Source organism: Pleurodeles waltl, chromosome 4_1, assembly GCF_031143425.1.
Source record: "Pleurodeles waltl isolate 20211129_DDA chromosome 4_1, aPleWal1.hap1.20221129, whole genome shotgun sequence".
Taxonomy (NCBI): domain Eukaryota; kingdom Metazoa; phylum Chordata; class Amphibia; order Caudata; family Salamandridae; genus Pleurodeles; species Pleurodeles waltl.
This window is the reverse complement of record NC_090442.1, coordinates 451,750,583-452,038,940: the sequence shown is the minus strand read 5'-3', so window position 1 is coordinate 452,038,940 and position 288,358 is coordinate 451,750,583. Positions and strand designations below refer to the sequence as shown.

General features: G+C 45.0%; 1 protein-coding gene across 1 annotated transcript; it reads right to left on the bottom strand.

Annotated features, from left to right (window-relative positions):
• Positions 1–138,348: 138,348 nt before the first annotated feature.
• On the bottom strand, positions 138,349–139,215 carry LOC138287162 (uncharacterized). Its single transcript, XM_069227523.1, has one exon. The coding sequence runs from the start codon at positions 139,213–139,215 to the stop codon at positions 138,349–138,351; it is 867 nt and encodes a 288-aa protein (XP_069083624.1).
• Between the last annotated feature and the right edge of the window lie 149,143 nt (positions 139,216–288,358).

Below are 288,358 nucleotides of genomic sequence, written 5' to 3'. Positions count from 1 at the left end.
GACGGCAGCCAACGATCATAATACGCCGCGCGGCAAACCGCCGCTACTGGCGGTCTTCCGCACGGCGGTCCCTCAGCGGTCTTCTTAAAAGACTGCCGAGGTTGTAATGACCACCATAGTATCTGTTTCTTCAGTGCAAAGCCCACAGCTCCCTTCTCTATTGCACCCCACCGCTGTTCCCTCAGAAGTAATCTCCTATTGCTCAAGGCTACAGGTTGATCCAGTCCCTCTTCATTTAGCTGTGAAAGCACAGCCCCTTTGCCATGCTCTGAGGCATCCATCTGCAGAAAGAATTCTTGGGAGAAGTCAGGGGCCTTGAGCACAGGCACTGTGCATAATGCCTCCTTCATAATAACAGCTTTTTGTCACACCTCTGTCCAGATCACATGATGTGGCTCCTTTACGGAAGTCGGTTCTGTCAAGGGGCAACAATGGTACCATATCTCTTGACGACTCACCTGTAATAGCCAATGAGGCCTAAGAAGGCTCTCACTTTAGCCTGGGTCTTGGGGATTCCCAATCCAGAATAGTTTCAATCTTGCCTGGAGGGGATGCACCTTGCCACCCCCCACCACTATATATACCAAGTTGTGCCTTTGAAGTGGGGAGAAGCTTCCAGAGGCAGGCATTTGAAGTGCACGGACGACCTGCCTCCCCTGCCTTGACTTCAGACTAACTACAGGAAGTGTACAGCCCTTTGTGTTGAGGCAGGACAAAAGCTATTCATGTGTAAGTGGGCCTGGGTCCAGCTCCTCCCACCCTGCTAGTGATGGCCCATACAAACACACCTAAGCTCTCTATTGTGTGTGGCTGTCTATGAGGAATACATAAAGCTCAACTGTCACCCACACCCAGTTATTTGCCCCAGGGACAGGCTGCAGGAAAGAAATGGTTATGCAAGAAAAAGGCAAAATTTTCAAAGATGCATTTCCAAAATTATTTAAAATCTGACTTCACCATAAGTTAGGATTTATCATTCCAGTTTCAAAGACACCAAACATGAACTGGTCACCTATTCCCACTTGGAAATTACACTCATACAGAGTAATAAGATAACCCAAGGTTATCCTATGGGAGAAGTAGGCCTTGCAGTAGTGCAAAAACACATTTAGGAGTTGTTCACTAATAGACATGTAAACCTCAAAGGCATATGTCCAAAATATTTAATATACTACAGCCTACCCTTAGGGACTACTTTAGGTGTGACTTGTGTGTATTAAAAAGGAAGCTTTGGGCCTGGCAAAAGATGTATTTGATAAACAAAGAGGTGCATCTGTATGCTTCAGTCCTGAGTGCACTAGTGGTAGTGCATCTTGGACTGGAGCATACAGATGCACATATTTGTTTATGGAATTAGCATGCTTGTTACAGGGCAGAACTCAAACTGGGGCAGCACACCAGAAAATATCCTTGGAGCATTGTTTAGTTTAACTGAAAACTTGGAAATAATAAAGGCCTGCGCTGACTGCAATAGTAAGCCTGAGATATGTTTAAAGTGCTACTTAAGTGGATGGCACAATCACTGCTGCAGGCCCACTAGTACCTTTTAATTTACAGGTCCTGGACATGGGTAGTGCTACTCTAATTTGGGCTGTATAGAGCTGTCACAGCCAGAGGGCTACCCCTCAGATAAATTTGCTAGTGCTTGAGTAGAAAGGTCTACTCAAGCAGCAGCAAAATCAACTTGAATGTCTACATGCTCTTGCACAACAAATGATACTGTCCGTGCTGATGTTTCAGTGCTACTTGTGCTATCAGCACTAAATTACATAGCAAGCTGCATTTTTTCCACCTGTTGACTGAACTCTGCAGAATCTTGGGGAGGGTTTATGTAACTCTGCAGAATTCCATAGGGTGAATCTCTGCAAGTTCGCCCTACCCCTAGTTGTGTGGTGCTGCCACCCCAGAGCAGGCTTGTTAGACTTTCTGCCCTTTGGGGGTAGATTGCAGATGTTTACAAAACATCTGCCCCTGGGAGACAGCTAGGCCACTAGACATTGGGGAAAATAGACCCAAAAATATAAAGGGGGTGGTGCGGCTCTCTCATGCATCACATTTTGCCCCCAGTCAAGAGGGGACTAAACTGTTTTTCTTACCCTCCTACAGCAGATTGTGGGTAAATACCCTCCAACCCTTTTTTATATGGCAAAGAAAAACTCCCCAGGGAGCAGGTTGGAGGTAAAGACACCTTACCTGTTCCCAGGAGGCATAAATACTGTTGGGATCATTTTGCAGGTGAGGACTTGGCCTGATGGCTGGGTGGGATGACCTTAACAGTTGTAACTATAAAAAAAAAACTCCCTGGTGTTTAGTGGACTTTCTGCTCCCTTGTGGCAGCGGATTGAAGGTAAAGAAATCCTGCTTGCCTCCCCCCCCTGCAGGGGTCACTTTAATGGTGGGACTAGGCTCAATATGTGGACCTGCCAGGGCGGCTGCCCCAACTCTTGTATCAATTAAAAATAAATTCCTAAGGTTTAATGGACTTTCTGACCCCCACTGGAGGGGCAGAGTGGAGGAAAATACCTCCTCTTTGCCCTTGTGAGGGGAAGAAAGACTGTTGCAGGTGAATTCAGGGTTTGGGGGCCAGGCCTAATGTCTGGGTGGGATGCCCCAGTGATAAAACAGAACAATCTTTGGTGTCTAGTGGGCTTTTGGTGCTTGGGAAAGGGGGAGCACTAGCCCATTGCCCAGGGGAACATGTCCACCCCTTGTAGCAATACAAACAACATCCAGGGATCTAGTGGGCTTTCTGCCCCCAGCTGGAGAACAGATTAGAGGAAAACACTCCTATGAGTCTCTGGAGGGGAAAGGAAAACTGTTGCTGGTGATTTCGGAGAGTGGAGGCTAGGCCTGATGCCAGGGTGGCCTGCCTCCACCCATTTCCTACCCTCCAGGGGCAGATTGGAGGTAATAGCCTCCAATCTGCCCTGGTGGGGCAAAAGACTTTTGAGGCTGGGGACCAGTAGCCCATTGCCATAGTGATCACTCTACCTTCCATATAAACTTCCCTGTGGGTTTTCTGCCTCCCACCAGGGGGCAGATTGGACAAAAACTCCTCCTATCTACCCCTGAGTGGGGGCAAAAAGACTGTTGCTTTTGATTTAGGGGTGAAGGCTTGCTCTGATGCATGGGCAGGCATTCTCCACTCATTTTCCTAAAAAGAAAACCTTGGTGTCTAGTGGGGCAGATTTACGGTAATAACCTTCAAAGTGCCCTTGGGGGCAGAAAAACATTTTGAGGCTGGGGGAGGAGGGAGTAGTAGTCCATTGACAAGGGGATCATTCCCCCTCCAAATATACTCCCTAGTGTATAGTGATCTTTCTGCCACTGAGAGGACAGATCAGTGGAAAACACCTTCTATCTGCCCCAAGGGGGTAGAAAGACTGTTGGTTTTGAATTTGGGGGTGAGGGCTAGGCCTGACATGTGGAAGGCTGCCCCATCCATTTCATTTCAAAACAAATCAATCCCTGCTGTCTAGTAGACTTTCTGCTTACATTATGCAGGAATAGCATGGCCCTAGGTGTTGCAAAGGTGTGCAATGCAAGCATTGCACCTCTATATAAATATAGCACAGCAGAAAAATCACCTAAGCGCAGCCTTACCATCATAAAATTATGCTATGGTGGTGCTAAGGTGATGGAAGGGGCTTTAGGGTTTGAGGTCAGCTTCTTGTGATGAGTATATCCAGCAAGCATCTGAAATAGCTGAATTGCTATGTTTCAATGTTCAAACAATGTTTAGACAACAAGATACGTTGTTTTACTGTAATGTCTTTATTGCCATTGTTTTGTGTGCTTTAACATCTATATCAGCAAGAGGCTTCACTATGTGACTCATTTGTTTGAACTGGCTCTGATGACTCCTTCGTTGCTTCCCTTTGGTTTCAGTTCTAGAACATGCTCAAATGACCTGCTTACCCTGATGACTCATTTGTTTGTGCTGACTCTGATGCCTTTATTGTTGTTTCCTTTTAGCACCAGGTATTTGCCTGAAACATGCTCAAATGACCTGCTGATCCTGATGACTCGTCAACTCTGATAACTTTATCCTTGTTTTCCCTTTGGCAACAGGTGCAAGTTCTGAAACACGCTCGAGGGAGCTACCTTTTGAGACAGCATCTCTTTTTTCCTTTAAACTGTGCTTGCTATTCAGGTTAAGTTTAGGTAGGAGCTGCCACATCGAAGAGCCAAACACCCAATTTTAGAGAGTTGTTCCGGTCTTTCTACAGATAAAGGATGCATGTGTTTCCTGACACAGCACTCTCTAACTGCATGCTTTCATTGCCCCCTCACCTTCTTCAGACATTCTGATGAGGTAGCATTTTCTGGCGCTCTAGCAGAAATTCTTCTGGTGAATTGTGAAAAAACAGCACTCTACAAGGTGGTGAGTTTGGGGACATGTTTAGGTCTGCACTAGTGGTTGGTGAAGGGAGATCAACCAACCATAGCACAAGAACAACATTGGGAATTGACTCCTAGTTCTGCCTCAGTAGAGATTCGTCTTTGGATAGACAGGCTTATTTTGGGAACTCTCATTGAACATAACCAATCAATCAGTTGGTATTTGTAGAGTTTGGCTTACCACCCATGAGGGTATCGTGGTCCTTTGATGCAGGATTAGTCGAAGAGCCAGGTCTTTGGTTTGTTCCTGAAGTCTGCCAAAGAGGAAGATGTGTGGAGGTGGAGGGTGTTCCAGGCCTAGGCCGTGAGGTGGGAGAAGGAGCATCCTCCACTATGGCTGCATCAGATGCATGGAGTGTATACTAGGGTGAGGGAGATGGAACAAAGGTTTCTGGATGGTTGATTGACGTTCAGGTGGCAGTTCAAGTATGCTGGTCCTAGGTTGTGGAGGGCCTTGTGGGTGTGTGTCTGTAGTTTGAATTGGAATCTGTTCTAGATGGAGAACCAGTGGAGATCTCTCAGGTGCTGGGTGATGTGGGTCATTTTCCCGGTGAGTTCCGTATCGTCTGTAGAGTTCTCATGACTTGCATGACTGTTTTCCTGGTGCTTGTGCGGAGCCATTTGTAGATTCTTCGAAGCATACAGAAAGTGTTCAAGCAAGCAGAGGAGACCATGTTGATCTGTCATTTCATGGTGTGGTTGTTGTCCAGGATGATAGTGAGGTTGAGGATATTCTCTTTGGGAGTGGTGCTAGGCCTGAGTTTTGGGGCCACGAGGTAGAGTTATGGTTTCCAAAAATCAGCACTTCAGTATTGTCCGTGCTGAGCTTCAGACAGTTATCCTTCATCCAGGAGGCGACCTTCTTCATGGGATTGTGGAAGTTGGATTTCATTGTGGTGGGGTCTGCAGAGAGTAGGAGGATAAGCTGGCGGTCATCAGAGTGGGATATGATGCTGATGCCATGGGTTATGACCATGTCGGCATAATGTAGATGTTGAAGAGGTTGGGGCTGAGGAATGATTCTTGCAGGGTTGCTGCAGATGGCACTCTTAGGTTGGGAGGTAAAGGAGGGCAGGTCTTTGCATGCGGTAGGAAGGTTGCCATACATCTGACAGTGTCTTCTTTTATTCTGATCTGGTGCAGTATCTTGTTGAAAGTATGGTTTGGAGATGGTGTTGCATGCTGTAAAGAGTTTGAGGAGGATCAGGGCGGACGATTAACCTCTGATGACTAGAGTGAGGATGCTGTCTGTGGCAGCAATCCAGACAGTCTTGGTGTTATGGTTGGCTCTGAACCCAGATTGGGAGGAGTCTAGCAGGTCATTTCTTTCCAGGTGCTCTGTGATCTGACAGCTGATGGCCATCTCCTGTAGTTTGGTGGGAAACAGGGGCAGCGAGATGGGGTGGTACTTCTGGAGTTCGCTGGGATCTTGAGAGGATTTCTTGAGAAGGGGCCTGACCTCTGCTTGTTTCCAAGTCTCAGGAAATGCGTCTGTGGTGATGGATGTGTTGAGGATGGTGGTGAGGTGGTGGCTGATGTCTCTTTCGAGGTTGAAAAGGTGCTGGGTTGCTGGGTTCTTCTTTTTTCCATCTTTGAGTTGGTGGTGGTAGTTGTTGAGAGCTGACTTGAAGGTGGCTCGGTCTGTATAGTCTCTGCTGGTATGTCATCTTTTTTCTAGTCGTTTACAGCTATGTTTCATTTTGCTGAGTTTGAGAGTGTACCAGCTGGCATGTTTGTTGGGTCTCTGGGTTTTGATTGGTTTGATGGGGGCGACACGGTCAGCGGCGTTGGGGACCCAGGTGTTAAAGCTCTCGACTGCTTGATTCAGTTTGGTTGCGGCATGGGGCTGGGTGGTTTTGAGGGCATCTGTTCACTGTTTTTGTGTCCGTTTGCTCCAGCTGCCGAAGTGGGTGCAGGGAGGGTTGGGGGTGGTGCATGGTGGTGCTGCAATGGTGAAGTAGATGATGGCATGATCTGTCCAGGTGAGTTCCATGGTATGGCTGTATTTGACTCAGTTGCTGGACTTGATGATTGGGGCTAGTGTGTGTCCCACTCTGTGTGCAGGATCTGTGATCAGCTGTGGAGACCAATGTTGTCCATTTGTTCCAGAAGATCAGTGAAGTTCATATCTGTGGGGTATGTCTGGGTGGAATATCTGCTCTCAGAGGAAGATGTAGGATTTGGGTTCAATGGCGAGTGGGGCCATTAAATCTGTGATAGTGTCACAGAGGCCCATTTATGCTCCAAGGGTTCAGCAGGCGAGGTTGCCTTTGATGGTTGTTTTGTCATCTGTGTGGAGTTGGAAGTTCAGGTGTTCCATGATCAACATGGTTTTGGCTTCTGTGGTGATGCAGAGTATTAATTCCTTGTGTATGATGGCAATGCTACCTCTGTATTTTTTGGTGCAGTTCCGGTGTTCATCTTGTAGTCAGTGGGCATTGCAGTGGTGTTGTCGGGGGCTGATGCAGGGGTGAGACACATCTCTGTGATGAAGGTCACGTTGGAGGCGAGGGCAGAGATGGTGTTACTGTCTTAGGTGGCAATTCTGCAGAGCAGCAGGTGGCCCTAGGTCCTGGATCCAGGGGCACAGGAACCTCGGGGCTGAGCCTAGGGCACAGGAACCTAGATGGGGAGCAGGCTGACTACAATGAGGCTGGCTGGGAGGAACAGTCTGTCAGCAGTGGTATGAGGGAGGCGAATGGCAGCACAGGAAAGCTGGTAAGGAACTGTAAATTTGTGACTTTGCTCTCCTAAAGAAAAAAAAGAATAATTTTTTGTGTGAAATGTATAAACAAATCTTCATGAAACTAGAACTAAGAATGGTTGACTAACCTTTACCTTCCAGGTTTCCTTCTCTGTAGTGCCCACACCAACTACCCTTCTTCTCGTTGGGTGATATCGATATTTGGGTGAAATATAAAACTCAGATTCTTCCAGTGCAGCCAGATGGAGGGCATCTTGAGAGCATCGCTTACCAGGAACCGGGCATGTCCTAGACAGAGATGCTCTGATTAACAAGAACGCATGGTTTCATTAATGTATTAAAATGTTAAAACTAAATTCACTATGTAGAGCATATATGGGTAAACTCAAAGCTTGAATCAAGTGGCTGGTGAGAAACAGCTTGCAACGGCTATTAGAAAAGATATACCAACACAAACAAAAACTTTTTTAAAGTAGTTCTAAGAGGACTTCTTCAGAATTGTTAAACAATTAAAAGGAAGCCAGAAATATTCCTTAAGCGGAAAACAACACTGCTACATGGTAAACTCTTAATGAAGCCTTTTGAGATGTTTTGATCTCTGAAACAATTAGAAATCACAATATCAATGAACCATGGTTAAAAAGTTCCAGATGTATGACCATATCCCTTTGCGATTCGCAATTTGTGAGTCACAAAAGGAAATGTACTAATATGTCTCAGACACATTCTGTGATTCCCAGTGGGGTCACAATTGACCTGTCTCATCAATATTCATGAGGCAGGTCTTAATGTGCGACCTATTGGGAATGGGCAAGAACACAGGCAGGGTAGTCTGCTGGGAACAGCAAACCACCTTGCCTGTGTGTGCTTTTAAATAAAGCAGCTTTTTTTAATTCAGCCCATTTTCTTTAAAGGAAAAGGGATGTGATTAAAAAAATGAAAAAAAAATTCTCTTAAAAAACATTTTTGCTACCATTCACAGAGGGGAAGGGGTATCGTGGGGACCCTTTCCTATTTGCGACTGGCTTGTCAACTACTTGAAGTAGGTGGTAAACTGCAATTGTTTACCAATCACATTCCGGTCGCAAAACAATCGTACACCTCCCTGCGACTCGGTACTAGGAAGGGATGCCCTTGGCATGTCCCTTTCTAATGACAACTTGCAAACTGTATTTTATGAGTTGGTAATAGGTTATCGACTCACAAAATAGGGTTTGTTAATGCCAGAGGCTGTTTTAACAGTCGCAAATGGGCTGAATCTCAGTTGGCGACAGCTAAAAATGGTCGTACATCTGGCCTTAAGTCTTAACAAATGTCATCATATGCCCACCTTCAAGGAAAAATAACACAAACCTGTCACGGTGTACACCAAATGTCTCTAAATTAACCTGCACTCATTCCCTGGGATCTATGGCATGGAGCAAACAGGCTTAATTTAGGACAATGTGAAGAGTGTCTGTACAGTACCAAAACACATAAGTTCAAAAGACCAAAAAATAAAAATACTAAACTGAATTATAAAAATGAAGAACATTGTAAGAAAAAGAATGACATTAAAACAACAAAAACTCAACAAGGGGAAATAGAGACATAATTTTTTTAAGACTTTAGTGAAATTTGCACTAAGAATCTGTAGGTGTTAATGATAGGAAGTGGTATATTGAGGCCAGTCCGCATTTTCAGGATGACCACAATGGAGCGTGGGCGGTTACAATAAGTGGGTTTGTCCCAGTCAAAGATTTTACCTTCTGTCTTAGCCTATTTCATGGAGCTCTAACGACTCCAGCAAGGCATGTCTGAAGCTATATCTAACAAGTTGCATCAACCTTGGGCACCTTTACAACAAGGTCACTCTGGTGCTCATGGAAGGGAACACAAATGTTTCAAGTCACAACTTTTTGACATTTCTGGAGCAGCTCTTCTTAGTCCTTTCTAAGAACCCAGGCATCTCAAGATTATTATGACTTTACTGGTCTTTTTCAAAGACCGCCGAAGCCGCTGCAGCCAATAGACCACCCATACTGGCGGTCTGCTGACTCCAATATTTGGAGTAGTTGCAGGACTTCCACCTATTTATGGGTGAAAGTCCAACTCCATCAGCCTGGCTGATGGATTTAAAGAGGCAGGTACATCGCTAGCACCGTCACGCCAGCAAGACTCCACCCGCCATATTGCGAGCTGTAATACAGTTTGGTGGAGTCTTGCTGGCGTGGTGGTGCTGGCAGTGCAAAACCCCCTGCACCCATCCCCTCCCGGACGACCAGCTCACTGGAAAAGGTAAGGTGATTGTCCAAAAGGGGGGGTGGAGAGGGGTGGGGAGTGTTGAGTGCATGTGTGTGGTGTGTATGTGCATGTGTGCAAATTTGGGTGTATGAGTGCGTGTATGTGTGTGTGAATGTGGGTGTCTGAGTGCGTGTTTGTGAGCAAGTGAATGGGTGTGGGTGTGTGCAAGTGTGTGGATGAAGGAGGGTGCGTGCAAGTGTGCATATGCGGAGGGGGAGTGTGTGAATATATGGGTGTGTGGAGGGGGTGTGCATGAATGCAGAGGAGTGGGAAGTGAATGATTATGGATGGGGACACGTGTTTGAGTGATTGTATGTGGATGGGTTGGGGGTGAGTGTTTGTTGAAGGGGGATGTGAGGGGTTGTTTGTGGGCACGTGTGTGCATGTGCAAATGTTTGAATAAGTGGACAGGGAGAGCGGGTAAGTATATGTATGTGGTGCAGGGGTAAGGTGGGTTTAAATGTTTACAGGACGGGGATTGCGTATGTGTGATTGGAGGTGTGTGTATGTCAGTGTGAGAGCGGGTAGGGGTGTTTGGATGGATGTGTATGGTGGGGTTGTTTGGAAGTGTGTGGGCGGGTGAGGGGCATGTTTGGAAGTGTGTGAATGGACAGGGGGTGCATGGAGGTGTGGGGACATATGTGCATGTGTGTGCCGGCAACAGGGATGATTTTTCCCGTCGCCAGGTGAATTTTCCCCAGGGTTTTCGTGGTGGGGTGACTGTCACAGAAAGCCTGGCAGTCTGCAGCCTAGTAATCTGGCCGGCAGGATGAGGCCTGCTGCCGGGCTAGAGGTGCTCACATCCAGTCACGTCGGTGTGACTGCACCGGCGGGCCAGGCAGCATTGTGGAGGTTCGGCTTCTGCCAAACCCCACAACTTGTAATGTGGCGGTCTTTACCGCCGGCTCTGCGGCGGTAAGACCGCCACAGCAAGGCTGGTGGTGTGATGACCGCCATCCTCATAATGAGGGTGTAATACTTAGAGGCCAGGATACACTCCACCAGAGGCCACCAGCCTGGTGTAGTTCAGATCCAATTTGCACTAGTTAGCTGGTGACTTAAGAAAAATGGCCTCTTGCAGCTTGGTGTCCTTCACAGAAGGTCAGCCAGCTGACCCGTGGTGTCTACTTCTTTGTCCTAGGTACACCAGAGAGCAGGTCAAGTCCCCCATGTTTCCACACACATTACATCAAAAAGGTTCCAGTCATTTTCTGAATTTCCATAGGTGCAGAAGGTCTTCCAAGAAGGTGTTACTGTGGCTCCTTGGAGTGGCACATTTATGGTTTGCAGCAGCCAGTGAGATGGTGGTAAATCCTGGCTTCTCTCTAACATATGTTCCCAGGAGTAACCATACCTACTTTTTCAGCAATTGCTGTTTGTCCGTCCACAAGCAATTCCATAGTGCAACTTACTCCTAAAATCCAAAATGGGGAAACCCTTTCTCCATTGTGCAGAGACCTTGTATCATCCTCGAGGTGCAGCCAAGGAAATGAGCAGTCTCCTCCCCTGTGTCCACTCTAAACTGTTTATGGGGAGCCCTTTCTTCTAGTCTGGCCACTGGGTTTGAGCCATCTTGGAAAGAGTAGTACTGCAGAACAAAGACTTTACGCCCTCCTTACACTAAACTATGTGTGGACAGGCTTCACCTCTGACACTTTAAAGGTAAATATGTGCCTGGATCCTCTACAGCTGTTTTTTCTGAGCTGATTGTGATCACATGCCCCAAGCCTAACACATATTGTCACCAGTCCCAAGCTATTGTTCTCCTCTAGGAGAAGATTTCACACCTCATTAAAGTCAAGCATTGGCTTGGCAGCTGCTGGCAGGCTAATGCAACTTAGCCTCAAGAAGCTTCAGGCCGGAAGCAAGGTTATTTTAAAAAATGTATTTATTTAAATTCTAACTTTGTCAATGAATTTGGTTTCAATAAATTTAAAAAACAGAATTTGAATGCCCATTCTAGCTGTTTCCTGTTAAAATGTTACAGGTTATAATGTATGTGTACTTTGATGTTTTGAGTTATCCAGCTACAGCCCTGGCAGTGTGAATAGTTTTCAGGGGCTAGTCACTGGCTTTGGGTTGATGCAGTCAGGCTAAACAGGATAGTCTTGAATTCAGGTTTACAGGCCTTCTCTTTGGGAGACACATTATGTGCCGCAGTCCGCAGGTGGCATTTAACTTTTAGTCACTGGATATGTTTTGTGCACCATACACTAGGGACATATAGGCAAGTTAAATATATGTCAATCAGGGATAGGTCAATTTAACATTGGTTCAAGGGGGATAACATACACTTTACTCCTGTTTAGCAGGGTTAAAGTACACTGATGCCTTTGATCTCATAGCAGAAGCCTTTCAGCTGGAACTGAAGACCTTACTTCAATCTGGTTATGGTACAAATGAACTATAAAAGATGGTGGTAAAACCATGACCATAAAACCCAGGTTGGATCGTAATGGGGATACTGGAAATGTTCGACTAGCTCATTTATTGCCAGTTGTTGGTAAGATTCTGGAAGTGTAAGTGAGCTGTTAAATTGAGGAATTTCTTAAAGGTAACGTTTAGTTGTCTGATTGTAATTCTTTTTCAAACTTTTTAAAAGCAATGAGTTTTCCACATTCTGAATGGGAGATTTGTTGTGAGCCATAAAAATTACAGGGAGGCAACACTCTTGATAGAGTTAAGTGGGCCAGATTTTAGCATCATTAACTATCAGACGACCATGAGTTAAATGTGGTAATTTTATTTTGATGCTAATATCTGCAAAAATGCAGGGTTCGGTAAGGCTGTAGATTGTGATTAACATTAATTCAAACCTTCTTGTTCCTTTTGGTCAAATCAGTTGATGAGCTTGTTCTGTGGTATTAAATATTTGCACCATCTTTTCGGCCTTTCTGAAATCAGACCACTACTGCATAGTGATCATTGAAAATTGAGAAATCAGAACATAGCCATCTCAGAAGTACAGCACTGATTGTGCATAGTGGCTCACCAAAAGAATGACTGAACATTCAATTAAAGAAGGTCCAATTGTGAACTGTACTGGCTATCAACATTCCCACAAATAAAGGGGTCAACTTTGTAAAACTTTGGAGTTACAGTTCAGCCCTATAACTCTTGAATTACCTCATTCATTGTTTCATGTAACACTCTGAACCACATAGCAACCTCTCAAAAAGGTTGTTGGTAACAATGATAAGAACAAACATTGAATAGGAAAATCTTTTAGGGACAGATGTATGTATAAGTGGTCACAAAATACTGGTAAAAAATTACGACCAGTATTTATGTGACCAGTAAAGTGGTGATATGTTGATTCTTAAAGTTCCAAATCGTAGTGAGTAATAATCTGAACTACCTGGTGAATATTAATGGAGTAGTTTGCATACTGAGTCTCATTAAATTTGGAGACCATCAAAGGAAGAGTGGCCTTTAGAGGTCAGCAGACAACTATGTATGTGATTGATTTTAAATCATGCAGACAACTATATATGTGTTCGATTTTAATTAAAGCATAATTTTTAAGTGACTGGGGCTGCATTTAACAAAGAAAGTTGTCTTTATTTGACAGTTTAAGGCTTGCAATGGTTCCCCTGGGCCACAGCATACTCTTCAACAAATTTTTTTTTTTTTTCATTCACACTTGGAACCCCTTCATTTTTGCAAATGGATTAACACCTCCTGTGTGGTGTTAAACCATTTTTTTCTTAGAGTTAATCTTTACAACAAGGTCAATACATCTTTTCACCCAGTATGAAGGGTGTGAAGATAGAAGGCATCAAACCTTCACTGCAAATAAATTTAGAGTGACAGTATGATCAACTGGGTCATACAAGGAAAACTCCAATCTGAGATAAGGTTAAGGATTTTGTTACAAGCTCAGACTCAAAGTCATATAGACATTTCTCAAAAACAAAGTTATAAAGATACAGAATCATCATTGGTTGACGAAGGTGATGGAAAGATTCAAACAAACTAATATCAAAGTGACTAAACATTCAACTAACGCAATACAAAACATTTGAGGGATAATATCGTGTACAGAAAATGAAGGCTGTTCAGTTATTTTAAGCATTAAGGCAATTTAAAAGTAATCTCAGCTTAGATAGCTAAGGCGAGGGAAATCCCTACAGATTAGCGAATAGCAAGTTAACATGTGCTGGGCTAACCACATGTGGGCAAAAAGGAAAAAGGAAAAGTACAAAAAGAATTTGGAAAAATTACATCTGGGGCAAAAGGTGACTAACCAAGATTGACAAAAAGTAAGTAAAAAAGGGAAAGCATCAGCTTGTCAGAACCTTGGTCAAGGGTCTTCTTCTTAGGTCAGGGAAAAAGTTATTTGTCTCTGCAAAGTATTGAAATAAAGGGCAGGGGTAAAGAGGACTGTACCTCTTTGAGTCTAAAGGGATCCAGCCAGAAGAGAAAAGTAGGGAAAACTGACCAAAGTTCAACTGAGGAAACAGTATATTAAAGTTCATAGTGCAAGATGATTCGCTCATCCATCACTTCACATGACGCAAAAGGTGTAATTGTTCAATCATAGTGAGTCATGTGACATGGAACTGAAATATCAGTGAACATTCCCATTACTAACATGTAGAAGGCATCCATCTTATCTCATCCATGCAGGTTGAAACAAATGTGTACATAGTCTGATTCCACAGTTCCTGAATGTACTGGGCTCAAGGTTAGTTTCTCAGGCTCACTATTTGTAAAACAATAGGGCATATATTACCAAGCGTACATTTCATGGGAAAGAAGTCTGAAAGAAAAGTCATTTTAGTAGGAATGACTATCATTTTTCTACATAGTCAGAAAATAGGGCCTTGCAGACATCACTTAAGCTACGCAAAGTGAATTGAATGGCACATTCATTTATGCCAATAAGGAACATATAACATTCAAAATTATAAATTCAATAGGTTTTGGCAGTGTTTGTTACAGTAGATTTAAAATGAAATAACAGTGCAGGGGTGCAATCTTCAACTTTTGCATGTCGTATTCTAAACATTACTCTCTTGAAATATTTTATCGTTTAGTTCAAACTATTCAATAACATCAGAGGGAATTACGTACATGGTTATACATGAGGTTTTAAGGCTAAACCACCACACTTTAGTTCTTTATCCCACAGTGAATGCACAATATTATAGGCTTGCATTGCACCACTTTATCACAAATCTATTAGCACTTCAATTATCAAAATTCAAAAAATGTCATATATAGAGGATCAATGTGATGCCAGAGGTAGCAATAACATTTCTGCTACATCAGTGGTATCATAAACGTTCAATGTTTGGTCACTAGAATTCCGTCACAAAGCACTAACCACTGAGACATAAGATACTAACTCCGTATTTGGGATGCCTACAAGACGACCCTTCCAGATATCAAATTGGTATCTATTGAGAATCCCATTTTAGGACTCAGAAAAAACATTTCTGACTCCTCAAATGGTATTAGTACATAGTAAACATTATTGTAATGATTGCAAAAGGCAGTTGTAGAATTTGCACCCATTAAAACAATGGGTACGTCTAGCCCTTATGTCTCTAACTAGTAGAATTGGTACTTGAAAGAAATCCATGACTTTAGCTACCTTAGCCATTTATCAATAGATTACTTATGTTAATTAGACATGCACAATGCTTTGAAGGCATTTCTCCAAAAGTTTATAATCTTTGCAAAGCAAATAGCAGGAGAAAATATAACAATAATTAGGTCTGACGGAGAAGAAAAGACAAAAAAGCAAATCTCCTAATAATGATCGAAATTGAAACATTAATTAAGCTTCTCAAAATGCACAAATGTCACCAGTTTTGGACCGAAGAATGTCATCATCCGCACCCACATGGTAATGTATCTTTACTCTGCAAACATTTCACAAACTTCAAGTTTTGATCGTCATGTTTGTTTAAATTGACTGTGTTTTTTTAACAGATTTAAGCATTATTTGGATTCGCATCTCCCCTCAAGGCCCTGCAGTGATTTTTGTGGTTGAGTAAGGGGGGAATTAAGATAACTACTGATACAGCATCCCACCGTGTGCAATGGAGGGTTTGTTTCACCTGCCCCGTGGCAGATGACATAACCCATTTCAAGGTTTCCGCCCCGCTGGTGTGGCATTTCTGACGAAAGAGCTTTCATTACCATACTATTTTAAAACGCCACACAACCAGGGATTTTTCCCACCATTCAGTCTGTGGTCTTCATCCTCACATGTGCGGCCCGCTGATTATTTATCCTGCATGTGAGCGTCCTCCTTTGAAGGAAATATGTACGTCAGAAAGCCCATTATAAATATAGTGGTCTTTTTAAATCTACACAGACTGGTATACTTATGGCAGATCAGCCACTAATCAAAGGTTTCTGACAGTGTAGCCGGCTGAGGCATGAAAGTTTTCAAAATGGAAATAGGAAGCAGGATGAGGTGGGCATCCCACTCTGTCAACTATAAATTAGCTCTATTTTTATGTATTGTGCATGGCTGTGAGCTCCACAGTGTGTCCTACATGGAAAGTGCCCTAGTATTGTGCATGAGGTTCAGAGGCGTGTTCTAAAGAAATCTTTGCAAATTTACACATTTATGCAGGCACTTAAGCATGAGGAGCATCTACGACATCTAAGAAACATAGGGGGTCATTCTGACCCCGGCGGTCTAAGACCGCCGGGGCCAGGGTCGGCGGGAGCACCGCCGACAGGCCGGCGGTGCCCCGCAGGGCATTCTGACCGCGGCGGTTCGGCCGCGGTCAGAAGAGGCAAACCGGCGGTCTCCCGCCGGTTTACCGCTGCCCTTAGAATCCCCCATGGCGGCGCAGCTTGCTGCGCCGCCATGGGGGATTCTGACACCCCCTACCGCCATCCTGTTCCTGGCGGCTCGCCCGCCAGGAACAGGATGGCGGTAGGGGGTGCCGCGGGGCCCCCGTAAGAGGGCCCCGCAAAGTATTTCAATGTCTGCTAAGCAGACACTGAAATACGCGACGGGTGCAACTGCACCCGTCGCACCCCTGCAACTCCGCCGGCTCAATTCTGAGCCGGCGTCCTCGTTGCAGGGGCATTTCCTCTGGGCCGGCGGGCGCTCTTTTGGAGAGCGCCCGCCGGCCCAGAGGAAATGTCTAAATGGCCGCCGCGGTCTTTTGACCGCGGTGCGGTCATTCAGCGGCGGTACCTTGGCGGACGGCCTCCGCCGTCCGCCAGGGTCATAATCAGGCCCATAGTGTTGTGGTAGGATAAACTTAGCATCTCTACATGTGGCCATGGCCACTGGAATTATGCGGCCAAATTATGTGGCAGGATTGAGTACATTTTGTCCCAAGAAAAGGCTAATTTTGTGGTATAATCCAGCAAATTTAGTTATTGTATTACTTCATTATATAGTCACTTTTAAACTTGGAAACACTCTATGGGAAATGGTTGAACCTCATAAGTACCAGTTTAACACTGGAATGTAGGAATAAGCAACAGAAAGGTGACCAGTCCAGCTTTGCAAAGGGACTTCTTGTGCGATGGAACACATGTTGCTGCATTTATATTTTATGTTAAAGTTTTCAGAATATGCATCAGGTGAGAGATTATGTGGTAAATGTAGCAAATATATAATAATATGAGAATTATCACAAATGCAAAATCACATAATTCCAGTGATCTTGCATATGGGTTACACCAACTTTTGTTGACAATTTGTGAATTGCGAGGCGGGTTGGGGGGGTCCAGATTGGCTGCAATGCACATAGGGATGGGCTTAAATATCGGAAAGCAGATATATATATAGTAGCAGAGAGATACCTTTGCATATATTTATCACTTTTAAAATGACAGGTAGATAGCTATCTCATGGATAGTTTGTGATTGGTAGTATGAACTGGACGTAATATGGAGAGTTGGATTTCATGTGCATAATGTTCTGATGAGGTGCTCCAATAGAGATGCAACAGTCTCGGAGTAGTATCTATGTCTTGAGTGCAGATGAGGATTGATTAGGTTAGATAAAACATGAAGACCACTGTTTTCTGAGGTTGCATGACAATGAAAAATACATTTATTCAGAAACAATTAAATCGTTACTGCCTTCTTCAATTCTATGTGATCTTTGATGATGCTTATCTTTCACTAGTGGTGAGATACAATGTTTGGATATCCGTACTGAGAAAGACTTGCACCAATGTAAGTTTTTTCAGAGTACTATTGTTAGAAACACAAGGGTAAGACATTATCTATTATCAGAGAGAGCAGTGAAAAAAGCAGCTACTGTGTTTTCGTGATATAGTTATATTGTTAACTGTGTTTTTCTGCCAGATTAATTGTGTGCCTAGCAATTTGCCCAGGCATTTCCACACACTTCCACAGATGCCAATTAATTTTAACTACCTGCATAAATTAACAGATATTATAACAGAGAATTGTTCTTGAGGGAAAGTCATAGCAGATCCACAGACTGGTCATGGTATATTTCCATATTAATATTGTTTACAATTGCCTACCAGGTTTCCTTACATGCTGACATCTGATGACTGTAGGAAGACAACTGAAGCTTATGTGAAATAGGCAAGCTGGCCTATGAACAGATGTCTCATTTTGCTCTTTTTAGGTCTGGTGGTAGCTTGAGCTTTTGATTTTACTAAAACAATATGTATAATACACTTATCTGTAGGGGCATTCAGCAAGCGTACATGTTTTGTTGGTCTGTTGTCTCATTCACATTTTTCATCTTCACACTACAGCATACAGCAAGGGGCAATGGGTCAGCTTACTTCAACCAAAGGCTATCTTCACTTTGAGTCATGACAATTTGCTCTTTCACATTTATAACTGCACTCTTGTGGTCATGTTGTTACATATTTTAATTGAGGACTACATTTATACTTGTAAACCAATATAGTCTGTATGTACTGCCTTTTCTTTTTTTCTTTTTTTGTCCTCTTAAAATGTCACCATTTAACTCTATTTAGGTGCCATCAGCCTTGTGAGTCCAGGGAGACACTACCCTCTTGGTCATAGGATGAGATCAACTCTCAACCTAGCCAAGTCAGGGGGTATATAATCATTGGACAATACATACATACACCTCAAATCTTTAAAGATTCCCAAGTCTGATTACCCAACCTATTTACTTCTCTTCTTTCTACGTCCTTAAAGAATAGAACAGATCTTCTCCATTCTCTCCAATTAGGGAGGGGGGGTTGGACCCAACTTTTGCAGACTTCCCTTCTTGCAAGTAATATCAAATAAACACCAACTTTCTCTGATATAACTTAGGGAAAGGAAAAGAAAAAGATAAGGAGGAGGGTATATCAGAATCCAAAGTCAAAATCCCAAACATAATTAGGCGGGGGTCATTTCAACTGAGTAACCCAAAGAATTAGAAATTGTCTTACCCACCGACGACCAAAATTCCTTTAATTTAGGACATGCAGCAAACATATGAAGATCATCTACCCCTAAACTACCACAGTGTTTACACTCTGATACCGAGCCACCTCTCTTTATCTTCGCCAACCTCCAGGGGGTCCAGAACACTTTGTAAAAAGGTGGTTCCTTCTTAATGCTGCAGATTTGACCACTGAATATAAAGTAACAAACAATTCTTGCCACAGCTGTTCCAGCTCCTCCTGCAGCAAAAGTCTACTCCATTTCTTGTATAACGGTTGCGTCACACTCTCTACTCTTGACAAGAAATGTTGGTACCATTGAGAGACTTCCTTCTTCTTGCCATCAGCTATCTGTAACTCCTGTTCCATGTGAGTGGGGTCTGGACTAAGACCCCCCTGACTTTTTAGCTACCCATTTACTTGAAAAATCTTGAATCTAGAAATAGTCCCTTGAGTCTTATTATTCCAGTACTCCCAACTCAAAGTTGGCCCATCTTCAATTAACTGTCCCCATCTCGTTACTCCACTAAGTTTCAGGGGCTCAGCCAAGCTATCCAAAAAGCACTCTGTGGTCCCTAGTGAATCCCAAATAGGGGCTAAATTACTATAATAACCAATACCAAAAAAATATCAGATTTCGAACCAACTAACAGCAGCTGCTCGTAACCATTTCAGTCTAACTTTTTTGAAAAACTTTGGGGCCCCATACTTAGGAAAAAACACTTACAGGATAGCCTTTCAACATAGCCCTCTACATAGATTCAATTATTGAGCCATCTGGAGTCAACAACAGCATCCTATTATTCTTTAGTTGATAAGCCCAACAATACAACTACAAATCTGGAAGCGCCCAACCCCCAACCCCTACCTTCCTCCTCAATTTTTTCCAAGAAAGGTGAATACCTTTACTGGTCCAGATGAATGAAGATATCTTTGCCTGCAATTTTAAAATAGGCTCTTTATCAAAGTGTAAGGGGATATTATCAAATAAAAAAGTAAACTTCGGAAGTATAGACATCTTAATCAAATTAACACATCCATAAATTGAAAGCGGCAAATTTCCCCACTTTCTTAGGAGAGCCTCGACCTCCCTAAACACCTTTTCTAAATTCTTAGAAGCTAGCTCACCTAGGTCTTGCGTTTTCCTTATACCCAAATATATTATCTCAGAGGCCTTCCTCGGGTCTTCATAAGCTTGATTCCAGGTCATTATCTCTGTTTTCTCTTCATAAACCTCATAATCAGCTAATTTTGAGAATACCCTCACTTCCTTCACAAGGTTAGGGATTGCTGACATAACATCAGAAGTATATATCATTAGGCCATCGGCATACAGCACGACTTTCATATAAAAATCACCGACCACAAAAGTACTTATACGTTCATTTGACCTCAAACTCTCTGCAAAAGGTTCAATATATAAATAAAAAAGGATCGGGGAAAGAGGGCACCCTTGTCTGGTCCCTCTTCCTCTCTCGAGGAATGTTCGAGGCTTTAGCCAAATCAATGGCACCTTTCAAGGAATGATTAGGATCTCTCATATTTCTGCCTGGCAGGAATCCCTGCTGGTCCTGATGTATCAAGAGATCTGCCACTTTATTCAGACGGCTGGCTAAAATACTGGAAAATACCTTGTAATCACAGTTAAGTAATGATATTGGGTGATAAGAATGACATTTCAGGGGGTTCTTGCCAGGTTTCAACAAGTAAGAGATGATTGCATCATTCCAGGAATTTGGGATGGGGGAGTTACCCAACAATATAGTATTAAACAACTGCACCAATACAAGAATGACGACTTCTTCCATTACCACATATAACTCACTAGGTATCCTATCGGGACCCGCCACTTTCCCTTTCTTTGTTCTCTTAAGAGCAGCTAAAATCTCACTACCCAATATTTCTTGACTCAAAAATTGTGCATTCTCACTCAATAGTCTTGGAAGATGCTTCTGCCCAAACCATACCTCTATTGCCCCTAAGTCAAGGTCTAAGTCCTCTTTATATAATTCTTGAAGAAAAGATTTGAATGCAGCAATTATTCTGGGGTTATCCTCAACTACTGCACCTACACCATGATTCATAACCTTCCTAATATTATTCTGGCGCCCCTCCAATCTACTTTTCCAAGCCAGTAATTTACTGCAACTTTCCCCATGAATGATATTACACGCTCTCCTGGCTTCCCACTTCTGAGCCATCTTATCCTCAAGCATAGTGTAAAATTTTAACTGTAATTCTTCTAAATGCTCTGCTTTCACAGACATTTAACTATTCTATTGCTAATTGAAGCTGTTCTGTTTATTTCTATCTATCTATCTATCTATCTATCTATCTATCTATCTATCTATCTATCTATCTATCTATCTATCTATCTATCTATCTATCTATCCATCTCCCTATCTAACTAGAGTGTCTGCCTATCTATGTAGACCATCAATATAACTATATATGCAACACTATGGCCCTCATTACGACCCTGGTGGTCGCTGATAAAGTGCCTGTAATACCGCCAACAGTCTGGCGGTAATAAATATGAAATCATGACCAAGGCGGAAACCGCTCAGACAGACAGCCACTTTAACACACCGACTGCCAGGGCGAAACCAACAGGCACCACAGCGGAAACCGCTTACAGCCAGGCGGAAGACAATGTTCCATCCACTGTATTATGAGTCACCAATCCGCCACCTTTTCCGCAGTGGTACCAACGACATCAAAAGCCTGGCGGAAAGACAGCTAAGAAGTTAAAGGACTCACCTGTGGAGACTCAGGAAAGAATCATACCACCATGGAACCCGAGTTGCATGTGTTCCCCATGCTCGTCTACCTTCTGCTCCATTACGAACACCAACGCCGGCGAAGACAACCACAGTGAGTACTGACATCTAGTACACTGGGGAGGGGGGGGGAAGAGAGTCACACACACACACAACACCCCCACCACCAACACCATACACACAAACAGATGCAGTGACATTACATATTCATCCCGTATCCCTCAGGAATAATGCAAGGACAAAAGGAATTGATTAAAGTGAGTGTAATAAGATAAAATAGTATAAATACGTGCATCCAACCAAATCAAAAAGTATGTACATATTTACAAATGTAGGTACACTGCCCAGTCTTCAATGTCCGTGGGCCACAGGGCCACATCACATAGTGCAAGGCCCCACCTTACTCCTGCAACAACACGCAGAGAACACTGCAAGGGCGTTAGGTCGAAAGTAGCCAGGCACCTCAGGGGGACGGGGAATGGGGGGCACCTCAGCCCAAAGATGGTACAACGCCACTGGTCCTAGAGGGGACAACATGCCCTGTGCTTGCTCCTGGGGAGTGCTAGGCTACAGTCTCACAAGTGGGTGACTTCTTCCATTGGTTCTGGAGGGGGCATTGTGCATAGTGAGCTTCATCCTGTGGAGGATGGGGTGAGTGGATGGCTTTGTCCACTGGTTCTGGAGGGTGCATTTTGCCCAATGAGCTTCATCCTGTGGAGGATGGGGTGAGTGGATGGCTTCTTCCACTGGTTCAGGAGGGGGCATTGTGCCCAGTGAGCTTCATCCTGTGGAGGATGGGGTGAGTGGATGGCTTCTTCCACTGGTTCTGGAGGGGGCATTGTGCCCAGTGAGCTTCATCCTGTGGAGGATGGGGTGAGTGGATGGCTTCTTTCACTGGGTCTGGAGGGGGCATCGTGCCCTGTGATGCAGATCTTGGGGAGTGCAAGGTCACAGTCTCTCACCTGGGTGTCAGACCCACAGGATTTGCATGGGCCAGGCCGCACAACAGCCCATGGACGCAGGACTACACACTGCCCGCTGGCAGTGATGGCTGCTCAGAGGTGGCAGTGGTGCTGCTAATGGTGGAGCTGGCAGTGGTGGGGGAGGCTCCAGCCCTTCTCCTGCAGGCTCGGACGGCTGCCCACTGGGGCTGATGCTGCTGGCAGTGGTGCTGGTGGAGGTGCTGGCAGTGGTTGGGGGAGGCTCCAACCCTTCCCCTGCAGCCTTGGATGGCTTCCCACTGGGGCTGCTGCTGGCGGTGGTGCTGGTGGTGGTGCTGGCAGTGATGGGGGGAGGCTCTAGCCCATCCCCTGCTGCCTCGGGTGGCTGAACCACCATGGTTGGTGGTGGGGGCTCCGACTGAGTCCCAGCACCACCCCTCTTGTCCTTTCTGCCGGCTGGTGACGGCAAAGAGACTGCTGGTGCAGGCCCCTTGACCTTCCTGTCAGCAGCTGGGAATGGCTCTTTGCTCCTCTTGGCAGCAGCTTGGCACTGCTCCTTGCCCTTCCTTTCAGCAGCTGGGGATTGCTCCTTGCCCTTCCTTTTAGCAACTGGGGGTGCCTCCTTGCCCTTCCTTGCAGCAGCTGGGAGTGCCTCCTTGCCCTTCCTTGCCCTTCTTTGCAGCAGTTGGTGCAGGCACCCTTTCAGTGTGGCTGTTGGGTGTCAGAGTGCTTGCGCTTGTGTACTTTGAGAGGAGGGGGCACAGACACAGTGGAAGAGGACACAGGAGATGTGTGCATGGATGTGGGGGTGGTGACTGCCGGTGAGGGGCGTGTACAGATAGGTGTGCTGGTGATGGTGGTAGTGGATGAGGACGTAGTGCATGCAGGTGTGAGTGTAGATGCAACTGGGAGGGAGGTGGACGATGAGGAGGAGGGGGCCACATTGGAGGCAGTGGATGTTGGAATGTCTGCTTCTAGATGGTGTTTGTGTGAGTGCATGTGGGATGAAATGTGGCACTTGTGTTTGCCATCTCCACTCTTGTGTGTTGTCCTGGGTGCATGTTGGTCTGACTGTGTGCTCTGGATAGGTTGGGGTTGAGGGGAATGGGGTCGGGAAGAGGAAGTTGGAGGGGGAGGCTTGAAACAGGGACAATGGCTGCCATCAGAGAGGAGGCCAGAGCGTGGATTGATGTATGTTGGGCCGCTAAGCCAGTGTGAATGCCCTCCAGGAATGCATTTGTCTGTTGCATTTTGGCTGCCAGCCCTGGATGGCATTCACAATGGTTGACTGCCCAACAGAGATGGTTAGCAGGAGGTCAATAGCCTCCTCACTCAGGGCAGCAGGGCTAAGTGGGGCAAGGTCTGAGGAGCCTGGGGCAAAGGAGATGCCCACCCTCCTGGGTGAACAGGCACGGGAAGCCCACTGAGGGGCTGCTGGGAGGGTGGTGCTGGTACAGGGGTGCCAGGCCTGGGCTAGGGGCACTCACAGGGCCCACACCCGGATACCACCCCACCAGGCGTAAGTTGTGATGATGGGCACTGTACTCACCCCCTTGTGGCTGCTGTGATGTCCCCAAGCTCCCATCTAGCTCCGCATAGGCCACCACCAGAATGCGGGCCATCAGGGGGTTCATGGTTCGACGGGCACCCCTTCCTCCTTGGGAAGTCATCCCCAGCTGGACCTCCTCTGTCTTCTGTGCCCAGCGTCTCAGGTCCTCCCACCCTTTCCGACAGTGGGTGCTCCGCCTGCCATAGGCCCTAGGGTCCGCACGTCCTTGGTGATTGCACGTCATATACCCTTCTTTTTATGGGTGCTGAACTGCAGGGAAATAGACACAGGGAAATGTATTAGTCTGACCACCCTGCCTGTTACACCCATTGCTCACCATGCCCCTTCCCATCCCCATTAGCACAGACATGGCCCACCATACATGCTGCACGCTGCCCAGGACCCATCCACCAACCCCCCCCCACACAAGGCTTTCACACACACCACTCCATGCATTCACGCCCCATGCATTATGCTCACAGTGTACTCAACTGTTGGTCTGGAGGCAATACAGCAGTCGGTACTGCGAAAGTACCCCATCAACTAGTCTCTCCAACTCCACCGAGGTGAAGGCAGGGGCCCTTTCCACAGTCAAACGAGCCATGGTCAGTTCCAGACACAGGTCACAGCAGCACTTGCAGTGTAGGTCCTCTCCTGTTGAAGGTCAGGTAGCAAGTGAGTGCATAGCTAGAAAATGGCAGTCACTTCCGGGGATGTGTGTACCGTCACCGCTGGCGTAAATCACCATTGGCCACTGTACCCCATAGAGCCCAATAATAACCAATGAGGAGTTGCATGGTGGTTCTTGACCGCCTCCTGCAACGGCTCACAATGTCAGAGGAATTACCTCATTTCCACCTGTCCCTCCATACAGGACAGGTGGACGCAATTTCAGGGGGGTGCAGGCCATGGATCCTAACTGATTCACAGTACACAAATGCACCATTTGTTTATCTCCAATAAATTACTGTTACAATCACAACATGTATTGAACTATAGTGGTTGGAATCTAGAGATAATGACCAGCTGCTCACTCTTTTGCCCCCTAGATTGCAACTGCTGCAGACGAATAGGAAATGGAGACATAACCAAGTGTACAGACCCCTGATGGACTTGTCAACAATGGAGGACAGGCACGTTATCCTCATCTATAGACTTGACAGGGCCACAATCACGGAGCTGTGTGCCCATGGCACATCCCTGTGTTTCAAAACTCATGCAGTGCTGTCAAGACATATTACTGCTACACTGAGCTGTGCCACTTGAGAAAAAAAATCAGGCCTTAATTGTGCAACCTGTGGAATGCAAACCATACAGGGGGGACTAAAAACAACTATCAAACACCTCTATGCACCACTTGGGAATGGTCACAAAAGGAAACTCATAAAACACATGGGGCATGTCTGTGAATATCATTTGTGCAGCTGTACAAGTAGCTGCAATCTCACCAACTAATAAGATTGAGTGTGTTGTGTGAATGGTTGGTGTATGCTTAATAATGGGACATTCAACATGCGTAAGAACAGGCACAAGTGGCATCAAAGTTGCACTACCAGCACAATGTCACTAGCCCATAATGCAACTGTATCATCATGCAAATAGTGCCCATGTGGATCCAAGCTGCACATTTTCCTGGTGCCACTTCAACAAAGTCTTAAAATGCATGCATTGATCCATGTTCTACATTCTTCCACCAACATATGCCTGTGGCAGATATGATGTATGCGAGGAAATATCCCAAATGTAGGGAGGGAAAAACTAATGAGGCAGACATTCCATAATGGTTTCACTGTCCCTTCCAATTAGCATATGTGTGGGGCCTGCTACAGTCAGATGAGAATGTAACAAAAGCATTGTATGCAATGGACCTACCGGTGCTATTCTGCACTAGTGCCATCATTCATGGTGCCAATGCATTATAGCACCAAAAGAGTGACAACACACATTACACTACTGTAGGAATCTCCACCATGGTAAATAGGAAGGCAAATTATGTGCCACCATAGTGTCAGTGGCAGGGACAAGAAGCCTGCAATGAAGTAGTTGATGTGGGCTCCAAGCACAAAATACCTTGTAAGGTTGACCCATGTGTGATACACAATGCTACATATAATATACAACTACAACCTGGAGTCTGTAACATGTCACTGAGCCTCCTTTAGCAAGTAAATGATGTGCAGTGTCAACAGCCACCACAATCAAAGACTGACATCTCGTTATCTGATTGCAGAGGAGGGACGTGGCTTGGCCAGCCAAGATGGCAAACACAGATTAGCAAGGCTCCGCGACAAAGCCCCGATAATCCGTCTAATATCCGACATCAGGCAGGAGACGGGTCGCCGCATACCAGTGGAAGAACAAGTGGAGTCCGCGGAGGCCTGGCAGTGCTGATCGGGAGGCCGGAGGATGCATCAAAAGAGATGCTGGTGCCACCGGGACCTGCGTGGTCTGAGAGTGAGGAAGAGGGTGCGGCCTGGCCCTGGAGGCCTGGGCATGGGTGGTTCGACCTGCAAGGGCCCTTGCATGGACACAGAGGACTGTTGTGGGACGAGGTGTGGCCAGTGATGGTGAGTTGGCCTGTATGGGGTGGAACGCAGCTGGCAGGAGGCAGAGAGGAAGAGGTCTGCGATCAGTGGCCTAGCTGGGCTGGAAGGCACTTGGAAATCCATGTGAAGCATCCCCAGACCCGTGCAGTGAAGGTGGACCCCGGAGATACACCTGGCACTGGGGCTTGAGTCGGGCTGGACTTGGCGAGCTGTGACGGTGCCCTGGGGTCCCAAGATGGGACACTCGCATCTGTCTGCTTCCCTCCCTGACTGGCTGGGGCCCCAAGGGGCTAGGCCTGTGGCCCCCCTGTTACGGAAGAAGGGCCCTGGGCCTGCATGATGCTGTTGCCTTAGACCACCTGTCCTGCGGAGGCAGTCGACTGGATCGGAGGGCCATGCTGTACGGGAGTGCGAAGAGGGCCCTGTGGGTGGAACCTGGAGCAGAGACCATGGTTGGAGCCGTGCAGCAGAGTAGTGCGGAGGACCAACGCACTAGCTGGCAGCTATTGCCGCTGACGAGGTGGGCTGCTTGTGCTGCTGCGCCTCCCCATTCTGTACACTGCACATGCAAGTGGGTGCCCCTGCTTTCCTGGGCTCTGGGGTACTGTGCCCTCGCAGCTGCTGTGCTGTAGCCCAGAGTCTTTCAACAAATGAGCCTGAGCTGCCAGGACCTCGCAGCTGCAGAGATGGGCCACCTTCACTCCAGAGCAGGGGCAAGCAGCAGGTGCTGAGGCCTTGGACTCCGATGGCCACCAGCTAGATGCAGTGCTGCCAGTGGTGGAGAGCACCGGCACTTCTTTAGACCATTCTTGAACATCGCTGGTGAATAAGATTGACAAGGTGACCAATGACCTTACTCTTCTCCATATGGACCATCGCAAACTGCCAGATAAGACTTGCTCGCTAGAGGGTAAATTGAAAGAACTTGCTCCCAAGACGGGCCAAACGGAGACCTCAATGCAGGCGGTGCTGGACAGCATTGAGGTTCTGGAATGCCGTGCGGAAGATGCAGAAGGGCGCACCAGGAGAAACAACATTCATGTTGTGGGCCTTTCAGGGGGTGTGGAGGGCTCAGGCGCAGTTGCTTATGTAGAAAAATGTCTTTGAGAACTGGTCCCACTGTCACTGACACCATTCTTTTTCATTAAACGTGCCCATCAGGTTCTGATGAGGGCTCGGCTGCTGGGTGCAGGCCTGCGTCCCTTCCTGTTCCTCTTGCTGCACTTTGTGGACAGAGATATTATTTTGCAAGCAGTGAGATCGCTCCCGGCACTACAGGTAGACAATTCTCAAGTTATGATGTTCCCGGACTACACTATTGCCATACAAAAACAAAGGAGCTCCTTTCTGTCTGTGAAGCACTACCTACGTGCTCTCAATCTGACATACTCCTCCTCTTCCTCGCTAGGCTGGGAGTAGTAGCCCGGGGAAAGGTATGCTTCTTTGACACCCCAGAGGTAGTGTAGGAGTGGTTGGAATCGATGGAGCTGGTCAGCCAACAGGAGAGGACAGGGGAGGGAATGGGGTTAAGGGACCTGAAACCTCACCAAGGGAGAATCAGCAGACGTTGTGACATACCTCCCGCAAGAGTGGGCCATGCTCCTCACCTAGGGCAGATTATAAAGGAGCAGTGCTGTGCATTACAGACCACAGTGGCTATCAAAGACCCAAAAGCCACTTCAGATACAGAACTAATTGACTCTAACAGCGAAGACAGCTTCTTAGATAGAATGCTCTCAGACATTGGGTCTTTGGCCATCCCTGCTGTGACACCGCAGACAGCGGACGATATAATCTGAGTTCATACCGCTGTTGCATGCAAAACTCTCAGCTTGTGCACATTGCTGTTACAAGGGATGACTGGGAGGTGGGGCTGCGCTGCATACTGGCATTGCCCTTGTGTGGTCTAGTTGGCTTGCATCCCATGTGAAGTGCTGTGCTGTGTTGCTTCCATCCTTCCTGGCCACGCAACAGGTTTTGAGTCGGCTTGTGGATTGATGTGCCCTGCATAAAGTGTTGTGATGTGTACCTAGCTGCTGCCTGCACGTTCGATGTATCAGGGGCTCCCCCCTTGAGTTTACTTGGCAAAACTCACCCCTTCCATTTCTTTGTTTGTGGGTACCTCCTTCTCACACCAGTTACACAGGATTGGCAAGTTAGATGGTTGGGGCAGATACCGGTTGTCCCTCTGCTCTGATGGTATTCTACTATATTATCTTTTTAGCAGTAGTTAGCTTCAGGCTGCGTTTGTTTGTTCTAGATTGGAGTCTGGGTCCCTCCGGCTTTTCCCTCCCCCTGAGCTGTGTAGAGATACGTGTCCCCAGGAGCGGAGCTCCAGGGGACTATTGAACCAATGACAACCAATGAATTCTATCAACATCCTCATATGGAATGTGCGTGGCATATACATGCCAGCATGCAGATATTCTATTTACTCATACCTTAGGAGACATTCAATCCACGTAGTGCTTTTGCACGAGACACACCTTGTGCAGCTAGAGATTACCAAGCTGCAGAGGCGCCGAGAGGGCAGCTGTTTACAACAAATTTCTCTTCCTATGCAAGAGGGCGCTCTAATTTGGATCAAGCCAGGTACTCCATTTGTGGCTGAAGAATGGGAGGCACTGAGGGTCGCTATGTGCTTGTGCGTGGACGCCTGAGTGGTAGGGTGCTATTGCTGGGGTCCAGCTATGCGCCAAATGTGGACCAGGCCTCTTTCTTTTGTAAGTTATCTGGCCCCCTTTCTTGATGGAGCAGTCTCCCTTGGCTGGTGGGGGGGATTTTAACAGTGTTCTGGACCCAAACCTAGACCATTCCTTCCTACCACTATCTACTGCACCTATGGAGGCAACTGCGCATGCGCTGCAGGAATGGCTCCAGCATTGGCAGCTGCTGGACACGTGGTGCCAGAGAAGAGCTGAAACTAGAGTCTACTTTTTTTTCAGTTCCACATCAGCTGCATGTACATCTTGACAGAATACTTTGTACAACTAACCTGAACTCTGCAGTGCTGCAGACTGACTACTGAAGGCCGCACTCACTCTGAGAACAATGCCCAGCTCCTACAGCTGGGGTGGGACACATCTACTGCCGACTACGTCCCGAGTTGTTGGAAGATGCCCCCTTTAAGGTGTCATCAGACGTAGCGATCTCAGAATATTTTGAACATAATGGTAGTACCCCATTGTCAGGCCTTATTGAGTGGGAGGCATTCACGGTCTTTATAAGAGGGCACTGGTTGGGTACACAAACGAACATGAGTAAATCCATTGAACACGACTTAACTCGAGTAGAGAGATCCCTGCTACAGCATGAGCAAAGTGCTATTCAACAAACTCTAGGGGTTCGTGGGCTGGTATCCGGCTGAGCAGAGCATGCATCGCTGGTAGAGAGCTTGCGCTGTCTCAACTATGCAGCGCATTCGGCTCGCACACATGCCGTGGCTGATTGGTCGGGTAAGCTGTTGACTTGGCTGATCCACCAAGAACAGGACAGTGCCACTATAATGGAGCTGTGCTCAGCGGCGGGTGACATGCTCTACACCCCGGTGAGTTCATGCGGAGCTCACACGCCATTATAATGCCCTGTATCACTCATCAACAACGGGTAGATCAGTGGACTATGATGAGTTCTTCTCCCTGACCCCTCTGCCCCATTTGATAGATGAGCAGTGGGAGGAGTTGGATGCGCCCTTGACGTTACCTGAGATACAAGATAGTATACGCGGTTTGGTTGCTGGTAAAATTCCTGGGCCCTGAGGATCTTCCATCGGAGTTCTATAAATCATTTTCCTCTATGATTGCTCCTCGCCTTATGCAACTATCTGAAGAGGCATTGGAGGCAGTGTCCCGGACTGCATCACAACAGGAGGTGTGCTGGTATCACTTCCCAAGCCTGTCAGAGATCCGGCAGAGTTAGGCTCCTATAAGCCACTCGCAATGCTCAACACGGATTATAAAATTCTGGCCAAGATTCTGGTTCTGCAACTGGTGCCACCCTGACCAGAATGGCTTTGTTCTGGCAAGCAGCACCTCGTTGAACATCAGGCACTTATTTAGAGCCATGAGGTACTCGATGCAAGGCTGGCCTCGGCGAGCTGTCTGGTACGAGATTTGAGAAAGAAAATGGAACCTTGGTTCTCTTCTCAGTTGCAAGCTCTCAAAGGAGACTGCAAAAGCTTGGAAAGGAGATGGAGAAAATCAAATATTGCTTCTGCTAAACAAGATTATAGGAGCGGCATTAGACATTTTCCATTCGGAAATTAAAACAGCTCGAAGAAGGTATTATTCAGCAATAATTGAACAGAATGCCAACTCTCCTAAAGCAATCTTTCAGCTATTAAAATATATTGTTTCCCTCCAGCATCAGGTAGAAGGGGTAGAAGCTTCTCATAAGCATAGTAATGATTTAGCTTCCTTTGTTCAGGATAAAATCACTGAGATTTATTCAGCTTTTCAGGTCAACCCCACGAGTCATGTAAATATGGAGGTACAATCCTTTAATGGGTCAGCCAGGTTCTCAGATTTCCTCCCGATCACGTCCGAAAGTGTCACAAGAGCTATGGGTACTCTTAATTCAAGCTCCCCCCTCGATCCTGCCCCTCTGCCGATCCTAGCCCAAGGATCACCAATAATAGCACCTATTCTTACTGAGTTATTGAATCTGTCACTGGAGAAGGGCATTATTCCCTCTCCTTAAAAAATCTAATTTAGACCCCCTAATCTTACAAAAGTATAGACCCATCTCCCTGCTACCAGCCTTCTCTAAAATACTAGAAAAACATGTAAATAGTCAGCTGTCTACTTATCTTGAGGACAATAATATTTTACACCCCTCTCAAATGGGTTTTATACCCTTCCACAGTACTGAATCAGCTTTGATCGCTGTGATGGAAGGGGCCAGACGAAGCCTTGATGATGGTCAGGCGTCAGCAGTAGTGTTACTGGACTTGAGCACTGCCTTTGATACAGTAGATCATAGTATCCTTCTCTGGTGGATGAAGGAGATAGGAGTTACGGGGACTGTGCTAAGTTGGTTTAGAGAGTTTCTAAGCACATGGTCATTCCAGGTACTGGATAGATCTTTCTACTCACGCAGTTTCAACAGTAGATGGGGTCTACCTCAGGGCTCCTCTCTTAGCCCTTCACTGTTCAATATTTATATGCTGCCCCTTGCTAAGGTTGTGGAGCCTTTTGGCCTCTCTCTGATAACCCACGCCGATGATACACAATTGTTTTTTTTTCTGACTTCAAACCATAATTCTTTAGACACCTCGCTTGGCCCTTGCTTATGTGCAGTATCTAATTGGATGTCAGATTGTAAATTGAAACTTAATGCAGACAAAACAGAGGTTACGTTCTTGGGCTCTCAAGTTCCTTTAACGCCATCCTCCTCCCCGCAATTCCCCTTACCGCAAGCCTTTCCATGGCGGTGTCTACCGCCATGGACAGGCTGGCGGTAAGGGAAGACAAAATCCCCAGCTGCCTTTGCGGATTCTGATCACCGGACATCCATGGCGGTAAACAGCCAGTCCCGGCAGTGTGACCGCAGCATTACCGCCGAGGTCAAAATATGGCGATTTGTACCGCCAGCCTGTTGGCGGTACGAACTCCACTCCAACCCTGGTGGTCGTTGACCGCCAGGATTGTAATGAGGCCCTAAAAGTCTTGGGATTTGGCTTGACCAATGGCTAGCCATAGATCAACAGGCAAAGAAAATCTCAGCTTTGTGCTTTGCCATATTTAGACTTCTCAGGAAGGTGTTTAAACTCCTTCCATTCGTAGCCAAGAGATTAATTATACAGGCATTGATCAGTTCACGCCTGGACTACGGCAATGCCCTTTTTCTTGGGTCTCCAAAGTATGTAAAGAGGAAACTCCAAGTGGTACAGAATTCCACCGCTAGACTGCTTTTTAACATCCCTAAATATGAATCAGTTAAATCTGCATTTCTTACCTGCCCAGTCAAGCAGTGAATTAAATTCAAGGCCCTATGTTATATACATAGAGCCCTACATGATAAAGGGCCCCCTCATCTGCGGTAAGCCTCCAAGACATCTTAGGTCTTCATCAGCAGCTTTAGCAGCAATCCTCTCTGTAAAAAAGGCAAGATGGGGCGGAAGGTCATTGTCGTATCTAGGCACGAAGCTATGGAATTCATTGCCCTTATCATTACGGCTCACTGACCAGGAATTAATTTTTAGGCAACTACTGAAAACATGGCTATACTGATCTCTTTTATATTCACCCATATGTTCTGCTGAAGCGCTGTGAGGCCTTCGGGTAGCTATGCGCTATATAACCTGACTTAACAGGCCTTTGATTCATTGGAATTGCCTTACCTGTTTGAGGTTCAGTGACGATTTTGCCTAGGCCCCATCTTCCTGCAACTGGTGAAACTGTTATATACCCGATCTCAGCTTAGAGTGAGGAGTGGCGTGGCCATTTCTGACTGAATTGAGGTGGGCAGAGGAACATGACAGGGTTTCCCCCTCCCCCTGCTACTGTTTTCACTTGCGATGGAACCTTTGGCAGTGAAGCTCCACTGGAGGTAGGAGGCCTGGAATATCCCACTATGGAGACTGTCGACATATCGTGTCTCTATACGAGGATGATCTTATCTTGTACCTTAGGGATATTGACAATGTCCCCGTCGGAGTTGCGGACATACTACAAAGATTTCATTACAAAGAGAGGGAGCACACTACCTACACTCGAGCAACAAAGTCCAACCCCAATGCATAATGGTAAATGCAGTCGAATATGTAGTCCGTTCAGAAAGTAATAAAGTCTTTCACCTCCGTAGGTGCAGCAAGTGCTGTATATCCCTGTACACGTGTTTCTGGATTTAGCCCGTCATCAGCAGGGAGGATACTACAAAGATTTGCTGCACTCTCTGGGTTGCGGGTTAACTGGTTGAAATCATGCTTGTTCCCCTTTAGTCCCCATCTACCAAACCTGGGTCTTCGCCTCTCCGGGGTACTTATTCCCTGGCAGCCTAGGACCTTCCGATATCTGGGTGTTAACATATTCCACACAGAAGAGGGTCTCCATAATGGAAATCTCGGGTGAGCGGTAACCTCTATCCGAGCTCAAATTAATTTCTGGAAAACATTATCACTTTCAGTGATGGGAAGAATTGCTATCCTGAAGATCGTGGTTATCCCTCACTTGCTATATTACTCCTGCAACCCACCCTACTATGTTCCGGCTAAATTCTTTATGGAGCTGGAATCCAGAATCAGGGAGTTTATATGGAACAAGGGACGTTAAAGAAACTGTACTCACGCCTGGACTGGGGATGCCTGGCAGTGGCAAATATGGAGCAATACTACCTGGCTTCTGAGCTCCAGTGGGTGGCTACCAGAGATACTACACCTGTTTCACCCCCTTACATGGCCAAGGGTACCGGAGGGGCTCCTGGTGGGTGTGGCTTACCGCTGCTATTGCAGATGCTTATGTCTCACTTCCTATGAGCCGGCTTTGGCACTGCTGGGCACGCCACGTGGTCTGCAGCCTACGAGCAGTGCTGAGCTGGAGTCCTGGCATGCAGCTGAGCTGCTTACACAGGGAGATCTATACAGCGAGGGCATGCTAATCAAATTTGCTGCACAGGCTGCAGAAACAGGCCTGCCAACAAGACAGTTTCTGTTGCATAATTCCTTGATAGTGACACTATCGCAACACTGGGAGACATAGCTGCTGAACCGCCAATGCACCTGTGGTACAATCTATGCAGGTTATGGGTCTGAGTAGACAATTAGGGGGTCATTACAACCTCGGCGGTCTTTTTGCAAGACCGCCGAGGGACCGCCGTGCGGAAGACCGTCTGTGCAGGCGGTTTGCAGCTCAGCGTATTATGACTGTTGGCTGCTCTCCGTCGTTATTCCGACGGAGAGCTGCCAACAGCCATACTTGTAGGCGGCGGTGAAGTGGAGGTTGCTCCACCTACACCGCCACGCCAACAGAACACCGCCCAGCGAATCACGTCCTGTAATTCGCTGTGGCGGTGTTCTGTTGGCGGTGTGGTGTCGGCGGAGCTGCCCCCATGGCTCCCGTCCCCTCCCGGAGGATCGACGGACCAGGTAAGTCAATCGTCCGCTAGGGGAGGGGGGGATGTTGTGTGCGTGCATGGGGGTGTGTGTGTGTGTATGTAGAGGGGGTGTGTGGGTGCGTGTATGCTTGCGGGGGTGTTGTGTGTATGGGAATGAGTGCGTGTATGGCTGTGGGTATGGCTGTGTGCGTGTATGTTTGAATGTGGGTGTGCGTGTCTGACTGTGTGTGTGGATGTAGGCATGTATGTCGAGGGTGTGCGTGTGTGTGTTGGTGGTGCCTGCATGCGTGTCAGGTGCGTGTGAGTAATGTTATGTTGGGGGTCGGGGTGGGGACGGGGGCCCTGTCACCTTTGGGGGGTGGCAGGGGTGGTGGGGGGTGTAGGGGAGGGAGTCGGGGTGGGGGTGGGGGAGACCCCTATCAGTGCCAGGGAAGGAATTCCCTGGCACTGATAGTGCTTACCGCCATGGATTTCATGGCGGTTGAAACTGCTGGAAATCCACGGCGGTAAGCCGGGTCCAAATACCGCCGGCGGTATACTGACGGCCGCCGGGCTGGAGACCCAGGTCTCCAGCCTGGCGGTCGTCTCTGCCCTGGCGGGCGGGACGGAGAACTGGCGGATGACCATGGCGGTAACCGCCATTGTCATAATTCACCAAGGTAAGACCGCCAGCCTGTTGGCGGTCTTACCGCCGGTTCTCCGCCATCTGCCAGGGTTGTAATGACCCCCTTAGTGCCTGATTTATACTTTTTGATGCTAAACTGTGCTAACGCAGTTTAGCGTCAGAAAGTATACTGCCAGCTAACGCCATCACAAGATGCCGGTCGGGCCTTATATTTATGATATGACGGTAGCCAGCAGTAAGGCCCGGTTAGTGTCATAAAAAAGGACACTAGCCGGGTGGGAGAGGCGTAGAGGGAACAGGGGGTTTAGCGTCAAAGGATGATGCTAGTACGGGAAGAGGCATAAAAATGCCTCTAACCAGACTAGAGTCATTTTCTGATGTTAAAATCATGTCATGTCCACCATCCCAATGGCCAAGCCCAGGGGACTTATGTCCCCTGGGCTTGGCCATTGGGCCCAGTGTCATGCAGAACAATTATTTTTAAACTTCTCTCTACTTACCTATACTTACCTGGGATAGGGTCCCACATCGTTCACGGTCCCTCTGGTGTGGGTGGGAGTGTCCCTGGGGTTAGGGAAGGTCACCTATAGTCTCTTTCCATGGTCTCTGACCATCGAAAACGGCCCACAGGTACCTTAACACCTGCTCTGACTGAGGCGTTGAATAATGGCACTAAGCAAGCTTAGTGCCATTATTTAAGGTCCCCATCCCCCTGTACTTGGTTTTAGTACGGGGATAAATATGGCGCAGAGTCCATATCCTCATTTTTTGCCCCGGAACGCCTACCGTGCATCTAATTGACAAAAGGTAGTTTTCTGCAATTACTTTAACTCCACTATTTTGGCGCTAGACATGTCTAGCGCTGAAATGTAAATATGTAGTTAAGTTTGCGCTGAATTAGCGTAAAAAACAATTACGTTAATTCAGCGCAAACAGAGTATAAATATGCCCCTTAATATGATGGTTTACTGATGCACTCCGAACACACACAGTTCACGGATATGCAACACTGCGGGTCAGCTGGGAAGGTGACTTAGACAGGCCCTGTCCTGATAAAGAGTGGGCCACAGCATTGACAAGTCACACTAACATTCCGCGCATTTCTAGATTTCGTGTTATCCAGTTTTATATCTTCCATAGGGGCCTATGTCACACCAGCTAAACTGAATAGGCACTTCAACTGTGTGGACACCGCTTGGCTCCACTGTACACTAGTGGAGGTGGACCTACTCCATATGTTATGGTCCTGTCCCTCCTTGAACACTTATTGGTGCAATGTAACAACACGATTATCGAAGTGTACGGCACGGCCACTGTTGTCCATGTGGGAACCCTGTATTCTGGGCCTTTTTCCCAGAGCTAAAAAACATGAAGCCTCAACAAGATTCCTAGACCTTGGCCTCTTGACGGGCAAAGGCCTCATTACCAGGAGATGGAAATCCACAATATCTCCATCATGAGCAGTGTGGGAGAAGTCCTTTATGGTATGAGCAGAAGCAGAGGGATTGGTGCTGCAGAGGGAGGATAATTTGGGCCTGTGTAAATATCCCCTGGCAGCTGGCTGGGATCTGATGCTGGTTAGGCTGCACGAGTTGGAGCATGTGGAAGGTACGGGAGCTGCGAAGGTCAACGACATACCGTTGGTGACTGGACAATCTGCTCACATGGCGTCAATAGCTGCTGCGCCTCTGGTGATGCAATTGCATCTCCCTTAGGAAGGAGAGGGGCCTCAATGGATCAAGTGGGCGAGAACCCTTACAGCATCGCACTGTGGAACATAGATGAGTGGAGTGGATTGAGCTGAGGAGTTGTGGGGTGGGGGTCCGAGGGCTCTTAAGACGGACTCCAATTTTGTTAATTGTTTCTGTAGTTATATTGTTCTGCATGCTGTTAATGTTGGATCTGCACTTTTATATGATGCTGTGTGAGAAGGCTGCCCACCAAGAGGATATCCCAGGACTGATTGAACCTTGGTGAGATGAGCACCCCAGATCCAGAAGAGTTCAATAAATCCTAGGCCTGGTGCACTCCCTCATTGCACTGGACATGGCTTGTAGATGCCAATTGAGGATAAGTAACTTGTTAGTTAACGCGCTTAACATATATAAATTATACCCAGAGTATTGTTTCCAACATCTCATGCTGCAATAAATATCTGTAAAATGTGCCTGTTTTACATGTCTGAAACAGACAAACACAAAAATAATAATAAAAAGATTCATGCAAAGAAAAATCACTATCTCATAGCAGATGATGATGATGATGCCTTACCTCCTGCCGACTTGCCTGTCATGCATTTTACAGATGACATGGATAACCAGCTGCTGACCGTCAATTAGGAGATTCTTCAGGATGTCCTAGGTTTCCTCCACACACCACTTTCAGTCGTGTTGTGGGGTCTCCACATGAACCACCCAGCTATCAACACACAGCACCAGTCAGTCCAGCCATAGCCCAAGACTCCGAGGATCCAGACATGACCTTCCAGAGGACAGTGGTAGGAGTCCAGCGGGAGCTGGCCAAGCAGGTGCGAGTGGGGATGGAGACAATAGCAGGCAACCTAGAGGGAGTGCAGAGGTGCCTCAGTCCAATTAAGGACACTCAGCTGCCATCAGAGGAACCCACTCCCTGCTACATTGACTCCATGAGTCCCTGCTGATATAGCTGCTGTCATGAGGATTCAACAATTGCCCTCCCAAAGTGGCAGCAGCATGATAGACAACCGGATGGGGGCTATACAGAATATCCTGGAGTCTATACAGCGGGCAGTGGCCTCCCTCAGGGAAAACATGGAGTCTGTGCCACATGGACAGTATCTCCTTAGTACTGTGCTTAAGGTCATGCCAGTGTTGTGACAGCAGGCAATGTGTCCTCTTCACTCAACCACGGTTGACTTGTGTGCTGTGTACTGTCATTGTTTCAAATCTTACCTATTGGCAATTTGGACAACTCCTTATAAAAGCACCCTTCTAAACATGTCTCATGACATGTCCCTAACACCTAGATTATGATTGTACAACAAATGGCTCAGGGTTTCTCATGGGGTCTGTGAAGCGGACATTGTAAAGCATTGGAAAATACAGTTGCACCTGTGAATAAATTACCTTGTTCACATGTAACATTTCAGTGTTTACTGTGATCCATGAACTCAGCTAAATGTATGCATTGTGTGAAGCTTTGTCAATTAGAACGGACATAATTACATGTGTGCATTACTGTCAGACACAAAGCCACACACTAGGATCCTAACATGAAAAAGGTGAACAATGGTGTTATGGGCTACAACCAACTTACAGAGTCCTAAATACATGTATTGAACAGATATCCATAGAAGTTGACATATGGCATGCAGGGGTCTAAACCAAGTGCATGGTAAATTTACCCAGATGAGAGCACCAGTACATCTAATATGTGTGGTTCAGAAGAGGCAAATCTAATCAGTGACAGGCAGCTGTCAGTATGACAAGATACAGACCCAAATATGGCTAATGTTGTATGTGCCACAGTTTCGAACAATAATACTGCCAGACCCCAGCAATGACAGTTGAAGTTCCATACTTACCAGTCCAAGATACCATACACATACACAATTTGAATGGCTGGAATTGTGGATGACAAATGTTTTGACTAGCTGATGTCATTTAGCAGCCAATCTGATAGCTCCTTGGTCATAGGGGATTCACATGGTCATCCATGGAAATAAAGACAGAAAGCATACACTAGGCCATTCCTCCTACTTGGCCAGTGCACACATGAGAACACCCAGACACTCAGTCAACATGGAGAGATAACTGTCTAATACTAACAGGATTTATAAAAAACATAATAAAAACGTCATATCAAAACCTATTCTATACACTACCCTACACTAAACTAACCTAAACTAACTTAACTTAAATTACACCTACACCTATCTATCCTATTCTAAACTAATCTTACATATATAACACCACACTCTAAACATTGTACCCCCATCCCCCTGTAATTGACAGACACAAGTAGGACAACATAAACTAAGGCTAGACATGTACTAACCTAAACTATTACCTGAACAAATACATATTATTTGCATTTTTTTTAGATTTTTTTTCACATTTTTATAAACATAGAAACCCCAACATAACACCCCACCCAAACCCTCCAAAATAAAAAATGTACTAAACCCCCCCAACTATACTTACACTAACCTAGAATTAAACTACACTATTTTACTATCCTAACACTACTCTCCTAAAATTGTATCCCTCCAACGTAGCCAGCCTTGCCATCATGGCTGCCGTGTCCTGTCTCATGTCAGCTTCAAATGTAGTGCTTGTGGCTGGAGCAGGTGGCTGTTAGGGTGCCTGGCTGGGGATTGGTGCTGTAGAAGTGGAGGGGTTAGGACCAGCAGAGGACCCTCATGCCCAGATGTCTTCCCTGATGTGGCCAGACCAGTTGTGAACTGTAGCAGAGGTCCCCTGTTTGAAAATGCACACCAAGCCCCAGTCGATTTCTGCCGCCTATATCTCTTCTCTATCCTTTGGTACCCAGCCTGTACTGCCATAATGTGGTACCTGTCAGCTGTCTTCTCAAAGACGTGTTTTTTCACTGGGGTCATATTCGCAGCTGAAACATGAGGAGAACATGGCATTACAGCATTGGGTGGTGGTAGAACAGACATGCTATGTACAAAGCATCCTCAAATTACACATGATGTCCACCACACACTGACAAACTCCAAATTGATACAAACTTCCTACCAGCCATCTGCGGTATCATGTACATGTCACTGGATTAACGGCTATCCATTGTTGACCATCAGTGTCCAGAGGTAAGCGGACTACTGCGTGCTTGCTCAACATTTGTATATTCAGACTTGTGAGGATCAAGTGACCCTACAATTCCAGAATCCCTGTGGAATTGTCAATAAGTGGCGCAATGTATGCAATCCACCACGTTAACACCCCTGCTGCTACATCAAGCCTTGGCCAGGCATGACGCATGCAAGGTGGGGTGTCATCTCATAGGGGGACAAGAAACTTCCCTGTGGCAATTCTAAGGTTTGGCAAAGCAACACCTACTCAAAGCACGCATTATATAGGGGCACACCGTTACTCACAATGGGCCCATACGTACAGTTCAGGCTTAGTGTGCATATAGTTTGCCAAAGAATGAACAGTGCATCTATGTTGTCTACAGAATTGGTACCTATTGCCCGCTACCCTGTGATATGTTGTGCAAATTGGGTAAATCTTGCTGCATTCATTCGTGGCTGTATGGGTGCCAAGGCATGCACATTAGAGCTAAAATACCATGGCAGTTTCTGCACGTTCACGTTGCTTTCCCTTCCTGCACATTAATGGAATAAAATTACAGATCTCTTACCAATACTGTGGGGGCAGCCATTGACACTGTAGTATACCATATATGTCCAGGAAGGGATACCAACCTCTGCTTATATACTCCCCTCAACACAGATACACTTGCACTGTGGTCCAAGTATACCTGTGTTGGTGATGGCTACTGTGTAATGTGGTAGTGCTGCCACAGATGCAGGCCTGCCGATATTGTCTGTAAAACAGGGCAGACCTGTGGTACAGAATCTGCACGTGAGTCAGATTTTATAACATTATGGGGTGTATGAGATACACGATGTACACAAAGAGGAATGTGCAAATAGTCTGGACTCAGTGCCTAGCTAAGACACAAAGGGGCAAATTTAAGTAAAGTGTTGCTGCACGTAGTGCCTCACAATTGTATTTGCATCCCTTGGTGCTCTCCTTTCCACTACCATGTGTGCGCCATATGTAATATACGGCACACCATGTTGCAGGGTAGGGGGCGATTGTGTGATTACATATAGACACAAATTATGTACTCTTCAGGAGTGGTACCATCAATTTAGCATTACTCTTGCAGAGTACATAGGGGACCATCAGATGTAAAGGTATCTGCCCTTTTAACTCCTGCTCTGAGCAGGTGTTCAAAATGGTGGAAAAAGTGGCCCTAGGATATATAACATTATTCCCTGCCCCATTTATTTTGTCCCTCTTACAGGGAAAGGCCCCCCTTCCATACATGATGCCTGGTGCAGCCATCATGTTGTGCAAGACTTAACAAAGTAGTGCTATGTATGCATCGCACCACTTTGTTAGTATGGCGCAGGGAAAATGGCACTTTAGCCCTGGCTTAGCATCAGTTGTGAATTTCCCAATGGCCGTGCTAAGGTGGCACTAGGGGCTCTTAAATGTGGCCGCCAACAACAGCTCGTCCTCACCCTTGACAAAACATGCTGCACTCAACCTTATGTCTGTCTGTCATGCACATGCAAATAAGCATGTAGCAACGCAAATGGGGTAGTTACCAACTGGTCCACCAATCTGTAGCCCCAGGTGATCCAGTAGATCCTGCTCCTGTGCTATCAGGTCAGCCCAACGATGATTCCATGAACACCAGTTCTCCACCAGTACAAGCTCTACACACCCTAACATAGTCACAGACAAAAAGACTGTGAAGTGAAAGTGAATGCACTGTACCATGTATGCAGCCAGGAAGTCCTGTTTCATCACTTTCTGGGCCTATGCTTCAAGTTTTCTGATATGTGTAATTTCTTTTAATGCTCGATGGTCAGACGTCAATTTTCCCCCATTGAGGATGACAAGTCCTCAACGCTTGTGATTCAAGCGCAGGGGCCAGGTGTAATTGTTTTCCTTAGCAAAGTGAGTAGTATTTGCATTTGCGTTGAAACTTTTGATGCATGACGGTCATTAGTGGTATTCCTTCCCATTAAGTCTTACAGGGCCTGTGGACTTGAGATTGATGTGCAGGGGCCAGGCGTCATATTTTTGGCATAGCAGAGTATTGAATATTGCTGTTTGAGTCAAAATTTTTGTTGCCTAATGGGAATGCGTGGATTTTGTTGGAAAGGCTGACAGTGCACCCAGACTCACATACCATGTCACAGCGCAATCATGTATGTAGTAAGTAAGATATGGCTACCTGTGTGTGCATGTACATACAGATCTTAATGGTAACATCCTTATGTTATCATTGTGCTTGTATGTGTGTGTGATGCATGTGATGACTGGTACTGTTTGCATATGTGCATGGGTTGCTAGACTTTGTACACATAGATGTTACCACATGTGTACTAGGAGTGTACATGTGTGATCTACGACATATATGTGGGTCTACCACATTGTAATGTTTTATTTCCAAATGTACATTTGACTATAACACAGCAGAAATAATGGGGCATGTTGAATACATGGTAATGTGTGTGATAATCATGACAAATCACACTCTGAGGGTGCAGAGGACAACGGCTGGGTTGATTTCATGTTACACCTGGCATTATGAGTGTATGTATGTCCACACTGAGGTTTGTTGTTAGGTGTAGGCTTCATGATGCTCTGCTACACATGTGACATATAGTTCCCCATGCAGCTGTGATGCAGGAGATGGTGTACTCACATGTGTCAATGAAGGTTGGTATGTTCAGTGTGGTTTGGAAGACATGTTTAGAGTCATATGTTCAAAATTTACCACAATGGTGTGTTCCTGGGATATGAAACCTCACATCTCGACCTTTGTGTATGGACACATGTTAGACTTTGTTAAAAGGCCGTGTAGTCATATCAGTGCCACCTATGTTTCCAAATGTTGGAACACATCTGATGGTCATTTAAATATGTCAATGATCATGTGATGCAAATGCATTTTCTTTAGTGGAAAGTTGACTTTTTTGCAGACTCCAACACACAATACCAGGCCTGTGCCATTTAAGTGGTACATGTGTGCTGAGATATCAGACATATGTCTGCATGCAACAAACTAGGTACTTACAATTGACCATAACATGTTTGTTATGACTGTCATATACAATGGCATACAACTATGTACCAGTGTTGTAGTCAGGCAATGATGGCAGCCTAGTGATCCTTTATACTGTGTGACTATTTATGCCCACACAGACAGATGGTCGCATGTTTGGGTGCAGGTTTACAATGCCCCACTCCGCTCAGCCCCCTGTGAACATGCATCAGGCCCCTAACTGTGTCAAGTGTCAATATAGCCTCAGCATAGGGGTTTGAGAATGTTGGGCAGGGATCTAGCCTCCTCATGATAGCTCTTCAGCAGAGCAATTTGCTGTGTCCTGCAGACTGGCACATGTACATTTGTGATCAATTGGCATGGGATTTTCACTTTCCTTTGGGGTACTTGATGTCAGGCTTGCTCTATCTTGTACAGAGGACTGGCTACGTGTATGTGTAGGACATGTCTCATCATTTAGCATGGTCTGACAGACATGATAATACCTTCTTAGTAATTTCCATTTGTAGCTTGATTAGGGGCTGTATCTGTAGTGTAACATGTAACTTTTGTATGACCCAGGGGTTAGACGATGTCATCTGTCACTGCCTTCTGTCAAAATAGTTTGAGATTGGCAACTACAATGTTGTTGTTGACACAAACATGACTGAGTTATGTACTGACCTAGCCATCTGTTCTGAACATATGTTGGGTGATCACATGGTGAGATTGTTGTGTTGCACACCCGGTATTTGTCTATGTGTGTACTTTCTCAATATTTATGGCTTATCTTGTTTGGACCCATGTTAGACTTTGTTAAACGGCCGTGTAGTCATTTCAAGCCCACTTGTGTTTCCATATGTTGGAACACATCCGATGGTCATTTCAGTATGTCAATGATCATGTGATGCAAATGCATTTTCATTAGTGGAAAGTTTACTTTTGTGCAGATTCCAACACACAATACCAGGCCCATGCAATTTAACTAGTACATGTGTGCTGAGATATCAGACATATGTGTGCATGCAGCAAACTAGGTATTTACAATTGACCATAACATCTTTGTTATGACTGTCACATACATTGGCATACAACTGTGTAGCAGTGTTGCAGTCAGGCAATGATGGCAGACTAGTGATCCTTTGTACTGTGTGACTATTTATGCCCACACAGACACATGGCCGCATGTTTTGGTGCAGCTTTACAGTGCTGCACTCTGCTCAGTCCACTGTGCACATACATTAGGACCCTTACTGTGTCAAGTGTCAATGTAGCCCCAGCATTGGGATTAGGGGGTGTTGGGCAGGGATCTAGCTTCCTCATGATAGCTCTTCAGCACAGCAAAGGGCTATGTCCTGCAGGCTGACACACGTACATTTGTGATCAAACAGCCTTGGATTTTCTATTGGGGTACTTGATGTCAGGCTTGCTCTATCATGTACAGAGAACTGGCTACTTGTACTTGTACGACATGTGTCATCATTTGGCATGGTCTGACAGACATGGTAATATATTCTTAGTAGTTTCCATTTGAAGCTTGCTGAATTTGAATTTTGTGCAGACTCCAACACACAATACCAGGCCTGTGCTATTTAGGTGGTACATGTGTGCTGAGATATCAGACATGTGTGTGCATGCAGCAAACTAGGTACTTACAATTAACTATAACATGTTTTTTATGGCTGTCTCATACAACGGCATACAACTGTGTAGCAATGTTGCAGTTAGGCAGTGATGGCAGCCTAGTGATTTGTTGCACTGTGTGACTATTTATGCCCACACAGACACATGGTTGCATGTTTTGGTACAGCCTTACAGTGCACTACTCTGCTTAGTCCAGCAGAGCAATGAGTTGTCTCCTGCAGACTGACACATGTACATTTGTGATCAAATAGCCTGGGATTTTCATTTTCCTTTGGGTTACTTGATGTCAGGTAATTTCCATTTGCAGCTTGGTTAGGGCCTGTATATCTGGTGTAACTTGTAATTTTTGTACAACCCAAGGGATAGATGATGTCATCTGTCACTGCCTTCTGTCAGAATAGTATGCGATGGGCAACCACAACATTGTTTTAGAGCAAACATGAGTGGGTTATGCACTGACCTAGCCATCCTCTCTGAACATGTGGTGGGTAATCACATGGTGACATTGTTGTGTTGCACACTCAGTATTGGTCTATGTGTGTAACTTCTCCATCATTCACGGCATATCTTGTTTAGAATAGATTAGGTCCTACATTGCCGGCATTCTTTAGGCTGCTTACACTTTGCACACATCTTCTATTGCAACATTGTCTAGTCATACATGGACAGGATGCAACGTGTGACTTGTGTAATTTGGAAATGCACACATCTTCTACTACTGGCTACATGAGAATTTCCCTCCCATTTCCAGGCTTTGAGAGATTACATGACTTCTACACACACATGACAGTACACCTGCCACAGCAATTGTGTAGTCTTCCACATCCTTTAGTGTACATGGGTTTTCACTAACTTCAGCATTCCATAACCAACGTCAGTGTCACCATGAGTGTATCTTGTAGTGAGTGAAATCATCTCAGCGCTGTATTATTTTTTGGCCACATGAAACATATCTGTCTCCTTCTTCTGACATACATTTTAGGATGGGTCTGTGACATGTTTGGGCATTGCTACACATTCTTGTCATTCCCACACCTGAGTGGCATATTGGCGACCTAGACATTTAGGGAATTTTGTCACTGTTGGTAACTTTCTCTTGGTCAGGCATATGAGTGTCAATGAAGGGTGTGTATTCATATGTGGTGTGATGGTATCATACAGACTATACTGGGTAATCTTGCTGATGCATGTCAACCATTGTAGGCAATTACAAACCCTTTCCTACCTAGGCAATATACCCATACATCAGTCTTCACATGTATATTCAGATTAGGTGCAGGCAAGTGTTAAGACAGTAGATTTGTGTGACAAGTGTGTTAGAATCTACATAGGGAGTGGGACAGACTCTGCCTACATTCCAGCCAGACATTATTTGGTGGTGCATTCTCCCATTTTATTGTTAAATCCAGGCTAAGGGTCATAAGTATGGCCATACGTATGGAGAGTGGATCAGTAGCCATTGCTGCTTCACTTGTCTAGCAACCCTTTGCCAACATGTTTGTGCTATATATGAGGTGCAGCACACCCTGTGGCAGGGTTGGGCCCAATGCCAGTACCGCAACGTTACACCACTGATATTGACAGGCTTAGGCTCAAACTTTGGTTCCTAACCCTCAACAGTCAGGGAAGGTACATTAATACCAATGGTCTCCTCCCTTGTTACACATGCTCTGTGCTGTTGTAGCAGGTATTCACCTGAGATGTGACACACTTCAGCACCTATTTTTCTAAAGCCCCTACAGTATGTGCATACATCTTGCCAGGCATGGGGATGATGTGGGGTAAGGGGTAGGTATTTGCACAAAGGCCACTTAACACCACATATTTTTCATGGTGCATGGATCTACATCTACGAGAGCCACAGGACCGTGAGTTAATTGACACTGATATGTGGCATGGGGGCGCTATACTCTCTTACATCACACCCTCTGTTTCAACCATCTTTGTTACTGTTGTGTTTCTTTCCTGCTTTCTGAGGTATGAGAAACATTCCAATGCTATATGTAGTGGAGAATGAGTAGAACATGGACATTCAGGTGCAAAATTATTTATTGGTGATCATTACAAAGTCATATTATTTGTACAGTGTCTAGGTGTAGAAGTTCTGTACAATGTGTTGTCTCCTGCGAACTCCAGCAGCAGTGTTTTGTTATTTCCCCTCCACCTGTGCTGCATCATTGTCATCCTGCTCCTCTTTGGGGACACCTACCAGTACATCCCAGAGAACATTGGTTCATATACATATGTTATGCAAGATTGCACATACAAGTATCATCTTGCATACCAGTGGTGGTGCATACAATAGGCTTCCTCCTGTCAGGGCCAGGCACCTATCACTTGACTTCAGGAGCCCAAGTGTCCTCTACACCTCATTTTGTGTCCTTCTGTACCCTTCATTGAATGCCTGCTCTTCCACTGTTGTCAGATGGCCAAAAAGAGTCATCACACATGGCTGTATGCTGTAATTTTGGTCAGCTGCAAAGGAATGAGAGAACATGTGTTGGTAATGCATATGTATAGTTTTGTATGTTCCATGGCAGATATTAGTTTTAGGTGAAGTGATGACTCCAAATAGCTTCTGGTATTGTGTGTGTTCCTGTTTTGTAGTATGGTTCCATTGGTTTCTGTTGATGGACATTGCTATCATGGGTTGTGGCTCAGGGACCTGGTGATTGTCAAATTAATCCAAACTGACAGTTCAACCATGACAAACATGTGTTGTGTTGTCAATTTTTATTAGTGGGACCTAACACCTCCTTGCACCACAATAGTGTCCTTTGTATTGACACCATGGTAGCCCTACAAAGCCAAACTCAGGCCTCCATGTTCCCATGTGGCACGACGCATGCAGTGCAACACTTTGTGACCCTTTGTGGCTGTTGATGGCTGTGCCAGCCATCATGTGTACAAGGGTATGATTCACACAATTGGAAGTGTAGCAAAATGGGTGCAGCGGAATCTTCAAGGTTGCTACACATGAGTTCTAACGGACACGTTTAACACATGCACAGTGCAGTTATTGGGAGGGGGAACACCATATTTTTGCATGGGTCCCTGTGTACAGTGCATAACAGGTCAGGTATGTTCTCAATACTCCTACAGAGTCCTACTATGGCATCCATTATCTTTACAGTATTGCACCTACTATGTGCCATTGTGGCCCATTACTTATAAATGGTTACAGGATGCTAAGGCGCACTTGTGAAGTACAATAACAAGGTGCAGCACCATTTCTCATTTATCTGCCCCATGGTCTTTCATGGCTGGTGATGTTGTATTCCTATGTGTGCGGCACAATGCAGCAGACAGGTAAAGGTGCTCACTACAGGTATGTCAGGTATGAGTAGGTGATATGTAGTCTATCATGGCAACACTTGTGTGGCATTTGATATTGGTGCCGCCAGAGGCTTGTACAGCATGACAAATTGTTTGGTGTTCTATGTGTGGGATCTGTATTTAGTTGTCAACCAGTAGACACTTGGGGGGTCATTACAACCATGGCGGTCTTCGACCTCCAGGGCTGTTTTAGAGGAACCACCACCAACAGGCTGGCGGTGCTTCCAGAGGAATTACGACTGCGGCGGAAGCGCTGCGGTCGCACCGCCGGAACCGGCGGTTTCCCGCCACATTGGTCCTGGAGGTTTAAATCCCCCACAGCCCAGGGAATTACAAATCCCCCTCCCGCCAGCCTTTCATGGCGGTAAGAACCGCTATGAAAAGGCTGGTGGAAAAGGGAGTTGTGGGCATGGGCAGTGCAGAGGCTATGCAGACAATGAAAAGCGTGACGGGTGCAACTGCACCCGTCGCACAGCCGCAACACCGCCAGCTCCATTTGGAGACGGCTCCTGTGTTGTGGCCGAGATCACCGCTTGGCTGGCGGGCGGAAACCACATTTCTCATAATAGACCCCGCGGGAGTACGGCCGCCCGGCGGTTCAACCTTGGCGGGCGGCCTCTGCCGCCCGCTAAGGTTGTAATGAGGGCCTTGGTTTGGGCCCAGCTTCTGTATGCAAAGGAAGCTGTCCTTCACGTGGTGTGCCAGTCAGGTTGTGGCTGCATTATGTACATATGTTTGTATGTGTGTGTGATGTGCAATAAATGCGGTGTAGTGTGGCATGTGGCATATGTGTTGTTGTCTATACATCTGTGTTCCCCTGCTCATGTGTGTTTGGTGTGGTGCATGTCTTCTTTGTCCTACCAGGTTGGTGTGTTGTCTGTGTAATGGTTTGTATAGTGGCTATGAGTAGGCCATTGACATTTTGCACATCCAGGAACCACTCATTGATGGTGAAATGCCGGAATATGTAGACATCATGGATGCTGCAGGGATATTTGACTAGGATGTTTGTGAAGAGCCCACAGTGGTCCACAATGGCCTGCACATGTATGGAATGGGCAGGTTTGAAGTTGCTGTAGAGTTTTTCCTTTGTAGCAGGTGGCACAAGTTGGACATGGGTGCAGTCCATTGCACCCACCACATGCAGGAACCCAGTAATTTGGTAGAAACCATGCTTGGTCTCCTACTGCAGTTGCTGGGTGTTAGGGAAGCAGATGTGGTGGGGTGTGAGGTGGATAATTGCATCCAGAACCTTTGTTAGGAAGGCCGAGAAGAATGACTGGGAGATAGGAGGCACTTGTGCACCCGTTGTCTGGAATAATTCCGATGCCAGCATATGGAGGACTGCAATACATTTTCATCATGGGTGGTATATTAGTTGGAGTTTCCACCTTTGCAGTGATGTCTGGCACTATATGGTGCAGCAGGCATACAATGGACAACCTCTTCAGACGGTAGGTTCTGATGACATCTTGCTTCCTGAGTCCAAGGATGGTTGTGCACTGTCAGAATATCCTCTCCCATCTTCTGCGCTGCCATTGTGGCTGCTATGGTGGTGTTTGGGGATGCTATGGTGGTGCTAGACAGACCTGTTGTCGTCACTGTCATCTGCAGCGTGTGCCAAGCTGGAGCATTTACAGTCTCATGTTGCCCAAGAGGTAGCTAGTGCTCCTTCTGTGTGTTTTCCCTGAGTGGTGGTGTGTGGGCCTCGTTTTAAAGCCTGGTCTGACCAGGTGTCAAAATTTTATGCAAGTGGGGTTTGGCGTCATTTTTCAGGCTGATTCCTTCCTGTGCGCCATTTTAGCATTGGGCAGTAAATATGGTGCTAGAGGGCTAGTGTCATTTTTTTGGAAGGGAACGCCTACCTTGCATATCATTATCGCAAAACGACGCAAGGTGGGATGGCGCTCCCACAAATTACGCTAACTCAGATATTTTGATGCTAGATGGGTATAGCATCAAAATATAAATATGGCGTTAGGTTTGCACTGCTTTTGCGTTAAAAAAAATGGTGCAAAGGCGTCACAAACTTTTCATGAATATGGGCCTAAGTTTCTGTTGATTTCCCTTCAGGCCTTTCACTATCCCACTGAGTCAGTGGTTATAACACAGGGATATCTTACTTAGGGAAGCAGCTGAAACAGTACTAATGCAGGATACACTGCAGGATTCTATACTATGCCACCAAAATCGAGTCTGCTTTGGCTTGATTTAAGGCAGAAGGTGGCCAGCAGCAAGGAACGTAGCTACTGCAAGCCAGTGTGCTTAACAAGAGCAAATTGAATCCTTTTTATGTTTGATGCAGACAGCTTTAGCTACCTGCAAGGGCTCATGTCAGTAATACACGGAGAGGGATAGAGCTCTTGGGTTGCCATCTTTCTGTCATTGTTTGTAAAATGTGTAATTCACTTTTTGAATCAGGCCTTTGGAATCTGTCCGAAGGACTATTTCTATCTGACTTAAAGGCTCTTTGAAGTCAAGTGTGCTAGCCCTCCTGCCTCAAGAGTGCTTCCTGTGCAATGCATGATGTGCATTGTTATAAGGAGAAGTGTCAGATGACAGGAACCAATTGCTGATCACATATACCATCCTAAAAATAAGACTTTCAAAATTGAAATCAATACATTCTGCATGTTAAGCGAATATCCATACATATACTTACTCTTACACCTACTCTTACTCCTACACAGTCTCCTGATTTTAATCCTGCACAGACCTACCTTTACTTCTACTTCTGCTTATTTCTACTTACTCCTTCTCCTACAGTTACTGTAATACATACATTTTCTCCTACTGTTACTCTTATTCCTACACTTACACCTATATGCTTCTATTTACAATTACACTCAATGCTTCTCTTGCCCCTGCTAATTTCAACATATGCCCACATTTACTTTTATTCTTATGCCTACTCCTATATTTGCTCCTATGCTTACTCCTACATATACTCAAATGCCTACTCCTTCACATGCTACTACTTACTCCATGCATATTCCTGCATATACCTTTTCTTACTGCTAGGTAATGTTACACTTGCTCCTAAAATCATTCTTATTTATACTTTTACTCCTACTCCTACCCTCACTCCCAATTAATCATTCTCTACTTACTTAAAGAATTAGGCCCTCATTACAACCCTGGTGGTCGGTGATAAAGTGGCAGTAATAAAAAAAAATGGAATTTTGACCACGGCGGAAACCGCCAACACAGACAGTCACTTTAACACTCTGACTGCCACGGCGGTAGCAACAAGCACTGCGGCGGTAACCACCAACAGACAGGCGGAAGACAATGTACTGCCCACAGCATTACAACAGGCCTATCCGCCAGCTTTTCCAGGGTGGTACCAACGTCATCAAAGGCACCGCGGAAACAGAACACTGAAGGGAAAAGACTCACCTCTCGACACTCAAGGAAGAACCAGGACGCCATGGGGCTCGAACTGCAGATCTTCCCCATGCTGGTGTACCTTCTCATACACCAGGAACATGTACTCCGACGAAGACGACCACGGTGAGTACTGCACCTAGCACACAGGGGAGGGGGGGAAGAGAGTGACACGCACACACACAACACTCAAAACCCCCACCAACACCCCTAATACCATACACACAAACACATGCAACAACATTACACATACACCCCGTAACCCTCAGGAATAACACAAGGACAAAAGGAATGGAGTAAAATGAGTGTAATATAAGTAATTATTAGAAATACGTTCAGAAAGAAATAAACAGTATGTACAATATAAAAAAATATATACAAAAGGAGGGACAATGCGCACTCCAAAATGTCCGTGGCCCATGGGGCCATAACACATAGGCCAAGGTCACACTTGACTTCTGCTTCAATACGGAGAGAACACTGCAGGGGCATCAGCTCGAAAACACACAGGCACCTCAGGGGGAAGGGGAATGGGGGGGTACCTCAGCCAGAAGATGGTATAATGCCACTGGCCTGGAGGGGGCTCCATGCCCATTGCTTGGTCCTGTGGAGTGCAAAGCCACAGTCTCTCTAGTGGGTGGTTTGCCCACTGATTGGTCCTGGGGAGTGCAAAGCCACAGTCTCTCTAGAGGGTAGTTTGCCCGCTGCTTGGTCCTGGGGAGTGCAAAGCCACAGTCTCTCTAGAGGGTAGTTTGCCCGCTGCTTGGTCCTGGGGAGTGCAAAGCCACAGTCTCTCAAGTGGGTGGTTTGCCCATGCTTGGTCCTAGGGAGTGCAAAGCCACAGTCTCTCAAGTGGGTGGTTTGACCACTGCTTGGACCGGGGGAGTGCAAAGCCACAGTCTCTCAAGTGGATGCCTTCTTCCAGTGGTTCTGGAGGGGGCTTTGGCCCAGTTTGCTTTATCCTGCCAAGGAGGGGCTGAGTGGATGCCTTCTTCCAGTGGTTCTGGAGGGGGCTTTGTGCCCAGTGTGCTTCATCCTAGATGGGACAAAGTCACAGTATCTCACCTGGGTGTCACACTGACAGGTGTTGCAGGGGCCAGGATGCACTGCAGCCCATGTAGTCACCACTACACACTGCTCTCCGGCAGTGACGGCTGCTCAGTGTATGCCAGTTGCGCTGCAGGTGGCGGTGCAGGCAGTGGTGGTGGGAGCCTCCACGCCTTCACCTGCAGCCTCGGACGGCTGCCCACTGGGGCTGCTGCTGCTGGCAGTGGTGCTGCTGGCGGCGGGGCAGGTGGCAGTACTGGCCATGGTGCATGTGGCGGTGCAGGTAGTGGTGGTGGGAGCCTCCAAGCCTTCACCTGCAGCCTCGGATGGCTGCCCGCTGGGGATGCTGCTGCTGGCAGTGGTGCTGCTGGCTGCAGGGCAGATGGCGGTGCTGGCTGCAGTGCAGGTGGTGGTGCTGGCCACAGTGCAGGTGGCGGTGCTGGTTGCGGTGCAGGTGGCGGTGCTGGTTGCGGTGCAGGTGGCAGTGCTGGCAGTGGTGGTGGTAGCCTCCAGGCCTTCACCTGCAGCCTCGGATGGCTGAAGTGCCATGGCTGGTGTTCTGTGCCCCTTTCTTCCCTTGGCAGATGGTGATGCCTCCCTGCTTCTACCAGTCCTTGACTTGCCCTTGCAGGCTGGTTCTGCCTCCTTCCCCTTGCTGGCTGCTGGACCCTTCTTGCCCTTGCCAGGTGGCGGACCCTTCTTAGCCTTGGCAGGTGCTGCTGGTCCACTGGCTGGGCTGACGGGTGCCTCCTTTGAGCCTTTCACAGCTGCAGAAACCACAGTGGGCGTGGACTGGGTGGCTGAGGTGCTGGGCTGGGTTCTGGGCACCCTGGCCCGAGGTGAAGGACGGGGGAGGGGTAGGGAATAGGTCAATGGTGGTGAGGAAAAGCTCCTTAGAGACACTGGGGCGGGAAGAGGGTGAAGGTTTGGGAGTGGAGGAAGAGGGAGTCGTTGTAGGAGGTATCAGTCTGCTGTGTTTGGGTGCAGGTGCCTGGGCTGGATGCTGTTGTGAGGTGGATGGCTGCTGCGTGTGTGTGTGCTTGCGTTTGTGTACTTTGGGAGGAGGGGCCACAGACACAGTGGGAGAGGACACAGGGGACATGTGCATGGATGTGGGGGTGGTGACTGCCAGTGAGGGGCGTGTAGTGATAGGGGTGCTGGTGATAGAGGTAGTGGATGAGAATGTAGTGCATGCAGGTGTGAGTGGAGACGCTACTGGGAGGGAGGTGGGGGACGAGGAGGAGGGGGACACAGTGGAGGCAGTGGATGTTGGTTTGTCTGCATGGGGATGGTGCTTGTGTGAGTGCCTGTGAGATGAAGTGTGGTGCTTGTGTTTTCCTGAGCCACTTCTGTGTGTTGATTTGGGGGAATGCTGGTTTGAAGCTGTGCTTCAGATAGGCTGGGGTTGAGGGGATTAGGACTGGGTAGACAAAGTTGGAGATGGGAGGCTGGAGACAGGGACAATGGCTGCCATTAATGCAGAAGCCAGAGCCTGGAATGCTCTCTGTTGGGCAGTCACGCCTGAGTGAATGCCCTCAAGGTATGCATTTGTTTGTTGCAAATGCCCTGCTACAACCTGGATGACATTCAGTATGGCTGACTGCCCAACAGTGAGGGATCTCAGGAGGTCAATTGCCTCCTCACTGAGGGCAGCAGGGCTGACTGGGGCAGGGTCTGAGGTGTCTGAGGTGAAGGAGATGCCCACCCTCCTGGGTGAGTGGGCACAGGAAACACGCAGAGGGGCTGCTAGGAGGGCAGTGCTGTACCTGTTGTTGGTTGGGCACAGAGGGAGCTTCCATCAGAGGAGGAGGCGCTGATGGTTGTGTCCCCTCCTGTCTCTGTTGTGGTGATCCCCTCGCCCTCCGTCCCACTGGTGCCCTCACAGTCGGTGGATTCGGCCTCCAGGCCAATGTGGCATGCAGCTCCCTCCATCGCCGGTGCCTCTGCTCCTCCGCCAGATGATGCTAATACACACAAGGACAGGGTGACAACACTAAAAGGGGGGGTGAGACAGAGGATACACTTGGTCAATGCCAGCAACAACACTACAGTTGGCGTGCACAACACATAGGGAACACCCCTATGCACTAAGCAATGCACTACCAGTTACAGTGCTAGTCACCAGCCCATGGGGTACAATACTTAACGCCATTGGCTGCACCCTGAAACCCACAGGACCCTGCCCAGTAGTAGATGCCCAATAACACTATTGGCGTTGGAGTGCTTCAGAGCTTGCCCAACATGGTACCTACCCTGCCATGTTCGCCCTGGCCTAGGGACACCCACAGCCCACATGCCCGACCCAGGTAAAACCTTAACGCGTGCAAAGTCATGAATCTGAATCAGTACTCACCCCCTTGTGGTTGCTGTGATGCCTTCAAGCGCCCATCCATCTAAGGATAGGCCACCGCCAGGATGCGGAACATCAAGGGTGTCAGGGTACAACGGGCACCCCTTCCTCGTTGGGCGGCCAGCCCCATCTGGGCCTCCTCTGTCTTCCTGCAGCGCAGGTGCTCCCACCATTTGCGGCAGTGGGTGCTCCTCCTGCCAATGACCCCCAGCGTCCGCACTTCCTTGGCGATGGCACGGCAAATACCCTTTTTCTGATGGGTGCTGACCTGCAGAAAAAGATGCATAGAAAAAGGTATGATTCCTACCGTCCGGCCTGTTACACTCATGGCCCACCATACACCTCCCATCCCCTTACGCACAGACATTGACCACCAGACATGCAGCACTCTACCCAGGACCCCTCAGCCCCCCCACACCAAAGGCTTACACACACAGCAATCCACATATTCATGGCCCACACATTATGCTCACAGTGTACTCACCTGTTTGCCTGGAGGACCATAGAGTAAAGTGTACTGAGGTAGGACCTCATCCACCAGTCTCTCCAACTACTCCGAAGTGAAGGCAGGGGCCCTTTCCCCAGACACTCGAGCCATTGTCGCTTCCAGACACAGGTCACAGCAGCACTTGCAGTGTAGGTCCTCTCCTGTTGAAGGTCAGGTAGCAAGTGAGTGCACAGATAGAAAATGGCAGTCACGTCCGAGGCGGTATGTACCGTCACCGCCAGCGTACATTGCCATTGGTTCCTGGAACCCATAGGACCCAATGATAACCAATGCGAAATTGCATGGCGGTCGTCGACTACCGACCGCAACGGCCCACAACGCCAGCAGAATTACCTAATTTCCACTTGTCTCCCCTCACAGGTCAGGCAGCCGCCATTTCAGGGGGGCTTGGCCGTGGCACCTAACTGCGTCACAGCAGACATTGGCACATCAACTGACTCTCAAGTTCACATACTGTTTCTGTAAAGGAAGAAATGAATTTTAATTTTAGCATATGTGTGACTATGTCCCTCTGCTCACCGTTTTTCACCCTAGAGTTCAACCGCTGAGGAAGAATAGGAGATGGAGACATCCCCCGAGTACAGACCCCTGGTGGACCTGGCAACAATGGAGGACAGGCACATTATCCTGACCTACAGAATTGCTAGGGCCACAATCCAAGAACTGTGTGCCCTATTGGAGCCAGACCTGATTTCAGCTATCCGCCACAACACAGGTATCCCCCCTCTGGTGCAGGTCCTGTCAGTGCTCCATTTCCTGACAATTGGTTCCTTCCAAGCTACAGTGTCCATGGCATCAGGGATGTCTCAGCCAATGTTCTCAAATGTGCTGACCAGAGTGTTGTCTGCCCTGCTGAAACACATGCACAGCTACATCGTATTCCCCCAGGTGGAGGATTTGACCACAGTGAAGGCTGACTTTTATGCCCTGGGGAATATCCCCAACATCATTGGTGCCATTGATAGTACACATATTGCATTTGTCTCCCCCCGAGAAATGACCAAGTGTTCAGGAATAGAAACATATTTCACTCTCTGAATGTGCAGATGGTCTGTTTGGAGGACCAGTACATCTCCCATGTCAGTGTCAATTATCCTGGCTCTGTGCATGATGCCTTTATCTTGAGGAATAGCAGCATTCCATATGTGATGTCTCAACTCCAGAGGCACCAGGTGTGGCTAATAGGTGACCACATGGTCCCCACCCAGTTGATATAGGCATATGGGTGTGGGTTTGGCCCTAAGGGTGAGTGTGTGGCTAACAGGGATCCCTCGATATTTACAGATGACTCTGGTTACCCCAACGTCTCATGGCTACTGACCCCAGTGAGGAATGCCAGGACAAGGGCAGAGGATTGTTACAATGAGGCACATGGGCAAACAAGGAGGATCATTGAGAGAACCTTTGGCCTCCTGAAGACCAGTATCCGGTGCCTCCATCTGACAGGTGGATCCCTGTACTACTCACCAAAGAAGGTGTGCCAGATCATCGTTGTATGTTGCATGTTGCACAACCTGGCCTTGAGACGCCAGGTGCCTTTTCTGCAGGAGGATGAGTTTGGAGATAGTTGTGTGGCAGCGGTGGAGCCTGTGGACAGTGACAAGAGGAGGCAGAGATGTGGACAACAGAAGTACACTCATTCTACAGTACTTCCAGTGACACACAGGTAAAACACTGCAACTTCAACTTCCATTGCAGTATTGTGTTTAACATTGAACATGGCAGCCTGATTTCCCTATTTCTATGGCCACTTACTGTACCCTTTGGCATCTCTATTTTCAGATCTCTGTGCCCCACTCTGGCTCCTGGTGTGTTTACTGCTGCCCACTACAGGTCATACCTATGTTAATGGTACAGTAGGTTAGAATTGCAATGTTTACAGTTTGTGTAAATAATACATTTGTCATATAATCCACCGACTCCATACTTGAATTTGTTCAAATGGTGTTTATTTAGGTGCTAATAATTGGAGGGGGTATTGCAATGGGCTGGGCTGCTGATGGAGGAAAGTCCAGGGTAGAGTCCAGTCTATTTCTATCACAGGTGCATTGTCCAAGGGGGCGTAGAAAGTGGAGCAATGGCAGTTCAAGGTGGACAGGGTGACAGTGTGGGACACAAGGGTAACAATCAGGAGAGTCTTATTTCCTGGCGGGGGTCTTGGCAATGTTCTCTGGCTTCTGCCTGGGTCACAGGGAGCGTTTGCGGGGTGGTTCTCCTTCTGCAGGGGGTGGGGTGCTGGTAGCCTGTTGGTCCTGTGGCGGGGCCTCCTGTCCACTAGCACTGGCGGAGGTGGAGAGCTGTTCATCAGTGTGGCTAGTGTCAGGGGCCCGTTGGTGTGCCACTTTCTCCCTCATGGTGTTGGCCATGTCTGCCAGCACCCCTGCAATGGTGACCAGGGTGGTGTGGATGTCTTTCAGATCCTCCCTGATCCCCTGGTACTGTCCCTCCTGCAGCCGCTGGGACCCCTGCAACTTGTACAGTATCTGGCCCATGGTCTCCTGGGAATGGTGGTATGCTCCCAGGATCCCTGCAAGTACCTCGTGGAGAGTGGGTTCCCTGGGCCTGTCCTCCCCCTGTTGCACAGCAGTCCAGGGTAGAGTCCAGTCTATTTGTATCACAGGTGCATTGTCCAAGGGGGCATAGAAAGTGGAGCAATGGCAGTTCAAGGTGGACAGGGTGACAGAGTGGGACACAAGGGTGACAATCAGGAGAGTCTTATTTCCTGGCGGGGCTCTTGGCAATGTTCTCTGGCTTCTGCCTGGGTCACAGGGAGCGTTTGCGGGGTGGTTCTCCTTCTGCAGGGGGTGGGGTGCTGGTAGCCTGTTGGTCCTGTGGCGGGGCCTCCTGTCCACTAGCGCTGGCGGAGGTGGAGAGCTGTTCATCAGTGTGGCTAGTGTCAGGGGCCCGTTGGTGTGCCACTGTCTCCCTCATGGTGTTGGCCATGTCTGCCAGCACCCCTGCAATGGTGACCAGGATGGTGTGGATGTCTTTCAGATCCTCCCTGATCCCCTGGTACTGTCCCTCCTGCAGCCGCTGGGAACCCTGCAACTTGTACAGTATCTGGCCTATGGTCTCCTGGGAATGGTGGTATGCTCCCAGGATCCCTGCAAGTGCCTCGTGGAGAGTGGGTTCCATGGGCCTGTCCTCCCCCTGTTGCACAGCAGTCCTCCCAGCTTCCCTGTTGTCCTGTGCCTATGTCCCCTGAACTGTGTGCCCACTGCCACTGACCCCAGGTCCCTGGTTGTCCTGTGTTTTTGGGGTTGCCTGGGGTCCCTGTGGTGGTGGACACACTGCTGATTGATGTGTCCTGGGGACAGATGAATGGGCCCGCTGGCTGGGTGCTGTGGTGGTGTTTCCTGAGGGGTGAGGCTCTGTGGTGGTTTGGGACTGTGCCTGGGTCACCGACTGTCCAGACGTCGCTGATGGGCCAGGTTGGTCATCGTGATCCAGGCGTGCAGAGCTGCTGTCATCACTGTGGGCCTCTGCTGTGGGGGGACTGGTTGTGGCTGGCATGTCCTCTCCGGTGACGTTGAGTGGGGGTCCTGTGGGGATGTAAATGCAGTGTTATTGTATCTGCGTGTGCCATCTTGTGCATGGATATGTTTCCCTCTATGGTTGTTATTAGCAAGGCAGCTTTGGTTTGTGTGAGTTGTGCTTGGTTTGGCTAAGTGATTGTCACTAGTGTGCATGCTGTGGTTATGGGTGTCCATGCAGGTCTGTGATGGGGGTCCATGCATTGGTGTTGCATGCAGGGCATGGTATTGGGATGGGTGGATTGTGATGGTGGGGTATATGTGAGGTGGTGGAGTGATGGGGGTGGGGGTAAGGGTAGGAGTTTGTGATGGCATGCAGGTGGGGGGGAGTAGTAAAGGTTTGACTTACCAGAGTCCAGATCTCCTGCTACTCCTGCGAGGCCCGCAGGATGCATGATCACCAAGACTTGCTCCTCCCATGTTTTTAGTTGTGGGGGAGGAGGTGGGGGTCCACCGCCAGTCCTCTGTACAGCTACCTGGTGCCTTGCAACCACGGAACACACCTTCCCCCGTAGGTCATTCCACCTCTTCCTGATGTTATCCCTTGGTTTTGGGTGCTGTCCCATGGTGTTGACCCTCTCCACGACTCTCCGCATAGCTCCATCTTCCTAGCAATGGACATCTGCTGCACCTGTGATCCAAATAGCTGTGGCTCTACCCGGATGAGTTCCTCCACCATGACCCGTAGCTCCTCCTCTGAGAACCTGGGGTGTCTTTGTGGTGCCATGGGTGGAGTGTGAGTGGTACGTGTGAGAGTGTGTGGGGTGATGTGTTGGGGTGTGTGCTGTGAGGTGCGTGAATGGTGTATGGGTGATGGTGTTATGTGGCTTCGATTCAGTGGGTGCTCCTTGCTTGTCTCTCTCTCAGTTGGCAATAGTTTTTTTTCGTTGTAAGGGGTTGTGGGTATTGTGGGTGTGTGTTTTATATTGGATTGGGTGTGTGGCTGTGGTGTGTGTATGTGTGTCAGGTGTTTGTATTTTGAACCCTCCAGTGTGGTGTAGTTTTGTTGGTGTGTGTGTATTTTGAGAGCAGCGGTGTGTACCGCCAATGGGTTACCGTGGTTAAATGTCTGCTGCGGTGATTCGTGGGCCATGATGCTGTGGGCGTATTTCTGTAGGCGTAACAGTGTGGATTTTGGTACCGCCATTTTATCACTGACCTTTGGGCTGGCAGACTTGTGTGGGTGTCTGTATAGTGGCGGATTTCTCTGTGTAGGTCATAATACCCGTAGCAGTATGCCACAGCAGCCACGGTATGTTGGCGGCCGTCAGCACGGCAGTAAGCGGCATTTACCGCCAATGTTGTAATGAGGGCCTTATTATGCTCCTAGTTTTGCCTCTGCTTATTCATACTTTTACTTCTATACACTCCTATACTTCTACTTACCATAGTTACTTAGACACTTACCCCCAGTCCTGCCAGCACTTATGGCTAATCAGACTCCTAGTTATTCCACCTTTTATTCTATCATACTTACACCTACACCTGCTCATACTTATTACTACTCTTGTTTTTTCCCATTCACTCTTCCACAGGTGTCCATCATCCTTACTTCACTGAAGCACCCCTCCATCTACCCATCCAATCCATCCATCTATCCATCACTCCATGCCCATTCTTGTATTGCATGCACATATATAATATACGTGTGTGCAGATGTGTGTAGTTCCTGAGTGTATTGGGTGTTTCTATTTGTTGTCTGTTCATGAATGCAAACATACTGCTATATGACAAAGAACATTCACACTTAATAAAAGCCAGACCTATTGGCTTTGTCAGTGTGTGTTTCCTTTTTGTAGTATTTGTGATGTGAAAGCCCAAGTTACTTAGCTGTCATTTTTGCTTCAATAAAATGGAACAACATAGAACAATATGAAGAAAAGTAGACAATAAAATGCTAAGCACATATCTCATGAAGTGAAATCTGTGCCACATGTAGGAAAAATCTGTTATGAAAGATTCACACTACTCATTGTATAGTTAGCAGAGAGACAGAGAAAAACCTATTGAGTTATAGTGGCAGTTCTTTGAATTATAAGTACTCTTAGTGTTGCCGCACTGCGTTATGATATGAAAAGGAAGCCACAGCAGTCATTTCACACATTACGAATGGGGTTAATATCCCTTCAGTGTAACACAATGAAATGTAACCTTTTTATACCACCAAACAGGCTCAAATAATTTACTTCTCAAAAAATATATCAAAGACCGTTGGCAGCGCTGAACAATCCTTTTCATTTTCAAGACACACTCTAATCCCCTGTAGAGGGCTCAGTGTTATCGTGAAAAGAAGTTGTAGCACAGGCTACTTTGGTTCTTTTAGTGTATGCTTCCCATTCATTCTCTCCGAGCAGATAAGACTCGGTTTCATGGAAGAGTGCTTTTCTCAAACAATATGATCTTCTGTAGGTCAGAGGGTTCTGAAAAAATGTATTTGTGATCAGGAAACATCTTAAATAACGAGTCAAATAAAACACTAAGGACAATTTCCTGAATGCACTGCACTGGAAAAGAAAAGAGCTGCTCTCCACAGTATGTCTTACTTACTTTTGAAATATGTACTTTGTTCTCAAGTGGAAATCCAAAAGCTAAAGTTATGGTATTTAGCATGTGAGTTCACACATTGCACTTTGTGTGTGAGTCGGGGGGGGGGGGGGGCGGGGGGGATTCAGGGTTGCGATCTCCATAGATTGTGTACAGTTCAGACCTTAACGTAAAAAAAAAGGGGCAGGTGCCTACTTTCCTTCAGAAGACATCTCAAAACATACCTGTTTGAGCAGTAGCAGCCCTCCTCCTCCCCTCAGCACCTTAAGACCCTCACGGGTGAGTAGTGCGCTTTACAAATACTCTGATTTATTGATTGATTGGATGTGGCCAACCGCCTACACGGACACCTGAATTCTGACGTCCTTGGCTCACTGGGTCTGTTCTTTGTGCAATGTGCTGCGCATGCTGATGCCTTTTTTGCCATCCCTTCGTTGTTGCTTCTCATGACTGCGCTCCTGTAGTCTGTACTCTAGTTTTACTTTCCCTTTCCATTTTCACCACTTCCTACCACTTTTCGTATTTCATTATTGCATTACTGCATTTAATTGCATTAGGCAATTAATTTTCTACCTTTCTTCGATGTCCCTTTTGCTGACCCTTCCCATACATTCTCTCAGAGAGCCACTTCTCGTCTCCCTTAAACTTTCATGGCATCTTTTTCCACCATTTACTATCTTTTAAACCAATCTAATTCTTTCTTTCGAAAAGTTTCTTCTCTTCTGTCTTGTCCCCTTTCCTTCTACAGTCACCTTTCTCCCTTCTTTTACCTGCTTCCACTTACCTGTATAAGGTTTATGTTTGGATCCTCTGGTTGCTCCATCTCCTGTATACCTGTAGTTTCCCTCTCTGGCTCTTATATCTTCCTCCTATGTTCCTCCTATGTTCTATCGCGGCCCTGTCCTGATACTGAGCGCCTACATATCTTACTGCGACCCTAGTAACAGATCTTCTCTTTAAAATGCTTCTCCGCCTTCTTCAGTGACGCTCCTTCCTTTTTCTGTCTTACTGAATCCCTCTACTCTCTTTTTCTCACAAACACCCTTATCCCACCATGCAGTTTTACTGGTTTCTGATTAAACAGGGTTATGAAATTTAAGAAAACATGATAAATATGCTACACATGTTTATAATCACCAAACCAGCATTTACTTGCGCCATTTTTTTAGCCCCTCCCAACAGGTGAATGCCCCCCTTGCATACATCATGCCTGGTGCAGGCATAATGTGGTGCAAGAGTTTGCAAAGTGGCGTACTGCATGCATTGCGTCACTTTGTAAATATGGAGTGGGGAAAATGCCACTTTAGCGCCACCTTAGTGGAAAAAAATGTATGATATGGCAGCCCTAAGGTGGCGCTAGGGGCTCTTAAATATGCCCTTGATTGTTTATAGGCAGGAAGGTGGCCCTTTCTGCACATAAGCAAACACTAATGGCGATTTGGCACTTCTATGTGTGCTACACACTGCAGTACACATAGATGTACCAAAACGTCATTTTTTAATGATTGTTTGTGTGCAGGAAGGGACACATTGCTGCACATAAACATTCGTTCATAGCCATTTGCTTCTTCTATGTGTACAGCAGAATGCAGCACACATGGAAAAAGCAATAAAAGTATTCCTACTCGTCCGCTATTCCAACACCACCCCTGGAGTGGCATTAGTTTTTGGCGCTGCCACAGATTTACATTTTCTTGTATGCACAGAAGACTGTGGCGGGGCATATTTACAAGGAGGTGTTAAGCTTAAATATAGCGCAGTGAAAAGTGTCAATAAAGCGTCACTAAAAGTGATGCTCCAGTGGCACTTAGGCCTTGTAAATCTGGCCCTAAGTATGTTGATTGAATTTTCCCTTTTGTCTCTGAGATCCTGACATTCACTAACCCTCTAACTGAGAAGAGAACCAGCTAGTCTACCGGGCATCTCCACCGACCCAAATAAACAGGTGCAAAGAGGCTTAAGCCTTTAAAGTAAATAAATGGACGTGCCATGGCACACCGCATGACCTGTCCTGCGCAGCACCCAGTTGAGCTGCAGCCTAATATTACGTGAATGCCTGGACCTAGCAGGCATCAAGGAAGATCAATCAGAAGAGAGTCATTATTATGCTTAAGAGTATTAAATTTGAAAAGCCGCCTGCAGGATTGGCATGAAGAGTGCCCCGCCCCAAAAAAAGTACTGGTGGTGCTTAATGGCAACCACTGGTACAAATTAATCACTGGTGCAGTTTTAGAATAAAATGCGATTGACTGCAAGAGCAGGGCACTTTTCGGAAGGCCACTGCTATCTGCACATACATAATATGATTATTTTATTCTGAGAGAAAATCTAATCGCTTTGTATTTTCCTATCTAGGACAGTGTTATGTAAGAATTTTACCTATACAGAAAGGTCCTATCCTTTCTGGGAAGTTCAATTTTCAGCATCAAGGATCCAGTTAATAAAGGTAGGTTTACATGCGTATATCTGTTTACATGTAGCTCTTCAGGTGCACCTAGATAGAAATCTCTTCTTGGATGGAATTCACCATTTTCATGTGTAGATGTATTCCTCAAATGAGGGGGGTTGGAGACTCCTAAAGCTAAATTTACATGTTTAAAGTTATTTATAGTAACTTTCTGCCTGTTTGTAGAGCTATTTACTGCTCGGGGGACAGATTTCCCCGTAGGGAATGCCACGGAATTTGAAAACAATTAATTATAAACAAATAGACAGTAACTGCAGTTGGTTTTGCAATTAAACATTATGAAAACACATTTCCTTAACACCGATACATCAATGACCATTCCAGTAGCAAGGAACAAACTTTATTCACTAAAGCTTAACATATGAATACATTTACTTTATGTTAATATTTCTGTTTCTAGTTAGTATTCTGTTATTAAATAAAATGATTAAAATGTCAATTTTCCTTTCCTGTCTTATACTGTATCATTTGTGTTATTGGTGACACAATCTTGGCTGCAAGTTATGTATCATGTTGCTGTGATTTAAATAGTTAATGTACAAATTATTATTTATAAAACTTACTGACATGTTTTCTGCATATTAAAAAAAACGAAATTTAGACTTTTTAATATAAAAATATTTACTATAAAAAAAATAAGTAAAGTTACATTTAAACTGACATTGTATTTACGTTATTTATTTGTTTTGGTATGTGCTTCCATTCATTTCTAAATGTTGGAATTGGCCCTCTCTGGAGGGTCACCGCCAAATTGTTTGCCTTCATCTGCCCTGTTTTCGGAACCAGATTTATTTGGCTTTTAGGACTCTGTGCAGTTTTCTACAGCTAACCAGTGCTAAAGTGCTTCTGTTCACTTTGTAAAAAAAGGTAAGTGCCAGGGCACTTTCGGGAGGCCACTGCAGTCTGCACCACCCAATGCTCCTGACACACCCAACACAAGTACTAACCATCACATTGCTACACGTGTGACAATTCAAACTATTCCAGGCCACCCAGGGCTATAATAATTGTGTGATCAACAGGCACTGTTTAGTTGCAATGTATACTGACTTATTACACAATGTAATCATGCTTATCTAAAAATTTGACTGACAGCACTGCCACCAGGTCGAAAGCTTACCTTCGGACTTAGAAACGTTTATGGAGAAAAAGTGGTTGTGGATGAGTTGGTTGCAGGACAAGTGGGGCTCAATCAAAGCAAGTTGCTGAAGAGTAGTGTCACAGTGTGGTTATCAGTGAAGTTGAGAAAGCTCTGAGCGGGTGAAGTTCAAAGACCTTGTTCAAGAAGGCTTAATGTCGAAGGCTTGCTGCTTAGTGCTGGTCTTGATGAAGCCATCTATGTTCAGACTTAGACACTTTTCTGGAAGTCAGATCTCCTTTGGAGGGGCAAGGCAGCAAGTTGAGGCTGACTGGCGATTTGATATTGATGGCTGCAACTTCAATGGCGATCCTGGCCTCCCCTGGTTCTCCAGGAAGAAAGTTGGTAAAAGATTTCTAAGTCCCAGCTTTTGCAGTGTGGACAGGAGGAATACATTCTAATACAATCCAATAGTCATGGACCTGCGGGCCCAACTTGAGGGCTAGGACTCATTCCAGCAGAGGCCAGCAGCAGGGTCCACGGCAGGTATAGTTGGCACTGGTCAACTGGGCAGTTTCAGGGAGAGAGGTTCTGTGTCCCTGTAGCTCAAGCAGAAGATCAGCCAACTGACCCTTTGAGTTACTTCTAGGGTCCTGCCTTCATCTGAAGCAAATTCAGCCATCCTTCATGTTCTTCAGGGAGCAGGGCGATCCTTTTGCTGATTTTCCCAGTTCCAGGAGCATTCTAAGGAGAGGTCTGTGGGTCCACTTTTATACTTTGTGTCAGTCTGTGAGCGAAATGCAAACCTTAATCACCCTCCTAAATGAGTTCTATTAAGTTCTTCCCCTCTCAGTGGGATTGGAGCCAGCCTGCCTAGAGGGACAAAATGAAGAAAGGCCTAGGTGAGAGCTTCATCTGCCACTTACCTGGTAGGCATCCTTTGAATCGCAGGAAGGGGATGCACACAGCACCCAAGTCCATCCTGTCAAGGATGTAAACTCCCTCCCCACAGCTTCTTTGTCTGCTGTCTGGGAACAATACACATCTCACCAGAGGGGAGCCATCAGTAGTCAGGTGACACTGTACACTGTCAGAAAGGCCCTTTGGATATTAGGCAGGAAAATGACAACATTCTAAAAGCGTTATTCCCAAACTAGTGATAACAAATCTGACTTGCCATTAGGTTGGAGTTTAAATTACTAGTAAAATGGTAATTGAACCATTTCTCAAGCTACTCCAAATCTCGACTTACCATGCCAGGAGGACAAATTTCCAACAAAGTGCAAATTGAAAATCATGCATATATGGCATGAATGTGAAGAGATTCCAGATACCCAATAGTATGAAGGATTTTGTTATTTCAAAAAGTGTCACTTCTGGTGATGGAATCTATGGTTTAAATTGTGCATGTAATAAGTTGCACATCAGAAGCACAATCCATCACACCAAAAGCATGTTGTGGAACACATGAGGGCCATTGGGTCCCAGAACAAACAATATCCAGTAGCATGACATGTTGAAGAGTTTCATTCCAATAACAACACTAAATGACAGTTCTTTGCGTTGCCAGAATATCCTCCAACGTCCGAGAGTGTAAAAGAACTCAGGAACTGCAGCGATTAGAATCCTGCTACATTTGTGATTCCAATACCTTACTCCCAATATGGGTTGGATTCAGATGAAGAAATGGTGAAACACTTAGTATAACATTTAGGGATATTTGAAATGACATCTGCTTCCTCTCTGTGTTCTTTTGCCAGTATGGAGTGGTTGTTGCTTCGGTTTTCAGATGTTTTTATTCTCCACACAAGGTCATCAGATGTGATTCCTGATTTAAGAAATGGGACTATAGCTAAGACATTTGCTGATAGGAGTTTTTGCCCATTTGGGCTCTATAAAACACTGAGAATTCTGTCTACTGGTGCAGGACAGTAGTAGAACTTTCACTTGTGTCTTTTGGGCCTTTTGATTTCATTGATTACTTTCTTTTTTATTCTTGCAATAGCTTATCATCAGTGATTTAGCTTGTTTATTATATTCATGATTATCCTGATTGTTCTAAACCTTGTTCATAAATACATTATATGGGTACTGATTTAGCCCCACATGAGTTTGATGCAATTAAAAATCATAGAAATGTTGTTAAAAATTACACAATTTACAGATGTGTAAATCTTTATACCTCATATTGTGCAAGTTACAAGTATTTGTTTCTTTACAATATCCAAATTGAGTAACTCCAACATGTTGCCAAAACTGACAGTGGTGTACCAGCCCAGTAAAGGTAGTAGTCAATTTTTCTCCTTTGTTGCATTGAAAAAACTTATATCATCTGCAAATAGTGCTGCTTTTTGACCTGTGAGCAAGACCCAAAATGCATCAGGGTTTTGCTTCCATATGTATGAATTAAAATGCATCATTCACTATCAGCCAGAGTATGCATGTTTTTCTTTTGGAGGTACTGAAGAAAGGATTTTGTGGACATAACATTAGGCTGCCAGAAGATCCATTGTGGTCTGAGCAATTGTAGCTTAATTGCACTACAGTGTGGGAAAGGTGCCTTGCCATGTGGGAAAAGCTTATTTTATTAATTCAAAAGTCACCCATAAAGTGTGGCTTGTGGTCGCTAACATATATAAAAATAGGGCAGAGTACATATTAGAGTTAGTGTGCTCTCAGAGTAAAGTAAAACCCGAAACCTATATCACTGTGTAGGCCATGCTAGAACTTTGCCTCAGCAGGCCTAGATGGTATTAACATCTTTATTTCCAATTTCCACCTGGGGAAGAGCTAGAAATATACTTTAAAGTTATTTTCTGCTTAAATTTCAAATTCCGATTTAAAGGTGGTATTCGATTTTGATACCTTTAGTGGTAAAGTAACTTAATAAAACAGTGCTTTAGGTTCCCAGAGCCAGAAATGGCTTAAAATCATTTCTGCTACTCATCACACCACTAAAACGGGAATACACTTTCTGGACTGGGAGACTTAACAGCTCTGGCTCAGAGCATAATCATTTGTCTGTAAGCCCAGAAAAAGCAAAAAGCAAAGAGTTAGCTAACCTGTTAGCAAGCACTAGCTATCTGGGAGTGGATAGGAAGAATTGGCAGAACATACGGCAGCTTTAGCACTACTTGCTTTGACTTGGAAATGCAAGGGAGACCTATTTATTCCCTGAACTCACGCAGATAGCCCGGCTCCAGTCACAATATGGAGAGAACTATGATTGGCTCATCTAAATAAGGAAGCTGAATACAAGCCTGCCTGGTGACAGCTGTGGTCTTCCACCTTGCGACAGGGACTCTTGGGTGATGTTACAGTAAACCAGAGTGCTGCAAAAGGAGGTGGGGGTCTGTGGGAAAAAAGTTAGGAATGATTGGGAGAATTTATCCAATAACTGCTAGAGCATAGGAAGTACATGACAACTCACCCACCTACATCACAGAACATTCCTGGACCTGGGAACGCTCCACGTGAAGATTGATTCATTCAGAATTCTATAGTTAACTCCTCCCCCAAATCTTTCTGTTTAAACTTTGGGTGAACCTTCATAAACTTGTTCTGGTATTGATTTGTCTAAGGGACTCGTTCAGTATGTTTCATGGACTTTAGCAATAACAACCTATGTTGCCAGTGGCGATGGCTCTGACATGATTTAGTATTTCTCAAGTCAATAATTGAGCTTTTAATCTTTAGAATTTGAGGATTAACCTTATGTCTGAAGGTAAATTAACAATTCAATTTTAACTTAAAAATGTTTGAGAAAGCAAATACCTTGATGGTACATATATGCTAGTCAACCATCTTAAATTCTTTTTAAAGAATGTTTAATCAAATATTTGTAGGCTTTAAATAATGATCACAACTATTACCAAATGATGGCCCTCATTACGAGTCTGGCGGTCGCAAGCTGGTGGTGGGACTGCCACATTACGATCGTGGCTGAGCCCCCACGGTTGGAACAGGATTAGGATTCCCCATCTGCCAGCTTTTGCATGGTGGTTAACACTGCCTTGGAACAGGGGATTTGGGGGTGGTTAACACTGCCTTGGAACGGGGGATTTGAGGGTAAGGAGCCCCCAGGAACAGCCCCGTCATGCATTCCACTGCCTGTATTACGGACAGTGGAATGCGCGACGGGTGCTGCTGCACCCGCCGCACCACCACCACCATTAGGAGCTGGCGTCAATGTTAAGGCCCTGTACACCTCAGGGTCAGCGGGCAGAAACACTGTTTCTGCCTGCCAGCCTAGCGGTTTAATCCTATTAGGGCCGGCACGGTTAAGGACGCACAGGCGGTCTGATGGCAGGAGAGTTTGGCAGGCGGCATTTTTTAGCTTAGTGTGAGGCCCATTCCCAGGTAAATCTAGTGAAAGTGAAATGGTGGACGGCAGAGGTTCTTAACCCTTTGACTTCTGTGGGCACCCCACTTAATCTTCACTAGAATCTGGGGACTCCCACAGAATCACTATTGGAATCAGGAGACCTTCATTTAATTATCGCTGGAAGTTGAGGTCCTCAGCTTAAGCAATTTTCAGAATTTGAACCTCAAAACAATACACAAACATACAACGTGCATTCATCAAACACATACAGAAATTCACAAATGACAAAATATTTTACATAATTTATAATTACATTGAAAAAAATGAACGTGTTCATTTTAATGGGATGATTGGGGTTTTTCTAAGTTAAACTGAGGCCACCCATCTCACATACTAAATTCTATTTGATGCATTTACACTGCTCCAAAGAATCAATCTGAGGACAGAGACTGAATTATTAACCTCCAATTTCAAATTCCTTCACATTTACGAAACATTTAAAAAAATTCAGTTGCACATTATGCTTCTTTATTTATTTACACTTTATTAATCTGTTAATATTATTTAATTTTCTAAGCAGTCACAGATCCCCTGATTCTCAAGGGTCATCAGACCACAGGTTAAGAATTGCTATTCCAAGCGATAGGGTGGCGAGAATCAATGAAATTGTGGAGTGGAAGCAATGCTGTCCAGGTCATACAGATATCATGACTGGAAAGATCCTTGTCCTTTAAACAGCAAGTTAGCTAGAATAGATAGGAGTTTAGTAATGTTTATATTGTCAACTTAATCTACCTCCCTCTTAGATAGATGAGGGACACCCTCGACCCTTATTAATCCGACCTGAAGTAAAGGTTGTTTGATTTCTCTCAGTGTTTATAAAATGATCAGCTAAATTTAAATTTTAAATGGAGGCACTGCACCTGGTGACAAGGGAAGTATTGGACCTCAACAGCCTGTGAATAAATTGGCATTATCAGTTACAGATAATGGCATCACATGATATTAAGAACTTCCATTAGATCCTGTACCCTTGAAATCACCTTCTCATGTGAGAGTAGACATGACACTTCTTTCAAATATTTCTTGTTTGTAGATTTCCTGTTTTGCTGGATGCACACGTTGGCAGTGAAAGGATTCTCTGTGATAAGAGGAGTGCCATGTAGTGCTAACTTCATTGAGGAATGAAATTGGAGAGGACTGCATAAATGTAGTTTATCTCATCTGTATGAAGTATATGTTTAAACAGTATGTGTGTATGTATGTATTTATGTATTTAGCTATGTATGTATGCCAAGTATGTATTTAGGGCCAGACAGGACCACAGTACATAAAACAGATTGCTCTGCTCCACCAAGAAGGGTCATGACTCATGCATCCTGCTTTCAACAACTTAACTAGGCTTCAAAATCAAAGCTGTAATATTTTGTAGTATATTAATTTCACTTGGGGTTGAGACAGTCCCTGCTCATTTGCGTCTAATAGGGTGGAACACTCAGAGTCAGTGTGTTTACAAGAAAGACCAGTTTGCCAGTCTATGCTGCAATTTCCAGGTGGTTAAAAAATAGTTTTGCTATTTTTGTGTTTTGTAAGCCAGAAACAATTCCTCTATGAGAGCAGCAGTTTCTGATATAGGACAGGATTGGTGAGATAGGGTGCTGCAGTCTAGTTCTTACCATTCTATTTCATAAGTCATGTATTAATTGACAGAAATACTAGGTTAGACCTGCCATCCATGCTGTGGTTTTCCACCATTGTTTTTGTCTTCAGACCTTTAGACCTTCTGTCTACTGACTTTGTTTTTGATGGCTTTGGGATTCTGCACAAATTACCATTGAGAACCAGTGCTAAAGCGCTTCTGCATTCTCCTTAAAACATAATAGCTTTGGGTTATATCCAATTGACATATTTAATTTACCTGTAAGCCTCTAGTAAGATGGAAATGCCTTGTGCTGAGGGCCTGTATTTTGAAAGCTACTTCTGGGTCTGCAGCAGTAATTGTACCATCCACTTAAGTTGCATTGTAAACATGTCTCCGGCCTGCCATTGCAGCCTGTGTGTGCAGTTTTAAATTTCCATTTCCACCTGGAAAAAAGCCTTTTGCCAAGTCCAAACCTTCCTTTATAATACATATAAGTCACCCTAAGGGAAGGCACTGGGAAGCTCAGAGGGCAGGGTGCAGTGTATGTAAAAAGTAGGACATCTACATTTAAGTTTTACAATTTTCAAAGTGCCATTGTTAGAAAGTTTCCTGCCTTACCCATTTGGTGCCTGCAACCTGACTCTGGGTCACATGACTGGGTGTAGTTGCCAGTCGGACTTTGTGTATTCCTACTAGACATCCACACACACTAAAGAGCTTAAATGTGCCTCAATGGGCCATAATGGGCAGGACGGGAGGGAGGAGTTGGGTACAGCCCCACTTACACTTAACCCCTTCGCTGCCAGGCCTTTTCCCCCTCCTGTGCCGAGCCTTCTTTTGGCTATTTGGGGCAGTTTTCGCTTAGGCCCTCATAACTTTTTGTTCACATAAGCTACCCACGCCAAATTTGCGTCCTTTTTTCGAACATCCTAGGGATTCTAGAGGTACCCAGACTTTGTGGGTTCCCCAGAAGGAGGCCAAGAAATTAGCCAAAATACAGTGAAAATTTCGTTTTTTTTAAAAAAATGGGAAAAAGGGGCTGCAGAAGAAGGCTTGTGGTTTTTCCCCTGAAAATGGCATCAACAAAGGGTTTGCGGTGCTAAAATTACACTCTTCCCAGCTTTCAGGAACAGGCAGACTTGAATCAGAAAACCCAATTTTTCAACACAATTTTGGAATTTTACTGGGAAATACCCCATTTTTACGATTTTTTGTGCTTTCAGCCTCCTTCTAGTCAGTGACAGAAATGGGCATGAAACCAATGCTGGATCCCAGAAACCGGAACATTTCTGAAAAGTAGACAAAATTCTGAATTCAGCAAGGAATTTGTGTAGATCCTACAAGGGTTTCCTACAGAAAAAAACAACTGAAAAAAATCAGAAATTTCTCTCTACATTTTTACTCTGTAATTTTTTTCGGCAATGTCAGATTTTTGAAAGCAGTATACCGTTACGTCTGCTGGACTCTTCTGGTTGCGGGGATATGTAGGGCTTGTAGGTTCATCAAGAACTCTAGGTACCCAGAGCCAATAAATGACCTGCACCCTGCAGTGGGTTTTCATTCTATACCGGGTATACAGCAATTAATTTGCTGAAATATAAAGAGTAAAAAATAGCTACCAACAAAACCTTTGTATTTCCAAAATGGGCACAAGATAAGGTGTTGAGGAGCAGTGGTTATTTGCACATCTCTGAATTCCAGGGTGCCCATACTAGCATGTGAATTACAGAGCATTTCTCAAATAGACGTCTTTTTTACACACTCTCTTATATTTGGAAGGAACAAATGTAGAGAAAGACAAGGGACAATAACACTTGTTTTGCTATTCTATGTTCCCCCAAGTCCCCCTATAAAAATGATACCTCACTTGTGTGGGTAGGTCTAGCGCCCGCGACAGGAAATGCCCCAAAACACAACGTGGACACATCCCATTTTTTGACAGAAAACAGAGGTGTTTTTTTGCCAAGTGCCTACCCTGTAGATTTTGGCCTCTAGCTCAGCCAGCACCTAGGGAAACCTACCAAACCTGTGCATTTTTGAAAACTAGAGACCCGGGGGAATCCAAGATGGGGTGATTTGTGAGGCTCTGACCAGGTTCTGTTACCCAGAATCCTTTGCAAACCTCAAAATTTGGATAAAAAAAACACATTTTCCTCACATTTCGGTGACAGAAAGTTCTGGAATCTGAGAGAAGCCACAAATTTCCTTCCACCCAGCGTTCCCACAAGTCTTCCGATAAAAATGATACCTCACTTGTGCGGGTAGGCCTAGCGCCCGCAACAGAAAATGCCCCAAAATGCAACGTGCACACATCACATTTTTTTACAGAAAACAGAGGTGTTTTTTGCCAAGTGCCTACCTGTAGATTTTGGCCCCTAGCTCAGCCGGCACCTAGGGAAACCGACCAAACCTGTGCATTTTTGAAAACTAGAGACCTAGGGGAATCCAAGATGGGGTGACGTGTGGGGCTCTGACCAGGTTCTGTTACCCAGAATCCTTTGCAAACCTCAAAATGTGGCTAAAAAAACAAATTTTCCTCACATTTCGGTGACAGAAAGTTCTGGAATCTGAGAGGAGCCACAAATTTCCTTCCACCCAGCGTTCCCCCAAGCCTCCTGATAAAAATGGTACCTCACTTGTGTGGGTAGGCCTAGCGCCCACGAAAGGAAATGTCCCAAAACACAACGTGGACACATCCCATTTTTTTACAGAAAACAGAGGTGTTTTTTGCCAAGTGCCTACCTCTAGATTTTGGCCCCTAGCTCAGCCGGCACCTAGGGAAACCTACCAAACCTGTGCATTTTTGAAAACTAGAGACCCAGGGGAATCCAAGATGGGGTGATTTGTGGGGCTCTGACTAGGTTCTGTTGCCCTGAATCCTTTGCAAACCTCAAAATTTGGCTAAAAAAACACATTTTCCTCACATTTCGGTGACAGAAAATTCTGGAATCTGAGAGGAGCCACAAATTTCCTTCCACCCAGTGTTCTCCCAAGTCTCCCGATAAAAACGATACCTCACTTGTGCGGGTAGGCCTAGCGCCCGCAACAGGAAATCCCCAAAATGCAACGTGGACACATCCCATTTTTTTACAGAAAACAGAGGTGTTTTTTGCCAAGTGCCTACCTCTAGATTTTGGCCCCTAGCTCAGCCGGCACCTAGGGAAACCTACCAAACCTGTGCATTTTTGAAAACTAGAGACCCAGGGGAATCCAAGATGGGGTGATTTGTTGGGCTCTGACTAGGTTCTGTTGCCCTGAATCCTTTGCAAACCTCAAAATTTGGCTAAAAAAACACATTTTCCTCACATTTCGGTGACAGAAAATTCTGGAATCTGAGAGGAGCCACAAATTTCCTTCCACCCAGTGTTCTCCCAAGTCTCCCGATAACAACGATACCTCACTTGTGCGGGTAGGCCTAGCGCCCGCAACAGGAAATCCCCAAAATGCAACGTGGACTCATCACATTTTTTTTAAAGAAAACAGAGGTGTTTTTTGCAAAGTGCCTACCTGTAGATTTTGGCCTCTAGCTCAGCCGGCACCTAGGGAAACCTACCAAACCTGTGCATTTTTGAAAACTAGAGACCCAGGGGAATCCAAGATGGGGTGATTTGTGGGGCTCTGACCAGGTTCTGTTTCCCAGAATCCTTTGCAAACCTCAAAATTTGGATAAAAAAAACACATTTTCCTCACATTTCGGTGACAGAAAGTTCTGGAATCTGAGAGACGCCACATATTTCCTTCCACCCAGCGTTCCCCAAAGTCTCCCGATAAAAATGATACCTCACTTGTGTGGGTAGGCCTAGCGCCCGCGACAGGAAATGCCCCAAAATGCAACGTGCACACATCACATTTTTTTACAGAAAACAGAGGTGTTTTTGGCCAAGTTCCTACCTGTAGATTTTGGCCCCTAGCTCAGCCGGCACCTAGGGAAACCTACCAAACCTGTGCATTTTTGAAAACTAGAGACCTAGGGGAATCCAAGATGGGGTGACATGTGGGGCTCTGACCAGGTTCTGTTACCCAGAATCCTTTGCAAACCTCAAATTATGGCCAAAAAAAACACTTTTCCCTCTCATTTCGGTGACAGAAAGTTCTGGAATCTGAGAGGAGCCACAAATGTCTTTCCACCCAGCATTCCCCCAAGTCTCCCGATATGAATGGTACCTCACTTGTGTGGGTGGGCCTAGCGCCCACGAAAGGAAAGGGCCCAAAACACAACGTGGACACATCACATTTTTTCACAGAAAACAGAGGTGTTTTTTGCAAAGTGCCTACCTGTGGATTTTGGCCTCTAGCTCAGCCGGCCCAGGGAGGGCAGAAATGGCCTAAAATAAATTTACCCCCCGCCTCCCCCCGGGAGCGACCCTTGCCTACGGGGTCGCTCCCCTTGCGTGACGACGCAAAAAATAAAAGATCCCCAGCGCCTAGTGATTTCTGCCCCCCTTGGGGCAGATTCACCTAAAATCATCCGATTTGCCCCCAAGAGGGGCAGAAATGGTCTAAATACAATTTGCCCCATATCTAAAAAAAAAAAAAAAAAAAATTGCCCTGGCGCCTAGAGGTTTCTGCCCCCCGGGGGCAGATCGCCTAATAACAATAGGCAGAAATGGCCGAAAATAAATTTGCCCTCCCACCCCCTCGGGGAGCGACCCTTGCCCACAAGGTCGCTCCCCTTGCGTGATAGCGCAAAAAAAAGATCCCTGGTGTCTAGTGGTTTCTGCCCCCCTTGGGGGCAGATTGAACTAAAATCGGCTGATCTGCCCCCAAAGCGGGCAGAAATGGCCTAAAATGAATTTGCCCCCCAGGGGAGCGACCCTTGCCTAAGGGGTTGCTCCCCTTAAGTGAAACAAAAAACAAACAAAAAAAACTCCCTGGTTTCTAGTGGTTTGGGCAGATTGGCCTCATAAAAATAGGCCAATCTGCCTCCAAGGGGGGCAGAAATGGCCTAAATATAATTTGCCCCCTAGGGGAGCGACCCTTGCCTAAGGGGTCGCTCCCCACCTCAAAAACCAAAAACTAAACAAAAAAAACAAAAAATATCCCTGGTGCCTAGAGGTTCCCGCCCCCCCTGGGGGCAGAAAAGGCCTTAAAAAAAATGCCCCCCCTGGTAGCGACCCTTGCCCAAGGGGACGCTCCCTTATGCCAGTTTCATTTTGCAAAAAACATCCCTGTGTCTAGTGGGCGTTTTGACAGCCAGATTGCTTTACAATCCGGCTGCCAAAACGCAGAGAGAGACTTCAAAGGGAAGGAAAAAAATGTCCTACCCTTTGAAGCCTCTCTGCCTCCTCCACGTGATCGGAAGAGAAATGCTTTGCATTTCTCTTCCGATCGTTGCGCTGGAAGCTGAGCTTCCAGCGCGAAGGAGGAGGCATTGTGACAATCAGCGCGCCCTCGCGCGCTGACGTCACGGGGGTGGGGGGGTCATGGTTGGAAGGGGAAGGGCTTCCCCTTCCATCCCTGATTTGGGGGGGTGGGGGGGAACCCCTCAGAGGGAGCGCTAGCGCTCCCTCTGGGCTGGGTACCCAGGATGTAATGGTTACGTCCTGGGCACAGCAGCACTGTGCCGCAGGATGTAACCATTACGTCCTCGGCACAGAACCAGTTAAATAGACTGTGTCCTTTCTCCACACAAAGGACTTTGTACCCCTGTAGTTAGTCTGGAACCAGGCGAGAAAGGCAGGGCACCTGTGCACTTCAAAGTCAAGTCTCTAGGAGCTTCTACCACTTCAAAGGCAAAACTAAGTATAAATACTGGATTTCAGACACCAACTCTGGACTTGTAGATAGCCAGGAAAAAGGACTGTTGTGCTTCTGAAAGGACTACCACTCTACTGGACTGTTCTCTTATTGTGCCAACCTGTTTCCTGCTGCCATCTGACTTGGGTGAGAAGGCTGGACCTTCATCTGTTGAACCCAGGACCCCAGAATGACTCCAAGGGCTAGCAGGCAGGCCTTCTGATTTGAGCCTCATGAACAGAAGGCTCCCACAACCTTGCCCCAGCAACTGCCATGTGTGAGTCTACCCTGTCAAAGGGTGCTGCCATCTGAGCCCTGGACCCTTGTAAGTGGGCTTGTGGTGCCCTTCCAGCCTCTGCAGAACTAGCAATACCGTCGCCTCTGCTGTGCTGTGCAACTCTGAGCAGAACCAATGCATTGCCATCATTGGAGCTGCCATTGTGTGATGCATCATTGACTCTGACCCTTGCATCCCTCAATGATGGCTGCCTTGACAATGATGACGGACTCCTCATCGTGGCCTCACAGCTCCTCAGAACCGACGCATTCCCTGACTGCACAATGATTCCTTGAAACCAATCTTTGCATCGCAAGCCCTCATTGACAGGATCTTCGATGATGTTGCAGGACCTCACAGGCCAGCCTCACATATGTTAGAAATGAGGCATTGTTCAAGCTGCATGATACATCTTCAATGGGGACCCTTATAACGATTCACAAACCAGGATTTAAGGTACTTTGTTAAGCGGGCATGACTGGGTCTCTGTTGCCGGCCTACACTCCATTGTGGTCTGCCTGAACTTGTGACTTTGTCCTGTTCCAGTGTGACCAGCTATCCACAGTTGGTGTTTTGTGTTTTTGGAGCTCTTTTTTTCAGAAATTTTAAAACTTGCTACTCCGGTTCTACTGATTGAATTTTTCTTGTTTCTGGTATCCTTTTTGTATGGTGTTTTCATTTTATTGCGGTAATAAATGTTGCACAAATACATTATACAATGTTTCTAAGTTAAACCCAACTGCTCTGTGCCACGCTGGCAGAGGGTGGAGCACAGGTTAATTTAAGGTTGCTCATACCTTACCTTGACAAGGATTGTAGTTGCTTCTTGACCAGGGATCACACCTCAGTCAACCAACAGCCCAATTTCTTAAACACAAGGTTCCATTTACATGTAGGTCGAATTCCAGGCTCAAATCCCCAATGATGTGAAGGTCATCAGCTCAAATAATTGATCTATAGTGTGAGCTTTCTATTGGACCATTTCTTTGGGTTATCCATGTTGATCCCAACTTGAAACCCCGCATTGTACCATAATGAGACTGATATGTGCATCAGCTGACCTAGCCCTAGGATCCTGTGTGTACTACACCACATAGTAAGTGGTCAAGGAGCTGTAGAATCCAGTGCCTGTAGTAGAAGGAGAGTAACAGAATACATTGAATTGGATCCAAAGTGTTGCTCAAGGATGTTCCATAAATGCCCAAAAAGTGGTGCGAGTCCCCTTTTATATTGATACAGACAATTTGTGATAAATGCTGGGTCCTATGATAACAATGATTGTTTTTCGGACAAAGGCATTATGTACACATTTGAGTACTTAGATTTAATGGTTTCACTCAGGTCCATTAACATTCTAAATAAAGACCTTGATAGGTTTGTTGACTTTCCTTATAAGTCCTGTGGATACAGAGAGAGGGTGCATCATTAGAACATAGGTGAGTCAGGTGGCCACAGTTGTCTTAATAACTTAAAGATTGCCCCAAAGTGAAAGTTGCTATGCTGTCCATCAATTAAAGTCTTAATAGATTTGTTGTATTAACACATTCATATTATCTGAACCCAGATATTTTACTTCAGTGTTGATGTGTGTGCCTCAGTATTGAAACCAAGTAGCTCTCCTTTCCACCCACTGAGTCTGAGAAGGTAGAACTGAACTCTAGATTTTTATGGGGTAGGGAGTACTCGATACAGGTCTAAGTCAAATGAGATTGATGCATGATCTGAGAGCTCACTTTCTACTTGCAGGAGATAATTCTCTAGGTGATCATGCCAAATGTGAGAAAGTTATTTATATGGTAGCTGGGACTGTATACGATTGGGTAGAACGTGTGGTTTCCATCGACTGGATGAATTACATTCCAGAGCATGAACTTGTTGAATACCCTCTTCCAACCTATCAACACTTTTGTGGTCCCAAATTAGACCAAGGGCCTGATTTAGATTTCGGTCGATGGGTTAGTCCATCACAATGTTGGCAGATATGCATTCCCCCAAAATAAAAATCCCATAGGATATAGTGGGATATATATTTCAGCGGACATGACATCTATCACCATTGAGATGGAGCAGCCATCCTTCAAATTCTAAATCAGGCCCTAAGAATCTTTAAGGGACATTAGAAAGGGCACTCATGTGTAAATGAGGCTGGGGAGTATACAAACTTGCAATCAGAGTATCACATAAAAGGTTTATTTTGGTGAAGATATTTTTACCTCTATGATCCTCCCTAGTCTCAGGCACCTTGTAGTCTAAGGATTTCCTAAAAATATAGCAACTCCACACTTCTTGGAGGGTTTGGAAGGGCCTGTGTGATCGAAGATGGCTACTACCAAGGACTCTGCCCACCCACTCCTATTTCTGTTTTCTAGTTTCCCTTGGAGGGAGGTGGATCACTTGCAATATGGCTTAGGTATTTTAAAATTCTCTGATTCCTACTGAAATGTGAACACCTTTGACATTTAATTAAATTACTTTTAGGAGTTACATCAAGTCTGAAGTCTGCATATTTTCCTATGCATCGATGGGGGAAAGGGGGTTAATTGCTGAAATGTGGACCAAGGGAGTCTAGAGAACTATACTGATGTCAACTGAGTCAGACATAGTGACTTGCCAGTGTATGGGATAATGTACAGTGAAATATGGGTCCAGGGGTTCTCGTGGTATAAGGGGGAAAAGAGCAGGAACAGGTATCCCACAGCTCAAAGTGAACTACCTCCTAATTAGATGTGTTTGAGTTGGGATTAGAGTATGTGGGGAATGTCTTTTGGGAAACAATAACCTGAAGCAGATGGTGGTAATATTATTCCTGTAACCTGCTTGAGCCCTATAGTTCATAACTTTTTGTGTAAGGGGATGCTGTTTTATAGACCAGGATCCATCACTTCCTCAGTTGACACAATACACACATGGGGCTTGGGGTTAGGTAATGCACCTATCTGAAGTGGCCAACCTGTATGGAGGTAACAGGAGATAATGGGGGTCATTCTGACCCTGGCGGTCCCGCCGCGGTCAGAAATGGAAAACCGACGGTCTCCCGCCGGTTTTCCGCTGCCCTGAGGAAGCTGCGCCACCATGGGGATTCCGACCCCCTCACCGCCATCCTGTTCCTGGCGGTCATGACCGCCAGGAACAGGAACAGGATGGCGGTGAGGAGTGTCCAGGGGCCCCTGGGGGCCCCTGCAGTGCCCATGCCAATGGCATGGGCACTGCAGGGGCCCCCGTAAGAGGGCCCCTTAACGATTTTCAGTGTCTGCATAGCAGACACTGAAAATCGCGACGGGTGCTACTGCACCCGTCGCACCCTTCCCACTCCGCCGGCTCCATTCGGAGCCGGCTTCATCGTGGGAAGGGGTTTCCCGCTGGGCTGGCGGGCGGCCTTCTGGCGGTCGCCCGCCAGCCCAGCGGGAAACACAGAATAACCGCGGCGGTCTTCTGACCGCGTAGCGGTATTCTGTTGGGGGAACTTTGGCGGGCGGCCTCCGCCGCCCGCCAAAGTTAGAATCACCCCCAATATGTTGTGGAGGGTCATCCTGGAGGTTGTAGACCCTAAGATATATGTGGTGCAGTTCAGATTGGTCAATAATACATGTTAAGTACCTACAAAGCTCCAATAGTAAGAGTATATTGATTGCTAGAAACCAATAACACAGGTCAGAAACAGAAGAGACATTTATGTTTGGCATAGCATGTAGCTTAGTCTCATGTAATTGGCTTGGAATCACAGAAAGGTGCTGGATAGAATGCTTGAGTTAATCTCTGCCACTGGCAAACACTCAGATCATATCCTAATCCATTGGTATTTGGACACAATGCCACCTCAGTTTGGACCGGGTCATATGCAAACCAGTCTTGACCCTGCTGCTCATGGGAACAGTTCAGCCCAAACAGCCAAGCAAAGTCCCCCCTAAACCAGAACACAAGCAACCTAGGACTTGTTTTATCCTAGATAGGGCTCTTCAGTCAGGTATTGCTTCGTTTCAGGTTCACAGTGAGCCCATGATCCATGTCTGAGCATGCCCAGCGTCTGTAGGGCAACACAATAAGTATACAAAATGGTGACGGATGGAATACTTTAACTAGTCTCAGCCACTGGTAATCACTTGGGGCTGATACAACAAGGTTGAAAAGTAGTCAAAAACACTTCCATGCAGCATTTCTATAGGCCCTCTGGAATTTAATAAAAACTGACTCTCTATGTTCTGTCTTTAAGGTCTGTAAGTTTGTGCTGTAAGTGCCAAACATCTTGCCACCTATCTGGTAGGTACCAAAATGATGATTCTAAACTATCTATGTATTTTCAGACACTTCTAGAGAGGTGTTGAATGAAGCAATGTTTGCCCCAGTCAAATTCGGAAGACCATTCCACCAATTTGCTCTCAATGACCCCAATGTGATTTTGTTTAGTATGTCCCCTAGGATAATGTCTGAAGCTTTGATGTCTATTGTAGGGTGTCCTTCTTTCACATGCACTACAGCAGCCACAAATACCACTTTACATGAGGCCGGAGTGGTAGCCACTGGAGTGTAAGTAAGGCTAGGGCAGGTGCAGCATTCAGTTAATGTTTTAGCCAACTCAGGTTCCACCTACCAAGATATGGCTGTTTGCATTCAAGGCTCCTTCAATATTAATATAACCAACAGGTCCCAGAGAGTATATGAGTCACATTGAGGGGTTGTTCTCCCTTCTTGACACTATGTGGGAGTGTTCATGGCAGTGTATGGCGGGGTGAGAGAATCTCTCTCTAAAGTTAAAGTAGGTAATATTCCATTGTTATGGATCAACTCAACATGGAGGTAGTAACAAAGTCTTTTACACAAGGACAAATCCCAGGGGGGTGGTATAACAGCGATCCCCCAGGAATTAGGGGTCATGTATCAATATGCAGTCATATCAGTGAAGGCATCCCACGTGCACTAAAAAAATAATACACTATAATAAACACTAGGCTTCTATTGTCGTAGCATTTAGGCACATCAGTATACTTATACTTTAATTACCATCCACTGGACTTAGTTTTGGGTACCCCCCAAAATAAATCTAAACCAGTGTCTCAGAACATCTTTCATTTTTTTATAATTTCTTAAAATAAATTGTCATATAATTACCTCATAATTCATTATGTTCTAGCTACATCATAAAAACCATTGTACACAAACCTAGCGAAGCATACCATTCATACATTCTCTATAAAACTTGGTAGTGACAGTCATATGCACAAAGTCAGTTGGCTGCCAAAAGAGGAATGCTGTAACTGAGTGCATGGGTCAAGGGCTTAATCAGTGCTCACAGCATCCACTGCATTCTACCCCACTGACTGCACACTAAATGGCAGATTTAAGAAAAGTGGTGCTGCATCCAATGCAGCACCTCTTTTCCTCCGCCCCCTTGTCCCCCCCTAATGCCACCATGTGTGCACCGTATTAAAGATACAGCAAACCATGGCGGTAGTTAGTGAACTAGCATGAACATTTCTGATGCTAGTTTGGCACTTTGCAGGATTAGCATAATTTTTTTTAAAATAATCCTGCAAAGCACATTTAGGCCCATTATAAATAATGGTGTACCTCCTTTTAATGTCTGCTCTTACAGTTAGGTAATTTAGAATATCACTTATATAGAAAATACACCTGCTGAAACTTGGTATGTTCAAATATTTCTATTGTACCCTTTATGGAAAATTATTCTTCAAGAACAGCTATCAGTTTGACAACCCCAATATGGCAAGAGTCCTTCTTGTGCAAAAAATGTATTTCCTCTGCTTTGATCCTCTCTGTTTGTTTTTAAGTGGGTACCCACCTATAGCCCTGCCTTCTTTGTACTTTGTTTTTCTTTTAAAGAAGTTTCATCTCCTCAACTCATCATGTTAACCTTTACCTTAACACTCTAATCGCAATCCTTCTACTCTCTCTACTCTTATAGCACTTTGAGCTGGTTCACTTCCCTTTCCCTATGAGGGTTACTTTTTTCCAAGCCCTTCAACTAACCTTCCCACACCATCCACCCTACTCTTTACCAGGACTTCCAAACTCTTAACCTAGATTTGCTCTGTTTCTCAATCTTCCCACGTCATCTTCGTCTTCTTCCTACCAGATTGCAGTACACATAAAAGAGACTATTGTGATTCTTTTTTCTGTAACTTTGCATTCCACAAAAAAAAAACTTTTTCATAAGAAATGGTTTCATCATTTTGACATTTCTCCAAAAGGAGATTTGCCAGGCGTGGCTTGACCCACACTATCCTTCCGGTTTCCAGCCAGGTGTGCCTTCATCCAGTCGATACACAGGGTGCTGAGTGCATTGGGACCCCAGGGAATCCTTTCATTGCCCTGAGAATCAGCACGCTTTTTTGGATTTGCCTGCTGCCAGGGGAGCCTGTGTGACAGGCCAGAGGGAGCACCCTGAAGGAGCAGTAAGGTCCCAGCTACAGCTTGTGGCCAGCATTGGGCACGTATTGAGCTGCAAAGAGTTGCTGGACAATCACTGGGATACCCAGAGATGCTGTTCCCTGTCCAGCTGGGGCAGGAGATGTGTGTAGCAGATGCAGCTGTGACCTACCCAACCGAGTTTAAGCAGTGGCAATGGAGGTGGGATTGCTCTACGATGACCATAAAAAGCTCTTGGGATGTGTTACCCAAACAGAATAACCTTTGAATTACTAGTTTCCCTGAGGCAGTGGAGGGCCCCGACCAAGTGACTTTCTTTGAGAAATGGCTGGAACAAGTGAGAACACTTGCAATACTGTCTGCTCACCATCAGGTGGAGCGGACCCGTAGAGTCCCGGCAGGCAGACCACCACTGGGGTCACCTCTCAGACCAGTGATCAGTCATATGAATTTCAGAGACAAAGAAACCATCCTGAGAGCAGCGTGCACTACAGCGCCACTGCATTATGACAATGCCTGAAGCTACTTAATCCCTGATTACAATCTAATGGTGCAACTCCGAAGGGCCTTCTTCTTGGGAGTCAAGAAACTTTGGAGACAGGTGTGCCTTGTCTACTCTTTGCTAATGCTAGCTAAGCTGAAACTGCTAGAAAATCAGACCAGTGAATTCTATACAGAGCCTGCTGATACAGGACTGGGTAGAACAGCTTTGCCATGTGTCCTTGACCCAGCCACTCCATCACAATGACCAATCGCTCAGATACCGAGCCAGAAGAGATGTCAGTGGGTCCATGAGGGCACAGGGAGGATGTGGACAGGGGTCCCACTCCAGACTCCTGGCCCAGTCTTGAGAAAATCAGCAGCAGGAACAGTCTGCTGTAACAACTCTGACCTCAGAGCACTGCTCCCCTTCGCCACAGCCCACTAACAACTCACTGTCATAAAATGGTCCTACTACCTCATTAAGAAGCACCCCCTTGGTGACTCTGCCTGTTGTCACCCTGCAAACTGCGACATGCTAGCCGGATGTCACTATACTATCGAAACACAACTATCCACTACTGCATGCTGGATCCCTCTATGGGCCACTCATACTATAACTGGCAAAGACACTGACTCAATCCTACACTTCATAAAGTCACAATGGGTCTCAGCGCAGTACCAGTGAGCACTCTGAGGATTTACTGACCAGATATTGGATCGGGTATACAGGTTGACCCCCCCGGATGCTGTCCTTGACTGTAGATTACAATGAGGCTCCACTAGTAGAGTTCCCAATTCATAGGTCTGCTAATTCACTGTTTAGGTGGCCACTGTTCTCGCGGATACCCTGGGAGGAGAGTTGTGAGTTCTGTTCTACAGGTTCAGCAGGTCATGAACCACATTACACACTGGCCCCATGTTAATGATCCTTCTTATACCATTACAGGGACAGGATTAGGATACAGATAATCACATGGAATGTTTGTCGAATGGGGACAGAGCATAAGCGACATATTGTCCAGCAATAAATTAAGTGTTGCAGCATGCAGATAGCAGTTCTTCAGGAAACACACATTGTAGAAGGACAATACTTCCGACTGAAAACACAACAGTGCAGTCAATGATACTCTACACCAATTCAGGGTTTGCCCGTGGAGCACTAATATGGATCCGTCCCATAGCTCATTTCTGCTGCCCTGCCATAGAGATTGACCCCGAGGGGAGATACGTCTTTGTGGAGGGTCAGCTGGTTGGCTGACCTCTCCCGTTAGGCAGCATATATGCTTTCAATGTGATGCAACAAGCCTTTTTGGCCCGCCTTACAACCCCCCGCCACCAGGTAGGAGGTGTTCTTAGCCCCAGTCTGGACTGCTCACACCTCCCACTACTGAGCTCTCCCATCATGGCAGCAGCAGTGGGCCTTATTCAGTGTCTCTCACACTGGTCTCTCTTAGATAGTGGGTGCACACTACATCCAGACATGAAAGACTGCTCTTACTATGCCACCCGACTTTTCTAACCCAAGTCATCAGTTGAGCGTACCTCAGAAAGACTTTCTACGATCAGAATACTCCACTTCACCTTTATTTTGAGTGGGGAGCCTTCTCCAAGTAGCACCCCCGACCTAATATTTTGGAGGATGCTGAGTTCTGAGACTCAACTCGGAAAGCGATGTCTCCTTACAACGAAGAGAACTGGGGAACAACGACAACCAGTTCCATAAAATGGGAATCCCCAAAGGTAATAATGTGTGGTCATTGTATTAAAGCACTGTTAGAGGCAAGAGCAGATCATCACAGAAACTTTTCTCAGCTGGCGATGTCTCTAAATACACTAGAGGCAGAGACCCGCAGAATCCCTGCTGCTTGGCAGAACCTTGAGGTGGCCAGAAATCAGCATGCTTGACTGGTAGACTAACTCAGATGTCTGGACTTTAGAGTCTTCCAGGCCAAGATATATGCCGAGGGTGATAATTCTGGTTGTTTATTGGCGTGGCTACTACATAGCATGATCCTAGTCACTCAGATAACAATAATTCATCAATCCTGGCCTGCTTAGTTGCTAGTCAATCAGACATCCATGCTGCATTCACAGCATACTATAAATTGTTGTATGATTCCCTTTGCTCAATTGAGAAGCCAGCATCCAAACTTTATTTGAGGGAATCACACTACCTGTCAAAGATTCTGTGGCCCGTGAGGACCTCCTGATACCCATCACAGAACAAGGACTGAGATGTGCCATTTCAGGATCTGCCATGCGCTAAACCCCAGGATTGGATGACCTTCCATTCAAGTTCTTCAAAGCCTTTGAGAACCTCCTAGTCCCCAAACTCCTGGAGTAGTATTGGACCACATTAGTGGAGGGATGTCTTCCTCCAACACTTTGAGAATCCCTGATGGTCTTGCTTCTGAAACCCACGAGAAGTGATGTTCTACGTCTGCTTTCCATGCTAGGAACCAATTACAAAATAGCTAGAAAAGTAATTGCCGTGTGCCTCCTAAAGACCAGAGTAGCATCATCTCTAGTCGCTCAAGCACCCTAAACATCTTCAGTCTCCAAAGAGTGCTGGAACTCATGCCAGCCCGTTCGTCATATGCAGTTTGTTTAGTATTAGACATGGAAAAGGCATTTGACACAGTGGACTGGGAGTTCATATTCACAACGCTCTTGAAACTGGGCATTACTGGACATCTTTTACACTTCACACAACTCTTCGACATAGACTCTATGGTCCGAGTTAACATAGTTCAGCTCAGATCAGACCCTATAACAATCAATAGGGGATCGAGTCAGGGGTGTCCTCTGTCTCCAAATTTCTTTGCCATGGAAATGGAGCCACTTGCTCAATGGCAGCAACATGATGAGCAGACATGGGCCATCCCCATGGGAGGTAAACAACACACCATCTCTCTTTATGCAAACAATGTGCTGCTCTACATTCGGGATATCCGGCAGGGGACTGGAGAGATCAAGGTGGCCTTGGAGGAATTCCATGCTGCCTCAGGACTGGGAGTGGACTGGGGTAAGTCTTGACTGTTCACCCTGATCCCTGACTGCCCATCACACCACTTGACAGTAGGTCATCACCATATACACTGGAGCTGCGCACATTTCGTATCTTGTCAGTCGCATATACCACAACACACAGGACTTAATTGATGACAACCTCACAAGGGCCATCACCTCCCTCCACCCACAACTCACATTCTGGAGCATGTTTCCACTTACATGTTATACCATGGTAACTTTGAGAGGAAACCCAAGAATTCTGAAATGTCTGAAGGCATCCTCTACTCTTGGACATAGCCCTCTCAATTTCCATCCATTGGTCAGTCTCTATGAACCATTGTGCCTTTGTCTAGCAATGTGCTTTTCCCCATTCCCTTGCAATGTTCTACTTATAAATCTTCAGCCGAAGAGAACAAAAATCTGTTTAGCTCCAGGCATACCAACATCATTGGTCATAACTACAAATCAAAGACAGTGCTAGGAGAATCACCACTGCTTGGACCCCAGATATCTTACTTGGTACTACCTGCCACAACATTTGGACCTCACTCTATTCCCATATGATATGGACAAAGGTGCCTTTTTCTACCCCACACTTCCAGTGTCTATCATCTGCAACTAGTCCCATCTTTTCCAGTGTGCTCTGATGATAATAGTCCCAATGAAGTATTTCCAATTGGATTAGCTGTAATTCGTTCTGAATAGTAGTCTCTTTATGGAGCACTAATGACACATACCAGATCACGTCCTATAAGGTACTGCAATCTTTTTCCCATCTTTCTCTAAACCCATGCAACAGACAATTCTATATGCTGAGTCTGTCCCCTTAACTAGTTCCCCAGTTAGCATCCTGCTATTCAATGAGGTATCATCTGTAATTTCTTGTCAATACATTGATTGAGTTGGAAGCTTAGGTTGGAGTTCTAGAGAGCTGTAGTGATGAGTGATGGGCCACAGAATGGAAATAATCAATGCACCTAAATGGACAACTCACTAAGGAGCTATAGGAGTAAGACATCAACAGTCAATAGCAGGCAGCACGAAAGTTAGAGAACTGATAAACATTTCTGTTGTGGGGCAAGTATATACACATAGGGTCCTATTTATAAAGGTAAGCATATTTAAATATGTTGATGTATTCACATTTAAAGGTACGCTTACATTTAGTTGTAGTTAACACTTTTTCACTAGTGTACATTTTGAGTGCACATTAATACGTAAATGCAGACTTACACCACTCAATTGTCTCAGAAAACTCCCTATGGGAAAATATAGGGAAAGAGTCAAGTTCATTCGTACAAAAAAATATTAAAAATTTTATAATGTACAATGTGCTATATCACCATACATTGAATGTGTATTAAATAAGTATTTAAAATCTATTAACTTAATATATATGTAGGGGCATATTTAAGAGTCCCTAGCGCCTCCTTGCGCCACATTAATGTCATTTGTTTATGCTATGGTGGCCCAATGAGGCTTAATCCCTGCACTGTATTTACAAAGTGGCACAATGCATTTATTGCACCACTTTGTAACACTTTGCGCTACATTATGCCTGTGCCAGGTACAATGTATGCAAAAGGGGAGTTCGCCGTTAGGGGGGCCGCAAAAATGGTGCAAAGAAATCTAAGAGATTTCTTTGTATCATTGTTTTGGCACCTTTAATGACTGCTCAGAGCAGGAGTTAAAAAGGGGCACACGATTGTTTACAATGGGCTCCTGTGTACTGTTCAGGGCTAATGCCAATATTTTGGCTCTAACTCTGAGTAGTACATCAATAGTGTCAAAAATGTAAATTCTATTGCCCTCTACACTGCGCCATGTTGCGCTGTATCTTAGATAGGGTGCACACATGATGGCACTAGGGGGTGCTAGGGCCGCAAGGAAAGTGGCGCAGCACTGGGTGCAGCACCACTTTCCTTAAATATGCCTCTTAGCATTTTAGTGACAATCAAAAACCTACCCCTCATTAGCATTTTTAGCATTTAGCTCATATTAGTTACATGTAATTATTAGTTATGTGTTTTGTGTTAATTTAAAAAAAAAACATTTAAAACTTTAATTTCATTATGTTTTAAAACTCAAGTTAATACGATGTAAGAATATCAAACATTCAATTTAGAATGTAAGATGTTTTTATTTAAACAATTTTATTTGCATTCATTAATTTGTTTATTAATATTTCTTATGGGGTGTTATATTAAGTTACTGTCTCCGTAATTTTCTCTGGAAGTAAGTTACAGTACCCAGGAATGGCCTTGGTGTGGAAATGTATGCCAAGTCTGAGCTGGAATACATTTTCTACTATGCTGAGACCTTTTTGGCAGTAAATACTTTAGAAGTGTAATTTATGAATAGCACTGGCCTTACTGTTCAGGGGTGGGTCTATATATTTGCATGACCCCCCCTAAACGCAACCTTACCTCTCCCTAAGATGCACCCAGTTAGGGATAAGTATTGCCACTTTTCACCACTTTCTGCTCGTCCCTCCCATATTTACTACAATGTATGCTTAATTGTGTAAAGATCTCTGCACATATGCGAAGATCTTAGCGTAGAAAAGATTGGTGTCATGGAAACGAAGGTCTCTACCTGTAGGTTAGTGATTAGAATGTTTAATACGCATGCAGCATGCAGTGCTACAGTAGTAAGTTATGTACAACAAAATGCAATTTGTGAATCTGCCTATAATGTCTTGGTGAAACCATACAGTGAAATCCGCTCATTGTAGAGAAAAATCTGCAACTCCTGGGACAAGATTGTCATAATCCTACGAAACAATATAAATATCAAGAACGATTTATCCTTTTATGATTTTGCAACAACGTCCTCATGTAAGGTGTGAACTTTGAACTATGGTGATGGTGCTCTGTTAATGTTAATGTTCTCCAAAGCAGGGAGCATAACGTGCAAAGCTGTGGTCCTACAAAGCTGCACACACATTTAAATGACAAGTTCAATTCTTATAATCATCCCTTCTTTTGTGCATACAATGAAAAGTATTTTTCTCAGTGTTCAGTCAGTCTTACATGTTGCAGTTCTAGGTGGTAGGTTCCAAGGAGCCTTGCTACAAAAAGGTTTTTTTAGAAGTTAAGAATTGGACTACTGAATTTTAAAAGTGAGGTTCTAAATATATCTAACTTTGAAATAAGGAGACGTCGCTGAGACATTTTTGAAACATGGATACTTTTTAAAATACATTCAAGCACAAATGCAACATTTTTGATATTTGTGAATTTGGGAAATCAGAGTTTAATGTGCGTCCGGTGGAAATAGTTATGCGTTGACAGTAAAATAAGATCCTACAATTGCTCATATGTGGAAATACATGTTTGATTCAGTTTGCTTCTGGAGGCAGAAACAGAGAAAGGAAAATTCACCTTGTGAAACGCACATAATTTACTGTTTGGTTGGTGTAAATAAAAAAACATGAGCAAGGCACATCCCTTTGCAGTAAGTGTGCTTCAGGAGACGCTTCAGTGTCAGTAGTGGGCGGTTAAAAATTGACCTCATACACATCTGTTTTTGTTTATATAGACCTTAACTATGAATAGCATCTTCAGTGTGATGGGGCTGGTAACAAAAGTTAAAGGTCCAATCCGAATTACACGATGTTGTACTTTCACCTTGAGTTTTCAGTTGCTAAAAACAGTCAAGCGTATTAGGTGACGTCTAGCCCAAAGTGAGGAATTACTAGGGGAACCAAAGCAAAAACTATGGAATCCTCTAGTAATTCCTCCTTTCTTAGTTGGTCATGAGGGTTCATAGCCTGAAGGGGTACATTTTCTGCACATATGGAGTTACCTATACCCAGGTGGCAGTATCTCTGGGGGATATAGAAGAATGCAGCAATTTTCCCGGGCCACACATAATGTGGAATGTAGTATTGTAAATGATTTCCCACATGAGAAGTTGGGTAACTGGTTGAGAGGGGTGATACCCTACCCAAGCAGCAACAACAATTCATGATAGGGTGAGGCAGAAGCAAATCCAAAACTGCCTTGGGCTCAACTCCCTGGTAGCAGCAGTCAGGCTTACCTTTTAGGCAACATGTGAAGTATTTATGCAGTACTGAAACAGCAATAAAGTGAAAGAACAACCACCACAAGAAAATTTCCACTCCACAATAGAAATATAGAGCACAATGTTGTAAGCCAATCAAGACCAAAATCATAAAAATCAAATCCTTACAACCAGAGATATACAGTTTTAAAGATTTTAGTGATAGGAGCACCAAAAAGCACAAAGTGCCACTTGTGGCTACTTGGTTGTGCTGGAACAGGAGAAAGTCATAAGTTGAGGCTGACTGTGATGAAGGACGGTCAGATAAGGGGATCAGGTTAGTCCCTCTAAAACCTTACATTCTCAGTGCAACACAAAGAGTCCTATTTGCGGCTGTGGTCTAGCTAGATCTGAGTTCTGGTTTAGGTATTTGGGAGCCTGTTATATCCCTGCGGTTCTCAACAGGAGACCAGCAACCTAGTCTTTATAGTCACTCTAGAAGTCAAGTCCAGTCCCTTAGTACACAGGCAGGGGGCAGAAGGGCAGCAATACAGTAAGGCAGTAGTCCAGCAGGGCAGAGGTTTAGCAGAGTGGCAGTACATTCAGTAGCACAGTATTGGACCTGGCCCTTTTTGCCGGGTCATCCCCAAACTTTTTTCCTCCTTCCTCCTATTTTTTATGACCTGTTTTTGTTGGCTTTTGAACTCTGAGCACTTTACCACTGCTAACCAGTGCTAAAGTGCATATGCTCTCTGTATAAATTGTAACTGTTCATTGGTTTATCCATGATTGGCATATTTGATTTACTTGTAAGTCCCTAGTAAAGTGCAAAAGAGGTGCCCGGGGCTTGTAAATCAAATGCTACTAGTGGGCCTGCAGCACTGGTTGTACCACCCACATGAGTAGCCCTGTAATCATGTCTCAGACCTGCCATTGCAGTGTCTGTGTGTGCAGTTTTAAACTGTAAATTCGACTTGCCAAGTGTGCCCACCTGCCAGGCCTAACTCTTCCCTTTTCCTACATCTAAGACACCCCTAAGATAGGCCCTAGGTAGTCCCATGGGCAGGGTGCAGTGTATGGTTCAGGTAGGACATATACTAATGTGTTTTATATGTCCTGACAGTAAGATACTGCCAAATTAATTTTTCACTGTTGCAAAGCCTAGCTCTCTCTTAGGGTAACCTGGGGGCTGCCTTTAAACATGATTAAAGAGTAGCTTCCCTTTGGGAGCAGATAGATGTGGAATTCGGGACCTTTAAACTCACAATTTAAAAATACATCTTTTAGTAAAGTTGGTTTTGAGATTATGGGGGTCATTCTGAGCTTGGCGGGCGGCGGGAACCGTCAGAATACCGCTGCGCGGTCAAAAGACTGCAGCCGTTATTCTGAGTTTCCTGCTGGGCTGGCGGGCGACCTCCAGAAGGCCGCCTGCCAGCCAAGCGGGAAACCCCCTTCCATGAGGATGCCGGCTCCGAATGGAGCCGGCGGAGTGGAAGGGGTGCGACAGGTGCAGTTGCACCCGTCGTGATTTTCAGTGTCTGCTTGGCAGACACTGAAAATCTTGGTGGGGCCCTGTTAGGCATGGGCACTGCAGGGGCCCCCAGGGGCCCCACGACACCCGTTACCGCCATCCTGGTTCTGGCGGTCAAAACCGCCAGAGCCAGGCTGGCGGTAAGGGGGTCGGAATCCCCATGGCGGCGCTGCCTGCAGCGCCGCCATGGAGGATTCCCTTGGGCAGCGGGAAACCGGCGGGACACCGCCGGTTTCCCGTTTCTGACCGCGGCTGTACCGCCGCGGTCAGAATGCCCATGGGAGCACCGCCAGCCTGTTGGCGGTGCTCCCGCGGTAATGACCCCCTATGTGTTTGAAAATGCCACTTTTAAAAGTGGGCATTTTCTTGCTTGAACCATTTTTGTGACTCTGCCTGTTTGTGGATTCCCTGTCTGGGTTAGTTTGACAGTTGGGCTGTTTGCACCTGTTTCCAGGCAGTGACACAAAAGGGGCTGGGGTGTAGCCTGCATATTCTGATGAGCAATCTGTGCTCGGAGGGAGTGAAGGAGTGGTCACTCGCACCTGAAAGGGCTGTGCCTGCCCTCACACAATGCAGACTCCAACCCCCTGGTGCGTGTCTATGGCCTTGCCTGGGCAAGGCAGGATTTCATAAACAAATGAGACTTTCCTTTGATGTAAGCCTACTTAAAAGGCCAAAATGAGTATAAGAAGAGCATCCAAACCCACAGACTTCAGACACTTCTTGGGGTAGACCCTCTACCTCACAGATACTTCTGGGCAAGAAACCTTCTGGTGAAGAATCCCTGAACCAGACCTGCCAAGAGGAACTGCCTGGCAGCCCAAAGGACTTACTGGGACTGCTTTTCTGACAAGGACTTCTGCCTTGCTGTTGCCCTGCTGCCTTGCTGTTCCCTGACTGTGCTGAGAAGTGCTCTCCAAGGGCTTGGATGGAGCTTGCCTCCTGCTCCCTGAAGTCTCAGGACCAAAAAGACTTCACTCCTGTAACTGGACTCCTTGTGCAGCGAAGATTTGATGCACAGCCTGCTAAAAACGACCCACAGCCTGCCCCGTCGTGAGAAATTCACTGCACGCCGAACTGGAATGACGCAGCACACCTTCGCAAGGAGAAGATCAATGCAGCACCTTCGACGCACGGCCCACCGGGTCGGACGACGCAGCATGACTTCCAGAGAGGAATCAACGCAGCGCCTGCCGTGCTGGAGAAATTCCACGAACCGCCCACTGTATCGATGCAGTGCTTGTGACTTCACTTCGCAAGCCCAGGATTCCACGAACAGTCCCCGGGGCACCAGCAAACCCCACAAACCGAAGAGGAACCAAGTCCTGTGCGCTGGAAATCGACGCAATGTCTTCCCCTGCGTAGAAAATAACGACCAAGTCGGTGTGCGAAGGGACGAAAACTACGCACACCTCCCCGTTTTCCCCATATCGCCTCATCTGCGGTCCTTTGTGGAGATTTTGAATGCGAACCAGGTACTTTGTGCTTGAAGAGACCTTTATTGTTTTTAAGAGAGTCAAAGTCACCAGATCCTCATGGTCTGTGCACGTTCCCAACACTTCCACCACAAGACAGCTCCAATACTCTGATTAGATTTGTCACAGAGTCTAAGAGAGTCCAAGTGGGGAAAAGGGGATTAGGAAGGGAACAGCTGGGAAGGAGACCTGTAGGAAGCAAAAGGTTAAAACACACAACATTAAAATTACATCTCATGAAATCAATACCAGGCTATGACTCTAAGCATTGTCATTCTGAAAACATGAACATACTAAGAACAGACTTAGAATGACTAGGCTTCAAGATGATTGGATACCTGTGAGGGAATCAAGAGAGGTTAAATGAAACTTTCAAATTCAAGTACTTTCCTTTGCATGAGAATCAGGAAAACAATCTGGATAAGTTCTGAACCATCATATAAATCCTTCTTTAGAACACATATTAAGAACACTCAACATTACATCTAAAACTCTGGTCTTTTGTTCTCTCTAAATGTTGGAACATGAATTGAGCACATTGCAGATTTTCACATAGGTAATAAACACCATAGAAGGATTGTGCACCATGAATAACACAACGTGATTCAAGGAATAAATCACGGGACTTGTCAACTCGAGTACTACCAAGTAAATGCCTTAGAATGGTAGCGCAAATTGAATAACATGAATTAAGGACGAGGAGAGAATCGCGTGTCTTGCCGATTGGAATGCCACCATGTAACTGCCAAGGAATGGTAGCGCACAATGAATAACATGAATTAAGCACGAGGAAAGAAGTGCGCATCTTGCCGATTCGAATGCCACCATGTAACTGCCAAGGAATGGTAGCGCACAATGAATAACATGAATTAAGCACGAGGAAAGAAGTGCGCGTCTTGCCGATTCAAAAGCCACCATGTAACTGCCAAGAAATGGTAGCACACAATGAATACCAAGGGTTAAGCACGAGAAAACGAATCATGCGTCTTGTCGATTCGAAGGCCACCATGTAACTGTCAAGAGATGGTAGCGCACAATGAATAACATGAATTAAACATGGCGAAAGAATTGCGCGTCTTGCCAATTCTAGTAACAGCATGCAAATGCCACAAAAACACCCAAGCACACATTCACACGTGCAAGAATAATTTGTTTCTCATGCAAGAATTAGGCCCAAGAGTTTGAGTGTCCTCGATAACGGGGTTGGGGGGGCCCAGCCCAACCTCTGTCTTACCGCCCTGATTAAGATCACCAATGTAGAATGAAGGGCAGAGGACTGGAAGATCAAAGTAGGCCACCGGAACAGGAGCTCAGGAAGTTGCTGCTGCTCTGCACCGGGACCTCTGAATAGTGAGCACGTGGAGCTGGCCTGGCTTCCTTTTATAGTGTCTTGGCCCAGCCCACAACCACACCCAGGCATGCTGCAGGGAAAGCTTCTAGAAGGCCCTGGAAAGGGACCACACCCTGACAAACTCTGAAAGCCTGCAGCACTACATTGCAAATGAACAGTATTTATAAGCACCTTAAAAGTACGTCTTCAGGATTGAACTCTGCAATGCAAAAGGTTAAACAACAACATATCAGCACAATGCATAAATTACGTTATCTTGAGAGTGCTGGGTTTTTGCATTCTAGTCGCCTGTAGAGCGCGCACTGCCCTGGTGTTGACAAAGAGACATTTATTTGTTTTGCAAAGACTTAAGACACTTTATATTACTTTTACAGTGATATCTCAACATCTACTTATTGCATTTTAATCGTTTAGACCTGCATCTTATCAGATAAATATTATATATTTTTCTAAACCCTTATTGCATTTTAATCGTTTTGACCTGCATCTTATCAGATAAATATTATATATTTTTTTAAACCCTGTGTGGTGTATTTTTGTGATGCTATATGGTGCTATTGCATGATTTATTGCACAAATACTTTACACATTGCCTTTTAAGTTATGCCTGACTGCTCAGTGCCAACCTACCAGAGGGTGGGCACAGGATAATTTGGATTGTGTGTGACTTACCCTGACTAGAGTGCGGGTCCTTGCTTGGACAGGGGTAACCTGACTGCCAACCAAAGACCCCATTTCTAACACACAGCAGTCCTTCCTGGCAGAGTCTCCACAGGTACTGCATACTGAAGAGTTGGTGTTTGAGGTCCAATATATATGCCTCCTTTGAAATGGAAGAAGCTTTTGAGGTTTCCCTTTGAAGTGCACAGGTATCACCACCTCTTCTCAGGGCATATAAATGAAATGCTTATAGTGAGCCAGCAGCACTGATTGTGCCATCCACTTAAGAAGCACCGTGACAGCTGTCAGTGGTGTCAATAGCCAGAGCTTTCAGTGAAAACATTCTCTGTGATAAGAAGAATGCCATATAGTGCTATCTATGAGGAATGAAAGTAGACAGGACTGCCTGCATAATTGTAGCTTATCTCATATGTATCAAGTATATATGTAACTCTATGCATGTATGACTGTATATATGTATGTATGTATGTATGTATGTATGTATGTATGTATGTATGTATGTATTTAAGTATTTATGGCAAGTATGTATTTAGGGCCAGACGGGTTCCACCGTAATTATGGTGCGGAAGGGGGCTCGGCAGGAACAGGACCTCCATTGAGGTTTTCTTCCCATCTTGCAAGCCACTGGTGAGTGCTACCTCACTAGGTATGCCAAAAATATATGAGGAGGGCATACACATGTATCCTATCAGCGGGCAGACCTCACTAGATCCCCTGCATGCAAAATCTCAAAAGGCAGCCGCCCGCATGCATGTGGTACAGCTGCCAACCTCCACAGCCTACCCAGAAGCTGCTCTTGTTGAGGGGATGAGCGCTCATCGCAAGCGCCTCCTGCAGATCCCTTGCTCCGGCGGTGAGAAACAGCTGAGTGGGACTTCAGCTCCAGAAGTAGGTGCTTTCTTGTGCCCACGGGGCACTGGGTCATACGTGATTCATCCGTGTCTGCTGGCAACATGCCTTAGACTTTTTCTAGCAGCACCTCCCATGTGCTGCTTTCCCGGGGGGAAGGATTGAAGTCTGCCAGCTCCAAAAAAAAAAAAAAAAGAGAGGTGAGTCAGATCACTGATGCTGACTGACTCTAAGTTCCAGGGCCAGTTTGGGGGCTGCCACAGGAATCCCTCTCGCCCACACAGGAGCAAGGAGGGAAGCCTACAAATCTTGAGAACACTGGGGGAGCCCAAGGCACAGGCAAGCAGCAGACCAATATTCAGCAAAGGTGCATTGTCTCCAGCAGCTACACATGCAAGCAGGTCAGCAGAGCACCAATAGTCCAAGCGGGGATCTTCTCTGCCAGCACAGCAGTCCTTGAGTGCAGCATGTACAGCCAGCAGTGTCTGGTTACAGGGTCCACACAGTGTCTCAATACTTTGGGTTGCAAACCATGTACTTATACTCAAAATGTCTTTGATCTAAGGGACATGCCAAAAGAACCTTAGAAGTGCGCAACACCCCTTTCAACCACAGCCCCGTCTCCAGACATCAGTAGGGGGTAAACAAGCCGTTTGTGCGGGGAATGGGCACAGCCTATGCTGTTGCCTAGCCATTTTAGTTATAGCTCCATGCACGTTATTTTAACACACTAGGCCGCTGTGCACTTTAACCTAGATATATTTTATTCCATGTTGTTTTATTAATTGTTACAATAACCATTTTTACCTAGGCTAGGCGAGCACTCTGTTCTCAAACAGAACATTCTTGATCACTCTGTGCTTCTTCCAAGGCAACAGCATGGTACATTGCCAGTGAACGTGGTAGAAGTTTAGTCTCCAACATTCGTAGAAAATACACATCCTTACGTAGGGACATTTTCTCAGAACATCAGCTGTGTTGTTAAAAAAACACTTCATTGTTACTTACACGTTAGAGGGAGATTCCAACCAGTGAACCACGACTGTATGCTGATTGCTGAATGCTTCGTTTCAGATGCTAAGGCAGACCGCAGGCCTTTGCTCAGGTATGGGGTTTGATGTCTTCCCAGGGGAACCTGAAGGGCAAAATTAGAGCTTAATACGCTGTACTCTATCCTAGCCTAGGTAGGAACTAGTCCACTGACTATAGTGACATTATGATAGCATTATTCTTATGCTTCACTCTTCTAGTCACAATTTTAATACTGTCATGTTGTGTCGTCCTGGTTATTGCAGCTCACGCTTTGCTATCTAAGATGCAGTCGTTTTATTAAACCCATTATTGAAACATATACTGCCTCTGTTTGTCATTTATATATGAGACTGAATTGTAAATGAGAGAAACGGATGAGACCTGAGTGACCACGACTTCCCTGAGAAGCCAAGTATGTCATGCGCTTGGCTGCCCAGTCATCCCTACCCTTGGGTGAAGATGAGCAAAACCCAGATTGTAGAGACAGGTGTCACCTGCAGTGGGTTAGACTTAGGGGGTCATTCTGACCCTGGCGGCCGGTGCCCGCCAGGGCCACCGACCACGGGAGCACCGCCAACAGGCTGGCGGTGCTCCCACGAGCATTCTGACCGCGGCGGTTCAGCCGCGGTCAGAAGCGGCAAGTCGGCGGGCTCCCGCCGACTTACCGCTGCTCGGGGGAATCCTTCATGGCGGCGGAGCGCGCTCCGCCGCCTTGAGGATTCTGACAGCCCCTACCGCCATCCTGTTCATGGCGGGAAACCCGCCATGAACAGGATGGCGGTAGGGGGTGCCGCAGGGGCCCCCGTAAGAGGGCCCCGCAAAGTATTTCAGTGTCTGCCTTGCAGACACTGAAATACGCGACGGGTGCAACTGCACCCGTCGCACCCCTGCAACTACGCCGGCTCAATTCTGAGCCGGCGTCCTCGTTGCAGGGGCATTTCCTCTGGGCCGGCGGGCGCTCTTTTGGAGAGCGCCCGCCGGCCCAGAGGAAATGTCTGAAGGGCCGCCGCGGTCTTTTGACCGCGGTGCGGTCATTTGGCGGCGGTACTATGGCGGACGGCCTCCGCCGTCCGCCATAGTCAGAATCACCCCCTTAGTCTCCTTAGTCTTCCACGCCGCAGGCGATTCTGCCGCTTAAAATCCAGTAGTCGCATTAGAATAACGAGAGCCTACACAACATGGTGCCGCCAACATTTGGTCAGGCTCTAATTTTCGGGTCCTCCGGAGTATCTCTGTCTCATTATATACAATGACACCTCAATACTCTATACAGAGATGTCCGTGGTACTGAGGATTTCCACCCCAGCTACATAGGCTATCCTATCCTAAGCTGGAGGTTATTCAAGCTTGAACTTTAAAAGGAAAAACCCTATTTGGTATGCCTTCTCTGAACTTATAGTTTGTCTATAATGGTGAATCCACAGCAGATACAAATAGCAGTTAATTTGCGACAATCTCTGACTGCACATTTATTATCTAATGGTCTAACGCCCCAGGGGATCCAGTCACATTTGTGGTGGATGCCCATGCAGCTTATAGAACAGAACTGTTTTATTCTTGGGTCACATTTCCAACAGTTGATGGGAACACAAATACATTTCATCATTATACACTTACAAATGCACCTGGACAATATAGAGCATACGCATATTTAGAAATACCATTATCTTATCACGAACATAATAATTGACTTGATGGTGCCCTACACCACACAATTTTACCAGTAAGGTTAGGTCCTCTAAGTAACGATGGTCCTACCTGGCCTTTATTGGCCACCTATATACCACATCCTGTAGTTGCAAATTTAGCAGTAGCTGAGGTTGGTCGCTTATCTATAGAATTAACAGTGCTCTATAGATGATTATACAATTTATAATGCAAACATTAAATACAAACCCAGCACGTGCTGTTCCAGCACATCCACATGCAGTAACACCAGGAATAAATCCTGCCACTGTACATTCAATTATGAGTAAAGTACCCGCCAAACGAGAGGAAACTCAATTTTTGTTAGCACAAAAAATTAATGCGCTGGAGGCAGTATTTCCCCATACGGGGCCTCAGGATAAACATAGAATATTAACAATGTGCTTGACTTTTGGGATGGTCCCTACAGTAGATAACCGTAATACCTGGGGCACGGTATTTGCCACGCTCTAAACAACCGCACACGGTACACCGACACTTGCCAATATACCAGAGGTGTTGAAGCAAATTCGAGATGAATACGGGGCTGCCCCGGCCCTAGATTTGGGAATGCAATTGATGTGCAATTTTGCCACAGTATCCTCAATCATTTTAAGTAACCTTAAAGGGGAAGTGGTCGCACTTGAAGTGCACATGCGGCACCGTGACGTTCCGCAACAGGATCAGGAACGAGAGCTGCCTAAGATATTTGCAGAGACCTATTCAAGTGTTGGTCGAGACAGTGTAGGGGCCAGACCATCTAAACCACAATTTCAGGGCAAATCGAATAAAGATTTTCCCAAGCAAGAACCTGAGGGTAATAAGAAAAGTTGGGCTAAAAATCAACAAACTCCTAAGAAAGAATGGGGGGAATCTCCGCGTACGGAGACCCCGCAGAACAGATATAATCTCAGAAATCGAGATAATATAAAAACACCTGATAGATGGCAATATACTGATACACGCCAATCTCGTTCCTTTCAGGACTCATGGGAAAAAAGAAATGAGCAGGTGGGCTGTGAGAGCGAAGAACAAAGTACGTTAAACCGAAACAGGAATCACAACGCTCTTCTGAGGTTTCTGTTAAAAATGAAAAGAAACCCACCTAACAAAAACTGCAATTCAAAAAGAAAAAAGACAGCGCTGCAGAGCTCACAATAGTTCGCCGGAGTCTTCTAGAGCATCTGGAGGTGAAAGCAGCTGATGACTTTCTACAAGTAGAAACTGCGGACATGCGTGTCTCAACGCTTGATAGGGTGTATAAAGTAACACTACAGTTATAAGAAGACATTGAGTGCAGAATAGACGCAATCTTTTTGGGATCGTATGGTAAACATATATGGTGTTTTGTTAGCCGAACAAGATTGGTCACCTGAATTTGTCAGTACCTGCCCATATGGAGCTGATGTTATTAAGCCTTCCTTCTCGCCCCTTGTTCCAGAGGAACTCGCTGAATCGTATGCCATTGATTGGGCTTTGGCACAGGCACCTGCGTTATACCGAAATCACAGAGGATGGGATGGAGAATCCCCCTACCATGTAATTCCAATTAAAAATGAACATCAACATCAACCTCAGTATCCAATAAAACATGAAGCAAAAGCACCTGTGAGAGAAATATTCACATAATTGTAGTACCAGGGCGTAACTGAACCCTGTGTCTCCCTAATGAATAATCCATTGTTCCCAGTAGCTAAACCAGACCATTCATATAGAATAGTCTTAGACTACAGACACTTAAACTGTCATACATGTACTAATGCTATACAAAATTCACATAGCACAGCACTAATGAACAACATAGTGCGAACAAAAAATACACAACAACACTAGATATTTCCAACGGTTTCTTCTGCCAGAATATAGCGCCTGAGAATAGAGACTTAACAAGTTTCAGTGCACTAGGCTCCCAGAAAAAATTCTGTTGTTTACCTCAGGGGTATAAGAAGAGCCCAAGACTGTTCGCAGCTCTTGTGACAGCAATTTTACATGAGACAGATCCTGAAGCATTGTCCTATGTAGATGATATCTATCTTACGGATGATGAACTGCTACAACATCTAATTTGGGTAGCAGCATTGTTGTAGGATTTGCAAAATTTGGCTACAAATTAAACTTCAAAACAACAAAAATTGCCTTCCTCAGCAGTCCTGTTTCTGGGATGGGAGCTGCAAAGTGAAGGGAAGACCCTAGAGCCACAATTCTTATAAAAATGCAAGAGTTACAAACACTGAATATGATTAAAAAACTCCAATCTCTATTGGGTTTTTCCTAAATTTTGGCAGTACTTACATTCCAGATTATGCTACACACATAAAACCTTTATATGATCTGATACGTCCTGATTTTTCAAGTAAATTCGAGACAATTGAACATACACGCATTCTTTGAGATTTGCAAACAGACATGCTTGCAGCACAACACTTACACACGAGGGACAACAAAACACATTTGGTCATCAGAGTTATAGATGGTGCCATCGGTTTCACCTATGTGACATTTAATGAAGGTGAGACAGTCCTGATTGCATATAAATCACACTTATATTCAGTTGCAGAACAACGCTTTGCTCCCACTGATAAAATTCTCACTGCTGTACAGATGGCTGTCATTAAAGAACAACCTCTTGCCCAAGGAAAACGCATTATTGTCGTTTCTCCTATCCTTGCCCTAGAGGCTGTTACAAAAGCCAGCGTTCCAAACGCAAAAGCATTACATCCACGTTAGATACGATTGGCCACGTCTTTGACAGCCACTGATGGAGACTACAATTTTGACCCAAAATTACAAACTCAAGAATTTTTGCAGTACGAAATAGAATACCCAGTTCCAGCAAATACATTGCCTATTGAACAATATCATAGAGTCATGTACACCGATGGCTTAGCCCAACCTGCCATTGGCACAAAACACCAATATTCCACTGCTTGCGCTGTCGTAAGTGGCTACATGGAGGGTGATACATTTTGCCCCTACATTCATTTATGCAAACCCTAGGGGATTGCACAGAATAATTAGCAGAGCTGAAGGCTCTGGTGATGGCACTGGAACACATGGATCCTTTACAATCTACGCTGATTGTTTGTGATTCGTATTATTGTGTCCAGTCCTTCAATGAATATCTGCATTACTGGTGCCAGAATGGATTCAGAGATTCTAAAGACAACACCATTAAACACAGACTTCTGTGGGGGAAAGTAGCAGATCTGAAGGAGACGCTACCAAATGTCCATGTTGTACACACACTTGGACACCAGCGCGTTGGAATACACGTTGCTGGAAATACATTGGCTGATGAAGCCGCAAAGTCAGCAGTGGCTGTGGCCGCTGTAGCTGCAGTAACTCGTTCAAGTACGAAAGCGGACGCAGATATATGGGCTGCTGTGAGAGCTATGGCTGATGGTACACCCTATCCTAAAACATTTCCGACCACATATTCCTACTGAATCGGAGATTGCCTGAACACTGAAGTGAGAATACCAGGTGTAGGCGTGAGGGAGATTCCCAACAAAGACATAAGACCAGGGCTGAATAAAGCAGTGCATGAGGGGGTGGCATCTGCCCATGCTGGTGTGGCGGGTACAATTTCAATTTTACAAGCGTGTTATTGGTTGCAAGGCCTCTACAAAGAGACCAAACAGTATGTCCTTTGTTGTGGCATCTGCCAACAAATTAAAGTTTCCACTGCCAAATGCCCGCCGCAGACACCCCTTTTGATTTCAAACAAACCATTACAATGTGTGTACTTGGACCATTGCGGTCCCCTAACACCGGATGGTGCATACAAGTATACATTAGTCACTGTTGATTCATGCTCTAGATTTTTATGGGTGTGGCCACAACGCTCGGCTGACGCTCGGACTTTTATTAAAGATTAGCGAGTCTTTATCAGTACATATGCGGTTGTGGCTTTCCATTCGGACCAGGGCCCTGCTTTCGCCTCAAGGGCATTCAGAGACGCCATGGCTTCGATGGGGGTCCAACTCCAGTACTCGTCTCCATTTCATCCCGAGGGAAATAGTGTCATGGAATGATTAAACAGTGATTTAAAGCAATCCTTAACAGCCAGAGTCTTAGGTACGGGTCGTAGTTGGCTTAACCACCTATATGGAGTCCAGAGAGCACTTAATAATCTGCCTAGAAGGTCCCTGGAGGGTCGTACTTCATATGAGTGCCTGTTCGAAAATCAAATGTATGTTCCTGATCTTGATGGTCCTGGTGTGGAGGCAGCAGAAACACCTTTTGACATAAATTAATGTGTCACTGTCTTACAGGAATTACAACAGTTCCGTGACGATAATTATTCTATCAGTGATGCCTCCACAGGAATCAAGGATGTGCCTGTAACATCTACCGCCTGGACTCCCAGAGTTGGGGATCTTGTACGCGAGAAGGTCGCAGTGAAAAAGGAATTTGACCCTTCCTATCAAGCACCAGTCCCAGTATTAGGGATACACAGTACCACAACTATAATTCTTCCACTGTTGGCAGGTGCCAAAGAAAATCATTTTGTCTCCATCGACAATGTCAAATTACACCATGTGGCCGATCCTGAACAGCAGACCAAGAGGAACATCCAGTAGTTCCCGAATCCCTCTTACTACTGTTCAAGAAGTTCCTCTACAAGTTGTTTATACCAACACTGACACCTCTCGGAGCTTGGGGAGGGTGGAAGATGATCTTGCATTGGTTCCACTAACATCGAACAATACAGAAATAATTGACCAAGTTGACTCAATTCCAACACAAACAGATGGTGCTATTTATTGTGTGCTACCTCGGGAAACACCAACTCCACCAATGACCAATGCTCCAGCATTTGCACGTACTGCTTCTGGATATTTTGCTCATTCGCCTCTTCGACACCTGACTTGTCAAAAACACGTAAGCTAATGAACTGGCTTAAAGAAACACATTTTGTTTTTCCATGGAACTATCTATGGCTCTCTTTGACTGTCCTAGCCTTCCTACTTTGGATTGGTTTTGTTGTTACCTTTTTCTTGTTAATACACGGCCATTTTCTCCCTGAAAAATCAACAGTTGAATTGGTGGAGGAGGTCTTAAAACCACATTTTTCATCACATAAAGTCCGAAGAGACTTATCATTTGTGAACATTTCCGCAGTACCAATTCCTGATGGGATTGTTTGGTACAAAGTAATATTTGATATGTATGGTTCCACGGAAGTAATTCATATACCATATGTGTTCAAACTATAAATGAATGATATTATAATACCAGGAATTGTTTCTAACGATTGGGATGTGAAAACAGTTGATTCTATGATGACTGAATTGCAGTATTATACTGTCTTTGAAAACTAAGTTGCATATCAATCTAACGAAAATGATGGTGATATGTTTTGCGATAATTATTATGGGCACCATTACATACACAGAGCGAGCAGCCCCAAAAACGTTTTTAATTTTACATAATGGGAACATTTTAGACTCCACCAAAAGGGAGTTCCAAAACATATTCTGAAAATTTTACATATTTTTCTGGGCACAATGTAAAAAATGCTGAGTCATATTATTTTAAGGTACCATCTACAAAAGATATACATATACTAATGACAAATACAAAATTTATATATTTGGAATCCTTTGTTTCCCGGTTGTCTATAGAAGGCTATGAATATTGGCTGAAGTCCATCGATCTGAAAAGTGTATGGGGAACAAGAAAATGGCAAATTAAGGGAAAGGAAGCTTTATTTAGAGCATGCCTCATACCTGTACAAATGATATTCTTAAATGAAACCGTACAACAAACAAGTTGTTTAGGCTTAGCTAAAATTAAGGAATTAAACATGCTCAGTATACCTACCCCTGCAAAGTTTTATAAATGGCAAAAATATACAAATGCACCTGAATATCAGCTTGACGAATGGGTCCAGAATGGTACATTTAGGGGGTTATTACAACTTTGGAGGAGGTGTTAATCCATCCCAAAAGTGACAGTAAAGTGACGGATATACCACCAGCCGTATTACGAGTCCATTATATCCTATGGAACTCGTAATACGGCTGGTGGTATATCCGTCACATTTGGGACGGATTAACACCTCCTCCAAAGTTGTAATAACCCCCTAAATGTTTTACTCACACGTCCTGGCAGGTGGTTATTGTGGCCCATAGATACCAATGGGTGTCATCAACATTTTATCATCTCCTCGAGGGGTTTTAGAACTAGTAGGCCAGACCCTCGCTATATATCATCTGAACATGCGGATCATCCTCACTAGATGTGGTTAAGGAACACCTCAGTCTCCTGTCTAATAACATTGACTTACAGGACTTCCTGTTAGGCCCCACAAAACATCGTAGGAAGCGTTTCTTATATGAAGTATATAATGAAATTTAGAAGCTTTCCCAACAAGAAGCAGCTGCCCGGTTAAGGCAAATAGACCAGGAAAATATGAAAAAGGCATTATCTGTTGTGGATAATGGGATTAATACCTTGTCCGACCGGATATATACTTTAAATAATATCTTCTCTTCTGCTATAGACATTATACAAACAGATATGTCTTCTTTACACCATGGACAGAGTCAGCTAAGGTCCATTATGCAGTTGGGTTGGACAGTTCAAACATTGAAGGCGGGTCGCGTTCCCTGGCAGCATGTCAGTGCGAGGGATATATTTTCTTCCTTTAATTTAACACGACAACAACAACTAATGGCTAAGAAGGAAGCAACTTATGTCATGTTAAATATAGAGAAATTAGAAAAGATGCCTTTGACTGTGTCTGAAATACCATCTGCTGAGTGGCTAATACATGGGGTCATTAATCTGCCTATTTCTACACTTCAATTCACCTCCTGTTTAAAACACATTCCGGTAGGCAGATAGGAAAGGCTGGGAGATAGTTACATCCATGAGGTGTGGGAGATTCCCTTCTCATACAAATGTTTCAGTGGCATGAAAGAAGTCATTCTAAGCGGTGGTGAATCTGAGACTTCGGTCAGCCATTCGATGGTTTGTAAACAGCTGTCCTTGCACGGGGCATGTAACGCCTCTGCTGCAAACTTAGCTTGTTATCTGAAGGGAGTTCCAGTCCTCTTGATTAGACCTGCGTTCTAAGTGCTTTCAAATGGCAGCTACGTCCTTCTCAATTGTGAAGGCTGTTGTGGCATGTGAGCCGGAATAGTTTACGTCGTTTCGGTCTCTAAGGTCGTTACATGCAGCTGGAACATACTTTGTCCCCACACTAAAATTAATGAGGTAGCTGACATTTGACATCACGTTGCTACTTCAAATGTGAATTTTGACAAGTTGCGCAGATTCAAGGCTTTACTGTTTCAAAAGCATATGGCCCTTACATCTGCGCGCAAGACCTAGGCACTTCAGGTGGCAAGGTCGTTGGCAGAAATACAGTCCCTTTTAAATACAAACTTTCTGAGACACTTTGGTGAACTCGTGGGATGAATATTTAATGCGTCCAGTACAACTGGAATCGCACATTTTTTCAAAGCTGCTGGTTCTGGTTTCATTCACATCTTCTCCTCCGTATTCGATTTGATACCATCAGCAATCCACTAAATTTTCTCTAGTATTTTCGGAAGATTTCCGATAACTTTGGCTTTATTAGCTGGCATTTTGCTGCTGCTATTTTTATGTGCAATGGCTCTCCCCCCGCAACACGGAGGAAAGCGCTCCCATCAGCGCAGCTGAGTCGTGAACGCATGATGCAGAAATTTGGAGCAACACTCCTGGAGCAATTGGAGTGTGGCTGGTCTTTGCTATTCAGACCCGTCTTGCATTGTGTGCAGCCCGTGTTTCGGTGCCTCTGGTGCTCTTTCAAACACGCACTGAAAGTCTTTCTTTCGATGCAGCGCTTGCCTACATTTGACGCTGATCTGTTGATGTTCTCGCTGAGGGTTCATTACCGGACATGCGCATTGAGGTTGCTTTTGCTACGAGAAGCTACTTATGAATTACCCTTCTTGGAGAATGTAGCTCACGACTCATCACTGGGCACACCACAGAATGCCGCCTTGGCTGAGGCTGAGGCTACGGAACAGAACTGCTCCTTGATCCTTCTTGGCGATGACTTTCCGATTTTAACATCGGCCGAAGTGGAAGATCTATTCTCCATGGCCCAAGAATCAATTGGAACTTTTCAAAATTGACTTGCCTTTTAAATTAGGTTTAATGCCACATGCTCATCATTGACATTGCTTTTATATATATATCTTAGATTGAGCTTTTTAGCACTAATTTTATATATCTTTGGCTTTGAACATTTTAGTTATAGCTCCATGCACGTTATTTTAACACACTAGGCCTCTGTGCACTTTAACCTAGATATATTTTATTCCATTTCGTTTCATTATTGTTACAATAAGCATGTTTACGGTCTTGTTTTATTTTCCGTTTATCTAACTGTTTTTGCCTAAGACAGCACTCTGTTCTCAAACAAGACATTCTTGATCATTCTGTGCTTCTTCCAAGGCTACAGCATGGTACATTGCCGGTGAACGTAGTAGTTTGGTCTCCAACATTCGTAGAAAATACACACCCTTATGTAGGGACATTTTCTCAGAATATCAGCTGTGTTGTTATAAAAACCCTTCATTGTCCCTTACACGTTAGAGGGAGACTCCAGCCAGTGAACCACGACTGTATGCTGATTGCTTCGCTGCAGATGCCAAGGCAGACCGCAGGCATTTGTTCAGGTATGGGGGTTGATGTCTTCCCAGGGGAACCTGAAGAGCAGAATTAGAGCTTAACATGTTGTTCTCTATCCTAGCCTAGGTAGGAACTAGTCCACTGACTATAGTGACAATATGATAGTGTTATTCTTATGCGTCACAGTTTTACTGCTGTCATGTTGTGTCGTCCTGGTTATTGAGCTCACACTCTGCTATCTAAGATGCAGTCATTTTATTAAACCCATTATTGAAACATATACTGCCTCTGCTTCTCATTTATATATGAGACTAAATTGTAAATGAGAGAAACAGACGAGACCTGAGTGACTACGACTTCCCTGAGAAGCCAAGTATGTCATGCACTCGGTTGCCCAGTCATACCTACCCTTGGGTGGAGATGAGGCGCTGCTAGTTAGCCGGAGCAAAACCCGGGTTGGAGCGACAGGTGTCAACCGCAGTGGGTTAGACTTAGGGGGTTATTACAACTTTGGAGGAGGTGTTAATCCGTCCCAAAAGTGACGGTAAAGTGACGGATATACCACCAGCCATATCACGAGTTCCATAGGATATAATGGACTCGTAATACGGCTGGTGGTATATCCGTCACTTTACCGTCACTTTTGGGACAGATTAACACCTCCTCCAAAGTTGTAATAACCCCCTTAGTCTCCCATGCCGTGGACGATTCTGCCGCTCAAAATCCAGTAGTCTCATTAGAATAATGAGAGCCTACGCGACAATGCAAATGTAAGTGTTACCTGCCACCCTCTCTCCCAGCCCAGGAAGACCGTTCAGTATGCAGATGTAATCCTGTTACACCTCCACTCTCCCTGTGTGATGGTTGCCTGTAAAGTATGCACAAGGTCCAGCTCTCACTCTACTCTAGACATGGATTGGAGTTAGGCTGCAAAGCACAAGAGTAATAATCCTTCTTTCTAAAAGTGGCATTTCCAAAATAGTAATAAAAAAAATCCACCTACACCAATAAGCAGGATTTCTCACTACCATTCCAAACTTACCAAACATACCAAACATGTTCACTCTACTCCTCACAGATCATAAATTATTTCTTAAGTACCTTTACGGGAATTCTGTATGATACCCTATGAGAGGAGTATGCCTCACAGCAGTGATGGACAAAATAGAATGTTTTTCACTACTAGGACATGCCACACAATGAGGCACATGTTCTACCTTTTACCTACACATCAAGCTGTCCATAGGGCTACATAGGGCCCACCTTAGGGGTGACCTATTTGTAGAAAAAGGGGAGTTTACGCTTGACAAGTAACTTTAAATGCCAATATAGCAGGTAACTGCACACACAGGCCCTGCAATAGCAGTCCTGAGACAGGATTATAAGGCTATTTCTGAGGGTTGTGCAAGCTGCACTGCAGGCCCACTAGTGGCATTTAATTTACGGGCCTAGGGTATATGGGATACCAATGTACATGTGATTTAAAGGTAAATTAAATTTGCCAAACAGATGTAAGCCAATCATACCAAATTTAAAGGAGAGGGCGCATGCACTTTAGCACTCATGAGCAGGGGTAAAGTGCCCAGAGTCCTAACACCAACAAAAAGAGGAACAGAAAAAACAGGAGGAGGAAGGCAAAAAGTGTGGGGATAACACAGCAAAAAGGGCCAACTTTCACAGTATATAGATGATTTTGTTAGAAAGGTATATTGGTGACCTACTGAGCCCGAGAATAAATACAAAAATGAATGAATGTGACCTGCGACCTATTAGTAGATAGGCTGCATCACAAATTGCACATCTCTGATTTGCAAAATAAATACTATACACACCTTTTTATGAGCAGGTATTTTCAACTTTTCAATTCAGTTAGCAAGGAATTCCACATCATTTGACCAGTACATTATTCTGCTCTACCAACTATTAGTCTCCGAAATGAGGGGTTGCAAAAACTGTTAACACGAGCAAAGAGTTCTTTCTGGAAGATGAATTCTTTGTGTTAAAAGGGTATACGTGAAGCATGTCCGACCTGATTATATAGATGTACATGAAAGAATGAGGAACAAATGCATGGATACATCAACAAATGAATGCCATTAGTGAAATGTTTTCATTGCTGCAGTAATACGGGGCTCTAAGATATGAGGTGGTATGTAAGAGCATGAGTAGCTCCCAGAAGGTCCTGAAAAAACTGGTTTCTGTGTGAGTACCTTAGTATAATAAGGTTAGGTTACCTTTCAACCAATGCAGTAAGTAATCCATGTCTAGCAGGCAAATCATTCAAATCGTGTTCTTTGGCTGGGATTCCATCTTTCTACGATTTGTACATTGAATACAGCTGATGTCCCTAAATCGAACGCGTGAAAGAGACAATATAGAAAGATAATGTATAGATATGTTGTTTCCTGTCAAAAAGTCATGGGAATATTGTTCACTAAAAAATCATTACAACAAAGCACATTTAGTAGGTGGTTTACACACCCATCTCAGTTCAAAATGTGCTCAAAGTATCACCAATTACAATATTTTGCTTGTGTAGCCACCAGGGATGAATAGTGAGCTAAATGCTCTCCATGAAAATGTGTTCCTACCTCCTTGTAGTGTACTAGGGGTTTTTCCTGTGTCACATATGGACTTTACTACAAATGAAAAGACTGTAGAAGGGCCTATAAAGGAGCACGACTCATTCGTTGCAAACAAGAGCGGTGGCACAGTTCTAAGCGAGTAACAAACTAGAACTAAATGACATTTGAATAACTTCCTCAGTGGAAAATAAGCTGAATGCTCCTGAAATAATGCAAAATTATGGAAAATGGCTGCTCTGCCTTTATTACCATTTGTAGTGTAAAATGTTTTTTTAGTTAAAAAAATATTTTCACATTCATTTTAGAACCAAGAACTCATTGTGTGTGTCACGAACAGCAGCTGCTCGCTTTGCTCTCTTCTTCCTGTGATAGTATTTCTACCCAAATGGCATCTTAATTATGAAACGCTTGGTAATGCCATAATCTCTGCAATTTTGCATAACAACCGTAACCTGAAATTCCCAAAATTACCCGAGAATATGATGACCTGATGAAATGTCACCCGCGCCGCAGTAACAATCAGCATCCACTATTTCTGAACAAGAAATTCATGTGGCTGGAATAACTCTTTAAATATAGAAATATCCCATTAGTTTTTATTCTTTTGGGTTTGAAGAGTATCCAACTACCTGTTAAATCCAAGATGAAACATCACGGTTGAGCTTTCAAAACAGTAGTGTAAAGTACACCACAGCCCAATATTTACAGGCGGGCTCCTCCCGCCAGCATCAGCAGCTGCAAAACTTCTATAATAAAACGATAATTAACTATGTTTATTACCACTTTATTTTAGAAGGGGTGGGGCCACAGGTCGTGATGAGCACAGAGGGGGAGTGCTCAGCACTCTTCCCCAGTGCGCATGTATGTTTGACTGGCTGTCTCGGGTCGGCCAAAAATACATACGCACTAAGCTCTGTCCAAACCGCCAACACAGAGGGAGCAGGCAGACTCTCCCAGTCTGCCTGGGAGCACCCTGGCGCGCTGACAAATCTGAACACTGCTGTCATGCTGCCAGCAGCATGACAGCAGTGTTCAGATTGGCTGCAGGGCTGGCTGGGACCCTGTCCCTGCAGCCTGCCGCAAAGTAAAGAGGAGCTGCGAAGTGGCGGCAGATGCAGGTCTTTTTTTTATTTTTATTATTACACTTTATTCCATCACCCCTACCCACTCCCTGCATCACCCCACTATGTGCCCCGAGCCACTCCTCAATATGTATCTATATCATATTCGTTCACTTGTATTATTCATTCATACTGCTGACACAGTGACTGACAAATAGACAGACAACATGATGTTGCTCATCACAGGAAAAATAGAAAAATAAACACAACTATTTCCTTGAATGAATAGTGACCCCTGGCCTAACCTGCCTTTAAAAAATGTACTGTGAAAGTGATTTGTGAGTTCCTTTGTCATATCTCATGGGAATCCTCTGATTAGAAACTAAATGAAAACAACAGGGAACTTGATTCACTAACGGCTCTGGCCGTCTCTTTGCAGTATGAGGGTAAAAACAGTCATAAAGCATGCTGACCTTTTTCCTTGTGATTTGCAAAGGGTCCAAATATTTGCTGTGTGATTCGTGACAGCAACTAGAAATCACAAAGCATTTTCGTACAGTCTGATTGCAGAACGTGCCTTCACAAAGTAATTTGAGTTTTGAGAATGAAATCCAGGAAATGTTGCTGCATGCAAGGAATAGGACAAGCTCACAGATGTCATCCCCAAGTATTCTCATCAGTTCAGCGCCAAGTCAAGACTGTACTCAGGGGCACGTAGACTGTGTCTCACGACGACATTTACAAGCATCCCTGTACCTTTCAATCTAATTAAACTGTCATTTATTTCTTTTATGGTTGTGCTTTATAGTAAAGCGAGGTAATCACAAGATGAAGTTTTATCTCTAGACGGCACCATATTTGTCATTAATACGTGCAATTCTTTATTCAATAGCTTGCAGACACCCATCACTTGAAAATATATTTACTATAATGTCCTTTTCTGCTGAAGTTAATCTAGTTTTACTATGCTAGTTAGACCAATAAAAACATAGTTTTATATATAATGTTGTCTTAGTCTCTGTTGAATGAAGATGGTAAACACAATTAAATGCAATCTTCAAATGAATGCAATTAGTTGCTAAAGATTGCTACATTAATATAGACAAAAAAGCAATTCATTAACTTGAGTCCCCCACATTAATCATTCTTCAGTGTATTGCTTTCATAAACAAATTGTTGTGAGAAAAATAAATATTCAACATCTTGTGTGAAGTAATCTTTCATATCGATCTCGTCGGTTTTAGAGATTTTGCAGTCTAAAGTCATATCATTCCCTTATTCACCCCATTTTTCACTGTAAAGAAATTATGTGGTTTTGCAGCAATAACGAGAATGTGTCATAATAAACTAGTGCATTATACGACGCTGCTCATGATGATAAGTGTGTATCATGTAGCGCCTCAAAACCCTGGCAAGCTGCCAAAGTGCTTTGGCTGAAGTCATGCTATACAGAGGGTTTAGGACACCGGTAAGAACTCACTGGAGTCAATATGGACTTTATCTATCTGCCCTTGACGGCCAAAAAGGGTCAATTACGGGTACCTCCTTGTTCAGTGATGTGGTGTTTGCCAGGTTAGCTTGATCTGGTGGGTTTGTTCATAGAGGCTATGTGCAAACACGAAAATAAAAACCAACATAAGAGAGAAAAGAGTAAAAGGATCATAGATAAATTGTTGTCCAAGGCCAGACTGGCCATATTGGACATCTGGCATTTCCCTGGGATGCTGGAAGGGGGTGTGCTTTTGTTACTGGGTTGGGGCTGTTTTGTGGCAGTGCAGCTGTTTTTAAAGCACTACAGAGTTCCTTGTATATTCAACATTTATCAGGCAACAATAATAATGGCAAGATAACTCTGGTGATTACTGTGCCTGCCAGGGCGGGACTGGGAACCCAAAGCAGCCCTGGCAATTTCTTTCAGACCAGCCTTTCATATGGTACATGGCTAGAGACTCTGACCACTATAATGGGGCTTGGAGATGTTCTTCCCCAAGAAAAGTTTGAAAAGCAAATGGCAAAACGGTGCATTCTCCCGTAGCAGTCATATGCAAAATAAACTTTGCAGTATGTGTATGTGTATACAAATCGGTGATAGAACCAGAGGATAAATGATTCAATCAAAAAATGTCATTTCTTTGAGTGGTGTTGATGTTTCTTAATATTATTCTCCAATCAGGAAACGATCTCTGCAAAATTGTTGTGGAATTGGGAATGCAATGCTGCACAACGCAGAGTCATTTGTAAATTTGTGAAGCCCATTTGCAATTCACAAATGTGCTACGTTTTTCACAATTGCCATTTGGAATTAAAAAGTACACATTAGAAACCCTTTTGAGACTCAAATAACGTGGGCGCCATAGGAGTTTCGCTGTTACGACTTGAAAATTAACGTAGCAATTGAGGAAAGCTGAGTGTTTGTGAGTATGTGTACACACATGCAGCAGACAGCTGTGGAGGGAGCAGACATTGTGGCTTTGTGTACTGCTGTTAACACATATAGCTGTAATGCTGCTGCTGTGTGCAAGGGTGGGGATAAGATATCAGCATATCTTGGCATTGGTATCCTCAATTTGTGAATTTTCCTATTATAACTTTGACCTTGCTCCAACAACGATTAGGACTTATCTTGGATTGTAGATACTTACACACCTAAATTATTTACAAGCCACAGAGGTCCTTTTAAAACTAATGAAAGCAGAGCTTTATTGCTCCATTTCTAGCGTGTAATAGCTGAATGAAGCAATAAAATTGTTGTATTATATTATAATAGCTCTAGTGCTGAGTTTCCTCATAAGGATCATTGTAGCAGCAATAACATGCTATGAATGGTAAAGTCCATTAAAGTAAAATAAAATTGAAAAATACAAAATTACACTTTAGTATCAGTGGTCCTATGTAATATGTTTCCATAGCCCCGTAAACAGAACAAGCATTATTTTGATTATAGTCAAAATTACCCGTTTGGATCCATTGTTGATAGGGGTCAAATCTGACCAGGTGCTTATATGGCATCTGTAATATTTTTCCTGAGGAGAATGTGCTCTGGGGTAGTTAACTGAGAAATTAATGTATCACTGGTGCGTGAACGGAGAACGTGAACATTCAAATGAAGTAATATAGCAAAATATGTGCTGTCATGTCGGGGCAATTCATGATAAGGGTACTTCGAAGTTGTAATCGAGAGAATTGTCCAATTAATAGGACAAGTTCTGACGGGCAGTACTAAATGTGTTGTCCTCTGTATGTCAAACCAATGTGTAATGGACTGGAAGTGGAGGTGTTTGAAGGTGGCAGTGTGGCAGCGGTTATTCAGGATAGCCTGTGGAGGACAATTAACATTCTTGTAAACGGAGCAGAATTCTTCAGATGTAACCTGACAGTGGAAAATGGACCAACTATGTCCACTAGCAACTTAAATTCCTCAGCTGAACCTTCTTCCACTTTTAACAGAACACACCATAAAAGGCACAATGGATTTTCCGAGAATGGGAGCGCCAGTCCACCTTTTGTGGTTCTTCGTGTTCACAAAAACAGATTTCCAATGGCCCTAAAAGTTTCTAAAATGGTCCTTCTTTCAAAAAGAGGTTAGACTGTTGCAGTTTGTCGTGATCTATTCAAGTTGATGTTAGGTGATTTAATAACTGAGTACACCCTTAATCAGAACCAATGCTGAAAGACTGCATGAGGAGTCTCACAGGGTGGCAGAGCAAGATGATAGCAATATTTTGAAGTCTATGGGCGAGAAGTACGAAGCATTTTTCCGGTAGCAAATGGCGGATTCACAGAATTGGGCTGTTTCCAACCGAAAAAATAGATTTCAAATGTACAAAGGCATTATCCGATTTGGTAACTTGTTACCAAATTGCATTTTGCATTTGCAATTCGGTATTTGGAAGAGGCGTGTTTAACAAGTCTGTTTCAAACTCTGCATCGGTGTGGTATGTATCACTGTTTTGAGACCGAATAATTGGGAAACGGGACCCCCTTCCAACTTGAGAATGCAAATAATAATATTTATTAAGAGCAGGCAGTAGTCCCATAGACCACTCCCTAATCTTACAAAATGAAACTGTAAATATTTCATTTTTCTTTTTGAATGCATCCTGTTTTCCTTTAAGGAAAATGGGCTCAATTAAAACAAGCATTTGAAATGCAATGAGTCTCACCTTGCTTGAGTTAGAGCTATAATGTTGTAAATGCCTAACTTGATTTTTCTTGCCACATAAATTGAAAATGAAAAGTTAAACAGTTGACATAAGCAAGCCAATTCAATGCGAAGGAGAAACACAACAACAACAAACAAAAAAGAAGTTTGCTCGCAGTCAAACGTATTGGCAATTGTGAAATTATCCATGTCACAGGGTCAGTGGCCAAGGAGGTAACAAAACTGCCTCAAGGAGGGACAAATGCAAAGCATTTACCAATGATAACAAAGGATTTTTGAAAGGCAAGCCCATAAATGAGTGATATTGATGGGCGGGGAGTGGGTGTGGTTAAAAGCCCACATATAGGTTTCAGCACACCAGAGCGCTTTCGTGCATGATCTAAAAATGGTTCCTTCTAGACCAAGAGCTACCTTCCTTCCACATTTGGTGTAATTCGGTATAGTGGATTAGGTGCTATCACTGTTCAAAATCCGTATGGAAAAATGAATGGGGAAACTGTGCTTTGGGCCCCCCTCCTTTTCTCGGCCCGCTTGATGGATCACCCAAAACTTTCCAAACAGCAACTGAGGTGAGCATTGTTTTTTGGGGTGGAAAATTTTGTGAAGATTCATCAAACGGCGCCAAAGTTGTTAGCAAAACAAAAAACGCTTTTTCTATAAAACTAAGTCCTAACTATATACATATATATTTCTATAAAACTAAGTCCTAACTATATACATATATATATAGTATATAGTTAGGACTTAGTTTTATAGAAAAAGCGTTTTTTGTTATAAAACTAAGTCCTAACTATATACTATATATATATGTATATAGTTAGGACTTAGTTTTATAGAAAAAGCGTTTTTTGTTTTGCTAACAACTTTGGCGCTGTTTATATATACATATACTCACATTAGAAATGGGGTCTTTGGTTGGCAGTCAGGTTACCCCCTGTCCAAGCAAGAACCCTCACTCTAATCAGGGTAAAGGAGACTTACACTCAGTTAACCTCGGCTCACTCCTTTGGTAGCTTGGCACGAGCAGGCAGGCTTAAATTCAGAGATAATGTGTTAAATATTTGTACAAACACACACAGTAATACAGTGAACCACTACAAAACTACACCAGTTTAAAAAAAATAGTCATTATTTTATCTAAATAAACAAGCCCAAATACGATAAAAATCTATAATACATAGTTAAAAATATGACTTTAGCACTTAAAAGCACAAAAAGTGCCTAGAGCCACAACTGCTGCAAGTTCATACTAAGCGGTGTCATGACGGAGTTGTTTCCTACAATGTAACACCAATGGCGCGTTTGTGGAGTCATTTGACTCCAAGGTACAGTGCCTTAGCAAACAAGAAAAAAACAGGCCCGTGCACGGAGTCGCGGATCCGATGCAGCATTATTTCTGGTGCTACGGAGCAGAAGCAAAGCAAAACACAAATGATAGACGGAATGAGAACCAATCAAACATCCAGGGCCCCAGTGCTTATGCTCTCTCTCCTCTAAATTGTATCACTGCATACTGGTAACCCAGTATTTCATTCCAAATTGGCATACTCCTCACCCCTCATAAGTCCCTAGTATATGGTACCTAGGTACAAAGGGCTGCCACTGCAGCCTGTGTGAAATAGTGCATGCACCCTTTCAAAGCCATTTACACTGCACCAGGTAACTTATAGGTCATCCATTTACCAGGCCTTCCAACCCTGAAGGGTGGGTGCAGAGTACCTGTGTGTGAGGGCACCCCTGCACTAGCAGAGGTGCCCCCACATAGTCCAGGACCATTTTCCCGGACTTCGTGAGTAAGGGGATGCCATTTTACACGTGCACTATACATAGATCACTACCTACGTACAGCTTTACAATTGTAACTCCGACAATGGCCATGTTGGGTATCAAACATGTTGGAATCATACCCCAAAGCTTTTGCAAGCATTGGTTGAATGATTCGATGCACTCTGGGTACTCCTTAGAGGACCGCCAGTACTGCATTTACAGCCTTCTGAGGTTTTCCAGGCAGCCCCAGCTGCTGCCACCTCACAGACAGTTTTATGCCCTCCTGTTGCTTGAGCAGAGCAAAGGATTTCCTTTGGGAGAGAGATGTTACACCATCTCCCCTTGGAAATAGGTGTTACAGACATGGGAGGGGTAGCTTCCCAGAGCCTCTGGAAATGCTTTGAAGGGCACAGATGGTGCCATCCTTGCATAATCAAGTCTACACTGGTTGAGGGACCCCAGTCCCTGCTCTGGCACAAAACTGGACAAAGGAAATGGGAATGACCACTCCCTTGCCCATCACCATCCCAGGTGTTGTGCTCAGAGCTCCTCCAGAGTGTCCCTGGGATTTGCCATCTTGGTTTCCAAGTTGGCAGGGCACTCTGGGAACATCTGAGTAGCCAATGCCATCAGGTGACGTCAGAGCCCTCCCCTGATAAGTGCTTACCTGTTAGCTGACCAATCCCCCTTTCAGGGCTATTTAGGGTCTCTTTCTTGAGTGGCTCTTCAGATTCGGATTGCAAGAATCCAGCAGTAATCCTCTGCATCCTTTACTAAACCTTCTTAATGATGAAACTGCATCTGGACCCTCCAGGAACTATACAAAGAAGCAAGGACGACTTCTGCAATATTGTATCTTCAGCTTTTGCCAGCAACTGCAACTGTTTCCAGGTTGTGCATCCTCCAAGGACTGCCTGTCTTCAGTCTGCACCAGAAGAACGTATGAATCTCCATTGAAGTGAATGAGTCACTTCCCTGCTTCAGCAGGCATCCTTCTGCAGCGACACCGGTGCCTTGGGTCCCCTCTCCTGAAGAAGTGCGTGGATCCAGCAACACGGGTGGTGGACTGAAGTGGTCCAGATGGTCCTGAAGTCCAGCTCTCCCACTTTGGTGGAGTTAAGAGCTTCCCCATGCAAGGCAGTACCCCCATGCATGTATTTTGCAGTTGCCAAGGATTGTTGGCAATCTTCCACAAAGTTCTTCGTGCACCATGCAGCTCCGGCCCCCAACACTCCTTCTTGCGACGCACAGTTTCCTGCATGATTGTCGGGCAGCGTGGGATCCCTTTGTGTAGTGCTGCCTGGGCATCCCTCTGCACCTTCTTTGTCCCCATGCTGTGGGACTCCTGTGCATGCTGTCTGGTCTTCTGAGGGCTCTCTGAGTTGCTGAGAGCCCCCTCTGCCTTCCCCTCCTGGGTAGAGGCCACAAGGTCCCTCCTGGTCCTGGGCAGCGCCATTTTCCGCTAACCACAAGCTTTTGATGTGCCAAGGCTTGATGGTGGACTCCAGCTACATACACCAGACTGCTATCATCCATCCAGAGTGGGACATCATCTGCACCAACCAGGAGCCCGCATCCATCTTCTTGGGTGAGCTACTGACTGTTCTTCTTCACCGTTGGTTCTTCTCTTGCTCCTTCATCCGCGTTAGGAGGGGCTCCTGTACTCCCTTGACTCTTCAGTGCTTCTTGGACTTGGTCCCCTTCTTCCACATGTCTTCAGGTCCAGGAATCCATCATTGGTGTCTTGCAGTCTCGCTGGTTCTTGCAAAATCTTCTATCATGTGTTCTTGTGTGCTCTCGGAACATTACTGTGATTTACTCCTGCTTTCCTGGCCTCTCGGGTGGGTTCTATGGTATTTTCTAATACTCCCAGTGCCCCTCTACACACTACACTTGCCTAGGTGGGAAACTGACTTTCGCATTCCACTATTTTAGTATATGGTTTGTGTTACCCCTAGGCCCATTTCGAACTGTTGTGATTTTCACTATTTGCACTGTTTTCTAATTGTCTTTACAGGTAGTTCTGCATTCTAGTGTATATACTGTGTATATTACTTACCTCATAAGGGAGTATAGTCTCTAAGGTATTTTTGGCTTTTGTGTCACCAAAATAAAGTACCTTTATTTTTGAACACTGAGCATTTTCTTTCATGTGTGTTAGTATTGTGTCACTACAGTGGTTTTGCATGAGCTTTACATGTCTCTTAGTTATGCCTTGGCTTCTCATCCACACTACCGCTAGAGAGCCTGGCTTCTAGACACTGTCTACATTTCACTAATAAGGGATAACTGGACCTGGTATAAGGTGTAAGTACCTTAGGTACCTACTAGAAATCAGGCCAGCCTCCTACACAGACTTATGACACTACAAAGTCAGCAAAGTCGGGCAGATTAGCGGCTGCAGCGTTGAACAGCCTACAGGGTCATCACACTTCTGCCAGGCCTACGGCCTCGGGGCAGGCTGCGTCACAATACCGGGCAGCGGCTTTCTTTACGAAGTCGCATGGCATCCTCTTGCGTTTTTGGACAGGTTTTTCTCCAGAAATTCACTTCCAGAGGCCCAGGAACTGGAATGACACCCTCTGGCAAGCTAGAGTCCATGACAGGCAGACTCAGAACTAAGTGGTGAAGCCTTTGCTGTCCCTGAGGCTTCATAACAGGAGACAAGCTCTACTACAAACCCTTAGAGATACCTCTCAAGCATGCAAACAAAGTCCAGCCTCTTTCCCCTACCATAGGCAGAAGTAGCAACTGCAGGATAGCACAGCACAGTCACAGGCCAAGGCAACACTTCTCCTTAGCTCTCCAGCTCCTCTCCAGGCAGAGGTTCCTCTTGAACCCTTGAAGTAATCTGATTTGCAGGGGGTTTGGATCCATTACTTATACCCCTTTCTGCCTCTGAAGTTGGTAAATTTCAAAGCAAAGTCTCTCTTGTTTGCAAGATCTTGCCTTGCCCAGGCCCCCCCCAGACACACACCAGGAGGATGGAGACTGTATTGTGTGGAGGAAGGCACAGCCCTTTCAGGTGTGAGTGACCACTTCTCCCTCCCTTCCTACCAGAAATGGCTCATCAGGATATCCCAGTTCCCTTTGTGTCACTGTCTAGAGGATGGGTGCAAACAGCCCAACTGTCAAACTGACCCACACAGGGAATCCACAAACAGGCAGAGTCAGATAATGGTTTAAGCAACAAAATGGCTACTTTCTAAAAGTGGCATTTCCAAACTCACAGTCCAAAAACCAGCTTCACTAAAAAATGTATTTTTAAATTGTGAACTTAGAGACTCCAAATTCCATACTGCTATCTCCTCTCAAAGAAAATCTACATTTGAATAATATTTAAAGGCAGCCCCCATGTTATCCCATGAGGGAGATAGGCCTTGCAACAATGAAAACCGAATTTGGCAGTATTTCACTGTCAGGACATGTAAAACACATCAGCCCATGTCCTACCTTTAACATACACTGCACCCTGCCCATGGGGCTACCTAGGGCCTACCTTAGGGGTGCCTTACATGTATAAAAAGGGAAGGTCTATGCCTGGCAAGTGGGTACAATAGCCAAATAAAATTAGCAGTTTAAAACTGCACACAAACACACTGCAGTGGCAGTTGTGAGCCATGTTTACAGGGCTAATTGTGTGAGTGACACAAACAGTGCTGCAGGCCCACCAGTAGCATTTGATTTACAGGCCCTGGGCCTCTTCAGTGCACTCTACGAGGGGCTTACTAGTAAATCAAATATGTCAATAGTGGATAGCCAATTATACATACATTTTACACAGGAGCACCTACACTTTAGCACTGGTTGGCTGTGGTAAAGTGCCCAGAGTATCAAAAAAATTAAAAACAGAGTCCAGCACACATCAACCACCTGGGAAACAGAGGCAAAATGTTAGGGGAGACCACGCCAAGGATGGCAAGTCTAACTACATATATAAATGTTTCTCATAATCACCTAAGTCTCTTCTCATGAGGCCCAGTTACACTCCACAACCCCCATGGAAACCACAGATGATGGTGGCTCATTCAGGTTCATTTCAGTACCTTATTTACTTTTGTGCACAGTTCGATCTCATTCCTGCTTCATAAGGACACGTTTCGGCCATAGCCTTCAACTGGCCATGAAAATAGACAAAGTGCAAGTGCAATTTAAAAAGAGGCCCAACACCCCTCCCATCCTTTAACTTTAAGGAAACACAAATGGGTACATTTGTTTCTTTACAATTACATCAACATCTTTAAGTTCTAAATTACTGAATTATTCTAATATGTTTGCTTCAAGCAAAATATTCCTCAGAAAAATAAAAATTCAGCTAAGGGAAAGTGTATGTTTATATGGACATTCTTCAAAGAATGACAATTATTAATTATCTTAAATGTCCATTCATTTTGTGGACTTTGCAGTGTACATTATAAATAATACTGATCACAACATTCACAGTATATTAATGATAGAAATCACATGTAAATACATCTTTCTTATTTTCACTTTTTTGTCCTTCTAACCCTTAGCCCACCTTATACCATCCTACCATGCTCTCCCCTCACACCCACCACCCCACCAAGTAAGGGCTATATATGTTTGTCTTTAACGACAGAGAGGTTTTTGTTACCCCAAATCATAGGCAGTGTTTTTACAAGTGCAGTTGCCAGAGGAGATGATTGCAGGACTTTCAAAAGAGATAGAAGAGAGAAAAGAAGAATTTTGACCTAATTCTAAAAAGTCCACATCTGAGTTAGCATTGACAATGGAAAAATATTATTTAATGGTTGATGAGTCGTTATCTGATAAGTCACTCCATGACCATATCTCCAATAATTTCCCTGCCAGCTCAGCTGAAGTACAGGTATGAGTGTGAGCTTTGTATATTATTTTGAAGCATGCTAGGTCCTTAAGATAAGTCTGTGCACCTAAGGTTTGGAATGCAGGAATCATCTGTTTAAATCACCAACAGCACTGAATGAAACTATGCAAAAATTGAATATGTTAAAAAGATGTGTGTATTTCATCTTTTGCAGATTTTTTAGGTTGTACGGCATGATAGAAAAATTGGTGGGAAATGAAGTTATTAATGTAAACTAGAAAAACTTTTGGTTGTAGATTCTTACAATCATCCTTGGGTCTGTTAAAAGGTAAGTTGTGTGCATGTTGGACTTGACAGTCAATGCCCCATTTTTGGAGATCAGGGAAAGCCCTCTGAAATAGATGTATTATAAACCCTCTTGGATCACCCCCTTTTGTTCCCTCTACAATTCCAAGCACATAAAGATTATTACACCTCATACGATTTTCCATGTCCTCGATTATGTCAAATAGGACCCTTATTTGTTTCTGTTGACTATCTACTTACTCCCTAAGAAGAGTATTGGTTTCTTTTAGTTTGTCCGTCAACTCTTCCAATTTGTCAATCATTCACACAATGAAGATATTTCTTTTGAAATTTTGCACAGTGCTCTTTGAATTTTTAAATTAGATATCCATAGACCGGCCTCATTCTTCTTACATTCCTCTCAGTGAACACATATTAGCTCATAGATTGCATTTAACAATGTCTTCTGACTGCTTGGCACCCTTATTTGTCTGAGTCTGTGTGGCAACATGAAGACTTTTGACTTTTGAGTCAGAAATTGACAATGAATGTTGGGTTTTAGATAACCTGTGGGTAAGGGTAAGATCATTAACCATATTGTTCCACAACATAGGATTTTCATCCTCATCAGAGCTATCAGCAAATATTTGATCTGTGGGACTCTATGTGTTTTTGCTGTCTTAATAACCTTCGTCGGGCTCAGATATTAGATCTTCCATCACCTCTCCCAATGCATTTGTTTGATCCATAAAATGTGCTGTGACGTTCTTACCTGTCTGGTTCTGAATCTGCCTCTGAGTCAAGGTCTGATACTTCTGACAAAGAAAGAATTATTGTGTGTCAGAAGCTTGGTTTTGTGCAGTTTTACATTTTTTAAGATAGTTATCTTGTCATGATTAGACTTGCTAGCCTTGATTGTGCCTGTTATTGTACTTGATCTTCATTAGGTCCGGGATGACCATTATTGCAGTTCTTAGTTAAAACAGTCTTGAGCATTGAAACTTTTCCGATTGATTGTAGTTACCTGGAAAACAGGTGCCGACTTGGTGACTATAAGCAAACATTGATGAAGATGTTGGGACGAAACTTCGGAATCCATTACTTCATCTAATGCTGTGTTAAGGGAGTCAGACATAACTCCATGTACACTAGGTGGGTTAGATTAATTTTTTTGAATTACAGCCATTGTTTATTGTAAGAATAGTTGTAGAGTCTGCCAGATTTAAGGATAAAACCCTGTTTGACTCAGCATTCTCCTGGCTTGTGAGAAGCTCCACAAGGGTCTTGCCCCTACTGAGAGTGCTATCAATGCTGATGCACATAGCGGAGTAACAAGGCTATGCTGCCAGAATTGTTTGTGTTGGCTATGCTTTACTTAACTTGCCTGCCTTGGTAGACGTGGTCACAATGAAAGGAGATGGGTGCAGTTGGAGCATCTGCATCACGTCACAGTTGTTGGAGCATCATGTTGTGTGGGGACACATCTGCTGCAGTCAAACATCCTTTCTAGTAAAGCCAATAAAGCCACTAAAGCCACAGCAATGACCGAGATGACAAGTGATTCCAGTGCTACTAACCCCTGAGGTAAGTCAAAGCTGATCACCCACACCGACACAAGTTGAAGTAGAGTGTTTGGCCCTGTGGTGTTGCATGGACTCTGCCAATCCTGTGTCTGTAAGTGTACTCTGTGTGCCCCAAGGACAATGGAGCTGCCTACATTTGCCACATAGAAGACACCTGGTACCATCAAAGCCTCAAATGTTCTTATCTTCTTTTGGTCAAGTAATCCAATTGCTGCATCGCTCCACAATGGCTAGCACACCAATGATTTTTCCATGTTAGGGCCTGATTTAGATTTCGGCGGAAGAGTTGTTCCATCATAACGGTTACAGATATCACATCTGCCAAAATATAAATCCCATAGTAAATAATGGAATTTATATTTCAGCAGGCATGATATCCATCACCATTGTGACAGAGTAACACTTCCGCCGAAATCTAAATCAGGCCTTTAGTTCTCTAGAGAAACAACTTCCTCTGTGAGGTCTTTCCTCTAGCTCCTTTTGAGTTATCCATACACGTTAGACTGCACTTCTTATCAACTCAGGGAAAGCCATTGATAGTTAGTTTTAAAGATTTTGAAAATTGTCAGAGGAACTCCTAAGGAAACAGTGTGGAGATGGTGAGGATTCCATAGCAGTATGTTCATTGTAAATGCCATTATTCTGCTGAGCCTTTGTATCGTTCTTTATGTGTTTACAAATAAAACATACAGTATTTGTGAGAAAGCGCTACTAAAATGACAATTTCTTTCAGACGAATCTGGAAATGACATCGAATGATGTATACATCCAGCATCAAGATAATGGTTAGTTTAGGTTAATTCTAACGGGTTTGAACTACAATATCAATAAATCCAAGCTGCTGATGTCTTCAATAAAAGCAAAATCATTCAGCATCCTAAATTCAAGAAAAGTGTACATCTCCCGCCCAAGGCAGATTAAATCCTAGCATGAATGCCATATTCAAGTAGCTATGCAATTTTAATGACTGTTTCAATGTGAGAGAGAGACGTTAGTTATTTCCTTTCTGGTTTAGGTAATTGGGTGTACGGGGAATACCCTCGAAGCACAGAAGTCCTTGTAGCGCGAAAGAGGCATAATACATGTTTTCACCAAAGATGACCTGAAAAAACACTCTACCTTATTCGACAAAATTCCTGTTGGATTTCGGTTCATAAAAAGTTGCTAAAGCTGTAAAATATTACTGATAAGTTCCTGATGAAAAAATTACCAGGAACAACACTTGGTTGAGTAACCGTTTGAGAAAGGTCAATTTTCTTCTTGGAATAGAAGGTTGTCAGGGTTTGTCAATATGCTTCTAACAACGTGTGCTGGATTCTAGCGTTCTGTGTAATACCCACTGGATCCTGCCTGTGGCAGGACTGTTGTTTATCCTGAGCTCCTTTATGATCCTGGTAGTAAGCATGTTTTCATGTCTGCGAAAAGAAGAATTTGAATATAATTACCGAATTGTGGGACTTTAATTTACTCGTACGCAGAAGGACAATTGAATTGCCCTATATTTTGTCAGTTACTTGTAGTTTTTATTGATTTACTTCCAAACCTGCATAAAAAATGCGACTGAAGGATGAGTGCTTTTTAGGACAAAAACACTTGTTGTTTTGCACGTTTTTGTATGCATGCATTCATTTATTTACTTTATTGATTTATCCATCCATTCATTTATCCCTTGATTTATTCATACATTTATTTGTTTATCTGTTTTGTAACTATGTAACACACACCTCAAAGGCCATTTAATCATCAACTTCTAGAACAGGGTGTATTTTTACCTCAAGTAGCCTAAAGTCTGAATGTAATTGTGTTCTAACAATGATCCCTGAAGCTCTTCCCTCATCTTTGCTGTCACAGGAACCACCTTGCAATATTCGCAGTAAGACTTTAGGTATTTACCACAAACCAGATTTAGGGCCTAATTTAGAGTTTAGCGGAGGGGTTGCTCTGTCACAAATGTGACAGATATCCTGTAGACCCTATTAACCTTTCCATAGGCAATAACGGAATTGTAATAGGTAGATGGAATATCTTGTGACAGAGTAACCCCCTCTGGCAAACTCCAAATTAGGCCCTAAGACAGAAACCATTGCCTTATGGCTAGACATGCTGACTCAAGAATCCTTCGTGAAGTAGCAGTAGCCGCAAAAAGGATATCCCCATATCATGATGTAGGTTGTCCTTGAGTATCTCAAGGTCTGATTGTACAGTGCTGAATGATAGGAGCACAGTACAATGATCTTCATTTTGTTATATGTCGGCTGAATGGCTAGTGAAGCTAAGCAAAGGCAAGTTGACTACAATAGAGGGATTATGTCGGAAAACATTAACATTAGAATGATTTTGCCAGTTTTCTTCAGTGAAAATACATTTCTTTAGAAGACAGAAGGATAGAGAGCTTAGGATATAACAACAACTGATGTTTAAGGGGACGAATAAAAACTGTGTAAAAGATGGTTCCTTATAAGTAGAAGGGAGTGGTACCCATTGATGCCTTGAAGGCTGAGTTATAGCGCATTGCCCAAGGAAATCAAAAAGTAGTGATCAACTTGATGAAAATGCTGTCAACTGAAGAGCAAAGTGTATTACCACACTGTTTAGAAATTTCTAAGATATACAGTAGAAGTAGACATATATGCAGAGGTCCAGCTTCTTCATCATTTACCTGTTTATTTATCCCTGATTCTGAGAAGAATACCTGAAATCTGAAATCCATTCATTCACCTCCATTTACTTTATCAGTTTTATGACAGGGAGTCTGTGCTGAAAGATGGGATCTATGTCCCTAGTACGTGTGAAGACCAATCCAAGACCCTTGTTTCAGAGTAATCTTTCTCGTTGATGAGTTCTTTTATATGCAGGAGTAATCCACAAATACCCACTTCCCACAAACCCAATATAAAGTGTCTCATTGATGGTAAGTTAAGTTAATTGAGCTTTAATTTGAGGATAGTTTTGATGAAGAGATAAAGGGAATTTCTGGGGAATATAGTATAGCAATTGTGAGTATGAAGTTCTTAGATGAATGTATGCATGTATGGGATTGTATAGCATAAGCATACTCACAAAGCAGAAAATAAATATAGGTGGTACAAATTCAGTTGCAGGGCATACAAAAAATAGGAGAGGCATGGAAATAGCATTGGCATAAGGCCATGTTGTGACATAACGCATCTTTGTACTTTTATCAGGATTCAGATTCTTGTGGAAAAGCAGTAGAAGGCATGCAGTTTGATTGTCATGATCTTGCTGTTCTTGTACTCAAAGCAGGTGGTGTTTCTGCTGTAGCAGTTGGGGATATTTTCAAAACTCTTACTCTTGGATGAAGGCATCTTGGGTGGACTGTTTAATATATGACCTGGCTGGACTTGAATGTGACACATATTGACAAAGTGACCAATTGATATTTCCTAAGAGTTGGTGTGATTCTGTTGAATCTCTGAAGCTTGGATGCAACATGGGTCTTGCTCCTCAGTGGGATGAGGTGGGATTCTGAAATGCTACTTAGCACACGGTTTAATCCTTAAAGTTTGGACAGACCAGAGCTTGTACTGTTGTCCTGAAAGCTGCTTCTAATAAGCTTCTAATAAGCTTTGAATAATTAAAAAACATTATGCCATCTGATCTTCAGTTTGTGTAAATTGTGTTTCTTGGCTTCAGATTAGTAACTACCCAAAAGCTAGAACTCTTGACACTTCTGGCCAGATGACGTGAGAATCCTTTTGATTCAGTAATGATAGGTGATCTAGTATCTGCTACTGTTTGGTAATAAGTGCAATGAAGATGAATTTTGACTTTGCTCAATTGTATGGTTTCTTGGTATAAAGACTTGAACAGTGGTGAGGCAGTTCAGTAGAGTTGAGTGTTGTTTATGTATTGATAGACACTGATATTCCCGGCCAGCCCTAGGGATCCTTGTGTCTCTGTTCATTGGGTTGAATATTACATAGGTCATAGGATAGGTTTGGAGCAATAAAGAGAAGCAGAGCTTCATGGCCTCTGGTGTCAAAGAATGTGCAGTAAGGGAACATTGACATTTTCCATGATATGGAGACCATCATCAGTAACTCAAATGTGGCAACTGTGGTGCTTCACTATGGTGTGAAGTCAGGTTGATAGTCCTGTGTCACATTGCTAGTTCTGATGTTAAGTGTCTCTGGATGACTACAGCTTTTTCAGCTATCTTTCATAGAAATGGTAAATTGACTATCAGGTTTAGGAAACTGAGGCACTAAAAATTGAGGATGATGAATACCCATGAGTAATAACCAAAACCCATTTTGCGGTGTATCCTTAAAGTCTCTAAATAAGCCTGAGCTCAACCTCCTGGTAGCTATAGCACCAATCAGGCAGGCATAACTTAGGGCACACTGTAAAGCATGTATACTGTGCTAAAACAGTGAAAATTGTGAAATACAAAACAATGAAACTCACAAAAATCAAATAATTCAATCAAGTAACATTTAATAAACATAATGACACCAAAGTGACAAAAGCCCCAAAATGGGATGATTTTTTAAAGTATTTTTTAAAAATAGCACCTAAAAGCGTAAAGTTCCAATGATAGTCAATGGTCATAGTAGGACAGGACCTAGGTGCAATTTGACACTGATTGTGATGAAGTGCTTGTTGGACACACTAACCAGATTCATTTTGGGTAAAATATTTTACCTTCTGACTTTCATACTTTAAGTCGCAATCCATCACAGAAGTACACTTCTGAAGGTCCCCAGGACATCAGGGGATGCACATAGAGACTCACAAAGTGGCAGGCAGTGGCCAACAGATGGATCAAGCCAGGTCCAGTTGTCACTGGACAGCAGGGCATTTGCGTGCTATTTTGTCCCTGCAGTTGTAACAGGAAGTCAGCCTAATGACCCATAGAGTCCACTTCTATATCCTTGGTACAAGAGAGAGGGCAGGTCCAGAATGAACAGCTCTTCTCAGGTTGCAGATCACAGGTTTAGTCCTTTGCCGTTTGTCCTCAAGTCCAGGAGAGTTCTTAAGTAGGTGCCTAGAGATTCTACATTTATGCCTGACACAAGCTAGTGGGTGGAATGAGCCCTGGGGACTCAGGTAAAGGTTCCTGTGGCTCCTTTGTAAACATAGCCCGGGGAGGTGGGGGGCCCTGTGGTCTGGGGGAGTCCACAGGACCCCCCATCACATTATTATGAATCAAACCCCAGGGAGGAAGTAGTCCCCGGGGTGCAATGGGGCTGCACACCCCTGCATAATTATTAAGCATAATCCTGGGAAGGTGATGATCCTTGGGGCTTCTAAAAACCTTATGAGGGGACCCATGCACCCCCTCCTATTTTTAACCTGCAATGCGCCCAAGACTTGGCCCACCAAGGGGCCAATGCATTTAGAAATGCAGGAGACCATTTATTTTTTTAAATTACAGTGAAATGTGTGGATACAGCTCTAGATTTCTCTGTGATTTAAAAAAAAGAACTTTTAAGCCCGGGAGGTGGTGGAGGAGTCCCAGTGGGACCCTTGGACCACAGTTAGGGCATTAGGGTATTTATACCCAGCCCCCCCTTTTTATTTTATTGATCGGGACTCAGCTGAAGCCGGGTCCAAAAATGGCTGCCAACATTTCTTGTTTGAAATGTTGGCAGCCAATCAGATCTCAGCAGGAGACGTCCCTGGATCCATGGCCCTAGATATACGAATATCTTTTCCTTTTAATATCTCAAAAACTACTGAATGGATTTACACCAAATATTAAAAGCATGGTCTGCGGCCCAAAAACTACCTTTTTGCTAAATTAAGGGTAATTCTGTCCAGAGGTTCGGGCTGAAGGCATGTCTAAAGAGTCTACGGGAATCAACATGAGAAACACACTTGCTTTGACCCCCTTTTTCTCGGCTCCTGCTTGACAGTTCTTCCATAAACTTTCCATGCACAACACGATTCTTGGCCACACTTTTTTGGGAAAATGTTGTGGACTATCTCATGTAATGACTGTGACAAGTGTTTTTTTTTTTGTCAACTGCCGCCGAGACCCAATCCCTGCCACCCAATGCTGAAGGCCATACATGACCTGAGTTTGGGTGGTTATAGGGCGTTGGCTGCATGGCCTGGCTACAGGCCAGGCCCTGGGGCCATCCCCTGCTGTGCACGGCCAAAGTCTGCATTGCAGTTGTTAGATTAACATATAGTAAATAAAATTACTTTATGTTGAAAAACCATGGGAATCACTGAAACAAAGGAAGGTTATAGGAGCATAATAGATGGGAAATAGAACTGAGAAAAATAGAAAGGTGACATGGCTCACATTTTAAACATAAAAAAACTAGAAATTCACCTGTTATTGTTAGAGTTCTTTCAAGTAACTATAGCTCATGCCCTAAGGTAACTATAACTTGCATATTTGCCATGCACTGCTACTTATCCCATATGTTACAGCACTCATGACATATTTTATAACATAGTTGATAACATCACTTTAACATTAGCTGCAAAATTATGCATGAACAATTGTGCACGGCGTGTGTGCAGCATATATATTTTTAGTACAGGGCAGATTTTGCCATCTGTGCCATCCTTCCACTGCATTGTTGTTTTTTTTATTTTGACATTTTTTCAGTTTGTTCCATGTCTCTTGTTGTTATTGTTCCTTATGTGGTGGATGCTGTTGGAAGGTGAGTCATTAGTTGTGTGGCCTGCACAAGTAATGGGACTGCACTTGACCAGCACTGGGAACGAAACACACGATTGTAGCAGTTGACTCTCATAGGGTAGGGTTGCAGAGCAGGCTTCTTTAAGGGAGGTGGTGCGGGTTAGTTATCACCATTCACAAGAACACAAGAATGACACTCAATAAATTATTCTCCAGTCTGTGCTTTTTCTGTTGATAAAGTAAAAGTATATTACTACACAACCTATTCAATACTATGCAACAATTTACAAACATACACAGGTTGATGGAATTAGCTTTTGATGACATTACATAATCATTCAGTTTTCCCCCGAGAGGAAATAAAATTTCACAACCCACATTGCAAAATGTTTGCTTCTATTCCAATGCAATATTTGATTGTAACTTGGAGTGAGAGCAGTAAATCTTGCAATAAAGTGCATCTACTATGATCAGCGGTGGCTGTCAGTTTTAAATTCTCATGAACAAGAACATGTTATGATTACTCTTACCTTACTTTCAGATTACTCTTGAAAGACACCTCTAGAGAGTGCCTTGTCATATGACCTTTCACAAGTCATACCATTAGTATTGATACTGGGACCACACTTTCTCAGAATACACTTAGCATACAATGCTACCATTTCCACTACTGCTACAAAAACGATTGCAATTACTGCCTTTTGCACTTAGAGAGCGCAGTTCCACTAGCCAATAACAGAAGTTCCAGCTGGTAGTGGTTACCAGTGTATTGGAACCCTTGAAGGGTTATCGTGCTCTAGTCCCACACAACCTAGGGTGGGGACACAAAACTTTGCATTGGGGGAGGCTGTGCTGCCCCTGCCGCTCCACCTATCCGTGGATTTGTTGTTGGTGGTGACCCCATCTTCCTGGGGCCACCACAAACTGGAAAGGTGCCAAAAGAACTCATTGTGCCTCGCAAGGCATTGTGGGGTGATGTGCGTATGAGATGAGCGGCTCTTCTGCTGAGCTGGGGAGATCCACAATGTCGCTGAGACTGATTGCCCACCTGGGGGTGCCCAGTCCCTCCTGGAGACCCCCCAAATCAGGTTTGTGGTTCCCTTGTTGGGGAGCAGCACAGGGAGCCCACCCCTTGCCGATCCCACTATCTCACCGCAAGGTCTGAACCTCCAGGTGCTGCCGTGGGAGTCTGTCTTCCATTTGATGTCTGCCTGCTCCGGTGGGAAGACGCGTGAACTGTGGCTGGACGGGCCAACTCGGGGGAGTGCAGCTGCAACCCCCTCCCCCGCTACACTATCTGGACCCCAGGATGGGGTCGAGAGCCCCCATTCACCTTCAAGGGGAGAGCAATGGTGGTTCCTGACTTCCTCCTCTCCATGGTGCCCCAGGATGGGGTCTGGAGCCCCTCTGACTATCTTCATGGTGGCGTGATGGCACCCCTGAATTCATCTTCAGTGTGGGTCCGTGGGATGGGATCCAGGGCCCCTCTGGAGCATTTCACAGGAAGTGATTCAGTGCTCCCTGGCTTTGTCCACTGGCCCCTCCCTCAGCCAGCAGCCATCTTCATGGGGGACGCAACAGTGGGGGCTCCAGATGGAGTCTGGGTCTACTCTTGCATTTTTCATGGAGAGTGTGACGGCTCTCACTCAATTGGCCTTTTCTATGGGGCCCCAAAATGGGGTGTTGGGCACCTTCCAGCACCTTCACAGGAGACCCAATGGTGACCCTGACTTTATTTCAGGCCTTCGGCCCCACCCACACCTTCGCAGGGGGACATGACAACTCTCCCTGGGTTTGCTTCTCTGCAGGGCCCTTCTGCTCATCTTCACCGGGGGCATGAAGGCACCCCCAGCTTTACTTCTTTGGAGGCAGCCCCCTGGCCCACCCGAGGGGCACAGACCAGAGCCCTTTCAGTCCTGTCTTTTTTTTGTACTGCCCTTACATGTTGGAGTATGCGCTTTTTCAAATTACAAGTGGTCCTGCCCACATATTTCATGCCGCATTCACGCTCCAATACATACACTACATAACTCATTTCACATGTCATTTTCGGAGTGATTCTCAGAGTTCAACCCATGGTGTCCTTGACTTCTTTCTTATTTATGCTGATGCAACAGGCTTTACACTTTAAACATTTCACATATCTGCTGATGTTTTCCACCAGCCAAGTTGGTTGTTTTTCAATTACAAAGTGATTTCTTACTAATTCTAACTAATTTGTCATGTGAAGATGGAACCTTTCTGTTCATGCTGGTGGGTCTGTCTCCCACCTAATGTCTTGCATCAGGGTCATTCATCAACAGACTTGTGTTTATTGAAAATTTTGGAGATCTCTTTATTTTCTTTACTATTTGTCAGTATTATTTGTATCATTCGATCTTCATTTTTGTTCATCTTCCTGTTCTTTGTCTTTTTTGGTACCGGCGTTTGTATCCTTGATGTCTTCCTTCGTCTTTCTGCACCTTGGTCTATATAGTATTTTGGATATCCTCTCTTTATACATCTTTGTTTCATTTTCTCCATCTATTTTTCCATTTCCTGAGCATTAGAAAAAAATTTTTAATCTAAAAAAATCTCCATAGGGTATAGTTTTGATCAGGCTACGTGGATGAAAACTCTCTCCATGCAAAATGCTATTCGTGGTAGTGGGTTTTCAATGTAGAGTTGTTTCTAAAGTCTGTTTGTGTACATATATTTTGATATCCAGGAATTCTTTTTCTGTTTTACTCATTTTTCATGTGAACTTCAGTCCTACATCATTACTTTTCAGAATGGTGAAACATTCCTGAAATTCTGCATTTGTTTCACTCCAAATGATGAACAAATTATCGATGAATCTTAACCATAAGATCACCTTCCTGACAAATCTCTTATTCTCTTCTTTCCAAGCCACTTCCCTCTCCCATCATCCAATGGTGAGGTTGGCATAGCTTTTAGAGAAAGAAACTCCCATTGCCGTCCCCTGCATCTGTGTGAACATTTCATGACTGAATAAGAAGACATTATTCATCAACCATTATTTAATCATGGATAGTTACATTTGTGAATGCTTCGGTTCTCGGATGTTGCGTTGTTCTATGGCATTCAAGCTTACCTCATGTCTTATTGATGTATAAAGTGAGAATACACCCCCCTTCACCAATAGATATTCATCATGCAATGTGATATCTGCAAGAATGCGTAGGAAATCGCCAGTGTCTTTAATGAAGGAGCTAAGTGTTGATACTAAGGGTGTCAAATACTAACCACATAAGATGATGTATTTTCATAAAGGGACCTGCAGCTAGAGATACTGAGTCTTCCTGGAGGGTTTTTCACAGTTTTGTGTATTTTTGGAAGAAAATAAATTGTTGAAATAACCGGAAACTCAGTCATAAAAAATTGGAATTCATTCTCATTGATCAGTGTTTCATCACACCACTGTCTCAAAGTTTGATTGAGTTCTGTTTTCAGTTTATTCATGGGGTTCTCTTTGAATCTCAAATCATTTTCTGTGCCATTAAGGTGTTATTAAGCCTCACACATATAATCCTATTTATCCAGAATGCCTATGTCACCCTCTTTGTCAGCTGGTTTTATTTCTATTGTGTTCAATGTACTTAGATGTTCCAAGGCTTTACATTCTCCTATTGTTAGAATTTCCTTTCTTCCTTTATGCTGTGTATTCTTCAGTTTGTCGAAATCTGTTGTAATCTGTCTATTTTATTACCCGTTGTTAATGTCAGATGAAATTTAAATTTGGGCTTCAATCTGCTATATCGATGTTGGTCAATTTCTATACCTAGATGGTCAAGTATTTGTGTTACTGACATATCCTTTTCCTCTCAATTATACACTAAATCAAAGTTTGTCTTTACATTATGGGCCTGTTTGAAAGTTAAGTCTGTTTTCTGTTCTCTTAGCATATATATATTCACTGAAAAAAACAAAGGTTGGAGGGACGTTATAGTTAGGAAATGTAATTGCAAATATTTTGAAATTCACTTAAAAAAACAAAGTTTACAGGGATGTTTTAGTTAGGTTCTCAATGTACTCGCATAAACCTTAGAAATTCAGAAGTTAAAGTTAGAGCTACTTCAAGCAACTATAACTTGCACAGTTTTTTCTTCAATATTTTAAATTCTACTGTTTCATTTATGTTTGAAAAGTTTCCATGAGACCTGTAATATCGGGGGTAATTAGCAGTGCATGGCGAGGGCACGTCTTATAGTCATCATAGGCCGTGAGTTAGTATACTTGAAATAATTCTAACAATAACTGCTGAATTTCTAAGGTTTCTTAAATGGCAGCTGCAACTTTATAGTCAGTTTGCGGCCAGCCAATCACAGCATTTCTTTTGTTATGTGCATTTGCGAATATGTCACGATAGCTGTGAAAACATCACAATGGATTCTCAGCCCTAGATATACAAATTTGTTTTCCCTTCAATATCTTCAAAAACACTGGGCAGATTTACTGCCAAACTTGATGTAATTCCATCTAGCAGATCAGACTGTAGTCATGTTCAAAGATCCTATAGGAATTATTATGGGAAACACATGTTTTGTTACCCCTTTTTTTTTCAGCCCCCACTTGACTTGAATCATCGGGGCACTTTAAAAAAAAAAAAGTTTCATGAAGATTCCTCAAGTGGTACCAAAGATGTAGGCAAGTCAAATACGCTTTTTTTATAGAAACATGGTCCTAACTGTAACTACCTAATGGTGACTGCCACTAGGTAAATTATATCTCCATTTATCTCTAGGTATGAATGTATCTATATATCTATCTCAATACATCTATATAAATATATATATATATATATACACACATATATATACATATGTGTGTATATATATATATATATATATATATATATATATATATATATATATATATATATATCCAAGAAAGAAGTGACTCAAACAGATGATCTCACTAAAGAACAAAAATATATTTCTACTACAACGTTTCAGCTTCCGCCTTCCTCAGGTAGTAAAAGATGCTGAAACGTTATAGTAGAAATATATTTTTGTTCTTTAGTAAGATCATCTGTTTGAGTCACTTCTTTCTTGGATATTACATTTTCTTGTGGCTCTTTGTATCCTTTGGGATCCAGATTTTTGCCCTGGCTGGCTGTTTTCTTGTGATCCTGCATCTTCCAGTATATATATATATATATATATATATATATATATATATATATATATATATATATATTCTCACACACTCTTGGTCAAGGAGTACTGTACTTTTGTATTTCCATTTCAAGCACTGACCGACATTAGAAAACATGCCCAATATTGATTGAATTGAGTTCTGTGTAGCAGAGCCAAGTGGTGCACGACCTGTCAAAATGTCAAAAAACATGCCTATGACCAACTAGACAATCTTCACCAGATCCACTCAGGTTGTCGTATCAGTATTTGGGCTAGGCTGTGTTCAAAGCCTTCCTTTGGTAAAAAGTAGAGAAAGGACATTGTCTCAGTGAACAGAGCTGGATCTCCGCTCACTGATGCAATTTGGGCCTCATTACGAGTATGGCGGTCAGCGGACAGCTGCTGTAGGGTTGGCGGTAAATGTGCAGAACACAGCCAAGTCACCGTTCGGGCCACCACAGCAGAGGGGCCGGTGCAGCTGGTGGCAGCCATCACCAGGCCAGCGGTCAGGCAGTATCCCACGACCACATTATGAGGTTCTACATCACCAGGATTTTCAGGGCAGATCCACCGCCACCAAAAGCCTGGCAGGAATGAACAATATAAAAGGGAACACCCACCTTGAGGAATACAGGCACTGCCGTAGGTGCCATGGCATGTGAATTTCAACTCCTCCCAATGCTCTACCTGGCCATGCATCTCCCGGACCAGCAACAGTGACCAAGATACCAGCCGTAAGTGCACCAGCCTAGCACACACTGGAGGGAATGACGTTAGTACACAAACACAACACACACACAACATAGGAAGCCACACCCACACACACAAGCAAACTCCCATACCAGCCCACACACATACACGCAAATACCCACAACCACCATACATACATGTGGAAGGAAACCCAGGACTAGGTAGGTACCATCAACACCAATGGTGTTGTGGTGCTTATATATTATAAATATTAAAACTGTGAATAAAACTATGACCACGCAGACTCAAGAGCCAGTCCAAAAGTTCCACAAGGTGATGCCCAAACTTGACTCCTGACTGCAAAGTAGAGGCCTCTACAGGGCAGGGGCATCAATGGGGTATGCAGGTTCCTTTGGGCTTTGAGGGGAGGTCCTTTGGTCTGGGTTTGGAGGGGGTCCATGGGCTTGCCCTTGGAGGGGTTGTTTAGGTGGGGGGGAGTGGGCTTGGCCTTGGAAGTGGAGGGAGTGGGCTTTGGCCTTGAAAGTGACTTTTGAAATTCCCCAGCCGCTGTGTTCCCTGCGGCCCCTCCCGCCTCCCCCCTCCTACTCACCTCTGTTCCATTACCTTTGAAATTCCCCAGCCGCTGCGTCCCCTGCGTCCCCTCCTGCGTCCCCCCTCCTCCTCCTCACCTTCTATTCCTTTGCTTTCAAATTCCCCAGCCGCTGCGTCCCATGCGGCCCCTCCCGCCTCCCTCTCCTCCTCCTCACCTTCCGTTCCTTTGCTTCCAAATTCCCCAGCCGCTGCTTCCCCTGCGTCCCCACCCACCTACCCCCTCCGCCTCCTCACCTTCCGTTCCATGACCTTTGAAATTCCCCAGCAGCTGCGTCCCCTACGGCCCCTCCCGCCTCCCCCCTCCTCATCTTCACATTCCGTTCCTTTGCTTTCAAATTCCCCAGCCGCTGCGTCCCCTGTGGCCCCTCCCGCCTCCCCCTCCTCCTCCTCACCTCCCATTCCTTTGCTTCCAAATTCCCCAGCTGCTGCGTCCCCTGCGTCCCATCCCGCCTCCCCCTCCTCACATTCCGTTCCATTACCTTGGAAATTCCCCAGCCGCTGCATCCCCTGCGGCCCCTCCCACCTCCCCCTCCTCACCTCCGTTCCATTACCTTTGAAATTCCCCAGCCGCTGCATCCCGTGCAGCCCCTCCCGCCTCCCTCCTCCTCACCTCTGTTCCATTACCTTTGAAATTCCCCAGCCGCTGCGTCCCCTGCAGCCCCTCCCACCTCCCCCTCCTCCTCCTCCTCACCTTCCGTTCCTTTGCTTTCAAATTCCGCAGCCGCTGCATCCCCTGCGGCCCCTCCCGCCTCCCCCTCCTCATCCTCACATTCCGTTCCTTTGCTTTCAAATTCCCCAGCCGCTGCATCCCCTGCAGCCTCTCCCGCCTCCCCCTCCTCCTCCTCACCTTCCGTTCCTTTGCTTCCAAATTCCCCAGCCGCTGCGTCCCCTGCAGCCCCTCCCACCTCCCCCTCCTCCTCACCTTCCGTTCCATTACCTTTGAAATTCCCCAGCCGCTGCATCCCGTGCAGCCCCTCCCGCCTCCCTCCTCCTCACCTCTGTTCCATTACCTTTGAAATTCCCCAGCCGCTGCGTCCCCTGCAGCCCCTCCCACCTCCCCCTCCTCCTCCTCCTCACCTTCCGTTCCTTTGCTTTCAAATTCCGCAGCCGCTGCATCCCCTGCGGCCCCTCCCGCCTCCCCCTCCTCATCCTCACATTCCGTTCCTTTGCTTTCAAATTCCCCAGCCGCTGCATCCCCTGCAGCCTCTCCCGCCTCCCCCTCCTCCTCCTCACCTTCCGTTCCTTTGCTTTCAAATTCCGCAGCCGCTGCATCCCCTGCGGCCCCTCCCGCCTCCCCCTCCTCATCCTCACATTCCGTTCCTTTGCTTTCAAATTCCCCAGCCGCTGCATCCCTTGCAGCCTCTCCCGCCTCCCCCTCCTCCTCCTCACCTTCCGTTCCTTTGCTTCCAAATTCCCCAGCCGCTGCGTCCCCTGCAGCCCCTCCCACCTCCCCCTCCTCCTCACCTTCCGTTCCATTACGTTTGAAATTCCCCAGCTGCTGCGTCCCCTCCCGCCTCCCCCTCCGGCCCCTTCTGCCTCCCCCCTCCTCCTCCTCACCTTCCGTTCCATTACCTTTAAAATTCCCCAGCCGCTGTGTCCCTTGTGGCCCCTCCCGCCTCCCCCCTCCTCCTCCTCTCCTCGGTTCCATTACCTTTGAAATTCGCATGCCGCTGTGTCCTCTGCAGCCCCTCCCGCCTCCCCCTTCCTCCTTCTCACCTTCTGTTCTTTTGCTTTCAAATTCCCCAGCCGCTGTGTCCCCTGCGGACCCTCCCGCCTCCCCCTCCTCACCTTCCGTTCCCTGGCTTCCAAATTCCCCAGCCGCTGCGTCCCCTGCGGCCCGTCCCGCCTTCCCCCTCCTCACCTTCCGTTCCATTACCTTTGAAATTCCCCAGCCGCTGCATCCCCTGCGGCCCCTCCCGCCTCCCCCCTCCTCACCTCCGTTCCATTACCTTTCAAATTCCCCAGCAGCTGCGTCCCCTGGGGCCCCACCCCCCCAGCCTTCCCATTCGTCCAGCCCTCCCTACTCCCAGCTGCCACTCCCTCCCTCCCCTCCATTTATGTCAGCCGCGGCATGGTAACGAGGAGCAACCCTTGACCCTGCTTCAGCAGGCAGGTCGCTCCCCGCTAAGCTGCCCAGCGCCACATCCTCACCTCCGTTCCATTACTTTTGAAATTCCCCAGCCGCTGCGTCCCCTGTGGCCCCTCCCGCTTCCCCCTCCTCCTCCTCACCTTCCGTTCCTTTGCTTACAAATTCCCTAGCCGCTGCGGCCCCTGCGCCCCTCCCACCTCCCCCACCCCCTCCTCCTCACCTTCCGTTCCATTACCTTTGAAATTCCCCAGCCGCTGTGTCCCCTAAGGCCCCTCCCACCTCCCCCCTCCTCCCCCTCACCTTCCGTTCCTTTGCTTTCAAATTCCCCAGCCGCTGCATCCCCTGCAGCTCCACCCGCCCAGCCTTCCCATTCGGCCAGCCCTCCCACCTCCCAGCTGCTACTCCCTCCCTCCCCTCCATTTATGGCAGCCGCGGCACGGAAGCGCAGTGGATGCGTGTAGCGGGCGCGCCGCTGGCACGCCAAAGGCAAGCCCGTCCGCACCAAGACCGCGCCCAACGCCAGTCCCCCCGGCCCCCTCAGACAAACCTACTCACCCTCCACTCACTCAACCCAGGCCCTCACCCCATCTGCACCCTTTCCAGCCCCACACACACTCATGGCCCCTTCACCTGCCTCACCTGTCATTTCTCCTGCTCCTCATCCCTCACACCACACACCAACCACAGTGACCACCCCGACAACACACACAACTTCCCCAACGCAACACACACCTGCTCTGCCCCCACCCCCACCAACCAGCCCCGCAGCACACCACCCCACAACCACAACACCCTCATGCACCACACCAACACCACCCACCACAACCATCTCAACTGCCTGCTCCTCAACACCCACTCCCTTCACAAACATGCCATAGAACTCTGGGACCTCATTACATCACACTCACCTGACATCGCCTTCCTCACGGAAATCTGGACCAACCCCTCTTTGGAACCCGACATAGCCATCGCCACCCCAAAGGGATACAAACTCCAAAGCAAAGACCGCCTCACCAGGCCAGGTGGTGGCATCGCCATCCTACACAGGGACACCATCAAAGTCACCACCAGCTCCCAAGACACTATCGATAACACAGAACACATGCACTTCCTAATCCACATTAACAACAACTCCACCCTCAGAGGTACACTAATCTACAGACCACCAGGACCACGCACCACCTTCTGCGACACCATTGCCGACACCATCAGCTTGCACGCCCTCACCTCCACAGACTACATCCTCCTCGGTGATTTCAACTTTCACTTGGAGAATCTACAAGACCACAACTCTACCTCCCTCATTGACAAACTCACCAACCTCGGGCTCAAACAACTGGTCACTGCACCCACCCATTCAGCAGGACACACGGTCAACGCAATTTTCACCACAAGCCAACACATAGCCTACACCCACATCACCAAACTCCTCTGGACTGACCACCAATGCGTCCACTTCTCCTTCACCAAACCCCCCACACACCACGATCAACACACCACACCCTACCGCATGTGGGAGAAGATCCCCACAGAATGCCTGAACTCCCAACTGGCTCACAAACCCCCCACACCAACGACCCCAACACAGGAGCACACAACCTCTCAAAATGGATCACTACCTGCGCAGACACACTAGCCCCCCTCAGAAAACACATCGCCACCCGCAACATCAAGAACGCCCCATGGTTCACCCCCGAACTCCAAGACTCCAAGCGCAAATGCCGCCTAGTGGAGAAAATATGGCAACAAGAACCCTCTACAACCAACTTCTCCACCCTCAAAGCACCCATCACCAACTCATACGCACCGCCAAAAGAGATCACTACAAGACACGCCTTGACAACAACTCTCAAAACAGCTAAGAACTCTTCTCCATCATTAATGAACTAGCCAAACCCAAAGCCAGCAACATAGACCCCTCACACACACAGGCCCTATGTGACGCCCTCTCCAACCACTTTCACCACAAAATCCTGGACATCCACAACAGCTTCATACCACACACACCCACCACACACACCCCTCACTCACCCAACTCAACCCCCACTCATGACCCCCCCACCACACTCACCACCTGGGCCCCCATCACACACGAAGAAACCAAAAAACATGAACTCCATCCACTTCGGATCCCCCTCCAACCCCTGCCCACATCGCATCTACAACAAAGCCAGCCCAACCATCGCCCCATACTCCGTGACATAATCAACTCCTCTTTCGACTCCGCCACTCGAAGCACGCGGAAATCACCGCTCTCCTAAAAAACCCAAAGCCGACCAGTAGACCCCCTCCAACTATCGCCCCATCTCCCTCCTCCCTTTTCCCACCAAGGTTGCAGAGAAACTAGTCAACGCCCACCTATCCCTGTTCCTTGAAGAAAACAACACTCTTGACCCCTCACAATCTGGGTTCCGCAAGAACCACAGCACGGAAACTGCCCTCAGCGCATGCACTGACATCAGGACCAAAGTCGACAAAGGCAAGACCGTTGCACTCATCCTCCTAGACCTCTCCACAGCCTTTGACACGGTGTGCCACCACACACTCCGCACACGCCTCCACAACATAGGAATTCGCCACAAAGCCTTAGAATGGCTCACCTCCTTCCTCACCGACCGGACCCAGAGAATCCGCCTTCCACCTTTCCACGCCACCGCTACCAAGATCATCTGCGGAGTCCCCCAAGGGTCCTCCCTCAGCCCCGCACTCTTCAATATTTACATGACCCCCCTAGCCAACATCCTCTGATCACATAGAATCACTATCCTCTACTACGTAGATGACACCCAACTCATCCTCTCCCTCACCCACAACCCCACCACCGCCAAAACCAACCTATACGCTGCTCTCCTCGACACCGCCAACTGGATGACAACTAACCACCTCAAGCTTAACTCCAACAAAAACGAGATCATCATCTTTGGCCCCAACAAAACCATATGGGATGACTCCTGGTGGCCCACCACCCTAGCCCCCGCACCCACTCCTGCAAACCGCGCATGCAACCTCAGCATAATCCTGGACCCCCCAGAGACCAGGAAGACAGTCACCCATGCACTCATCAGCAGCAGACTAAACTATGGTAACGACCTCTACGCCGGCACCACATTCAAACTCAAAAGCAAACACCAGAGCATCCAGAGCACAGCCGCACGCCTCGTACTTGGCCTCCCCCACCACAAACGAATCTCACCACACCTCAAATCCCTTCACTGGCTCCCCATAGACAAGAGAATCATATTCAAGATCCTCATCCACGCACACAAATCCCTCCACAACACCGGCCCAACCTAACTCAATGACAGAGTGAACTTCCACACTCCCACCCGCAACCTCCGATCAGCCGACCTCGCCCTTGCCACAGTCCCCCCGCATCCAACGCACCACCACAGGAGGCAGATCCTTCTCCTACCTCGCCCCCAAAACCTGGAACTCCCTCCCCACCAACCTCTGCTAAACCAAAGACCTCCTGCTTTACAGAAAGACCCTCAAGACATGGTTGTTTGAACAGTGACCCTCCTTGCCCCCCCTTGCCTCCCCCAAGCACCTTGAGACCCTCACGGGTGAGTAGCGCGCTCTTTAATTTTTTTTGATTGATTGATTGATGGTGCCCTGCTCCAACATCTGGCCAGCTACATCTGATTCCCCCAATGTGCAGAACTGCCCACTGTCAAGGCTGCATTCTACGGAGTGGCAGATGTCCCTCATGTCACTGGGGCCATTGATGGCACCCACATTGCCCTGGTGCCACCCAGAAACAGTTAACAGGTCTATAGGAACTGCAAAAACTTTAATTCAGTTAACGTGTAGGTGGTGTGTCTTGCGGACAATATATCTCCCAGGTGACAGCCAGGTTCCCAGGCTCTGTGCATGATTCCTTTATCCTGCAGAACAGCAGCGTCCCACACATGATGGCACCACTTACGAGGGACCGGGCCTGGCTCATCTGTATGTGCCCCTGCATATGTGTGCCCCTCAGCTCTCTGCACTCTAGTGTACCTGCCCTATCGCTCTCCCGGTCTTGACATGCCTCTTACCTCTGTGCACACAGGTGACTCTGGCTATCCCAACCTGCCCTGGCTCCTGACACCCAAGAGGCATCCAACTACAAATGCAGAGGACTGTTACAATGAGGCCCACGGTCGTACCAGATGTGTCATTGAGAGGAGCTTTGGCCTGCTGAAGGCTAGATTCCTGTGTTTGCACATCTCCTGGAGTGCCCTGCCCTCAACCCACAGAAGGTCTGCCAGATCATTGTGGACTGCTACATGCTGCACATTCTGGCCTTGAGGCGTCACATCCCATTGCTGGATGCAGCGGAGGGTGCAGCTCTACCAGTGGCTGATGAATGGGACATGGTGAGTGATGAAGAGGAGAATGATGAGGATGCATCTGAGTCCAGGGAACAGCTGATTCAACAGTACTTCAACTGAGATGCAGGTATCTGTCAACTGCCTGGTATGTGCACTCTATGACTGTCTTCCTTGTCCCTGCTACCAACTGTTGTCTGTGACCACTGATGGTATTGGTTTTAGATCTGCCTCTGACTGGGTTGGGGGGTGTCACATGTGCCCATGACTTAGGTAGTCACAGGTCAGGCCTCTAGTCAGGCAGCTGTTGTGCTGATGCACTAGTGCCCTCAACGTGTATGTACAATGTTCCCTGAGCTGCCACTTCAAGTGCTATGTGTGTGCCACACAGGGTTGTTGCATCTGTGCAGCATCTATCCTGGGAGTCGACATTTGGTGGCAGTGCTACATTGTTGTAGGTAGCAGTGGGTTTGGGGTCAGGTCTGGTGCTGGGTTCTGTGAGGGTGAGACCATTGGGTCGGTATGTGTTGTTTTTGTATGTTGGTACTGGCCATATGGTTGTGGACTTGACTGCCATATCTGCCTTGGATACCTGTTCCTACAGTGCATTTGGGTTAAGTTGTCATCTCTGACTCCTTCTGTGATTGTTGTCCCTGTCTTGCTCTACTTTCAAGACATTGCAGTGGTGTACTCTGGTCCCTGCCTGACCTGTTGCCTCCCTTGACACATATCTCCAGTCACTGGCCATGATCGACCTCCCTGCATTTTGATCCCCCCTCTGTCACCCTCCCATGTACATGCTGAGCAATGGGCTGCCAGTTGCACATGTATTGGCAGTTCCATTCGACAAATAAAGATGTAGGCAATAATTGTGCTCAATGGTGTTTATTAGGGAGGGACAAGAGTGGGGTCATGGCGGATGAGATCATTAGAGTGGTGAGTCCAGCTATGGGTAGTCCAGGTCAAGCATGCTGGCCATGGGAAAACAGAGACATGAGAGTGGACAGTGGACAGGGTGTCTCAGTCACACACAATGGAGAATGTTCAGGAGAGGGTCACTTTCTGACGGTGGTCGTGGTCTTGGCATCATGTCCGGCTGGATGCCTAGTTGGATGTCCTCACTTGCATGGGGGTTCCTCAGCTACAGGGCTAGGGGTGCTTGAGTGCTGCTGGTCCTGTGGAGGGGCTTCCATACCTTTGGCTGCCACTGATGTGGAGGTCTTGAATGGGATGTGGCCAGTAGAAGGGGCCTGCTGGTAGGTGATGGACTCATGCATGATGGTGGTTAGGTCCTTGAACACCCCTGCTATGGTGGCCATGGTGGCATTGTGGGCCTGCCACTGTTGCATGGCCTCCTGATTGTATTCCCCCTGCTGCCTCTGGGTTTCCTGCACAGTAGTGAGGATCTGGGCCATTGTGTCCTGGGTCGGCTGCTATACACCCAGGACTTGGATGAAGGCCTCCTGCGCAGTCAGTTGGTGTGGCTACCCTGAGCCTTGAACCACGGTTCCCCTCCTTCTACCCCTGGCCACCTGTGTCTGTACACTTGGCACAGTGTGCCCACTCCCAGTAGCACCCGGGCCTTCATTGTTTGGTGTGTGTGCCCTTGACTCTGGCCCCTGTACTATAGGGCACACCTCTGATAGTGAGTTCCATGGGGCACAGGTTTGGGGTTCAGGGGCTGGCTGTGGTGTTGTTGCCACATGGGTAAGGGTCATCTGGAGTGTCCAGGGTGGGTCTATTGTTGGAGGACTATCCAGTAGTCCCAGATTGCCCAAGCAAGTTGTTCCCATCCAGACATCCAGTGGGGCCTTTACTCTGGGGAGGGCTGTCTGAGCCTGGCATCATCTGCAGGGTGATAGTGCAGGGGTACCTGTGGATGGAAACTTTAGAGATTAGTTGTGTGACTGTAGTTGTTATGTCCCTGTGTGATGCATGCAGTGGCTCGACTTGCTTACCAGTGATGGCAATGACAGCTGCTGCACTGGAGACATTGATTTGGTATAAGGGTTTGTGGCATGGTTTACATGAGGCATGGTGGTTGTGGATGGTGGTTGCCATTGCGGTCATTGCCATGTATTGGGGCAAAGTCATGGCAGCCAGTTGGTGTGGGCTGTGGTATGGTTGTCCATGCAGATGTTCCACTGTGCAGTGGGTCTGTGGTGTGTTGCTGTGTGGGAGCTGTGGTTCTCCACCATTGTGGTTGTCATCTGTGCATTAGGAGTGAGTGAGTAGGGATGGTGGGAGTGGGGTAGTGCGGCATGAGGAGGATGGACGTAGGGTGACTGAGATGGGTGCAGTAGGGTAGGTTGTAGTAGGTTGGAGGGTGGTGGGTGTGGGGAAACATGCAGGGCAGGGGTGGATGGTGCTTGGGGGGTATTGTTGACTTACCAGAGTCCACTGGTGGTATGGTGGCGCCATTTTGCAAGCCGATCTTGGCCAAAAACCACCAAACTCGTAATGAGGGCCTTTGTGTTATGGTGAGAGAAAGCAGCTTGCACCGTAAGACGTGAAAAGCCTCCTCTATTCCTCCTACTCCAGGCAGCTAGAGGTGCACCAAGACAACGGACTCCCTTGCCCCTTTACAACTCTTGGATATTGATGCGAGTCCAAAGATTTGGCCTTGCACCAAAGTCATTGCTGTCTAGCATACAGCACTAACTCATTGATCTAGCATTCTGGTCAGCAGGCTATGGAAAGAGTTGGCGTTATTGAGTTCCTAGCGACAACGTGCCTTTATATTACACAAAATCCCTGTCACCTTTTAAGAAAGTGGTACATTCAGTGACTCACTTGATAGGATAATTGCACAAAGATTAACTTAGAAATTCAAATTCTGAGAAAGATTTACGTTTCTCAATCTAGCACTTTTTCTTAACACTCTAAATGTATTGCTTAGATCCATTACGGTCCCTGACACTTACTTGTTTGTAATCTGTATCGTACAATACACATCAACAAAAGTCCTGGGCATTTGGAGAATGTAACCATTAACAATGAACAACATCAAAACTTTACCCCAGTTCCAAACTTTGCCAGCAAACGTTTCAATCGAGATTAGGACGTAAAACAGCTTGATAGAAATGCTTTGCTCTAACTGTTGGAAGTATGAGTGAAAGGTTGCAGATAAGCTGAAGAGCGCAGAAGGGAAACATGTTGGGAACGCCAAATGTTTAGTATCTAATTTGCTTTTGGAATGCCAAAGAAGCACCATAAATACTTACCATCTGCCAATTTAATTAAGCCCCTAGGGTGGTTACACAGAGAAATGTCCTGCCCGAGATAATTTACGGGCTTCAGGCAAAGAAGGCCTGTAGAAAAGAACACTATCCCAATGCCTTTGACTATTTAGACTACAAATAAACAATTAACACTTTATGCGCTTTATTCTCATTGAAAAAAAACCACTAAGTAATAACAGTGTTCTATGGGCCATGGTGGTGCAGGTCAAATTTGCAGTTACGAACGCTGGGAGAGATGTTCCTTGCCCACTGACGAAGAACTTCACTGACATTGAAAATGCATTTGATTCAGTCAGTCAGTCAGTTCAAACTTTATTTGCTGTGCTTCTACAACATTAAAGCACAAAACAAAACGGAAAATGCAAATATATAAATAAAACAGATCAACAATCAGCAATCATAAATACACAATATAGATGCAAACTTATTAATAAAAGAGGGAAGTAATAAAAATTATTTAAAAACAATGATAAAAGGGACCAGCCTATATAGGGCTTCAATATACCGACCTTATTGATTTGCAGTGCAGAGATACCATAGCTTGGTCCATATTTTCTTAGCAGGGAGACCCTCCATTACACTGAACTTACATCAACGGGCCACATGGCTAGGGTGACATCTGCACACTTCCGACTAGGAAAAGGGACTGGACAGGGCTGCCCAGTATCCTGTCTCTGATTTGCGGTGTGCATAGACCCCCAGGCTTGTTGGATCAGGACTACTAGTGGCAGGGCTGGCCTCGAACGGAGGCAGATTTCCTTGTATGTGGATGATGTCCTACTCTATGTTCCTGACCCTGTGGCATTCTTAGGCCTCCATCTTGAAATGGCTGAAATGTTTAGAGACAACTTGGCTTATTGGGCAAATGGGTACTCTTCCAGATCAATTAATGGGACCAGGTGGGCACTATTCCTGTCTCTGATGGCTTTAAGTATTTCAGTGTGTATATATATTATATCACGCACGGCAAAGAGTGCTTCTGGGAGAGGAATCTGGAGCCACTACTGGAAAAACTACATGAGGATGTGACAAGATTGAGGTCGCTTCCTGACATTCCATGGCAGAGTGGTCATTTTCAAAATGATTACCCTCCCAAAACCCTGTACATTATGCAGATTACACCTTTCACAATCCCGGAATCCTTCTTCCTCTGACTAGATAAAGAGGTACAATGGCTCATCTGGGATGGAGAGGCCCCACGGATAGCTCTGAAAATGCTCTTCTAGTCAGTATACAATGGAGAGAGTGCTCTCCCATACATTCAGATGTTTTATTGAGTCTCGCAGCTCATGGTAATTAATGACTGAGTAAATGCCACAGGATCTAACAGTATGCCTGGATAGGTGCTTCATGGTGGAGCCTACTTGGAGGCACTTTGGCCATAATGAAGGGAAATGAGCGGGACTACCGGCGATGGCACAGGTGGTTCTAGCAACATGTTCTAGCAACATGGGACAAAGCGAGGACATGTGGGCTGGAAAGGGAGAGTCATCAAGACACCACTATGGAAAGTTAAAACCTTGTGAGAAGTCAGTATACCGCAGGGCTTTGCCTGCTGTGATGTGATTGGCAATTCCAGAATGATGGACGTAGTGGAGGATGGGGCAATTAAGTCATTTTAGTAACTAAAAGAAGTCTACAAACTCCATACCTATACCCAGCTTCAATATGCCCTACATGCCAAGACGGTGGCCTGGTCTAACCTCTCTGACTTGTCCCCTCTTGATAATCAATTGGTAGGTGGCCCATTCAGAAGAGGGCAGTCCCTGCTACACATTAAGTAATCAACAACAGTATCCCTGATAGTCTCAAGAGTCTCATGCGATGATGGAATTGAGACAAGGGCAATATGAAGGATGTAGACCTAGAGGCAGCACTGATACACCCCTCGCAAGGTGGCTATCAGAGCATGTTTCTGTTTGAAACAGCTGAAGATGCTACACAGAGTGTACATAGCCATGAACAGACTCCACAAGATGGCGAAAATACCCACATCAGATTGCTTGTGATGTGGTCCTTCTTCCACACATTGTGGGAGATCACTGAGATTGGTAAATACTGGGGGAGTATACTGAGGGAATTGGGTGACATATTGAAAGAGGATATTATGCACAACCCCAACTTCATCCTCTTGGGAGACCCCGGAGGTTTTGTTGTGCTCACTGGGCCTAGTGGTGGCAAAAAGAGGCATAGCACAGGTATCAGTTCTTTAGGTGATGCCCACCAAAGCACCCAATGCAACGCAGAGATAGACACATGCATGAGAGATGAAAACATGGTCTAAAGCCAGAGGGTGACCTAGAAAATTTGAGAAGATATGAGGCAGGTGAAGGGAATTCTACTTCCTGAGACTGGTGGGTTCACTGACATCCCAGGGTGAGACACAGATACCAAACAACTGGGCACATGAAGCTGGGTGCCTTCACACCCCTGTAGCACAGGATACACCCTGGTGCTGCTCCTCTGACTTGTACATCTCTGCTCAGTGAAATGTGGCTTGCTCAACATGTGTGTTTATACACAAAACATTAATAAAAGGCATTGATCAATTGTTTACTGAAGGGGAATTCAGTAACATTTAATTGAGGGGGGGGCATGTGTAAATGAGATCCACTTTGGTTGATTATTAATTTATATGCTTAATAGGTTTGTATTTTGAGATTTTATTATGATTGTTTTAGCACTTTAAATAGATGGATCTGAATTAAGCCAAGGAAACTTAATTTAGAATGTACATTTTTTAGATTAAATTTTGATTATTTCAGGAGATGAAATGTTCCATGGTATGATGTCATGCTGCTGCCCTAAGAAGGGTTTTAATGCTACTAAGGAGCATGGTTAAAATTAAATTAGTCGCGTGAAAGTGTGCTGTCATATGAAAGTGCAATTGACTGATTCATATATTGTATTTTGTAGTAGTACTTCAGCAGCACAATTTATTTACGACAAGATGCAATTCACAAATCTCTGGTCAGACATTTCCAACCTGTAGCTTTACGATCTTTTCTGTACTGACATCTCTGCCACCGTTGTGGAGATACCACACATGCATGTATACGCTTTACTGATAAATATGAGAGAGAGAAAGAGGAGTGGTTGGAAAATGGTGAAAAATTACTTATAAATGTCAGAAGGGGTCGAGGGTAGTAATACCAATAACAATAAGTCCAAAACACACAAACAAAAGAGTAAGACAATTGTTGTTTAGAAAATACACTTTCAATTCTACCACAGCTCTAATAGGGCCACAACAGGCTCTAATGTACTCCAGCCAAGCTCTAGAGTAAAACAAACACCGCAATGTCCAATCACTGGTACTCCAACACACTCCAAAACAAAGAAATGTAAGCAGCAAGGAACTCTAAGGAAAAAACTGAAAAATTAAGGAAAATATTCTACTAGGACTTTTAGAAAAATATGCAACTATTTCTTACATTTTTAATTTAGAAATGTGTATAAATCATATATCAATAAAGGTTACAAAACATAAAACACACCTACTAATGTATGGGCGATTGGCTGGTGACTCAGGGCTCCACTACCCATCTACAGATGAAACTCAATATATCACCCACCAATCACATACAGTCTGCCAACGGAAGAATTTAACTCCTACACCAAACAACTTTTTTAGGTTTATTTTGTCGGTAAAAAATGTTGAGGAACAGGGGATTTACAAGCAAATGTCAACAGTTTTGGCATGTCCCAGAAAGCAGCCATTGTCAGAATTTGCTTTTCTTCTGAAGTAATCCATGACATGGCTGCAGAGCAGCAGTGAGAGTCTGCAAATACTGCCTGTATCCTATTTCATGACCACTGGATCATTTAAGAGGTTCTGTTCAGATAATATACGCATCTCAAAGGCAAGCTATTCTTGATGCTTGCACCAATTACTGAGATGCATCACAACAAGAGTGCACTAATGTATTGCTACGTCACAAAGGAAAGGCAAAGTGTTGTCAGGGGATTCTATGTGTTTGCACTTCAGCCGTCGCACCACAGTGAACAGGTTTTCAACAACAGCCACAATGAGAGTTATTTATAGACCAGTTCCCTGACTTGCAGAGATTCAGAGGGTCCCAGAGTGCAGAATGAAAACGAGGTCATGATATGTAGGAGCAGGATTGACTAGTATTGTTCATGTGAACTTCTAGGTTGGTTGTTGCAGTTATGTGTTTTCACGTCATCTTGTCAATGGTGAAGAGCGGACTATTACTCACCCAAATTGACTACCCTTAGAAAATACTGTTTCACTACCATGTCAGAATATATATAATACGATGTTCAATTAATAATGCACCTACATTTCCCTTTCACTCTCATTTACCGTGTTTACATTTGTACATTGAAAGAAAATAGTTCAGATAGTATGCACATGTATGTGAGAGAGCGTAGCTTATAGAATCTATATTAACATGAAATGTTTATGAATCAATGTGACGATACCGCATAGAAACTATAATAATAGTAATTTTGCTTAGACGTGCGTTTAAATAGTGACCACGAGGAGTGGCCACCAATGTATACGTAGACTAACAATAATAACCAAAATGTTTATATTATGTTTAAATAAGTTTATACTAATGTTTGCGTTATTAAATCTGTATTGAAATCCTCATAGGCCTTAACTTAGCATGAGCCGAAGCTTAGCTGCCCTGGCTCTCATATTAAATGCATTTTTCTATTTTTCAGTGTGCTGACTCACAAGGGGCCATGACCCTTCTTGTTCTTTTTCTTCAAACTTGTAAGATGAATGTAACCATGTTGGATCCGTTCTCATCACTTTCTCTTGTTTACAGAATAAATGTTAAAGTAAATTGAAACAATGTAGATTAATGTAATGTACAAGGTCATTCAAACCAGTGAAGACAATGGAACTACTGACCAAAAGATGTGCAAAGAATTACAAAAGGATGAAATCATACCGGACGTACCACCTCTGAAGACGAATCAAAGACTTGTAAAATAATATGGGGTGAAAAATAGGATTACCTAATTTGTTTTATGATAGGTTAAAGATAGTGGGGTATAGAAAATGTCCAATAGAATTTTGGGGGAATGTACAACGAAAAAGGGATAAAAACCCATGTCACGGGGAGTCATTTAGGTGGGTTAGGGAATGCTATTGATTTTATCCAGAAACTCTGTCACTCTGTTTGGTGACTTGGTGGGTTACTTAAAACCATCCTCGCCCTTAGAATTATTCATTTTTTCACTTTACCTCCTTATGAGGAAAGTGCCCTTTAGCCCTGGAGCTGAGTTCTGATTGATGGCGATTTGACTGAAGTCCTGAGGACGAAGACTGAACCTGTGCACTGATCTAAACTTTGGAGGGTAATTATGACAATGCGATTGTGATTTGTCTGTTTGCTTTTCCTTTCTAGGTACCAACTGCTTGTTTTGACAGAGACCTTAGCTAGATGTTTTCCAAATTGGTGATCTAAATTGTTTTGCATGAAGCCCAACATGCGAATGCTAATCAGTGGTTAGGACAGGTGTTCACCAAACTGACGCAAATAGACAAACGACTGCCATTATGCTTTGTTAAACCGATGCGTTTTTGACACTCTGTTAAATTGTTCTATGTTCACGCTGTGTTATGTTCTGATGTTTGTGATTCTTGCTTTAAGGAAAGCTTACCAAAGTTGCCATATCGTGACTATGCTATTATGTTTCTTGGTGTTGAGATTAACGCATTTGCTATTAGACTGTAATTAATAGGGAATAAAACGTATAAAATTCTACTAAACCAGGTGTGATTATTCATGGCTGAAAGGTCATGGTAGCGTCTTTGAATTGATTAATGACTTTGACTAAAGTGAAATGCATTGTTGTGATAAATATTAATAATATTATTGATGTATAGATTGATATAGTGATTAGCTATCTCGTCCTAAGGTGTCTCTCAACTGGGTCAAAAGATTCATTGGCCTAAAACGAGTCCTGATGTGTAATAAATTATTATAAAGGGACGCGTTAGCAGTTCTGGTAGCAGAGCGACGGTTTGGCCCTTTGGGGCCCTAGGGCGGAGAATCATTGTTTAAATTGTTTTTCTGAGATAATGCAAATTGGAGGTATGATGTGTTTCTAATTTCACCATGACTTTCCCGGGATCTCGGAGCCTACCTAAGTGAGTTGGGAATGTTCTCAGCGTCATAGCATGTATGGTGTAGGGTTTGCACTTGCTCAGCTTATGTATTTTGCAGGTAATTTGTGAAGTTTGTGAAGTTTGCAGGGTAAATGTTGTTTTAGTAGGACTGGGCGTACTCCGCAGTATGAGAGTAGGGAACTTGGCGTACTTCATATGAGTGTGGCGCTTTGTGCTAAAAAATTATCCACGTGGTTGGTTGTTCATGTACGGACCCGTTGTGGTCTAAGACTCTAGAGTATATTGACAAGTGTAGGAGATACTTGGGTTTATGTTGTAATTTGTGCGGTTTAATAGGTCAATCGGGCGTGATTGACAAGTCGAGTTTGAGTCAAATTGTGTATATGAAACCTTCAATGGAGATTTGGCAAGTTCTAAAGTTAACTAGGACGAACCATTGACAAGTCGAGAGTAGGATTTGCGGGTCAAATTCTGCTTGCGCGTGCGAGAACTGAGAAGGAGAGAGTAGCGGCCGAGGCTTCAAGTGAAATCTCTGTAAAGTTCTGAAGCAAATGTGTTACCCTTCCTGTAGTAAACCGGCAAATTTGTGTTGTTGTTGAAGGTGCTTGCAGTAATTTTGCATTAGTTTGGTGTGAATCCAGTGAGGGGCGGACGAGCCGCAAGACTTTGTCAGCTGCAGTGTGTGAATGTGACGTCAGTGGTGCTGCACTGAGATAGGTCAGTTGTAGAGAGGGGTCGCGCATGGATTGGCTGCAGTCTGTGAGAGGCAATAGGTTGAGAAAGTTGGGTGAAGAGTGTCCTGGGAACTAAAGTCACTTTCTGAATAAATACAAATAAGAGAAAACGTAAAATACATTTTGTCAAGGCTTTTAAGAGTGCTCTAAAAGAAGATGCATACATTATGGCGAGTGAAAGGGATCCTACACTGCCTGAGGGAACTCCGGCTTACATAGTTATGGATGAAACAGTGGCGCAAATTGACAGAGAAAGAGGGATGTTTGGCGTTCCCGGAACATGAGACGTTCAATACGAGAGTTCTAGAAAATCTAAGGTGGATGTTCAGTGTACAGAAACCACCTCTGAGGCCAGCTCAGTATGAGGCTTTAGCGATTTGGGATTTAATGGCCCTTAAACAGAGACAAGAAAAATTCCAAAGAAGACTAAAAAAGGGCAGAAAAAACTTATGCGGAAGCTAGGTGGGATAATGAGAGCAAAATGTGGAGACGGGGAATAGTTGATGGATTAAAATTGTTCCCAGCAATAACACAGGGAGATGAGACACAGGGAAAGAAAGTCATAGGGAAAACAGACAAAGACTCTAGTAAGCCTAAAGAAACTAAGAGATCTTGGGAAGAAGAAGATGATTCAGATGAAGAAGAATTTATGGATCGGATATTACATGATCGCCTGCCACCTTATGCGGTAAGCGATAATGTCCCGAGCACTAGTGCGGGCCCTGGTAACAAGACGCAGGAGAAGGGAATTACTGATACAGCACAGACTAGTGATACGGCTTTGATACAGAATGGTGTCAGTGTACCCACTGTGCCAGACATGCAGATACAGTTGCAACCTCCACCACAGATACAGAGAATCTATCCAGATGTCCCGGTACTAGAGACTACTACAAGTCTGATAGTGCCGCCAGATCCGATATATACAAAATAGAGGTTAGTGCAGATTGAACCAACTCCGCAATTGCTGCCCCAGCCGCATCCACAACTGATACCAGGATATAATCCAGCAGCAGGACCTCCATTAATACCTGCTCCGGCTTCACTGGATCAGACCTTTGGAGTCGCTGCTCCACGAGGTTTGGGACCAGCTCAGACACCTGCTGCCATATCGTTGCCAATTACTGTTGGTCCACCTGTACCATTATATGCACAGGGTAAACCTGAGACAAGTGACCAAGGAATGGGGACCCAGGAAATGATGGGAGGGGGATTCACAGGAACCCCTCGATCAATATCCCCAAGATCGCAAACAGCTGAACACCTCAGGTCTCTGATAAGCCTTAGTCCGATTGGGGCTCCTATTGAGGCGATAAGACAAGTAGGGTCAAGTGTGTTAGCCCCTCAGACAATGAGTGTGGAAACATCACAGACTCCAATAATGCAGGCAGGAAATATCTTGTTACAAGGTTTTTCTGTGCAGCAACTAAACGATTGGCTGGGAAATAATAAACCTTCACAACTTTCTGCAATAACGTCAGAGAAAGATGATTATTTGAACTTTGTGAGACTTGGCGTGGAAGCTGCTGAATTAGCGGAAGGACCAATGGGGGTAAACAGATTAGAGTCATACACAGAAGCAGAATTGAGATATCTGTGCCCTAAGATTACTAAAGAAGTAGGCAAGGTACATCAGAAATTAACAAACCTGGCAGACAAGTATAACATTGATATTGAGAACACTAAACATTTGAAAAGAAGTTACAGGTTAGACTTCGATTCAAAAGACTTCGAGCACATGAGGTCTGCCGGAATGAAAGCGCATCTGAAGGAAATATTGAAAAGTGCACAAATCTGGGGAGCATTAGAAAAATGGGAAGGCAGATGGGCTAAGAAAAGAGACGAGGAGAAAGTTGACAGCTCGGGTTTGAGTAAAACTAAAACCACACCAGATTCAGAATCAGTAAAGATACTACTGATGAGAGAAACAGCTGGTGGAGTTTTAATTCATGTACCGTGGTCCCGAGGAGAAATCCTATCTTTTACTAATGATTATCCCAGGTTGAGGGAGGAACCAATTGAGTGGTGCCAACAAACAGATAGGTTTGTGAAGCTTGCAAAGTGTCTTTGGGAGGACTTGAATACCTTGTTTGAGATTATTGTTCCGCCCGACTTATGGTTCGAGCGCAAGAGAGGGGTAGACTGGCCGACAAAGGAGCCGGCAAGGGATAAGGAGACCGGAGAACCCTCTGAGGAGGTGATGAAGTACTATCATAAAGTGATTGAGTTTTTGAAGCAGAAAGTGTCGCCGAAAGTGACCGATTGGCAGAAAATCAACTGGACCTCGCAGGAGGTTAAGGAATCAATACATGCTTAGTATGAGGGATAGTTGAAGGCATTCAAACACTACAGTGGTACTTTGACCATTGAGCCGAAAGACATGAACCATCTCGTGTTCAGATTTGTTGAAGGGCTGAGACCAGAGGTTAGCCAGATGATTAAGAATCATTTGATATGTTGGCAAGCGAAGCTGATTGATGAGGTATTGCAGTATGCAAAATACTGTAGTGATGAGATTGAACTGAAGCAGAAAAAATTGAAGGAGAAGGTGATGGTGATGCAAATAAGGGCAGCACAGGCAGGAATGCAGGAAAATGGAGCTCAACAGATGATACAGCAGCAACCGCAAGGGAATGGTGTGTTTCAGACACAACCAAGAGGTCGAGGTTTTGTGAATAGCGGTCCAGGCCTAAATACTGTTGTGGTTCAAAATGACACGCAAGGGATGAAAACGATGTCACCATGTCACACGTGCGGGGGTGTGGGGCATTGGAAGCGGGAATGCCCAAATGTGGTGCAGGATGGTGTTGTTCAACAAAGCACTAATGCCGGTACATTGCAGAATATGAGAGGTCCAAAAGTGAGAAATCAAAACTCGAACTTCCAAAATAACATGGTACAGATGCAGGAGTTACAGCCCATGCAGCAAATGCAAATGCTGCTTGTTCAACTAGCGCAGATGCAGCCAGTACAACAGCAGGTTCCCATGGTACCTAGACAACAAATGCAAGTACCGATGGCTCCAATGGGACAGCAACAAGGGTGATGCTTCCTCAGCAGGTCACAGGTCAAGTGATGAGCCAAAATAATACAGTAAAGCAATTCCCATGCTTGGTGAAGATGGAATGAATGAGGAATGGTCGGATGACAGCTCAGATAGTGAAGAGTGCAGGCTTGCAGAGTCCCTAGAGGTAGATCAGCGGGGACCCTATGTAGAGGGAAAGGTGATGGGTCACAAGGTTTCATTCTTGGTTGATACCGGAGCTACACGCTCCACAGTCAGGAGTGCAGAGGTTCCAAAATTGCCACTTTCGGGGCATACCATAAGAGTGGTCGGAGTAGCAAATCAGTACTTGACAAATCCGATTACAGATCCAGTGCAAGTTGAGATTGGCAACTTCCAGGGACTGAATAAGTTTGTAGTCTGCGATTCAAGTCCAGTATCCCTACTGGGAAGGGACTTACTGTGTAAGACTAAATGTTCGATTACATGTTCCAATGATGGAATTGAGGTGCAGACAAACAGTGATGATGAAGGGGGTGATGGTCAGTTCGCAGAGTTAGAGACAGGAACTACAAATGAAGATTACCCTTTGATTAGATTGTTCCCGATGCTTACAGTGATTGACTTACCAGCCGAGTTACATGGAAACAGTGACAGAGAAAGTGTGGGATTTGATAGGAAAAGAAGTAGGACTGATAAAAGGAGTGGAACCAGTTAAAGTACAAGTAAAGCCAAATGCAGTGTTTCCCCAGGTGCCACAATATTACATGGCACAAGATGTTCTTATCCAGGTGGCACAAATAATTGTGGACTTTGTGAAACAGGGAGTCTTGAAGTAAGTATTGAGCAGCCCACGTAATTCACCGATAATGGGTCTGAAAAAGCCTTGTGGGAAAGTTCGAATTGTGCAGGACTTGAGGAAAATAAACGAGATTGTGGTAAAATGTTGTCCCATAGTGCCCAATCCAGCAGTGATTATGTTTCAAGTCCTGTGTGATGCTGAATGGTTCACCGTTGTAAACCTATCACAAGCTTTCTTTTCGATACCTCTTCATGAGGACAGCCAGTTTTTATTCAGTTTCAAATTGCTGGACAAGGTGTACAGTTGGTGCAGAATTCCTCAAGGGTTTTCTGAATCACCGTCCATCTTCAATCAGATATTGAAAAAGGACTTAGAGTCCCTATTACTGCCTTTCAATTCAAGTTTAGTACAGTACATTGACGATTTGCTGATTGTGTCCAGGACAAAAGATGACTGTAAATATGACACAATTGCTTTACTGAACTATTTGGGAAAGAATGGACAAAAGTGTTGCCAAAGAAGCTGCAGTACTGTCAGAAAGAGGTGAAATACTTAGGACACTTGATTGAGAAAGGGTCCAGGAGAATATCGAAGGAAAGGGTGACTGCTATTTTGCAAATGAACTTTCTGACAACCAAGAGGGATGTAAGGATGTTTTTGGGAATGGTGGGCTATTGTCGCCAGTGGATACCCAACTTCTCAATCATCTCAAAACCATTGATCAAGTTGACAGGCAAAGGATGAGCCATATACCATAGCTTTATCCAAGGAAGAGCTCGAGTCATTCATGGAATTGAGAGAGTGTATGTGCAGGGCACCAGCTTTGGGTATGCCTGATTACACGAAACCTTTTCTACTGTTTTGTCATGAACGTGATGCTTGTTCTTTGTCTGTCTTGACACAGGTCCATGGAGGTGCAAATCGCCCTGTAGCATAATTTTCAGCTACCTTGGACCCCATCACAGCAGCCTTACCGAGTTGCTTGCGTGCAGTTGCAGCAGTTGGTCAAAGCCTCACACAGTGTGAAGGCATAGTGATGGGACATCCCCTAACAGTAATGGTTCCGCATTCAATTGAAATTTTGTTGACTCGAACCAAAACTCAGCACATGACAAATGCCCGTCTTACCAGATATGAGACAATTATATTGGGTCACCTAATGTTTCATTGAAGCGATGTACTGTATTGAACCGGGCAACTCTACTTCCTGTTGAGAAATACTGAGACTAATAATGAAGAGGAAGTGGAGCATGATTGTCTTGAGGTAACAGAACTATGTACCAAGCCCCGACCTGACATTCAAGATACACAGTTGAAAGAAAATGACTGCATTATGTTTGTTGATGGATCCTGCTTGAGAGACTCAATCGGAATGCTGAGAGCCGGTTATGCTGTATGTACCATAGCTGGTATCATCAAAGCTTCCTGGCTCGAGAGAGAGTATTCCGCACAAATGGCAGCGCTGATTGCCCTTACCAAGGCATGCCACGCAGGTCAAAATCTGAAAGTCATTATCTATACTGACAGCAGATATGGATTTGGAATTGTACATGATTTTGGCCAATTGTGGTCGCAGAGAGGTTTCATGACCTCCTCTGGTTCCCCTGTGAAAAATGGTGAACAAATTAAGGATTTGTTTCATGCAATTCAGTTAGCTCTTAAAAATTGCCGTGGTGAAATGCAACGCTCACGTGAAGTAACAAGACTTTGGGGGTCATTCCAACCCTGGCGGTCAATGACCGCCGGGTTGGAGGACCGCGGGAGCACCGCCGACAGGCCGGCGGTGCTCCCAAGGGCAAGCCGCGGTCGGACCGGCAACACTGGTGGTCTACCGCCAGTGTACCGCCGCCCTTTGGAATCCTCCAAGGCGGCGCAGCTAGCTGCGCCGCCGAGGGGATTCCGACCCCCCCTACCGCCATCCAGTTCCCGGCGGTCCGCCCGCCGGGAACCGGATGGCGGTAGGGGGGGTCGCGGGGCCCCTGGGGGCCCCTGCAGTGCCCATGCCAATGGCATGGGCACTGCAGGGGCCCCCGTAAGAGGGCCCCTACAAGTATTTCACTGTCTGCTTGGCAGACAGTGAAATACGCGACGGGTGCAACAGCACCCGTCGCACCTTCCCACTCCGCCGGCTCGATTACGAGCCGGCATCCTCGTGGGAAGGGAGTTTTCCCTGGGCTGGCGGGCGGTCTTTTGGCGACCGCCCGCCAGCCCAGGGAAAAACTTAGAATACCCTCCGCGGTCTTTCGACCGCGGAGCGGTATTTCGGAGGGGGGAAGTCTGGCGGGCGGCCTCCGCCGCCCGCCAGACTTGGAATGACCCCCTTTGTGTCCATGGGAAACAGTTATGCAGATCAAGTCGCGAGGTTTTGCGCATTGAACTGTATATCGTTCAAGGATCAGTGGGAATTGTTACCGCAAACTGAAAATGACACATGCCTGAAACTTGCATTAAGGGTGGTCGATACACTAGATGAGCTAAAGACACTACAGGGTCGTGCTAGCAAAGAGGAAAAACGCTCCTGGCAGAGAATGCAATGTGTACAAAGGGCTGATGACTTGTGGGTCTCAGAAGAGGGGAAATTAGTTTTGCCAAACAGTCTTCTGTCACAATTTGCGAGGCTCTATCATGGACAGGCTCATCTTGGGAGAGATGCAATGATCAGGTCATTCAAAATCGATTGGTTTAACCCAAAGTTCAGACATGCCGCAGAGGTTACCTGTTATAGGTGCATCATCTGTCAACAGATGAATGCCGTAAAAGGGACTGTGGTAACTTTGAGCCACATAGGGAAAGCTGGTGGTCCATTTAGCAAGATACAAATGGATTTCATTGAAATGCCTGTTTGTGGAGGATTGAAGTATGTGTTGGTGATTGTGTGTGTTTTCAGCCACTGGACTGAAGCTTACCCCACACGTAGAAATGACAGTCTCATGGTGGCAAAGCTGCTGCTTAGGGAACTAATACCTAGGTCTGGGGTTCCGGTCTCTATAGAATCAGATAGGGGCAGACACTTTGACAATGAGGTGATTAAGCTCTTGTGTGATGCATTAGACATCGAACAGAAGCTGCATTGTAGCTACCATCCTGAAGCATCAGGATTAGTAGAGCAAATTAATGGTACTTTAAAATCGAGAATGGCGAAGATGTGCGCAGCTACCAATATGAAATGGCCAGATGCATTGCCCTTAGTGCTGATGTCAATGAGGAACACCCCTAATAAGAAGACAGGACTATCACCACACGAGATCCTTATGGGTAGAGCTATGAGGATGCCTGCAGTACCTGCAAATGCTCTTGTGAATATCACGGATGATATGGTGTTGGACTACTGCACAGGTTTGGCTGATGTGATTCGCTCTTTTTCTCACCAGGTGGAAGCTAACACATTGCCACCGATCAGTTATCCAGGTCACACCCTGCAAGCCGGTGACTGGGTGGTTGTCAAGAAGCACGTAAGAAAGTCGTGTTTGGAGCCGCGCTGGAAGGGGCCATATCAAGTAATATTGATAACAACCACTGCTGTAAAATGTTCAGGCGTTCCAAACTGGATACATGCCAGTCACACAAAGAAGGTAACGTGTCCAACTGATGAGGAACTTGAAGTTTCTTACTCAACAGTTCCAGAGAGGGAAGTCTCAGGGCTTGAAAATAGCCAAGAGAGAACTGAGACTACAGGAGAGCCCACTGAGAACAGCCTTGTCCCTCAAACAGTAAACGAGTTTGAGAGAGGTGACAGTGTGCCTATCTCAGTAGAGGCAGCAGGAGAACTAAGTCAAGGAGAGGTTCTCCCAGAAGCAGACGGATACGGGTTAGAACTAGAACCCGTTACAGATCAAGAAGAAGAAGAAGAAGGCGAAATAGTACAGAGAGATCAAAGTACACCGGCATCCCCTGAGCCCGTTGCAGGTCCATCAAGAGAAAACACCATATTACAAGAGGAGGGTTCTGTTCAGCGTCCTGAAAAGACAAGCAGGAAGAAGACGCATAAAGGAGATAACTGGCCAGAGAAACAGACTGCAAAAGAAAGGAGCATACCAGGTGAAACAATAACAGAAGAAACAGATACATCCCGAATAGAGGACCTGAGTGAAGGAGAATTGCAAGGTGAACGAAGACTGAAAAGAAAAAGAATCGCAAATAGAAGGTACGCAGGCCCTGAGGTGGCATACGCAACAACATCCGAATGACAACAAGAATTCTTAGCATTCTGTTTTGATCAAAAAGTACCGGGCCAATACTACGGTACCTGAAGTAACTCAAAGAAAAGATTTTGTTAAAATCGGAAACTGAAAAACTAAAGAAATGAGACTTTTAAATTACCGGATGAGACACTGATGACCTGATTTGACTTTGAGAACTTGATTATGACAAGCTGTTAACCTGATTTGACAAAGGGGTCCTGGAGTGAGTGAAATGCTGTAAATACACGCAGAGAGAGGAAGAGACTTTTGCATCAAGAAAAAAAAAAAAAGAAAAGAAAAGAGTTTTATATTGTCCTCAAGCTGATTATTGTTCTGCTATCTGATTCTTTACAGACATGGCTTACAATAGAGGTAGTAACAAGAAGGGTAAGGTGTGTGGTTGGTTGAGTCTTATATTAAGTATTGTGTGTGCAATAATAATTGTGGGAGTGATTGTGGGAATGCCATGGTTGGATAAGAAAGTGACTAACCATGCTTCAAAACCTGAAACTACAACATTAACACTGTGGGAAAGGTTTGAGCAGGATGCAAAACACTTGCATGAGTGAACTAACTCAAAGGGAGAACTTTCTACTAATATCTTCTATTGCTTGATGAATGATTATGTTGGGACCATGGATGCGAAAAACTGTTCTGTGTGCACAAAGATTCCTTCATCAGTGCAAGAAGGGGTCACTTACCATAGCCTTCCACTAACCTACTGGATAAGTTGTAGCTTGCTATTAACAAGATTCTATAATCAAGAGCATGTGTAATATTTTTATTCAAATTTGGATGTTGTGTTTTCTTTTGTGCCTGTGATTGAGTTTCTGAACAAGTTAGCTAAGGAGCATAGTATAAAATTAGTGAGAGGTTTCTTTGAACCAACGCTTACATTTGGGACAGCTTATGCACACCGCAACAATCTGACCTGCTCATTGACACCTATAGAGAAAAGCTTCTTAGATCACACCGATGATAGACGCAAAGCATTGAAAGAAAGATTAGAAAAGGGGTTAGAAAAACGCACATATGCAAATGATTATGCTTACACTGCAATAAAGACGCAAGGGAAACTAGCTGTAGATGCATTACATGTAGGAAGGCTTTGTATATATAGGCCAAAATCTGAGCATGACACTTTATTTGTGGGAACGAATGAATGCAGACATGTGTTTTTGTTTCAGAGTAAATGGACATTCATGTTAAATGGACAGGATCCAGCGATCCCTGGGATTTATTATACCTGTGGACTTAATGCTTATTACCGTCTCCCTAAGGGATGGTATGGGACATGTTATTTGGGAATACTTTTCCCAAAGATTTACCAGATTGATGACTTAAAGCAAATACCTAAAACGTCTGAATTACAACATGCTAGACAAAAACGAGAGACAGCGGCTGCTGTCGTTGGAGACATATTTGGAGCAATAATTCCTTCAGTAGGGGTTATCTTAAACTCCACAAAAATGCAAAAGTTGTCTACTATTGTGGATAACATGCTGACAAATTTTACAGGGGCTATACTCCTGATGGATACTGAACTTGCTGCGGAAAGAGCTATGACTCTTCAAAATCGGCTTGCTTTAGACATTCTTTTAGCAAAGAGTGGGGGGGTCTGCAAGATGCTCAACCAGCGTCATTGTTGCTCATTTATACCAGATAATAGTAAGAATATAAGAGGTATGCTTACTAAATTAACTAAGGATAGTGCAGATGTGAAGGATTTGAAGGAACCTGGAGTGTGGGAGAAATTTGGAAAGGGAATTACCAGAGTAGGGAGCTGGTTTACCAATATTTGAAATGGGGTACTTGCAAAAATATTAGGGGATCTATTAATTGTTCGGGCCTGTCTATTAGGATTATGGGGAGCATGCAAAATGAATGATAAAATCAAAATAAATTGGACAAAGAGAAGCAGAAAGAATGAGGAAAATGAAAGGGAGAAAATGTTTAATGAAATTTGGGAGAGCTCACACAAAGGACAAGATGTTGAAATGCGCATTATGCGTAAAGTGAAAAATTAAAGTGAAAGGTTGAAGGAAAGGTTTGTGATGACGAACGTCATCAGAGGAGGGACTGAGAGAGCGTAGCTTACAGAATCTATATTAACATGAAATGTTTATGAATCAATGTGTGATGATACCGCGTAGAAACTATAATAATAGTAATTTTGCTTAGACGTGCGCTTAAATAGTGACCACGAGGAGTGGCCATCAATGTATACGTAGACTAACAATAATAACCAAAATGTTTATATTATGTTTACATAAGTTTATACTAATGTTTGCGTTATTGAATCTGTATTGAAATCCTCATAGGCCTTAAGTTAGCATGAGCCGAAGCTTAGCTGCCCTGGCTCTCATATTAAATGCATTTTTGTATTTTTCAGTGTGCTGACTCACAAGGGGCCATGACCCTGCTTGTTCTTTTTCTTCAAACTTGGAAGATGAATGTAACCATGTTGGATCAATTCTCATCACTTCCTCTCGTTTACAGAATAAATGTTAAAGCAAATTGAAACAATGTAGATTAATGTAATGTACAAGGTCATTCAAACCGGTGAAGACAATGAAACTGCTGACCAAAAGATGTGCAAAGAATTACAAAAGGATGAAATCATACCGGACGTACCACCTCTGAAGATGTCAATTACGAAGACCAATCAAAGACTTGTAAAATAATATGGGGTGAAGAGTAGGATTACCTAATGTGTTTTATGATAGGTTAAAGATAGTGGGGTATAGCAAATGTCCAATAGAATTTTGGGGGAATGTACAACGAAAAAGGGGTAAAAACCCATGTCACAGGAAGTCATTTAGGTGGGTTAGGGAATGCTAGTGATTTTATCCATAAACTCTGTCACTCTGTTTGGTGACTTGGTGGGTTACTTAAAACCATCCTCGCCCTTAGAATTATTCATTTTTTCACTTTACCTCCTTATGAGGAAAGTGCCCTTTAGCCCTGGAGCTGAGTTCTGACTGATGGTGATTTGACTGAAGTCCGTAGGACGAAATCTGAACCTGTACGCTGAACTAAACTTTGGAGGGTAATTACGACAATGCGATTGTGATTTGTCTGTTTGCTTTTCCTTTCTAGGTACCAACTGCTTGTTTTGACAGAGACCTTAGCTAGATGTTTTCCAAATTGGTGTTCTAAATTGTTTTGCATGAAGCCCAACATGCGAATGCTAATCAGTGGTTAGGACAGGTGTTCACCAAACTGACGCAAATAGACAAACGACTGACATTATGCTTTGTTAAACCAACGCTTTATTGACACTCTGTTAAATTGTTCTATGTTCACGCCGTGTTATGTTCTGATGTTTGTGATTCTTGCTTTAATGAAAGCTTACCAAAGTTGCCATATTGTGACTATGCTATTATGTTTCTTGGTGTTGAGATTAACGCATTTGCTATTAGACTGTAATTAATAGGGAATAAAACGTATAAAATTCTACTAAACCAGGTGTGATTATTCATGGCTGAAAGGTCATGGTAGCGTCTTTGAATTGATTAATGACTTTGACTAAAGTGAAATGCATTGTCGTGATAAATATTAATAATATTATTGATGTATTGATTGATATAATAATTAGCTATCTCGTCCTAAGGTGTCTCTCAACTGGGTCAAAAGATTAATTGGCCTAAAACGAGTCCTGATGTGTAATAAATTATTATAAAGTGACGCGTTAGCATATGTATCCATCTACATTTACACCTTAAATTGTAATTTGACAATGTCCCTGTAAAACGTATACGTCTGCTTTTCTTTTTTTATAGCCCTCCGTATGCAGGTCAGTGACCTTCACATTCGGGGTGGAAATCTTTATTCTTGGGACAGCAGTTCAGGCCAAACGCTTCAAAAAATAAAATTACAAACAAGAATAGGAAGTTGGCCATTTCTTGAAATTTAAATTATGTCGATGTTCTTCATGCAATTTCTGGAATGTTGTGCTACACTTCTTACACTCTTGAAATTACTTCATATAGTTACACAACATTCATAGTAAGAAAGTACTACACTTCCTCTATTCACTGAAAAGTATTATTGTGAGCTACAGGAACAACAGAACATGACCAGTCGTTCACTCTGCTTTTGGCTTTTTCACTTTTGCAGCTCAAAATGTATTCCCATATCAACAATTGGAACAGTGATGCATTTCAGACTAAAATAGTACTTCTCCTTATTAATTGTGAGTAATTGTGCCAAAATATTGCATAAATGCATAAAAGCAAGTTAGGCAAATTGTGCACACCCCTAATCAATCAGAGCCGTCATCTCACTACAATACAAGAGTCCGCCACCCTGCTGCTGCGTTGACAGTCTAAAACCCCAAAATGGGTGAGTGACAGGAAGAGGGTCCCCAGATTTACAAATGAGGAATTGAATATGATTTGTGAGATGGTTCTCCAAAATTAGCCTCAGGTCTGTGGTCTTAAAGAGATGTGCCAAGCTTCTGAATAGGTGAGACATCAGCACATGCTGCAGTGCATTGAACATTCACACCCACAATGGAAAAGAGTACTGCAAGTGTTTGGGGGACCTTTAGCACTGGACCAATACTAATGTAAAGGATGTGCCCAGCATGTCCTCCAACGCAACTGCATTGCACCTCTGAATGACACCACTGCACAGGAGGATCCTGAGAACAGCCTACCCTAGCCAACCCTCACAATCAGCTGGAAGTTTCTGTGCAGCAAAGAGGCAGTAAATGAAATATGTCTATGATATTGAATGTGCACATATGTTTTGGACAGGCACCATGAGTCCGGTATTCCAAAAGGTGTTGAGGTTGTTTTTAATAATGAATGGATGCATGAGTTTTAGATCATACAGTGTCTTTGAGTACAGCTCATGGACTGCAGGGTTTTCTTCCTGGTGTTTCCTGTCGTCTGGTCACAGATAACAGTGATAGCGGTTTGGGAGTTGCTTTAGGTGCTGTTCTTAAAAGGTTCAGGGCAAGAAGGCGTTCACCATAGAATTTACCTTTAGGGCACTGTGAGGTGTAGAATGTGATTTTTATTCCACTATTGAGAGAGAAGGACTTTCCCTTGCAAGAATGGTACATATTTTTAATTTCAATATACGATTGTTGAGATGTATATAAACTTGTAACAAAAACACACTAATGTTTTATATAAATTTATACTTATTTTTAAATTTACCTATAGAATATAATGTAATTTAATTTAGCATTATTTTATATAGGGTTTTGTTTTCAGTTCCTACCTCGGTTATTTTTAATTGGAGGGTGATACAGTACTAATAATTGGCCATGTGTAGTACTGTACTTGCACCAAAAGTGTATGCTGTTGTTTGAACTGACACTCGTAGGGTGGTATTCCCCCAACTTTGTGCTTGCCTCACTCTATTTTTCTGATCTCATTTTGCTGGTTTTAGGACTCTGAACACTTTACTACTGCTGACCAGTGCTAAAGGGCTTTTGCTCTCTCCTCAAAACATGGTAACATTGGCTCATACCCAACAGGCACATTTAATTTACTTTTGAGTCCGTAGTAAAGTCTACTACATGTGCCCAGAACCTGTAAATTAAATACTACTAATTGTCCTGCAGCAATGATTGTGCCACCCACCTTAACCATGTCTCAGTCCTGCCATTGCAAGGTCTGTCTGTGCAGTTTCGCTGCCAATTCAGTTTGACACTTAAAACTATTTGCTAAGCCTTAAACTCCACTTTTATTATATAAAAGCCACCCCTAAGGTAGTCCCAAGGGGTCTCGCAGGACAGAGTGCTATGCAAGTAAAATGTAAGACATGTACTTGTAAGTTTTATAGGTCCTGGTAGTGAGAAGCTCCCAAAGTCATTTTTCACTAATATGAAGCCCGCTCCTCTCATAGGCCAGCATTAGAAATTCTCTTATATGTTTTAAGTGGTAATTTCTGATCTGAGAGGAGTGGCATTGTCATGTTTGGCATGGTAGAAATGGTAGTGAGAAATCCTGCTTACTGGTGAAGCTGGATATAACATTACTATTTTAGAAATGCCTCTTTTAGAAAGTAGGTATTTCTCTGCACTTACTGCTCTCTGTGCCTTACAGCCTGTCTCCAATCCACATCTGGTCTATGCTGGATGACAGCTCCCCTTGTGCATTCCACCCAGACAGGCATAAACACTGGACACTTAGCTGCATCTGAATTAATCTCCATCCTGATGGGTCTTCCTTGGAAGGAAGGGTGGAGGGCCTCTCGATTACTCTTCAAAGGCTAGTGACTTGACCTCAATCAAAGGATTGATAACCCCCCACGGATATCCTGGCAGACAGGATTGGGATGAAAGGGGAACTGGTGCACTCCATCAAATAAAACACTTCTGGTCCTATGAATGGACTCTGTCAGAGGGACTGCTGTGCTGCCCAAAGGATTCACCTGGACTGGTTTTCTCGAAGGACCTCTCTCCTGTTTGTTTCCCTGCTTCCTGCTGGCCCCTGATTATGGTTGAAGGACTCTGCTTTACCCCACAAATGTTCTCCAAGGGCTTGGACTGAGCTAGCCCCTGTTCTGAAGTCTCTGGACCATCAAAGGCTTCATCTGAAGGAAAAACTTCACAGTGCCAGAAAAACCAGTGCAACAGCTGCAATATTCAATGCAACCCTGCAGAATCGACACAGAACCTTTCTCACCGCTGAAAAAGCAATGCATCGCCTGCCAGATCAATGCAGCACCTGTTGCCTCTTCACAATGCTACTTGGATTTTGCACTTATCATCCCTGGGGGTCAAAGAATCTCTGCATCGCTATGAGGAACCAAGGCTGCACTTCCGGAAACCGAGGAATCAACTTGCTGCATGGAAAGAAACAACGCATCACCTTCGCTGCACTGGAAAAACTGACACACCGCTGTACTTTTCGAAGCATCACCTCCTCTGCGGCCCTCTGCATCATTATTTTTTACGCATCCCAGGTAGTGTGTGCTGAAATGATACTTTCATTGATTAAAAAGTGATATCTTGACTTGTGCATAAAGAATTCCTGTTGTTTTGGTCTTATTTTATTCAGATTCATATCTATTTTCCTAAACTGGTGTGGAGTACTTTTTGTGGTGTTTTCACCATGCTGCTGTATGAGTTATTGGACAACTACTTTATACATTGCTTTCTAAATTAAGCCTACCTTCTCTGTGCCAAGCTACTGGAGGGTGATGCACAGGATAATTTATGTTGTGCTGTTGCTAACACTGACTAGGATTGTGGTTCCTAGTCGGACAAGGAACAAACCTCTGCCAACTAGAGACCCAATGTCTAACAGTTGTGAATACCAAACACTTACTCAAAAGTTTTAACTTACTCAAATGTGTAAGTTACTTTTATTTATCAGGCCACCATTGTCACTACGTCTTAAATAAGAAATCCGATGAGTGACAAAACATGATTCTCCATTTGGAAGTTCACATGACTGTCCAACAAAGAAAGAAATCCTGCCTGCACAGGACCCACCACAACCTGTGGTTACTGTTCAGCTGGGAATGTAGTCATCAAAATGTATAACCCAGTGTTGCATACTGAATGGTTCTCGACATTCTTCAGTTATTTCTCAAAGATCAGTCTGATTTATGTAACATGAATGATCCACTTGCTTTATTATTCTATTTAGTGGGAGCATCCATCCAAGACTCCCCCCATGCTCTCAAAATATATAACCATGCTAGCAATCATTCTAAGAAAATAGAGCCACGTAGCATCTGCTCTGAAGAGCCTTTACTGACTGCTAGTTAAACATAGACTGATGTTAAGTACTCTTTTTTATTTTGTAAAACTCTGCTCTGTCACTCTTCAGTCTTTGCTTTGAAGTTTTCCAAACCTTTTACATTTGAGGCACACTTGTGGCCAGACTCTCTGAATTTCCTTTCTATTTGCAGAAATAGGTACATTGGTGGAGATAATTACATGCCCAATGCCTCAGCATCCTAACTTTCATTCAGCTTACACTTTGGTCTGTCTTTTTCATGGGCCCGCTTCTCTGTATCTCAGTAAAACACCATCTTTTCTGTATTTTTACAAAACAGTCAATACCAGAAAAGTCGCACAAATAACGTTATGAAAATCAATGCAATCAATCCACTCAAACAAGTTGAAGATCCACCACAAAGAAAATACTGTTCTGCAAATTAATAGTAAAACCGGAATCCTACTCAAAAGTGTACAAATTACTCAAAAGTGTACGCTACATTTCTGAATCAGGCCCATTGTAAGTAAACTACCAAAAGAGTGTGATAAAATTATTGTGGCACAGAATATAATATAAAATGGTAAGTATATAGATCAAATTGCAAGTAATGTAGTTAAAGTATTCAACTACAAAGTAATGTAATGAAAGTAGTTTTAAATAATAATGTTAATTAAAATACATATACACAGATGTGTATATACGAAAATAATTAAATAATTTAAAACAATTACATTGTAAACATTTTCAATAACTTAAACATGTAAAGAAGACTCCAGCCGAAACATTTTGCCATTTTTCCTTGCACCTCGCACTTTATGGATGTAATTTAAAATACAAAAATTACAACAACCAAAGACCTGATGTTGCTACTTCTTTTTCTACGACCATCCCCGGCAAAGTGGTGGAAGGGAGGAAGATGCGGAGAAGCTGTTAATTGCATAAATAAAAGAATGGTTCCTGCTGTTAGACTGATGGTGTCAGACGAAGCCGGTGCACGTTAACTGGCGTAGGACCCGTTAATATTAGTAAATCAGGGCAAATTATCCAAACGGCACTCCAAAGAACAAATGATTTATTTATTTCAGGCTGTCATCATATTTTGAGGAAAACAAATTCACGACTCGCAGAGGCTACGCGTTTTTAACCTTTGCGGTCTTCTTCATCAGCCCAAATAGTTACAAAAGCCCCCTCTCCCTTAGAAAATATACCCATGGTTTCCCTAGACAAAGAAGTTAGATCATTATTTGAAAAAAAACACACACTACAATACCCCACATTCAGAACAATTTCAAAAACACCACAAACAAATCCAAATCTAATTTGAAATAAAGTCATCCAAGAATAATAACCTCTCAATTATTATCAAACTATGGGGGTCATTACAACCCTGGCGGACGGTGTTAAAGCGGCGGTAAGACCGCCAACAGGCTGGCGGTCTTTTTTTCAGTATTATGACCATGGCGGTTACCGCCATGGCCATCCGCTGCTTTCCCGTTCCGCCCGCCAAGGCGGAGACGACCGCTGGGCTGGAGACCTGGGTCTCCAGCCCGGCAGCCGTGACAATACCGCTGCCGGTATTGTGACCCGGCTTTCCGCCGTGGATTTCCAGCGGTAGGAACCGCCATGAAATCCATGGCGGTAAGCACTATCAGTGCCAGGGAATTCCTTCGCTGACACTGATAGGGGTCTCCCCCACCACCCACCCCCACCCGACTCCCTCCCCTACACCCCCCACCACCCCTGTCACCCCCCCAAAGGTGGCAGGGCCCCCCTCCCAACCCCGACCCCCAACATAATATTACTGACACACACCTGACACGCAGGCACCACCAACACACATACACGCGGACACACCGACATACATGCCAACATCCACACACACACTCAGACACGTACACCCACATTCACACAGTTACGCACACATCCATACAGACATACATACAGACATACACGCACACATTTCCGAAATACGCATCACCCCCGCAAGCATACACGCACTCACACACCCCCCCTACATACACAGACGCACACCCCCATGCACCCACACAACACACAACACCCCCCACCCCCTTCCCTAACGGACGATCAACTTACCTGTTCCGTCGATGCTCCGGGAGGGGACGGGAGCCCTGGGGCAGCTCTGCCAACACCACACCGCCAACAGAACACCACCGCGCAGAATCACATGACGTTTTTAGCTCGGCGATGTTCTGTTGGCGTGGCGGTGGAGCAACCTCCACTTCCACGCCGCCCGCAAGTATAGCTGTTGGCGGCTCTCCGTCGGAAAAACGACGGACGGCAGCCAACGGTCTTCCGCACGGCGGTCCCTCAGCGGTCTTCTTCAAAGACCGCCGAGGTTGTAATGACCACCTATATGTCCAAAATTACATTATCTACAGTATGGGCTTTTTAAGGAGTTTTTTAGTTTTTCAAAATGCTTTTTAACATGTTCCTAATTATGAGATTTTTACTTCTTAACAAAAAAAGTATGATCTATTGCCAAACATTTGTTTACCAACATTACAGCCAAGTGGCCCTTCACCAATTTTTCCGGCAATATTCCATTGACCCAAGAAAGTATCTGTGGGATTGTAGTCTTTTAAAAAAAAACAACAGTCTCATAAATTAAAGACAATTCTTCAAATACACAAAATATGACTTTGGAGTTTGGGCTGTCACACAAACGCAAGTCAAACATAATATACCACTAACCAGCCTCATAAGAACCTGACCTTAGATTCAATTTTAGATCCCATCACTGCATTATTTTCATGATGTGAGGATTACCCTATATGTACATAAAGTTCCTCATCCTTATTCAATCCCCACGGATATCTACTATTCAGCCTAATTGTGTAATCAGACTCCATTCTTCTCATAATCCATTCTCTATTACCTCCTCTCAGAGATAACTGTACCCTTCTATTCCAAAAAAAAAACAATTACCTCAATGTTTCCTTGGTGTAGGAGGCTGGCCTGCTTTGTAGTGGGTACCAGAGGTACTTACACCTTGTGCCAGGTCCAGTTATCCCTTATTAGTGTAGAAGAGGTGTTTGTAGCAGCTTAGGCTGATAGAAGGTAGCTATGGCAAAGCAGCTTAGGCTGAACTAGGAGACATGTAAAGCTCCTACTATACCACTGGTGTCATATGCACAATATCATAAGAAAACACAATACACAGAGTTACTAAAAATAAAGGCACTTTATTTTTATGACAATGGGGGTCATTCCGACCCTGGTGGTCCATGACCACCAGGACCGGGGACCGCGGAAGCACCGCCAACAGGCTGGCGGTGCTTCCTGGGCCATTCTGACCGCGGCGGTAAAGCCGCGGTCAGAAAAGGGCAACCGGCGGTTTCCCGCCTGTTTACCCCTGGCCCAGTGAATCCTCCATGGCGGCGCTGTGTGCAGCACCGCCATGGGGATTCCGACCCCCTTCCCGCCATCCTGCAGGAATAGGATGGCAGGAACGGGCATCGTGGGGCCTCATAATGATTTTCAGTGTCTGCCTAGCAGACACTGAAAATCGCGACGGGTGCCACTGCACCCGTCGCACACCAGCTACTCCGCCGGCTCCATTCGGAGCCGGCTTCATCGTTGCTGGGGCTTTCCCGCTGGGCGGGCCGGCGGCCTTTTGGCGGTCGCCCGCCCGCCCAGCGGGAAAGTCAGAATGACCGCCGCGGTCATTTGACCACGGTGCGGTCTTTTGGCGGTCTCCGCCCGGCGGGCAGCGCCCGCCGCCCGCCGGGGTCGGAATGACCCCCAATATGCCAAAAGTATCTCAGTGAGTACTCTCAGTATGAGGATACGTTATATACACAAGATATATGTACACAAACAAAAATTAGGTAAGTACTAGCAAGAAAAGTAATGCAAACAGTGTAGGATTACAATAGATTGCAATAGGAGCACATAGGTATAGGGGCAACACAAACCATATACTCCAAAAGTGGAATGCGAACCACGAATGGACCCCAGACCTATGTGAGCTTGTAGAGGGTCGCTGGGACTGTAAGAAAACAGTGAGGGTTAGAAAAATAGCCCACCCCAAGACCCTGAAAAGTAGGTGTAAAGTGCACCTACTACCCCCAGAGAGCACAGAAGTCGTGATGCGGGGATTCTGCAGGAAGAACAAACACCAGCAATGCAACAACAGTGGATTTCCAGACCTGAGTACCTGTAAGACAAGGGGACCAAGTCCAATAGTCCCAACAGTGTCGAGAGTGGGCAGGAGCCCAGGAAATGCTAGCTGAGGGTACAAGGAAGCTGCCACCTGTTGGAAGAAGCTTGGAGTTCTGCAAGAAAGAAGAGGACTAGGGACTTCTCCTTTGGAAGACTGATGTCCCACGTCGTGATAAAGCTTGCAGAGGTGTTCCCATGCAGAAAGACTGCAAACAAGCCTTGCGAGCTGCAAGGGTTGCAGTAGAGGATTTTGGGTGCTGCTGTGGCCCAGGAGGACCAGGATGTTGCCACTTGGAGGAAGAGACAGAGGGGGCGGCCAGCAACTCAGGGAGCCCTTACAGAAGCAAGCAGCACCCGCAAAAGTACCCTAACAGGAACTTGGAAGAAAAGTGAACCATAGTCCATGCAAAGTCACAAAAGGGAGTCCCACGACACCGGAGGACAACTCAGCAGGATGTGCACTGCAGGAAGGAGTGCCGGGGACCCAGGATTGGCTGTGCACAAAGGAACTCCTGGAAGAGTGCACAGGAGCCGGAGCAGCTGCAAACCACGCGGTACCCAGCAATGCAGTCTAGCGTGGGGAGGCAAGGAGTTACCTCCACCAAACTTGGACTGAAGAGTCACTGGACTGTGGGAGTCACTTGGACAGAGTTGCTGAGTTCCAGGGGCCACGCTCGTCAGGATGAGAAGGGACCCAGAGGACCAGTGTTGCAGTCTTTTGGTGCCTGCGTTAGCAGGGGGAAGATTCCGTCGACCCACGAGAGATTTCTTCAGAGCTTCTGATGCAGGGTGAAGGCAGGCTACACCCAGAGGATGCACTACCAGGAAACAGTCGAGAAAGCTGGCAGGATTAGGCGCTACAATGCTGCTGGTAGTCGTCTTGCTACTTTGTTGCGGTTTTGCAGGCGTCTTGAGCAGTCAGCAGTCGATCCTTTGGTAGAAGGTGAAGAGGAAGATGCAGAGGAACTCTGGTGAGCTCTTGCATTCGTTATCTGAAGAATTCCCCAAACAGAGACCCTAATTAGCCAGAAAAGGAGGTTTGGCTACCAAGTTAGGAGGATTGGCTATCAAGAGAGGTAAGAGCCTATCAGAAGGAGCCTCTGACGTCACCTGCTGGCACTGGCTACTCAGAGCAGTCCAGTGTGCCCCAACACCTCTGTTTCCAAGATGGCAGAGGTCTGGGACACACTGGAGGAGCTCTGGGCACCTCCCCTGGGAGGTGCAGTTCAGGGGAGTGGTCACTCCCCTTTCCTTTGTCCAGTTTTGTGCCAGAGCAGGGCTGGGGGATCCCTGAACTGGTGCAGACTGGCTTATGCAGAGATGGGCACCATCTGTGCCCATCAAAGCATTTTCATAGGCTGGTGGAGGCTACTCCTCCCCAGCCCTTCACACGTATTTCCAAAGGGAGAGGGTGTAACACCCTCTCTCAGAGGAAATCCTTTGCTCTGCCTTCCTGGGCCAGGGCAGCCTGGACCCATGAGGGCAGTAACCTGTCTGAGGGGTTGGCAGCAGCAGCAACAGCAGTGGAGACCACGGAAAGGCAGTTTGGCAGTACACGGGTACTGTGCTAAAGACCCGTGGGATCATGGAATTGTCCCCCCAATACCAGTATGGTATTGGGGGGACAATTCCATGATCTTAGACATGTTACATGGCCATGTTCGGAGTTACTATTGTGACGCTACACATAGGTAGTGACCTTTGTGTAGTGCACGCGTGTAATGGTGTCTCCGCACTCACAAAGTCCGGGGAATTTGCCCTGAACGATGTGGGGGCACCTTGGCTAGTGCTAGTGCCAGGGTGCCCACACACTAAGTAACCAGATGAAGGTTAGACATATAGGTGACTTATAAGTTACTTAAGTGCAGTGGTAAATGGCTGTGAAATAACGTGGACGTTATTTCACGCAGGCTGCACTGGCAGGCCTGTGTAAGAATTGTCAGAGCTCCCTATGGGTGGCAAAATAAATGCTGCAGCCCATAGGGATCTCCTGGAACCTCAATTCCCTGGGTACCTCAGTACCATATACTAGGGAATTATATGGGTGTACCGTATGCCAATGTGAATTGGAAAATTTAGTTACTAGCCTGTAAGTGACAAAATTGGAAAGCAGAGAGAGCATAACCACTGAGGTTCTGGTTAGCAGAGCCTCAGTGAGACAGTTAGGCATCACACAGGGAACACATACGGGGCACATACTTATGAGCACTGGGGCCCTGCCTGGCAGGGTCCCAGTGACACATAGACTAAAACAACATATATACAGTGAAATATGGGGGCAACATGCCAGGCAAGATGGTACTTTCCTACCCTTTTTGCATGAGATTATAGTGGTGGCCACCGGATAAGAAACATAATTATTCTTGATGGCTCGCCAGTGTTCCAAAATGCCTTTCTTCAGAGGGAAAATTGTACTTCCCACATATTGAAGCCCACATGGGCATATAATCACATAGATTGCATAGTCAGAATTACAATTAAAAAATCTTTTTTATGCTGACTTCTTGTCCTGTGGTAAGTACATATGTTTTTCGGTTTACACTATTTTTACAAGCCTTACATGTTGTACATCTGAAAAAGCCTTGAGGTTTATCCAAAAGCGTTTCCCTGTTCTTCATCTGATAGCCATGCACGAGTATATCCTGTAGAGGACTACTTTTTCTGTATGTGATCCTTGGATGTGGGCCAACAAGCTGGCCAATAGCTCTGTCAGTTCTAAATAAATGCCAATACCGTTTCAAAATCTTCATAAACTGGTCCGAATGCACATTATAAGTAGTGATGCATCTCACAACCTTATCATTGGCTTGCTGTTGTCTTGGAATTAGAAGAGTTTGGGGGTCATTCAGACCCCGGCGGGCGGCGGGAACCGCCGAATGACCGCACCGCAGTCAAAAGACCGCGGCGGCCATTCTGTGTTTCCCGCTGGGCTGGCGGGCGACCGCCAGAAGGCCGCCCGCCAGCCCAGCGGGAAACCCCTTCCCACGAGGACGCCGGCTCCGAATGGAGCCGGCGTAGTGGGAAGGGTGCGACGGGTGCAGTTGCACCCGTCGCGAATTTCAGTGTCTGCAATGCAGACACTGAAATTCTATGTGGGGCCCGCTTACGGGGGCCCCTGCAGTGCCCATGCCATTGGTATGGGCACTGCAGGGGCCCCCAGGGGCCCCACGACACCGCTCACCGCCATCCTGTTCCTGGCGGTCGGAACTGCCAGGAACAGGATGGCGGTGAGGGGGTCGGAATCCCCCATGGCGGCGCAGCAAGCTGCGCCGCCATGGGGGATTCCTCAGGGCATCGGAAAACCGGCGGGACACCGCTGGTTTTCCTGTTCTGACCGCGGCCAAACCGCCGCGGTCAGAATGCCCTGCGGGGCACCGCCAGCCTGTTGGCGGTGCTCCCGCTAACCCCGGCCCCGGCGGTCGGAATGGCCCCCTTTGTCTATTTACCCTAGCCACTTTCTCACAGGCCTCCTTAATTACTTTTCTGGGGTATCCTCTAGACTGAAATCTTCTAATCATATTTGCTTATTCTCTATGAAAACTCATAGATGTACTGCAGTTTCTCTTAGCCCTGAGTAACTCCCCATGCGGTATACTCCCCTTAAATCTTGGTGGGTGATGGCTGCAGGCATGTAAAATGCTATTTCCTGATGTTCTTTTACGAAAAAGTCTAGTCTGAGGAATCTCATCCTCAATTGCAACCTCAACATTCAAAAATTCCATAACCTTGCTATGTATTTTGTGTGTTAATTTGAGATTATACTCATTATTAGGTAACCAAGCCAAGAAGTCCTGTAGGACTTCCTCTGGTCCGTCCCATATTAGAAAAATTAGACAAATTTCATCTAAGAATATATTAGAAAAATATGGGATGGACCAGAGGAAGTCCTACAGGACTTCTTGGCTTTGTTCACAAAATTATATGTCTGCTCCATTTCTCATTTTTGTCCCTCATCACATGTTGTGTTTCCCACCATCCCATGAATAGACAGGCATAGCTATGAGTAAAGGAACTTACCATTGCAGTCCCTGTGACTTGCCTATACCATTGACCTTCAAATAAAAATAAATTATTCTCCAGGCAGAACCTCAAAATCTTTTGGAGCAATTCAGATAGTTCATATAACCTTAAAGGTTTATCCCTGAAACATGTTGACATGCCAGAATGCCTAAGTAGTGTGGGATGCATGTATATAGGGACACCACATAAATGGTCACCATAATATAGTTAGCCTGCCATGGTATATTTTGTATTTTCGTGATCAAGTCCACTCTGTCTCTACAGAAAGAGACCAAACTAGAGACATAAGGACATAAAAAATAGTCAAGGTACACTGAGGTGTTTTCTAATAGACTGCCTTTTGCCGATACTATTGGTCTACCGGGGGGTTAACCTTATCCTTGTGGATTTTCGGCAGCATGTAGAAACAAGGTGCTACTGGTTTCTTAACTAGCAAAACATTAAACTCATACTCAGTGAGAAGACCATAATTGTAATTAACAAATCATAAAATAATGTTAATGAGTTCTTATATGCTGTTAGCGTCGACTTTTTCATAACATTTTGACAACAGTAGCTGTCTCCTTGCTTCCTTTTGATATTTTTTCAGATCCCATATATATATATGTATATATATATATAGTACCTAGTGGCAGTTGCAACAAGGTAGTTATATAGTTAGGACCTAGTTTGCAGAGGAAACCCGTTTTTTGTTTTGCCTATAACTTTGGCGACACTTGATGAATCTTCATGCAATTTTCATAACTTATACTTTGCTTAGTTCAGCTTCTGTCGTGAAAGTTTTAGGGTGATCTGTCAAGCGGGGCCTAGAAAAAGGGGGTCCCAAAGTGTATTTTCCCCATTCACTTTTCCTTGGGACTTTTAGGCACGCCTACAGCCCGAACCACTGAACAGAATTACACTAACTTTGGCATGAAGCTGGATTCTGTTCTGCAGATCATGCTTTTTGTGGTTTGTAGGGACTCTGTTAAGTAGTTTCAGAGTAAGGCCAAACAAAATATATATATATAGGGATGCAAATCCTCCGCAAACCCAACTGTACCCGTTCTAAAATCTGATTTGCTGCCAACACTTCGACAAGTCATCTTGGGACTCAGCTTAAGCTGAGTCTCAGAAAAAAAAGACCAAAAAGAAAAGGGCTAGGGTAGACTCACTTTGATGTCATAGCCCTGGTGCTGGGGTTCGTGAGGGACCCGGAAAGGGTTAAAAGGCAATACATTTTAAAAAAATAAAAAAATCCACAGATGGATCAACTGATTTTTCTGATATTTAAAAAAATAAAAGTGGTCTCCCGCTCTTTAATTTTTGTTTGCACCTGTGTGAGCCAGGCCTGGGGTCATTTGGGGTTAATATAGGAGGGGGGTGCATGGGGCCCCCCTCCTTGGACTTTAATAAGTCCCTAGGACCACCACCTCCCTGGGACAATTGACCTAATGTGAGCAGGAAGGCTGTGCAGCCTCCCCGCACACCGGGGACCACCACCCCTGGGGCAAAAGGCTTTTAAGGGTGGGGGAGGCCCTATTGCCTCTCCCAAAGGCCCAGGGACCACCACCCCCTATGGAAAAAAATGCTTTACATAAGTAGAGGAGGCCCAATGGCTTCACCCACAGCCACGGAGATTACCACCTTTCTGGGTCTACTCTGATTTCTGAGGGGGTGTGGATCCCCCCCACTGCCCTGGGTACCACCTCCATCCCTCAGGGTAAATATTTAAATAAAGGGGTGTCCCTCTGGGACTCCTACTCCCGGGGACCACCACCCACCACCTCTTTTGATCTGTGTACACGTTAGGGGGGGTCACGCGGACACCCTCGTGGAGCCACAGGTGGCCCTGGGACCACCACCCCCGGGATTTGTTCCTCCTCTATTCTGGGGTGCCCATCCCTGGGACATAGCTGTTTGCTGTGGCTTAGCTACAGCTCTGAGGCTGCAGCCAAGCCACAGCAAACACTTCAGTTTTTGACAGCAGGACGTGTAAAGAAGGACCCTCTGTCAAAAGCTGAAGCTTTCATCTCTGTCAACTTCAAAGGTCCAGGGGACAGAGATGAAATTCTTTAGCAAGCATAGAACTGCTCTTAAAGTAGCTCCCTGCTTGCTGGAGCAAAGACACGGCGAGGAAAGCCTTACGGCTTCCTTTGCGATGCTCTATAGCCCGTAAAGGGCATTTTTGTAAAATATATATTAGAAAATTAAATAAATAAGTAGGGACTATGGGGGAGTCCTTGGGGGCTCCCCATGTGGTCCCAGATAACCCATAAAAGGCTGGAAAAGAATAAGAAATCCCATACCTCAGTGTGAAGGTCGCAAACCTTCATACTGAGCATTGGGGGTTAGAGTACAGCTAGACTCATTTCCCTTTTTTATTTTAGATTTGACACAAATATCTAATTCTAAGTATATCTGACATCAAAGCCTAAAAAACTCTATCTCTCCCTCTCACTTTCTTTCTCTCTTTCTGACCCTCTTTCAATCAATTTCTCCTGCTCACACACCCACTCAGACACTTGCACACACTAACAGGCCCACGCAGACACTCATGCATCGACTCATAGACCCACTCAGAGACTCATGCACCTACTCACAGACCCACTCAGATCCTCATGCACTCACTCACAGCCCCAGTCAGACCCTCATGCACCCACTCACAGACACACTCAGACAGTTATGCACCCACTCACTGTCATACACCCACTCACAGACTCACTGAGACGCTTATGCACCCAGTCACAGACCCACTGATGGACGCACTCTCACACCCAGACAGACAATCTGACAGCCACTCTCACCCCCAGACACACCCTCTCACTCCCAGAGAAGCTGTGGACAACTTCCACAGTGCACTGCCAAAGCGTAATGCAGAGCATGGGGTTGGATGGTCAGCGAGGTTTGCTGCAGGGTCTAGCTGCAGGCCAGGTCTTGCAGGCAACCTCAGCTGCACATGGGTGAAGGCTGTACACGGTGTAAAGTTGGGTGCTTATAGAGCGTTGGGGACAGGCCCTGCACAGCCAAAGGCCATATGCAGTGGTGGTTGGATTAATGTAGAGTAATGAAAATTACTATACATTTTAAAAAACACAGAAATTCACTCCAAAAAACAAAGGTTACACGGACGTTATAGTTAGACTCAATTTTAAATGTACCAACCCTTAGAAATGGGCCAGTTCTAGTTTATGTTATCTAAAGTAACTATAACTTGTTCCCTAAGGTAACTATAATCCACACCCTCACCATGCACTGCTAGTCACTCACAAATGATGGCACTCATGACATTTTTGATAACATCATTGATAATATCAATGTAATATTTGCAGTAAAATTTATATAACTAAAACCTATCATACTTACAATACAACTAACATAAAATTAACAAAAATACAGTTGAAATGGAGTATTTGTATAAATAATTTCAACATTAAATAAAACAATTAACAAATAATAAACAAAAATACCAGCCAAGAAAGAAAAAACTAGAAATTATTTTGGACTATAAAGCAGTGTATTTTATTATTCCCACTGTCAGCTGGGAAAGTGTTGGGCTTTTGCTTTATTTTTCCAACTCTAATCTGAGCAGGAATAGGAAAAGTGCAGGATTTGGGAGGATTTAGGTTTAAAATTACCACTCAACTCTGACCAACAATAGGGAACGTGTTGGATGTTGGAGGGGCTACATTGACTTGTCCTAATTCATGGAAGGGTTACATGTATTGTTCCCCAATATAAAGACATTATTACCTTCCGTGTTATGTTATTGTGAGAAATTAGGTTACTGGCTGAGGGGTGTGAAGCACTACTTGAGCAGGAACTGCAACCCTGGTCACGGTGAGACACAAGCAAGCCCCAAATTAACCTGTGTTTAACCCTCTGGTAGCTTGGTACAGAGCAGTTGTGCTTAACTTAGAGGTAATTATTAGACCTGCGATCTTTAGAGTGGTCTTCCCCTTAACTTGTTGCCTGTCTGCCTCATATATGTGCTGATTATTTTTGTTGGTCTTGTGACTCTGAGCATGTTACCACTGCTGACCAGTGCTAAAGTACACATGCTTTCCCTTAACATTGTAACATTGGTTTACACACAATTAGCATTTTTAATTTAGTTGTAACCCCCTTGTAAAATGGTATACCATACACCCAGGGGTGTAATTTAAATGCTGCTAGTGGGTCTACAACACTTATTGTGCCACCCACTTACGTAGCCCTTTAAATATGTCTCAGTCCTGCCACTGCAGAACCTGCTGTTGCTGTTTTACTGCCCTTTCTACTTGGCAATGAAACCCCTTGCCAAGCTTTAAACTTCCCTATATTATATATGTCACCCCTAAAGTAGGCTTTAGTTTGCCCATAGGACACTGTGCTATGTAACTAAAATGTAGGGCATGTGCTTTTATGTTTCACATATCTTGGTAGTGAAAAAACTCCCAAAGTTGTTTTGCATTAGTGTGACTACTCTCATCAGCTAACATTGTAAATTCCTTAATACACCTTTAAGCTGTAATTCCTGATTAGAAAGAAATGGCTGTATCATGTTTCATATCTCTGGAATGTCAGTGATAAATCCTCTATGCTATTAAAGTTGGATTCAACATTGCTAATTTAGAAATGCTATTTTTTATTTAAGTGGACTTTTCTCTACTCTTACAGGACTGTGTGCCTACAGCCTGTTTCCAAAACACATCTGGGGTGGGGGACAGCTACATTTTTACCTTCTTCTATATGGGGCACAAACACAGGAGGACTCACCTTTATTCATCTACATTCTGATGGCTCTTCTTGGGCAGGAAGGGCTAGAGGGGTTGATACTTACACATGACAGGCATTGCCTGTTCCCACACAAAGAGCCGATTACCCCCTACTGATATTCTGGAGTCTGAAGCCCGGGATGAGGAAGAAAGGATACTTGTTGACCTCAAACACCCTTCTTTGAAGTCACGCCCACTTTAAAGGCACATTTGAGTGTAAGTACTGGGTCTCTGTCTCTTCCAAATCAGACAGTTCTGAATTTACAACTGTACTTTATTGGAAGAACTGCTGTGCTGCATCAAGGACTACCACTTTGCTGGACTGCTGACATGGATGGACTGCTTTTCTACAGTGTTGCGCTTCTGCCTGCTGCTCCTCGAACGTGCTGAGCGACCGCTAGACTCTGCTTAAAACCCACAGAGATGTAAAAAGGCTTGTTGGCTTGCATCCTCTTGCTAGAGACTCAGAGATATCAAAGTATCTACGCCTGCTCCTGTGCCTGGTTCACTGGAAGTGTACCCAGACACTTGCACCAGTGAAATCAACGTATCACCTGCCTGCTAGAAATGTCAACCAATGCATCAGCCCTATTGCAGTAGTAGAACTGTCACATTGCATTTGGAACTAGCACTTTGCCATCATATCGTCACCACATCTGAACCCCGGCATTGTCGCCACTGCTGAAGTAAGATCAGTCCATCCCTTCACTATGTGGAGAAATTGGGTGCATCGTCTTTGGAAACAATGCAGTGACCTCACATTGAAACCACCGCATCACCACCACTCCTGAAGGAAGATCGGCGCATCCCTTCACTGCATGGAGAAACTCACACATCGGCTCCAAAACCAACACATTGTAGCACCTGCTCTTTGCCCTCAGAACTGATGCAGCACCAGTACTGTATGAGGAAAATGAAAGCATCTTGTGACTGTGACCAGGATTAGAGCACTTTGCTCAGTGAGCCCTGCATGGGTCCAGTAGCCGGCATGTGCTCTATTGCGGGCACCCTGACCTTTTGACTTTGTTCCAGTCCAGTGTGACCTTAAGTGACCAACAAAGCACTATTGATTCTAAGCACTAGAACTCTTTTATTCTTATAAAACTCATATCTATACTTATTTGATTTTTGTTGTTTGATCTTGATTTATTTATAAATGTATTGTCTAGTTTCCAAACCTGTGTGGAGTCTTTGTGTGGTGTTTTCATTGTGGTACTGTGTGTGTGTGTGTGTGTGTGTGTGTGTAGGTGCTGCACATTGCCTCCTTAGATAGGTCTCAATGCTCTGTTCCAAGCTACCAGAAGGTGTGAACAGGTTATCTTGTAGTGCATGAGTACTCACAAACTTTTTCCCACAGGCCAAAATGTTTGGTCTGTGATATAACCAAGAGCTTCATTGATGCCCACAGGACTGCAGTCAAGGGATTTTGTGGGTGGGTTGGTGACAGGGTGGGTGCAGGGAATGGGTCCAGTAGCCGGCATATGCTCTATTGCAGGCAGCCTGACCTTTTGACTTTGTTCCAGTCCAGTGTGACCTTAATTGACAAATAAAGCGCTATTTGATTCTAAGCACTAGAACTCTTTTATGATTCTAAAACTAATATCCATACTTGTACTTATTTGATTTTTGTTGTTTGGTCTGGATTTATTTATAAATTCATTGTCTAGTTTCCAGACCTGTGTGGAGCATTTGTGTGATGTTTTCATTGTGTTACTGTGTGTGTGTGTGTGTGTAGGTGTTGCACATTGCCTCCTTAGATAAACCTGACTGCTCCATTCCAAGCTACCAGAAGATGAGAACAGGATATCTTGTAGTGCATGAGTACTCACAAACATTTTCCCATTGGCCAAAAAGTTTGGTCTGGGATGTGGCCGAGAGCTGCATTGATGCCAGCAGGACTGCGGTTAAGGGTTTTGGGGTTGGGATGGTGACAAGGTGGGTGTAGGGAAATCAAAGCATAGATAACTAGTGGCTGAATTGCACAATGTGAAAACAGAAAACCTGGCAAACATCTATGCTTTCCCATGTAACTAAATAGTTTGGTCTTAAGCAATTGCTTTATTTCACTTTCCCTTCTTTTTCTTCACTATCACATATGCGAGGACTTCAAAATACATCACTTTAGGATGCATGCTGTACAATAAGTTCTCCTTTGTTTAATTTATGAAACTATATTGTTGTTCACATATAAGAAGAACCCAGACCACCCAAAGAGTGCACATATCGCCTGACTTGCCTCTTTGTTCATTATTGGCATTGTTGTCCGGGAGAGAGTGAATGTTTCGAAAATTCATGTCGGAAAAATATTGCTTTACAAAAAATACTTTTTAGTTCATAATCTGATGTATTAAAGTGAAACGGTTCTGCATGTTAATGAAATGCACTTTTTAAATTCTGAAAAAACTTTATCATATTTTCACACTTTTGCTGCAAGATGTCTTTAAAATGAAGGTATTCCTAAAGTTATCTGGTGCAGGACACCTTAGTTGCTTTCTACTTTAACTTTAATTAACTTTTGAATAAATACTTTTCTTTTTATTTAACATCTTTTTGATGTTAGTGCTGAGTGGAGAGACCAGCAGCCCGGTGCTCCTGTGGACCAGGGGGCCACATGTAAAGGTTAGGGGGGGCTGCATGCGCCCCGGGCTGTACTTTGAGTATCACTGTTGTAGTGTGTATGTGACTGATTAGAGTAGTGCCCCCTTCTTGGACTGAGTGCTTACCCCTACCACCTGGAAATCCCATTTCTAACAGTAATATGTAAAGTATTGATGCTGCACCTCAAACAGTAATAGAATGAAAAGGCCACAAAAGTAAACTCCACACACAAATTTAGAAAAATAGAGTAAATTGTAATAAATAAAATGAGACAAAAACAACAAAAGTCCATTCAGTAGATAAGGGGATGTGAAATTTCTAAGATTTCAGTGCAAATAGCGCAAAAAGGCACAAAGAACCAACTGTGGAATCTGGTCACTCAGGACTGGTACAAATTACAAGCTCAGGCTAATTGTGATTCAGTGTTGGCTGGATACATGTGCCCAATTAGACCCGCGGAATAAGAGTACTTTAAATCCTGGTTTTGAAGCATTTCGAGGCCCCACATAATTCATGGTGCATGCAGCTGAGGTGATACATCACTTCAAGGAGCTGTGAGTAAAGGTTCTGCATCATTGTCGAGGATCCTGTCGATGGGTGCTTGAGATTCAAAGTCTGGCATCAAGGATGCTTTGCACTGTTGAGGCAATACGTCGGTTCCGAGGGGCTTTGAGGCTGTGATGCGAGAACCTGCATCATCGTTGAGGCAGCCATCGACAAGAGATTTGCGATGCAAGGGCCTAAACGGGGGAAGCTTTGCACAGCGGCAATTTTGATTTGGGCTGTGAGGTTGATGCAGCGTCTTTGTACTGAGAGAATCTTCACAGCAGATGTGAATCATCAGTTCTGCTTGTGATTGCACCTCGCAGCAAAGGTGAGGCATAGGTTCTGCTGGATCCACAAAGAGGTTGGCAGAGCACCTTAGTTTCACTTCTTAGACACACTCCTAAGAGTGCAGAACTGGGGTGGCACCACCTTGGCAGTGTAGAACTCACCAATGGCAGAGTCCAGCTCTAATCAGAAGGCCAGACAACTAGCCCTTGGTGTCACGCTGGGGCCCTGGGATCAACAAATGTAGTTCCAGTCCTTCTCACCTAGACAAAAGGGCAGCAGGCAGCAGGTCAGCACAGCAGTGTAGCAGTTCTTCAGAGCAGAGGTCTAGCAGAAAGGCAGTCCTTTCAGCAGGACAGCAGTCATTGTCCTTGGCAGGTCCAGAAGTGTGCTAAAGAGTTGTCTGGGGTCTAATATTTATACCTGGCCCTTTGTTTGAATTGGGAGAAGCTCCTAGAGGTTTCCCTTTGATGTCCACAGGCTTCCTGTCTTTCATGTCCTGGCACCAAAATAAATACAGGGAGTATGCAGCCTATTGTGTGGAGGCAGGATACAACCTAGTCAGGTGTAAGTAAGGCTTTGCCTAGCTCCACCCTCCCATCCAGCCAGCGATGGCCCATCCAGTAATACCTGAGTTCTGTATTGTGTATGGCTGTCTGGAAGGAACACATAAAGCCTAACTGTCAGCTACACCCAGTCATGTAACCAACAGGTTGTAGGCACTGAAGGGCTAATGCAGGAAAATGCCAAATTTCTAAAGTGGCATTTTCAAAATTATAATTTACAATCTAACTTCACCAGAAGAGAGGATTTTTCATTACAAATTTAAAAACACTAAACATGAACTGGTTACCAGCTTCCATGTGGAAATCATCACATATAAAATGGAATAGGCTGACTCCAGTATTATCCTACAGGGGAGGTGGGCCTTGCATTAATAAAAAACAAATGTAATTTTATTTTCACTACCAGGACATATAAAACTTAAAAATACATATCCTATCTCTTAAATACACTACACATTGCCATCTGTGGTGTCCTGGTCCTAATCTGGGGTGACTCACATGTTTTAAAAAATTAGGTTTGTGCCTGGCAAAAAGTTTATTTTGCTAGGTCGACATGGTAATATAAAACTGCACACACATGATGTGAAGGAAGACCTGAGACATCTTTAAAAGTGCTACTTAAGTGGGTGGCACAATCAGTCATGCAGGCATAGTAGTAGCATTTCATTTACAGGCCTTGTGCACAGATAGTACCACTTTACTAGCGGCTTACAAGTAAGTTAAATCTGTCAATTGGGTATAAGCCAATTCTACCACGTTTTAAGGAGAGAGCACAAGCTGTTTAGCACTGGCTAGAAGTGGTAAAGGGTGCAGAATCCTAAAGCAAGCAAAAATAGGTCAGTAAAAACAGGAGAGTTGAAGGCAAACAGTTAGGAAGAAAACCACGCCAGGGATGCCAGGTCTAACATTTATGTTATATTGATTGGTATTGTGCACTAATCACCCAAGAGGGTATCCAGGCACTTTGACATGACTATAAATATGTGGTCCCTAAGGTGCTTATACAAAGAGGCAGGTCTCCTGCTTCTTGCAGAACTCAAGAAGTGAGGAGGACACTCTGCTTTGTTGAGGGAGGTTGCTCTATGTCTTTGGTGCGTTGTTGGAGAATGAGCAACTTTCTACAGTTTGCCTGTAAGAAATCAGGTTATTAGTTAAGGGAGTCGAATTCTCAATCAGACAGCAATCATAATTCTTGTCAGGGTGAACCACAACAGTCACTAAATTAACCTGTGCTTAACCCACTGGTAGCTTGGCACAGAGCAGTCAGGCTTAACTTAGGGGCAATGTGTAAAGTATTTATGCAGCACACAAAGTAATAAAGTCAGAACACAACTCAAGAAAAATCTGACACCAATTTAGAATGTTTAAGGTAGAAATGGCACCTAAAGGCACAAAAGCCACTCATGGTCCTCTGGCAATGCTAAACTGGGTAAAGTCACAGGTGCAGACCGACAGTAATAAAGCGCAGGTCAGATATAGGGACCAGATTGCTACAGCTGAAAGGCTTACCTTGTCAAAGTCAAGCATGAAGAGTTCCTTTCAAGGTGGAGGAGGCCACGGGGAGCAGGGGAGTGAAGTGGATGGTTGTTGCTGTAGGATGAAGGACGTGGGAGCACTTTTTGGGGATTAGAAACCCACACCTGCCGAGGCCAGCAGGGCTCAGTAAGGTCCAGTTGCAGTTCCAGGCAGGTTCATTTACAGCAGGTCTGCTGTGCAGTTGCAGGAAGGCCTTTGGAGCTCTTTATGTCCATGTACCTCAAACAGGATATCAGCCAATTTATCATTAAAGTCACACAAGTTAGCCTGGGATGAAGATAAGCAGGTCCAGTCTTCCTTCCCAGACAGCAAGTTAGTCTTCAGAGGGCAGTCCGCCTTTTGTAATGTTCGAAGGTCCAGGAGAGTTCTGATGACTGGCTCTGGAGGTTGAATATCTATACCTGGTGCTAGCCTTTGTCCTTCACCCATATATGGTTTTGGAGAGTTCTTCCCTTCCCCTATTGGGGCTCCAAGAAGTCTGGGGTGGCAGTAGAATACTGGGATACCTTTCCTCATCAAACTGGCTGGAAAGTGACAGTTGTCCCGCAACCCCCGCCTTCCCGGTAATGATGTCACATCCATTACTGGGACTTCCGGTGCCCCTGAGAGCCTGCCCTGGAACTGACTTAGTTCTAGGTGGGTCACGTGGGTTGTGACATCATGTGATCATGTGTTAGACATGTGCCAGGGTCCTAGCCCCAGTGTCTGGGGTATGAGCTGTGTAAAATGGGAGCCCTGTTGTTGTGCACCCTGTTTCTACGCCTTAGAGGACAAGTCTAAACATGTCAGACCATCAGGATCATGTAACTGGTAGGTGTCTCCACATAGGGAGGAGCAGCAGAAATGTAAGGCCAAACCTCCAAACTGCTGGCTAATTCAAATAGAGGGCTGGCCAAAAGTTTGTTTATGTTATAGTCACCCAATCAATTTAGAAATGGAACCCTAAAACAGATGTTTGCTCCAAAATTCCCAGGAATTGAGATTAGTAGAGGTCAAAGTATAACGGGTCCCCACACTTAATGGCTGAAATAGATCCTGTGAGAATGAAAAACCTAGAGCACATGTGCAAGCCCCCAGGACTTCCTATGAGTGGGTTAAAAGCTGCTTACCAGATGAAGTATAAACAGACCCCCACAATAAAAAAAAAAGTTTGTAACAGACAGATGATATAACACGAAAACCTAAAAAAGATGTCTGTCCCAAGTCTTCTCAGGACATGGTTCAAAGGGGGTTAGCATAGGCCACATAATTAAAAAAGTTTGAAACAGACAGGACTTAAAGACTGACATGCAATGCAAACCTAAAACAGATGTTTGCCCCATGACAGCACTCAAAGGATGACATGCAATGCAAACTAAAAAACGATGTTTGCTCCCAGGACTTCCCGGGACATGCCTCAAAGGGGATCAGTAGAAGACAAATTATTAACTGACCATACAATTAAAAAGTTTTAAACAAAACAGTGGACATGTAATGCAAACCTGAAACAGATGTCTGCCCCCCAAAGACTTCCCAGAACAGGTCAAAGGGGATCAGCAGAGGTCAAATTATAAAGTGACAGTGCAATTAAAAGTATGAAACGAAGAGAGGACTTGAAATTAAAAACCTAAATCAGATGTCTATTTCAGGGCCCAACTTCCACAAAACCTCTGCATAATTAGCACAATAATGTTGGTTGAAAAGCACCCCACATTCACAGATCTCTTTTTCTGAACTACCTATTTGAAGTTTGCGGAGAGGCGGGGCTTCCAGAACCAGCTGGGATGAAAAATATGAAAGGCAGAGTGCAGAATTGGGTAATATCCCTCCTCTACTTAAGGTAAGTAACTATGGGGTCTTTGTATATGTTCTATTGTAGTTTCACCGTGACATTATCCCCAGCCTTTTTTCTGTCTACACCCATTAGAGCGTAACGCTTATGTTTTGCATAGGGTTATCTGAGACATGCGTTTATGTTGTTTTGAAGCCTATGTATAATTTGTAGTGGCGAACAGTATTTCAAAAGTTAATAACAAAGAGGGTGGTAAAAATAGAAGGTCTAAACTTATAGTACAGTATGTATGATAATTAAATGTTTTTAATATTGTAAGCCCAAGCTATGCAGTTTAGACCCACACAATTGTATTACTCTGTTTTTTTTCTAACCCTGCATGCTTTAAAAGATTGGAGGCCCAGAATCGCACTGCCCAGGGGCCCTGCCCTCTGTTATAAGCATTGTTGTTAGGGCCGGCCCCCTTTCCTGGGTCCCTGCCCTAGCATCTTGTATGTAACGGATGGCAGGGGCATGAGTCACGCTCGGCCATGGTATCTACCCTCCATTAAATACAATGTTGTTATGGGATAGGCACTGCCCTGGGTTCCCAGCATGTTACATATTCATTGTTAGAGCAGGGACCAAGTTCTCCGGGCCCTGCCCTAACAGGCTGTATGTAATGGGGGGCTGAGGACTGGGACCACTCGTGGCCCGGGTCCCACGACAGCCATTACAGTTGTTCTGGTAGGGCAGGGGTCTCTGTCCCCGGCCCTACCAAAACTTCTGTAATGGTGGGCTGGGGACCCGGACCACAAGTGGACCAGGTCTCCAGCCCACCATTACAGAAGTGTTGGTAGGGCAGGGCTGGAGACCCAGGCCCTGATTCGAACAGGACATGTGTATTGGTGGATGGGAACCCCATCTGCCCTTACAGAAGTGCTGGTAGGGCCATGACGGAGGCCACCCACCCTGACCCTAGCAGGTCATGTGTAATGGCAGACAGGGACCCGGCCCACGAGTGGCTCGGGTCCCTGTCCGCCCTTACAGAAATGCTGGTAGGGCCGTGACAGAGGCCCTCCTCCCTGACCCTAACAGGCCATGTGTATTGGTGGATGGGGACCCAGGCCAGTCAAGGGCCGGGTCCCTGTCTTCCATCACAGAAGTGATGGTAGGGCCGGGACATAGGTCCCCATCCTGACCCTGGCCATCCCCGTCCGCCATAACCGAAGTGCTGGTATGGCTGTGCTAGGGCCCCCAGGCCTGCACTGCAGGATCCCTAACCGCCATTACATACGAATCGTTAGGGCCGGTCAGAAACCCCAACCGGCCCTAACAGTTCATTTATAATAGCAGACAAGGACCTAGGTATCGTGCGGCATGGAGCCCTGCCCCCAATCAAACCCCTATAGAGCTTGTACTCTGGGAATAAATATAATGCCCAGCGCTATGCACCATCAGTGTTTTTAAATAGTATAACTGGTTGAAATATTATGCAGCATGCTGGCCCTACAAATGGGCCTCTTTACATATCGATGGCCATCCACTTCAAAGCCTACCCCAAACCATATGTACTCACCTGGGGTGGGGGCCGATATCCATGAGGGCTCCTTGCACAATGCTTGGCCCCCCCAGTAGCCCCTCCGCAGCAGCAATTTGATAAATGGCTATGGAGGGGTTGTTGCATACACGAGCCAATGGTTGAGCAGTCACTTCATGTCTGCTTCCAACCTCTAGACTGGGGCTTAGAGAGAGCGCCACCCCCACACATGGCTGAGAGCATGGGAAGTGAGTGCAAAAAACAGGAAATAAAAGAAAGTCCCTATCGTCTAAGGACGGACCATCGATAAAAAAAGTCCCCTCACTGCGGAACCCCACAGGTGCATTTTAGAAACTGTAGAGCCAAATGAATTTAATCCTTATTGTCTCTCAAGCTTCTTTTGCCTCTAGGATATCATGGCTATAGCAATATTCAATATGTATTTTCTTATTTTTATCATAGAGTCATCACCAAAGAGCTCCCGAGCAGCCATAGGGCTAAGCAGACAGCATTGCCTTTAAAGGACAACACAGTGACTCTTCAAAATGCCAAGGCTCCACCAGCATCTGTGATCAACGCAGGGCACCAGTACAAACCGTGCAGCGGTTCTGCAGACAGCTGTTATAGACCAGGTATGGACCTTAACTACACTACACCAGCAGTAATGAAGGCTACGCTCAGTACTGTGAACCCTTCTACAGGAACTCCATATGGCAAGGGTGTGGACAGTCTGACAGTGGAGCGCTTACAGCCTCAGACACACAACAGCCTGTATCATGTAGAACCAATGGTTGGGACCCTAACCAGTGCAACAAGCCTAAAATAAATCGATTGCCCTTAAAGAACCACAAGAAGAAGCTGGTGCCCCTGGAGCTACAATCATTGCCTTAGGACCTGTCTTTTAAAAATACATTTATGGCTCAGAGAGTTCCACATAACCCACAGCGTTCTAAATGCTTAACATTTAAGAAGCTTAATATAGAGGGACCTGTCAATGACCTAGCACCAACACCCCGTATAGCTAGCCCTTCTAGTCTTCGGGACACACAATTGGAAAATTACCACCCTATAGAGGATCCTTATTCTGGGTGTATTGGACTTCTCATGGCACTATCTGGTTTGGTAGAGAGTTCTAAAGCAACAGCTGCAGCAACGCTCAGTGACCCTTCTAATGCAACCCCCAAAGGGCTGCAATCATCCAGACCTAAATCACCTGCTCCCAGCCACCATTTAACTTCCCCATATCTGATGTCACCAATTACACCCCCAGGGGCATATTACCCTACCAGCCCTTCATCAAGTGCATGCTCGCATTGATCTTCCCCCTCCTCCTTAACATATCCTGACAGCAGTACAGGTGGTAGCTGTTCACAAAATCAGAGTTTTGGAACCCTGTCTAGTGAGGATCAAGCCTCCAAAGCACAAGGGTGTTCACATTGGGGTTCTGGCTCTTTTACCCATCCCAACCCTTCCATTCAGAAAGGGCCTATTGAGGGTAACAGCGATCATGCCATAGGGGTGGCCTGGGGTAATGTGCACCACACATCTAATGACTCACATGAAGGATCAAAATATGGTGCAATATCCCACAACAGGGGTTTGGAAACATATCTGAAAGAAATTGAGCAGGCTGTTAGAAAACTAAAATCGTGCCTGAACCTCAAGACTTAAAAACTGTGGAATGTGGGGGTTGATACCAGGTCCTCCAGTCCCTCCCAGAGAGTGTTAATCCTGCGGCTGGCAAGGTGTAAAAGGGAGGTAGTCCAAGCTTGTGAATCAGCCACGGTAAACATAGTCATTATACCAGCATGACTAGGCAGCCGTGTCCCTCTAATAAGTGTAAGATCGGCTTTTTGTAATAAGGGTGTCCAGAGGTCTAAATATAAAAACAAAACCCTAGACTTACTCACTAAGGCTCTGCAGTTCTTACGCGCACTCAAAAGCAAAAGGTCGGTGGAACCCCCCAAAAAATCCTTAAAAGACCCAAAATCTAATATCTTGACATATAAAATGACCCCTGCTAGGCCTCAAAACATAAAGTCAGGAGGGAACATCACAAACATAGGGTGTTTTATGACCTCAAGGGGAGGTGTTCAGTCTTGATAGCCCCCAACACCCTGAAGGGTGCTTAGCCATGGCTGCAGTAGGTACAGACACTAATAGAAAGGTTGTTTCACAATGTGGGTCCCAATGATTACTTCCAGTTGCATTTCCAGGGCCAGGGTATTGAAAGTCCGTTGTTCACATGTTATGTAGAACACCCAGAGATGTGTTTGACGCTGTGGAATTTCTAGAGAATTTCTGTAACCTGTTGCAGAGTAAGGCAGAAATAGTAGCATACGGGACCTTTAGAGTTATAGCCCTCATTGTCCGTGGCCGCGAGTGAGGTGTTCCCAGACCTTTAAAGAGTATCTTGTATAGTAGGATCATTGGTAAAAAACAATGGTTGCTCAATTTTAAGACAGGAGCAAACAACACCTGTCTGGCTGCCAGCATAGTGGGGTTATTGTTGAATCACACTACGTCCGATGCTCACATTTTGTCAAGAGTTGTTGAAGCCTACTGGGCTCTTGAAATGCCACACAAAAGAATGTTCATATTTGGGGCTTAGGGTATTTTGAGAACTATTTTGCCAGTACAGTGAAAGCTTTTTACTATAATGGTTCCTGAAAGTATTTCACTCCCGTGGAGCATGCAAAAAACAAGACCATTTATGTTCTCCATCTCCACCCTCCAGCTACGGTGTCAAGTATACGATGCCTGCTGAGAAAGAAAGCTTTCAACAATGGTACGGTGAAAACCGTGAAAATAACTTTCATTTTCAAACCGGGTTGAAAGCATACTGTCAGGCCGATGTAATGATCTTGTATAAAGCCTGCCACCTTTTCAGAGATGTAGTGGTGAAGATGACCAAACAGGTGAAAGTTTTGAAGTCTAACACGCCCCAGATGACATAAACTGTAGAATACATAGACCCTTTCCAGAATATCATGCTGGCTTCCATGTGTATGTCTATCTACAAACACATGTTTTTTAAACCGTACAGCATCGCCCTAGTACAGCCAGACTTGCACAATGGTAAACAGAAGTGTTTTTCAACCCCCTTAATCCAATGGCTCATGTATATCTTGGACAATGAAAACATAGACATTCAACACGCATTACAGGGTGGTGAATACCGCTTGGGGCCTTATTATCTTGACGATTACACCATAATTAATGGTGTGCCAAATGCATTTGAATACAATGGGTGTTTTTACCACAGTTGTCCTCGTTGTTACAAACCCCATGAGTTTAACAGGCTGTTGGGCACCGGGTTTGAATACTCTGATGAAGGCTCAATATGTGGCTTTGTCATGAGAACCCTTTGGGAGCATGAATGGTTAGATATGTTAACAACAATGCTCAGCTCATGTCATTCATTAAGAGTCGCCAGTTTCCAGAGCCTATGGAGCCCCGCAACACCTTATTTGGTGGGCATACAAATGCCATACAGCTGTACAGGGCTGTGGGCGATGGTGAGAAAATACACTATTACGATTTCACAAGTCAGTGGGGGTCATTATTACCCTGGTGGAAGGCGGAAAAGCGGCGGTAAGACCGCCAACAGGCTGGCAGTCTTTTTTTTTGTATTATGACCATGGCAGTTACCGTCATGGTCATCTGCTGGTTCTTTGTTCCGCCCGCCGGGCTGGAGACCTGGGTCTCCAGCCCGGCTGACGTCACTATACCGCCGGCGGTATTTTGACCCGGCTTACCGCAGTAGATTTCCTGCGGTTTGAACCGCCATGAAATCCATGGCGGTAATCACTATCAGTGCCAGGGAATTCCTTCCCTGGCAATGATAGGGGTCTCCACCACCCCCCACCCCCACCCGACTCCCTCCCCTACACCCCCCACCACCCCTGCCACCCCCCAAAGGTGGCAGGGCCCCACCACGATCCCCAACATCACATCACCCATACCCACACGCACGCAGGTACCACCTACACACTTACACGCACACACGCTGACATACATGCCTACATCCACACACACAGTCAGACATGCACACCCACATACAAACATACACGCACACATCTATACAGACATACCCACAGACATAGACGCACTCATTCCCAAAACACGCAACACCCCCGCAAGCATACACGCACTCACCCACCCCCTCTACATACACACACGCACAACCCCCATGCACGCACACAACACCCAACACCCCCCCCACCCCCCTCCCCTCACGGACGGTCGACTTACCTTGTCCGACGATCCTCCGGGAGGGGACGGGAGCCATGGGGGCAGCTTGGCCGACACCACACCGCCAACAAAACACCACCACGGCGAATGACAGGACGTGATTCGCTGGGCGGTGTTATGTTGGTGTGGCGGTAGAAGTGGAGCAACCTCCACTTCCCCTCCTCTCGCCAGTATGGCTGTTGGCGGCTCTCCATCCGTAAAAGGACGGAGAGCTGCCAACGGTCTTAATAGGCCGAGCGGCAAACCGCCACCACTGGCGGTCTTCCGCACGGCGGTCCCTCGGCGGTCTTGGAAACAGACCGCTGAGGTTGTAATGACCACCAGTATCCGTTTGTGAACAAGCAAACATTATACCCTGTAGGTCACCCAACTATCATTTACAGGGACTTTAAGCCCATTGGCAAATACTTTGGGCTCATTAAGTGACAAATTTACCCACCCGCTGTCTTTACTTCTCTTTACTACCGTACAGATTCAACAAAAGGTAATGTTCCCACTATGTCGTACATGCTCTGAAGGTAAGGAGACTAGCGTGTGTAGACACAGTGAAGAGCAAATGATGCTGACGGGTACACAGTGTAGCACTGAGGTACAAAAGGCTCTAGAGAATGGATACCAGCTGGTAAAATAGTGAAATATGGCACTTTGAAAGGACGACAACACACTCTTTTCTAACTATAGCAACCTGTTTCTAAGAGACAAACAGGAGGCTTTGGGGTTTTCAGAGTGGTGTGTTGATGAGGCCTCTAAGCAAAAGTACATAGATGACTACTAAACTCACAAGGGTATACACTTGAGACCCGAATTCATCGAGGTCAACCCTGCCCGACAGCAGTTAGCTAAACTCTGCCTAAACTCCTTATGGGGGAAATTCACACAGCATTCAAACATATCACACACGACCATAATAACAGATCCTGACAAGTTGTTTAAGTACCTTTTTGTCCCTTGTTATGAGGTGTCCAGTTACAAGTTTATTGATGATGAGACCGCAGCTCTGTGTTACACTAAAGAGTATCCCAAAACTTGTAACAATATAAACATCTTCATAGCATGTTTCACAACCGGTCACACCTGTTTAGAGCTTTACAGAGTGCTAGATAAACTACAGGACAGGTGTCTGTATAATGATGCAAACTCTGTTATATTTGTGAGTAAAGTAAGTGATGAAGCCCCTCCATTAGATGATTATCTAGGTGATTTGACAATCGAATTACAAAAGAGTGAACACATAGTAGAGTTTCCCTCATCAGGTCGTAAAACCTATTCGTGTAAAACTTCAAACAATACAATGTGCATGAAAGTCAAAGGTATCACCGTAAATGTCAATAACACAGTCAGAATCTATTTTGACAGCCTTAGGGATCTGGTAAACTAATACATTATGTCCAACACCCATGGAAATAATGAAACAATTGTTGTACTTCAGCCTAGCATAGTGTGGTCCAAAAAGCGGTGGGAAATCACAACCCAACCTTTACATAAAACCTTACGTGTAGTGTTTGATTAAAGGGTCCTGACTGTGGACTACAAATCCCTACCATATGGTTATTAAAGGGCATTAGACTCTTGAATCCCCATGAGTATGGACACCTCCTTGCAACATCCTTTCTCCTGCGTTCTAGCAGGTCCCTCAAATTGCGGTAAAAGTTATTTTATAAAGATTTTGTTAGAAAATGTTACCAATGTTCTATCCCAAAACCCCAACAATATTGTATGGCTTTATTTATGCTGGCAAGAACTTTATACAGAACTCTCCCTAAGGTTCCCTCACATCAAATATATAGAAGGCATACCTAGTAATCTCAACAACAATGCACTGTTACCTACACACCTCGTAAACATGGTGATTGTAGATGATCTTATGAGCGAGAGTGGGGATCATCCAGAGATAGAAAAAGCTTTTACACAATATTCACACCATCGTAACCTAAAGCATATGCTATATTGTGCACAACTTGTTTTGCAAGAGTAAGATCAGTTGGTCTATAACTCTGAACACCTCATACCTTGTTTTATTTAAAAACCCCAGGGATAAACAACACATATCTATCATTGTTAAGCAGATGTACCCTGGAAACACTTAGATTTTCTTAGAAGCCTAACAACGCCACAGCGAAACCCACGGGTATCTGCTGGTAGTCTTAAAACCAAGACTCTAGAAGACTATAGGCTACGTGCAGATATTTTCCCCCCAGATCTCACTATAGCTTACACCCCTAAAAGAAGACCCAGGCATATAAAAAGAATTGCTGAAAAGACGTTTGTAACATTTAGGGGGTGATTCCTACCCTGGCGGTCCGAGACCGCCAGGGTAGGGGACGGAGGAAGCACTGCCAACAGGCTGGCGGTGCTTCTGGGGCAATTCTGCCGCGGTCAGAAAAGGGAAGCCGGCGGTTTCTCGCCGGTTTCCCGCTGCCCCTGTGAATCCTCCAAGGCGGCGCTGCAAGCAGCGCCGCCATGGGGATTCCGACCCCCTTCCCGCCAGCCTGGTAATGGCGGTTTTCACCGCCAGAACCAGGCTGGCGGGAACGGGTGTCATGGGGCCCCTGGGGGCCCCTGCAGTGCCCATGCCACTGGCATGGGCACTGCAGGGGCCCCCTAACAGGGCCCCACATTGATTTTCAGTGTCTGCTTGGCAGACACTGAAAATCGCGACGGGTGCAACTGCACCCGTCGCACACCAGCAACTCCGCCGGCTCCATTCGGAGCCGGCTTCCTCGTTGCTGGTGCTTTCCCGCTGGGTGGGCGGGCAGCCTTTTGGCGGTCGCCCGCCAGCCCAGCGGGAAAGTCAGAATGACTGCTGCGGTCTTTTGACCACAGTACGGTCTTCTGGCGGTTCCCGCTTGGCGGGCGGCGACCGCCGCCCGCCAAACTTGGAATCAGGGCCTTAGTTTCTAAACCTTATAATATAAGGTGCTGACTATGTCTGCTCATGTACGACATAATTTAGCTCTTCTTAAAACTTAAAATGCTAGTAACCACTAGCCCCCAACAAAGAAAGGCCATCCTGTGCACAGCTTCGGACGACTTAGTGGCAGCCCTTTCAGAAATAGCCCTAAACATCCTAAAGGCAACGTCCCTATATCAGAGAGTCAGTTCCGCATACTGAAGAGGCTTGCCCTTATCAAAAAGCTTAGTAATAAAAGGGCGTCCCTCATTTCTAGGAAGAAACTTGTAAAACAGTTGGGAAGCTTTATAGGAGCGCTCCTGGGCATAGCACTACCTTTATTTACAAACCTCCTAACCGGGAACTGATGGATTATGCCCAAAAGATGTACTTGGCACCATGCCAAAAGCTGGAATAGTTGGGGACGTCTATGGGCGATGCCTGGGATATGTACGAAAATATGAAACACTGCGCCTAGATGCAGAGATGAAAAACATTTTTAACTGTACTCATTTAAAACCTTATGAGAAAGCAGATCTTTACTACAGAGCTCTTCAAAACTTCCTCCAACACTATAAGCAACGGACTTCTGAAAAAAACACATTGACTCTATATTCCCCAGCCTCTGATCTGCCACCACCAGCCCATGCAGTGCCTCATAAACATTAGCTCACACAGTCGTCAATCCCAAAATAACCGCCGTCAGATGTATATGTTGAAGAACTTTTAAAAAGTATAAGTTAGCGGTACAGAGGTGCAGCACAAATGTTACCAAGTGCAATGGCTGCTTTTAAAGATCTAACCTCTTGGAATGAACAGTGTGAATTCCTTTACAAAAGGGTAACCTTGTTGTTGGGTCTCATATGTACGACCTCATCAAAGGTTTCACACACCTCAAATCCCTATTGCTCCAGAAAGCGCCTAGAGTTTAGGACCTGTTTATACAGCCTTCTGCAGAACTCAGCATTCCCTCTACGATTGTTGGTAGTGCCAAACACCGTAGGCCTCCTGAAAGTTTGAAAGATCCTACTTACAGCCTACCAACTACACAATCAGCCGTTGTTTTGAAAGCCACACTGAGGGTGTCCATGCCTCAATCTATCCCCCATATATTCTCCTCTTGGAACACACCACCTCTACCTTCAGAGGCTAAAAAGACATTGTCAAAAAGGAAAACGTGGTTAAATGTGTGATACTTGTGATCCTATATATGTTGTTTTACAATGTTTGTGTGTATAGCTTTACAATGGTAAATATATTGATTGCTTTCTTTCATCATTTATTTTCTTTAGTATATTTGAATACTTATTTTTTGCACTAAAATTAAGTGTAATAAGCACTTTTTAACAGTTTCATTCACTCACTCAAAATTAAATTTTTTACTGTGTGTCTTGGCGGCTGAATGACAATGTAGTCTGATTTTGAACTTAAATTCTTTTATTGTAGACTTTTAACATTACGCATACATATGCATCACAAGGCCTTTTGACAAACAGCGTCTTCTGTTTGACCAGAGCTTGACACACACCTTGCATTTTCATTTACATATTTCACAACAATACTATCATTGTTCACTAGATCGTTCGCATGCAGATTTGGAAAATTTCTAAACGTCATACCCTCAGACATTTTACAAATAAAACATATACAGTGCTCCCCACATGTGATGGCTAGAGGATCCTGCACCCGCATCTTGTTATACTCAACCCTAACATCCGCTTTATTTAGATACCTGAATATAAATTTTTGTGTAGATGCTATGCTCTGGGAAAGCAGCCGAACTGTCAAACACTGTAACTTTGTTGTTATCCAAAAACATTCCCACCCAATGTGTCCTTTGTAATGCGGATCTGTGTTAAAATTAGTGATTGCAGTCTTTTTATGCCCATTTCCGTGGGTAGCACGTCGCTTGGGAAAACATCTAAAAAGGATTTCTTCACATATTTATGTCAGCTTGAAAACTCACGTATCTGTACAGTGTCCATTGTACAATGTTTTAAAGATAGTCAAACATAACCTGTCAGGTGTGGTTCACCTGAATGATGCTGTTGAACACCGCAAATACAATCATGTTCACATTGGTAGCCAGGGGCTGACTAAAATGTATTTCAGCTTCCAGATGTCCTTTTTTTATCAGATTATAGTGATCCCCGTCTTTCATTTTAGGCGTCAGATCAAAAGTGAAAAGGGTGTAGCCAGCCCCATATCCTTCTCTTGATACGATGACTCCTGAGTCCCTCAGATATTTTCCTGTTTTCAACACCAGTCCGAGATATTCCCTGTTAAAATTAGATGTTCTAAAACTCACTTGTATGGCTTTGCAGGAATCACAGAACCCTAGTGTACCAGCGCAGTGCAGTTGTTGTTGTAGTGTTTGAAATTGAAAGGGTTTGAGGTATAAAGCCCGCTAAAAGCGGTATTGTCCACAAATCCTATGATAATAAGTTTTGGTATTTCACCCAGAAATACATTTTGCAGTTAGGTTAATCTGGTACCAATGTGTATGCTGAATATCTTCAGAGCCACTCTTTCCACGGTGTATTTGGCGTGTGATAGCTGTAGGGCCTCTGCGTGAGCCAGTCTGACGCTTGGTGACACTTTCACTCTCTTTACAAACAAACTGGTAAACAGTGTAACAAGTTTTTACTGTTCCGCATTCCCACTGATGAGACAGAACGAATCTTTGTTGCTCGTCAGTTTGATCTTAGGATTGATACCAATGATGAGTAGTTATCTTGGTAGAAAAGGTCTGAATGTATGTGTCTTAGGAGGTCAAACTGTCTACTGCCGCCGGCGAACTTTGCTCTTTTTACAAAACCCGGATTGTGCCCATCCAGCGCCGTAGCTTCGAAATGGCCATAAGTATCTTTGTAGAAGAGTCCCGCTGAAAGCTGAGTGTCCAGGGCATCACAGCTATAATTCAGAATACTTTCAATATGTATGCCCTATACGTGTACATGTTAACATTCTGTGTGGTAAGCCAATCCCCGAGGGTGATGTCCACCTGATTAAACATGGTTGCTATGGGATAAGCAATTGTCAAAACTTTATTGTCGTTCTCTTCGGTTTTACAGTTTTACAGATAAGGTGCAGCAGCGTATTGTTGAGATCCAGATAGATATCCGTGGACCCTGACATATAAAATTCTATTGGCGCCAAAGGCGTTAAAGCGACTAGTGGTGATACCTTCATGAAAAAGTTGTTTTCGATGGTAGTCTGTGTGGGTTTTAGAGAACACAGGTCTATCTCCGATTTAGCGCATTCACCCGATGGCCAATGTACGAAGGACATGTTTGCAGTGTTCAGCTTTTAAAAAAATATTTACGTTAGTACCCCTTCTCTTCCTCATCTTGGTAGTTTGTGAGCGCTTTTTCAAGACCGGCGTCTTTTCTTAATAGGGGACAGGCAGCCCTCTGCATTTTGAAGCAACACACTTCCTTTTAACGCATGTGCAAGACTTGTACTCCAGCCCCACTCCTTCTTGAGGCTGCTTATTCAGACATTCAACAACCGCAGACGTCACGGAACCTACCATGCCCTGTGCAATGTTTGTAGCAGCCGATTTGCTGTGCGGTTTTGCAATTTTGTAGCCTCTTCTCAAGAATGGCATAGCTCTTCTAAACAAACTCTGGAACCCCCCCCAAACTGGCCCTGTAGATAACAGGGGCTCCTTGAAAGTATGGCAGGGGGGCTCCATGTCAACCCTATAAACCCTGTGTGGGTCAGTAGGTACCTTCTGTAGCTCCTCCTTGTAAAAGACGCCCAACACCTTTGCCCCATCATAGTCCTCCAGCCTGAAAATATATAAATCCTCTTAAGCTCCACACTTTCCACTATTAATATCTTGTCACTAAAAGTCTGTTGGTAGCCCTTTGTAAAGGCCCCTTTTAATTTTGAAATCCTAACATGGTCGCCTTCTTTTAAAAGAGGATTCTTTACACTTGGAGGGATCCGCTTTCCATGCACAGTTCTCTACACCTTTAATGAATTATCTGTTGTTACTTTTACGGGTGCTGTTTTGATGGTTCTGTGGTAAATGGTGTTTTAAAACGTCTATAAAAGCCTGTAGAACATCCACGTATCGGTGTTATAGGCTGTGAAATATCTCCACATCTTAGACTTTAAGGTTCTGTTAAAACACTCTATAACAGCTGCTTTTACCTCAGTGTGCGTTACAAAATGTTTAACATTGTGCTGTTTTAGTAATTTCTGAAGCGTTCCATTTAAAAACTCTTTTCCAGTATCTGTTTGTAGCTTTTGAGGTGTTTGTCCTTTCCAGAAGATGGCTTTAAAGGCATTGGTCACACTGTTCCCACTTTTATCGAATAAGGCTTCTGCATATGTGTACTTAGATAAGACATCTATGACCGTTAATATATATCGAGCACCGTTATTATGTTTTGCTAAATCTTAAAGACTGATTATGTCCACTTGCCATTGATAATCTACTTGAACGTCAACGACTGTATGTCTTCTCTTAACCTGCTTCCGGGCGAGCTTATGGAGTGAAAACGCCTCTTCCCCAGATAGCCATGTCTTCACCAGGGCTCTGTTTACCGGCTCCTTTTCAACTAGAGCCCTTCTAAACAGTGCTTCGGCACCCCTGGAGCTACTGACACCACTTGTATCATAATGAAGCTTCCTTAACCCACTGCCACCGCACATGTTATCAGCTGTTACAATCCATGAAATGAAAGACAAATGTTTTGTGTGAGGCCCTTTAATTAAAAATAAAGAATATTAGCACAGCATAAACACAACAGACTTTACAGTTTTTAGTTATTGGTCTTGTCGGCGGCATTGCTGTACAATATATTGACTTTTCACTATGCGTTCATAGTATGACACATGCTACATACATTACTAGGGCCCACACCGCTACTCGGTCTCAGTGTCACCAGTTTTGCTATAATTAGCACCCAATTCTTTTATTTTTATAATAAATATCACACATTCATCTTTCTATGACCTTTTCTATCAATCTTTTATCAAAATGGTACACATCTCTTGCATACGTTCGAGTTTTGAGCAGGACTCGCCCCCTTATCGAATCTCATTGGCCGCTGCTGGACATATTTCTTCTTCGCGGACAACCCATACACCAACCTTAACAACTTGTATACCTTGTGCGGGTCTAACCTGCTACATACGTGGCAAATTGTTCTTGCTGTGGATGACTCGTATAAGCACTTGTGAGCCTCCTGTTGTGGTTCGTTAATTTTATGCCCATAACAAAGGTTATAGTAGTCACGTTTAACACATGTGTTCACAACAGTCACCGCAAAACCTTTAACAGGTCACATGGCGTCAAAGTGTAAGCCTGGAGTTTCCTTTTCAAAATCTATGCTACTGTAGGTGAAAACACATTTCTTTTGCGGATCTTTGTTCTGGCTTGTAATACTTTCAGACTGTTTGGAACAGCATAAGCAGTAAAAATGTCCATTGTTAACCTTTGGTGCTGACCCCTCTAGCGCATCTCTTTTTGAGGTTGTTTTCTACTGTTCAAACAGAAAGAAAAGACAAACTATTTGTTAAAAGTAAGATATCAGCTCATACATGATAAGTGCCAATAGAGTTTTTTTTTACTAACCTCATCATTTTGGCTATATTCAGCAGCTGCTCTGAAATTTTGCGAGGCGCATAGGTCCATTGGTGCATAAGAAGTGTCGGAGTTTACACTCATCGGCTGTATGACGACTGTCTCAGGATCAGGGTCCTCCTGAAACCCCATATCTTCATAGAAAGGCGTATTCGGTGGTGGTATATCTTCTTCATCATCTTCGGTGTTGATGTAGTTGATTTCAACATTTAATTTGCCTTCTGAGGCTTCACAACTGCTGCTGTCAGCCTTAATAGGGAATACCAGTTGCGGCAAGTCCTTGAGTCTAAGCTTTTCAAGCTGATGGTGGAGTTCCTCTTGAAAGCTGGCAATGTTGGAACTCCCATCTTTAGGCGCAGCCGGCTGTGCATTCTCATCCATCACCAAAGGTGTTAGGGTACGATAATACCTGTTGATAGTATTCAGGGCACCTGAGGAGGCGGCTTTTTTGGTGAGAGAGTTGTATCTCTTAATAATGCGCTGACAATCTATTTCAGCTGTGGCTCACGGTATGGCATGCGGCTCTAGCAGGCTCCTTATATGTATTCTACATTTCAAAAGGGTGTACTCATCTACAACACATAGCGGTCACATGCTCTCTTTGATGGCTCTGATACATTGAGGGGCTACACATAAGGCTAACCACATGTCATGACCTTTGCAACATTTGACCAGCCCCCTTTTTGGATTAGCCAGCAGTGTGGAGGTCTGGCCTTACATTTCCACTGCTCCTCCCTGTGAGGAGACACCCATTAGCCACATGATCCTGACTGTCTGACATGCCCAGACCTGTCCTGTTAGGCATAGATCAGGGTGCACACCAACAGGGCTCCCATTTTCCACAGTCCCTAGCCTTAGACACTGGGGCTAGGACCCTTGCACATGCCTAACACGTGATCACATGATGTCACAATCCACTTGACTCACCTAAACCTACGTCAGTTCCGAGGCGGGCTTTCAGGGGCACCAGAAGTCCCGGTAATGGATGTGATGTCATTTCTCGGGGCGGGACAACTGTCACTTTCCAGTTTGTTGAGGAAAGGTATCCCGGTATTCTACTGGTGGCAAAAGACAAGACAGGCTCTGTGTCAGATTGCTTTGTGTGGGCAGGAGGCAAAGCCCTTTGAAATGTAAATTGGTCTGAATATAGCTCCTCCCCCAGCCACCCCACCACAAAGCCCCTTCTGTCCACACTGAAGCTCCCTTTATAATACTGTCCGGGAGCAATACACAAACCTCAACAGCAGAGCCCTTCACAGTTGTGACTTAGGTCATTGGCAGGTGGCACAAATGGTTAGGATAGAAACATTACAACTTTCTAAAAGAGGCATTCTCCTTTTTGTGACTTAAAAAAATCTGACTTCGCCATTAAAGTATAGTTAAAAGGGGGGAACGTTTTAAAGAAGATACGTGTAGATCCTGCCATGGAAGTAATGTTGGGCAAAAATAAGCTGTGCATAAATGATTTCAACCCTGTATAAATGTTACAAGTAAAGCAAATGCACTATAGAAATTAACACAAAGACAGTACTTGTATTTTTAACATAAGTATATAATAAACAGATTCATATTTTAATGAAGGAAAAAATATGCGTGTTTCAGCTTCATTTTGAAGCCCTGAAGTTCAAGTGTTGGAACAGTGATAGAACTTCCGATAAAAGACAGATAAACGGCTTGAAATGACAAGTCTTAAGGCCGTCCATACGACATTATCATAAGATGCCGTCACGGTAATTTTCTCAGAATTTTTCAAATGGATTCCTGCTTCTTGAAAAATGACAGACACATTTGCACCATCATAGACGTTCAGATGGCGGAGGAAAATTAATAGAAAGCCAAGAAGCGTGATATAGTTTTCAGAGTGCGGTATTGCTATGGAAAATGTGATGCTAATATGCCAAAGTCATGATTTGCTTTGCAGATATTCTATATGTAACACTAAGGATAATTTCTGTAAATCGGTCATGCAATATATGGAATAGCAATCTAGATACATACACTATTTGCCTAGAGAAAGTCCCAGAAAAGAAAGAGACCCAACCGAGCAAGCATTCGGTTACATTTTGCCTCTGCATTAGGTCATGAAACCAAAGTCGCTACCGAGAAAGGAACGGTGTCCAGATGAAAAGGGTGTGACAAGCAGAAGTCTGCAAAACTACAATATTCTAAGCATTTGACAGGGATTGTTTGAAAAAGTCAAAATATACCCAAAAGGAGAACTTGGAAAAATAAGACATAAGAAGATCTTAAAATGCCGCCTCTCCACAACAGACCGAAAAGGATGCTCCTCATTTAAATTTTCTTACTCACCAAATGGCAGAATGGATCTCATGACATCGGATGTCAGATGACTTCGGATGTACATGGATATACATGAAGGACACTGGCAAAGAAGACATACTAGCTATCAGTCACACAGCTGCCATGTCATGTGGCGTCTGTTGGGTTCTGAGTATGTTGGAAAGCCTGGTATGCTTTGCAACGCAACAGTATCTAATTTGTTTCCAGTATGTCTTCACTACTCTGCACTAGCACAGTTACCAGATCTCTTGATTATATCTCAACTTCCACACAGCAGAAGATAAATAGTTTCTGATTCTGCTTTGAGAATGAAACTCTTCCAATAATTGTATTATCCAAAAAGGAAGGCAGACCACCTGGTCTCATACAACCAGATCTTGCACCAGGCTTTGCTACTATTTGTCATAGAGTGATGTTCACCTGGTTGTAAACAATGACAGGAAGAGTAGGATCTGCTCTATTTTGGCAAATCTTTATTTTAATAGCAGTGATCTTTTTCAATAATTAGTGGACAGTACCATGGAAAGCTACATAACTGACACCACATACATGAAGACTTCTAGCGTCACTTAGTCATATTTCAGAAATCTGGTTACCAACAACTATTGCTAATCCATTGGGAATTCATATGTTTGCCAGAAATGTCCTACGGCAGGAATCCTGCCTGCACAGAAACTATACAACCTGTGGTTACTCTTCAACTGAGAATGCAGTCATCAAAATATGTCATATTTGTGCATACTGGAGTGTCCTCGACATGCTTCAACTATTTCCTAAAGTCACTGATTTATGCAATATTAATTACTCACTTTTATTATTAATTCTATTTAGTGGGAGCTTCAACCAAGACGGCTCTCACACCTTTTTAATGCATAACCATGCTGCAAGGCTCTCAATCAGTTCAAGATAGCAGAACTACCTAACGTCTGCTCTGAAGACCCTTCACTGATTGCCAAATAAACAGATTAAAGTGCAGTACTGATGTTTACTGTAGAAGGTTCTGCTCTGCCACTCAACAGCCTTTGTCTCGAAGGTTAACAAACCTTTTCAATCGGAAGCTCTCTTATGCCCAGACTCTGACTATCGCCTTTCTATTTGCACATAGCTTTGGGGTAGATATCTACATGCCCAATGTACACTGTCCTCACCCAGCCTTGCGTACGGCCTTCTCTGTATCTCAACAAAAGACAGGGAACACCAGAAACGTACTACAAATTACTTTATCAAAAACAATGCGTTCAGTTCACTCACACAAACAAGTCCAAACGCTAACCACAAAGAAAATGATCCACATTCACGGTAAATCATTTTCAGCAGATGGTGTATCTTTTCAGTTTGTTTTAATAGGTCAATTTCAAGTAAAAATATGTTTCCCCTTCGGTGAAGATGGAACTATTACCATAACCATAAACAGATGTTGATGTAATTTATTTTAGATTACGTTTTTAGGAAAGCAACAGAGTGAGGAAAAGTGGCTCTGAAACAATGCTTTTCGAATCTGATGAAGATCTCCAGGTGCATCTAGTTTTTCTATTTTTATTACCTTTTCCGTGATTGCCCGATGCTATGTTTCATTATTTTGATAATCATGGACGGATTAAAGTCATGCTTTTTCTGATGTTGTTTTCACCCACCAAGCAGTTACCATGAAAGTATGATCCATGCTTTAACTGAGAAAAATCTATTGAGACATACAGATGCATATTTGCAACTGCCTTCTTTAATGTCACTTTAAGGAATAAGAACGGTTGGAATATAATTATAGAACCAACTAACAGCAATATTAGAAGTGGAGTTAATGTTCCAATATACAGTGTCATACATGGCTGGTAATAAGCCTGATCAGGAGGATTCAACAGAGGTTCAGTGATGGTCCATTCTTACAGCGCCAGTGTGCTCTGTCCTGCTGACCTTGACAATCTAGGAGATGATGCTCCTCTGGCCTTTTGAATTTGAATTGGATTCATACTGGCACTGCACCTCTGGTGCTCGGTTAGATACATGCATGTAGAGATTGCTTTTCTCTTCCTCCCTCTTTTCTGCACTGGACTATTTTGTCCTAAGGCACTTTCTCCGTACTCACAGGTGAGTTCAGCCTAAAGGGGCTATGCTGTCTTTCATTGATTAGAAGATCAACCTAAGTGTTGAATACTTCCTTTCATTAAATATTCACAAGCTGACTATTAGAAATGGGGTCTTTGGTTGGCCGTTAGGTTGCCCTCTGTCCAAGCACAGACCCTCACTATAGTCAGGGAAAAGGAGAAACACACCTGGTTAACCCCTGCTCACCCCCTTGGTAGCTTGGCACGAGCAGAAAGGCTTAACCCAGAGACAGTATGCAAAGTATTTTTACCAACACACACAGTAATACAATGAAAGACTACAAAACAGATACCACACAGGTTTATAAAAAGAATAAACATTTATCTAAGTAGAACAAGACCAAATACAATAAGAATCCACAATATACAATTAAAAATATGACTTTAGCAATCAAAAACACGAAATAGTGCCTAGAAGCACTGATGCTCAAATTTGATGGTAAGTGGCGTTGTGACAGAGTTGTTTCCCCCAATGCAACACCACTGGCACAGTTTACGGAGTTACATGGACACCAGGTACATTACCTTAGCAAAATAGGTGGAAAACAGGCCAGTGCATGGAGTCGGGGAGTGAGGCGTCGCTGGATCCGAGGCGGCGTCAGTTCCGGTGCTGCGAGGTGAAGGAGTGGAGGCATCACAAAGAAGCGTTGGGTCCTTGATGTTTAGCGGTGGAGGTGAGGCAGCGTCAGTTGCAAGGAGTCAGTCCATGGCCCCTCTGGCAAAGTCAAAGTCCGGCAAAGTCGCGATGTTGCAGGGCAACCTCACAGCGTCGCAGTCACATCGGAGGGTCTCACGCTCTCCAACAGAGTCGGGTGTCACAAACAACGTGGTTACGACACTCTGATCACGCGAGTTCTTGGGACGTCAGTTACGTCAGCAAAGCTGTGCCTGTGATGTCGGTGGGGTGTTCGTGCTTTGGGTGCAGGCAGCGTCATGGGTTCCAGGCAGCGCCATCCTTATGAAGTCCCATGGCATCATCCAATGTTATTTCACTGGAATTTTGACCAGATTTCACTCTCAGGAAATCTCAGGAGCCCAAGAACTGGAATGGCACCCTTTGACAAATTAGAATACTCAGCATGCAGACTCAGAGACTGGTTGGTGAAGCCTTTGCTGTCCCTGAGGCTTCAACAACAGGAGGCAAGCTTAGTCCAAGCCCTTTGAGATACCTCTCAAGCAGGAATGCACAACAAAGTCATTTATTGGCCCCTTCCACAGGCAGAAACAGCAACTGCAGGATATCCCAACAAAGTACACTCACAGGCAGGGGCAGCACTTCTCCTCAGCTTTTCAGCTTTTCTCCTGGCAGAGTTTCCTCTTGAATCCTTGAAATAATATAAAGTCTGGAGTTCTGGGTCCAATACTTACACCCCTTTCTGCCTTTGAAGTTGTCCAACTTCCAAGACAAGTCTTGTTTACAGGATCCTGCCGTGCCCATGCCTTGCTCCAGACTCACACCAGGGGGTTGGAGACTGCATTGTGTGAGGACAGGCACAGCCCATTCAGGTGTAAGTGACCACTTCTCCCTCCACCCTCGACCAGATGGCTCATCAGGATCTGAAGGCTACACCCCAGCTCCCTTTGTGTCACTGTCTAGAAGAGATTAACTTTCAAACTATCAATCTAAAAAACAACTTTACTAAAAAATGAATTTTTAAATTGTGAGTTCAGAGACCCCAAACTTCATAATTCTATCTCCTCTCAAAAGGATCTGCACTTTAAGAATATTTAAAGACAGCCCCATGTTAACCTATGAGAGAGATATTTGGCAGTATTTCACTGTTAAGACATGTTAAACACATCACTACATGTCATACCGTTAACATATATTGCACCCTGCCCGTGGAGCTACCTAGGGCCTACCTTAGGGGTGTCTTACATGTATGAAGAGGGAAGGTTTGGTGGGCTTCACAAGTGGGTGCACCAGCCAAGTCAAATTATCAGTTTAAAACTGCACACACAGACACTGCAGTGGGAGGTCTGAGCCATGTTTACAGAGCTATTGATATGGGTGGCATAATCAGTGCTGCAGGCCCACTAGTAGCATTTGATTTACAGGCCCTGGGCACCTCTAGTGCACTTTTCTAGGGACTTAGTAGTAAATCAAATATGCCATTCATGGAAAAGCCAATGACACATACAATTTCACATAGGGAGCACTTGCACTTCAGCACTGGTCAGCAGGGATAAAATGCCCAGAGTAACAAAAAACGATGAAAACAGAGTTCAGGACATAGTCAACAACCTGGGAAGCAGAGGCAAAAAGTTAGGGGAGACTACATGAAGAATGCCAGGTCTAACACTTACCTTTTCGCATTATCACATTAGCACATGTGAGTAATTATTTGTTTATGTTTACCTTGGTGATTAGAAGACTGAGTCGCATTTGCACACAGTTGTGTCCCAGTTACTTTACTAGACAATTGCCCTGTAACTACTGTTATTCTTCGTGCCCCTCAGTGTTTTTACCCTTCAACATCATATTTATACATATTATGATTTAACTTCCTGCATGGCTCCATTTTCAGACATTTTGATTCCCCATATGTCCCTTATATTTTCTCATCCTGATGAGACCCAGACATTGTCAATAGGGTCGAAGTATCGTCGGCAGTGTGACAACATATTCAGTGATAGGCATTCATTTCGAGTATGGAAGTACATTTGCCAGCAACTCTAAATAAACTGTTTCTCAACAAATATTTGTTATTTTTCACTTGTTTGTATTGTTCTTTTTTTTGGTTTTTCTTGTTCATTGGGGGCATACAATACATCTTATCGAGTGGCTATAAATTTGACAACAATTGCATCCTGCGTTTAACAATTATATATCTTTCAATGGGAAAAGAACTGTGTGCTTCATGATGTAGCGTCAATTGGTAGCGTTGACTTCATTGTTGTTGAACTAAAATCTATGGAGACCATGGCAGATATACTGACTCTTGTTGTTTAAAAGAGAATTAGCTTGGCTGCATAATCATAACCTCCTAATATCCTTTCCCTTATAGCAGGGTTCACATTACACTATTATTTTCTGGTAAGAATACATAAGATGGCTGATAGGGAAGCACCCTTACATGCTGATGAATACATAGCTAAAACGATATGCCGTCCCTCGCTTTTTACTAGCACAACATTTACGCTTGTGGATCCCAAACAGACTACTCTAGCTACATTGGGGAAGGCTAAAAAGAAACATGTTGGTACAGAGCTACATACCTGCATGCTAACAGAACATCTGAAAACAGGTGTAATATTAATACCTTTAGGCCTACAGGTACAGCACATCGGAACATCCTTGGAAGATTCAGGGAAGACAAAAGAATGGGGAGGGGGGGTTGTCTTTAGTGATGAATTCCCAACCTGCTCAATAGAGTGTGTGGTACTGGACATGAATGCTGCCCTTGAACATAGTAAGGAGGAACTAAAAGATGTTGCATACTTAGAAGCAGGTGCGGCTCCTCCGTAAGGACAAAGGAGCATCGCCCCCCGGCAGCAGCAGCCACTGTAAATCCTTTTACATGGAAACAGAGTTTATTATCCTTTCCATGTAAAAGGGGCAGGGCATTGGGAGTGACAAGCTGAGGGGAGTGCATTGTGCACTCCCCTCAGAGCACATGTGTGTTTGGCCGGCTGTCTCGGGCCGGTCAAAAACACATGTGCACAGGGCTGAGAGAGCCGGCCAAACACACATGTGCACAGGGCTCTCTCCAGCCCAGCAACATGGTTGCACAGATGTTTTTATAAACTTTGTCAGCTTGTTTCTTGAGCTCTATTGTGCTGTATCCTGCTATTGCTTTATTAGGTTTCTCTAGTGCTTGTTTGGAATCTGACAACATGTCTGTATCAAGTAGCTTGTTTTCTAAGCAGGAGCGGCTCACGTGGCTGGGGCTGGGCAGGTGGGGGGCGCCAACACTAAGCTGACATGATAAGTGGTAGACATCTTGAACCATGGCGGATGAGGAACCACCTTGCCCTGGGCAGGCTCTGCTTGCTGGCACCACTGGCATGTGGGTAACAGTCCTCTCAAGTGAATACCATGACGTCACCTTTTGCTCACAGGGATGACAAGATCTGTTCAGCCCACAGAAGCCCCAGTCTCCTCAATGGTCCAACCCCACCCTGCTCCTGGTAAGGAAGGCATAGACCGTGCCTCCCAGGTAAAAGCCAGCCATGTCTTCAACTGCCCTTCATTGGAGATTACTGGAACTGTTCATCCTGCAGGAGCCCCACAATCCTTCCTGCCTCAGGATTTTCCCACTGGCTGGACCTTCACAGGGCTCCATTCTCTGCTTCATACCTCAGAGGGACACAAGAGTCTCCCCAGTCTGCAGTAACCATGTCCTGTCAGCCAGTGATCATCATTCACCACACTGCTTACCTCCTGAAGTGCAGCCTTCTGGGGCCACTGCATCTACCAGCACCTTGAGACCCTCACAGGTGAGTAGCCACTTTTCAAATAATGATTGATTGATACTAGGGCCTTTCTCCTGTCTTCACCCAAGTCCTTGTGCAGTCTCTACCATCATCTGATATCACCTGTGATAGTCTCATCCACCCTGGTGAGTTTAGTTCGGTTTACTCTTCTGACACATATGGTTTTCTTGACTGGAATTTGTGAAAGCAATGCCCTTTCTAGAGGATGTCCGTTGATGGAGCTTAATGCTTAATGCCCTGTGATGAAGCATGACATCTGTTGGATGTGTGAGGGCTTTTGCTTCTAAATTTAGAAGTGTCTTGAGGACCCGTGTTCTTATTTCTTTTCCTTTTAGGAACAGTGTACCTTTGAGATCTTGGATATAGTTAGGGAGATTGTGCACTGAACCTCATAAAAATCCTGTCCCCCTATTTTTTGGCTTAATGCTTTTAGGCATAATGCATTTTATTTTTACATACATGTTTGTGTATATATCAGATAATACTATTTAATATAGAAATTTATCTTTTAATTTGAAATGTATATATTATTGTGTTTCTGTTCAATACATTTTCTTAAGTTTCTTTAAACAATGATCATGTTTATATACTGTAGGAAGTTGGCTCTGTATGCACTATTTCAAAGTAAGGAATAGTATGCACAGAGTCCAAGGGTTCCCCTTAGAGGTAAGATAGTGGCAAAAAGAGATAATACTAATGCTCTATTTTGTGGTAGTGTGGTCGAGCAGTAGGCTTATCAGAGGAGTAGTGTTAAGCATTTGTTGTACATACACACAGGCAATAAATGAGGAACACACACTCAGAGACAATTCCAGGCCAATAGGTTTTTGTTATATAAAAATATCTTTTCTTAGTTTATTTTAAGAACCACAGGTTCAAATTCTACATGTAATATCTCATTTGAAAGGTATTGCAGGTAAGTACTTTAGGAACTTTGAATAATCACAATAGCATATATACTTTTTACATAAAACACATAAAACTATTTTAAAAGTGGACACTAAGTGCAATTTTCACAGTTCCTAGGGGAGGTAAGTTATTGTTAATTCTTGCAGGTAAGTAAACCACCTACGGGGTTCAAATTGGGGTCCAAGGTAGCCCACCGTTGGGGGTTCAGAGCAACCCCAAAGTCACCACACAAGCAGCTCAGGGCCGGTCAGGTGCAGAGTTCAAAGTGGTGCCCAAAACGCATAGGCTTCAATGGAGAAGGGGGTGCCCCGGTTCCAGTCTGCCAGCAGGTAAGTACCCACGTCTTCGGAGGGCAGACCAGGGGGGTTTTGTAGGGCACCGGGGGGGACACAAGTCCACACAGAAAGGACACCCTCAGCAGCGCGGGGGCGCCCGGGTGCAGTGTGCAAACAAGCGTCGGGTTTGTAATAGGAATCAATGGGAGACCAAGGGGTCTCTTCAGCGGTGCAGGCAGGCAAGGGGGGGGGGCTCCTCGGGGAAGCCACCACCTGGGCAAGGGAGAGGGCCTCCTGGGGGTCACTCCTGCACTGGAGTTCCGATCCTTCAGGTCCTGGGGGCTGCAAGTGCAGGGTCTTTTCCAGGCGTCGGGATCTGGGAATCAGACAGTTGCGGTCAGGGGGAGCCTCGGGATTCCCTCTGCAGGCGTCGCTGTGGGGGCTCAGGGGGGGACAACTTTGGTTACTCACAGTCTTGGAGTCGCCTGGGGGTCCTTCCTGTAGCGTTGTTTCTTCACCAGTCGAGTCGGGGTCGCCGGGTGCAGTGTTGCAAGTCTCACGCTTCTGGCGGGAATTGCAGGGGTCTTTAAAGTTGCTCCTCTGGAAACAAAGTTGCAGTCTTTGTTGAACAGGGCCGCTGTTCTCGGGAGTTTCTTGGTCCTTTTAGAGCAGGGCAGTCCTCTGAGGATTCAGAGGTCGCTGGTCCTGGGGAAAGCGTCACTGGAGCAGTTTGCTTCCGAAGGGGGGAGACAGGCCGGTAGGGCTGGGGCCAAAGCAGTTGATGTCTCCGTCTTCTCTGCAGGGTTTTTCAGCTCAGCAGTCCTCTTCTTCTTTAGGTTGCAGGAATCTGAGTTCCTAGGTTCTGGGGAGCCCCTAAATACTGAATTTAGGGGTGTGTTTAGGTCTTGGAGGGCAGTAGCCAATGGCTACTGTCCTTGAGGGTGGGTACACCCTCTTTGTGCCTCCTCCCTGAGGGGAGGGGGGCACATCCCTATTCCTATTGGGGGAATCCTCCTTCTACAAGATGGAGGATTTCTAAAAGTCAGAGTCACCTCAGCTCAGGACACCTTAGGGGCTGTCCTGACTGGCCAGTGACTCCTCCTTGTTTTTCTCATTATCTCTCCTGGACTTGCCGCCAAAAGTGGGGGCTGGGTCCAGGGGGCGGGCATCTCCACTAGCTGGAGTGCCCTGGGGCATTGTAACATGAAGCTTGAGCCTTTGAAGCTCACTGCTAGGTGTTACAGTTCCTGCAGGGGGGAGGTGTGAAGCACCTCCACCCAGAGCAGGCTTTGTTTCTGTCCTCAGAGAGCACAAAGGCTCTCACCGCATGGGGTCAGAAACTCGTCTCTCAGCAGCAGGCTGGCAGAGACCAGTCAGTCCTGCACTGAACAATTGGGTAAAATACAGGGGGCATCTCTAAGATGCCCTCTGTGTGCATTTTTTAATAAATCCAACACTGGCATCAGTGTGGGTTTATTATTCTGAGAAGTTTGATACTAAACTTCCCAGTATTCAGTGTAGCCATTATGGAGTTGTGGAGTTTGTTTTTGACAGACTCCCAGACCATATACTCTTATGGCTACCCTGCACTTACAATGTCTAAGGTTTTGCTCAGACACTGAAGGGGCATAGTGCTCATGCACATATGCCCTCACCTGTGGTATAGTGCACCCTGCCTTAGGGCTCTAAGGCCTGCTAGAGGGGTGACTTACCTATGCCACAGGCAGTGTGAGGTTGGCATGGCACCCTGAGACGGGTGCCATATCGACTTAGTCATTTTCTCCCCACCAGCACACACAAGCTGGCAAGCAGTGTGTCTGTGCTGAGTGAGGGGTCCCTAGGGTGGCATAAGTCATGCTGCAGCCTTTAGAGACCTTCCCTGGCATCAGGGCCCTTGGTACCAGGGGTACCAGTTACAAGGGACTTACCTGGGTGCCAGGGTTGTGCCAATTGTGGAGACAATGCTACATTTTAGGTGAAAGAACACTGGTGCTGGGGCCTGGTTAGCAGGGTCCCAGCACACTTCTCAGTCAAGTCAGCATCAGTATCAGTATCAGGCAAAAAGTGGGGGGTAACTGCAACAGGGAGCCATTTCTTTACATATACCTTTTACAATATTTCATAATACATTTTTATAATTTTTCTATTGATTTCGATAGTAAAGTTATTGTTTGACCTGTCAGCTTTGGGGTGATCTTCCCCAAAACATGTTTCCTTCATCCTGCTATTTTTCGTTTCTATGAATTAGTTTTTGCTGGCACTAGGACACTGTGCACTTTACTACTGCTAACCAGTGTTTGTGGTTATTCCATAAAATATGCTAAAATTGACTCCTGATTGGCATATTTACTTTACTTAGACGTCCCTAGTAAAATGGGATATCATATGCCCAGGGCCTGCAACGTAAATGCTACTAGTGGGCCTGCAGCCCTTAGTGTGCTACCCAGATACATAGGCCCTTAAAAAATGCCCCAGGTAAAACATTGCATACTGAATGCATTATTAAAATGCCAATTCAGCTTGACAAAATAAACCCCTTGCCAAGTCACAAACTCTCCTTTTATTACATATACGTCATCCTTTTTTCACTACTGTGAGGCCTACCTCTCCCATAGGGCAACTTTGGGTTGCCTTAGTACATTTAGCAAGTGCTAAGGTTTGAGTAGGAAAAGGTAAAGCTTTCAGGTTTGGTGTCTGAGACATTGTAATTAAACATCCTCTTTAATGGTCAAGTCAGATTTTAAGTTACAATTGTGAAAATGCCACTTTTAGAAAGTTAACAAACACAAATGATGGACGGAATGCAAAACCAATCAAACATTCACCACCAATCATAGATGCAGGTTTGAGCCATCAATTCCTTTGCTCACTATGTCACCGCAATTTGGACCCAGCCATTTGCAAATCAGTCTTGACCCTGTTCCCCAAGGGAACAGTCCAGCCCGAACTGCCAGGCCAGGTCCTCTCTGGACCAGAAACAAGCATCCTGGGACTGGTTTCAGGGTATTATCCTTCATAAGCCATGCTAGCTTGAATCCAGTGGTATAGTGAGCTTAGGATCTACGTCTGGGCATACCCGGCGTACTTAGTGCAACAAAAGCAAACAAACACAAATGATGGATGGAATGTGGAAACAGTCAAACATTCACTCCCAGTCACAGATCTAGATTTAATCCATCATCTGTTGATTTTGCAGCTATTCTGTAACTGCAACCTGTTTCTGGGACATATGCTTGGGTGTAGTTGGCAGCTGGACTTTATTTATTTCTCCCAGAAAGACACATAATGAAGGGATGAGGTGTGCCTGGATGTGTCATATTTGGCAGGATGGGGTTTGAGATGGGCACAGACCCACTTGCAAATCATAAGGGTTATGCCATGCCTTTGCACAAAGGACTTCAATAACTTCAAAGGGAATTCTTTATAATCTTCTACTTCAAAGAAGGCACCATGTATACAAATAGGGCCCTCAGCCCCACTCTTCAGGTCACTTTATGGACCCGTGGAAGGTTTCTCAGAGGACTGCCTGCTGATGTGGCCTGCTATGTACTTCAAAGTACTACTTTGCTGTACCTGGAAAGACTGCTCTGCTGCCTGAAGTCTGCACTAAACACTCAAAGGCCTGCCCTACTATTTGAGCTCTGTTTTACTGCTTGACCCCAGGACTACCAGAGTGTCTCTAAGGGCTAGTTGGTTGGCCTCCTGATCAGAGCCTCTGGGACAGAAAAGGCTCCAGCCTTCTTGATCCAGTTCCTAGTCCTAGACCCAACCTGAGTCCTAAACCCCCAAGTGTTGCCCCTCCAGTCCCAAACCTTTGGGGAAAGTGTTTAAAGTGCCCAGATAGCCAAAATCCAAAGCTTTTGACTTGGAAAATGTTTGATTAATGTTGGAAAATGGGTTATTAGTAAGGGAAGGTGGGTACCTACACTTAGCAATAGGCCACTAACCTCCACTTAGGTCCAGTTAGGTCTCAGTAAATTAAACCCAGCTCAACCCTTGGTTGCTTGGCATTGAGCGTCAAGGCTTAACTTAGGAAACAAAGTGTAAAGCATTCAAATATCACAAAACAGTAATTAAATAAAAAACAGGAAACAGTTTAAAAATCCAAATCAATTTATAAAAATAGGAAATATTTTTAGCTTCGGATAAGGGGAACCGGAGGTATGAATTTTTAAAGAATTAATGCTTTCTGGCGCATAGAAGCAACTAGCGCTCAAAGGGTTAAAAAAGGTCACACTGGAAAGGAACAAAGTCCAGAGTTCAGGCCACCCACGGGGTAACACTGTCACACTTACTTTCAGAAGTGTTTGATTCAGGAAAGTGGTCCACAGTACCAGCCAAGGGTTCTGGTGCTCTGGTGTGCCTCTTGGGGTCTGGGACGACAACTCCCACAATGCCCCTCTTCGACTTATGGAGTTGCTCCAAACGTCTCCAAACTTCTGGATCTTCTTCCAGATGTTCTTTTTGTGTCCTTGAAGTGCCCACAACTTGACACAAGGTTCCAGAAGCTCTGAGTTGCTCCTTGGGACTACAATTCCCAGAATGCACCTGTTCAGAATCCTCAAATGGCCACTGGACGTTAGGCAGCTGGGCTCTGCTTGCAGGACTTGATGCAGGGGACTCTGGGCACCTCCCTTGTACCTGTAGCAAACAGGGAGTCCCTTCTTGAAGCAGTTGAAGACAGGTAAAGTCCTTTTAATGGTGAAGCACAAGTGTGCAGCTGGTTCAGTCCTCCAGAGTGCAGTGTCCAGGTGCAGGTCAGGGGTCCAGCAGGGCAGTCCTTCTTCTCCTGTAGTTCTTCCTTGTTGGAATCTGATAGGGATCTGAGGTGTTGGTGCAGGTCTGCCAGTTTTATCCTTCCTTCTGGCCTGGTTCTCCTATCAGGGGTAGGGTCCTTCCCCCTGTGATGACCACTTCCTGGAAAGTGTGGCAAAAATCAATCCCAGGGAGCAACATTCCTCAAAAATCCACCATGACCGAAAGTGATTTTTGGAGGTTACATCTGGCTGAGCACACCCACTGGTGTGGCTAAAAATCCTAAACACACCCCTCTCCTGCCCTCTCCTAATCTAATCAAGGGGGCACCTACTTGTCTGGGTTTGCAGGATGTGAGGGTGTTGCTGGGTTGCTCTAAATGTCCTTCTCTGCCTTTGAAGTCCAGTTTGGCAGCCCTTCCCGTTCCTGCCTCACCATCTGCTGAGGGGAGATCTCCTCCCACAGACACATCTCTTTGTGTGAAGCCAGGCCACTTCACACCTCATCAAGGCAGCCTGGCCAGGCGGCCAGAGGCTGGCCAATCAGGGCACAGCAGCAAAACACTACAGGGCTGAAGTTGGCAGCTTTTCAGGTAAAGTTTTAAACTCTTTTCTTGAACAAGTCATATTAAATCCAACAACTGGAAGTTGTGGGATTTATTGTAAAAATTAATTTGATACCAAACTTCTTGTATCTGTTACTTAAGGAGACTTTTAAAATTAAAATAAAGTCTCCCCATTCTAGCCTATGGAGGCCATTCACTACAATGAGGGAAAACGAATTTGGCTGTTTTACCTCACCAGGGCTTATGAAACTATTTTTATAAGGTCCCTGCTTATAGTTACATGGCACCCAGCCATAGGGGCACATAGGACACACCTTGGGGGTGACTTATATGTAAAAATAAGGTAGTTTAAGACTTTGGAACTACTTTTAATTCCAAAGTCAAATTTGCATATAACTTTAATTTAAAAGCAGCCCGCAAGGCAGGCCTGCCTTTAAATGACACTGGGCACCTCAGCAGTGCACCACCTATGCTGGGGTCCCTTAACCTACATGCCCTACCATGTACTAGGGACTTATAGGTAGGTTGACTTAGCCAATTATAATTAGCCTAATTTGCATACGGTATTTACACAGAGCACAGGCCCTGGGACTGGTTAGCAGTACCCAGGGCACCATCAGAGTCAGGAAAACACCAGCAAAAAGTGGAAAATGGGGGCAAAAAATTAGGGGGCCTCTGTAATCAGCCCTGTTCTCACACACAAAAACTGCTCAGAGAACGAGAGGTGACGGGGAGCAACCTGATTGTCTTTCTACTCAAGGTGCATCGCTTGTCAGACTACCTTCATGGCAGCTCTTGATGCTTTTTTCTTCATAGCAGCAAATCCTGTTCAGTGGTCCTTCTCAGAAGGGTTATCCAGCCTTGTGGAACCTTCATCAGCTACAGCCTCCAGTTCTGCTTGAGATTTTTGACTTCCAACAAAGAGATTAAGGTGGTCATTATGGGTTTGGTGGTCCCTGGACCGCCAAGCCGGCTGTGGCGGTCACACTGCCGCCAGGCTGGTGGAGTAGACTACCATATCATGACTATGGCAGTGATCCGAACGGATCACAGCCAAAACACCACCAGTGCGGAGGGACCATCGCGGCCAGCAGTAGGCATCTCCAGGCCAGTGGAGACCATGTTTTTGCTGAGCATATTACGGGAGGTTGCACACTGCCAGGATTTCTGGGGTGGTCACACTGCCATGAAAAGCCTGGTGGAAACAAACAATATAAAAGGAGACACTCATCTTCAGGAACACAGACACATCTCCAGCCCCCATGGAACCTAAACTTGAAGTCTTCCCAGTGCTCCTGCTGGTCACACAACTCCAGAAACAGCGAAGGCAATGAAGACTACAACTGTAAGTACACCCACCTAGCACACATTGGAGGGAAGGCTATTAGAACACACCCAAACATAACACACACACTCGGGATGGCTATCGACGGCCACACACATATGCAAACAAACACCCATACCAACACACACCACACCTACATACACACACACACACACACAAAAACAACACACACCACAGCCAACATACCCATGCCATACACACACCGCACACACACACCACTGACACTGTCAACCACATTCATACTCAACACCACCTACCACATCATGACAACTCCATTGCAATCACACAAATGCATTGGCAGAGAGGCACACCGCACACCTCCACAGGACAACACATACTGGCAGACACGCATCACAACAGCATACAACCAATCAAAAACAAAACCAAACCATGTGTCAGGTCACACGCCACGTCCACCCAACACACAAAGCACATCACAGATGCATCACTGCACACATGGATGCACACACCACTACCACACAATGCCACACAACACCATCACAACACATCACCAAGTCCATAGTGCAAGTCACCTACACATCTCAGGCTGCTACCGAACCACATCACGTAAACAGAACTCACACACCAAATCACACAAATACAATACATGCATGTGGAAAGAAAGGCAGGACAAGTTTGTTACCCTTGACACCAACGGCACATGCCTCGACCTATAGTTAATTATGAATCATCAAGCTAAGAAAATCTCCTCCACCTGCTTTGGTATGCTAAGACTCCTCAGAAAAGTATTTAAAATACTTCCATTCATTGCAAAGAGGCTCATAATCCAGGCACTCATTATCTCTCGGCTGATTACGGGAATGCCCTGTACATCTGGGCCCCAAAATATGTTAAAAAGAAACTACAAGTGGTGCCGAACACTGCTGCCTGCCTTCTCTTCAACATACCTTGACATGACTCGCCCAAACCCACTCTCTTTGCCTTGCACTTGCTCCCAGTTGAGCAGCGGATAAAATTTAAAACACTGCGTTGCACTCACAGAGCTCTCCACCACAAAGGTCAACCGCTCTTACGAACCCTTGCCTCCTTCCATATTCCTGCTGTGCATCTTAGGTCCTCCTCAGTGGCCCATGCCGTAATTCCCTTAACAAAAAAGGCCAAATGGGCGGGATGATCAATGACCATCCTTGGAGCTAAGTTGTGGAACTCACTGCCGATGAGTTTACGACAATCTGGCCATGAACTTTCCTTCTGTCACCTACTTAAGACCTGGTTATTCTGATCTTCATCTGTAGCCTTCATTTTGAAGTCTTCCATTTCAGCACTGGGAGGCCCTTTGGATAGCCATGCGCTATATAAGACCTCCTTACATAACATAATGTGGTGCAGATATTGAGAGAAATATGACATAAGATAAATAAACTATATACAGATAAGGCATACTGGCCAGTCCACATTTTTTTAGTGCCCCAGGCACAGGGGCCAATGTCTGCAGCCCCAGCTTGACTCTTGACTGCAAAGAGGCCTTCGTGTGACAGAGGCATCAATGAGGCAGGCAGGCACCTTAGGGGTGGGGGAGTGGAGGAGGGCTTGGGTTTGGGAGGAGGGTGCTTTGGTTTGGGTTTAGGTTTGGCAGGCTTTGGGTTTAAGTTTAGGCTTTGGGGGAGGGCCCTTGGCCTTGGGTTTTGGAGGTCTGACCTCTGGTTTGGTGAGAGTTGTACTTGTTGATTGGGGAGGGGCATGGGCAGTACCAGGGGAGGCAGAAGGACTGGATTTGGGGAGGGTAACGGAGCGCTTGGGTGAATCATGGGCTGGGACAGTAGGAAGGCACAGGGAAAACTCATAAAGGAATCTTCTTTTAGGGACACAAGGGAGGTCATGGAAAAAACATTTGGGAGTGGAGGGAGAGGAAGTGCTTGTGAGGTGTGTACACGAAGATGGCTTGGGTGCAGGTATGTGGGTGGAAGCCATGTGTGTGCTGGGTGTCTGTTGGGTGGGTGAGTGCGGGCGTTTAGGTGTTTTAGGAAGAGGGGGAGAAGATGCAGGGAGATGCTAGGGTGGGTGTATTAGTATCTGTTCGGGTGGTGCCTGCAGGTAAGGTGGATGTGCTGCATGTGAGGGTGTTGGTAGTTGTGGTGAGTGTGCATGTGGTGTGTGGGGTGGATGTGTGCAGGTCTGCTATTGTGGTGACGGTGGGTATGATGGCACTTGTGGCTGGATCTGGAAGTGTTGATATGGGATAGAAGGTTTGAATGGTGTAGTCGCTGTGAAGGAGGAGGTGGTGGTGAAGTCTGTGTAGGAAAGTGGCTGTTGTGTCTGCATGTGTGTGTTGTCTGTGTACATGGCGATGGTGGGTCTTGTGGTGCCTGTGTTTGTCTTTGCAAACCGTGTCTGTTGAGGTGGATGAATGGTGGTCTGACTATGTGCTCGGGATGGGTGTGGGGAAAGGGGTGTGGGATTGGGCACAGGTAGCTTGAGGGGGGACGGAAGATGAAGGGACACTGGCTGCCGTCAACAAGGAGGCCAGAGCCTGAAAGGATCTCTGTATGGGCAGACAGGACGCTGTGAATGCCTTTTAGGTAGGTACTGGTCTGCTGCATCATGATGGTTGACTCTCCCACAGAGATGGACCTCAGGAGGTCAATAGCCTCCTCATTGAGGGTAGCAGGGCTGAGTGGTGTAGGGTCAGAGGTGCCTGCAGCGAAGGAGATGCCCACCCTCCTGGATGAGTGGACAAGTGCAACTGGGTGGGGAAATACAGGGAGGGTGGTGGCGAACAAGGATGGTTCTGGGCTTGTCCCAGAGGGGTCTGCCACCAGCAGGAAGCATCCATCGGATGGAATGCTAGGTCCCTTCCCAAACATAAACAGGAAATCTGCGAAATGATTGATATTTGGCAGATTGATTGTCTATTTATTACTGAAACCTGGGGTAAAGTAGAATTGGACCCAGACTTTATTGTCACCTCTCCACCAGGTTTTACCTTCAACAGACTTGATAGACCTCAGAACGGGGGGGTCTGGCCATTATCTGTAGGTCTACGTTGGCATGCACATGCATTAGTTCTTCGACAGATTCATGTGAGGCAATGACATTTACAATTTCTCAAAACAGTGGGGTACTACTAGACGGGCTGTTGATATATCGTCCACCGGGACCGACTAAAAAGTTTTTACAGTCTTGGCCTAAGTTGATAGAACCTATGGTTCTGACTGCAAAAGCTGTGATATTGGGCGATTTTAACATGCACTTTGGTGAGACGTCACCTCCTAAGATCCGCAAATTCATTGACTTTATGGAGGCCCTGGATTGGACCTCCAGAGTCTCGTCGGCCACCCATATTGCAGGGCATATTCTGGCTGGGGTGTTTGCACGAGCTACTCAACAGGTGGAGGTAACCATGATACAGTTGAGTTGGATGGATCATCATCTGCTGAAATTTCAACTCGCCTCAAAGAATGTTGGGGCTGCTAACGTGGAAACGAACAAGGTAGCCAGGTTATGGAAACAGGTTAAAGTAGAGGAATTAGGCCCAGCTTTAGAAGCTGGTTGGGATAAGGCTAAAGCTATGGCCTTGCCCCTGATTGACAGCTTTCTGAAAGGAGTGGAAATGACCATGGATGAAATGGTACCCCCTGTAATTAGAAGGCCCAATAGTCAGAAGAAACCAGGTCACCCTTGGTTTACAAAAGACCTCAAACTCCTTGAAAGAAAGTATCGACAGCAGGAAAGACAGAGGAAACTTAATCCAGTACCTGAGGAAAGGGTGGCCCTTAAGTCCACTCTAAAGGCTTATAAAGCAGCACAATTTATGGCCAAATCTAAATTTTATACTACCAAAGTAAAGGAGGCTATTAATGCCCCCAGGGAACTTTTCAAGACTATTAAGGCCCTAACTGTGCCCATGAAGCTGGCTGCTCTAGAAAACTCTCAGGGTTTCTGTTACAAAGTTGCTTTTCATTTTGAAAATAAGATACTGCAAATACATAGCAACTTTGATACCCAGATCATTCCCAAAGTATCTCCCCCCATGATAACAGAGAGTGCTACAGCAGATGCCCAGTCACTAATGTCATATTTCCAACCCCCTTCCATGGATACTATTAAAAAGAAGATTCTTGAAATTAAGTCGGGCTCCCCTCTGGATCCGTGTCCTCCTTCCATTTTTCACTTGGTTCCGGAGTTAATGGCACGGATGTTGGTCCCCATTTACCAAGAGGTAGCTATGTCTGGGGAGTACCCATCTATCTGGAAAGAAACGATAGTAGTACCCCTCAAGAAAAAAACAGAGGGGAATAATCAGGACATGAGTAATTTGCGGCCAATAGCACGTCTCCCGTTTTTGGCAAAGATTCTAGAAAAAAATTTGAACTCTGAATTGATCGAGTTTTTAACAAAAGCGGATGTTCTTGATATCTCCCAATACGGGTTCAGAAAAGGGCATAGTACTAATACTGCCCTAATCCCATCCTCTGATACTATTCGAAGGATGGTTGATGAAGGCAAGGGGGCCGTTTTGGTTCTTTTAGATTTATCCACTGCCTTCGACACTATCTCTCCCACACTATTAATGTCCCGTTTGCATCATGTGGGTTTGAGGGACAAGGCGCTTAAACTTTTGAAGTCTTTTCTTACAAATAGATGGACCACAGTTAGCTGTGGTGATTTCAAATCTAGACCTTATCTTCTGCCATATGGGATTCCGCAGGGATCTTCCCTCAGCCCCACATTGTTTAATGTGTATGTAGCGCCTTTGGCTAGTCTAATTCGTACTTTTGGTTTCATTCCATCTTCCTATGCTGATGACTCCCAGCTTATTATTCCTATTAATCAGCCATGGGAGGAAGTTGCAGATCTGTTTAGTAATTGTATGGTGGAAGTGAGTAAATGGATGAAGACCAATTGGCTAAAAATAAATGCCATAAAAACTGAAGTTTTATGTTTTGGACCTGGAAAGAATTTATGGAACTCACAGTGGTGGCCCTCTGAATGTAGTAACTGCCCTGTGCCCTACTGTTACTAGAAACCTAGGCATTTTGTTCGACGAACATCTGTCTTTAAAAAAACTGATTAATCATGTGGTAAACATCAGTTTATGGTCAATTAAAATGCTCAGAAAAATCTTCCCCTAACTGTTACATGAATGGAGAGTATCTGCTATCCTGGCATTGGTAATGTCCAAGATAGACTACTGTAATGCACTGTTCCTTAATCTGGATAAGGGGCTGATAAAAAGACTCCAATTAGTTCAGAATTCCGCTGTCAGAGTGGTTCTTAATCTCCCACGATGTATGTCAGTTAGATTGGTTACCAGTGGCGCAGCGTATCCAGTTTAAGTTGCTCTGTCTTACTTTTAAGGCACTTCATGGAATAGGACCACGGTACCTGACTTCCAAACTCCTCCTGCATGTACCTAAAAGAAGCTCGAGGTCTTCCCAAGCTCACTTGATTCTGGTCCCTCGCACACATAAAGCCAAATGGGGAGACAAAGCTTTTACAGTAGCTGCAGCTAGAGGATGGAACTCTCTCCCACAGAATATTAGGCAAGAATCAGGTTATATGAAATTTAGGAAAATGGTGAAAACTTGGCTCTTTCCTTGTTAAGTTTTTGGTACATCAAGATCAGGGTTTTTGATTTTATTTATTTCAGTTTCTTCTACTGGATGTTTTTTCCATCTTCATTATTTCTGTTATTTTTCTTATCCTCTGTCTATTTTTTACTATGTGCTTTCTTCCCAGCGCTTCGATGCTCTTTGAGTAGGAACGCGCTTTATAAATCTCAAATTACAATACATTACATTACCCAGTCTCCCCATGACACTCCCCTCGCCCTCCATCCCACTGGTCCCCTCGGCTCTGTTGATGTCAGCCTCCTGGGTCCCATGGGCTGCAGCTTCCCCATGCACCAGTGCCCCGTCACCTTCACCTGATGATGCTGATACACACAAAGACAGAGGAGGAGAGGAAGGATGGGAGGGAAAGAAAGGCTGCAATGGGTCAATACCTACCCATCATTCACTCAGAGTAACAGCTTATTTTTCTGCAGGTAAGCCATCACAGGACATTCCTTTACATTGACATGCATATCCGTGGGAAATCATAGGGGAAACAAAAGCTATGCAGAAGAAAAAAAAACTACTAATGTGAGAACATTGGCACTCATTGACTTGATGAAGGGTCTAACAATGCACAGTTGCATAGTACTTGGCACATTCCCATGGTCGTTTACATAGACATATCCTGTACTTTTCACCCAACCGAATCCTGCATGGTAAGGTAGCCTGCCCACAAAAACATGAACAATGTGGTAAGTACTTTTTTGGCACCCTGCAGCCTTCTACACATTCAGTAAAAGGTAGCTGATTGAGAACTCACAAATTACCGCTGTCATTGTTGCAGAGTAATACAAATGGCATTGCCTTAACACCTCAGGTATACTGATGCTGGTCTGTCACAAAATGTAAACGGTGTCCAGACAAACCTAAACATGGAATTAGTCCCCTCATAAGCCACTGTCTGCATGATGGTATTGGCACACTTAATCGATGCAAAGCCTGCCAGGGTGGCTGATACCCATAGTCCATGTGTATCTACCAATGATCTACACTACATCTTACCACTAGTAGGCTACCCAAACTCATACAAGTTTAACATTAGTGAGGTATAGTTACCCCCTTGTGGCTGCTGTGCTTCTCTCAAGTGCCCATCCACTTCAAGGTAGGCCACTGCCAAAAAGTGGGCCATTGGGGGGTCAGGGTCCGACAGGCACCCCTCCCTCTTTGGGAGGACGTCTCCTGCTGGGCCTCAGCAGCTTTCTGGGCCCAGCATATCAGGTCCTCCCACCGATTTTTCCATTGGGTGCTCTTTCAGCTATGGAACCCCAGGGTCAGCACTTGCTTGGCGGTGGCATGCCGAATTCCCTTCTTCTGATTGGCGCTGACCTTCTTGGGTGACACAAATAGAAAAAGAAAGTCATTTACAGTGGCATCACAGCAACAGCAGTGAACTTCACCCATCAGACACATCTTACGCCCACACTAACATGTCTTAACGGCACAAAATCACCAACTCCATTGCCACCTGCATACATCCACTCCATGTGCGTCGTCATAGCGCCTTTCAGCCTCACACACACCACTATCAGACAGGACATTAACACTGGACTCGCCTGCTGCTCTGGTGCCCCACACAACTGTCAATGCAGGGGTAGAACCCCGTCCACTAGCTTTTCCAACTACTCCTGGGTGAAGGCAGGGGCTCTATCTCCTGCAGGATGTGGCATTATGGCTCCCAGAGACAGTACACAGCAGCTCACGCATTGGAGGTCTTGCTTGCAGAAGTGTCAGGAGTCAAGTGAGCTGTCCAGCAGAAAATGATGGTCATAGCCACTGCATACATGACCGTCACCGCCAGTGGTGATCATCATTGGCCCCAGTGTCCCACATGCAACAATGTTATCCAATGAAGAGTTGCACATCAGTTGTGACCGCCTACTGCCATGATGACTAACGCCGGCGGAATGAGGTAACTTCCATTTGTCCTGTGCATGCAGGACAGGCGTCTGCTATTTTACATGTCATCAGTGTATTGTAGGTGATTTACAAGTGCATCATGGATGAATTATAGTGACAAGTGCATAGACGGACTATGTTCACACATCAAAGCTGGTTTCACACATGTGACATTCATGGACAGTGTAGTTAGATAGACTGATGACCATGACAGGACATGTGCAGTCACTTGCTGCCTCATAGACGGACTAACCATATCTGTATTAAAAAAGTTACATACACCTTAATACCTGGGGGAATAGGGTGTTGTTAAATGGCAGTGTCACATGTTTTGTGTGTGGCAAGCTGTTTCTCTGCGGCTACAATAGTAGTCTATGATGGCATACATGTTCAGTTTACTTGCCCAAATCGATTGTGTATACTTCAGCGTTATGTGCACATTACTATTTTGTGCTACAAGTGTAGTGTTCGGTGGCATGTGAACTGTCGACATCAACCTATGGCTTTTCCTCTCTCATATTCCTAGATACCATGCAATGGTGAGAATGAGACATGCACCTGTGTACTGGCCCCTAGTTGACCTTGCTGCCCTGGAAGAGAGATATATCATCCAGACCTATCGTCTGAACTGTCAGATGATCTGGAACTGTGTACCCAGTTGGAGACGGATCTCTTGCGTGCCATACGTAGTCCCTATGCCATCCCTCCCACAGTACAGGTCTTAACAGTGCTACACTTCCTTGCCTCAGGCTCTTTTTAGAGATTACAGTGGGCTTGGCAGCAGGGATGTCACAGCTGATGTTCAGTCTGTGTTGCACTGTGTGTTTTACTCAAACACTTGGACAGCTACATCAGGTTCCCCCAACGTGTGGATTTGCCCACTGCTAAAGCTGACTTGTGTGATTTGGGACATGTCCCTCATGTGATAGGGGCAAAGGATGGCACCCATATTTCTTCCCAGGGTCAATGAACACGTGTACAGGAACAGGAAAAACTTTTACTTCATAAATGTCCAGGTGGTGTGCCTCACTGACCAGTATATCTCCCAAGTGACGGCCACGTTTCCTGGATCTGTTCATGACTCCTACATTCTGAGGCACAGCAATGTCCCACACATGATGGCACAACTACAGAGAAAGAAGGTCTGGCTCATTGGTATGTATCCAGAAGTTTAAATGCAACTGTAATTGCACCTCTCTTGACATTCTACCCTTTGCCCCTACCTGTATTGGATAGGTCCAACTGTTGTGCACACAGGTGGCTCTGGCTATCCTAACCTTTTGTGGCTGCTGACACCAGTGAGATACCCAACAACAGAAGGGGAAAACCATTTCTATGAAGCCCATGGCAAGATTAGAAGTGTCATCAACAGGACCTTTGAGCTACTGACAGCCAGATTCTGGTGTCTACACATCTCAGGAGGTTACCTGCTCTACAGACTACTAAAGGTCTACCAGATCGTTGTTGCCTGCTGCATGCTACACAATCTGGCCCTGACCCGTCACATACCATTACTGGATGTTGAGGAGGTGGCAGCTGGACCGGTGGCTGATGATGGTGACATAGAAAGTGATGAGGAGGCAGATGATGAGGATGCAGCTAATTCTAAAATAGAGTTGATCCACCAATACTTTCGGTGAAATCAGGTGTGTGTTAACTGTATTGTATGTTAACTGTACTCCTGTCTGCCTTGTGATATTGGTCCTCCTGGTGTGTGTCATCAGGGGAGGTGTTACTGTTCAAATGTCAAAGCTATGTTTACTATGCTGTTGGTAAGCATCACATCTGCAAAGAATTGGGCATGTTGTATCTTCCTTGTAATGCTATGTTAACTGCAAAAAGACTGCCATAACAAAGTAGTGTTATCAGTATAGCTACTTATCCTCACTGTACACAATGGACGAATATGGAACCTAACTTATACTGACAGTGGACGTTGGATGTAGTTTTGTAATGTCAGCTGTGAGGGATCAACCACTGGGAATGCATGTTTTGAAAATGTGGATCTGCCATGGTAATTTGTGTTAACATTTCACTTGCCAGTTCACACTAGGGAGGACAAAAATGTATTGCATGTGTGTTGGGTGGGCAACATTGACTCCTATCGTGATGGTTGTCCCTGTCTTGGTATATTTGCAGCTTACTTAGGTGGTACTACTCTGGTTCCAGGCTAGACTGCTGGCTCCCTTGACACAGGATTTCAGAATATGGCCCTCATTATGACATTGGCAGTACATACTGCTTACCGCCATGCTGACTGCGCCAACCTACCGCCATTGCGGTGGTTTACCGCTACCCATATTATGACACAAACATCGCAATCCGTCACTATACAGACACACACATAAGTCCGCCAGAACAAAAGTCAGTGATAAACTGACAGTACCAAAACCCACACCGTTACGCCAACAGAACTACGCCCACACCATTATGACCCACGAATTACCACGGCGGACATTCAACCGCGGTAAAACATTGGTGGTACATACCGCTGAGCTCAAAATACACTCGCACATAGAAAACAACACCACATTGGACAGTTCAACTACACACACCTGACACACATACACACACCACACCCACACACCCACACACCCATACACCCACCCCATTATAAAACACACACACACATTACCCACAACCCTTTATGACTCAAAAAAATTGACAACTGAGAGAGAGACACATCAAGAGCACTCACAGAACCAGAGCCACAGAACACCATCACCCATACACCATCCAAGCATCTCACAGCACACACCCCAACACATCACCCCACACACCTGCACACACACCACACACACTACACCCATGGCACCACAAAGACACCCCAGGTTCTCAGAGGAGGAGCTAAGGGTCATGGTGGAGGAAATCATCCGGGTAGAGCCACAGCTATTTGGAACACAGGTGCAGCAGACGTCCATTGCCAGGAGGATGGAGCTATGGAGGAGAATTGTGGACAGGGTCAATGCCGTGGGACAGCATCCAAGAACAAAGGATGACATCAGGAAGAGGTGGAACGACCTATGGGGGAAGGTACGTTCCGGGGTTTCAAGACACCAGATAGCTGTGCAGAGGACTGGCAGTGGACCCCCACCTCCTCCCCCGCAACTAACAACGTAGGAGGAGGAAGTCTTGGCAATACTGCATCCTGAGGGCTTGGCAGGAGTAGCAGGAGGACTGGGCTCTGGTAAGTGAACTCTTTACTACTTTCACCCCCCCTATCCGCATGCCATCACAAACTCCCACCCCTACCCTCACTCCCATCACTGCACCACCTCCCACATACCCCACCATCCCAACCCACCCATCCCAATACCATGCCCTGCATGTTGCACTCCCCAAGATCTGCATCACTGGGCACAATGCCCCCTCCAGAACAAGTGGAGAAGCCATCCACTCACTCCTCCTTGCCAGGATAAAGCACACAGGGCACAATGCCTCCTCGGGAACCTTTGGAAAAGCCATCCACTTACCCCCTCCCTGCCAAGATGAAGCACACAGGGCGCAAGGCCCCCTCCAGAACCAGTGGAGAAGCCATCCACTCACCCCCTCCTTGCCAGGATGAAGCACACAGGGCACAACCCCCCTCCAGAGCCAATGGAAGAAGCTGCCCACTTGAGAGACTGTGGCCTTGCACTCCCCAGGACCAAGCTGTGGGCAAACCACCACCCACTAGAGAGACTGTGGCCTTGCACTCCCCAGGATAGAGCAGAGGACATGTTGCCCTCTCCAGGACCAGTGGTGTTGTACCATCTTCCGGCTGAGGTACCCCCCATTCACCGTCCCCCGGAGATGCCTGTGTATTTTTGACCTGATGCTCCAGCAGTGTTCTCTCTGTGTTGTTGCAGGAGTCAAGTGGGGCCTTGGCTTATGCGATGTGGCCCTGTGGCCCACGGACATTGAAGACCGGGCAGTGTCCCTCCATTTGTATATATGTATATACTGTTTTGATTTTGAAGCACAATTTTCTAATATTTTATCTTATTACAATCACTTTAATCAATTCCCTTTGTCGGTGCATTATTCCTGAGGGGTACAGGGTGTTTATGTAATGTTACTGCATCTGTTTGTGTATATTGTGTTGGGTTGGGGGTGTTGTGTGTGTGTGTCACTCTCTTTTTCCTCCCCCCTCCCTTGTGTGCTAGGTGGCAGTACTCACCGTGGTCATCTTCGCCGGTGATGATGTTCGTAGTGAATGAGAAGGTATACAATCATGAGAAATATGTGCAACTCGGGTTCCATGGCATTGTGGTTCTTCCTTGAGTCTCCAGAGGTGAGTCCTTTACCTTCTGTGTTCCGTTGCTGCCGTGCTTTTGATATAGTTGCTACCGCCCCGGAAAAGGTGGAGGATAGGTGGGCCATATTACTGTGGGCGGTACATTGTCTTCCGCCTGGCTCTTGGCGGTTATCTCCGCGGTGCTTGTTGCTACCGTCATGGCAGTCGGTGTGTTAAAGTGTCTGTCTGTCTGAGCGGTTTCCGCTGTGGTCATAATTCCATTTTTTTTGACCGTCGGCTTTCTCACCAACAGCCAGGGTTGAAATGAGGGCCTATGTCTGTTCTACTATTAAACTTGCTGCACATTGCTGTCCCTTCTGTCCATCTTATAGACTTTTGCTGGTCAATGGGTTAACTGAAATGAAATATTGTACAACAGAAAATCTTACTTTTTTCAATAAAGACATGTAAGCAGTAGCTGCACTCAATGGTGTTTAATGTGATTCTCAAGTACAGTGAGTGATGACTGGGGTCATGGTGGATGAAATCATCAGAGCAGCTGGCCCAACTGCAGGCTGTACAGGTCCAGTATCCAAGGACTATGGGAAAATGGAGACATGACAGTGGACAGTCAACAGGGTGTGTGAGTGGCACACAAGGGAGAATTCTTAGGAGAGGCTCACATACTGGCAGTGGTTTTGGTCTTGGCATCAGGTCCTGCAGGAGGTCTGGATGGATGACCTTGTTTGCATGGGGGTTCTTCAGCTACAGAGGAGGGGTGCTAGTGGCCTGTGGGTCCTCTGGCAGGGCCTCTGTTCCACTAGCTGTGGCAGAAGTGGATGGCTCAGTTGGCAGGTGGCTAGCAGAAGGGGCCTGCTGGTGGGTGGAGGACACACACAGGATGGTTGTTAGTTCCTTGAGCAACCCTGCAATGGAGGCAATGTTGGCATTGTGAGCCTGCCACTGCTGCATAGCCTCCTGGTGGTATTTCCTCTGCAGCCTCTGGTTCTCATGCAAGGTGGAGAGTATTTGGCCCATCTTGTCCTTGTCCTGGCCAGTCGTTTCCCTTGCGGGTCTCATCTGTTGGCCCCTAGGTGCCCTCCCACTGCCCCTATGTTTCTGTGCCCCTGGCACACTGTGCCCACTCCCAGTTACACCAGGATCTTCATCATGTTTGATGTGAGGGGTAGACTCTGGTCTCTGTACTGTAGGCACACTGCTGATTGAACAGTCCTTGGGACACATGTTTGGGCATGATGGGTTGCCTGTGCTGTTGTTGCCAAATGGGTAGGGACCTCAGATGTGGGCAGGGTGAGGCTGGTGGTGGTGGATTGACCAGTTGTTCCAGATGGGCCAGGAAAGTTGACAATGTTCAGACATCCAGAGTAGTAGTCCTCACTGGGACCTTCATCCTGGGGAGGGCTGTCTGTCTATGGCATCCTCTGCAGGGTGGCAGTGGCAGGGGTACCTCTTGATGGAGAGGGAGTGAGTTATAGTTTGGAGGTGTTCTTGTTCATATCATAGTCTAATGCATACAGTGGCTTGACTTGCTTTCCACTCAGGGCACTGACAGATGGGACACTGCAGGCATTGTTTGTGGATGAAGGATTGTGATATTGGTCCCATGTTCCATTGAGGGTTGTCGATAGAAGATAGCATTGCTGTCATTCCCATGTAGTATTACGCAGTCAAAGCATCCAGTTGGTGTAGCTGGTGTGATGGTTTTACGTGCAGGTGTTCCACTGTGAAGTGGGAATAGCAGCTATTCATGTGTAGGGAGTAATGTACTGTGGGAGTTGTAGTGCTTGCCATCATGAGAGCTATCCGTGCACTAGGTAGGGACTGTGAGGGGATAGTGGTAGTGTGGTGGTGTGGCATGCAGTGTAGGGGCATTTGGTAATTGGGTGGGGGGAGTAAGTGTAGGATGGGGTGAACTGGGGAGTGATAGGGTGGTGGGACACATGCTGTACAGGAGTTGTTGGTTGCAGGGGAGTGTCCGCTTATTCCAGTCAGGCCCTCAGGATGCGGGATGGCCAAAACCTTCTCCTCCGGTGATGTGACCTCTGAGGGTGTAGATAGGGGCCCACCGGCAGTCTTGTTGATGGCAATCTGGTGTCAGGATATCATGGAAAGCACCTTCTCCTGTAGGTCATTCCACCTCTTCCTGATTTTCTCCCTTTTGCATGGATGGTTGCCCCCTGAGTTTACCTTGTTGTCGATCCTCTACCGTAGCTCAATTTTCATAGCTATGGATGTTTGCTGGACCTGAACTTCCAACAGTTGTGTCTCTACCATTATGATTTCATCAATCGTGACCCTCAACTCTTTGTCTGTGAATCATTGGTGCATTTGAGGGGACATGGTGGTAGAGAAGTGGTTTGCGGGAGGGGTGTTGTGCACAAGGGTGGAGTGTTTGGTGTTTGATGGGGTGTTTGAGATGCTTAGGTTTGTGTGCTGGTGTGTTGTGGTATTTGTGTGAAGTTGTGATGTGTGTATAATGTTGATGGTTCAGTTGTGTGGTGTGTGCTTAGTGTGAAGTGTATATGTGCCTATAGTGTATCAGTGCTAAGTAATCGGTTTGTGGGTCCTCACTGTGTCTGTCTGTGGTTGTAGTTGAAAAGGATTGTGGGTTGGTTAGAGGTGTGTTTTATAGTGTGGGTGTGTCTAATGTGTGTATGTGTCTCAGGTGTGGGGTATTCGTACTGTCCAATATGGTGTGGTGTACAGGCTGACGCACCACCAATGGCTTTCCACCATGCAATGACTGCTGTGCTGATTTGTGGTTTGTAATATGGAGGGCGGAATGTTGTCGGCATGGCGGGCTGGTGGTGGGACCGTCTCTCTCCCGCCCTCGGTTTGCCTGGTGGTCTCAGATTTGTGGCTGTTTTTGGGTAGTCTTGAGTATATGGCTCATAATATGGTATTTGGAATACCACCAACACTAGCGGTCTTTTGGCGGCCGCCACCACAGTGGTCTTCGAAAAAGACTGCCAAACTCGTAATGAGGGCTTAAGTCTGATAGGGAACTTAAACTTTAAACATTTATAATCCTGGTTCTACTGATTGTATTTTTGTAGTTTTGGTGTTAAATATTTTATTGAAATGTACTCTATTGTTCTAAATTGGTGTCAGACCGCTTTTGTGCCAAGCTACCAGAGGGTTAAGCACAGGTGAATTTACTGACTTTAGTGGTTCACCCTGACAGGGATTGTGGCTGTTCATGGAACAGGGTTAACTCCCCACTCAACCAAAAATCAAATTTCTCACACAATTTATGTTACTTTTCTAGCATTCTTTCTGGAAGTAGCACAAATTTAAAATTAATTGTTTTGTTCAAGACATTTATCGTATTTGATAATATAATTTATACACAGTTTGAAAACCGTTTTACATTTTATATTGATGGATGGGCTGTTGCTAAGTTGAGCTTGATTTTCTTCCATTTCTCCTTGAACTCATTGAGACTTAGGTCAGGTGAGTGTTAGACCTAACATCCTTGGTATGGTATCCCCAAACCTTTTGCATTCACTCCTGTTTTGCTGAATTTATTTTTGTTGGCATTAGGATTGTATCTCTGCTAACCAGTGCTATAGTGTTGTGTTCTCTCCTTGAAGTATGTAAAATTGAGCTACAGCTAATTGATGCACTTTATTTACTTATAAATCCCTAGTAAATGGTTCTACCTGAACCCATGGCTTGTAAATTAAATGCTACTTGTGGACCTGCAGCAATCATCGTGCCACCCTTTAAAGAAGCCTTTTAAAAACATGTATCTGGCTGGTCACTGCGGATTGTAGCACAGTTTTCAACTGCCATTTCAACCTGGCAAAATAAACCTTTCGTCAAGCCTAAACTTTCCTTTGTAATACTTATAAGTTTAGCCTACTGTAGGTGGTAAAGGTTCACATAGCATTGTGCATTATATATAAAAAGTAGGAAATGTGAACTTCTAAAGTAATTTGTCACTGTTGTAAGGTCTATCTCTCCCATTGAGCAATACTGGATTACCTTATTACATTTAATAAGCAATAGTTTGGGTTTGGGGGCAAACGGAATTATGCTTTTTACACTCAAATGCAATGTAATTTAAAATTCTCTTTAATGGTAAAGGTTTGATTTCAATTTACAATTCTGTGAATTCTGAGAAAGTTGGCATTTTCTTGCCCAAGCCATTTGTACCTTCAGCCAGTGTCTTGGTTCACATGACCGTGACTCTGCTGTTGTGCTTTGTGTATTTTTTGAGGATAGTGACACAAGGGGGCCTTAGGTGTGGACAGGTTGGGCTATTATGGTAGGATGACTGGGAGGGGCTGTACCCAGCCATACTTACACTTCAAATGGCTTTGCCTCCTGCACACACAATGGAATCTGACATTGGGCCTTCCATGCCTTTGTCACCTAAGACAGTTTGGTGCCTTGACAGGGGAAGGGGAAGAACATTCAATAACCAGATGTGGGGGTAGAACAGTGAGTCCCTCACACACAAAGGCTGACAACAGCTATAGACATTGTTAGACTTTTCATCCTTGGCGTGGTCTCCCTTAACTTTTTGCCTCTGTTCCTCAGGTTGTTGATGTGTGCTGGACTCTGATTTTACTGTTTTTGTTACTCTGGGCACTTTACCACTGCTAACCAGTGCTAACGTGCAAGTGCTCCTTTACAAAATGTGTATGTAATTGGTTCTCCATGATTGGCATATTTGATTTACTGTTAAATCCCTAGTAAAGTGCATTAGAGGTGCCCAGGGCCTGTAAATCAAATGTTACTAGTGGGCCTGCGGCACTGGTTGTGCCACCCACACAAGTAACCCTGTAATCATGTCTCAGGCCTGCCACTGCAGTGTCTGTGTGTGCAGTTTTAACTGTAAATTCGACTTGGCAAGTGTACCCACTTGTCAGGCCTAAACCTTCCCTTTTCTTACATGTCAGACACCCCTAAGGTAGGCCCTAGGTAGCACCAAGGGCAGGATGCAGTGTATGGTTAAGGTAGGACATATAGTAATGTGTTTTATATGTCCTGACAGTGAAATATTGCTAAATTTGTTTTTCACTGTTGCAAGGTCTGTCCCTCTCATAGGTTAACATGGGGGCTACCTTTAAATCTGATTAAAGTGTAGATTCCCTTTGGGAGCGGATGGACATGTGGAGTTTGAGGTCTCTGAGCTCACAATTTAAAAATACATCTTTTAGTAAAGTTGATTTTGAGATTGTGCGTTTGAAAATGCCACTTTTAGAAAGTGAGCATTTTCTTGCTTATACCATTTCTGTGACTCTGCCTGTTTGTGGATTTCCTGCCTGGGTCAGTTTGACAGTTGGGCTGGTTGCACCTCACACTAGACAGTGACACAAAAGGAGCTGGGGTTTAGTCTGCATTTCCTGATGAGCCATCTGTGCTAGGAGGGAGGGGAGGAGTGGTCACTTACACCTGAAAGGGCTGTGCCTGTCCTCAAACAATGCCGTCTCCGACCCCCTGGTGAGTGTCTGGGGCCTGGCCTGGGCAAGGAAGGAATTCACATTCAAAAGAGACTTTACTTTGAAGTAGGCCTACTTCAAAGGAGAAATTGGGTATAAGAAGGGCACCCAAAACCACAGACTTTAGAAACACTTCTGGAACCAAGAGGAACCTCTGCCTGGAGAAGAGCTGAATAGCTGAGGAAGAAGTGCTGCCCTGCCTGTGACTGTGCTCTGTGTAGCTTTCCTGCAGTGCTGCTTCTGCCAGAGTAAGAGGGCAAAGACTGGACTTTGTGTGCCTTCCATCTTGTGAAGAAATCTCCAAGGGCTTGATTTAGAGCTTGCCTCCTGTTGTTTGAAGTCTCAGGGACAGCAAAGACTTCTCTCTGCCAGCACCTGGAGTCTCTGGAGAGACTCCTGCTCTGACAAGTGGTGCCCTATCCAGTCCCTGGGCCCTTGAAAGGAAAGCTGGTGGAAATCCAAGGAAATCGACTTAGGACGACTTCGGACCGACGCCACTGCTGAATCCAGTGACACCGCCTGCACCCGACGCTGTGACCTTCGCTGTAACGCGACGCTCTTCGCAGGCCCGACGCCACTGCAGCCTCGCTGAAGTCTGTGACTCCGTGGAAGTCGCCACACCACGTCGTGATCGACTCCGCTCAAAGTGCGCAGATTCAACGTTTCGCACAGACGCCGCAATCCCCGACTTCGCGCATCGGCTTGTTTTCACTCTTCACCAAAGGTACTGTATTGGGGGTCTACGCGACTCCGTGTCCGGCGCCGCTGGTGTTGGCTTGTTGGGAACGACTCACAACACCGTGTTAACACCTCATCGAAGCATTTTTGTTTCTAAGTGCTATTTTTGAGTTTAATCTTTAAAAATTCATAACTTGACTTGTGTATGTTGGATTTTTGTCGTTTTGGTCTTGTTTTGTTTGTTGGTACAAATACTTTGCACCTAGCACTCTGAAGTTAAGCCTACTGCTCTGCCAAGCTACCAAGGGGGTGAGCAGGGGTTAGCTGAGGGTGATTCTCTTTTAACCTGACTATAGTGAGGGTCCTTGCTTGAACAGGGGGTAACCTGACTGTCAACCAAAGACCCCATTTCTAACAGACATTGAACCTCAGAATCCACTTTTAGGAACACTCTTGAACTTGTAGAGGTTGCAGAAGGACTGCCCTCCTGCCAGAAGACTGCACTGCTTCTTACAGGACTGTCTTGCTGTCTGATAAAGTAGACTGGACCTGCTTTCCTTCATTGTGGGCTAATCCAGAGTGACTCCAAGGGTCAGTTGTCTCACCTCCTATTTGAGCTACTGGGACTTAACAAGCTCCAGAGGCCTCCCTCTACTTCCCTAGCTTACCTGCTGCAAATGGATCTGCTAGGACCTCCAACTGAATCTGCCTGAACACTACTGTTGGCCTCCGCCTGGAGTGAGTCCTGATCCCTAACAGGTGCCCCCACTGTACCTGGAACCTTGGCTGGCATTAGAGTGTACTTCTCTCTGCCTAAGTGAGGGTTTCCTCAAATCCAACACAGCACAATACAACCCGATGAGATTAACATGGTCCCTGTATCTGGCCCACACTACCTCACAGTTGGTCTGAACTTGTGAGTTTGTCCTAGTATGCCATGACCAGACATCCACAGATTGTGCTTCCAGGTGCTATTTTTGCTTACAACCTTAACATTGACTACCCCAGATTCTACTGAATGGGCCATTGTCTTTCATGTATCATTGTAGTTATTAAAAGTTATTCTATTTTTCTAATTTTTTTAAGGGATTTTTCTTGTGCTTTTCTTGGGTTCTCAGTTTACTACCATTTGTGTACTGCAGTGTACTGCATGAATACTTTAGAGGCTGCCTTTAAAGCAAGCCTGACTACTTTGTGTCGAGTCACAATTGGGTTAAGCATGGGTTAATTTAGTGATGTTTGTGGTTCACCCTGACAAGGTCTGTGATTGCTGCCTGAGTCAAAAATAACCCAATTTCTAACAGTTGGTTTTCCTTTTCTGTTAGTGAGAAAGCATTTGTTTTAGTGGAATGTTAAGCATGCAAGCATTAGGGCTTAAGCGTAACATATAGGGGTTGTTTTATTTTTTAAACTGTTTTTATTTAGCTTACTGTCAAATTGTCCTTGTCTAGTTTCCTGTGAAGAGTTCGATTTTTCTGTGTCCAGTGCTTTTTGCAGAAGTGTTTCTTGTTTAGCTGAGGATTAATAAACTTTATAAAAGAGAGAGTTCAGAAAATTAATGCTATATTTGCATTTTAAAATTTTGTTAGATTACATTGTAGTTAATTCTACTTTTCAAATTGCTTGTCAAGTTAGTTTTTTATTGCATATCAATCTTATTTCGGCCTTTTCTTTTGTCAGAGTGCCTTTTTCTCACAGTTTCTGTCAGTGTCAAATAGTGAAGTTTTGACCTCTTTTTGTAGTATTTACTTAACTGTGCATATATAATAATTGGTTAGTTTGTTTTCCGGTTAGCGATATTGGTTAGTTTGTGTTTGACTTTTTTTCAGTTATTAGCTTTTTGTAGGACGCCAATTAGAGTTTCTGTTTTAGCTTTTAATAAGTGTCTCAGAAGGATTGTTGCATTCTTATATTTTGTCCGATTATATTTGAAAGGCTAAATTCACTCTGTGTAATTTTTATGCTGTATTTATATACATATATATATATTTTTTTATTTGTTTTGTTTAAAATGTGTTTATTTTTAATAATAAATGCACTCTTAATAGATGTGGTTGTATATGTGAATCACATTATTTGTGACGTTTTAATGTATTTTTGTATGTTTTGTTTATTGTTATAATTTATTTTGATTTTATGTTAAATGAGAGTTTATCATTTAAAATAATGTTTTTTGTTTTTTTGTGATATTAATTTGGGCAATATTGAGTGTTTCAATATTGTGAATATTATCTACAGATTTTAACAGTGAATGTTATTTTGTGTTTCTGTATTTGTGTGTTAGATATTGTTGAAAATATATATTTTTGATGGTGATATTTTTGTTATAGATATTTGTGTTTTTTTTGTTAAGCATGTAATAGAAATATTTTTGTAATTTGTATTATTTTGGCAATATTTTGGTGAGTTAATACTGTTGTAAATGATATTATGTCACGGAATTGAACAGAGTACACATATTAATAATAGAATTCCTGGTGAGTAATTTATTTGTGCAGGATGAAAGTTTACTTCCTACTGACCTGGAGCTCAATATTTCATGTCTTGCCTTGTGTGGAACCAGCTTCCTGCGTACTGCATTTTATTTTTGTCTTGGATAAAAAAAAAACTTAGTAGATGGATTGGCATCAAACATACCTTAATTTAGTCTGGAACATCTGAGATGAAACCTTTGTACGATGCAGTGCTGATATTCAAGCACAAACCAGAAAGTCATTGTTGGTTCATATGTCCTACACAACAGCACTATATGCCTTTTCTTGATTCACTTTGCCTGACTTACATATCTTGTATATTTGTTCATTTCAAGTTAAGAATATGTCCCTCTTTGTTTTGCATGTAGTCTTGCTGGTTATGTAAGCTATTATACATCTGGGAATTAGTTCTACAGCCAATTCTAGTTATCATTTGGAAGGCCTTGCCCCAGTTGCATGTGATGCTAACCATGAAATATTACCCACTGGATGGTATGTATTTTATGAAAATCATGAGTTTATAGAAGATTATGATGCCACTGTCACTGCATGATTAGTAATTGTGTCAGGGGTGCTTAGCCTTCTGAGATATCTTATGCACTTCTCGTTAAATTATAACCATTTTTTCTATATGACTACTTTTATAATGACCTGCTACTTTTGCCCTGAAAAAACCCTATGCACTATAGACACCCACCTGGAAAGTGGTGCAGTCAGGTTCCAGATGACAGAGGAGCAGAAAAGCAGCAAAAACAAGTGACAAAGTGACACAATCTTCACTTCAGGTATTGAGTAAGTGTCTTGATTGGTTAGCTCCAAAGAGACAGTTAAAATGGTTCAAGGGAGTTAATCAAAATCTTTTTGAATGCAGGGATCAACTAGAATAAACATTTAGGGTCTGATTCCCGAAGGTAAATTTACACTTTTATGTATGTTTATGACTGTTTGCTATTTAAAATGATATTTTATGTGTGGTATCTTTACAAATCAATAGCAGCTGCACATAAAAATAGAGGAGTGTCCTAGGTGATTAGGTTCACTAAACTAATTTTACCTCTGAACAAATGTTTATGATGGTGAAAATGGAACTTAACACCAGAATTTAAGGTGTGGCTTGTATACACACAGCTTTCATATTGAGCTGAGTAATAATGGCATTTCTTTTTGGGAATTTAGAATCCACAGAGCATGAACCAAATGCACAGTGTATGTAATACAGAGATAAAGGTGTGAGGAGAGAGGAAAATGACTTCTAATGGACAGTATAGAGAAAAGAAATCACACATTCAGCATGGCAGGGTTCCACAGCACAGTGGCAAACACAGAAACTTGAGTGTATCAGGTTCACATATATGTTGATGGATAACCGAAGGTTATTGTGGATGATAAAGGTGTGTATTTAAGGAGTGCAATCAAGGAGGTAGGCATAGAGTGCTTGGGTAAGGTTTAATGTATGAATACAAATAGGCATATGTTTTCAGGCTTATAGAGAGCTTATATTTAGCTCAGTAAAAGAAAAATAGTTTGGCCTCAGCTGATCTGGAGCTCATGTCTAAATCACAGTTCAGTCAGACTTTGTTAATTGATTGTGAAAAGATCAGCAGTGACTATAAAGAATATGGAGCAGGGGGTGATGGAATAATTGAGAATGTGTGGAAGACTTGTGACATATCTTTATTTCTAGAATTGTTTTGTAGCTTGCATCACATCTTCTCATACTTCAGTGGTTTATGAATCATAAACTCAACATAAACATGTTGCTAATGTTCATGTACAGTTGTGGAAGTAAGTTGAATAATAATGCATACATTGTAGCATCATGCAAATATTGAACTCAATGGGGATCTTAGGGAAATAGGAAAGGAGATTGCTATAGTCCTTGAAAACTACTCATTCATGCTAGCAATCTGTTTCTAGTCAGAGATCAAAGAGTTGAAAGAACAATGGAATGTTTGTATTCCTATCTGGTGGTCAGATATATAAAATGTGGCAGCATTTTGGAAGAGCAGTAAGAGATGTAACCATAGGGATTTTTGGTGCGCAGAATATGGTTAGCAAAAGTTGATCTTCTTGGGTGAATCATGTCTACAAGGAGGCTTTAAGTCTCTGAAGTATCATAATCTACTTGGTGCCCTTGTTTCTAAGTAAGAAAGACTCTCACCCCTTTATCTGACACAAGAGAAAACCTATTGGAAGTAGCAGCTTGCTCCAGGCTTAAGTTGTCTGTATATTTTTGGTTTTATTTGGCACATTTATTTATGTTGTACAAGGCCTGAGACATAATAGTTCTTTGCACCATAGAACAATAAAACACATACAGTAAAGTTAGGATATATTGAAAGAGAATACAGATCATTAGGCAAACATAGCAACATTATAAACTGAATGCAATTAAAACACATACACATAGAAATATTTTAAATTACTTCCAAAAGTATGAACACATAGGATTATGCATGTAGCAAAGGGCACGTAAGTCCAAAAAGTATTTTCTGCACTTCAAAAGTACTTAGGAAGATGATTCTGAATGTAATGTTTAGGCACCTGAACTAATAATATGGTTGGGCTGGCTGTAGCAAGACGATAGCCCACTGAGGTTTCCAATTATGAAACAAGCTAAATGAATAAGTTGACAAGCTAAATATAGAATTTAAAAATTGGTTTTTGCTCTAGAGAAGTCCATAGAGGGCTCAAGGTTTTGGTTTTATATAGTTAAACTTGCATATTTATACCATCAAAAAATTTGACATCAACACTTTGAAACCTTCCCATCAAAGTAGTTTCTTGCATCACATCTCAGCAATGTTAAGGTCTGGCTAACAATTCAAAGATCCTTCAGTGCTATAAATATCTAACTCTCACCAGCTTCTCTAGAGGTTCAACTAAATATGTTCATACTGGTGATGGTTTTGTTATGATGCAGATTATTAAGAGTAACCCAAGAGGCTTTGCATTGGTAACTATCTGGGGAGTAATTCTACTCAACGTTCCATAAAGAGAACAGCACGGGACAAACACAAATCTGGAGAGCAAAAACCACAAATACCTTCTTCGGCTGATATATTTTAAATTGTATTTCATTATCCAATCTTTGATTGCAGATAGAAAAGCTTGCATGCAGCCTCCAGGCATGATGCCATTAGGTAAAGATGAGTGTTGTCTAGTGTGCTTCAGGAAAAATAATATTCCTGTCTAGAGATTGAACAAAAGCAAAGACAGAATGTGCCCTTTATGTACACCTAAGATTTCAGAAGAAAATAACTAGTCATCCCCTGACCTAACCAGCTGTGTTCAATAAGAAAGAAGGAAGCAATTCACTGCAATATCAACTGCAAAGGTCCGTCCTAAGCTCCAGGATAAACAAAAAAAAACTCCATGCTTCACTACATCAAGTGTTGCTGAGAAGTACCAAAGTTCCAGGATGCACAGATTGTCATAAACCAATATTCAGAGGACATCATCCATCTGCTCGTTCCATTTGTCACCCACTTTTATTTCCTTTGTTGCCCTTGGGATGCATATAAACATCTGGAAAAAATGTTGATTAGATGCTTCTATTTTGTTCATATATGTCAACCATTGCTAGAGGTCCCTGAGCTCTCCCCCTTTTTTCCTTGATGAGTGAGGGAGAAAGTTAGAACTCTTTGAATCCCTGGGATAGTGGGAAGGAAATTTGCTGGTGCCTAGTCCTTTCTAGACATTGACAAATTATTGAAGAAAGAGGCCAATACCCACATCTGGGCTGCCTCATTATTATGTGTGTGACATGATTAATGACATCATACACATATTTATGGGCCTCTAGCCCCTCTCAAGTCCTTTCAAGGATCAAGCTGGTGGGTCGGGCTATGGGCTAAAGGCAGCTGTTACTGATCCACCTCCTCTCTAGCCATGCCCAGAGGCCTGGTCTACTTTTATCTGTTCATTGGAGAGTGAGAGATGAGAGAGAGTGGGAGATGTAGCCCCGTGGTTAGACTATATTTTGAAAGATAAATAGCAACTGACTCCCTGCTTGGGAATCTATTCACAAATCTGTGCTCCATCTTTGAGCTGTGCCCTGTTTGGATTTTTTTCTTAGGCTTTGTGTCCTTACTGGGGCACAGAAACAAATGCCTCTAACTAGTGAATAGCCGGACAATGTTTAGATTTTGACATGGCTATGAATAAATTCAAACAGCATCTTGCTGTTGGAACAAACAGTAATCTATAACGTTTTGTAATGTGCGGTCAACAGAAAAGCTTCCAGCCTCAGTGTTCCTACACTTGCATAAATAAAAACAGCACCTCACATGTGTGGGTGGGTCTATCATAACTGATGGTAACAGGCACAATATGTAACCATATAAAATCAATATTGTGTCAAAGTTGTCTTCCCAAGTTCACATTTTTGGCCTATGCCTGTTCCATGCAATAGGCACACCCACAAATGGGGGTACTATTTTTTATCAGAGTACATCTGTTAACATACAAAGATAGGACTTTAGCCATTTGCCTAATGCTATTGTTTTTTCTACCATACTTAGACAATTTGTGGGAGATTCTGGGTAATAAAACATATTGAAATTCATCATGCAATCCACATCATTATTGATTTCTTTGTGTATTCAGTTTTTAAAAATGTCTAAGGCTGTAGGTTCTTATAGGTGCCTGCTGTCCTTGGGTCTAAATACTTCAGACATATCCTGTTGAACCCCAACCAATCATAAACATCCCTTAGCGTTTAGTGTGAAGATCCCTGCTCAAACCATCTAAAATGCACACAAGTTTGATAATGCCAAACTCAGAAAACGTATGCTGACAAAAAGATCTTGCAATTATTATCACAGCTTCCTGAGGACATGGAAGGTAGAGTCAGGTTTGGACCAAACGGAGAATGCTAGTCACCTATAAAGATAAGAAAAGGGGTCAGACAGGGGTGTGTACTGATCCCCTTTCTTTTTCGTTTTTATAAAAATTACCTTGACAATTATTTATTTGAGGCTGAAGTAGATTTGCCCAGGGTGGGTAAAAGAATGGCACCAGTATTTTTGTTTGCTGATGATTGTGTGCTCATGGCTAGAACAGGACAGGGACTTCAGAGGCTGTTAGATAGATTTGTTGCCTTTATGACTGATCTAGGCCTGTCGACAAATAAAACAAAGCAATTTGCCATGGTGTGCAATCACCCTCAGAGTAAAATTACCCCCCCCTAGATAGGCGGTACCGCACTACAGTGTGTTCCTACCTTTACTTACCGGGGATCCCCTTTTATAACACCAGCTCCTGGAAGCCCCTGTTGAGTGTGAGATCAATGCAATTTGCACAGACCACAGCTTCATTGTTTAAATTTGCCTCCAAAATAGGGTACTTGCCACTTGATGCAGAAATCAAAAACTATAAGTGAAATCTATATTGATTGCCTCCTAGGGTGCTGGGATATGGGGATATATTGATCAGTCAAAAATTCAGGTAATCCAAATTAGATTCCTGTGAACACTTTTAATGCTCCAAAAGAGTTTCCCGGCTATAATAAGCCATGAGATGATAGGGTTTCACTTTGAAGAACAGATTCTAAGGTCAGCACCCATTTTACTAAGGATTGATTTGATGCAATTGTTCTATGATGGAGACAAAGAATTTCATTTCCGAGCTGACCGGTGAGATATATTTGTGAGCCCAGTGTTATGTTGTCAATTTAAATTAAGAATGGCAGAAGCAACAAGGTCGCAAAACATTTGTTGGTTGTGGAACCTCTTCATTTTTCATCTTGATAATTGGGATATTCGGATTTAGAGTGAAGAGGCAACGCTGAATGACGACGATGCTGATCCGACCCACTCAACCCACGTAGTACTGTCCGTCGCAGTACTCCGCTGCCGCAGTGCTCTGGTACGGTCCAGAGCAGGTGTTGTGCTGCAGGCTGATGGGGCCTGCCACAGCCCGCCATTTCAGCTTGCGACTCATCCACTTACCTACCGCTGCAATCTAGGTCCACCCGCCAGCCCCCCACTAGCCCACCCGCTTGTGTGCTTGGTATGCCTGCCTGCCTGTGTGCCATGCTCCAGCTGGTGTCAATCTCGGCCATCCCTCCCGAGCAAGGGAGCAGCGGAGCGTGCATTGACCTCCCTGGCCACCATCAGTCTACTGTTGTTTGAACAGTCGTGCAGTTGACCAGCTGGCACCTAGAGATCCAGCAGCCTCTGGCTGGAGGTAGTCTAGCGGTGAAGAAAGCGATGGACTGGCCGCAAGCAGCCTCAGGAAGGAGCCCCTGGAAGCCCATAGAAGGAGGAAGGAGGAAGGCGGGGAGACATCAAAGTGGACATCAGAGCGGACAACGGATGACAGCTTGATTGCTGTGGCGTTATTCCCTGACTGAAGTGAGATTTACAGTGGCCCAGGATCTCAGGAGTACAATGTAAGGGGTTGTGAGATTGTGTGTGGCGAGCTCAGTGGGCCCACTGCTGAGTGCATGCCTGTGCCCCTGCGGAAGGGGCCTGGCCAGGTTGGGTGCGGCTTGTGGGGTTGGTTGGGAGAGACCTGCTTGCCCCCGCTCACCCCTGCTCACCCCTACCTACATACCTGCATTCTTCACTTTCGTTGATCGCAGATCGACAAAAAAAGCTCAACAAAAGGCAAGCAAGAGACTAAACAACCAGCTAAGCTTAGTTCTGCAAGGCACCTAAGCCACCTATTTAAGCCACCTAGCCACTCAGCAACTCGGCCACACAATACTTCCTATACTGTTGATAAAGAGAGATGAGATCAGGCAAAATATGAGGCACGACTACATTTACAAGTAAGAGGAAGAGGAAGGAAGAAGCACTGTCCGCCAAAATTCAACCAAAAAGGAGACCAGGACTGGACAGCAGAGTCCATCTTAGAAGATCTTCAAGGGACCTCTCAGAGGCCCCAGAGCCCTTCTCCCCCACCTATTGAGCCCTAGTGCAGGACTTTGTAATTGCAGCGGTAAAAGCTAAGCCAGTCAACGAGACCAATAGCCTTCAGCCAGTGGGGATGGCCCCCGCGGGCAAGGAGGATAAACATTCAAACCTCCGTCCAGCTCTAGCCAAGCCTCGTAAAATATCAGATTACTGTGGGGCAATAAGCAGGACTACTGACTATCAAGCCCCCCTCCTCATCCATTTTGGTTCTGAATCAGGCCCGTGATCAGAGAAGGGACCTAGAGGATAAAGGAAATCATCCTCCACCTCCACCACACACTCCCATTATTAGCATCCTGAAGGATAGACCTATAAGGGCCAGCTCCATGGATAAGGACTCAAAGACATAAAAGATTAAAAAGATTGCCTCCCTACACCAGGATGGTCTTTGCCCACCGCAAGTGGGCAGGGCCCAGTTTTATATTCCCTGGTGTGAGAAAGCCTGACCAACCAGCGCCCTGCCTCTTCTGGTCAGGCTAGTCCAATTAACCAAAAGAAGTGACTCTAATGAACTCTATGCAGACAACAGTAACAGCTCTGCAGTTCCAGTCTGATAAAATGGACATTCAGGTAGACCTGTTGAACACCCTGGCAGCATTTGTCGCAAGAATTTATGGCAAACTACAAGAATTAAATTAATTAATAACATGAATACAAACAAACCAACTTAAGGACTTTACTATCTGCTCTTGCAAGGAGGTTGTAGATCGCATGGTTACAATTGACAGTAATCTTCGAAGACATTTTGAAGGAGATTTGCCGTCCAGTTAAAGAAGCAGGCACATGTGTGGAGATGTCTTTGCCACTAAGTCTGCCCGTATCCCCCAAACCTCTAGCACCTTCAGAGAAGACACAGTATAGCCCGCAAGGACCCCAGCTATGAGGTTAAGTAACTCATAGGGAAACGTACTCAGAGAAACAGTTCTGGAGACCCAAGGAAATGCTCCGGAACACCCCTCACAAATGACCAAATTTAGGAACTTGGAAGGTCACTCCTTTCACAAACTGACTAAAAGAGAGCGAAGCGTGCAAGGAATGGCTTATAGAGACAACACAGAAATACCATCCTGCGAAGTGCAGGAGGAGGATGTGGGCTCAACATGCCCGACCCCAAAGACATCATGGGAGGCTCCTGCCCCCCCCCGACTTGGCAGCGGAAGGGCCGGAGTTGGGAGATACAGTTAAGCTATTCCAGGACCGGCAAGTAACCATTTTGTCTTGGTCCTCTGTATCTAATCATGTGGAGTCAAGGCCTCCCCTAGGTGGGCAAGCAGAGGGGACACCCATTATAGGGGAGATAGAGGCCACAGCATGGAACCGTCATTTGAGGTCAGACAGAGCGGATATCGAAATAGCACAGTCAAGTTTGGCCGATAGCTTATATCAGGGCAGGTTGCATCGAGGTTTGCAGTTATTATGGACCCCGGAGTACCAATCCAGAGGCCCGCAAGATGTCCTCAACAGCTCTACTATTCTCAAGTTAATAAACGCACCTCCTGACCTGGCACCAGTGACTTCTGATGACATTACCGCTATAAAATGTATCTAAGTGCAGGGTAGCCAGCTAACGGATCCAAACGTCGTGATATTTCCATCACCGGAACTACCAATGCAAATCATGGAAAAGAGAAGTATCCTGAAAGATTGGGATTTGAGGAATGCTTCCACCTAGGGGAAAGATACCCGCACCCTCTGCTGAAAGCAAGTTATCCAAAGAAGAAAAAAGTAAACACCTGGTCCGTCCTATGAGGAGTAATTGGCAAATCAGATGTTGGAGAACCCGGACAAAACCAGACAGGACAAGTAGCAGAAACCCAACCAGATTTAATAATAGAAGTAAGGGAAGAGGAGGGCCAAAGAAGGATAACATCCAGACATCCCTCGAGAGAAGGCCACTCCCAAGACAAATGGTCTTGGCTTTCAACAGCGCTAGCCCCCAGATTACCCCCAAAAGCCTGAATGACAGTCCAAAAGTCTTGCAAGGGTCATTAAGTATCTGTTCATGGAATATAGGGGGACTTCAGTCAAACATGCAGAGGTTATCAAATTCTTGGGCACTTTCAATATTGTAATGCTGCAGGAGACAGGGGCAATTACCAACTTTCCTTTAGTTGGTTATGAGGAATTTAATAAGCCTGCAGAGAAACACAACACGTATGGAAGGGCAAAAGGAGGTTTGCCAATCTATATCAATTCCAAGCTTGGGGTAAAACCATCCGGAGGTCAGATGGGAGATCATCCCTTCCAGTAGGTTCGCTTGGACAGCTGGGCAAAAAATAATCATTATCCTTTGGTCCTAATCATCGTGTACATTAATTCAAAAAAGAAAATGCTGGAAGCCAACAAACTGCTAAAACATCTGCTCCACATAAAAAATGCATACAATTCTGCCTATTGGCTGGATTCAGGAGATTTTAATCTCAATCTATTCCACATCCCAAGTGAGGATCATGTGCAATGAGCAGTTCCACTGGCCATTCAAAACCTACCACACCAAAGAAAGAAAGATAAAATTGGTGATTAGTTAATTAAGAGCTGTGAGCTAGCAGGTTTGTTTGCATTAAACGGGCGGGTGCCATCAGACTCACCCCCCGTCTGGACAAGAGCCACTGAAAAGATGGTTTCATACCTAGATTATACCTCGGTAAGGGACCCCTATTTAAATTTGTGAGGGATTTCAGAATTCAAGATCCCTCAGAAAGTGATCATAACCCGCAAATAATTACAATCCACACCCAAGTGCCTATCCAGGAAGAAACAAACCTCCTTAAAAGGGAGCTTCATTCTGAAAATCTAAAATGACTCAGATAGAGCTCACATTTGGTTGCAGCTCAACTAGAGGAAGCGGTTGGGAAATTGGAAGCCATGACCAATGATCCACTAAGGGCAGTTGCTATATGGGAGTCCTTCACTATAAGCCTTACTAAGCAGTGTTCAGGATGAAGGAGCAGGTTTAGGGGGCACACCTGTGGTACAGAAATAGCATACTCATGCCAAGGGAAATACAACAGAGGAAATCAGGGGTGAATAGGCTTTTGAGTCAACTGAGGAATCATACGACTGATGGATCAATTCTAAGAACCCTACGGAAAGAAAGCACCCTACTAAAGAGGGATATTTGGCTTTTCAAAAGATCAAAGCATGAAACATTATGGGCAAAATTACATTATGCATCGACACTGGCAAACTCTAGCCGGTTCTGGAGCTTGATTAACAACATTGAGAAAGGCCCCAGAGCTGTGAAGAACGCAAACGTCACAGAAGATGCATGGGTGGGATATTTAAAATCCCATTTTAAAGAAACAGTCCGACAGATGCTGACTCAGCCCAATGGGAAATGACTGTCTATAAGTCTGAGATTCAGGAGCCCATTACCTTTAGTTCACTTGAAATAATCAAGATAATAGAAAAAACACGCTGAGGTTGCGCTCCTGGCTCTAATGGCCTTCCACAAGCCCTATTTAAACAATTTACATCAAGATAGGCGGTTTTCTTCGCCATAATGTTCAATTAGATCCTAGCAAAAGGCTCCATCCCAGACAGTTAGAAGGGCTCAATAATCTACCCCATTTACAAGGGAGGGAAGGCTTCCTTACCCTCCAATTATCTTCCAATCGCTTTTTTGGATGCAGAATTAAAATACTTTTCCATAGGAATCCTGCAGCACTTAGAACATTGGGCCATGGACAAAGGAAGGCTGCCCATTAATCAAACAGGTTTCATGAAAAAACAGGGCACCTTAACAAACCTCATGGCATTAAGGGGTGCATTATGAACCCGATGGTTCAGACCGACATGCCTGAGGCAGCGGTAAATACCACCTCCGGCATGGCGGTCTGAACCACCATATTATGTACAAAGGGAGGGCCACCTGTGGCGGCCCTCTGCCTCTATCAGGCTACCGCTGACAGGCAATCTGATGATGGTGGATATCATTATCCGACAGGGCAGTGCTACAAGCAGCCCCACCACCCGGATAATGATCCCTGTATCACCCAGCCTTTCCCTGACGGGTCTACCCACCAGATAATGTCCGGCTGGAGGGGTGCTCCACTGCCCATGCACTTGGCATGGGCAGTGCAGGGGCACCCGTGTAGTGCCCCGTCGCGCTGGTCACTGCCTGATTTACGGGCAGTGATCTGCGCAACAGGTGCTGCTGCACCCACTGCACTGAGGCATTGACAAGGGCTCCATGTGGAGCTATCAGCAATGTCCCAGCCCTACATTCAGCTGGGCCGGCGGGCAGAAACACTATTTCCACCTGCCGGCCCAGCAGAATGTTCATAATTTGGTCGGTGGGGTCTCAAGGGGACTGGCAGTCTATGAAAAGACCGCCAGCATGAATACGGCGGGGTTTCCCGATGTGTTCATAATGAGCCCCTAAGTCTGGCAAGTAAAAGAACAAAGGCCACAGGGACATCCCTTTGCATGTGCTTCATGGATTTTAACTCTGAATTTGATTGTGTTCCCTGAGACAATCTATGGATAAAATTACAGCAGTGGGGTAGCAGGGGAATCTACTGAATTCTACTATTATACTCTATTCTAACACCTGGTTAAAAATCTAAGTGGGAGGTGTGTTGTACTTATCTAGGCCCATCAAAACCACTGTTGGTCTGAAGTAGGGCTGTGTTTTAGCTCCTCTTCTTTTTAACTTGTATGTAGCGGATTTATCTTCAGCCCTGGATAAACAGCCAGCTCACCCACCAACCCTGGGGGTGTCGTCAAATATCCAACCTACTTTATGCTGATGACCTGCTGCTGCTCAGTAATTCCAGAGTAGGCCTACAGAAACTCCTGAACTATCTGGGAGGATAATGGTTGGCTAATGACTTAGAGATAAATTCTGGGAATCTAAAATAATCCCCGTAAATGGTATTTGAATGGACAGCATATTGAGGAAGTAGAAGCATACAGATACCTAGGGATTAAGATCGACTCAAAAGGCACATTTGCGGGGATCACAAAGAAGTAGTTAGGCAGAAGGCACGAGCTTTAAATAGGACCTTTGGAAACTTGGCAAAGTCCATCCTTGGGTGGCTCCTAAAGACGATGACTATGGTTATGTGAACAAAATTACTTCCGAATTTTGCATATGGGACAGAGATAATGAGGGGGATGGAGGTGGCCATACAAGATAAGCTACTAGTAAAATCATATAAACAAGTTTTTCAACTACCCAGATCGGCTTCTCCGGCCCATGTCAGATTGGAATATTTGCTAATAAAGCAATCATGGGCAAGGCTGGCACCAATTTGTCAAGGGCTGTTATAAACTAAATCTAGCCCTTAAAGGGACTATAGCAAACTTAGTCTGGCAGAAAATCAATCTCGAGAGGGGCAAAAATATGTTTAAGGACTATTGGGAAAAAGGTATGCCCGGCTGCAGCTGGGCGACCTGTGGGGCAGCTCACTGCAAACAAACCAGCTAGGATTCTAAGCCTGCTAGAAGATATGGAAACTCTATTGAAACGATCACATGGATAACTGGTCCTAAACTCATATGCATTGGACAAGGAATAAGGTATCCTGTCAGCACCACTAGCCCAAAAAACTAAACAGAGCCTCTTACGGCTGAGGTTGGGAGATATACCAACTCTTGACTTCATACCAAAATAGAAAAGAGAGGCCGGGTTGCAACCAAAGGTATGCAGACTATGCTATTAGACCAGGGAGACCCTAATCCAGGTGGCCTGCATATGTCCAGCTTTGGGAAACCAGAGAAGGGAACTACTGAAAGGAGAGTTTAATACCATAGGAGTTTGATCCTGCAGGTCGAATGTTATGACAGCTCTCAACCCAAGTAACGAAAAGTCAAATATCAGACTAATTCAGTTTCTGAGAATCTTTGCCACCCTGGTGGTCCCACCCAGTTAATCCAGTTCAATGTAGGTAAAGAAGGGACTGTTCAGTTACTTAACGCCACAGTCTAGTCTATAGATATTAGGTGTTTCCAACGTGAGGATCTTGTCCATTTTTTAATGCACTTTCAATAACAGGTTGCGTTGTTTACTTTTTATTGTCTGTATATGTTTTAAGATTAATTGACATTGGAGACTACTCAGCACAATAGCCCAGCACGTAATACGGGAGGACCCAAAAATGTACTATTGTATTTTTTAAATGCCTTTTATAGTTTTCATTAACTAATAAAATAATTTACCTACCTATGGATTTCGGTCTGGTCAAAGTCCAAAGCTGTGCTTATCCCAATAGTAATTGCAAAATGATTAAAACTGTCTAAAGTTCACTATATTACATAGTTGATGCACATTAAAAAAGGTCTCTGGCCATACGCAGGCTGAACTTGTGTGAAAATATGCAGAGTATTATTGTCTTACTGAAATGGTAGTGAAAAGTGAAAATTGAAATTTGCCAGCAGAGAAAAGGGCAAAAATTTAACTAAGGAAGAAACTAGTTGTATCATATTTTCCACTGTGCGCTACAGGTTTTACCTGATAAGGTTTAGGTTAGGCCTGGCACACTATGAGATATCTTATCCCTCTGTTGCTTGCACCAATAGAAACCTAACATTAAATCCTTGTGATTCATTGATGTCCCAGTCCCAGCCGCATTTGTTCTTTTTCTGTAAACTGTACAGAGACCTGAGAACACATATTTTGAAGCCTTTACTGAGGAATCTCAATATTTGAGAGTGCAAGACGGCGATGGAGTATCTCTGGCTGCTTCAAAATTATATGGTATACTTTACGATTTCTAGGTTTATTGCCGCCAGAGTGAAACAATGCAAATTTGTTAGGAAGTAAATCAGGATAAAACTATAGTCTCATCTGTAATAAGCAATAATATGTGGGTAGGCCAGGTCATATACTGTTTTCAGTTTTATTTCCTTTGTGTGAAGGCATTATCAGTATTAGTTGTGTTCTGATTTACACTTTATGCATTGGTCATTTTATGCACATTCTTATTTGTTGAGGACTTAAGCTGAGTACTGCATATGAAATGTATTTTATTGTTTTTAAATGTAAATATGAAGAATATTACGAAGATTACGAATAGTTGAGGATTTATTCCTGCGTAATGGTATTAATGCTTCTGATTTGGGTCCAATCTTTAAAACTCTGCTGAACTTTGTGATGATTTGTGTTTTTATGGTGTCTTCTTTTTAAAGTCAAAAAAGTCTTATTGAAGTGAATTGAATTGAATTGGATTGAACTGAAAACATTTGAGAATTTTCAGAAAACCTATGCGATTATAGATTTAGGTCAAGCCCTGACTGGCATATCTTCCTGTGTCATGAAGTCTATAGGAAACTAGTATGTTTTTTTAAAGAAACTGAAAATCTGTCAAATGTCATTTTCAGAATGATCTGAAGTCCAATTAATCCACAAGAGGGAGGTCTGAAACCTGCAGAAAAATTATTAGGCAATGACCTTTAAACCTTCTGATGCAAATCCTTCTTCTGTAAAATAATGTCATTGGGGAACCCTCAGTAAAGTTCAATTTATAAAATGTATAACACAGGATAAACTCACCAAACAAACTAAGAAATTGTAATGAGGCTTTTGGGCACATCCTCTTACAAATGTGGACACACCTGATTTACAGTAGTGAGCTTCCATTTATCATCATAAACACATGTTGTGTAAAACAAACAAGAAAGCCAACCGTTTCAAGTGAGAGTGTAGGATTGAGTTGCATATTAAAACAATTGTCCAAAGTAATGGTTTATCTTACCTTTATTACAATAAATCCCATATCTGAGATTAGAAAATACGTTTGAGCAAGTGAGCCGAAACGTGTAAGGGACTTTAGTGGACATTGCAGTATTTTTAATTAAAAAATTATATTCTGACTTGACTTTTATTTTGATATGTTATCCTACCTAGATACTGGCCTTATTTGGTTTCTTATCTTTCATCTATAAGGGGACCCATTAGAGGTTTAATGGACATGTTGACTGTGCTTAGAGTAAGTCCCACCATAAGACTCAATTTCAATACAAATCATCAACAAATATCAATCAGCAATACCAATAGTCTTTGGAGTCAGTAATCTCACATACCATGACCTCTTTGGCCATGAATAACCACACCTTTATGGAAACTTAGAATGTTTATTTCCCTACATTAACAATGCTAATATCACATAACATAGTCTCAAAACCAAATGATACATATAAAAACAACACTGGTTGACCAAACCTTCTAAAGAATCTCAATTTAACTAATGCATGAATTACTATGCATTCAAGAGTTACTGTACAAACCGATAGCAAGAACAACTGCGCAATGAAAATAGCATACATCTAGAGTCGGCAACTGAGCAGCATCAATTTTTATTAATAGCAACTTATTAGCATTTTAAGGTCTTCCCTCACTAATCCTTCTGATTAGAATAGCCTGTTTGAACTTCATGCAAAACAATTTAGTCAGCATAAATTTGGAAAACATCTAGCTACGGCTCTATCAAAATAGTGGTTGGTACCTAGAAGCAAAAGACAAATTACAATAAGAACAATAGCATTTTTTTATACATCCCCTCAGTATGGATCAGCAAGCTGTGATTATCTTTGTCTGTTCAGTCAGCAGTAGCATCGGGCCAAGAAAGGGAATGGTTCAGAACCTGGACTCTAAACTATCTGAACCATTTGGAATGCAATGTCTAAGGGATCAGCATTCTGCATCAAAAGTTTAAGTTAAGCAATAACGTCAAAGATAGAATTCTCTAAGTACGAGAATCATGGGCGAGTACACCTCATCAGTGGAAAATGGAAATGAGAATGGGTGCACATCTCTCGGTGTGGTCAGGCTAACTTAAAATCGTCTAAAACACTTCCCACATTGTCATTGGTCAAAGAATCGCACGTTTACATTTATTCCAATAGAATTAGAACTTCAAATCTAAGAAATAACTAAACTATTTTTTTACATGTCGATGATTGGCTCCTCTTCTCCTGTTCCCATTGTCAGGCTCCTCAGGTAACAATTTTGTATCCCTCTGTCCTCCAGTCAGTGCATCCATTGTTAGCTCCTGGGGACATCACTTTCTCACACACTAAACTATGCAATGTATCAGTAACTAATACAAACGTTCTAGCAAGCAATTCTCATGAGAAAATAAAACATTTGATATCGTTTGGTCAACTCAGTGGAAAACAATTCACTTATTAATTTCTTCAAGTGAACATTTCTCACAGCATTATTTGGACAGTGCAGCTTAACATGAAGCTGGACAACTAGGCCCAAGATTTTGCTAACTTAAGGTCTACAAAAAGAAAAGCAAATACATAATACGAAATCCTTAATATAACACACTATTACATTAATCTAAACATGAGCACATCAATCTATATTAATAAGCATTCAATAAGGACACTTTGTGATTACTGGTGACCGCTCAAGTGGGCCCATTTTCCAAGTTGCACATTATTTTTTATATTAAGTATATTCTATGCAGATTCATAATTCAAAATATATGAATACTTATATACAAGTTCAGTGTTCACAATACCGACTAGCCCCAGGTCAGATGGGCCACCTCCAGCCAATCCTGCATATTTAGAAAAAAATACTTTGCAAAGCCCTCTTTCAAATGTTAAATGTGATACAATTGGTCATAAATGCAATGCACTGTTGCCACAAACATCAAGACTGGCTGACAAAGTTTCACAACAAATGGTACTACTGGACACCTCTAAACATATTAGGTTCAGTTATAACTTTTAAACATGCAGTATAATAAATGATAGGCATCAATAGTATGATCATTTATCAGAAATAAAGGTTACTAATAGCCCATCACATAGTAGCTCAGAGCCAGTTTTCTTTCACTAAAATTACAGTACTGTTTTCAGTATGTTCTGTGTGTTCCTCAGAGGCATACTATTAGTATGACAGAGAGTGCAGCGCCTTCCATGTAACCATCCTTCTATCTTATGGGACAAGAGATCAGTGAGGAGCTAACTTTCCTCCTCTTCTCACCATCAGATGTCATGGATATGGCCATGTCAACCCTTATAAAGCAGGCTTTATTGCAGTATTATGGAAATTATGTACAGTATTCCTGGAGGCTGCAAGATCCATGTGGTGTATATTATCCCCCTTTTTCCATCCCAGAGCTTAATGGACTCCATCAGTCACATTTGTAAGCCAGTCTGGTACTCGCCTATAGTCATTTTTAATCATACCACCATTTCATCAGTGCTCGACTTTTTCTAGAGTCTTGTTGCTCTGGTCCATCTTGGTTCCTAGTCCCAGGACATGGTCTACTAAGCCTGGCAGGTGTTTCTTGAGAGGTTCTGTTAGAAATGGGGTCTTTGGTTGGCGGTCAGGTTACCCCATGTCCAAGCAAGGACCCTCCCCCTAGTCATGGTAAGTCACACACAATCCAAATTATTCTGCGCCCACCCTCTTTGTAGCTTGGCACTGAGCATTAAGGCTTAACTTAGAAGGTAATGTGTAAAGTATTTGTGCAATAAAGTGTGCAATAACACAGTAGAACACCACAAAAATACACCACACAGTGGTTAGAAAAATATATAATATTTATCTGATAGGATGCAGGTCAAAACAATTAAAATGCAATAAGTATATGTTTAGATATCACTGTAAAAATGATAATAAGTGTTTTTAGTCTTTTAAAAGCAATAAATGTCTCTTTGAAGCACAAAGTACCTGGTTTGCATTCAAAATCTCTGCAAAGAACCGCAGAGGAGGAGATGCATGGAAAACAGGGAGGTGTGTGTCGATTTCTCAGGCAGCACACTGCGATGCGTTGTTTAGTTTTCTTGCAGGGACGGCTATGTGTCAATTTCCAGCACTCGGTTGTGGATCCTCTTCAGGTTGCGGGGCTTTTGGAAGCCCCGGGGACGATGCATGGATTTCCGGCCCTGACAGGACAAAGTCACAGGGGCTGCGTCAAACTGTTGGGCATTGCGTGGACGTTTCTACTGCACGGCAGGCACTGCGTTGATTCCTCTCTGGAAGTCGGGCTGCGTCTTTCCAGCTCAGGTGTGCGTTGATCCAGTGGGCAGTGCAACGAATTTCTGGTCACTACGGTGGCGCTGCGTCAGTCTTCTCATTGTGAAATCAGGCGAACATTGGGCGGTTCCCGGGTTCGCCTGCAGTGAATTTTTCATTAGCGATGTAGGCTGTGCTTCATTTCTAGCAGGCTGTGCATCGATCTTCGCCACATAAGGAGTCCCTCTTGTAGAGACTGTGAGAAAAAAGGGCCCCCAATTTCCACTTTTTGCTGGTGTTTTCCTGACTCTGATGGTGCCCTGGGTACAGCTAACCAGTCCGCGGGCCTGTGCTATGTGTAAAATCAGTATGCAAAATAAGGTTCATTATAATTGGCTAAATCGACCTACCTATAAGTCCCTAGTATATGGTAGGGCATGTAGGTTTAGGGACCCTAGCATAGGTAGTGTACCCATAGGTGCACTGCTGAGGTGCCCAGTGTCATTTTAAAGGCAGGCCTGCCTTGCTGGCTGCTTTTAAATTAAAGTTACATGCAAGTTCGACTTTGGAATTAAAAGTAGTTCCAAAGTCTTAAACTACCTTATTTTTACATATAAGTCACCCCTAACGTGTGCCCTATGTGCCCCTAGGGCTGGTGTCATGTAACTATAAGCAGGGACCTTATAAAAATAGTTTTATAAGCCCTGGTGAGGTAAAACAGGCAAAATTTGTTTTTCCCTCATTGTAGTGAATGACCTCCATAGGCTAAAATGGGGAGACTTTATTTTAATTTTAAAAATCCCCTTAAGTAACAGATACTACAAGTTTGGTATCAAATTAATTGTTATAATAAATCCCACAACTGCCAGTTGTGGGATTTAATATAACTTGTTCAGGTAAAGAGTTTTAAACTTTACCTGAAAAGTTGCCAACTCCAGCCCTGCAGTATTTTTGCTGCTTTGCTCTGATTGGTCAGCCTCTGGCAGCCTGGCCAGGCTGCTTTGATCAGGTGTGAAGTGGCCTGGCTCCACACAAAGATGTGCCTGGGGGAGGAGACCTCCCCTCAGCAGATGGGGAAGCAGAAAGGGGAGGGCTGCCAAACTGGTCTTTAAAGGGAGAGAAGGACATTTGGAGCAACACCCTCACATCCTGCAAACCCGACAATTAGGTTCCCCCTTGATTAGATTAGGAGAGGGCAGGAGAGGAGTGTGTTTAGGATATTTAGCCACACCAGTGGATGGGCTCAGCCAGATGTAACCTCCAAAAATCACTTTCAGCCATGATGGATTTTTGAGGAATGTTGCTCCCTGGGATTGATTTTTGCCACACTTCCCAGGAAGTAGTCATCACAGGGGGAAGGACCCTGCCCCTGATTGGAGAACCACGACCCCCCTGTTTTTCACCCAGGAGCAGGGATAAAACTGGCAGACCTGCACCCACACCTCAGATCCTTATCAGATTCCAACAAGGAAGAACTACAGGAGAAGAAGGGCTGCCCTGCTGGAGCCCTGGCCTGCACCTCGACACTGCACTCTGGAGGACTGCATAAGCTGCACACTTGGGCACCACAAGAAGCACTTTGCCTGACTTCAACTGGTCCATGGAGGGACTCCCTGTTTGCTACAGGTGAAAAATTGGTAACCAGAGTCCCATGCACCAACTCCTGAAGAAACCAACCAGCTGACCACTGTCCAGGTGGATTCTGGGAGTTGTAGTCCGCACCCTCAAGGAGCATCTCAGAGATTCTGGAACCTTGGGGTGAGCTGTGGACATCAAAAGAACCTTAAAAGAACACCTGGAAGAAGATCCAGACGTTTTGAGAAGTTTGGAGAACTTTAAAAAAAAAGCTCCATAGAGGGACTGACCCGCTGCGGCAACTCTAGCCGGCTTGCCTCAAACGCGACCCGGCTAGAGTTGCAGGTTCGCCCCGGTGAAGAAAATCTCGAAAAAGAGACTAAGTCCGAATGTCGGAAGTTGACCGGTACCTCCCAGCCAGCGTATCTGAGGAGGGCTCCAAGGACGTCGGATCAAGAATCAGGTTTTCCCCGGTCAAAGGATCTTCACCTCAAAAAAATGACTACGTCCGAAGGTAAAAATCTCCACTGAGGGCTCACGGGACGCGTATCAGAGGAAGAGTTCCAGGAGGTCGGATTGGACTGGCAAGTTTTTCCCACTGAAGAAAATCTTCAGAAAAATGACTAAGTCCTAAGGTAAACTTTTGACTGAGGTCTCCAGTGGGCTATAGCCGAACCGGGCTCCGTTGCGGACGGCCTTAAACTTTGCCTTGCCCCGGTTGAGGTGTGACCAGATGACCAGATTGTAGCTTTTTGTTTCTATGCGGCAGCAAGCAAAAATTCTTTAAAAATTCATATCTCCGGTTCCCCTTAACCGATTTTATTTGTTTTGGTGTCTTTTTAAAGCTAAAAATATTTCCTATTTTTATAAATTAGTTTTGGATTTTTAAACCATTTCCTGTGTTTTATTTACTGTCTTGTGATATTTGAATGCTTTACTCTTTTTCTCCTAAGTTAAGCCTTGTCGCTCATTGCCAAGCTACCAGGGGTTGAGCTAGGTTTAATTTACTGAGACCTAATTGGACCTAAGTGGAGGTTAGTTGCCTATTGCTAAGAGAAGGTACTCACCTGCCCTTATCAATAACCCATTTTCCAACAGAGATGACGTTTTTATGGTCATGAGACTTCAGGGAGAAAGAGTCAAGCTCTATCCAAGCCCTTGGAGAGCACTTCTCACCACAGCCAGAGAGCAGCAAGGTGTCAGTCCTTTACAGAAAGCAGTCAGGTGAGTCCTTTGGGCATCCAGGCAGTTCTTCTTGGCAGGATGCAGGGTCTGGTTCAGTTTCTCTTCTCCAGGAAGTGTCTGTGTTGGTAGGGGCAGAGGCCCTGTTTAAATTCCCAAATGTGCCTTTAAAGTGGGGGACACTCCAAAGAGTGGCTTAGAAGTGCACAAGGTCCCCTTTCAGTTCCATCCTGTCTGCCAGGGTCCCAGTAGGGGTGTGGCAGTCCGTTGTGTGAGGGCAGGCTACTGTCCTTTGACATGTAAGTGTCAAGCCCTCTACCCTCCCAGCTAATGAAGACCCATTCAAAATGCAGATGTATGTAAGTGAGGCTGAGTATCCTGTGTTTGGGGTGTGTCTGAGTGAATGCACAAGGAGCTGTCAACTAGCCAGAGGTGTATTGGAAGGCACAGAAAGATTTAAGTGTAGAGAAATGCTCACTTTCTAAAAGTAGCATTTCTAAAATAGTAATATAACATCCAACTTCACCATTAAGCAGGATTTTGCATCACCATTCTGGCCATACTAAATATAACCTGGCTACTCCCTTCAGATCAGGATCTACTACTCAAACAGTATATGAGGGTAGCCCCAATGCTATCTTTTGAAAGGAGCAGGCCTCACAGCAGTGAAAGCACGAATTTAGGAGTTTTACACTAACAGGATATATAGAACACAAAGGTTCATGTCCTTCCTTTTACCTACATAGCACCCTGCCCTATGGGCTATGTTGACCTACCTTAGGGGTGACTTATATGTGGAAAAAGGGGAGTTTAAGGCTTGGCAAGTACTTTTAAATGCCAAGTCGAAGTGTCAGTGAAACTGCACATACAGGCACTGCAGAGGTAGGCTTGAGACATGGGTATGGGGCTACTTATGTGGGTAGCACAACCAGTGCTGCAGCTCACTAGTAGCATTTAATGATTTACAGGCCCTGGGCACATGTAGTTCACTTGACTAGGGACTTAAAAGTAAATTAAATAAACCAATTGGGTATGAGCCAACGTCACCATGTTTTAAGGAGAGAGCATATGCACTTTAGCACTGATTAGAAGTGGTAAAGTGCACAGAGTCCTAAAGCCAGCAAAAATGAGGTCAGAAAAAGAGAAGGAGGAAGGCAAAAGGTTTAGGGGTGACCCTGCAAAAAGGCGATTTCCAATAGGTTCCTTCTACTTATCTTTTCAAAGACTCAGGTAATAACTAACAGGATACACAAACTAAAACTCCAAGGGACAGAATTCCACTTCTTTTTGCTGAAACTCACTGTATGCAAACAGGAGACATGACAGGAGGACATTCCGCTTATACTTGAAGGAACATTCCAGCCTGTGATCATGCCTTTCAGTAGCTTGTTGAATCTCTCAACATGTCCATTTGCTTGGAGATAATAAAACATTGAAAATGTGTAAATTTTCTCAGCCTCATCCTATATAACTACTGACATGAACTTTGTTTCATCATCAAAGGCAACCTCTTCAGGGATGGTAACTCTCCTAAGGTAGCGATTCTGAGTAAGGCATATTTCAATATGATTGCAGTCACATTTCTCAGAGTTATGGCTTCAAAGTTGGTCCTTTTTTAAATTTAGGCCCTCATTACAACCTCGGTGGTCTTTTGAAAGGACCGCTGAGGCTGCGGGAGCCAGAATACCGCTAGTGCCGGCGGTATTTCTAGCTCCCTATTATGACTTTTCCGCTGGGCCAGTGGATGGTAATAGTGTTGCCGTCCGCTGGCCCAGCGGAAAAGTCACATAAACATTGCCGCCGGCTTGTAATAGATGCTGATTTGCAGCGGGTGCAGTAGCATCCGTCGCGCATTTCACTGCCTGAAATTCGGGCAGTGAAATGCGTGACGGGGCTATGCCTGAGGAGCCCTGCACTGCCCATGCAAAGTGCATGGGCAGTGCAGGGGCCCCAAGGGGCACTCCAAGTCCCCCTTACCACCAGCCTTTCCACTGCAGTGTTTACCCCCTTGGCCAGGCTGGCGGTCGGGGACTCATAAAGGCGAAAGCCTGGTGTTATAGTGGAGGGGCCGGCGGTATGGCCGTGGCTATTGTGCCACGGTCATAATAGCTGGAGGAACACCGCCAGCCAGGTGGCGGTGTTACCGCCAACTTACTGTCGGCTGCCAGGGTCATAATGAGGCCCTTAGTCTCTATAACTGGAATTGGAATGAGAGAGGCTTTTATGATGTTCTCCTGACTTTTCAGAGGCTTTTCAGCTCATGAGAGAATTACCAAAGTCTCCTACCATCTCTCTCATCTGGACCAGTAAATGTGGCTTACTAGCCTGCCAATGATTTTTACCCCCAACAGCAGTCCAACTAGGTGAATGTCATGAGCTTACTCCACTAAGGAAGCTCTATAGCAGTAGAGCAATATTAGCCTCCTGTGTGCCTCAGATTCCAATCCTTAGGCTTAGTCTTTAAAACACAGGTCTTTCATTAGCTGATGACACTCACTGATGCAACTGTTTTTTTAGTCGGGAGCTGAAGGTTGAAGGTGTGGGACTTTTTGTGGTCTTCAAAACTTAACCTGGTGATTCCTGCAGTTTCAATGAGATCCTCCTGGGCAGACAGAACTTCCCCTGCAAAATCTTGATCATCCCTGTCTTGACAACCCTCCTCCTGTTGTGTAGCAGTGTCTGAGGCTGGTTTTCCTACCCCCTTACCGATACCATTGATTGCCATAACCTAATCCAATATTCCCTCTTCTACATTTACATGGCCCAACTCGCCAACATCCTCCGCCCTCACGGAATCACCATCATATTTAACGCAGACGACACCCAGCTCGTCACCTCCCTCACCAGGAAGCCCACCACCGCCAAGACAAACCTCCACGCCAGACTCCTCAACATGGCCAAATGGATGACAGTAAGCCACCTCAAACTCAACTCCAATAAAACAGAAATCATCATCTTTGGCCTAAAAAAAACAGTATGGGATGACTTCTGGTGGCCCACTGCCCTAGGACCCCCACCAACACCCCCCACCCATGCACGCAATCTCGGCATCATCTTAGACTCATCTCTCTCCATGGCCAAGCAAATCAACTCTATAAGTTCCTCCTGCTTCAACACCCTCTGCATGCTGCAAAAGACCTTCAAATGGATCCCCATAGAAACCAAGAAGACCGTCACCCATGCACTCATCAGCAGCAGACTAGACTATGGAAACGCCCTCTACGCTGGCACCACAGTCAAGCTTCAGCAGAAACTCCAGCGAATCCAGAATGCAGCTGCACGTCTCAGCCTGAACCTCTCACGCCACGAACACATCTCTGCCCACCTCAGATCCCTTCACTGGCTACCCATCAGCAAAAGGATCACTTTCAAAATCCTCATCCACGCCCAGAAATCCATCCACAACACGGGACCATCCTACCTCAATGAAAGAGTGAACTTCCACACTCCCACTTGTCTCCTCCGCTCTGCCGACCCCACCCTCGCCACAGTCCCCGGCATCCAACGCACAAACTCCGGAGGCAGATCCTTCTCCTACCTTGCCTCCAAGACCTGGAACACCCTCCCCACCAACCTATGCAAGACCCAGGACCTCCTTACCTTGAGAAAACACCTCAAGACATGGCTTTTTGAACAGTAAATCGGCATCCCCCCCCCCCAAAGCACCTTGAAACCCTAGCGGGTGAGTAGCGCGCTTAATACATTTTTTTGATTGATTGATTGATTGAGCACATTATGTTTACTTAGAAACATGAAGGTTTAACCAAGAACAGAGATATGATTGAACCCTAATCCCTTGGGATGCCTACAGATAACGCTGGAGGTACCTTGGGGATTCCTGGCAGTCGTCCCCACCAAGGACCATCTCAAAGGGTGGGGCTTGGAAGGGTGCAGGAGATGGAATTTTTAGTAAGACATGGAGTATGAACTGTGGACGCAGGTTCCCAGGAATTGTCTTTTCCAAGCCAATAAATAGTGTAGAACACCAAGGATACACCTGGACTCAAGAATTTTGGCCACTTCAAATTCCCATTGCCTGTGTACTTTTACCAGGGGGAGGAGGTGGGGCATTGTGGGTATCAGGGGAATAGGGATGGAGTAACAACACATGAAACACGGGGTGTACCTTGAAATCATCTGGCAATGTCAGTTCTACTACCACAGGATAGATGGTTTTGGCAATGGGAAAGGGGCCTAGAAATCGGGGGTTTAATTTTCTGGATCCTGCAAGATGGAGATTTCTTTATGAGAGCTACACCTGATCTCCTATCTTATAAGAGCAGGTCTCCTTCTTTTGTCTGCTTGTTGTTTTACTTGAGCTTGGTAGAGTTTAAAATGTCTTTGTACTTGTTTTTTAATCTCCTGTCACTCTTTATGGTGTGTCTGTACTGATGGGACTCTTGTGGATGTTTGTGACCCAGTTATACGTACCATTCTTAAGTGCGGACCAAACAAAGAGCAAAATGGGGATACTCCTGTAGCCATGTGGACACTGTTGTTATATACAAATTCAACAAGAGGTAAAGCCTTATTCCACTCCGTAGATTGTGTCAATGTAACATCTCAGGATTTGCTCACCGATTGGTTGGCATGTTCCATCTGCCTATCCGTTTGTGGATGATATGCAGAGGACAAGCGGACGTCCATACCGACAGAGGAACAGAAGCTATGCCAAAACTGTGATATAAATTGGGGGCTACGATCGGAAACAATTGTGATGGGCAACCCATGAAGCTGTACAATGTGTTGGACAAACAAATCAGAGAGCTTGGAAGCTGTAGGGAGGCTTTTTAATGGAACAAAATGAGCAATTTTAGTTAGGTAATCTACAATCACCCATATGACAGTGTGTCAATTGGAAGCTAGGAGATCAGAAATAAAATCCATACGTATGGTATGCCATAGGGCCACTGGAATTGGCATGGGAAGTAACAATCCTGTGGCTGGAGTATGTGGGGTTTTAGCCCGAACACAGATGGAACAAGTCTGGACGTAGCTTCTGACATCCTGCACAAGTATGAGCAACCAAAACCATCTGTGACAGAGATCTAATATTTTTTTCTCACCCGGGTGACCTGTGAGGACAGAATCATGTCCCCAATGTACCACTGTATCCTGTAATTCTTTGGTAGGGATGTACAACTGATCAGCATGATATAGTAAACCCGCTTTTTCATACACATCAGTTGAACAGGGAACCTTGTGTTGGGCTACCTGTATTTTCTGAAGGACTCTTGGGAAGTGCACACAGCCACGATTTGTTCTGGGGGTATAATGCTTCTGACCTGTTTTAGTGCAACACCAGAGGAGAAACCCATCCTAGCTCCTCCACCATGTAATTTTGCTCTGCGGGTAGCAATTTCTTTGAGAAGTAAGCTACTGGATGGAAATGCCCGGACTCAGGATCTCATTGGGACAAGACACCACCCACTGCCATTTGCGAAGCGTCTGCTTCCACGTAAAATGGCTGAGCCGGGTTGGGATGATGGAGAATGGGTGCTTCAGTGAATGTCTTTTTAAGATGTTGGAAGGCTTTCTCAGCTTCTGCATCCCAGAGGAAATTAACCCCCTGTGACGGTCCGCTGCTCCGCCGAGCGAACCTGTTGTGCAGAGAAGAAATTGCCACTGCCTCTTCCAACCCTGAAGAGCAAGAAGCGACATCCAATCCCTTTTCACTTCTGGGTGTAGAAGGGCAGGAGCAGTCGGTGCGCGCCCTTCTCCGGTGTAAAAGGGAGGACCCTGGGATGGACGGCGGTGGCAGAGAGTCAGGCGAGGAGAAGGAGACGAGAAGTGTCACGGGAGGCGATTGAGGAGAAAGAGACTTCTTGGCAACGGATTACCAAACCAAAGGCCTGTCCGAAGAGTCCGAGGCATGGGAGGCACCCAGCGCAAGCTCCGGCCATGCTTGAGGGAATGCGTGGCCACTGCAGGTGCATGTATTTACTAAAAGGAGTGGGGGGGAAGAGAAGGGAAGGCGAGGGCCGCATGGGAAACAGGAAGAGCCTGAGAAATAATCTGTTGTTTTGTTTTAGTTTTTTTGTTGTTCCTTTGTGTGTACTGGGGCTTAAAAGGGGGCGGGTGACGCAAAACCGGAGGGAACTCAGTACATGTTGGCAAGGTATTGACGGGCACCCATGCCGATTCAGGGGACAGGGCAAAGAGGCAAGAAACGGGAGGGGCCGCTCAGGATACAAAGAAAACAGGAAGGAAAATGAGCCCAGACAGAAACACCACGAAAAGAAAAGCGAGGAGAAAGGTACAAACAAAGGGAAATACTGGATGTAGTTCTAGAAAGAAAAAACCCAAATCGTCCCACAAGAGAAGCAACGAATGAAGAGAGGAACAAAAGAGGAGATCAACAGAACAGGTCACAGGGAAGGAGAAGGAGGGACAGACAGAGATACAGAAAAGATGGAGAAAGGCAGGAGAAAAGAAAGAGAGAAAAAAGAATAACGATAGGGAAGGAATAGAAACATAGCTAAGGACCAAACACCAACCTGTATTTCTCTCCTTCTTGTTCCCACATGCGCATCCTAGGAGCCCTGTAAGGAGAAGATGAAGAGAAGAATAAAGAGGCATTCAATACCCATGTGAATAACCTGAACTTTATGAGACGAAACTAAACAACTAATAAAATCCATCATCACATCTGCCACTGACTACTTGTCCTCATTGCGCCAACCTGTCACACCCCCTTTCATAGGAGACGAGTTATGGGAGATACCACGGTAGAAAAGTGGGGTATAAATTTCAGATAAAAATTTGCGAAGCCCAAAAACTGTTGCACTTCCTTGATAGATCTTGGGGCTACCCAATCCGTGATGGCCTGTTCCTTGGACCTATCCATGGAAATTCCAATGGGAGTGATCACATATCCCAGGAATTCTACAGTTGTAGCGTGAAAAACACATTTTTCCAGCTTGGCGCAGAGATGATGCTCACGAAGCCATTGTAAAACCGCTCTTACATGCCCTATATGTTTCTCAGTGAAAGACGAATAGATCAAAATGTTGTCTATGTATACCACTACACAGATATCCAGAAACTCCTGCAGCACTTCATTGATGAAAAATTTAACCCTGCCGGAGCGTTACACAACCCAAAGGGCATTACTGTGTACTCGAAGAGTCCGTATTTAGTTCGGAACGCCCTCTTCCACTCATCCCCCTTCATCACTCGGATCAAGTGGTAGGCGCCCCCGAGGTCGAGTTTAGTATAAATGGTTGACTGACATACCTGATCTAAAAGTACTGGGATCAAAAGAAGAGGATACCGATTTTTTATGGTCCCCTTGTTCACTGTGCGATAATCTATACAGGCGCACAGCTCACGATTCTTCTTGGGCACAAAGAACAAAGATGATGATACTGGTGACATTGAATGACAAATGAAAACCTTAGACTAAAGATCATCCAGGTAGTCTCGCAGGAATCGATTCTCAGGCTCAGAAAGAGCATACACCCTACTACATGGTAGCATTGCCCCTGAAATCAAGTCTATACGACAATTGTATGACCTATGTGGAAGCAGCTGGGTGGCCTTCTGTTCATTAAAGACATCATGGAAGTCTTTATACGGTGCAGGAATGGCCAGTGTGTCATCCAGCTTGATAGTTGTACTACGTGTAGACCCACAATGCAAGGGTGTCATTAGTAATGGTTTGTCTTGGTAACAGGAGTGCCAGCAATGTTTAGAGTCTAATGTCACTGTCCTTGCTGCCCAGTCAATTCTGGAATTGTGTAACTGAAGCCAGGATATCCCCAAAATGGCTCTAAATACTGGGGTATTTATGAGGTCAAACTGAATTTGTTCTTTATGGCTGTTTGCACAAAGCATGGACAAGGGTCTTGTTTGATAAACGAGAAGCCCGGAGGACAATTCTGAGCCATCGACAGCTCCACTGGATCAGGGACATCTTTTCTGATAGTTGTAATATTTAGGGTTTTAGCAAACCCAAGTCTAAAATGTTTACGGTAGCCCCCGAGTCAAGCGAAATGGGAATGACCTTACGAACCTGAGGGGACAACACTAACGTCACAATAAGAGTTAGATGTCAAGGTATTGGACTGGTGGTATTAGCCAAAAGATGTGAGACCATATTGAAAGAAGCACTCAATAAAACGGTCTCAGAAGTTATCGAGCAAGTTAGTTTTCCACCTGGTCAGGGAGAGAGAATTCAGGCCCTGTTACCGCTCCAATAGTGTTCTTTGGAGCAGTAGGCTTGTTAGGACATTCCCGAGCAAAATGCCCTGCCTTACCGCAGTATAAACACAGTTTAAATTTTTTCCTACGTTCTTTCTCTTCCTTAGATAGTGGGCCCCGCACACTGCCAATTTGCATGGGCTCAGGTGTATCATGAGTGGGAATGGTGGACTCCCTTCTCTCAGTTTTGAGCACCACTAAGAGTGTGTCACCCTGGAATTTTTCTCCCTTATGTTCACTCAAGCGGTGATCCAATCGTGCCACCAGGTCAATGAACTTGGAACACTCCGTAGGAGATTCCACCATTTGGGCTAAAACATCCTTGAGATCGTCCTGAAAGCCACGATAGGAGAGGGAGGTCCTCTTCTCCTCGGGCCACTCAGTCTCTGCCACCAACCGATTAAAAGAGGTGATATAGGACAGTAAATCCTTATTTCCCTGTCGCATATTCAGCAACTCATTGTCACTGGCTTGCACAAAGAGGTGTTTGGCGAACAGTTTCCGCAAGGCTTCCTTGAACCGGTTGAAATCATACAGTATAGGGTCATTGTACACCACCAGCGGAATAGACCAATTAGCTGCATTGCCTCCCAAATAAGAGATAATAAAAGCTACCTTTGCACTATCACTGGGCAATGCAGCTGCCCGACACAAAAACTGTGGCTGACACTGGTTAAGAAAAATGTTGAACTTGCCACTATCTCCAAAAACCCTTTCTGGAGGAGCTAAGGCCACAGGGGTTGTGTTGTGACCATTACCTGCATGGGTTGTGTGGTGGAAGTCGTTGGGCCTAAATCGGGTCTAGGAACATGATTAGATGGGTCAAACGGAGGGGCCTGTAGTACTGGAGATCTTTGTTTTAGTTTGACTCCTCCCCAAGGGGTGTCTTGTGGTTTTTACCGCTGTAGTTCAGTGTGCAATTCCAAGTTCTCTTGCTTTAAGGAAGGAACTAAGAAAATAATTGCCTCAAAATTCCTGAATACGAGGATGACAGCAGGGGCTGGTCTGCCAAATCAGATGCTGAGGACAGCAAGCAAAACAAAGTCAAGCAGGGAGGCATGCTTCACTCTGCCATTTATAGCCGATCAGGAAAGCAGTTGAGTTTCCACATGGGGATGAGTCACCACACCCAATTAGAAGCACATGTCTACACCACTACCCAAATAGAAGCACATGTCTACACATGTTCACATTAGCAAACAAGCATTGGTAAAACAAGCATTGATAAAACCAATTGTGTAACACAGCACATTATGTTTACTTAGAAACATGAAGGTTTAACTAAGAACAGAGATATGATTTAACCTTAATCCCTGGGGATGCTGACAGACAATGCAGGAGGCACCTTGGGGATTCCTGACACCCTGCATGCTGCACCTGAGGGGTGGTGCAGGCTGGGGGTGGCCACTCCTCCTATCCTCACTAGGTTTCCTGCTGTTTTTCCCCCCTAAAGTGGGGATAAAACCATTGGGTAGCTATCTGTTACTAGCAGCAGATGCAGAGGTCAGGTTCCAAAGATGGCAAAGCCTTTGAAGCTGACTGCTAGTGCAGGGTACCTGCCTGGAGGAGGAGCTGTGACATCTCTACCCAGGAAAGGCTTTATGTCTTGGTTCCCGAAAGCACGGGCTCTCACTCGAGGAGTCCAGAATGGTGCCTGGTGGTGGCAGGCTGGTTACTACCAGTCAGCAATGATTCCAGGGTTCTTAGGTTTTGCAGGGACAACCTCTAACGTGCCCTCTGGGTATATTTTAGAATACATCCAACACTGGCATCTGTGTGGGTTTATTATTCTGAGTTGTTTGCTACCAAATATCCCAGGGTTCAGAGAGGCCATCATGTAGCTGGGGAACTCATAATGACCAGTGTCCAGCACATGCATTTGCTGTGGCTTTCTGATGCACATACTGTGCCTACGTATTGGCAAAGACACAGCAGGGGCATTTTGGCTTATGCACACATATGCGCTCACATGCATTATAGTGCACCTTGCCTTGGGGCTGCACGACCTGCAAGAGGGGTGACCTAACTATATTGCATGCAGTGTTAGAGGACATGGCCCTCTTGGTAAGTGTCAGGTCTAGTTTGCAACTTTGGATACACTTTGTCATGCACTTGCTATGGTAGTCTGCATGAGCCTGGTGCGAGGCCTCTCGCAGAGTGGCACAAATGGTGCTCACCCCCCCCCAACCTTATTGACCAAGCTACATCCCTGTGTTAGCCCCACAGCAATTTATTGTCAATGCTCTGTGAAGTATCCAACTATACTCTTGTCAACCATCTAATATGCCAGGCCCACAACCACTTCATCATGCCCAAGCGTTGGGTACTAGATAAGAGAGGACCACGTGTGCGGCCTATGCAAATGCGTGAGGGTGATCCCAGAATACACTAGACACTGCAGTGGTGATGGAGTGACCTTTGGCGCCAAGCCGCGGGTCTCTTTATTTCTTTATTTTCTTTGCCCCTTGCATTATAGGCAAACCAACAAACACCTGCATCGCAGTGGTGTGCCTCAGTCCTCGCACTGACGTCATGAAAACACCCCTGCTAACACAAAACACATGGTTCATACACAACATTCCTCCTCAACTTTAAATAAAACAAAATAAATAATACTTTCATCTGGTATAAACAAATGATGTGCATATCATTTTTCAAACGGTGATAAGAAAGTTTACCCACATTTTGTATAACATCACTACATCAAAAACCTGCCACTATTAACAGACGTAGGGGGTCATTCTGACCCCCGCGTGGAGGGAGCCGCCATATGGCCGCTCCGCGGTCGAAAGACCGCGGAGGCCATTCTGGCTTTCCCGCTGGGCTGGCGGGCGACCGCCAGAAGGCCGCCCGCCAGCCCAGCGGGAAACCCCTCCCCACGAGGAAGCCGGCTCCGAATGGAGCCGGCGGAGTGGGTATGTGCGACGGGTGCAGTGGCACCCGTCGCGTATTTCAGTGTCTGCATAGCAGACACTGAAATACAAAGTGGGGCCCTCTTACGGGGGCCCCTGTGGCACCCCCTACCGCCATCCTGTTCCTGGCGGGAGACCCGCCAGGAACAGGATGGCGGTAGGGGGTGTCAGAATCCCCATGGCGCATGGGGGATTCACAAGGGCAGCGGAAAACCGGCGGGAGACCGCCGGTTTTCCTTGTCTTACCGCGGCCAAACCGCCGCGGTCAGAATGCCCTGCGGGGCACCGCCAGCCTGTTGGCGGTGCTCCCGCATCCCCGGCCCCGGCGGTAAGGAACTGCCGGGGTCAGAATCAGGGCCGTAGTCCTTTAGTTTCACAGTGGCAGAAGGCAGAGGACATAAATGGTATCTGTCCACACCTTTATGTAACACAATATCAGATATAGGACTACCAGGAAGAAGATCAGCATGTGTCCCACTGCTGTCATAGTCTGCTTCATTGCTCACAGGGGCTCCAGACATACCCAGTACATCCTCGGAAGGCCTTGGCTGCTCTGACAGATAGCTCTCGTTAGCCCATGGTATCATTCCAAACTCCCCATCTTCACCTGGCATATATCCAGACATCTCAGACAGTCCTTGCTCCCACACATTTCAGTGGTATCGCTTGAACCAGGATACATTCCAAGTTAACAATTCCCGGCCTTTTTCAGCAGTTATCATGGTGCCCCTTACCCGGAAGACGGTCCAGGGAGTGGACTCAAATGGAAGTTTAAATTTTCCTCCAGGATGTCGATTCTTTACCAACACCGATTCTCCCACTTGGATACCTCGGATGCAAGCTTGTCTCTTCCGAGATATTCAATCATTCTGTTGTTGGCGATTACCCAGCCGGGCAGCTACTAGATCATGAAGTTGCATCTTAACACTCACGTGGGGAATTGTGTCCCTCACTCCCCGTAACATGCAAACCGCACTAGGTGCCACTCCTGTATTGACATGGGGCGTCACTCTATATTCCCTCAAAAATTCAAACAGGGCACATTCCAAGTTTTTGCCCTGGGCCACGGCAATCCTCAGCACCTTGTTTAATGTCCTCATTAATCGTTCCGCTTCTCTGTTGGCTTGGGGCCAACGAGGAGTGATCTTTCTCTGCAGGATAGCATGTGAAGCTAAATACAAAGCAAACTCATGACTCGAAAAAAGGGGACCATTGTCCGTTCTCAGTTCCTGCAAAACCCCCTGGGTGGCCATTACCTTTCCTGTACAAGGTATCATTCTCTCAGTAGTGGTGGATTCTAAGACCTCCACCTCTGGATATTTTGAGAAATCGCCTATAACCACTAACATGTGCCGTCCATCAGGTAGACTGCCTAAATGCGCACTGGCCCTGTGCCATGGCGGGGAGGGGATGGGCTCCATGATGATGGGGGCCGGAGGGTCAGCCGGTCCCAGTGTTTGACACATGTGACACTGTTGTATGGTCTGTTCTACCCGGGTATCTAGACCAGGGAACCACACCTTACTTTGCAACCTTGCTTTGGTTTTCACCATGCCCTGATGAGTGGCATGTGCTAATTCAATTGTTCTTTGACGCAGATCCTCTGGGATGACCAAACCACTGCCCCTCAGGAGACAGTCCTCTGAAGATATTGCCAACTCATGTCGCACGCAGTCTTCTTCGATGGCCTCCGCTTCCTCTTCCTCCAGCACCATGACTGGTCTGTTATGCCTTGAGAGGTAGTCAGCTGGGTTTTTTGCACCCGGTCAATACACTACTGAGAACTGGTATCCTTGCAGTTGGAGAATCAATTTCTCTATGTGGGGTGGTGGTTGAGATGCAGACTTATTGAATAAAGGTATGAGGAGCTTGTGGTCCGTGTGTACAACAAACGGATGGCCATATATGTACAGGTGAAAGTGACAACAGCCCCAATGTACCGCTATCGCCTCTTTTTCAATGTGTGAATAGCATTGCTCTGTCGCTGTCAGTGCTCTGCTGGCATAGGCCACTGGGGCCCATTCTCCATCGTTAACTCTTTGAGAAAGAACAGCTCCAAATCCTACTGGACTGGCATCTACAGATATCTCAGTGTCTTTAGATGGGTCAAAGTATACCAACGTAGTGTCCGCCGATAGAGCCTGCTTGGTCACCCGAAATGGCACCTCCTGCGTCAAACTCCAATCCCATGGGGTTTGAGCCTTTGTGAGTTCCCTCAGAGGAGCCATAAGGGATGTCAGATTTGGGATGAATCTCCCGCAGTATGTGACCATTCCCAAAAACCTGTGGACGCCTGTAACCAACGTAGGGGCTGGCACAGACTTTATATCTGCCACTTTCTCAGGGTTAGGCCGAACTCCCTTTTCTGAAAAATGGTATCCAAAGAATGCAATGTCCTGTCTCAAAAATTCTAATTTTTCTCAATGTAATGTCAGTCCATTTAGGTGCAGCCTTTGAAAGATAGCACAAAGTCTTTTTGGATGTACTTCCACCATGGGAGCATGTACCAGGACACCATCGCTCACGTTGCTGACACCCTCCAGACCAGCCAGCACTCCTCGGATGGTGTCATGAAATGCCTCTGCGGCACTGGCAATCCCAAAGCTCAATCGCTTGTATCTTCTCAGCCCCACATGGGTGGAAAACATTTTTTGCCCTGGATTCCGGTGCCGACATCAGATGATGATATCCTGCACGAAGGTCCATCTTTGAAAACCATCTCGAGCCACTTACTTCCACCACAAAATCATCCACCGTGGGGGTGAGATGACGCTCTCTTCTGATGGCCACATTTGGTAACTGCATATCAACACAGATGTGCACTTTCCCGGGTTGTTTTGGTTTTCGAATAACAACAATAGGTGACTCCCACGGAGTTGGTCCTTCAACTTTCTCGATAATGTCAGCCTCTTCCAACTTCTGAAGCTCTGCTTCCACTTGAGGTCGACGATAAAATGCTATATGTCTGTCCTTGAGGGCCACTGGTTCTATGGACTTATCAATATGCAGCTTTGGCTGGCGACCCTTTCAACAACTGATGCCCTTGAAAAGGTCTGCATATTCTTCTTCCAGGCCCTCCAGCGACCCTAAGTCTATGCTTAACACGATCACCACCAGTTTTCCCTCTTCTGTGGTATGACAACTGAGTAGCATACCAGTGCCTACCTTTGTGACGTATATCTTGGCTCAAGTGGTTATTTCTTCATGTGTTACATCCGTCGTAAACACTCCTGCCAATGGAAATGGTGTGGCGGACCCAAATGCGAACACTTGTACTGAGGTGGGGCGAAGATGACAGCGATTCGGAAGCTGTCTAAATATGGAGTGCGCTAGCATGTTGATTGAGGCCCCAGTGTCAATGAGTGCAGTCACCTGATGACCTGCGACCTTAATTCTGCACTTGGGAATTTTTTTTCTGATTATGCTACCTGGCTCGCTGGCATGAATGATGTATACCATTCCTTCTGGCTCATCATCATCATCCATGTCTGGGGTATCTTTGTGTTGCTGGATTGTTTTCGCGGCATGAACTGTTTTTTGTCAGTCTGATTTGGGCCTTGTTGTTGAACGGCACACCTTGGCAAAATGATTGAGTCTCTGGCAGTTGGTACATCATTTTCCTACTGATGGACATTTGTCTTGGTGTGGGTATGATCCTCCACACATGTAGCATGAGTGATTTGTGCTAGTTGGCTTCATTTTGTCTCTCTTTTTTACAGTACCGCCTAAGGTGCTGGCATTTACCGGCTCTTCCTTGATGGACTGTGTTAGCCCTGATTCGATGTGGGCTGCCCTAACGCGGGATAACTCCTTTGACTGACCCATGGTCAACATGTCTGCCATCGCCATGCCAGGGATTTGTAATATGTGTTCACTTAGTTTTGTGGAGTGACACCCTTGAATAAATTGCACCCTTATTTCATCCATTGGGTCTGGCAAGGTGCATGTGCTGGCCAGATCCCGCAATCTAGCGTAAAAAGCATCTACTGACTCCTCCATTAGTTGTCTGGCTTGCCATAGGAGGAAACGTGCATAGTCAGGATTTGGCAGTCGTTCAAAATACGCTGTGATTGTGCATTTTAGAGTCTGATATGAGAAGGGTGGTCCCTCTTCAACCACCGACTTGCTAATTTTGTGGATGGCTGCCCCACCCAAATGTAGGAGCATAGATCATTTCATGTCGGGGTCAACTGCCATTGCTGCGAAGTAGTTTTCCAAACGCTCCACCCACATCTTCCATTTTGCAGCGTGAGCGGACGGGGGCTCTTCCACCAAAAAAGGTTCCAATGTGGGGAATGAGGACATTGTGCCGTGCTCACAGGGCCTGCCAGCAAGGACTGTGTGACTGCAGTGTTAAACAAATACACAACACCCCCTTTTCACTGTCTGGTGTACGTTGGAAATCTTGGCCAGTTTTGTGCACTCTCACAAGTGTCACTTTTCACTCTTGTCTTTCCTCAAAGTCCCATCTCCGTGGGCTGTGGTGTGGGGATTATTATTATTTTTTTTAATTGTCTCAGCTCGCCAACAGCACCATCAGCCACAACAACAAAACTCCTGTACCGTATATGTCCTAGGCATGGCCCTTGGTATTTACAGGTTAGCTGACTCACAGGTTGATTGCACCGTCAGCTGTGACAAGCCTTGACAGCCGGCCCTTCACTCTCCGGATGCACTGTGAAGAAAAAAACAGCAGCCCTGGAGGTGCTGCTCCATCCAGCGCCGACGCGTCTCCAGGGGCCACATGCAATCATGTGAAACCCTGACCGGAATATGCGCACTGCCCTCAGCAACCACGTAGAGGGAGCGCTGCGATGCGTTCCTGGCTATGCCATCGGTCACGCACACAATCAGCCGGCCCTTTGCCACAACGGCCGCTGCAGCCACACGGCCGGCTTGGGAGCGGCTCACCGGTGCCCACCGCAGCCGACCGACTGCCGTAACGGGCAATCGTGGGGTCCGTTTCTTGGCCTTGTTGTCAATTTGTTGGGTCCTAGATAAGAGAGGACCACGTGTGCGGCCTATGCAAATGCGTGTGGGTGATCCAAGAATACACTAGACACTGCAGTGGTGATGGAATGACCCTTGGTGCCAAGCCGCAGGTCTCTTTATTTCCTTTACCCCTTGCGTCAGGGGCAAACCAACAAACACCCGCGTCGGAGGGGTTTGCCTCAGTCCTCACTATGAGGTCATGAAAGCACCCCTGCTAACACAAAACACATGGTTCAAACACAACACCCAAGAATGTTAAACTCCCCCAGCACATTAGTCTTCCTGGGGGTATTAATCTTTCACCATGTTTGTCCCTTTGCTGCTCCAATCCTCTTCAAGACTGCTCAAAACCCACACATCCTCGTACTTCAAGAATCTCTCATCCTTTCACCACTGCCTCAGTCTACACCATGTAAATACAGACTGTTTCCAGGATTTGCCTCGGGTTGAATGAAATTGTTGGTCGCTGTAGATCACAACTCATCACTCTATCCCCAAGTGGATTGTATCGGTCTCGCCTTCTATATAAAATAGCTTACCCGTGTGTCCAAGGAACATCATTTTATCCAGAAGTCGGACAAATTACATATTTGCAAACAGTAATGCAAATACGATTCACATTTGAGAATTGAGGCTGCACTATTTTTATATTCTGTGCAGAATTAAACGGTTGTTTTTAGTTCTGTCGTGGAGATTTTCCAGGTTTTGGAGTATTTCTTAACTCATTGTTGCAGGAGAATTATGAGCGCAACTAAGGAGTTAATGTCTAAATTGTTTTGAATTTTGGGGAAATGCAGACAATTTGAGAAAAATGCTATTGAAAACCTTTTGTGTTAGTTGTAATTTCTTGAAAGCAACTATGTTTTTTTAATGACGACGTCGCAAAGACCACATTTCCTGTATAAATAATTATGAATTAATGTTGGTTTTATAGCTTGGGATCGAAAACAACGCGACTATCTTCTTTATTTGACATAATAAAGACGATGTCCACTGACAACCAGTCTGTGAAAAAGCGACAACCTCTGTTGACTGTGCCAGTGCATTTTGCCTGAAGCTCTAAGATTTCAAAAACTATTTTTTTTTTTAGTTTAACTCTATTGTAAAACGAAAGTGAAGTTCCACGGTTGCAAAAAGGCCTGTCACAGCGTACTAAAGCTTCGGACCCATCGTTGATCGTTTTAACACCACTCACTGAACACATTTTCAAATCTGATAGAATTAGAGAATATATCTAGAATATACAGAGAATATTTCACTTGTGTATGGAATATGCACACTTGGTTAAGGTCCAAATTTCAAATGGAACGTAATACATTTTCTAAATATTTCTGTCATAAAAATATAACAACTCATCATATCAGTGTTAATGAGAAACTGTTACGAATATATTGAAAAAAATGTTTGAAAAATGCGCAAACATTGCTATTAACATAGAGTAGAGTGGCTCTGTATGATGAACTAGTGCATCTGGGGAATAGGCGACATAAGCATGCCAGGGGCGTAGCTCCAGGAGGGTGTTTGGGGGGATACACCTCCCTAAATAATGTATAGTCTGGCATAGGTGCTTTCAGTTGACAAGTGTCTGTCGCATTTAATCTGGGATTTTTACATGCCCACCATACCAAACATAACCACACTCTCTATGTATTGAAGGCCTTAAAAATGTTGATTAGTGTAAAAGATATTGGGGGTTATTACAACTTTGGAGGAGGTGTTAATCCGTCCCAAAAGTGACGGTAAAGTGACGGATATACCACCAGCCATATTACGAGTTCCATAGGATATAATGGAGTCGTAATACGGCTGGTGGTATATCCGTCACTTTACCGTCACTTTTGGGACGGATTAACACCTCCTCCAAAGTTGTAATAACCCCCATTGTTTAAATACCACTAGCAATCCGCAAGTCTCTTTTTCCACTGCCTCTTAAGCCTCCTTTATGTCCTGCTTCTCCAGTAATGTGTTTTACCAAAATGTCCCAGCGTGATTGTTCGGAAATCTGAAGCTTACATGGGGCCAGATGTAGCAACTTTGCAAATTGCGAGTTGCAATTTGCGAGTCCGAGCGACTCGCAAATTGCAACTCGCAATTTGCAATGCAGAACGGTGACTCAGACACCGTCTGCGAGTCGCTATGGGGTCGCAAAGACCCACCTCATTAATATTAATGAGGTGGGTCGCAAATTGCGGCACCATAGCGACTATGGGCACTCACGGTATGGAGGCCTGCTGGGACCAGCAGACCTCCATGTCCGTGACTGCTTTAAAATAAAGCAGTTTTTTTTTTTTCAAGTGTAGCCCGTTTTCCTTAAAGGAAAACGAGCTGCACTTAAAAAAAAAAACGAAACCTTTAGTTTCGGATTTTTTCAGGGCAGGTAGTGGTCCCTTGGACCACTGCCTACTCTGAAAAAATATTGGTGGGTCCACTCACAAAGGGGAAGGGGTCCCATGGGGACCCCTTCCAATTTGCCAGTGGGTTACCACCCACTTCAAGTGGATGGTAACTGCGACTCCATTTGCGACCGCGTACGCGGTCGCAAATGGAATTGCATACCACTGCGAGTCGCAAATAGGAAGGGAACACCCCTTCCTATTTGTGACTCTGAAATGCATTTTGCGAGTCGGTCCCGACTCGCAAAATGCATTTCTGCATAGCAAACTCCGGTTTGCGACTCGCAAACGGCGATTTTTGCCGTTTGTGAGTCGCAAACTGGTTGCTACATCTGGCTCCTAGTGCTTAATTTGTGCTTGTTGTTTCCGGTGCGGAGCACCAGCACTTATTTTAAAGGGCTTGCGCTTATCCTTCTGCCCCAAGCAGTTGATGCGAGCAAATAACAAATATGGGAAAGACGGAGGAAGAGAAAACAAAAAAGCATCACAATGTAAGAAAGCAGAAAGCTGCAAAAGTGAGCTGAAAGGGCAGGGAGTGGCTTTAAATGAGTTGAAGAGGCCCGAGGTGGCTTCAGAATTAGGCTGCCTCAATATTCCGGGTTCCCACATTTAATTGCAGCAGCCGCATGTTTAAAAGGAGGGCTTTCAGCACTGGCACGTTTTGATTTACAAATTAAGCACTGAGCTCACCGCACCCTCAATCATAATGACCAAACTACGCCTCTGAAGCAAGTGGTTGGTGAAGACTAGAGCCACGAGGTGTATATGTTTGAGGTGCAAACTCCTAAGGCCATGATGCGATCCTAGAAAATTCGGAATAGACTGGGAGCTTGACTAGTACCTAGGGCAGTGCTTAATTTGAGCGGATGGTTGCCAGTTGGGGGCACCGACACTCATTTTTGGGGCCCTGCGCTCAGTTTACTGCATCATGCATTTACTTCGAGTGGGGGGGCAATAAAAAAAAAAACCTACCTGTCGCCTTGGTGCTCCATCGCTCCTGCTGCCTTGATTCTTCTTCTCTTCTTCCTCCCCCCCTCAATCATGACACTTCTCTCTTGCTGTTACCAGCATGAGAGGAGCACCGGTATTGGCCTGGGTGGGCAGACATGCCACTCAGGGAGGGAATGGGAGTCTGCACTTCGGGGAATGTTTATACTCTGTTTGCACTAAATTAGCATCATTTTGTTTTTTACTCTAATTCGGTGCAAAACTAACTCCATATTTATACTTGGGCCCTAGACCTGTCTAGCACCAAATGTATGGCGCTAAAGTTGTTTTTTGGGACGTGGAAACCTACCTTGCCTTAATGAGATGCATGGGAGGCGTTCCGGTGTAAAAAATGGCTCTATGGCCTTAACGCAATATTTATACTCCTGTGCAAAAATGGTGCATGGGAGGGAGGATCGGTCAAGAAATGGTTCAAAGCTTGTTTTGCCGCACTTTTTAATGCAGGGTCAGGGCAGGTGTTAAGGGGCCTGTGGGCCTATTTCCATTGTGGAACACCATGGAACAAGCTCACAGGTGCCCTCTCCAGGCCCCAGGGACACCCCCACCCACACCAGAGGGACAGTGGAAGATGGGGGACCCCATACAGGTACATACAGGTAAGTATTTTATTTTTTAAAGTGCCATAGGGACCCTGAAATGGACCCATACATGGCACAGGGTGCAGTGGCCATGCCCAGGGGACCCTGGTCCCTGTGCAGGCCGTGGGGGTGGTAGGTAAGACTTCGGTCTTTTCTAAGACAGAAGTCATGTGGTATGGATGGTTTTGTGTCAGAAAATGACTCTAGGCAGGTTAGAGTCATTTTGTATTTTACTCTAACCTGCCTAACGTCACTTTTTGGTGCAAAACCTCCTTATTCTATACTGCCAGCCCCACCCGACTAATGTAAAAATAATTTTTACACTAGCCTACCTTTCGCACCGGCTTGCACCATTCCATAAATATGGTGCCCGGTTGGGGCACAGAAATGGTGCAAGCGGGTGCTAAACTTTTTGGTGCAATACTGCATTAGTGCAGTTTTGCACCAAAAAGTATAAATCAGGGCCTTGGTCTCTCCACCCGGCTGTGTCAACACAGCCGGGTGGATAGTTCTAAGTGTGCATGTCAGTTTGGTCGGCCTCAGCCGGCCTTCCGAACTATCAGCCCACTTGGAGGTGCACATACCACTCCTCCCTTGTGACATCAGGGTGGCTGGCCCCATCCTACCTAAAGCAGAAAAATAAAGTGATAATAAAATACTTTTATTATCATTTTATTTTTCTGCTTTTAGCAGCGGGGCAATGCTCCTCCGCCATAGCAGAGGGGCTGTCCCTGGTTAATTTCTTTCACCCTTAGGAACACTGGAATTATACAAGGGGGTCACAAATGCTTGGGCGACCCCTTCTATAGTACGGGTCACACTAACGCACATTTTCGCTGTTGCAGTCAACAATGAGGATTCCTTCATTTGCTCAAGCAAATAAGTAAACACTTCCTCTGAACCAGTGTTATATTGCAGATATCGGTGTAGGGGAAAAGGAGCTGTCAGGAAGTTCACTGACTGTTCCATGTAGGTGACCTCCAGTCAGTGCACCCAAAGGCACCTCTTCAAAGAGAACGAAGGAAAATTCAGGGTCACCCCGGTAACCCCAGTCACGTGGGTACAGTCACTCTTTGATGCACCCTTTGAAAGGTGATCTCTGCCTCTCTTTCAAATGCAGGCCAGGTTGCGACATGCACACTGAAAGGAAGATCAGTGCCTTCAAACAGCCAGTATGCCTTTCACAAATGTTCCTTCCCAAAGGCGCAAGTTTACTGCAGTGCTGGGGACAGTGTACTTACTGTAGTACACCAAACTTGCCCAGTCAGCCCAGATGCACCCATTTAAAGGTAGACCATGGTACAAGCAGGTACAGTGCACCCTACATGTAATGTGGGCCCTAGTGTCTCCCCCTTCGTTTCCTCATGGAAAGTCCTCCCGCTAAAAGCAGCTGGAAATGTTTCCTCCATCCAGTATTCCTGTCCTTGCAATATGCAATAACATATTTGTCTGCCTGGAAATTAGACTCATATATCATTGCTCATAATACATGAGGAATAAGTAGGATCTTTTCGTAGCTCTGAATCGCTCACGATTATAAGCAGACATTCCTGCTGTAGTTAAATTCTACAAACTTGCCACCTGGCAGTATTTTACAACTGGAGCTGTCCCCCCTGTGTGACTGCAGAAAAATAAAACATTTCTGTTGGGAAAGGAATGAGCAATCGAGGCCTGGTTACGTACAAATGACGGAATCGTTTTCATTGTGTTTGTGCACAGTCGGTAATAAAGTGTGCATATGGCAAAAAAATGTGGATGAATGACCAGGCACCCACCAATAAGGAATGTGATCACAGACTTAACCACTCTGTTGAGGTGTCCATGGCCTCCTGCCTAGGGGAGTCTTGCAATGCCACTTCAGGTAACTGACAGGGGTCATAGTAACAGTATCTACACACGGGCATCCTGGCCTTTAAAGCAGGAATGGGCTGACCGTCTGCCGCGCTGCCTATTTCTAAGTGGGCTGCAGGCTTGGAGACTGCTCTCAGAGAGGGTTGAGGAAACATGACCCAGTCACCAAAGCCACCATGGTTTGGTAGCCCGTCTGGCCCTTCTGCGAAGGCCCTTCAACGTTGGCACATTCTATCAATGCACCCACCCTCTCACAGTACCCCTAAGGATCGAGTGGAACTACCAGTGGACAAACAATAAATAATTGTGCGCTGTACGCTCTTCTGTACTTAGATGTATATTTAACGTGTACGCGGGTGCTCGGGCGCTGCAAGCTATTTATTTTGCACCAATAAGATTTCATAATTCATGGGTAATCTCAGCTAGATTTGCATTAAGTAGCGCCAAGTGATGGCCAGCAAAATGTAGTAAAATACCCCTTAGACTAACTCCTGAGTAAAAGCATGAGATGGGACAATTGTTTAAATTTTGAAAGGGGCGCACGTCCCCAATCTGCATCTAACAATTTCATATGTGTTCCTTTACTGCTAATGAACAATGCTTGATAGTCTTTTTGTATGCTGAGAATTTACTGCGTTTTATAAAAGAAGGGAGGCCTATTTTGCAGCTTAATGACACAAGTCACAACGTTTGCTCTTATTAAAATAAAAATACAACATATTACCTATGGCAACTCAATGAAAAGCAGTAAATCAATCAGAAAAAAGTGCTCAGTAGCTCATCCTTTAAATGATTCCTACGTTTTAAAAACATCAATAAGTAAATAATCTGATAAAAAGTAATTATAGTAGAATTTGATACATAAATTTGGTTTCAACAACTTTCCTGGTTGTTAAATCTACTAATGTATGCGGCCAATTTCTACCCAGTTACAGTTTTGTGCAATTCAATACATGATATTTGACTATATTTTTTTTCTGCTCTCGCACATACACATTAGCTAAACTGGAGTTTCTCTATAGTCTGCTGTGGACTCCCTAGGGTGGTGCAGATTAAAAGAGTGACGCGATCACTTTAATTTTCGACGGCAGAAAACTGCGCAGGGCTCTCAGCTCTAAAACTGCACATGCATTAAACTCAGTTCTAGCCCCGAAAACATATTTTTACGAAAATAAAGACATTCAATCAGAAAAATAAATTGAAAGTAAAAAGTCAACAGAAATGGCTGATGGAATTTACAGCGCTGTGACAAAGCTAACATATTCAGTGACCGAGTTTTTCGTGACTTTGAAGCTGCTAAGAGAGCAGTTTTACACTGAGGCCCCAGAGCTAGTACTGTAAAATTCCATTTGAATTTTATAGCTGGCAGCCCAAACGCTGTCACATGCTGATAGCGACAAATCCAAAGAAGCACAGTCCCCCGCGAAGCGATTTTATCAGTAGTAAATTTATGCTGCCTCAGCATCATGAGAGGCAGGAAATGTGAATATTCTTTCTCTTTTCTTCTACTGCACTCATTACAATAAAGCCCCCGCCCCAACCTCAAATAACGTGAATTACAAGATTATCGTGGTTGCTTTACAGTTACATTTTAATCCAAAACCCTTTAAATACAGAGATAAAATTATATTCCGAATTAAGCACTTTCTACGGTTGATGTCATGCAAACACGATGTAATCAATACATTTAGGTAATAAACATTGAGCAGTTGAGGGTTTTTAAATATTAGTGTAGAACTAATTTAAACAACCTTCCAAGGAAAACCCAACCTCTGACATCGCTAATACCAAGAAAAATGCACTTCAGTCTGAGAGTTCCAATTAAGTCAGTGAATGTCTTTCAGGCCCAAGGACCTGATGCACAAAAGCTCGATTTTGCAATTTTGGATATTGCGATTGGTAAAAAATCACTAACTCCAAGTGACAAAATATTATGTATCCAGGGCAAAATTTATCATATTTTTGCATTGCCCTTGCATCAGGCATTGTTGTTACAAGAGCGACACTATACTAAATCCAGATTTACCGAACAACGCAAGTCACTGCCTTGCATTACTCTGCCCTGGGAAGACATTCCTTTGATGCAGCATGCCTGTTCCAATGCACCCACCAATGGATTCTGGTATGTTGCTGTTAGCGCGTCAGAGCCTTAATAAGTAAACTTACAAGGAGGCACGTTTAGGCCGACAAACCTTTTGACCACGTTTGGGGACTTCCCAGCACAAAATATTTTGTTGTCATCACCAATCAATGAATCAATAATCAATCAATAATAATAATCGCTAAACATTTAATAAAACGTAATCATTGAACTCACCATAACTCCTCAGTACGCGAATAACCACACCAGTTTAGTCAAAAGTTAAGATATTTATTTCCCTATTGGTTACAATCTAACATCATGGGGGTGATTCGGGAACCGCCAGAATACCGCTGCACGGTCAAAAGACCGCCGCGGTTATTCTGAGTTTCACGCTGGGCGGGCGGGCGACCGCCAGAAGGCTGCCCGCCCAGCGGGAAACCCCTTCCCACGAGGATGCCGGCTCCAAATGGAGCCGGCGGAGTGGGAAGGGTGCGACGGGTGCAGTTGCACCCGTCGCGATTTTCAGTGTCTGCAATGCAGACACTGAAAATCTTAGTGGGGCCCTGTTAGGGGGCTCCTGCAGTGCCCATGCCATTGGCATGGGCACTGCAGGGTCCCCCAAGGGCCCCACGACACCCGTTACCGCCAGCCAGGTTCTGGCGGTCAAAACCGCCAGAACCAGGCTGGCGGTAAGGGGGTCGGAATCCCCATGGCGGCGCTGCCTGCAGCGCCGCCATGGAGGATTCCCCAGGGCAGCGGGAAACCGGCGGGACACCGCCGGTTTTCCGTTTCTGACCGCGGCGGTCAGAATGCCCATGGATGCACCGCCAGCCTGTTGGCGGTGCATCCGCGGTCCCCGGCCCTGGCGGTAGTCTACCTCCAGGGTCAGAATGACCGCCCATGTCTGTTAATCTTATTAACAATAAACTCATCAGACCACTACCAATTAGCAATTAGAGCACAACTTAATCAATGCATCAGCTATATTCATTCAATATTTATGCACATCATTAATATGAAGCAACTTAGCAGAGTCTCATTAGTACATTTGATTAAAAAAAGCAAGAACTCAGTCATTTGTCTATTTGCATAGGATAAGTGTGAACACCTTAACTAACCACGAATTAGCATTAGCATGTTGGGCCTCATGCAAAACATTTTAGTAAACACAAATTTGGAAAACATCTAAGCTAAGGCCTCTATCAAAATAGCAGTTGGTACCTAGAAAGAAAAGGCAAACAGACAATCACAAATTTTGCATAGGATAGTTACCAATCCAACAGATCAGCAAACAGTGTCAGTCTTCGTCCTCAGGACATCAGTCAATTCACCATCAGCAAAGATAGGACGGGGTAAAATCTCAAGATATCAGAGTTCAGAAAACAAATTTCTTCCCTCAGATGGAGGAGAAGTTAATATCAGACAAGAATGGGGTGGAGGGTGGTTTGAAGTGACAGGACAATTTAACTCTAAAGAATGGGTTTGAAGTGCCTGGAAAAATGGAAAGTGACATAAGTCTTATCGCAAAGGAAAAGGCAAATGTCCCCGTCACAGTGGAAAAAGAAAAGTAACCCCTGTTTCCCTTGGGTTACACTGTTAAACCAAAACTGTCTAATTGTTCCCTAATTCCTCATTGGATAAAATTTGGTGCATCGTTATCTCTGGCCAATAATTCAGTAAGCATTTTACTAGAATTTTCCTCGTTTGCAGTTCCAATGTCGCAGATTGGTCCATGTTATTGACGTCTTCACGTTTGGAAAGTCGGGTAGAAAATGTTACACTTTTATGCTCCAGTCAGTGTCTTCATTGTCTTCTCCTAATACAGTTAACCTTGCACCTGTTACGAATTACACTGTTGCATCCATCAAGAATGTCGCCTTGAGCAAGCCGGTTCTCATGAGAAAGAATTTACTACGGCTACACGCATATAACCCCTGGAAAAATACAGCTTTGTGTCCTTCAGGAAAACAGCACATTTACACATTAGGAGAAACACAATTCAATATGAGGCCAGGCATCTAGGCCCAAAACCCTTGCTAAGCTACGGCCCTCTAAATTAATAAGGCAAAACCTGCAACATGTAACTCTAACTATGATATACTAAAACAAATTCGAAACATTATTGCACAATAAATTCAGAATTAATAAGCTTTTCATTAGTCTTCGTATACATGGGTAGCCACTCCCCGTGGGCACATTTCAAATGTGTGCATTATTTTCTATGTTAACACATTTTCTATGCAGCTTCATCACACAATATACTTGCAAGATTACGTAATTAACATTAATTTTTAAAGACACACTCCAACAGTCCCTCCTCTGATGACATTTGTCATCACAAAAAACCTTCTCCACAAATTTTACGTCAGTCAGAATGTAGTCATTTCAATCTCTTCACTTATTGGCTTTTCCCTTGATTTTTCTCTAAACAACTTTTCCCTTTCTTTTTCTTCCCTCCTCCTATTATTTTTCGCCTTATTCAATTTTATCTTTTTGCTAATTTTACATGCCACCCATAATCCAAATAGGCAAGCTATAACAATCAATATCCCCTGTATCATTCTAGACAATATCCCATGCCAAATGTTGCTAAGCCAATTCCCCACTGAAGCAAAACCTCTTCCAACCTTTTCCCAAACACCAGGTTCTTTCAAATCCTTCAAGTCTGTACTATCCCTAGTCAAGTTAGTAAGCATATTTCTAATCTCATTACTATTATCTGGTATATAGGCGCAACA

Excerpts from the sequence above, each read along its gene's own strand:
- LOC138287162 (XM_069227523.1), bottom strand. The coding sequence starts at position 139,215 with ATGGAACGGAAGGTGAGGAGGGGGAAGGCGGGACGGGCCGCAGGGGAC.